The 247,195-nt window shown below is 48.1% G+C and overlaps 10 protein-coding genes, 2 long non-coding RNA genes and 2 pseudogenes across 20 annotated transcripts; 3 read left to right on the plus strand and 11 right to left on the minus strand.

Moving 5' to 3' along the window:
* Positions 1-36,633: 36,633 nt before the first annotated feature.
* Positions 36,634-40,875, minus strand: Klk4 (kallikrein related peptidase 4). Its single transcript, XM_087901351.1, has 5 exons — positions 40,815-40,875; positions 38,630-38,795; positions 38,135-38,385; positions 37,913-38,049; positions 36,634-37,103 (listed from the first exon to the last, which is right to left on the minus strand). Exons 1-5 carry the CDS (start codon positions 40,873-40,875, stop codon positions 36,927-36,929), a joined length of 792 nt encoding a protein of 263 aa, XP_087757477.1. The 3' UTR covers positions 36,634-36,926.
* Positions 40,876-90,485: 49,610 nt separating this feature from the next.
* Klk5 (kallikrein related peptidase 5) lies at positions 90,486-100,212 on the minus strand. 2 transcript variants are annotated; one of them, XM_085682786.2, is made up of 6 exons: positions 100,185-100,212; positions 99,466-99,549; positions 96,919-97,183; positions 95,000-95,256; positions 94,681-94,814; positions 90,486-90,919 (listed from the first exon to the last, which is right to left on the minus strand). In XM_085682786.2, exons 2-6 carry the CDS (start codon positions 99,536-99,538, stop codon positions 90,764-90,766), a joined length of 885 nt encoding a protein of 294 aa, XP_085538912.2. In that variant the 5' UTR covers positions 99,539-99,549; positions 100,185-100,212; the 3' UTR covers positions 90,486-90,763. The 2 variants fall into 2 exon arrangements, with proteins under 2 accessions (XP_085538912.2, XP_085538910.2); XM_085682784.2 differs by lacking the exon at positions 100,185-100,212 and adding an exon at positions 99,850-100,005.
* A 13,617-nt stretch (positions 100,213-113,829) lies between these two features.
* LOC146889993 (uncharacterized) lies at positions 113,830-133,798 on the plus strand. Its single transcript, XR_014999540.2, has 3 exons — positions 113,830-113,889; positions 128,770-128,969; positions 133,509-133,798. It is a non-coding gene; the product is annotated as an uncharacterized LOC146889993 (long non-coding RNA).
* Klk6 (kallikrein related peptidase 6) lies at positions 119,149-125,253 on the minus strand. The gene is made up of 6 exons (XM_048438208.3): positions 125,005-125,253; positions 124,507-124,567; positions 123,919-124,075; positions 122,073-122,320; positions 121,513-121,649; positions 119,149-119,428 (listed from the first exon to the last, which is right to left on the minus strand). The coding sequence occupies exons 2-6, from the start codon at positions 124,559-124,561 to the stop codon at positions 119,270-119,272; spliced, it is 756 nt and encodes a 251-aa protein (XP_048294165.3). The 5' UTR covers positions 124,562-124,567; positions 125,005-125,253; the 3' UTR covers positions 119,149-119,269.
* Positions 133,799-133,901: 103 nt separating the features above from the next.
* Klk7 (kallikrein related peptidase 7) lies at positions 133,902-138,271 on the minus strand. The gene is made up of 6 exons (XM_048438209.3): positions 138,117-138,271; positions 137,530-137,660; positions 137,025-137,184; positions 136,634-136,881; positions 136,358-136,494; positions 133,902-134,678 (listed from the first exon to the last, which is right to left on the minus strand). The coding sequence occupies exons 2-6, from the start codon at positions 137,600-137,602 to the stop codon at positions 134,523-134,525; spliced, it is 774 nt and encodes a 257-aa protein (XP_048294166.3). The 5' UTR covers positions 137,603-137,660; positions 138,117-138,271; the 3' UTR covers positions 133,902-134,522.
* A 5,601-nt stretch (positions 138,272-143,872) lies between these two features.
* LOC148118247 (ribosome biogenesis protein NSA2 homolog pseudogene) lies at positions 143,873-145,059 on the plus strand (annotated as a pseudogene).
* Positions 145,060-146,843: 1,784 nt separating this feature from the next.
* Positions 146,844-153,126, minus strand: Klk8 (kallikrein related peptidase 8). Its single transcript, XM_048438207.3, has 6 exons — positions 153,009-153,126; positions 152,552-152,629; positions 151,895-152,054; positions 151,373-151,635; positions 148,392-148,525; positions 146,844-147,040 (listed from the first exon to the last, which is right to left on the minus strand). Exons 2-6 carry the CDS (start codon positions 152,619-152,621, stop codon positions 146,885-146,887), a joined length of 783 nt encoding a protein of 260 aa, XP_048294164.3. The 5' UTR covers positions 152,622-152,629; positions 153,009-153,126; the 3' UTR covers positions 146,844-146,884.
* An 829-nt stretch (positions 153,127-153,955) lies between these two features.
* Positions 153,956-159,458, minus strand: Klk9 (kallikrein related peptidase 9). 3 transcript variants are annotated; one of them, XM_048438007.3, is made up of 5 exons: positions 159,094-159,340; positions 158,797-158,953; positions 156,663-156,928; positions 154,961-155,097; positions 153,956-154,637 (listed from the first exon to the last, which is right to left on the minus strand). In XM_048438007.3, exons 1-5 carry the CDS (start codon positions 159,134-159,136, stop codon positions 154,479-154,481), a joined length of 762 nt encoding a protein of 253 aa, XP_048293964.3. In that variant the 5' UTR covers positions 159,137-159,340; the 3' UTR covers positions 153,956-154,478. The 3 variants fall into 3 exon arrangements, with proteins under 3 accessions (XP_048293964.3, XP_085538916.2, XP_085538915.2); XM_085682790.2 differs by having other exon boundaries at positions 154,587-154,721; positions 159,094-159,458; XM_085682789.2 differs by having other exon boundaries at positions 154,589-154,724; positions 159,094-159,458.
* Positions 159,459-165,526: 6,068 nt separating this feature from the next.
* On the minus strand, positions 165,527-169,757 carry Klk10 (kallikrein related peptidase 10). Of its 2 annotated transcripts, none has more exons than XM_085682788.2 (6): positions 169,446-169,757; positions 169,050-169,176; positions 167,823-168,006; positions 166,854-167,128; positions 166,469-166,602; positions 165,527-166,097 (listed from the first exon to the last, which is right to left on the minus strand). In XM_085682788.2, exons 1-6 carry the CDS (start codon positions 169,446-169,448, stop codon positions 165,945-165,947), a joined length of 876 nt encoding a protein of 291 aa, XP_085538914.1. In that variant the 5' UTR covers positions 169,449-169,757; the 3' UTR covers positions 165,527-165,944. The 2 variants fall into 2 exon arrangements, with proteins under 2 accessions (XP_085538914.1, XP_085538913.1); XM_085682787.2 differs by having other exon boundaries at positions 169,484-169,755.
* Positions 167,922-170,860, plus strand: LOC146889991 (uncharacterized). The gene is made up of 2 exons (XR_015736332.1): positions 167,922-168,058; positions 170,089-170,860. It is a non-coding gene; the product is annotated as an uncharacterized LOC146889991 (long non-coding RNA).
* A 430-nt stretch (positions 170,861-171,290) lies between these two features.
* Positions 171,291-175,880, minus strand: Klk11 (kallikrein related peptidase 11). Of its 2 annotated transcripts, none has more exons than XM_085682782.2 (6): positions 175,675-175,880; positions 174,015-174,089; positions 173,573-173,729; positions 172,872-173,137; positions 172,342-172,478; positions 171,291-171,773 (listed from the first exon to the last, which is right to left on the minus strand). In XM_085682782.2, the coding sequence occupies exons 1-6, from the start codon at positions 175,721-175,723 to the stop codon at positions 171,621-171,623; spliced, it is 837 nt and encodes a 278-aa protein (XP_085538908.1). In that variant the 5' UTR covers positions 175,724-175,880; the 3' UTR covers positions 171,291-171,620. The 2 variants fall into 2 exon arrangements, with proteins under 2 accessions (XP_085538908.1, XP_085538909.1); XM_085682783.2 differs by having other exon boundaries at positions 174,015-174,109; positions 175,675-175,866.
* Positions 175,881-176,896: 1,016 nt separating this feature from the next.
* Klk12 (kallikrein related peptidase 12) lies at positions 176,897-181,989 on the minus strand. The gene is given in 7 exon segments (XM_087901373.1): positions 176,897-177,145; positions 177,147-177,227; positions 178,443-178,576; positions 179,413-179,669; positions 180,798-180,957; positions 181,394-181,450; positions 181,569-181,989. Coding segments are annotated over 6 exon segments (744 nt in total). The 5' UTR covers positions 181,431-181,450; positions 181,569-181,989; the 3' UTR covers positions 176,897-177,070.
* Positions 181,990-202,920: 20,931 nt separating this feature from the next.
* LOC125402958 (WD repeat-containing protein 55 pseudogene) lies at positions 202,921-204,635 on the minus strand (annotated as a pseudogene).
* Positions 204,636-210,873: 6,238 nt separating this feature from the next.
* On the minus strand, positions 210,874-222,185 carry Klk13 (kallikrein related peptidase 13). Of its 4 annotated transcripts, none has more exons than XM_087901266.1 (6): positions 222,167-222,185; positions 221,188-221,277; positions 215,579-215,768; positions 215,210-215,478; positions 213,021-213,157; positions 210,874-212,318 (listed from the first exon to the last, which is right to left on the minus strand). In XM_087901266.1, the coding sequence occupies exons 2-6, from the start codon at positions 221,237-221,239 to the stop codon at positions 212,136-212,138; spliced, it is 831 nt and encodes a 276-aa protein (XP_087757392.1). In that variant the 5' UTR covers positions 221,240-221,277; positions 222,167-222,185; the 3' UTR covers positions 210,874-212,135. The 4 variants fall into 4 exon arrangements, with proteins under 4 accessions (XP_087757392.1, XP_087757393.1, XP_087757390.1 ...); XM_087901267.1 differs by lacking the exon at positions 222,167-222,185 and adding an exon at positions 221,801-221,928 and having other exon boundaries at positions 221,188-221,437; XM_087901264.1 differs by lacking the exon at positions 222,167-222,185 and adding an exon at positions 221,801-221,923.
* Between the last annotated feature and the right edge of the window lie 25,010 nt (positions 222,186-247,195).

Here is a 247,195-nt window from a genome sequence, read left to right on the forward strand (position 1 = left end):
AAATTTCATAACACTGAGGCAATACCTGGTTGCAGGAAGGACCATAAACTGAGATTACCCAGCACCACCCAAGAATAGACCACCCAAAGGAAATGCCTGACAGTACACACTGACAGTACACACTCACCAGGACACCCCTAGACAAATGTCAGCCAATCAAGGGTCCTAAATCTCAGAAACCCCTCACCCCCACCTTTACTACTATAAAAACCCAACTCTAACTGAGCTCCGGGCTCTCCGGTTATTCCAATGCGTTGGACATGCGGAGAGACCGAGTTCGCAAACTTGATTAAAATAAAGGCTCTTTGCTTTTACATACGGGATTTCGTCTCCTTTTTGGCTTTTGTGGGGACTTTGCGGATTTGGGCATATCACCACCACCCTTGGTTGTTTCTTTTTAATCTCACAGGTGTGACACCTTTTTCTCTATCCATAAAACCCTTTGACCACAACCCTGTTTGCAGTTGAGGCAGGGGAGGAGTGGATGAGTGTGGGAGACAGTATCACAGAGTGAAGAACACAGTGGGCAGAGTCCAAGTTTCCCAAGGCTGTGCTTGTACTTGGAGGGACCAGCCACTGGGTGACACCAGGGTGACTTCACAGGGATTGTCTTCTTCTAGCAGAGCAGAGGCAGGAGGGAGCCACCTCCACCCTTGTGTCTGAGGAACAAGGGCCAACATTGTTCTGGGTCTGGGGAAGAAGCTGAAGTCTGGACACAGCTCTAGGGAGGAGGGCTCTGGTCTAAGGGATGAGGGTTTGGGTATATACCTTTGAGACTGAGGGAGAGGATTCAGGGCCTGGAGCTTTGGGTCTGGACTCCTGTGTAAAGGAGGAGACCTGGAGTCTGCACTACAGGGTTGCTGAAAGAGGGGTAATCTTGGGCAAAAGCATGAAGAGTGTTTGAGGGTCTCCCCCAGGATCTGAGCGTCGGTCTCTTGTCTTCCCCAGCAATCAGTACTTTCGGCTCCCAGCCTCTGTGCTCTGGATGCTGAACCTGCCTCTCTAGAGAGCTGAACAGCAGCACCCAGTGTGGGGAGGGGTTTGAGGTGGTTGGGGTTCACATCACCAAGGCCCACAAGGTCACTTTCCAGCCTGGACATGTGGCACAGAGGCCACAATCCTCAAGATTGTGTCACCATCCATGAGAACAGGGTCCTCCTCGTCCCTCCCTCTGGTCATGGTCTGTTCTACAGGCACTTATGGCTTCTGTTCCTTCCTCTCTGTCCTGGCTGGCTTTATGTCAACTTGAGACAAGCTGTAGTCATCTGAGAGGGGCGACCCTCAGTTGAGAAAATTCCTCAGTAAGATCTGGCTGTATGTAAGCTTGTAGGGTATTTTCCTAATTAGTGACTGATGGGGGAAGGTCCAGCCCCTAGGTTCTGGTTGTATGTAAGCTTGTAGGGTATTTTCTTAATTAGTGACTGATGGGGGAAAGTCCAGCCCCTTGTGGGTGGTGCTATCCCTGGGCTGCTGGTCCTGTGTTCTGTAAGAAAGCAGCTGAGCAAGCCAAGGGGAGCAAGCCAGTAAGCAGCATTCATCCAGGGGCGTCTGTATCAGTTCCTGCCTCCAGGTTTCTTGCTTGTTTCAGTTCCTGCCTTGATTTCCTGTGATGATGGGCTACAATGAGGAAGTGTAAGCCAAATAAATCACTTACTCCTTAGCTTTTGTCCATGGTCACCTTCACTAAGACATCCTCGTTTATTTTCTCACCCCCCCTTTTCCTTTTGACGGGGTCTTAGGGCTCAGGTTGTCCTTGAACTCATGGTATAGCCAAGGATAGACTTGAATTTCTGATCCTTCTGCCTCTGTCTCCAAAGTGCTGGCATTAATGCCTGGTTTGTGAGATGCTAGGCGAGCGCTCTACCAACTGAGCCACATCCTCAGCATTCTGTCTTTCTGGAACCATGAAATAGAAAGATCTATTTCTTCCATCTGCCTCATGTTCACAGGACAGAGGTTCTCTCTGGTTGGTGGGCCCAGACAGCTGGTCATAGGGAGCCAGTCAGGGAGGCCATCCGTGTGTCCAGATACTAAATGAAGGTTTGTCCCCAGAGTTTATGTTTGTCAGTCAAACTTAGTGACATACAATGGTATACGTGGTGGTTGGAATGAGAATGGCCCCCGTGAGCCCACAGATTTATATCCTTAGTCTTCTGTTGATGAACAGTTTAGAAAGATTAGGAGGTGTGGCCTTGCTGGAGTAGGTGTGTTGCTGAGGGTGGGTTCTAAGGTTTCAAAAGCCCACACCACCAGACCCAATCCCAATCTCTCTCTCTCTCCCTGTCTGTTTCTCTCTCTCTCTCTCTCTCTCTCTCTCTCTCTCTCTCTCTCTCTCTCTCTCTCTGCCTATCAGGATGTAAAGGTCTTAACTACTGCTCCAGCATCTGCCTGAACGTTACCACTCTCCCTACCATGAAGATGATGGAGTAATCCTCTGAAACTGTAGGCAAACTACCATTAAATTCTTTCTTTTATAAGAGTTGTCTTGGGCTGGAGAGATGACTCAGAGGTTAAGAGCATTGCTTGCTCTTCCGAAGGTCCTGAGTTCAATTCCCAGCAACCACATGGTGGCTCACAACCATCTGTAATGAGACCTGGTGCCCTCTTCTGGCCAGCAAGCATACATACAGACAGAACACTGTGTACATAATAAATAAATAAATCTTTTTTTTTTTTTTTTTAAAAAGAGTTGTCTTGGCCACAGTTTTCCTTCGCAACAATAGATCAGTGACTGAGATAGACGTTGGTACCAGGAGCAGGGCATTGATGTGACAAGCCTGGCCATACTGGACTTCAGGACTTTGGATTAGAAAAGTTGTCGAATGCTTTAAGTGGGGCTTAATGGGCCATTCTAGTGGGAGTAAGCCAGTAAGCACCACGGCTTCTGCATCAGCTCCTGCCGCGTTAGTTCTGCCTGGCTCCCTCCAGTGACGAACAGTGTCAGTGATGTGGAAGCACACGAGAAATAAACCCTTTCCTCCCCAGCCTGCTTTTGGTCATGGCGTGTCATCACAATAGTGACCCTAGTTAGGACATCATGGCTCCGCGTGCACAGCCGGAGTACCCCAGCCTGCTTTTGGTCATGGCGTGTCATCACAGCCATAGTGACCCTAGTTAGGACTCTGTGGCTCCGTGTGCACAGCTGGAGTCCTGATGGGGACAACACTGTTAGCTCCGCACAGGTGGAGCTTCACTGACCACAGCATTGGAATTGACATACATAAATTAATATGTAAAGACGAGACATGGGTAAACACAGAAAAACCAGATCTAATTCGGTTTCCAGTATAGATTTGGATAGCTTATGAACCATTTACAAACATTTGCACAAGAGACTGAATGTGCAAGAAGGGGGTCTCCAAAAGTTTGCTGTCATGTACTGAGGTCCTAACTCTATGCTTGGGAGCTGCTTGGAATCCAGTTTAATGTGTCCTTATGTGTTGGATCTCTGTGGCTTGGTGTACAATTTCAAATCCCCACCAGGGGGCTTTGTGGGTCCCAATGACAGAATTACTCATACTCAGGGATCTGTGGTACATTGAGTATACACCCAGTCTAAACCCTTGGCATTCAACATACCAGCTCTGTTTTGATCACACTGTTCTTTATTTAATCTGTGAAGGTGCCTGTTGTTTTAAAGGTACAGGGAAGTTCTCTGTGTGTGCATGATAATGCCTGAAGTATAGGACCTCCTTCACAAACAGTGATTATTTCCATCAAGGGCACATGATACATGTATTTCATACGGTTAGTCACCTTGTGTAGATAAATATATCTAAAGTCAGACATATTCATGGAACTAAGTAAAGATTGTCAAGGATCTTAACCGTCGTCCACTCCGGAAGTCCATTAGTAGAGATTCAGAATTTCAGACTCAGTATCCATTTATCAACCTGCTAGACCAGATCCCAGGCAACTCTCAGACTCACAGTGGGAAGGCGAAAGTTGCCGAAATGCAGGGAAAGAGCCAGGTGGAGGTTGAGACTCTCAGAACTGAGTCGTGGAGACTGCGGCAGAGGCAAACCTTGGTAGGTTGGTACTGGTAGAGTCAAGGAACCAGGCAGAAAAGACCAGAAAGAAGGTTAATCTGTATTCAGTGGGGTCCCGGGAGGGCCAGCACAGAGACCCATCCCATGGTGCCACGATGCTCATGCTCAGGGGAGACTGCCTTCCTGTCTCCCTGTGTCTCTTGTGGTCTCTTCCTGTCTCCTTGTGTCTCCCTGTGTGGCCTCTTGGCTTCTCTTACCCCTCTTCCCTCTGTCTCTGTCTCTGTGTTTCTGCTGCACTTGGAAGGTTCATGATCCTTGTTCCTCTCACACTGTCCTCACTGACGTGACGATCCCACCACTGACTGTGCTGTTCTCCTGTGTGAACATTCTGGAAGATTCCAGCCTGCTGCAGATGCTGGGGATCCAGCCTAGGTCCCCACACTCGCAGATGAGCACTCTGTTGACTGAGTTATCTGCCTGGCCCAGATACGCACATTTTGAAATTTTTCTTTTTCAACTGTTAATTTTTTTTCTTCCCTACTATTTTTCGGACCTTGTTTTATGTTTTCAAGCTTGATATTGTTAATATCTTGTTCTATCTCCTTCAGTATGCTTATTAGGACATTTCTGACTCAATTTGGAATTTAACTTAAAAATTTTTGGTCATCAAATGCCCCGTCTCACTTCTAAGGCACAATCACCAGGACCTTGTGCTGGATTTCCCGTTGGCTCTCCAGTCCCTGTGATTATTCAAAAAGACTTCATCTGAGATGCACAGATGGGAGAGTTTATTGCAGAGAGACACAAGGGTGAGTGTGGACAATGTGATCCACATTTAGGCAGGCCTCGCCCTATCCCAAAGCCCCTAGAACAGACAGCTTTTCCTGCCATTCTCTGTCTTGTCCGTGTGACTAACAGGCCCAGTTGGAGGGGGCAGCGGACCCTCATTCTTTCCCAGCCTCTTGTTAGGGTGTTATCTAACAGGGGTTCAGCTCCTGGGCTAGCTCAGGGCATCACGTCCTATCCTGGAGCCACAGCTGTCACCCAGACCCTGCTCTCCTGAGCAGCAGTTCCAGCCCAGCAGCCCGTGCAGCTGGGTTTCACAGGCTGCTGGCTGTGAGGGAGGGGTCCGGCCCCACCCAGTGTCCTCCAAACAGTGTGATTTGAGCTGGGACCCAACAACAACTTCTGCCCCGAAGTCTGTCACCCAATGGAAGGCTCCCCAAGCTGGTTGTTCCCCCTGTTAGTGGGACACCAGCAGTACCCACAAAACCCTGCCAGCCTTCGGGGATGTGGATACCACAGTTCCACTCTTCCCAGGAGAGCCAGAGTTCACTAACCTCAGCCTGACTCCCAGAGCGCCTCTTGCCATCCTGTGACCCCATGTGCTCAGCCATGCCCTGCTTCCCCAGCTGTGGCACACACCCTATGGTCTCCTGTATGGAGTGTTCAGTGTCCCTCTACCCGTGGACCTAGGGTGGGATTTCTTCATGCACAAGGGTGTGCAGAAAAAGTAATGGAGTCACCGCCACGTCCCCAGTGAGATCAGGGTCTGTCTCTATACCTGCACTTTCTCCTGCAGCCCCCTCCCTGCTCAACCTGTCTCAGGATGTCCCTCTTCTTCCTCACCCCATCCCTTCTCTTTTCTTTCCCATTCCTCCTTTCTTCCTTCTCCTCTTTCCTTCTCCTTCACCCCTCCTCCCCTCTTTTCCTCTCCCCGTGCTTCCTCTCTTCTCCATTTTCCTCTTCTTCCTCACCTCACCTTTTTCCTCTCTTCTCCTTCTCGTCCTCAGTCTGTCTCTTCCTTCATTCCCTGGACAGTAGATTTCCCAGGAGGCCTGGGGGCTCACCCGTGAGAGAACCCTCACTTGAGTCCCTTCTGGGGACAATGTTGGAGCCGCAGACTTCCCAGCCCGAGAGGTCTCAGTACCCTGGAGCCTTGGGCATCCATAGCAGTTTGTGCTGACAGGGTGGCTGGAGGTGTGAACCAGGATTTGGGCATCCGGGGCTCTGCTGACACTGGAGATGGACAACAAATCAGTCGTGTGACCCAGCTGAGTACAGAGCACGGAGACCAGTGAGCACCCCGCACACCAGGCTTGGCCAGCTGCTGTGGCCACATTTTCATACTGGGCAGGCCCTCACACACCAGCGTCCGCAGGCGCCGCGGACGAGTGGTTGTGGGGTTTACTCGTCTCTTCACAGTCCACTTGGGAGCTTGTCTCTGGATCTCCCGTGACTCACCTCAGCGCCACATCTTCAGCGACTGTGAGTCCTCCTGTTAATTGTGGTTTGTGGTCACCAACACCCACAAAGGGAATAAGCTTCCCCACTCTGTGGCCCTCCTCCCTTGCCCTGTGACATGGAGTGACCTCCTTCCTCTGCTCAGGATGTCCGTAGGCATCCCAGTGCCTCCAGAACAACGAGGCAAACTTTTACTGCCACCCCACTATGTGCCCAGCTGTATGGACCTCGTTTGGGTTTGTCACCTTGTGCCTCTGTCCTGTGTCCTGGATGACCCCTTTCCTCCATCTCTGAAACACACACATGCCAGGCCACCACCACTTCTTTCCGCTCGAGTGGCTTCTAGACCTGCCATGTTCTCCAGATGGGAGAATCACATAGAACCCACTGAGACTTGCTGGCTCCCGCCTGTCTCAGCTCTTTCTTCCCGCTAAAGGCATGAATCCATACCCAGCACCTGAGTCGGGAGGCTCAGGAGAGTTTGGGTTCTGCCAGCTGAGTCCTAGACCCCGAGGTACCTAGAGCCCAGAAAAGGGGGACAATGCAGAAGGTAAGGTGGTGGACGTCAGTTTACTAAGGAAGGTACAGGGACAGCATGGGTTGCCCCCCATGGTGACCTCAATCCACTTCTTGTATAGCTTCAGCTCCGTGAACATGCTAGGTCGCCTAGGCCAGGCACAGGGGTTTCCACCCCATGATGTAGTACCTTGGAGCACCCCATCACAGATGAGTGGGCCTCCAGAGTCTCCCTAAGGGAAGAAGAGTGAGGTAGAGTAAGAGAAGACACCCTACTCTCTGTCTGGGGTGCCTCATCTCTTGCACATGAGCACCAGCAGATTACTGACTGTCACCTCCCAGCTAAGCCTTCCGGAAGAAAGCAGTATTGCATTTCAGAGGGAATGTAACCCAGAGCCCCGAGGAGGCGAGGAGGGAAACATGTGTAGCTCCTGTGCTGAGGGAAGTAGGGGGGTCAGAAGGTAGGGCCCCAGGAAGAGGCAACACTTCCACCCCAGGGTCGCTTGGTAGCCCTCTTCCCTTGAACTTTTCTTAGAATAGACACCCCTGGCTGAGGCAATGGGGAGACACGGAGAGAGAGCTGTTAAGCAGGGCCAGGGGAAGGCCAGATCTGACATTGGAAGGCCTGCTTGGAGGCCGTACAGTAAGAGAGATGAAGCAAAAGCCTGTGAGAAAGACGGTGGGGGTGAGACCAGCTGAGCGAAAGACTTGGAGTCTCCACCCAGCTCAACCCTGAGATAAATACTCCCTTCCACTTCTGCCTTCCTGCAGCCTGAGCCCACGGACACCAGAGGGCGCTTGTGAGCAGATTCAGCATTTCCCTGCTCTACCGGTTCAACTGAGATCCCGCAGGAAGCGAGCCCCTTTCTGCTCTTATCCCTGTTCACACTCTGTCTGCTAACATTTACCTAGTCACAAGCCCCTAGGCTGTCCCTCTCCCTTTGGGACCTGGCACTTGCTTTTCCTCTGCCCCACCCCTGATACTATAGGGTACCCCCCTACAGGCATTGCCTCATCTCACCTTTTACACAACACCCCCTCCTCCCACAGGTGTCCCTCCTGCTGTCCCAGGTCTCCTGTCTGCCCCATGGCTCCACTACCTTATGATGTGCTATCCCATGGTGTCTGAGTTGTGCTTCCTGTCCATGGCTGCCCCCTTTGTGGAGCTGTGTCCTCCACATCAACACCTCCTTCCTGGAGTGAGCATGGGGATTTCAGGAGGCCCCTCAGAGGGTAGGCTTTTTGATGGAACTGCTTGAAGTTCTGCAGGGGACTCCTGAGTCATCACCTACGCTGGGGGCAGGCCTTTTGGTGATACAGCTGCCTTTGATTGACTCATGCTCCTGAGGCTAATCCCACTAACTTGTGAACTCACCAAGATGGGTGGAATAGTATGTGTCTTCTCTGTTTGTGAGCAGAAACAGTTGCCCCAGGAGGAGCAATGCAGTGTCCCACCCCTCTTGGTGCTCTGTGTGGGAGGGGCTGCTCTCAGCTCACTGTTGACTGCCCAAGGTGGTCACAGGCAGCTGGGAGATACCTGAGAAAAGGTGTTCATCGGTGAGACCCCTGGATGTAGGAGAGTTTGCCTTGGGGAGGGAGGGACAGGACTGAAGCAGGGAGGTGACACACTGGAGAGCTGATGGGGAGGCGCTGGCTGGGCGCTGGCTGGTCCAGAATCGGGTTCCTTTACTCTTGTCCTCTCAGAGCCTAGCAAAGGGGACTGCTTACCATGCAGGTATCTTTGCCGCCTTCCCAGTGCCCGGCACACAGCATGAATTCTGTCACCCTCTGCAAATTAGCTTCCTTACAAAGCATCATTGGACATGAGGTAGAGGCCCGCACATTGCAGCATCCCTGCATTTACAGCTGCAGGCCAAGAGAACGCAGCCATGGCAGGTACACAGCAGCCTGGCAGCCCAGTCTCTTCCAGAACTGTACCTCCTGTTCCAGGCTTTAGGGACTGACCCCAGGTATACACTTATCTGGCCTGATGCTGCCCTAGCCAGATGCCAGGCAGAGGCTTCCCAGCTCAGACTCCTCAGTGGGCAGGCTCAGCATCCTCACGACTCTGCGATGTTGACTGGCTCACTCAGCTGCAGCAACATCGGGTCGTGGCTGTTGTCATCGTCAGGACTGAGAAATCTGGTCTTTAGGAGGCTCATACTGTAGAGTGGGGGTTGGATGGAATGGCTGACAGGGACATACTGACCAGTGTCTTCATATCATAAGGGCTGATGACCGAGCCCTGCTGTGCTGATGCTAGGGAGGAAGCAAGAATGAGGCAGAAGGAGGGGGCCAGGGAATCTGGGCAAGAGGGAGGACGAAAGGAGAAAGGGATGGGGAAGGAGAGAGTGGAAAACAGAGACAGCAAGAAAATGCTGGAAGGGGAGAGATTGAAAAGCAGACACACATGGAAAGACAGAGCCTCCAGGCTCTGGAGATAGCTTAGGGACTGGGGGAGGGTGAAGTGCTTACTGTACCAGCGTGAGGACCTGACTTTGGACCACCAGAACCTACATGGAAATCAGATTGAGTGGCACACGCCTGCAGCCCTCGTGCTGAGGCCACAGACACAAGATGATCCCTAGAGCTCCCTGACAGTCAGCCATGCTGAATGCTTGAGCTCCTATTGAAAAAAAAAAACAGAGATGGAGGATGGCTGGAGAGGAGCTGGCTTCGTGGTTAAGAGCACTGGCTGCTCTTCCAGAAGACCTGGGTTTGATTCCCAGCACAAACATGGTGGCTCACAACCATCTGTAATAAGGTCTGGTGCCCTCTTCTGGCCTGCAGGCATACACGCAGAAAGAATATTGTATACATAATAATAAATAAATATAAATTTAAAAAAAAGAAATACATACAGGCAAAACACTCATATATAATTTTTTTTTATTAAGATGACTTAAAAGAAAAAAAAGATGGGCCAGTGAGACAGCTGCCTGTAGCAGAACTTGCAGCTAAGCCATATAATCTGAGTTCAGTCCCAGGACCCACATGGTGCAGGGAGGGAACTGACGACCATAGGTGGTCTTATGACCTCCAATTGTGTGCAATGACATGTATGTATGCTCACACATACACACACTCACACACACAAAACAAATAAAAACGATAGAAAAGGTTAAAAAGCATAAGCCGGAGAGCAAGAGAAGGAGTCAGCTGACACCTGCCTTCGCCCCCCACATGCAGATGCACACTCATGCATACACACCAACAGCACACACACATACACCACACACACGTGATTAAAAGAAGAGAGCTACAAAGACGTAGGAGGAAAGGGGCAGAGAGGAGCGAGAAGGGAAAACACGCGGGAGCAGTGAGGCCATGGGGTGAGAAGAGAGGAAGTGATTGGGGACAGAGGAGAGGAAGGGATTGGGGACAGAGGAGAGGAAGTGATTGGGGACAGAGGAGAGGCAGAGAAAAATAAACAACATGGAGCAGGGGGTAAAGAGAGAATGAGAACGGGACAGAGAGGGAAAGGACCTGAGAGCCACCCGGGTGCGCCAGGGCTGGCCAGGACTTCCCTGGCCCGTGGGGTGTGCCAAGCCCGAGGTCTAACCCATTATCAATCAGCACCCTGCCCAGACTTTGTCCTCGCCCAGATATAGCTCATCCCAGCCTGTCTCTTTGTGTCCCCACAGCGGACAGGGTCCTACAGTGCCAGGTTGGTCTGGGGAAACTGAGGACTTCTCTCACAGTGCACGCTGGGGACACCTCTTCCTGTCTACTTGATTCCACTTAGGCCTATTCTCCAGTGTGGCCACAGAAGGGGAGGCGGGAAGTGAGGCCCAGACCCAGAGAAGGTTGCCCAGAGATCTGGAGGGGGAGACATTTGATAACAGAAAGAGACACCCAGAGGAGGATGGATAGAGGAGACACACAGAAATGGAGACAGGAAAGGAGGAGAGACCAAAACCCAAACGTGATTCTACGTAGTCGACAGAGAACAGTATGCCAAGGGGCAGTGAGACAGGAACCCGGAGAGACACGGGGAGAGACCCAGGTGGTCATGAAGTGGTGGTGGGCCAGTCCCAGCTCTGCCGCCCCAGGCCTCCTGGACCATCCTTCATCCCTCAGACCCCTCACAAGACCTCTCACGAGGCCATTCAAGGAGGAGGGTGGCATGTTCTCCCTTAAAGAATAGAAGCCCCTCCCCCCTCCCCCCTCCCCCCTCCCCCCCCCCTCCACTGCTCTTCTACTAATGCATTTGGGAGATGGATCCCAGGGCTTCCAGCCCGCCAGGCTCTGGCCACAAGCCACACCCCAGCCCATCCTACCGGCTGACACAGTGGGCCGCTGTGAGCACCCACTGGGGGTGCTCACAGTGATGCACAGCCACCTGCCAGGGTTGCCAGTGTCTCTCGCTCTCCCAGCCTCCGATGACCCTGGACGCAGCGAGGGACCGGGCACCTGTGGAGAGAAGTGCTGGGTAGGGCCCAGGGTTGGCGTGGAAGGGGAGCTGTCCTGTGGGTGTGAAGGGACCCGGGAGAGGACCAGGACTGAGGGCGTGGGGTCAGGATTAAGGTGCTAGAATGAACTGGTGTGTGAGAGGCAGATGGCCCTGGTTGGAGAGATATTCTGCCCTGAGCACGAAGCTGACCTCAGACAGCAGACGGGGAGACAACAGATGACAGTGTCTGGGGCTGCATGGGCTCCAGGGAATCTGGGGTGGGCAGGGGTATGGGGCAGGTGAGGGTGAAGGCCGTGGGTCCTCAGGGACAGAGTTCCTGAAATGGACATGGGCTCGCATGGGTGATGTCCCCTTGTTGGGAGAGAATCCTGGGCAGTGTTGAGGAAGCAGACTGGGAAGGATGTGGCCCCAGAAAGCAGTTCTGAAGGAGCCCAGGCTTCGACCGTCCCCACCCCACTGATGGAAGTTCAGACAGAGGCAGAATAGGGAGGAAACTCCAGAACCCCAATTCCAGATCACAGGAGGTGAGGGGGCTATTTGTGGTCTCTGACTAGATCTCTTAGCTACGTGACTGAACAGGATGTGTCATGGGACCTGTATCCCCAGCAGCACAGCTTGGGGACAGAAGTCAAGGTTGAGGGCACAGGGTGGCGGTAATGTCTTGGTTGGGCTAAGGTGGCCTCCAGGGGAGGATTCCCTCAGTGACAGACAGCCAAGACCCAGGATTTGCTCCTGAGGCAGGGGGAGGATTAAGACAAAGAGAAATCCAGGGTTTCAGGGTAGATTCAGAAAAAAGGAGTGGGAAGGTCTGTGCAGCATGGAGGGGCAGAGACAGGGTGTCATGGTGGCATCCAAGAAATAAAGAGCCCAGTCCCTCATCTAAAACAGGCTGTGGGTTGGAGGTGGAGCTGGGCTGCTGAAGGAGTAGAAGGCAGAGGTGTCTGGCCCCATCCCCTGCCGGTGTGCCCTCCCTCAGCCTCTCACCGTCTTTCTCCACAGACAGGATGAGGCACAAAAGCAGGAGCCGCATGGTGGCAGGTGGAGGGATAGGTGGTGAACTGGGAGCTGAGCCTCTGGGGCCTTATAAAGTCTTCCTTCCTCCACGTCCCCTCCCATCCACCCTACAGGCATGAAGAGGATGTCTGAACCCCACCCCTAAGTCTGTAGGCTGGGCTCCTTCTGCAGGTCTTCCTGTTCTGTTGGCCCTGGCTGGCTCACACTGGCCGAATTCCTGTGGTCTGAGACCTGGCTGTGAAAGGGCTCACGGCAGGGATGCTGGGTCACAGAAGCAGAGATTCCTGAGAGGGCGACAAGAGCAGTGGTGTGACAGGGGCTCCACACAAAGTCTCCTCCCCTAATCCCAAATCGTCCTTGGCCCCAAGTCTCAGTGGCCAGTGCCATCTGGGCTGTGAGCTCATGTGAGTCCTATGGCACTCTGAGCCCAGAGACGGAATACAACACCTCTGAACATTCATTTAGTTTTTATAATAATTATATGTGTGATTTGGTGTGGTGTATGTGTATGTGTGTGAATGTGTTTGCTTCTGTGTATGGGCATAGAGACCAGGGGAGGACTGGACCCCCCTCTCTATCCCTCTCCCCTTACTCCCTTGAGATCAGGTCTCTCAGTAAACCAGGAGCTCAGCCAGTGACCAGCGAGCCCCAGGATCCTCCTGTCTCCACCCCCAACCTCAATGGGAATTTTAGGTGTGTGGCCCTGTTGTTTGTTGGTTTGGTTTGGTTTTAAGAGACAGGGTTTCCCTATGTAGCCCTGACAGTCCTGGAACTCGCTTTATAGACCAGAATGACCTCAAACTCACAGATCCACCTTCCTTTGCCTCCCAACTGCTGGGATCAAAGGCGTGCCCCACCACCACCCACGAAACAGTGTCCGTTTTTAAAAGGGTTGGAGATTGGAACTCAGATCTTCTGCTCGCATGCCAAGCACGTTTACGACCCAGCCCCAGTCTCCAGCTTCTAATGTAGATGAAACAGTTTCAGAACTCAGGAGTCTCTGACCCCCACACTCCCAACTGCAGAATCTCTTTCCCTTGTCCTGATGCTCCTTCTAGAGATAAACGCTGCTGTTCACAGATGTGCCAAGCCAGTACTCTCCAACCAGGAGACAGGAGTCGCCATGACCGAGCCCCTAGCGTGTCCAAGCCAACCCTCATGTAAAGCATTGGGGTTCGCTGACCTCCCTAAGCACCGTCCGTTTCCATACTCTCTCCACGGATCGCCATCTCCTCTCAGGCCAAGAGCATCTTACCAGAAAAACCCAGATGCTCTCCTCGGTACACCACTCAGACCCAGATTTTGGATTTGGTTGGATTCTAATGGCATTGATGTGTCACAGAGGAGAACCAGAACCAAAGCCTGGTCGCCCCCTTCTTAACTCTCCCCAGCTGCTCCCTGGTCCCTTCTCTCCAATCCCTACCCTCTGTCCTCCACCAGCTCAGTGGTCAGTGAAGTGGTCAGAGGAGCCCAATGCCAGCACATCCTGATGCTCCAGTGGACCCCATGCTGGTCACCTCATGCTAGTCCCTCTCAACTAGGAGCACAGAAGAGTCGCCACCTCCACCTCCCTTCCTGCACACATGATGCTATGTGTCAGACATCCTGACTAGCCCTTGTTCTAGACATGGCTGAGACCCGCGGTATCTGCACAGCCCAACATATCTGAGAGACCAGAAGGCCAGTGGAAGTGGATGATGCCCCTAAGCCATGGGTTTCCTCAGGCCCCTTTTCACCAGCTTTCCATGGGTCACAGCTTGCTTATCTCACCCAGATTCCAGGTGGCATCTCATAAACTCTGCCTAGAAAGGGACAAGGGAGCTCACTGGCCTGGGAAATGGGTGAGGGCTACTCGCAGGAACATGATGTCATGGCGGTGGTTGTTCACCTCACAGTCTGGTTTCTGGGTGAAATGGGATAAGCCTCCAAACCCAGGGCTGTGCTTACGGCTCATGGCACTATCTCTGGAGCATCCTTGTGGAGGGCTGGGAAGAAGGAGAAACCACGGAAGGGGCAGAAGAACTTGCGTCTCTGTTTCTTTGGACACCTGGGGATCCAGATTCTTCCCTGAGAGTTTGGACCAATTCTTCCTGCCCAAAAGCATCATGGAGCTCCCAGCCACACAACAGGAATGAGGTCCCTCAACTTCCAGTTCTTTCTTTCAAGGATGTAGGAATCCTGGACCCCTTGCGAGATCCCCATCCCCTTGTTGAAGAGCGGGTGTCTCTCCAGTGTGTCTCCTCAGGAGCCTCAGGTGCCGGACCCACACCCTCTTCACCCAGAGCCTGACCTCAGCCTCTTCCTGTCAGAATCCAGCCTTTCAGTCCCACCCAGCTCAGCAGAGCCCCACAGCTTCTAAGCCTGCCTTTCTTCTGAACTGACAATAGGCTGCTGTGGATGCTGTCAGGAGCTGGGCCTGCAGCCTTGGTAATCAAGGAGATAGAGTGAAGCCCTCAGAGTGTTTCATGGCACACTGGTGAGGCGCCCTGAAGACGGGGGAGGCCTGAACAAAGTGCTGGGTAGATAGGAGTGCGCTGTGGCTCTTCCAACCAGGCTGTCACTCCCACCCTTTCCCAGGCTGCCCTTCAAGGATGTTTGTCCAGCGGGCAGCCTTGTGAGATGACATCTCCTGAGATCAGCTTTGCTTGCTGTCCTAGTAATAAACGCGCTGTCCCTCTTGCCGCCAACTTCTCTACTGCTCAGGACAATAAACATAATGTCTGTGGTGGTGTATTTGTTTTCAGCCTAGGCTAACAAAGATAGCATGTCCACAGAAACAAAGACTGGGTTCTTCCACGGGGGTCCCTACATACTTAGGAGTTCTGCTTCTATTTTAGTGTGTGTGTGTGTGTGTGTGTGTGTGTGTGTGTGTATGTGTGTATGCTCATGTGTTTGTCTATCTATGTATCTATGTATGTGTTTAAATCTTTATTTTTGCAGTGTTAGGTATTGAATCTAGGAGTTTTCATGTGGTATGGAAGCATTCTGCCACTTGGCCACACCCAGCCCCTCACTGGGGGATTCTAGGCAGGTGCTCTACCACAGAGGCACACACCTACCTCTCAGTGGGGAATAGTAGACAGATGTTCTTACACTGAGCAATTTCCTCAGTTCTCTACATTATTTTGGGACAGGGTCTCTTCCTGACTCTATCCGGAGCCTGCCAGGGCTTCTGGCAATGGACACTCAGGTCTTCATGGCTTTACCGCAGGCATTTTACCAACTAAGCACCTCCCCCACCACAATAACACACACACAAGCATCTCTTTTGTGATTCTTAAAAGTCTCACCCAGGTACCTACAGTTGGACCTCGCCTAGCACAGTGTCCATGACAACAATGAAGAAGTGCCTGCTCGTCCTGCATGCTTGTTCAGGACCTTGGGTTACTATCCTGTGTATTTGGCTTTGGTTGAGATTTTCAGGCTCTGATGCTATGAGCATGTGTGACCCGAGGCAGCTTAAAGGACAGGAGGCAGGAAAGAGACAGTAGTCTGACTTTGAACAGATAGCACTGTTTCTTAGCATACATTGCAAGGGGCAGCCTCTTTCCCATGAGAAACTGAGAGGTATGCCCAGGGAGAACGCTGGTGGTGACCCTTTCTATGGGTGGGGTAAAGGGCTTAGGAATGAGGAACTGTTGCAGTGTATAGTCCAGCAGCCCCTCCTTTGTAAAGCTGTTTGACCACGGTTTGAAGGTTGTTGCAACAGATACTCCCTTCTAGTATGACCAATTAAGGTCACCTCATAGCATAGACCCTTTCTTCTTCTTCTTCTTCTTCTTCTTCTTCTTCTTCTTCTTCTTCTTCTTCTTCTTCTTCTTCTTCTTCTTTTTCATCTCTTTCTTTCCTTCTTTCTTGCTTTTTGATTTTTTGAGACCAAATTTCTCTATAACTTTGGAGTCTGTCCTGCAACTAGCTCTTTTTTTCTCTTTTTTAAAATTGATTTTTATTGAGCCCTACATTTTTCTCTGCTCTCCTCTCTACCTCTCCCCTCCCCCCCAATCCTCTTCCAAGGTCCCCATGCTCCCAATTTACTCAGGAGATTTTGTCTTTTTCTACTTCCCATGTAGATTAGATCTATGTAAGTCTCTCTTAGGGTCTTCATTGTTGTCTAAGTTCTCTGGGATTATGGTTTTTAGGCTGGTTTTCTTTGCTTTATGTTTAAGAACCACCTATGAATGAGTACATGTGATAATTGTCTTTCTGTGTCTGAGTTACCTCAGTCAAAATAATGTTTTCCAGCTCCATCCATTTACCTGCAAAATTCAAGCTGTCGTTATCTTTTTCTGCTGTGTAGTACTCCAATGTGTAAATGTACCACATTTTCCTTCTCCATTCTTCAGTCGAGGGGTATTTAGGTTGTTTCCAGGTTTTGGCTATGACAAACAATGCTGCTGTGAACATAGTAACTAGCTCTTATAGACCAGGCGGGCCCCAAACTCACAGAGATCCGCCTGCCTCTGCCTCCAGAATTCTGGGATTAAAGGTGTGTGCCACCACCGCCCGGCTGCGTAGATCCTTTCTTAGCTGTTTCTTGAGAGGGGGCTTGACAGGAGGGGATGGATCAGGGTGTGTTGAAGTAGGGGATCCTCTGGTCACTTAACAGGCTGATGTTAACATAATCAACCATGATGGATCATGATTGCTATCATGAGTTTCTGGAGAGACTTTGGAAAACTAATTGTGAGCGCTGTGAGTAGATGCTGTGGTGACAGGGCGGACCTGAGAGGCTGTCTGGGAAGGTGGGGTGGAGGCAGGGGATGCAGAGGGGGCCAGGGAGAGGAAGCGACTGCAGCGCTGAGTCTGTGACTAGTCCACTACCGGGACTGCTCCGCCACAGTGAGCTAGCAGAGCACTGAGGGAGAGCAGGAGAAAACAGAGAACTAGTTAAAGGACTGTGCTGGCCCGGGTGAAAGGCTCCCCCGCAGCCAGTTTCTTCACAGTGTCTAAAGGGCCTTTTTTACAGATGTGTCAGGAACAAATAGAACCACTGTAATCAAGCGCCATCGGGAGAGCTTACGTGGGACATTTCGGTTTGATATGGGGAGAACGTCAGCAGTACAACACTTGAAAGACAGGGCAAACCATAAATACAGGGGTAACAGGGAATAAGCGACCAAGGGGAGGAGCCAGAGAGAGGAAACCAGAAGTGTTATTCCTTTTGGTCTGGTCCCTTTAAGGGCAAGCCACGCCCACTCCCAGCCACTTCTGACCTCCTGGTCGCCATCTTAACCCCTTCTCTTCTGTCCCCCTCTCTCGGCGTGTGCATACGTGTTTTCCTTTTCCTCTTCCCTTTTCTGTTTCTGCCTTTCTTTCTCTCCCTCTTCTTTGAGTAATACATGTTTATCTTTGTGTTTGGCCTTATGTCTACTTGTTATGTCCTGTGCACCTTTTGTCCGCCGACTCCACCCACCAGCTCTGTCGCTTGCCGCGGGAAACCTGCACTGCTCTGGCGGCAGCCTCTGCCTGGCTCACAGGCCGCTCGGGGAACATGCCAACATTATATTTTTAAACAACAACAAGAAGCCTATACAGAGGAGGAGTGGAGCCGAGTTTTTATCTGGTCCCTGTGTCTTTGGGCCGCATCTCAAACCATCAAACCAGTTGAGATTTATTAGAGCCACTGCATCATTCATGGAGAAGGACACCCGGGACACTTTCAGACCACATCCTCCGCGCTTCTTCATCTGGTTGCTCATCAGTCTTTGTTTCTGTGGACATGCTATCTTTGTTAGCCTAGGCTGAAAACAAATACACCACCATAGACCTTATGTTTATTGTCCTGAGCAGTAGAGAAGTTGGCGGCAAGAGGGACAGCGCATTTATTACTAGGACAGCAAGCAAAGCTGATCTCGGGAGATGTCATCTCACAAGGCTGCCCGCTGGACAAACATCCTTGAAGGGCAGCCTGGGAAAGGGTGGGAGTGACAGCCTGGCTGGAAGAGCCACAGCGCAGTCCTGTCTCCCCAGCACTTTGCTCAGGCCTCCCCCGTCTTCAGGGCGCCTCACCAGTGTGCCATGAAACACTCTGAGGGCTTCACTCTATCTCCTTGATAACCAAGGCTGCAGGCCCAGCTCGTGACAGCATCCACAGCAGCCTGTTGTCAGTTCAGAAGAAAGGCAGGCTTAGAAGCTGTGGGGCTCAGCTGAGCTCAGGACCCTGGGTGGGACTGGAAGGCTGGATTCTGACAGAGGAAGAGTCTGAGGTCAGGTTCTGGGTGAGGAGGGTGTGGGTCCGGGACCTGAGGCTCCTGAGGAGACACACTGGAGAGACACCAGCTCTTCAACAAGGCGATGGGGATCTTGCAAGGGATCCAGGGTTCCTACATCCTTGAAAGAAAGAACTGGAAGTTGAGGGACCTCATTCCTGTTGTGTGGCTGGGAGCTCCATGATGCTTTTGGGCAGGAAGAATTGGTTCAGGCTCTCAGGGAAGAATCTGGATTCCCAGGTGTCCAAAGAGACAGAGAAGCAAGTTCTTCTGCCCCTTCTGTGGTTTCTCCTTCTTCCCAGCCCTCCATAAGGGTGCTCCAGAGATAGTGCCATGAGCTGTAAGCACAGCCCTGGGTTTGGAGGCTTATCCCATTTCACCCAGAAACCAGACTGTGAGGTGAACAACCACCGCCATGACATCATGTTCCTGCGAGTAGCCCTCACCCATTTCCCAGGCCAGTGAGCTCCCTTGTCCCTTTCTAGGCAGAGTTTATGAGATGCCACCTGGAATCTGGGTGAGATAAGCAAGCTGTGACCCATGGAAAGCTGGTGAAAAGGGGCCTGAGGAAACACATGGCTTAGGGGCATCATCCACTTCTACTGGCCTTCTGGTCTCTCAGATATGTTGGGCTGTGCAGATACCGCGGTGTCTCAGCCATGTCTAGGACAAGGGCTAGTCAGGATGCCTGACACATAGCATCATGTGTGCAGGAAGGGAGGTGGAGGTGGCGACTCTTCTGTGCTCCTAGTTGAGAGGGACTAGCATGAGGTGACCAGCATGGGGTCCACTGGAGCATCAGGATGTGCTGGCATTGGGCTCCTCTGACCACTTCAGATACTGAGCTGAAGTGTATGTGGAGGACAGAGGGTAGGGATTGGAGAGAAGGGACCAGGGAGCAGCTGGGGAGAGTTAAGAAGGGGGCGACCAGGCTTTGGTTCTGGTTCTCCTCTGTGACACATCAATGCCATTTGAATCCAACCAAATCCAAAATCTGGGTCTGAGTGGTGTACCGAGGAGAAGCATCTGGGTTTTTCTGGCAGGATGCTCTTGACCTGAGAGGAGATGGCGATCCATGGAGAGAGTATGGGAACGGACGGTGCTTAGGGAGGTCAGCGGACCCCAAACCTTTACATGAGGGTTGGCTTGGACACGCTAGGGGCTCGGTCATGGCGACTCCTGTCTTCTGATTGGAGAGTACTGGCTTGGCGCATCTGTGAACGGCAGCATTTATCCCTAGAAGGAGCATCAGGACAAAGGAAGGAGATTCTGCAGTTGGGAGGGGGCGGGGGTCAGAGACTTCTGAGCTCTGAAACTGTTTCATCTACATTAGAAGCTGGAGACTGGGGCTGGGTCATAAACGTGCTTGGCATGCGAGCAGAAGATCTGAGTTCCAATCCCCAACCCTTTTAAAAAACGGACACTACTTCCTGGGTGGTGGTGGTGCACGCCTTTGATTCCAGCATTTGGAAGGCAAAGGAAGGTGGATCTGTGAGTTTGAGGTCATTCTGGTCTATAGAGCGAGTTCCAGGACTGTCAGGGCTACATAGAGAAACCCTGTCTCTTAAAACCAAACCAAACCAACAAACAACAGTGCCACACACCTAAAATTCCCATTGAGGTTGGGGGTGGAGACAGCAGGATCCTGGGGCTCGCTGGTCACTGGCTGAGCTCCTGGTTTACTGAGAGACCTGGTCTCAAGGGAGTAAGGGGCGAGAGATAGAGAGGGAGGTGCAGTCCTCCCCTGGTCTCTATGCCCATACACAGAATCAAACACATTCACACACACACACACACACACACACACACACACACACACCACACACAAAATCACACATACAAACAATATAAAAACTATACAAATATTCAGCGGTGTTGGAGAGTTGGTCTCTGACTGAGAGCGGCATGGTGAATTGCACACATCCTCCACAGAGGCTTGTTCCCTATATCTGCTCAACCTGCTTTCTTATTTACCTCACAACCACCTCTTCACACATGGCACCATGTACTGATGTGGGATTTCCCTCTGTATGTGTGAATGCCATTGGTTAATAAAGAAACTGCCTTGGGCCTGCATAGGGTAGAAAGGCAAGCTGGGAAAACTAAACGGAATGCTGGGGAAAAGGAGGTGGAGGCAATGAGAAGCTGTGTAGCTCCACTGGAGCTGGAGGGAACTTTACCTGGTAAGCCACAGTCACATGGCAATACACAGATTACTAGAAATAGATTAAATTAATATGTAAGAGTTAGCCAATAAGAAGCTAGAGCTAATGGGCCAAGCAGTGATTTAATTAACACAGTATCTGTGTGGTTATTTCGGGACTGAGCAGCCAGGAACCAACAAGCGGTCCCTCCTTTCAAGAATCTACAGCAAACTGAATCTTGATCACACCAATCAATGACGAAGAATCTGTTCAGTCGACTTCCCTAAAATCAGTTTGATGGAGGCATTTTCTTGAGTAGGGTTACCTTTCCTCAGCTGTCTCCAGCTATAACAAGTTGATAAAAAGACTATCCAGTGCAAGGGTGCATGTGTTTGTAGGTCCCCTGTGATAGAAAGGGAGACGTCCGTAGATCATGGCCCTGTGATTCCACGAGCCCTCTTTGGCATTTCTGCATGATGAACTCTCTCTCTCTCTCTCTCTCTCTCTCTCTCTCTCTCTCTCTCTCTCTCTCCTGTTCACCCCTCCCTGGGTTCATCATCACCCCTCAAATGTAATCTATGTCCCCATATAGGGTGTGTCCTTCCACCTGGGGCACCTGGCTTCCGGGCAGATCTAGAGATAAACGTATCTCCTACCCCAGCTCCTTGTTATGTCCTCAACCACTTCTGCCTTCCCACTCTATGCCTGGGCTTTGCCTGGCATCTCATCTACTGCATCAGTCATGAGTGCTGAATCTCTAGATCCTGAATTTCTTCTTATGGATTTTATGGGTGCATAATGGTATAATCTTTTATCTAATTATTATCTAGTTTTACCTAGTTATTAAATCTAGTATTGTCTTTATCTAGTTCTGTGAATATGTCTAATTTCAAACATTATTTTAGATATTATCTTTAGAAATTATCTCTACAATTGTATATAGTCATATACATTTTGAATAAATAACTCATAGGCTCTTGTTTAAAATAACTAGCTCTCATTAAGGACTTATTATATGTTCCCCTTCTTGTTTAACAGTTAAAACAAAGTCCATTTCACAGATTAAGAAAATGGAAGCATGGGGTAGGTCAATAAACTCTCCAAAGACACGGAAGTCCAAGGAGAAGGGCATTCTCTGGGTCTGGACCCCTGGGTCCGGGAAAGAGTGGCTGGGGTCTTTGTCTCTCGTGTCCGTGGGAAGAGGAGTGTTGTTGAAGACAGAGAACCAGGGTGGTGGGACAGAAGACTAGACCCCGCCCCCTCACACAGACCCCGCCCCCTCACACAGACACCCGCCCCTCACACAGACCCCGCCCACAGATGCAGCGAAGAAGGCACCACTCTGAGGTAAGAACAGCCAAGCCGTTTAGAGACAACAGGCAGAGGGTGGAGGGACACACAGTGAGTCCCGAGACACAACCGATCCCAAAGTGAAGAGTCTGGGGGTGAGTCCCCAGTGCCCGTGAGACTGAAAGACAGAGAAATGCGAAGCTGGAGCGAGAGGGGCGCCGTGGAGGGGTGTCAGGGAAATGCGTGGGGAAACCGTACACCCCCTGGCAGGCTCGCACAGGCCTCCTTCCTGCCCTCCTCGTCTTGGAATGTTCACTGAGGCCACTATGCTCTGCTGGCCCATCCTCTGCTAACTACTCCTCCGCAGGATGGGGCAAGGCTCGCACAGAGCGAGACCAGGACTGGAGACCAGGAGGAGTGGGAGTCCAGGAGTGGGTTCTGCTTAGCAGCAGGCCCAGTAATGTGTAGTTCATTCCTTTGGACTGGACTTGACCATGTCTGTCTTAGATAGAGTAGCTGTGGTCACCCATAGGAAACTCTCGGAAGAGAGACCCACTAACATTCTCATGTGGAAGGTGCCGGAGAGACACACTTGTGCCCTGGCTATCAGGCTGGGAGCTGCACGCTGGGAGAAGACAAGGCTGAAGTCTGGTACTCGATGGAGGGGTGTCTCCTGGAAAGAGCGTTCAGACAGTTCTAGTCTGTCACAGCACTGGCAGGAGAGGCTGCAGCTGAGGATCATGGAAGGAGCCACACCTTGACCAGTACTGCTCAGTTATGCTTGTTTCTTGCCTTTTTAAATTTAAATTTAAACCGTTGGGTCAGGAACCCTAAGGTGAACTTTGAGGCAGAGATGTCACTGGCTCTTTGTTTTTCTTCCTAAGGTGACACATTGAACAGACATCCTCTCTGTTTTTCTCTGTTCTCTGTCTAATGGATCTCTGGAAGGTGAGCGGCTAAGCCTAGCTTGTTAGAGCTGCCAGAGTCCAGGCTCTGACCCTAACAACTCCTTTGAAGCACAGTTAATAAAAACCAGGGTTAGAAATTGGGGTTCAACCTGAAGATCTGAAAAGCAAAACCCTCAGTCACTGGCTCTTACATTGACCTCAGTCTGAAATGGCGATCCTGTCTCCCGGAATCTCAGAATGAGACTGCATCTGAGAGCTGTCTCTCTTACATTTCTCTCTAAGGCTGAGAACGAAGGCGTGCACCACTGGGATTAAAGGCACACACCATGCAATTTCTATGGTAGCTGGGGTGGCTACTGGGATTAAAGGTGTGTGTTACCATAATCTGGTCTGTAAGGCTGACCAGTGGGGCTGTTCCTCTCAGATCTTCAGGCAGTCTTTATTTATTAAAATACATTTGAAATGCCACTACACCCCTTTAATGTTCTCCAAGCCTCCCCTGATCCTCCATGAAGCTCCCTCAGAGGTAAAACATTGGCTAACTTTGGGTTCAGACTCTCCAGTGGTGTAACTGGCTGTAAGTTGCCCAAAGGGCTCTTCAGTGGTCCAGCCACAGTGGCCTGTGAATTCCATAGGCAACACTAAAGCAGCTCGACACTGCAGGATGCTGGAGGGACTCCATGTGACATAGGACACAGCATCAGAAACACTAGCTTAGGGCTGGAGAGACAGCTCAGCGGTTAAACACATTGGCTGCTCTTCCAGAGGTCTTGAGTTCAATTACAGCACCCGTGTGGTGATTCACAACCACCTGTAACAGAATCTGATGCCCTCTTCTGTCATGCAAGCAGAACACTGTATACATAAAAACAAGCAAGCACCAGCTTGACAGTGGTGGATCCCGAGACAGACACACTTGAGTTTCCGTTTGTCCTCTTCCTGAAGTGAGCTGGTTCTGCAGATGCTGGGTGGTGCTGTTGATGGCCAAGTAGAACCTGTTCTGTGGCTAGCCCACTTTGACGAACCTAGGTACCAAACAGCTGTCCCAGGGTCTCATGAGGAGGTGATGGCCACACATCTCTACACACACCACTCGGCGCCAGGTGCATTGAATTGTCACGTAGTCCACACAGAAGCCTCAGCACCTAAGGTGATTTTGAAATTGTGTTCTCTGGAAGCAGAGGAGGGTAACCTGAGTCTGTGCAGATGGGCCTTCAAGGGTATAGTAAGTGCCCTTAGAAGGAGAAAGAGATGGTCTGGAGAAATGGCGTGGTGGTGAAGAGAACTTGTTGGTCTTCCAGAGGAACCAAAGTCAGTTTCCAGTCACAGTGGGTGTCTTACAACCACCTGTCACTCCAGTTCTGGGAGATCTGACTTCCTCTTCTGGGCATGGGCACAGACACACACAGGCACACAGACACACACACACACACACACAGGCACACAGATACACACACATACATGCACAGACATACTCAGACATACAGACACACACAAGCACACAGATACAGACACATACACATACAGACACACTCAGACACACAGACACACACAGGCACACAGACATACACAGACACAAACACACAAAGACACACACAGACAGACAGACACAGACAAACACACAGATACAGACACATACATACACAGACACTCAGACATACAGACACACACAGACACACATGTACGGACACATTCACACACAGAGACACAGACACACAGATACAGACACACACATACACACACAGAGACACACACAGATACACACATAGACAGACACACAGACAGACAGAAGACACACAGATACAGACACACACATACACACACAGAGACACACACACAGATACACACATAGACAGACACACAGACAGACAGACACACACACAGATACAGACACACACATACACACACAGGCACACACACACAGGCACACACATGCACACACACACACACACAACAGAGACCGGAGAGAGGAGGTGGAGAAGACATTAGGAGATGCAGAGAAATAAAATCCAGAGGCAACGTGAGGTGGGGAGAGACAGACAGATGGAAAGAGGGACAGAGACACAAGATGTGGAGAGGTAAGGGAAGAAGACAGAAGAGACAGAAGAGAGATGAAAAAGAAGAGAGAGAGGGAAAGAGGGAGAAGACAGAGGGACAGAGAAGAAGCCTCTAAAGGAGAGAGGGAGGAGGAGGAGACATGGAGGGAGCTTTTATGGTTCGAATGGCATCCTTGGAGCCAGACTCCAAAGGTTTCTGCCTTTGTTTCTATGTTGAACTGGTCACTCTGTGACCCCTTTGTCCTTCCTCACCTCCTAGGAGCCTCCAGTCAGGACCAGTTATAAGAATAACATCCACCTCACACTTCCCAAGTGACCTTGAAGCCACCATCTAAAGGGTTTCTTAGCCCCCATCCACGGTCATAGCAGCTCTCACCAGGGCACTGCAGCGTTTTGGAACAGTTCTGGATCTGGCCACTAGATGCCAGCATCTCCCTCCAAGTTGGGACAACCGGCCCTGAGATGCTCTCCAGTGTGACTCTGAGAGGCCCAAAGGGACTCACATCTCTGATGAGGAGCGGCAGGGGGACCAAGGGGCAGGGAGTTAGAGGGACAGTGAAAGCCAGAGACAACAAGACAGACTGGGAGAGCGACTGAACTGGGACCAGGGATGCAAAGTCACAAAGACACCTCAGGGTGAATTAATGACAGACGTGAACAGAGGTGTGTGTGGCCAGCACATGTCTTTTCTTTTTGTTGTTGCTTTGTTTTTTTAAATTATGATTTATTTGTCTTTTATTTTATGTGCATTGGTGTGAAGGTGTCAGGTCCCCTGGAACTGGATTTTCAGACAGTTGTGAGCTGCCATATGGGTGCTGGGAATTGAACCTGGGTCCTCTGGAAGAGCAGTCAGTGCTCTTAACCCCTGAGTCATTTCTCCAGCCCCAGGCCAGCACATGTTAATGACAGATGTGAAAAGAGGTGTGTGTGGCCAGTGCATGTTAATGACAGATGTGAACAGAGGTATGTGTGGCCAGCACATGTTAATAAAAGACGTGAACAGAGGTGTGTGTGGTCACTACATGTTAATACCAGACGTGAACAGAGGTGTGTGTGGCCAGCACATGTTAATAAAAGACGTGAACAGAGGTGTGTGTGGTCACTGCATGTTAATAACAGACGTGAACAGAGGTGTGTGTGGCCAGCACATGTTAATAAAAGACGTGAACAGAGGTGTGTGTGGCCACTGCATGTTAATAACAGATGTGAACAGAGGTGTGTGTGGCCAGCACATGTTAATGACAGACGTGAACAGAGGTGTGTGTGGCCAGTGCATGTTAATGACATGACAGACGTGAACAGAGGTGTGTGTGGCCAGCACATGTTAATAAAAGACGTGAACAGAGGTGTGTGTGGCCACTGCATGTTAATAACAGACGTGAACAGAGGTGTGTGTGGCCAGCACATGTTAATGACAGACGTGAACAGAGGTGTGTGTGGCCAGCACATGTTAATGACAGACGTGTGTGCGGCTAACGCGTTCAGGGCTCTGCCTCTGCCTGGATGATACTCTGAGTATTTGATCATCACTGACACATTTTAATAACAGCCCCATCTGGCAGGTCTTATTAAGACTCCCATTTCACTGAGAGGAAAACAGAAGCACAGAGACACCGATGAACTTACCTGAGGCCACACGCCTAGGGCGTGTGCCATGAAAACCTGAGGGACTGGGAGAAAAGGCCTCGTCTGCAAAGTGCGTGCTATGTGAGCAGGAGATCTGCATTTCACCACCACCGCCCGCGTAAAATGCTGGGCTTCGGGACTGGAGCGGAGGACGGCCCAGCAGCTGAGAGCACTCGCTGTCTTACAGAGGACCTGCAACCCAGCTCCAGGAGCCAGTTCTTCCAATGGCCTTTGTGCACACCAGCACTCACGTTCACAAGCCCAGGATCACATACATAAGTAAAACAAAAACAGTTTTCTTTTTTTTTAATTAAGAAAAAAGTTACATGAGGTAAAATTCATTTTGGGGAGCCTTCCAGTCCTGCAAATTTGATATGTATAGTCTTGGGTGTGCTGCACACAGAGATAGGGTAGCCTCAGGTTTGTGTGTGGGCATGCATGCGCATGTGTGCATGTGTTTGCATGTGTAGGGGTGTGTATACAGGCCCAAGATTGTTGCTGTTGGGAATCATCTTTGTTCGTCCACCTTACTCACTGAGGCAGAGTCCTTCCCTCAAACCTACAAATCTTACTGGCCAGCTTGCCCTGAGGACTCCCGTCTCCTGCTTTTGAGACCGGACTTACAGATGACCACCAGACCCTCTCCTGACTGAGTCAGCTCCCCAGTCTTACAGCCATTGCTGCCATCACAATCTAGAATTTCCCACCATCCCCCAATTCTCCCGTGCCCCCTCTCGGATTAGCTAAGTCCCCAGGAACTCCTGGCTTGGTTTTTTTTTGCCCTAAAGTCAGTTTTTAATCTGTTTTTGTTTAGAGACAGGCTCTCAGTCTATAACCTGAACTGACCTCAAACCTGAAATCCCCCTGCTTTAGTCTCCCTGCTTGGGATTTTAGACCTGTCCACCAGATCCAGCTCTGATGATTTCTGTCTATTTCCCCGAACAGGGTCTTGGATAGCCCAGGCTGCTGGTCTCAGACTTGCTATGTAGCTGTAGACGGCCTCGAATTTCTGCTTCTCCTGCCTTGAGACTACCATGTTGTTGCTCGTTCCCTTTTATATGGAGTAGGGTTTTGTTGTCTGGATGGGCCAGTTTAAGTCGGTTTGTGGGACATTTGTCTTTTTTGGACTCCAAAATTTCCCCTCACTCTTGATCTTTCTCGCTCTTTAACTTTGTGTAGGGGATTGACATCATATCAACACCCCGCCTCCAGCTTATCAGACAGCTGACTTTCCTCCGCTTGCTTCCTACTCCGGAGTGCCTCTCACCGTGGTGAAGATGAGGGTCAGTGTTTTCCACTGACTTATCCAGAGTCCCCAGCTGCTTGCATAACAGGCACCCGAGGTGTATTTGTGGGATGAGTTAATGCTTGTGACACAGTCCAGCTGTGTCCCTCAGGCTGGGCATCTCTGTCGAGACACTGCCTGGTTTGTCTTCCTCTTCTCTTCCCCTTCCCTCCCCTGCTCTTCCTCCTCCTTCCTCTCTCACCCCTTCTTCCTTTCTCCCCACTCTTCCCTCTTGTCTGCCTTCCTCCTTCTCAGTTCCCTTCCTCCATCTCTGGGGGATTCTGTCCCTGCTTTCTCTGCGCAGGTCTGTGTACCTACCTGTCTGAACGTGTTTGGGGTCCCTCATGGAGTCTGTGGTCTGCTGCCAACAGTGAGACGGTGAGCAGAGCTGAGGTCTGAACTCTGAAGTCACCCGTCCTGGTCTCGTCTGCTCTGGACCAGGGTCCGGGGTTGAGATCATCAGGACTGTGGGGGCCAGAGGTTGGCGAACATTTAGTTAAGGTCCAGAAAGTAATGATTTCAGGTTTTGTGGGCTAGACAGTTTCTGCTACAATTACTAACTTCTGCTGTCTGGCACAAAAACAGCTCCCCAGGGAGGATTAGGAGGACAGGTGACTCACGGGCTTTCTCTTTCTCTCTTGCTTCCCTGCTTCCTCGCTGGGTCTCATTTAGCCCAGACTAGCCTCAAAATCACCTGTAGCTGATGATGACCTTGAATATATGATCCTCCTGCCTCCATTTCCCATGGGCTGGGGTCATAGTATGCACCACTATGCCTGGCTTCCCTCCCTCCCTCCTTCCCTCCCTCTTTCCTTTCCTCCCTCCCTCTCTCCTCTCCCCTCCCCTCCCCTCCCCTCCCCTCCCCTCCCCTCCCCTCCCCTCCCCTCCCTTCCCACTATTCTCTCCCCTACCTCCCTAGGTGACCTGAGAAGCCTAGACTCCAGAATCTGAATTTGTGGCTGAACCTTGACTTTGAAGATAAGAGCCTTTAGAGACAGGCCCTGAGACTTACACTGCTACTGTGGCAAGTGTCGATTTGATGGGAACAAATGTCCAGAAACATCAGGACTGACAAAAGGCGGTGGGGGGGGGCTTACACCTGAGTAGCTGAGGAGATGGTCAAGGTACCGGGAAGTCAAAGCCAGCCTAGCAGGCTCCAGCTGACTGCCCCGAAGGCGCCACCTTCTTGAGGAGCACACGTAGGGTGACGAGGCCCTTTTATATGCTTTTGCTTCTAACACAGCTAATTTTGAAAAATCAAATGACGGGTTCCTAGTGAGGAGTCTCCATCGACTCCAGAAAAGAGCACACCATAGACAACAGCTAGAGACGAGGTGACCAAGAAAAACAATAGCGGCATCTTAGGGGCTTGGTCTCTGTCAGGCGTGAAAACTCACAAAGCTGTATCCCTGAATTGTCACTGCTTGTATAACTCTTGTGAATCCTGTAAATGGTAGGAAGTTTTCAAGATCTGTAAGCTGTATCTACGTCCTGAGTCTCATGAGCCCCACTACCTCCTTTTAAGAGGGAACAGCTTGATTCAGAGGAAATCACTACAAGACACAAAAGACCACTGACCCCTGCGACATTAGTTGAGACACATGGACTTTCCCTCCCCGATCTGGACTTCGCTCTGTTCCTTAGGGTTGAGCATTGATAGCCAACTCATTGAGGTCTGTCTTTGTCCCATGGGAATGAACATACCATGTATCTTTTCTTCAGGTAAAGATACACCAAACCTTCATATATGGGGGGCTAGAGAGATGGTTCAACAGGTACCATCTTGTTATATAAGCGTGAGGACCTGAGTTCGAATCCCCAGCACCCATGTAAACAGCTAGTGGTGATTGGCTGTAACCACAGAACTGTGGACGACAAAGACAGGAGGACCTCTGGGGTTCACTGGATGACAACCTGGCTCTGGCCTGCAAGGGGCCCTGTCTCAAGAGACACTTGATCGCTTTCTCTGGCCTCTGTACACCCCCACACATGCTAACATACATAAAACACAACACATACACATATAACTTTATGCCTTAAGGCGCCAGCAATCATCATCATAGTTAGATTTCGAAGCCTCACACCATGCGTGGTCACTCTCCACGCTCCCCTTCCTCCAGTTCTGGCTTCTGTTTCTGTGGAGTTACCCATTCTGGACACTCCATGACAACCTAATTATAAAATATGTGGAATTTTGTGGCTGAAAAACTGTTTTAAAGATTGATTTTATGTTTGATATGTTCACTTTGTGTACACATGCATGTGTACAGGAAAGCAGGTGCCAGAAGAGGCGTAATATCCCCTGGAGTGGGGTGGTAGGCAGTTGTGAGCCCGAGTGTTGGGAATCGAACACAGGACCTCTGGAAGAGCCAGTGCTCTTAACCATGGAGCTATCTCTCCAGCCCTGAAGACATTCTTCTAAAGATGAACGACTTAGTAATTATTTCTCAGCTTTTTTTTTCAACCGTGTGATGATTGCTACACATAGAAATATGTGTAAATTTGTAATTTCAAAGAGCAAATATGCTCTTTGAAAATAGAGCAGAATCTAAAGTAAGCACACATTTCTTTACTATTCACACAAAAATAATTTCTGATTTCCATTTTGTGTCTCATTTGAGCTGTGTTTTTCCCCCAGTCATGACCGCGTGGTGATTTCCTGGTTATCACTTTGCCATGACTTCCAGTGTGATTACTTTGAGGCCAGACAGTGTGCAGTGTATATTACAGAGTTGATTTTGTTGAGATTCACCTCTTGGGCGTTTTGGTATTTGGTTCATTTCTGTAAATATTGTTTGTGGTTTCTTTAACTGAGGGATAATTTTTCATTGCGGAATCCACAGTGTAGTGCTCAGATTTCAAATGAATAGTGTAACAAGACTTGGCAAATGCCTGCATCTGGGAAACTCACCACTGGAATGCTATGCTGACTCCTGTAAATTTTTCCGCCAACACTACGTGTTCTCCTGTGCCTCTTCCCAGTGTATCTGATACCTTCTGTTGCTGTGATAAACACCCCAACAAAAAGCAAGGTAGGAGAGAGTTTATTTGGTTGACATTTTAAAGTCACAGTCCTTCATTTTGGGGAAGTCGAGGTAGAAGCTCAAGCAGTTAGTAGCATAGCTTCAATCGTCAAGAACAAACAAGATACATGTACCCTTGCTTGATTTCTCTGTCAGCTTTCTCCTCTCTTACTCAGTTTGGTTCAGAACCACCTGCCTAAGGAATGGCGCCACCTACAGTGTGCTGGGTCCTCCTACGTCTATTAACAATCAGGAAATCCCTATAGACATGCCCACAGGTGAACCTGATTTACATAATTGTGTATTAAGACTCTTTCTGGGGGGTGAGATGGCTCTGCAGCGAGAGCCGTGTACATCTCTTGCAGAGGACCCAAGTTAGCTGCTCATAACCATCCGCTACTCCAGCTCTGGGGATCCGACGCCTCCCTCTGGCTGGCCAAAGCAGACACAACTGAAGTTCAAACTAAGCAGCACGCTTCCTTCTCCTCTCATCCTGGTACCTATCCTAGGCATCAGTGATTAGCGCTGGTCCTAGGACCCCATGTAAACAGATTCATACAGTACATAACAGTTGGTATGCAGCAGTATGGCTTCCTGGTGCACAAGGGTTTCAGATATGACCGTAACTATACCATTGCAGTTCTGTTTCTTTTAATCACCGAGAGCCATCCGTTTCACATACAGGTCACCACATCATTCACTAACTGGTAGACACTTGCTTTATTTCCAACCTGATTCCTAAGCAAAGCAGTTGTGTGGGAGGGGCAGGGGATGACAGGGTCTCATGTAACCCAGACCGGCCTTAAACTAGGTAAGTAACCAAGAACTGCCTTGAACTCCTGATTTTCCTACCGCGACCTCCCAAATGCTTGGAATCGCAGTTATGTAACCCCACAGCCAGAGTATGCCATGCTGTGGATGGAACCCAGGGTTCACACAGGCTGGGTAAGTACATGTAACCCCACAGTCAGAGTATGCCATGCTGTGGATGGAACCCAGGGTCCACACACGCTAGCTAAGTACTCAACTGAGTTGCCTTCACTGATCCTAAGTAAGGCTTCTGCTCTTGATTTTCCCCATGGATCTTAGATAAACAGCTAGGGTGGAACTGCTGACCATCAAGCAGATACGTGTGTAAGAATCTGCTAGAGGGCCGGGGAGATGGCTTGGTGGGGAAATCACTTGCTATGCAGTCACTGACGGTCCGAGTTTGGATCCCCAGCACCCACAGGAAAGCCAGACGTAGTAGTGCCCATATCTGAAATTCCAGCACTCCCAAGGTGAGATGGGAGGTGGATAGGAGAATGCCCAGAAGCTGATTTGCTGAAGATAGCAGAAAACAGAAGACTGTCTCAAGGTGGAAGGCAGGGACCAACACTCAAGGTTGTCCTCTGACCTCTACACATGTTCTGTGATACACGCATACCCACAGTATCACACAACATACACACACACACACACACACACACACACACACACACAACAAAACACAAAGAATCTGCTAGACTGCTTCTAAATTGGTATACTTTTAAAACCCTCTCTAAACTTCCTGCTCTTTGCATAATTGACACTTGAGCTGGTCACATTCTGCGATGTCAGCCATCTCATCAGGTGTGCCTGAGAGATTTTATGTTCTACAGACAGAGGACGCACTGTTCCCCAGACGCTAAGGAAGCAAAGTGTGCTGATTACACTGTTTGAATCATTTGTATACCTACTGATCTCTATCTTGGCTGTTCTATCATTTACTCTGAGTCACTGTAAAAATATTCTGTGACAGGGAACTTGTTGATGCTACCTTTAGCAACTTACTCCATGTTTTGTGTATCTGAGAATCTGTTAAATGATACGTAAAATTTTTTGGTTGTTGGGTGTGGTGGTGCATACCTGCTGTCCCAGGTCTTGGAAGGCACAGGCATGAGGATCAGGATTTAAGATCCCCCTTGGCTACATAATGAATTCCAGGCCATCCTGTGTTATATAAGATCCTGTTTCAAAGCAAAGCAGAATAAAGAACAGCAAGACAAATAAAAGAGGGTGGACACTTCCTTACTTCCTTTGTGGGTCCATCTACAAATCCAGTTTTTTTGTTTGTTTGTTTTGAGACTGAGTCTCTCTATGTAACCTGGGCTGACTTTGAACTCTTGGTCTCTCTACCTCAGTCTCCTCTATGCTTGTATTACAGATATGCACCACCTTGCTAGTATAGTTTATCAACGGAGAGCTCTATAGCAGTTCCTCCTGTCATATGTGCTGAGTGTGGCCCTGTCACTGTCTCTGAGTCTCACAATAGGCATCTCAGATTTTTCCCATCAGTTTCCAGCTTCAGCGACTGGGTCCTAAGGCAGGTAACTGTAATGGTTAAGTAAATGCTGCAGATCCCCAAGTGGCGGCAGGCAGCGGGCAGGTCCCAAGAGCAGCCAGTCTCAGGCAGGGACGGCCCAGTTCCCCAGGTGGCTGCAGTGGCCCACGAGGGGCAGTGAGTCCCAGGCAGGGCGCCACTTGGTGGGTGATAGACCTCAATGGGGTAGCCAGTTCCATGAGGAGAAACAGATGGATGGGCACACCACGAGACCACGCTGCAGGTCTCGGACCAGGAGCCCTGTGGTGGGTGAGAGACGGAGACATGATTAGGCAATCCATGCAGGGTGACGTTGGATGTTTATTTAGTGGGTTATGGAGGGGAAAATGGAAAGGGGAGAAGAGGAGAGAGAGAGAGGGAGAGAGAGAGAGAGAGGCAGAGAGAGAGAGAGAAACAGAGAGGGGGAAAGGGGAGAAGTGGGGAGACAGAAGCTGCCTCTTTGAGAGAGAGATGGAAAGGAAGGACTCAGGCTGGAAGCTGAAGATCAGCTTGCTTAGGCAGACAAGGGAGGGAGTGGGCATGGCTTGTCTCTTAAAGGGATGGGACAGACCATTACAGGTACAGTGGGACATTTTTAAGGTGTGGGGAAAAAAGACAAAAACAGGCGCAGGAGAGATGGCTAGTGGTTGACAGCATGGCTACTCTTGCAGAAAATACAGTGTGGTAGTTTGAATAGATATGTCCCCACATAGACTTGTGTGTTTACATGCTTGGGTGCAGGGAATAGAACTCTTAAGGGGTGTGGCCTTGTTGGAGGAAGTATGTCTCTGTGGGAGTGGACTTTAAGGCTTCATATGTTCAGGCTACGCCCAGTGTGGTGGTTTCAGTTCGCTTCCTGTTGCCTGTGGATCAAGATGTAGAACTCTCAGCTCCTTCTCCAGGACCATGTCTGCCTGCATGCTGCCATGCTCTCCGCCATGAAGATAGTGGATTAACCTCTGAAACTGTAGGCCAGCCCCAATTAAATGTTTTCCTTTATAAAAGTTGGTATTGGTGTCTCTTCACAGCAATAGAAACCCTAACAGAAGTTAGTATTGCTGAGATAGGCCTAAGCAATTTGTTTGAAGGAATACGGACTTTGATATTTTTGATTAGAAAAGCAGTTAAAAAAGCTTTAAAGGTTTACTGGGTCATCCTTGTGGGCCACAGAAGACAGTGGTGCTGAGGGAGATCTTAACTGTGGTGGCCTGGCTAAAGGGGTTTCAGAGGAGGAGAATACTAGTATGTGACCTAGAGATAGTCTTGTGACATTTTGGTGAAGAATGTGAATGCTTTTTGCCTTGTCTGACAAGTCTAGCTGAGGCTAAAGTGAAGGGTTTGCATTAATTCTACTGTTGGAGGGAGTCTCAAAACAGCCTAGGGTTGACTCTGTTGTGTGGTTATTAGCTTTCACTCTTAGGAAGTTCTATAATGAAAATAAAAAAGCCAAGCAAGGAAAGATACAAAATGTACAATTTGAAGAGAAAAGGGACACAAGGAATTGGAATGGAGCTAAATCCTGTGTCCAAGGAGATAAACAGATTAAGATATGGAATAAAGGGAATGGAGACCTCAGGGCAAAACTCCACCCAGCTAAGCTTCCAACTTATGAAAAGGAATTAAAAAAAAACCAGCTTGTGTCTAGGTGTGGTGGCGCATGTCTTTAATCTCAGCTTTGAGGAGAGGAGTATAGATCTCTGAGTTCAAGGCCAGCCTGGTCTACTGAGCAAGTTTCAAGAAAGCCAAGCTCAGGCAGTGAAAGAAATCATGGAAAACAGAAAGCCAGTGAAGATGCTATTGTTCCAGTCCCAGTAAGCGGCAGAATTTTGGTAGCTTCAGACATATGGTTATGGCTTTAGAGTCAAGGATACAAGAAAGGGGTTATGTAATCTCCCTCTGTGACTAAGGAGAGCAACTGGAGTCAGGCATGTGTCAGGGGTGCCCTGGAATGGAGACCCAGAGAGGTCATTGTGTGAAGCTGTGAAGATGAAGCCTGGATTGCCTTGGAGACTCCAAGATGTTGGAGATGCCAGAGCTGTGGGATCCCTGCTGAGGAGAGCTGCTGACAGGGAGTGGAACCAGCCCAAGAGAGAGAAATGTGTTGCAGTGAAATAAGTTGGCGATCTGAAGAGTGGTGGGTTTTTTGTCTTTTTTTTTTTTTTTTGAGACAGGTTTCTTTGTAGCTTTGGAGCCTGTTTGGAACTTGCTCTGTAGACCAGGCTGGCTTCAAACTCAGAGATCCATCTGCCTCTGCCTCCCGAGTGCTGGGATTAAAGGCGTGTGTCACCACCGCCCAGCTGATCTGAAAAGTGTTTCCCCCCCTTTTTATTGATTTTATTGAGCTCTACATTTTCTGCTCCCCTCCCTGCCTCTCCCCTCCCCTTCAACCCTCTCCCATGGTTCCCATGCTCCCAATTCACTCAGGAGATCTTGTCTTTTTCTACTTCCTATGTAGACTCTGAAGAATGTTTTAACATCAGACACAGAGAGCAGAATTTGGAGTTTATCCAGCTGGGTTTGGACTTGCTTTGGTCCAGTATTTCCAATCATTGTTTTGGGATGGTAATGTATATCCTGTATATATGTTGGAAGTATGTGATCTATTTTTTGATTTTGATTTTATAGGGGATTACAGTTAAGAGATTACACGTATCTCAGAAGAGACTCTGAACTTTGGACTTTTAAACACTGTTGAAACTGTGATAGACAATAGGGAGGGACTTTTGAAGTTGTACGAAATGCATTTTGCATTACATTATGGCTGCAAGTCTATGTGGGCCAGGGAGTGGAATGTTGTGGTTTGAGTAGGAATGACTGCCATAGACTCATGTGTTTGAATGTTTGGCCCACAGGGAGTGGCACATCTAGGGGGTGTGGCCTTGTTGGCACCTGTGTGGCCTTGTCGGAGGAAGTATGTCACTGTAGTAAAGGCTTTAAGGTTTCACATGTTCAGGCTACCCCCAGTGTGGGAGACTCAATTCACATTCTGTTGCCTGTGGATCAAGATGTAGAACTAACTCTCAGCTCCTTCTCCAGGACCATGTCTGCCTGCATGCTGCCAAACTCTCTGTCATGAAGATAGAGGATTAAACCTCTGAAACTGTAGGCCAGCCCCAATTAAATGTTTTCCTTTATAAAAGTTGCCATGCTCGTGGTGTCTCTTCACAGCATTGAAACCCTAATTAAAACATAGGGCTTAGATCCCAGATACCATGTCCAGTGACTTACAACCTTCTCCAACTCCAGGGAATCTGCTACCTTCTTCTGGGCTACACACACACACACACACACACACACACACACACACACACACACACACAAATAAAAATTAAAAAGTAAATCTTAAAATCAAAGGCAAAAACAAAAGCAGACCAATCACAAGAGAGGTTGTAAAACTGGAGCCCCCACTTCTGGAGGAGAGAGGACATCTGTAGAGCTGGTGTCTCTTCACGTCACCCGCAGGCTGCTGCACAACAGCCCAGCGGCTTCCTGGCCTGTGCTCCCATTGCATGGGAAACCAAGACACGAAAAGGACAAACCATGATGGAAAGGGAGGCAGGAACACTTCAAACGGAACTGGGAGGCCTTTTATTTGTGGATCCCTGAGAAGGAGACGAGAGGTGTCTGGGTCGGGGCAAGCCTGACAGAGGCAAGGCTGGGTCAGCACTGGGCTACTAGGGAGCACTGCACTCAGAGAAAAATTCATGTGGGTCCCGTTCCTGAGTCTGAGGGAGGAAGTTGTGTTCTGGATCCCTGAGTCTGAGGGAGGAGATTGTGACCTGGACTCCTGAGTCTGAGGGAGGAGGCTGGGGTCTGAGGGAAGAGGGTTGAGAGCAATCCCGAGTCTCTGCTTCCCTCAGCAGGCTTCATGTGGGCGGTGTGGTCAGTCCATAGTTGGTCTGAATGGTGGTCTGGATCCAGTTAGTGAACTTGCAGAGATTGGTGTAGACACTCGGTATGCCGGGCTGTCCGCATTCTCCTTGCCCCATAGACACGAGCCCTTGCAGGGATCTGTTGCACACAATGGGACCTCCAGAGTCCCCCTGAGAGAGAGAGAGAGAGAGAGAGAGAGAGAGAGAGAGAGAGAGAGAGAGTCCAGGAGAGCATGAGCTGAAGAGCGTCCCCCTCAGCATGGTAGACAGAGACAGGAGGAAGGCAGCCGCAGGCCCTTGCAAGAACCTAGAGCCCCCTGAGCAGGAGCCACGTGCCCACACACTGGCTGCTTCCCCGAGGCTGGCTGTCTCCTCCAGGGCTTCCTTATCTGCCTCTCTGTCTCTGTGTTCTGTAGAAATCTATGTCCTCTTCATTTTTACATTCTCAGACTGGCTATTTTTTTCTAGGTCTATTTTTCTTTCTGTCCTGTAGCACTGGCAACAGAACCCAGTGCCTTTACCAAGGAGCTGTGCACTGAGCCACACGCCACACCACTCCCTGGAGGATTTAGGTAGGTGTTCTGCACCCATCTATATTCCTAGCCATCTTTTTACATTTTATTCTGAGGCACAATCTCACTTAGCTGTCCAGGCGGGTCTTCCTTCTCAGCTCACTGAGTGGCTAAGCTTAGAGGTCTGAACAGCCTTGCCTGTCTTCTGGGTCTCTGTGTTTCTGCCTCCCTCTTCCTCTCTACTCCCCTACCCCCCACCTCCTCTTCCTTTTGAGACAGGGTCTCACTGTCTATGTCTAGCTGGCCTTGAACTCACAGAGTTCACCTGCCTCTGGTTCCCTGCTGGGATTAAAGAAGTGGGCCACCACACCTGGCTCTCTGCATTTCTTGTATCCCATCTCAGTGTCCCTCAGGTGGACCTCCTGCATCTCCCCACCCCCGTCTCCGTTCCAGCCCCTTGTATCTCACATTGCATGTGTCCTTCCGGTCCTGTCCTCCTCCGGCGCAGAACATGCTGAGGTGGTACACAGGGTCATAGAGCTGCCGGCAGGTCTCCTCTGACACGACTGAGAGGTTCACACACTGCAGCAGGCTGGGCAGTCTCCCTGGGACACAGGACGGAGGGTCTCAGCCCCTTTTGACTGGGTGGGAGCCTTCTCAGAGAGGGTGGCCATGTTTCCAGGAGCTCACCGTTCCTTAGTCGACCCCAGCCAGAGACTAGGCAGGTATCCCCAGGGGTGGGGCATTGGGACGCCACACGGATGCGCCTGATGGTGTTAGACTCCATCACTGATTCGTTTAGCTTGATGAGCATGAGGTCGTTGGCATAAGGAGGGTCATTGTAGTTCGGGTGCTGGATGGAGAGGTGGGCCTCTAACATCCGGCTGCCAGGCTCTTGGGAGCCTTCCAGGCTGTGCAGGCCCAGTCCCACGGTGTACGAACTGAGGATCACCCAGCAGGTGAGCTATGCAGTGGCACCTTGTCTCCCATCTCATCCTCCACCCTAAAGCAACAGTGACCTCCCACTTTGCCTTTTCCTTCCCACTAAACTGTTCTGGACCAACTAGGTTGGGCTCCCCTCACATCTGTCAACACTGTGGCTCCTTGAGCGCCCTCTGCTGGCCGAGGCTGATATTGAGACACCCCCCCCCCCCCCCAGCATCCTGCCCCACTACCCCCACTCACTCCTGTATGCAGTGTGCTGCAGACAGCACCCACTGCGGATGCACCAGGACGCCCGAGCAGAAAAATAAATTGTCTTCTGAGAACAGTGCCGCCTGCCAGGGTTGCGAGTGTGGACGGCAGTCCTGGCCTTGTATGATCCGACCGCTGGCACTTGAGGCTAAGGATCCTGGGGATGGAGTTAGAATTGGGAGGTATGGGGTGTGGAGCAGGGGCATTTCATGGCTTTTAGGATGGGGACAGGGTTCAGGGCAGAATTTGTGAGCACGGTCGGGATGAGAGCTCGAGATAAGGGGGTGATGTTTGAGTGAACGGATGTGATCAGAGGTCGCAGTGTTTGTGTGTTGGGGTGTGGATCTTGACTGGGAACAAGCTGTGAATCCTGGGTTAGAGTTCCTTCTGGTAGGGTCTGAATGAAGGCGAGTGGTTACAGTCTCAGGGCGAGGCCATGTCAGGACACCAGTGCAAGAGGTAGGATTAGGGCTCTCAAGGGTAAGCTATCTCGGGATTTTAGGGTCTGGACCATGGCTGGGGACAGGTTCAGGATGCAGCCTCAGGGTTCCTGGGGGTTAAGATTTAGTTCAGGGGCTTGATCAGGGCTTCAGGGGTGGAACCTGGGCTGGGGTCAGAATGAGAAAGCTGGACCAGGTGGGGTGCAGCTGGACCGCGTGCATACACGTGGCTGGGGCTCCCCAGGTCCTGGGAGGAGTCACGGAGAAGGGAAGGAAAGTGCTTTGAAGGTGGGTGGTCAGTCAGAGTGGACTGGACACAGGCAGGGCTCACTGCCACAGGGTGTCAATTAGGAATCAAGGTCCCTGCCTCCTGAGAGGGGCTAGGGTTCACCACATAAACTGGGCAGTTTGGGGAACAATCAGGAGGAGAATCTAGGTGTTACTTCAGAGATGTGGGTATGTCTGGGGACAGGCAGAAGAAGCTGGGCCAGGATTTTTAGGGGAAGAATCTGGGAACAGGAGTATGGCTGAAGCTTTGGGGTTCATAAGAGTCAGAGTCAGAGAGGGGCGAATTACCATGGAGGGGTTAGCAGAGTCAGGGCTGCATGGAAATTTAGGAGACAGAAGGGACTAGTCTCCAGTTACCAAGCAAGTAGTGTCTGGAGTGAGTCAGGGCTCAGAGGGGTGTGGTCAGGGCTCAGAGGGGTGTGGTCAGGGCTCAGAGGGGTGTGGTCAGGACTCAGAAGGGTAGGGTCAGAACTCAGAGGAGTGTGGTCAAGGCTCAGAGGGGTGGGGTCAGGGCTCAAAGGGGTGTGGTCAGGACTCAGAAGGGTGGAATCAGAGCTCAGAGGGGTGGGGTCAGGGCTCAGAGGGGTGGGGTCAGGGCTCAGAGGGGTGTGGTCAGGGCTCAGAGGGGTGTGGTCAGGGCTCAGAGGGGTGGGGTCAGAGCTCAGAGGGGTGGGGTCAGAACTCAGAAGGGTGGAATCAGAGCTCAGAGGGGTGGGGTCAGGTTCCTTGAGAGGAGTGAAGGCCCGAGCCTGAATCAATTGTCAGGAGGGTTGGTCAGCTTGGAGGCTCAAGCTAGTCTTCTGGACCCAGGAACCATTTCTCTCTCACACACAGAGCCATGGCAGGAGTCTTTTAGAACACAAAGCTCCTTCACTCAATGGCCCAGACGAGATGAGACACCCAGGCAGCTACCGCAGGAGCTCTTCAGCTTTGTGGCACGGCTGTGCCTCCCTCCCTTGAGGTTCACCACGGTCACACCCAGCCACAGCCCATTCACCCAGACATCATTATCCCAGAGGGGGCCGGGAACTCAGCTGGTAGAGTGCTCACGTAGCACAAAGCCTTGGGTTTGAATTCCTTGTAAACTGGGCATGGTGGTGCACACCTGTAATCCCAGCACTTGGGAGATGGAGGTAGAAGGATCAGAGGTTCAAGGTTGTTCTTAGCTTTAGCGAATTCAAGGCCAGCCTGGATAGACTATGTAAGACTCATTAAAAATAAAAAAAATGGGCCAAGTATCGATGCCAGCACCCAGGAGACAGAGACAGTCTTATGTGGTCACCCAAAAACACAGTCACTCATTCTCATGACCCACCTCACTCCAGCCCACTGCCACCAGCCACTCCTTACTGCCGCGTGGTAGTCAGAAGCAGTAAGACACTGAGTCACCTGAACGCTGGCTGACACAGTTCCCTCAGGCACACACCAGGACACACACACTCAGATACCTGTGACCCCAAGGATGAGATGCCCCAGGAACCAGCCCCAGGGAGTTCTTGCAGTGACCATCACGCTGGCTCCTGGAAATGAAGACAGTGAATCTGGGGACGACAATCCTCGTCTCTCCGTCTCTCCGTATGTCCCCAGACTCTCTGCTTTGTTTATTGTGTTTTGGAATATAACTGGGCATAGAGAGATATAACTGGGGTAGAGGGAGAATAAAGGGGAGGAGGAGGAAGCATCTAACCATCTAGGAACGGTGAGGGGATGAGAGATGGAGGCATGACACTTCACTTAGGACTTGTGAAAGACCCAGCAGGGAATTCAAGAGGTTTGGGCAGAGGCAGCCTGAGCGTTGTCAGAGATTTGGAGTAGACTGAAGAGATGCTTCTAAGGAGAGAGAGAGAGAGAGAGAGAGAGAGAGAGAGAGAGAGAGAGAGAGAGAAGGAGGTCTTTACCTCTGGACTCGGAGTCTGGAGTCTGCGATTCTGCGGCTGAGCTGAGCTGAGCAGAGCTGCCACCCACAGGGGCCCCCACAGGGCTTATAAACCTCCTCAACTGGGGCTGGCCCTGCCCCCCAGGGGACACATTCTACACGTCAGGTGTGGCAGACTCCAGCTCAAAGCCCGCAGGCTGCCTGATGGAGTCCGGGGCCCAGGAAGGGAGCAGAGCCCAGATGAGTGCCCAGATGAGTGCCCAGATCTCAGCCTCTCTTGCCTTTTCTCCCCACCTTATATTTTTCATTCCTTCCTTCCTCCTCTCATGCCCCCTTTCTTATTCACTAAATAAAATTTCCCCTACATCACTCCCATATTCTTTTTCTTTATGAATTCCTTCCTGTGTGTCCTCCAAAAACTGCCCCATCGTCACATCCAGCCTGCATCTTGTACGTCCTCGGGAACCATATTTGCGACTTGCCTCTTGATCCTCTGTTTCCCCATACATAGGACCAGGGTAACCATCGCTCCATGCCTAGCTTGAGTTCAGATAAGCCTGCAAACAGACCCTCCCTGTGCAGGTGCCCTAGTGCAGAGGCTCCTGGGAACCAGAGGGAGAGAAAGGTTTAGTAAGTGCAATCAAACAGCTGTGAGGCCAGGGACCAGGAGGAATGAAGATGTCTCCTGTCCCAATGAGGGTGGGGAGACAGACAATCAAGACAACCTAGAGGAATCAGACAATAATGCGTGGTAGTGTCTGAGGAGGGGATATTTAAACCAGGAACCAGATGTCTACGAGGAAGAGTGGGGAGCAGGTAGGTGAGCGTTTCAGCGAAACTTTGTTGGTATATATTGGTGGACATTTCTGGGGAAGACATGACAGACAAGGAAGCTTGTAGAAACGATTTAAACGTCAAGGTTTAAAGGCTTGTATGTTAAGCACAGCGGTAGAGAGAGTGACATGAATTTGACTACTTTGTAAAATCACTCTTGGTGAGTAGTGACAGAGGTAGGGGGTAGAAGGGAGGACCATGCTGAGATGGAAAATGCTGAGATTCAAGTGGGAGATGCTGCAGAGTAGTTGTGTTTCAGATTAGAGATGCTGTGGTCCAGAAGGGAGATTCTGAGGTCCAGTGTGAGATGCTGTAGCCTAGATTGGAGTTGCTGTGGTTCAGATTAGAGATGCTGTGGACCAGAAGGAAGATTCTGAGGTTCAGTGTGAGATGCTGTAGCCTAGATTGGAGTTGCTGTGGTTCAGATTAGAGATGTTGTGGTCCAGAAGGGAGATTCTGAGGTTCAGTGTGAGATGCTGTAGCCTAGATTGGAGTTGCTGTGGTTCAGATTAGAGATGCTGTGGTCCAGAAGGGAGATTCTGAGGTCCAGTGTGAGGTGCTGGGGTTAAGGAGGTAGTGCTTGGTACATACTGTGAGGGATGAGGCCAGTACTGAGGACGGGGAGGCTAGCTACAGGAAAGAGTAAGGAGGTGGGTAGTGTTTTCTTTGTCTCTTTTCTCCCTGGGTCAGGTGGAGGTGACCTAGAATTATCTGGGAACAAACTGAGACAGTGGAGGCATTTCTGGTCTCACATGAAGGAGCTGTTTGCACTAAGATGGAAATCCACTTCTAATGGGCAGAATCAGTCCAAGGTGTGGGGTGCAGAGGGGCAGAGACAAGGAGGGGCACATATAAGCCAAGAGGTCTGGGAGAGAGAGAACAAACCACAGAAGGATGTGAAGGTTCAGAGAGATAGAAACTTGGAGATCCGAAGATGGGAAGAAGCAGAAACACATACCCAGAGGGACATACTGCTGAGCCACACCCCAACCCCTCACTGGGGTTTCTAGGTCAGAGCTGTACTGCTGAGCCAGGCCCCCCAGCCCCTCACTGGGGTTTCTAGGTCGGAGTTGTACTGCTGAACCAGGCCCCAGCCCCTCACTGGGGGTTTCTAGGTTGGAGCTGTACTGCTGAGCCACACTCCAGCCCCTCACTGGGGGTTTCTAGGTCAGAGCTGTACTGCTGAGCCACACCCCAGCATTCTGGACAGGGGCTTTACTTTTGAGTCATGTCATATCTCAGTTCCTTTGCTATCTTTCTGTAGCATCCTATTCATCTCTCAGAGCCCAGGGGAACAATTTAGGCACAATTTTTTTTTTTTCGTGTGTTAATTCTCCTAACATCTATTTTCCTCTAGGCTGGGAGTCCTTTGAGGACAGATCCTTGTGTTTTGGTTCTTCTGATGAAGTTCACTATGGAGGGGTTAAATGGATGGGTACAGACGTACAGATAGGAGCAGAGAACACAGAGGTAGACAGGGAGAGGGAAACAGATGGGCAGGGAAAACAGTTTCAAACAGTAGTAACAAGTTACGTCATTTGGTTAACTGCTGGGGAGAACTGCTGGGGAGCACTGCTGGGGAGCACTGCTGGGGAGCATTGCCTCTGACTCCACCTTCAGGGTTAGCACACAATAGGACTGGAAGATTCCTTATCCAGGGTACTTGGGCCAGAAGAAATTGGGATTGTGGATATTCTCTCTCTCTGTCTCTCTGTCTCTGTCTCTGTCTGTCTCTCTCTCTCTCTCTCTCTGTGTGCATGTGTATAGATGTGTTCATGTGTGTGTAGGTGCACACGTGTGCAGGAAAGCGTGTGGATCTAGAGGTCACCCTCAGCCATCACTCCTCAGTGTTACCCCCCCCCTTTTGCTGAGACAGGGTCTCTCCAGGGACCGTAACTCCCTGATTCAGAGAGGCTGAGCCCCAGGGATTCTCCCATTTCTGCCTCCCCAGGGCTGAGATTATAAGAACCACCACACATGGCTTTTTTTGATTTTTAATTTTTCTGGGGATGGAACTCAGGTCCTCATTCCTAGAAGGCAAGCATTGTACCCAGTGTGCCATCTTCTCAATCTGATTCTCAAGTATTTCCTAATACATGAGAAGTCCGTGAGAATGGAGAGATGGCTCAGTTACAATTCCATACAGCCTGGTTCCCGGTACTCACATTAGGTGGCTCACAAGTGCCTGTAACTCCAGTTCCAAGGGGTCTCATGCTCTCTTCTGGCTTTCTTGGGCACTACATGCATGTGCATATCCCCACACACAGACACACACAAACACACTTAAATAAGACAAAAAATTTTAGAAACTATTTATTTATGTATGCATATATGTGCTCATCCATGCTGTTTATATTATGTACTCCAGTGCATACTTTTCAAAGTTAGACAACAACTTGCAGAATTGATTCTCTTCCTCTACCACGTGGGTCAAGGGGATGGAATATAAGCAACTTGACCTACTGAGTCATCTTGGGCCCCTCTTAAACTTTTTGTGAAATGTAGTCACTCTATAACTCAGACTGGCCTTGAATTCCTGAGAATTGTCGTACCCTGGCTTCCTAAGTGCTAAGAGACAGTTTGAGGCGCGACACACAGCGGGTTTGCATACTCTTCCTAGCATGCTTTGTGACATGGAATTCACCAGTTGAAGCTGTTGGTTTTGTGTTCTAAAACCTTAGATTTTGTGGGCGGTGGTGGTGTAAACCTTTAACCCCAGTACTCGGGAGGCAGAGACAGGTGAATCTCTGAGATCAAGGCCAGAGTGGTCTACGGAGTGAGTTCCAGGACTGTTAGATAGAGAAACCCTGTCTCAAAAAACCAAACCAAACCAAACCACCACCACCACCACCACTACCAACAACAACAACAAAACAAACAAACAAAAAACCCAAAAACAAAAACAAAAAACAAAAAACAAAACAAAAAAAAAACCTTTAGATTTTAAAGTGTTTTTAGATTTCCTGACTTGGAGACCCTGAACCTCTGACTCATTTCCCTTTTGGTGACTTTGTGGATTAGAGAGGCCTGTGCACTTCTTTTACAAATAAGGAAACTGAGGCACAGTGAGACAAATAAATACTGAAAGCCAGTGAAAGACTGAGGCTGGGATTTAGATGGACCAGTAGAACAAGATGAGCTGGACAGAACCTGCACAATGAGAAGGTGGCCACAAGGTCAGACGCTGAGAAATTTGGAAGCTAGGGGGTAGCATAATAATAATAATAATAATAATAATAATAATAATAATAATAACAATAAATTCAAAAACAGAAAGGAAGACTACTATTTCTATATCACCTATTCCTTTGCATGTGTTGTTGGAATTGCTTTATAAACATAACCCCTGCAGGCCCAGTACAGAAAGGTCAAACAACCTGCCAAAGTCCACACAGCAACGCGCAGTGAGCTTGAGAGGGAAGTGTGTATTGATCTCTCAGAGAACTGCAGCTGCAGAGTTGGAAAGGTGCCCTGCTCCTGCAGGGACACAGGATATGGGGGAGCCTGCGGCAACCCAGGCTGGACAGTCCTCACCTGACCTGTCTTGCCTTATACACACAGGTGAGGTGCAGCCTGGGCAGGCAAAGACTGGAGGCTCCAGAGTCTGGGGCAGGCTGCCAGACAGAGACCACTCCTAGCAGAACCAGAAAAACAGGTCCTTCAGCAGACAGGTGAGCCGGCTCTCACAGAGGAGACTCTTCCACTCTAGAACCCCAGCCAGGAAGGTCTAGGCAGCATTAGGTGACTGTTTGGGTGAAAGCTTCACCCCAGCCCTGGACATTCATATATCCAAAGAATCTGGAATGTTCAGGAGGAAGCTCTACCCCAAGTCCCCTCTCCCCCATATCTCTCCAAACCCCACTGCACCTCAGAAAGCCTGCCAAATGATGCCCCCTCTCCAAAAGATGCTCAAGACCACTCCCACAGCATATTTAAACTGCTCCCCATAAAACAAACATGTAGTTTTCTGGTCTTCCTTTCCTGACTCCTCTCTGGGAGTCTGAAAGCCATCCGGGAACATTGGTATCTATTAAAACTGGGCTTTTTCTAATTCAGGTTGATTTGGTCTGATTTGGATTATTGCATCGGTGGAAAGATTTATTGGGATGCAGAAACTTTTCAGTGACTTGTTAAATTTTCCCTGCTAACCCTTCAAAAGAACTGTAGGTTGAAGGTGAACTGACTTCCAGGGCAAGGACAGGGACCACCGCTGCTCTACAGTGACTCGAAGCTGTCCTCTCGCTCCATAAAGAGCAGGGTTTTCTGTCCTAAGTATGAACAAAGAATGAGGGAGTCAGTGGGAAATTCCACATGACTTTCAAAGAGAAGCCAGGACCAAGTTGGGGCAATCTCCAGGATCCCCTTAAGAAGTGAAAATGGGGAGACTTTGGAGGAGAGAGCTGGAGCTCTCAGCAGTCTAGGTTCGGGCCTAGAACAGGCCCAGAGAACATAATTGGACCCCAACACTGGGAAGGACCGTGAGTGAATGGGCAAGAAAAGAGGGGCATCAGCAAACATTCCCACAGTCAGCTCAGAGGAGGCTGCTGGTGCGGGCAGTGATGCAACTTGGTGATGGGTCACACATATCACAAGGGGAACTGGGTTCTGTCCCTAGTCGCTCCCCAGAATATTACACTACTGAAAGTGCCCCAGTTTAAAGTCATAGTGAGAGCCTGCTACATCAAAATACCCAGGAAAGAGAGCACTGGGGTGTGGCTCAGTGACAGAGCTCAGCGTGGCCTACGGACGTGTCTCAGGGGTGATTTCCTAGTGTGCACCAGGGAAAGAAAGTCTCAGCTATCCTTGGTGGAGCCACACAGTCTTCACCTGGTCTTCTCCATGAACCGGAGGATCTAGAGCGCTTAGTTCTGTTTTTATCACTGAATCTGGACCCCAGCACTCTGGTTAACACCACTGCCTGCCAATAGTAAGAGGTGGTTCTTGCCTTGGTTTCTACACTCTCCCTGGAAGGGACAGGGACCCTTGCTAGCCCTCCGCATGGGGAGGCTTCCGTATTGCTTGCAGTCTCCTCTGATCTGTGTAACCCCCACTTGGCTCCCTGGGGCCTCACGCTCTGCACATGCCTTTGAGCAGCTTTCTGAAATCAGTGGCCACTTCTCCGGCCTTAGTAGGACACCGCCACGAAAAGGTCAGGAGGTTCTGAGCTGCTCTTGTAAAGATCACACATCAATGAGCAATGTGGCCACACACTCCCATTCATGGCCTTATCTTCAGAGTGCTGAACCCAGGGGCATCTGACAGTTTTATCACATTTTCATTTCCTGTCTGGCCCTTTTGACCCTAGCATACTAGAGATGGAGGGAGGGGTGGAGATAAAGAGAGGTGTGGAGGTAAAGGGATCAGAGGCAAGAAAGTCAAAATTGTCAATAAAAACAGGCAGAGCCATTTTTCTTTCAGGGCTTCTATTGTGTTAAAGATCGGTCATGGCCAAAAGCAACTTGGGGAGAAAAACGTTCATGTCCCCTTGCAGGTCACACTTCATCACTGAGGGAAGCTAGGGCAGGAGCCTGGAGGCAGGAGCTGAAGCAGAGACCATAGAGAAGCAAGTAAGCATCATTCCTCCATGGCTTCCACTGTGTGTGCTGTGCAAGGCCTTTGGAACCCAGATGATCACGAGTCCCAGAGGTTTGTCACTGACTCCATTCTGCTGGACTTTGGTTTTGCTTTGATCTGACGGTGACGGCTCTGGCTCTTCCCTTTTGGAGTAAGAAAGCATGTAACTCTTTTTGACTTGACAGGAGCCCCCAGCATGGCACTATTTCCCTTGAGGCAGATTGATTACATTGGAACACTTCCATATTGGAGGAGACAGCGCTTTGTCTGTCTCCTGGGATAGACAGTTTTTCTGGCTGTGAGTTTGCCTTTCCTGGATGTAAATGCCTCTGCCAAGAGGACCATGCAGGAACTCGCTTACAGAATGCCTTGTCTAACACCTTGGTTCTTCACCCAGCATTGCTTCTGTGGATTCACTTCTCAGCTAAGGAACTACGGCAGTGGGATTATGCCCATGGAATCCACTGGTCTTATTACACCATGCTGAAACAGCTGGACTGATAGAGCCATGGAATGGCCTATCTAATCCGGCTGTTTTGGTTATCAGTCCTTTCTGTCCCTTCGAACTGGCTGCTGCACCTCATTTTGCCCTCTCCCACATGGCCCAGTCCAGCCTGGTCCTGTCTACCCTTACTCTCCGAGCTGTCCCTGGCTCTACTTATGCGCCACCTTTTATCTATAACCAACTTCCTCCTCCACCATAACTAGGAGGAGTTATGTCCTCTCCTTTCCTTTTTATTTCTTTTTCTTATTCATCTGGTGCTGAAATTGCGGGAGTGGCTTCCATGAGTTTCCTCCCTGAGGGGCTCGGCTGCTCTGGACCAGGCTGCTTATCTGACTCTCCTAAGCGATGTACAGATCATTTGCTTCTCTTAGTTTTTTTCGTTGTTGTTGTTGTTATTGTTTGTTTGTTTGTTTACAAGACAGGGGTTCTCTGTGTTGTTTTGGAGCCGGTTCTGGAACTCCCTCTGTAGACCAGACTGGCCTCGAACTCACAGAGATCCGCCTGCCTCTGCCTCCTGAGTGCTGGGATTAAAGGTGTGCCCCACTGCCACCCAGCTGCTTCTGTTGGTTTTTGCCACCTACCAAATTCGATTTTAGAGTCCCCCTCTTCAGTCCCTCTCCCCACCACCTTATCCAGTCATCCGTCTCTCCTCCCTGCTATGCCCTCTGGGCCCCACCGCAAGGGCTGTTCCCCTCACGGAGACGCTAGCGTCTCTGTCCCTGCTCTAACCGTTTACTGGGTAAGCGTCTCTATGGAGCTCCGCAAGAGTCACACCCGTGTGCTAGGAAGCTTCTTCTCGTCCTATTGGGCCCCCATCACACGGAAAGGGTGGCCTCTCCTCTGTGATTTGAGACATTTCTCTCTGTCAAATCTCTCAGTCCGCTTGGGGGAAGACCCTGATGGAAGTTCCTGTTAGCGGGAGTCTTATGTCTGCTTCCTCGCGGCTCCCCTCAGCTCTTTCTCACCTTCTCCTCGGAGCTGCCTACTGAGTCCACAGCTTCTTGACGCGCTCCAGGGTCTGTGACCCTTTCCTTGCCCCTTCGGAGTTTCCTCTCTATCTCTCCTTGTGCTCCCCTGGCCTAGATGCGTCAAGTTTCCTAGCCTGTCCCTAGGAACTGCCTGAGTCCCACGGCTTCTCTATGCCCTCTCGGCTTCTGCAATGTGGAACCCTCCCTTGGGTGGCATCCTGCTGGTCCCCCCTTGTCTGTTAGGGCTACACTGCTTTCTGACTCTTAGTTGCCTAACCCTCCCTATCTGGAGTTCATTTCGCCGTCTTTCCTCCTTTGCTCCTCAGACCCAATTCCTTTCTGGAACCCCGAGGTTTTCTTAAAGGCTGAGATGGCTTGGCCTCAGCGCAGCTAGGTGGCCAGAGATGGCACACTCGTCCACATTCCTGCTGACTGCAACAACTTCTGCCGCTGAATAATGGTCCCAAATTCTTTTATCTCAGAGGTTTTACAACTTTCCACTCTTAAATATCTTATTTCTATGATTTCTCTATGCTTTGCTCTCGAGATATGTTTTAAGACTATTGAGCAAACAGTCTTTATCTTGAGATTGGTGAGTTCATTGGGCATGGTTGAAGAATCTGTAAAATCTGTAACAACATTTGGCTTTAATCTTATAACAAAAGGCTTATAATTAAAACCTGTATATGAAAATTTAAATTTGCTACAACATCCCATATATGGAATTCAACTGTTATCTATAATATACTGTATATGTAACTTAGATTCAACTCTTGTTTAGGAAAACAGATGTTTTAAATAGCAACCAGGTTGCTCTCCTCCTCTTAGCTGATGACCTAAGCAGTCACATGACTGGCAGCCATATTTCCTAAGGTTAAAGGTCCAGGCCTATGACGTCATCTAAAGATGACCACGTGAGGCTCAGCAGCTGCTATAAAACTTCTCAGCCCCTCTTGGGCTGTCGTTATTACTCTACCTCCTTTCCGAGAAAGAAACAAAAACAGGTTTTCAAAATGTTTGAAACTGGTATGGATTTTTGTATGATGATAAAAATTTAAGGTTTTATTTACTATAACACACTGTATATGTGACTCAACTCTGGTTTAGAATATACTGTAAATGATCATAAAATTTAAGGTTTAAAGATCTGTTTAGATTAACAAAAGCTGATTTAAGATCTATGACTTTGCTAACTGCTCAACATCAGGCTGCTAGAAACTTTAAATAAGTAACAATGTATCTTTGCTAAATAAGGTATATTTGACAACCAAGGTTTATAAATTCCCACGATCTACTCAGGTTCACAGTAATCTTCATTTAGCTTCGTTGTCCTTGCTCACTTTGTTTTAGCTGCTTGGATGAACCACGCCAGGCAAACCCCTGCAATGTTCCGCAGTGGTGCACTGTGAAAGGACCGCCGAGGTTGTCGGTGTCTGTGACTGAAGAGTTGTATTTCTAAGACTGCTGTGTGTTCACGGCTAAGCCCAACGGGGATGGAATATAAGGTCCTAGTCTTATTGTAAACTGTCAAGGATAATTTAAAAAGTACAGTTAATAGTCACCTTATAAATGATCACATTGTTTAATGTGTTCAGAATTGTACTTGTAATGTAATGAGTTACAGGAACAGATTGATTTAGCCTCCTGTATAAGTTTCACAGTAAATCCGAAAGCAAGTAACTAGATTAGGTATGTTTAATGGATAGACAGTCCACAAACTCTTAAAAGATCTGCTGAATGCGGCATTTAAAATGTTTAATAAGAAAGGCTTTTCATGACAGACATGCCAGATCCTGGCAGCCCCCTAATCTCCTCCAAAGAAGACATGGGCTCAGAACATCCTCTACCTGGAGCTTGCTTTAAATATGGCAAAGCTGGCCGCTGGGTGAAAAAACTGCCCTTCACCTCAACTGATGCCAGGACCCTGTCCAGACTGTGGACAATGGCAGGACACTGGGGAGTTCATTACCCCACTTTGCCTAGAAAAGGGAGGCCAGTTCCCCCCAAGGTCCCACTCACAGGAACGTCTGTCGGATCTTCTGGCCGGGCAGCTGAAGACCCATGCTGCCCTGGGACCTCTGCCCCCAACGACCACAGAGGAACCTATGACCATTGTCCAGGCTGCCGGTAAGTCCCTGTCATTTTTAATAGATTTGGGAACTGCTTGGCTTGTGCTTCGTGTTTACTCAGGTGAAGTTTATCCTCCTTGGCTCTCTGATGGCATCAACAACTGGGCTGGTGACAGCTCTGTCGGTTTCACAGCAGCAACTAAGGCTTCAACTGCCTTCTCTGCTCTCTTCATGTGTAAAAATCAGGCCTCAGGCTCCACTTTTCTAGAGGTACTACTAGGTCTAGACACAGCTTACCTTGCTGTCTGACTGCAGAAGAGAGAAACTCACACAACAGATTCCAATGTCACTTTTTACTATTCCTTTATTCCTTTAAATAAAGTCACCTTACGATGGCTGGAATCAACCACCTGTGTCTCCTGGTGAACGATGGGGTAGAAAGCAGGTGTAAAGGTTATGTAAGGCCTGAGGATACAGAGCTGAGGTCGTGAGGATCTGAGAAAGTGTTCTGGGGTCTAAGGAGGTGTTGGAAGGTGTAGATGCAGTTACAAAGGTCTGAGGATGAGCGAGCTGAAGGTGTGGTAAGACTCCGAAATCCAGAGTTTTAACATTCTTCTGTGGAGTTCTGATAAGCTGTGAACCTAGCGCTGGTGGGCACTCACTGCTCCATCACAGGCACAAGCTCAAGACTTTAAACCTGCTTTCGTTGTCTTCTAAGTATAGACTCGAACATGCTTCTCATTGCACTGAAAACATCTGTTCAATCTATATACACCCAGTCTTCTGGTTAGATGAAAAAGTATTAATGCTTTTAATCAAAATCACTTTTGAGTTCCCAAGCTTTTACTTTGACTCAAAGACATGAGTCTACCACCTTTTCTACAATGTGAATTTCTTTTTTTCCCTTCCTTCCTTCCTTCCTTCCTTCCTTCCTTCCTTCCTTCCTTCCTTCTTTCCTTCCTTCTTTCCTTCCTTATGTATACAATATTCTGTCTGCTTGTAAGCCTGGAGGCCAGAAGAAGGCACCAGATCTCATTAAAGATGGTTGTGAGCCACCATGTGGTTGCTGGGAATTGAACTCAGGATCTTTGGAAGAACAGGCAATGCTCTTAACCGCGGAGCCATCTCTCCAGCCCTACAATGTGGATTTCTGTGTAGAGCACAAGCGTGGTTGTACAGAGCCTGGAGAGCGAGTGGAGCAGCTTCCTCTTCCTGGACTTGACCAACATTTCGTCTTTTTGAGTCCCCAGCAATGACACCCCAGTGTCAGCAGAAAGTAGCCATAGATAATTATATCATTCATTGATTAACAATAAAAGGCTGGGATGCTAAGTTCCGAACCCAGGACAAACGGTTGAGGTACTAGTCTAATACATCACTAAGTACCTGGTCACCAGGTTCTCCCAGCATCCCTCAGCCCCTACCTGTCACAGGACCCTCCTGGCTGGCTGGCGCACCCTGCCCTGTTCCCTGAACTCTCCAGCTCGGGGGCCTGGGCTCTTCTCTGTATAATCCAACTATTTTGGTTACCTACTCCTTTTGTACCTTTGGTCCCCTGACTGCTACACATCGCTGCCCTCTCTCAGCTCTCCCCGACTTCCCACATGGACCAGCTCAGCCTGGTCATGTCCGCTCTGGACTCTCCCAGATGTCTCTGCCTCTGGCTATGTTTTTCTTTTATCTGCAGTAAACCTTCTCCTCCACCATACCTAGGAGCCCTTTTTCCCCCTTTCCTTTTCTTTTTTTCCCACTCAGATCTGTACATCTGGGAGAGCCTATAGTGGACTTGACCCTGAGCCATGTGAGGACGAGGGGAGGGGAAGGGGAAAGGAAGGGGAGGGGAAGGGGAAAGGAAGGGGAGGGGAAGGGGAAAGGAAGGGGAGGGGAAGGGGAAAGGAAAGGAAGGAGAGGATAAGGGAAAGGGGAGGGAGGGGGGCAACAAGAGGGCAAGGTAAAGAATGGTGGGTAACCAAAATGGCTAGATTATATAGGGAAGCGCCTCTCGGGGAAGAGCAGCCCAGCTCCTGGGCTGGAGGGTTCAGGGTAGAGGGCAGGGTGTGCCAGCCATGCCCTGTAACAGGTAGGGACTGAGGGATGCAGGGGGATCCTGGCATCCGGGTCTGCTTTGATGAGTTAGATAGGCACCTCAGCTTTTTGTCCTGGGTTTGAGGCTTACAGATTTCAGAACACAGTCTTTGGAGTTCTAAGACTGGTATTTCTCTGAGAGATTTGATTGTGTTTTTGTGTGGTTGTTCATTTGCTGTGGCTTTGAGTCTTCTCTTTTGGCACAAGGATGCTCACTTGGTAGCACAGTATGCTTAATGTATACAGCTTGTGTTACTGCTGTAGTTGGTGGCATGAACCTGGGAGAATGGAGACATTCTGAAAAATGAGACAGGCTAAAGTCCTATACAATAGCCAACTTTATTCAGAGCATCAGACAATTCATTTTCTGAGGGTTAAGCAAGGTCATATGAGCAAAGAATTTAGGGCGTATAGAGTCACGAGGACAACCCATGCGTGGAAATGTCACCAGAATAATAGTAAGACTATGGTGATTGGGAGCAAACCCACTCCGATTCCCTGCAACTGGGAGGGGCACGGAAGCTCTTTCCGAGAGCAACCCACGTGCTGGAGGAACAGAGGTCACAAGACTCTTGTCTTTTTCTTGGAGTTTTCTCACAAGCTCTCAGAATTTGCCTTATACTGTTATGGTTTAAGTAAAATGCTGCAGGATCCCCAAGTGGCTACAGCTGGCAGCGGGTCCTGAAACCTCGCCACAGGTCCCTGAAGTGGTGGCATACAGCGGGCAGTGGATACCGAGAGCAGCCAGTCCCAGGCGGGGAGCCATGTGGTGGGTGAGAGACTTTGACAGGGCAGACAGTCCCAGGAGGAGAGACAGATGAATGGGCACACCACAGGACCATGCTGACCTGTGGCTGGTCCTGGCTAGGGAGTCACATGGCGGGTGAGAGAGAGAGACGGATAGAACAGGAGAAGAGCAGAGCAGAGCGAGAGAGAAAAAGAAGTGGAAAAGGGAGAGACAGAGGCTGTTTGAGGGAAAGTCAGATGGAAAAGGAAGGAATTCAGGCTGGAAGCTGAAGATCAGCTTGCCTCGGTGGATGAGGGAGGGAGTGGGCGTGGCTTGTCTCTTAAAGGGACAGAGCAAATCATTACATTCCCGTCTCTTTTTTATAATAAAAAGGCGGGAGTTTAGGCCCAACAGGAATTGGAGCAGCAGATTCTCAAGACTACTTCCTGCTTATTTATCGGCATTGTCTTGGAGGGGAGGGAACCTGAGAAAGCAGGGTGCTGGTCACATCCTAGGGTAGCTGGTCTCTGCTCCTGTCCAGTGTTTGTGGTATGGAAATGTCTGATGTCTCATATCTGTTTAAGGTATTAGCAGAACAGAGGACAAAGTTAAGTTTAGGAAAAAAAATTTTAGTAGCAGGGAATTGAGAGGGGTGTATCTGACCTGTTTAAAGTGGATCCTTCAATTCGGCTCTCTGGAACTCACAAGAATTTTTTGGGTTTGTGGAAACAGAAGTTTATATCAGAATGACTGTGACAGAGATTTTTTGCAAAATGAAAAGTATTGTTAAGACTATGGAAGGCAGAGTGAGAGAGAAATTTGAGCCTCATACCTTTATAACTTGCTATTTTACTGAAATTTGTTTGGTGAGGTTGTCTTTTTTTTTTTTTCCCCGAGACAGGGTTTCTCTCTAGCTTTTGAAGCCTGTCCTGGAACTAGTTCTTGTAGATCAGGCTGGCCTCAAACTCACAGGCTGGCCTCTGCCTCCTGAGAGCTGGGATTAAAGGCGTGTGCCACCATCACCCAGCTGAAGTTGTCCTTTTAAACTGACAAAACCTCTCAGCTGTCAAACTGCATCAGAAATCTTTGAGAAGAATAAAATTTTACTTGAATTATTGATTAAAAAACGACAGAGAACTTACTTGGGGTCCTCCATGGTCGCTGAGGGTCATATTTGTCTTTTGCTGTTTAGTGCAGGGCCTGCCAGGCTCCAGAAGATCCTGTGGGCTAAGAAATCTGTAGGAAGACAGGCCTACCTTGACCTGAGCAGCTAGGCCGTCGATTCTAGTGATTCTGTTCTTGTTTGGAGATCTGCAGTTTAGATGAAAGGCAAGTTTGCAGAGTGGTCAGCACTTGGCATTTGAAGTGAATTACAGATGGACGCTGTTCTGTACCCATTTGTCTTCTGTCTTCTTTGGAGGAAGTAGAGTGCTGCTGCTAGGAGCCAAGCTGTCTCTTTTTGTTATAAAAAGTTTTTTAATAATTAAATATTTAAATGCCATATTTCCCAGATCTCTGAGCAGTTGAGGGCTGTTTATTAGGAGTAACTACAGTACATAATCTGCCTGGAGGGCTGGGTCTGAGCTTGACTGTGCTGGCTCTTAACTTAACAGGTAAGATTTACACTTGTAAAAAGACAGAAAGAAGAAAAAACTTCTTGCGATAGAAGGTTAACAGCAGAACTGACGATAGTAGAGAACAGATCAATAAATTTTAAATCAGGGTTGGATTAAATATACAGTATTGTTGTAATTGACTTAAAAGTACATACCAATTTAAAACATGAAACTTGTTGCTTTATTAGTCTGGAATGAGATATAATGGGCGGACAATTATAACACTTAACAGTAAACATAGGTTCATTTGAGTTACATGCATGAACACACACAGAATGAACAGGAATTGGGCGAAGTAGATGCTCTTTGTGGGCCCTACCAAAGGCATGCCACTGCATAAAACACACATGCAACAGAGTCAGCAATGGGGGACCAGGCAGGGAATTCCTCAGTAAAGATGGCGGGACTTGGTCACCTGACCTGTCTCTCAGCCAAGATGGTGGTGAAGTCGCCTGGTCTCAATTAAGATGGTGGTAAGGTCACCTGACCTCAGTCAAAATGGCAGCAGTCACATGTTGTACGGAAAAGTCACTCAGTTAAGGTGGCGATGAAGTCACCTGACCTCAGTTAAGATGATGGTAATGTCACCTGACCTCAGTCAAAATGGCAGCGGTCACATGTTGTATGGAAAAAACACAATTTTTGGCTTAATAATAAGAAAGACCTAGAGGCGTGATCTGCCCTGTTCCTGAGCCCCCATGCTGTGGTGGGGAGCAAAGGCTGGAATTGAAAGTAGCCGCCTCGTAGATGTGACCAGTCTTGTTGGCAGCGGTAGCAGTGGCAGGGTCCATTTGCCTGTGTGCTGACAGTAGTTAGAAAGCTCCTGCTGACAGTGTTAGAAAGCTCCCACAAAAGTGGAGCCGGCGGGACACCGGCAGAGTGAGGGTAAGAGATGAAGAAGTAGGGCATTAAGGCCTGGGGTTTTAGGGCCTCTAAAAGGCATTCATCCCAGGGGAAGGCTGGATTGACGGACATGGATGGCTTGCTACCCATAGCTGAAACAGTGAAAACCCACGAAACAGCTGAATCATGGCACCATTGTTATGGTTTAAGTAAAATGCTGCAGATCCCCAAGTGATTGCAGCAGGCAGTGGGTCCTGAGACCATGCCACAGGTCCCTGAAGTGGTGGCAGGCAGCGGGCAGTGGGTCCCCAGAGCAGCCAGTCCCAGGCAGGGATGATGCAGTTCCCCAAGTGGCTGCAGTGGGCCACGAGGGACAGTAAGTCCCAGGCAGGGAGCTGCATGGTGGATGAGAGACCTCTACAGAACAGCCAATCCCACGGAGGAGAGACAGATGGATGGGCATGCCACGAGACTATGCCGCAGGTCTCTGAAAGCGGCTGGTCCTGGGTAGGGAGCCACGTGGTGAGAGACAGATGGATAGAAGGGGAGAAGTGCAGAGAGAGAGAGAGAGAGAGAGAGAGAGAGAGAGAGAGAGAGAGAGAGAAACTGTTCAAGGGAGAGAGAGATGGAAAGGGAAGGAACTCAGGCTGGAAGCTGAAGATCAGCTTGCCTCGGTGGATGGGGGGGTTGGGGGAGGTGAAGTGGGCGTGGCTTGTCTATTAAAGGGACAGAGCAGACCATTACACACACAGGTTCATTCACAGACCATGATCAACAACTTGTTTTGATATTCATATGAATTTAAGAGATTTTTTAAAAAATTATTAATGTATATATTCTGTCTGAATTATATGTCTGCAAGCCAGACAGAAAGGGCATCAGATCTCATTACAAATGGTTGTGAGCCACCATGCAATGGCTGAAAATTGAACTTAGGACCTTTGGGATCCTAAGTGATCTTAACTGCTGAGTCATCTTTCTAGTTCCAAGTTTAAGAGGTTTGTAAGGATAGTTATTTTTAAGGATTTGGGAGGGGGGCGGATAGCTTAAAATGGACCACATTAAATAGGAAACTTCAAGGAGCAAGCCAGTAAACAGTATCCCCGGCCCCAGCATGGCCTCTGCATCACTTCCTGACACCAGATTCCTTCCCGGCTTGAATTCTTGTTCTGAGTTCCTTTTATGATGGGCTGTGATGTAATAGTGTAAGAAAAATAAACCCTTTCCTCCCCAAGTTGCTTACGGTCATGGTGTTTTGTCACAGTAATAGAAACTCTAATTAAGACAACCATGGATTAATTATCATTAGCATCACTATCACCATCACTATTATCATCATTATCATTGTCACCTTCCTCACCATCACCCCCACCGTCATTATCACCACCACCACCAAGAATGACAACAACTACAACAACAACAACAACAACATGGCTCAGTTATGACCATTATCATCAGCATCATCATTATCCCCACCATCTACTCCTCAATGCCTTGTCTTACTCTATGGGCTCTACCCAGTTTTTCTGATTTCACCTCCTATCATTGCATAGGCCAGGAACGATTGTTATCCTCTCCCTGGAGATTAGAGAAAGAAACAGGAGAATTCTCGGATGCTCTGCTCTGCCCCGTGTGCGTCCACTGCGCTGCACTGGCACCTAGTGGTGGCAGACGGATACGCAAGTATCATGGAGATTGAATTGGAGATTCAATCTGGGCCAATTTCTCTGGGACCCAGCACCTACTGTGCCCTGGAACTCACATGGGTGACTGCCACCCCAGCTTGATGCTTCACCTTTCTGTTCAGTTCCTAACCTTGGGTGTCTCAGGTATAAAGAGAAGGGCTCAAGTGTGAATGGGCACAAGTGTGGGTGGATACCTGTGGCCTTGGTTTTGGCTTTGCTCAGTGAGGCAATGGTGGCATCTCTGTGTTGTGTGACATATGTATGGCAATGTTTTGTATGCACAAGAACATATCTGGAGGAGCTGGAGAGATGACTCAGAGGTTAAGAACACTGGCTGTCCTTCCAGAGGCCCTGAGTTTAATTCTCAGCAACCACGTGATGGCTCACAACCATCTGTAATGAGGTCTGGTGCCCTCTTCTGGCATAGAGGTGTACATGCAGGAGGAATATTGTATACATAACAAATAAATTCTTAAAAAAAAAAACACATCTGGAAACTTCAGGCTCTGCTACCTATGTAAAAGATGAGGTGAACCAGAGATGTCACCTGCTACTTGGAGTTCCATTTCTGTAGGTACTTAGTTCCCTGTGTATGTGCATGAAAGGATCCTGCTCTGATCACCGTCATCAGAATGGACCACCCCACAGCATCCAACAGCTCCCTCACTGTTTGCTGTTTATGAGCACCCAGACTGGTTGCCTGCTTGCTCTGTCATTGAGAGTGATCTTAAATTATGCCTCTTCTTGCAAAATGCTAGGAGGACAGGCATGTGTCAGCACACCCGGCTAGGAGGACAGGCGTGTGTTAGCACACCCGGCTTGTGCGGAGCTGGTGATGGAAGCCAGTGCTCCGTGCGTGCTAAGCAAGCACTCAACTAAATGAGCCAAACTTTAGTCCAGCAAATGCCTTAAAATACCTTTTAATTGGGTATTTAAATTGGGTATTTAAATGCTCCAACTGAAGGGGTGATCCTGTCCTCAGACTGCATCTCCAGATTCTATCTGTGTCCAACAAATCTCAGACTGCCCTGAGCTCCTGTCTCCACCTCCCTGGTGGGATTAAAGGTGTGTGATCCAAGTGCTGGGATCACCTGCTGTGGAACAATGGTCTTTTTATCCTGTCACTTGTATTATTTTTAATAAAATGCTAATTGGTCAGTAGCCAGGCAGGAAGTAGAGGTGGGGAGACAAGAACAGGAGAGTTCTGGGAAGAGAAAAGATTCAGTCTGCAGGTGTCACCCAGACACAGAGGAAGCAAGATGAGAATCCCTTTCTGAGAAAGGGACCAAGCCACGTGGCTAAGACAGACAAGAATAATGGGTTAATGTAAGATGCAAGAATTAATGTAAGAAGCCTGAGCTACTAGGCCAACCAGTTGGGACTGACAGGCTACAGAACAGGATGGGATGGAAATCTCAGTCAACAATCACCTTTGTGTGAGCTGTTTGTTTTAGACAGATTCAATCTCATGTAGCCCAGGGGGGGCCTTGAATTAACGGAGACCCCTCTGCCTCTGTCTCCTGAGTCCTGGGATTAAAGGTGTGTGCCACCACTCCCTGGCCTCAAGTGGCTTAGCTCTGCACTCTGATCTTCAGACAAGCTTTATTTGTTAAAACATAAACAAAATCTCATACAGTCCAGTAGTGTCAAGCACGGCAGACAGGGTGGAGCCTTATTCTTCTGGAATTGGAGACAAGGTTGATCTTGGAGCAGGGTCCTGTTGGGACTGATTTGTAGAGAAATTGTGCTGAGGTGGAGGAGTAAAAAGCTTGAGGTGGGAAAGGTGAATTCAATGAAGGAGATCCTCAAATATAGTGGCTGCGGGGGTCCAAGAATTGCGTTGAAGGAGTCCTGTCATTTAGGGGAAAGGGTGAGGGATGTTGGTCTGGAGGAGAGAGAAGGACCTGATTCCCGATGTTGATTGGGTACAGACAGGAATTGGCATATGTCTGGGGTAGTCAGTGGTCAGTGAAGTTCTATAGGAGGGAGCAGAGATGACAGAGCAAGGGGCAAGGTGAGGATTTGGGTGAAAGCGGGGGTCAGAACTGCCTGTCCATACATGAACTCCAACGGAAGACAGAAAGGGATCTGTCTCTTGGGGAGAGCCCGTAGTCTGAGAAGGGCCAAAGGCAGGAGCTTTACCCAGGTGAGGCGCAGTTCCCGTGGCAGCTTGACAAGGGTGTTTTCTAAGGAGCAGTGGGTTCATTCTATCTTTCCTGAGGGGTGGGGATGCTGAGGGCTTTAGATAGGGTTTGAGAAATCTGAGAGGTGAATTCAGGACCATCATCAGACTGGAGGAAGCCCGGGATTCCAAATCAGAATGATCTCCTGGGGGAGGTTGGAGACATTTGAGTTCCTTTGTTGGTGGTGGGGATGTCTCTACCCACCCTGAGGAAGTATCCACCAGAGCAGAAGGTACCCCCACACATTTCAGTTTGGCATATGGATAGAGTCAAGTTGGCAGTCAGTTCCAGGAAGAGAGTCTCTGGCCTGGTGAGTAGGAAAAACGGGCGGTGATAAGTGGAGTTGGGGTCTGACATTTGACAGATTATATAACAGGAAGTAACAGCCCTTGAGAAGCTCAAGTCTTCAGGGCTGGGCTGCAGGTAGGCCTTGGTTAAGTGAGCCAGGGTCTGGCTACTAGGAAAGAAGAGCTGGTGTAGATAGGACAGAATCTGTTGAGTGTCGAGGGGTGACAGTGGGGTGTGGGCTATAAAGCAAGGATGCCCTGCAGTGGGTTAGACTGGTCTGGGCCTCCAAGGGTTGAAGTTCTAGCTGCCTCATTGGTTCAGTAATTTTCTTTAGTGATGATAGATGGTCTGGTGGGACCAGTAGTTGAAGAAGGACGCTAAAAAGAAATCCCATACTAGCTCAGAATTGAGTATAACAAAGGGTTATTTATTTAGGGGTAGACTCACTGGTCAGATCCTCTGTATGAACAGGGAACAGGTACCGAATCATGCCACCAGAAGAGAGGCCAAGACCCATGCTTTACATCAGCATATATAATATAAGAGGCCATGCCCAAGTGGACAGGTAACTTAAAGGCTACTGGCTGTAGGAATTCCTACAGCACCTCCCCCTTTTGTTTAAATAAGAGAGTTTTAAGCCTAATACAAAATTATATACAATAAGGACAAATATCAGGTATAAAAATAAGAATTACAACCAGCATAAACAATATCAAGTAAGAAACATGTAATAAATGTCCCAATAATTATTCTATCTTAAGGAGTTTAAGTAGTATAAATAACTTGGCCAAGTCATGAGAGGAAAGAAACTACAACTATCTAGTCTTCAACCCCATCAAAGACCAGAGAAGGGAAATAATAATACTTGAGTAAGCAGAAAGTGCAATCAAGTGTTTCTGCCACTGCAGCCACCCGGGAACCTGCAGCATTTTAATTAATCCATTACACAATCTCTATGTATCTAAAGAACCTGACTAGTCTAACTATAAGTATGGCAAACATGGATGACTATTGACCTATAATTCATAACACCTATATAACTTAAAGACTAAGACTTCATATTAGAATATTAAAACAATCTTTAAACAACTATGCAATGAATGAGGACAATGACCTCAAAATGTAAACAATGTATAAATATCTTGATCAGAGATAGAAATATATATTGCAATATAATAAATATGTCCTAAAATTGTATCAATATACAAGATGTCTTAAGCATGCATGCATACAATATGGCAAAATAACTTTGCCTAGGTATACAAATATTGTAGATGAAAATAGCAACATATTCAATATAATTTATGTTTGTATCAATATACAAGAATCTAAACCAATGCAAATTGCCCATAAATAGCTCACAAGTATTCACTCTATTACTCACTCTTATTATTAGTGTAGGCTCACACTAATCTATTATCCCATTCAATTTCCTTTTTTTTTCAAAGAGATCCCCAAGCTTACATAATTTTCCCTTAACCCCAACCCTATACCAATTATAATCAACCCCTAAATGATGTCTCTAACCTACGACAAACTTTGTTGGGAGAGGGGACATCGTCTTCTAGTATTACTTCCAGCTGTCATGAGGGCAATGTTCTTTCTATGGGATCCTGTGAAAGTAAAATGATGGTTAAGTTCCAAGATTACTGTCTGGTATAATTGCAAATAGTCTCTGAGTATTTTGTAGGGTTTTTCTGAGGTTCCTATTTGGATTTCTGGCCAGAACATTGTGAAAAAGTACACCATATTAGCTAACCAAGTTGGAACCATCTTGAGCAGCTGGTACCCCAAACAGGTCTTATAGTAGTGCTATCAGCACCATGACATCATATCAACCAAGTGGAGTTGTTGCTGTGGGGCCCCATCTCTTCCTGGAAACTTCAAAGATTACTGCAGGAAAACTCATTGTTCATTGTGGAAAACATAAACATTATTTATACAGACATATATTCAATGAAAGGTATGATAGAGACAAAAATATGTATGAAGAAAAGTAAAAGTTTTTCTAAATTCCCTTTTTATTTCTGTACCTTACCATTGCTCTTGACATGAGAGAGAAACCCTGAATTTTTATTTTAATGAGATACTTGGATTTAGAGAAGGACAGAGCCATTGTCCAACTCCAAAGCCAGATCTATATATTTATGAATATATATTTAAATGTATATGTTTTGATTGCCTGTCCTTTTAAGTCATATTTCTTTTTCTTGATGATCCTTATTGGATATTTATTTTTTCTTCTGTCAGCATCCAAACATGCAAAGTCCTTTGAATTTTTGAAGATGTGTATTTTCCTGTAAAGACAAGAGCAAAACCCTGCCCCAACCCTATGTGGTTTCCTTACCACCTGTATGGTTGTCACCTCTGTGGAAATCAAGAGATTTCTTTTTCAAACCTAGTCTTTATTAATTTTGATGGTATCCATAACTTTTCTTCTTCTGTTGAAACTAAAGCAAAACCCTTTCCTCAATAAAATACACCTCCTGGCTTCCACTGTGGTCAACACATCATTGAAACCCAGTGACTGATTTAATTCAGCAGTCTTTTTTATTATTCAATGTCTCTCTGCTGCTGTTCAAGGTATTGTGTAATACTTTTGTCAATAAAGTATTATGTAATCTATTTCTGGGGGTATTTTCCATCCCTTTCTGTTTGTTTAACATATTCTTTATAGTTTGATAAACTTTATGGTTCTATAACTGCCTGACTTGTAGGATTGTGTGGTATACCTGTAATATGTTTTATATTATAATAAGCAAAAAACTGTTTTATTTTCTTAGAGACATATGCTGGACCATTATCTGTCTTTATTTGTACAGGTATACCCATGATGGCTATAACTTCTAATACATGTGTGATTAATCAGCCTTTTCTGAGCTTAAAGCAGTTGCCCATTGAAAACCTGAATAAGTGTCAATGGTGTGGTGTACATATGTTAACTTTCCAAATTCTGCAAAGTGGAACACACCCATTTGCCAAATTTCATTTCTATGTGTCCCCTTTTGGGTTGCTCCCTGCAGGTAGTGGTGTTTGGTTATAGAAAGAGCAAGTAGGACATCTCTTTATAATCTCCTTAGCTTGTTGCCTTGCAATGAAAAATTCTTTCTTTAAACTTTTGCTATTGACACGATATTTCTTATGAAATCCTGGGGCCTTTAAAACAATTCTAATCAATAATTGATCAATTTCCGCATTATGTTGTGCTAGAGGACCTGACAGAACCATATGGAATTGGATGTGTGTTATGTATATGGGACAGGGCCCTATTCCTGATTGTATCTTGAACAATGAATAATGAAGTCAATTCTGTATCATCTGTATCAGCAGTTTCAATATGCATGACAACTTTTTCTTCATATTGCAAATCAGTAACTATATTAAGAGGTTTGTTAAAATTCCTTCGTTCCACGAGAATAGCACATAACTCTGCCTTTTGTATAGAAATATAAGGGCTTTGTTCTACCTTATTTAAATCTTCTGATTTGTAACCTGCCTTCCCTGATTTATTTGCATCAGTACAAAATGTATGGGCTCTAGTTATTGGTGTGTCCTGTACAATGAGGGGAAGGATCCAAGTAGTTCACTTTATAAGGTTAATTCTGTCACTTTTGAGATAATTGCTATTAATCTCTCCTAAAAAATTAGCACAAGCTCTTTGTCAAGGTTCACTGTCTTCTCATAATTTTTTAATTTCATCAGTAGTAAAAGGCACTATAATCTCTGCTGTGTCTATACCTGCTAGTTGACAAAGTCTTGATTTTCCTTTTATAATTAATTCAGAAACTTTTTACACATAACTTTTTAATTGTTTACTTGGTTTATGTGATAAAAATATTCATTCTAAGATAATATCTTCCCTTTGCATCAAACTTCCTGTTGGAGAAATTCTGGAAAGCAATATGACTAAAATGCAGTTAAGACTTGGATTCACCCTATCCACATGTGCCTCCTGTAATTTTTCTTCAACAACAAGCAATTCCTTTTCTGCTTCAGCTGTTAATTCTCTGAAACTATTTAAATCTTTGTGACCATCTAAGGTTTGTTCAAATGAACTATTAGATCAGGTGTTATCCCAATAGCTGGTTGTAGACTGGAAATGTCTCCTAACCATCTTTGAAAGTCATTAAGAGTCTGTGACCAGTCTCTCCTAATTTATGCCTTTTGTGTTCTAATTTTCTGTAAACCTATTTTATAATCTAAGTAATTGACAGAATTTCCTCTTTGTTTTTCAGGAGCAATTTGTAATCCCCATTTTGACAAAACTTTCTTTACTTCTTCAAACATTCTTTCTAAAGTGTCTGTGTTTGAATCAGATAGCAAAATGTCATCCATGTAATGGTAAATTAAGATTTAGGAATTTTTTTTATGTATTATTTCCAATGGCTGACTTACAAAGTATTGGCATAGGGTGGGGACATTGAGCATTCCCTGTGGAAGGATAGTCCATGGGTATCTCCTAGTAGGTTGAGAATTATTATGAGTAGGCACTGTGAAGGCGATTTTTTCTCTGTCCTTTTCTTATAAAGGTATAGTGAAGAAATGATCTTTCAGTCAATAACTATAAGAGGCCATCCTTTTGGTAATAGAGAAGGCAGAGGAATTCCAGATTGTAGAGAGCCCATAGGTTGAATTACCTTGTTGACAGATCTAAGAGCTCCATTTACCAGATTTTTTTTAAAAACAACAAATACAGGAGAATTCCAAGGGCTGGTTGATTCTTCAATATGGTGAGCTTCTAGTTGCTCCTGTACCAGCTGTTCTAAAGCCTGCAATTTATCTTCTGTTAACAGCCACTCTTTAACCCATATTGGTTTCCCAGTTAACTATTTTAAAGGTAGGGCTGTTGGTACTTTTAAAGGTTTGCTAGTTGCTTTGTGTTCTAGTACATCCTGAATGGCTGTACTAGACCATAATGACCTTACACAATGACCTTTGTGTATAGTACCTTATAATATCCTTACCAGATTTATGAGTTCCTGGGATTTCAGGAATGTTAATCTGGGTATTCCATTGCTGCGTCAGGTCACAACCCCATAAATTCACTGCAATATTAGCTACATAATGGCCTCAGCCTTCCTCTCTGTCCTTCTGGCCCTATGCATTCAACCCATCTCATGCTTTATTTCACTTGAGATATGGTTCCAATTCCTATTAATTGAACAGCTGCCTCTTGAAAAGGCCAATTTGGATGCCAAGATTTTGGAGTAAAGATACTCACATCCGTACCTGTGTCTATCAAATCCACAATGACTGTGCTTCAAACACCCCAGTATCTGACACAATGGCATAGCTTGCTTTTCAGCCCCCCTCAAAGGAGCTGCCATCTGTGTATAGATGATCCAGCACAATGTGCCCTACTGCATGTGTGAGGGATGGGGCAGTAGCCCCTCTAGAGATTCAATGCAAGAATGAGATGTGGAATAGTTGGTGTTTGGTTGGTGAAGAAGATTTGAGATGTTGAGTGGTGGGCATGATTGGAAAGCAAGTACGAAGTCTTCTACTGGTGCCACCTGGAGAGGGAACCCTGGAAGGAGGCAGAGTTTGTAAGCCTTTATGTGTTAAGAAGTGGGACAGGTTTTGGGAGGAGAAGACAATGGTAGGTGACCCAAAAGTTAGCTTTTTTTTCTTTTTAAAGTTGAGAATAAGGAGATTTGCAGGTGCTAAAGCACATATGCAGGGTGCCCATCCCTGGGTGGTAAGGTCTAATTTTCTTGACAGATATGCCATGGGTACAAAGGAAGGCCCCAGTTGGTGGCCTATGATCCCAAGGGCATATCCCTCTTCTTTTGTAACAGAGAGGGAGAAGGGGCAGGTTGGGTCTGGGAGGTGTAGTTCTGGGGCCTGGAGGAGGGTATGTGGAGCTTCTGAGAGGATTGGTGATGGGAGTGAGAAAGGTTCACATGAGGGGACAAGGGCTGCTTCATCTTTGGGGTGTACAAGGAGGGACAATGAGGGGGTCCAGGCATGAAAGAAGCCAGCTATTCCTAGGAACAATCAAATCTTCTCTTTGGTAGAGGGGACTATGAGGGCCTGGCTTAGGTGTTTTCTTTTTTTAAAAAAATATTTATTTATTTATTATGTATACAATATTCTGTCTGTGTGTATGCCTGCAGGCCAGAAGAGGGCACCAGACCCCATTACAGATGGTTGTGAGCCACCATGTGGTTGCCGGGAATTGAACTCAGGACCTTTGGAAGAGCAGGCAATGCTCTTAAGCGTTGAGCCATCTCTCCAGCCCCCAAGGTGTTTTCTTTCCAAGGCAATGGCTTTGTGGGTTTGAGACTGGGGTGGGCATTAATAGGATCAAGAATAGTGAAGGTTTTCCTCTTGTTCAGACTTCAGAGCTAGAAGGAGCTGAGTGGGTGAACAGAGGAACAGAGAAGCCTTGGAGCGAAGAGAAGAGAAACCTTGACATAGGGACGCTCTCTCTGTTTCCCTGAGCACTGGCTGTAGTTGTAGAGGTTCCTAATAATTGTAAGAATCCAGGGTGTCAGTGGGTGACCATTTTGGATGATTATTTAAGGGGTGCATAGGTTTAGAGGTGCTTAAGTCAGGTTCCCGGTGGACGGATTGGAGGTTCTCCAAGAGGCATCCCAAAGGGGAGCCAAGAGTCATGGATGTCCGTGCTGTTCCTACGGTGAGGAAGAGGTTGGGGGGGTTCATGGTCTGAGGTCAAGGGGTCCCCAGGACCCAGGGGGATGAATGAGGAAGGCACAAGCCCTACAGTAGGTTGTCACCTCACTGGTCAGGGGTCAGAGCTGAAAAGCCCTAGGAGACACGACACTTGTTACCAGGACTTTGAACAAAGCCAAAAGGCGAAAACCGAGCTCAAAAACAGTCCCACCCAAGTGTGAGAGGTAAAGTCAGTGAAGTGGGTCAGCAGAGCCTAAAGACTGGCTGGGGGGACCTCCACCTCCAAGAGTACTAGAGGGTCCCGGGAGCTCAACGGTCACTTCCTTGGATTCAGGGAAGCGTTTATGCCAACCACAGGAAAAACTTATCAATTGCTGATAAGCTGATAAGGGGAGTCCATTGTTGGTGGACTGGAGACAGGGATAGGGTCCCTGTGTGGCATAGACTCCCAAGTTGGGGATCACACAGGCTCCAGGACATCCTAAGTCTTGTGGCACCAGTGTTAGGATTTCACAGTGGCAGGAAGGGGTCTAGGATGCCACAAAGTCACGCCATACAGCAGACATCCCTAGGGAGATGTGTGGAGGAGAGGGGAATGCAGAGGTGGCCTCTGATGGAAGGTAGAGGGGAAAGAGTGCAGGCATGGAGACAGTGACCCTGGCTTTCTAAGGAGTATTGCCCATGTGCATAGGGAGAACACGTGACTCCTGGTGACAGTGGAGACGTGTTGCATTTGGTGGCTGGTGATGATGTGACTGTTGTCACTGGGTTACTGACAGCCATCTTAGGTGGGGTTTTCCAACACCTTCCCCAGGTTAACTGTCATATTTTCAAATCCTCCAGAGAAAGCCACCATGATTTCAGTCTACAACAGGGGAAACTGAGGCCAAGGGAGAATAGAGTCATTGTCCAAAGTCACACGGGTTTGATCCCAAGTATTTTGGAGTGTGTGTGTGTGTGTGTGTGTGTGTGTGTGTGTGTGTGTGTGTAAATTTTTTGGGATGATCTTGAACTCCTGATCCTCAAACTTCTGTTTCCTACGGGCTGGTCCTACAGGAACACACCCCTGTGCTAGGATTATGCAGGATGGAACCCAGGGTTCTGTGCACGCTATACAAGCACTCTACCAACTGAGTTACATCCTCATCTCTAATAAAATTTATTTGATTTGTTGATTAGAAAATATTTTCAAATAGGAGAAAATAAAATGTCTGTCACATTGAGTGATAAACATACATCCTGATGTCACTCTACCACTCCACCTGTCCCACCACATCCATTTTTAAAATATGAAAATTAAATGCTGAACCTTGTGGTGTATGTTTGCATCCTAGCTACTTGGGAGGTTGAGGAAGCAGAATTACAACTTTAACGCCAGTCTGGGCAACACGGCAAGCTCCTGTCCCAAAATAACAAGTAAGAAGAGGGCTGTGGAAGTGCTTCAGAGGTAGAGCCCTGCCTAGAATCCCCCAGTGAGGGGTTGGGTGTGGCTCAGAGGTAGAGCCCTGCCTAGGATCCCCCAGTGAGGGACTGAGGGGGTGACTTAGTGGTAGAGCCCTGCCTAGAATTCATCAATGGTGATTTTTTTCTTCCTTCCTTTCTCCCTTGCCTCTCTCTCTTGGGTTTTTGGTTCTCACTCTAGCTGGCTTTGAACTCCTACCCCAGCTAACATGCTGGGGTTACAGACATGGGTCACCATACACCCTCCTTCCCCGTTTGTTCATTTACTTGTTTTTGGCGGTGTTAGCTTCAGACCCAGGGCCTCCCCCAATGTGAGGCAGGTGTTCCCCAGAAGCCACACCTGCAGCCTGCCTATGGGTCTGGAAGAGTGCGCTGGGGTCCCTTTCACCCCGCGGCCCCTCGCTGGCGTCACTCTGCCTCCCAGACTTGTTAAAGCAGTGTGGCGGATCCCTGACTGGCTGCTTGCCTCTTCCAAATGTGCAGGACTATGAGGTGAGGCTTCTGTGCCTCTGCACCTGGGAAACCTGGCTCCCCCTGCTGGGCACCAGGGCTCAGGGCAGAGGGACAGGGGGTGGCTCCAATTCCACTGGTGGGAGGGTTCTCCCTCGCATCCCACACTCAGATGAGCATCTCGTTGCTGACTGCAGAGGATGTTGTGGGGTCAGTTCTATCAGTAATAATCGTGGTGATGACAGCAGCAGTCCCTGAACCAGTGCAGGAGCCTGAGAGGCGGGGAGTCTGAGGGGAGGCTGAGGGGAGGCTGAGGAGAGGTGAGGGGAGACTGAGGGGAGATGGAGGGGAGACAGAGGGGAGACTGAGGGGAGGCTGAGGGGAGGCTGAGGGGAGGTGAGGGGAGGCTGAGGGGAGATGGAGGGGAGATGGAGGGGAGACTGAGGGGAGGCTGAGGGGAGGCTGAGGGGAGGCTGAGGAGAGGTGAGGGGAGGCTGAGGGGAAATGGAGGGGAGACTGAGGGGAGGCTGAGGGGAGATAAGGGGAGACTGAGGGGAGGCTGAGGGGAGGCTGAGGGGAGGCTGAGGGGAGGCGAGGGGAGGCTGAGGGGAGGCTGAGGGGAGATGGAGGGGAGATGGAGGGGAGACTGAGGGGAGGCTGAGGGGAGGCTGAGGGGAGGCTGAGGGGAGGCGAGGGGAGGCTGAGGGGAGATAAGGGGAGGTGAGGGGAGGCTGAGGGGAGGCTGAGGGGAGACTGAGGGGAGGTGAGGGGAGGCTGAAGGGGCAGAAAGGTTGGGTTAGTTTGGATCATTTTCTGGTACTTTGCCAAATGACTATCATAGGAACTTAGAACCACAAGCTCTGAGCTAACACAGCAGACAGGTGAGGGGGGCAGGGCTAGGGAGAGGTGAGGTGGAAGGGAGAATTTAGAGGATTAGACAGGAAAGGAGTATTGGGGGAGAGATTAAAGTGCCTGGGAGGAAGAGACCAGTGTGGAGAGGGAAGGAGGGGGAGAGACTAGAGATTTAAGGAGAGAGATGGGAAGGGAGATCCTCATTTCAATGAGAGACAGAAGAGAAACTTAAAGGTGACTTCAGCTTTGAAGAAAAGGATGGAAGGCAGGGAATTAAGGAGGAAGGAGACAATTTGCTAGTTAGGGGAGAGACAGAGTCTACTTTTCTTCTCCCACTGGCCGGGCAGTAGCCTACAGAGCCACCACTCTCCCGTTGGCTACCACAGATCGATTAGGGTCTGTCCCACTGTTAAAGGGGCGGCATGGGGTACACTAACTGGGCCCGTCTCCACTCCTCTTCCTACTCAGTACAATGTGTCTGGCCTGCACGCTATCGGTGGCCCCAGAGCAGTGCAGAGTGAGCAAGCAAACACCACGGCTCCCGTTACTGTCCCGGAGCTCACAGGCGGCCTGCACAGGCGAGCCTCTGCTGCTTGCCGCTGAATCGGCTCAGGTGCATAGGCTGAAAGTCACCCTGCAGACCACTTGCAAGCCAGTCACGGGATGCCCTGGGGACCCCTGAGGGTGTTCAAGCTGGAGTTCAAAGCCTTGCTCTTTAGCTCCACCTGGAGGCCAGGTAGAGTTCATGGCGGGAATGGGGTGGTGGTGACCGGGTGGGGATGGGGGGCGGGATAGGTGAATGGGGAAGTAGATGGAGGGGTAGGGTGCAGAGGACTGGATGTTGGAGTGAGATAGGGGAAGTAGATGGGTGGTGGTGATAGGTAGTGGGTGGGATGGAGATAGTAGTGGGGGTTGGGGTGTTTGGGGATGGTGGTAGGGTGAGTGGGTGGGGGTACAAGTGCATTGATGTTGTGGGGTGTGGCGTGTGGGAGGCTGGGAAGATGGCTAGCTACTTGTACCATCTCCTCAGTCTCAGATGACCTTATCTTAGGGAACAATGTGGGAGGGGGTGAGAAAGCGGAGCATGTGGCTCAGTTAGTACAATGCCTGCCCACCTTGTGAGGACCCCTGGGACCAACCTCAGTCCTAGAGGTGCTTCAGAGAGCTCCACTGAGACCCGCTGTGTCCCGCTCACCCACATCTGATTCCTCTGTCTTCGGTTCTCCCTTACATTTGCAGCCTGCAGTAGCTACTGATCACTCAGGGCCATATGATGGGGCACACAGACCAATGCAGAGCCAGACTGGCCCTCTGGAGGCGCCGTGAACTGTTGGTTGCTACTGTTATTATTTACACAGGGACAACCATTTGCTAACGGTTTCTTCTCAGCCACGTTCTGAGTATGCTAACAGGGTTGAGTTTTCTGAACCCAGCAAAAGCTTTAGAGTCAGGTCACCCTCATCACCATTATTATTGTTATTTTTATTGTTATTATTATGTATTCTTTTGCTGTTGCTTTCACATTTGTTTCATTTTACTTTATGTGTATGGGTGTCTTGCCTGTTTATGTGAGAAGGTTTGTGCCTAGTGCCTGCGAGGTCAGAAGAGGGCACAGATCCCCTAGAGCTGGAGTTAAAGGCAGTAGTGAGCCACCCTGTGGTGCTGGGAATTGAACCCTGGTGCTACGGAAGAGCAGCCAGTGCTTTTGACCACTGAGCCATCTCTCCAGCCTCTCGTTTTTGTTTTGAGACAGTTTCGTTCTATAGCATAGGCTGGTCTGGAACTCAGTTTGTGGTCCAGGATAGAATTAAATGCTTAGAGTGCCTTGTCTCGGACCCCTGAGGTGTGCTGAGGTGACAGGTGCATACCACCACTAACAGCCACGTCGCTGTCGCCGTAGGCGCTGACTTTCTCAGGCATTTCTTACAATAATAGAGAGATAAACACACGTAACATTGCCGTGCTCGGTGTGCGCTGTACCAAACATTACATCACTAAAGCTAATTTCCTGTCTCTTTTTTACTTCTTCCTTTATGGCAGTGTTCTGTAATATGTGCCTGTGAGTGTCTGTGCACATGACTGCAGGCGCTCACAGGGTTGGCGTCCTGGGGAGCTGGAGTTAACGGCAGGTGTGAGCCTTCCAATGAGCTGGGAGCTGAGCTCCGGTCCTCTGCAAGAGCAGCAAGGGGTTTTAATCCCGGAGTCATCTCTCCAGTCCACTTTTACTTCTTAAGATGTGGCCACCAGAGGAGCTTGCAGGTTGGTGAAGGCATCGAGGTGCTGAAATGGGCCTACGTCTCCCAAGCGGCTGTGCTGCAGTTCCTCCACTGTAGCTGAGTTCAGCCAGCTGCAGCAAGGCTACAAAACTTTTACCCTGAAGCCAAATGAGTGATCACAACCCTAGGACATCAATTTATATTATTCCAAACTCCATGTTAACATGGAAGCTGTTTCATGAGGTTTTTATAGTTACAGAACAAAGCAAGCCATACATCAAGAAGCTGCAAGCCCATTGGTGGAGCTATCAGGAAGGCAAGCCCATTGGTGGAGCTATCAGGAAGGCAGTTTACAACGAAGATGCTCTTAGGCTTGGCGCACACGGTGCCTTGGCGGGCTGGGGCCATGGTGTGCCAGAGAGACTGGTCTTGTGTAGGAGGTTTATTGGGGTGGGGGAAGCGGAAGGCCATCTCAGAGTGGGGACATGAGAGAGAGAGAGACAACCCAGAGAATGGAAGACAGAAAGACCAGGGACAAGGGGGTTTCCAGGCTGGGCGACTAGGATGAGGTAGCTGCTAACTGAGTCCCTGAGGGCAGGCCGGGAGAGCTGCAGATTTCTAACAGGCAGGAAAGCTCAAAATCTTCACGTCAGGCCTCAGAAGACACCAGATGCCCTTCTGCCGTTCCGCTGGTGGAGAGCAGGGTTTCGCTCAGTTACCATGTCCCAAAGGTTGTATCTGTCAGTTGCAGGGTATTAGCTCACACAGAGGTGCAAGGAATAGCTATTACGGGACCCAAGGCAGCTCCAGACCTGCATCAGTCCAACCTCTCCAGGATCACTGACGTTCTGATTAACCAGCAGGTTCACTGGAAGGTACACTTCCTTCTGGAATCTTTCAGAATGTGGAATTTACACAGCAACAGCAGCTGCTTCAAGGCTATGGGGGGCTTGTGGAGCCTCCTTCCCTTCTCTTCTGCACCACCTCGAACGTGGGTGTGACATCTAGCAGACATGTTGAGTGAACCTCAGCAACCCCGAGGCTGAAAACTATCTAAAAATAAAGATGAAACCAAAGAGCTAGAGAAAGTTTGGGCCCTGAACGACAGAGACATCAGCTCTGTCTCCTGCCCTCAGAAGGTATCAGATTAAGGCAGAGATAAGCACTCATCAAAAGGGCACCAGAAATTAATGGACAATTGCTTACTTAGTTAATTTAATGTAAATTTTATAGCACAATAAAAACATTCATTGTATAATTTTTTTTGTGTGTGTGTGTGTGTGTGCACGCGTGCGCCCATGGTTACCTGTAAATACTTGTGGGTGGGTGTCCTAGGAGGCCAGGAGAGGGTTCTGGTCCCTTGAAGCTGGAGTTACATGCAGTTGTGAGTCATCCAGTGTGCCTTTCAACGACTGAGCCATCTCTGTAGCCATGTAATGTAATTTTTAAATGTAGCTATTAGATTCTTTAAAGCCACATTAAGACTTATGCTATATATACATGGAAACAGCGTTGGAGCCCTGCCTGCCGGTGTGTGCCTATAACCCAGCACTTGGATGAAGTCGGCAGTGTGAGTGGGATTACCTGACGGTAATATCAGTGTTTTAGTCAGGGTTTCTATTGCTGTGATAAAACACTGACCAAGCAAGCTGGCGAGGACCGGGCCCATTCCACTTACAGTTCCGCAGCACAGTCTATCACGGAAGAAGTCAGGGCAGGAACCCAGAGCAAACCAGAAGCAGAGGCCCTGGAGGAATGCTGCTTACAGGCTTGCTCAGCCTGTTACACCAGCCAGGACCACCTGCCCCGGTGCCATCACCCCCGGTGGGCTGGGCCCTCTCACATCAATCATTAATCAAGAAAACACACCACAGACTTGCCCATAGGCCAGTTTGGTGGAGGCATTTTTTTTTTTTTCTCAATTGTGGTTCCTCTTCCCAGGTGACTTGAACTTGCATCAGGTTGACATAAAGCTAGCCAGCACATTCAGCCTGGCCTCTAGAGCCAAGTTCAGCCACCCGATCCTTAGAAGTCAATTAAAACGGTCGAGCTGAGAGTGGAAGACAGGGAAAGGAGACTTATTCACTATGGCCACATCCGGAAGAGGACAAATGGTCCAGTGGCCCCCTCTGAGCCAGGAGGACCATGAATTAAAGGAGTTGGAGGCTAACCTGAGCTACATGAGAGTGTGTCTTGGCTAACCTGAGCTACATGAGAGTGTGTCTTAGCAGAGCAAGGTGGGAGGCGAGGACAGCAATAGAAAGAACAGTGTTAATGTTATGGGGAGGGCACCAGAGATTCCACCTGGACACAGTTCACAGCCTATTCCCGCATCCAGAGTCTATTCCCGCTGGATGGACTGCACTCAGGTATCAGGTCTTGAGCACAGGGTTTTGGAATGCAGAAACCGTGTCCCAGCGTCTTACTCGGCAGCTTCAGGGGCAGGGACCTTAACGTGAGCAGTTTGACGGAAGCTAAGAGAAGTGGTCAGCTGGAGGTTTGCACAAGACGGAAGTTTACCCCAAGCCAAGGTAACTTAGTTAGGGCATCTTGGCCTCTGTTTCCTAGAATCGAGTTGGGTAATTTCCCCTGGGATTCACCCTCAGGGAGATCAAATTCTAGTTAAACCTGCAATGACCTCAGCAAGAACACAAGGTGGCAGACCCTTTGCACTTTTAAAAGATAAGAGGCTTCTACTTTTGTTTCTAAGTGCGTGTCTCCTGGTGAAGCCTTTGCCCCAGGACACTGGAGCCTGGAATCACTGCTCTCTGAACTCAGACTCTGAGAGTTGAAGCTGTGTTTTAAATTGGAATTACTGTGCTTAAGGGGTCTATGAAACAAAAATGCCTCTACACTGTAAGCCCCACTTGCCCAAGGGCAGAATGCCGGGAACTGTTAACAAATCACGTGGGTTGGCCTCTGTAAACAAGCTTGATTGTTCCCACCTCACGGAATGTGCTTGATCACACACAGGTGGGAGGGAGGTACGTAGGCAGAAAATAAGTCAGGATGTATGCTTGTCCCTGATTGGATGAAGGCGGGAGGAACTACTTAGCCTTGTGGGTTTTGCCTTTATAAACCTCTGATTAATGTAGTTTGGTGCCGTATTCTCTGCATCCTGGGTATGGCCTTGGCCAGTGTCCATCATCCTGGCCAGTATTCAATAAAGCTTGCTTCAAATTGGCTAAAAACTTGTGAAAGGATCTTATTCTCACCCAGGCGGATTAGCAATGTGGCCTGGCGTTAAGCCCCCTTTCCCTTTCTGTCTCTGATAGTGCAGAGGCCAGAAGCCTGGGCATGACTTCCCCAACACTCTGGATTTGCTCTGATCTCCCTGCCTAACTCTAAACGGCATGGCCATCTGTTTTCTTTCCCATCTCCGCTCTCTGGCATCTATAGAGATTTACAGCTTGTCTGTGTTAGAATCCAAACCAGATTCCTTTGGGCCCTGAGAGCAGTGGTGGGCGCCCCCTCTACCAGCCTTACCCTGGCAGAGACTCTACTGAGAGCAAAGTCTGTAGATCTCCACCTGACAGATCTTGGGGTGCCTGGATTTCTCACTGTGTGAGTTTGTAGACTCTGGCACATGTGGCTACAAGTGGCTTGGTGACACACACCCCTTCTCTGTCACTTGATGGGGATCCAGAAACAGCCTGGCTGTGAAGAAAGATCCTGACAGTCAAGTATCCCCTCTCCCTCTGAGATCCCCGTTCCAGTTTCCTGTGCCTGATCCTCCTCAGAGGCTCCACCGTACTGCAGTCTGTGGTTCTGGGGCCTCAGCTCCGAGCAGGCCCCACTCTACGTCTGTCTGTCCATGGGTCCGAAAACTCTTCTAATAAACGTCTCACCCCCAACAATCTGCCTCAGTGTCCCCCTGGAAATTTGTTTGAGACCTTTGAGCCACCCTGTTGTTTCCTCTCAAACACTAATAAAACTGTCATTGTCTGCTGAGTTTTTAAAATTATTTTATTCATGAGACTAAGAACTGAATAGGGAATCCTGGGGACCCCAGGAGTGCCAGGGTAGCTTCGAGCATAGTGATAGAGAATGTTCAAGAAAGCCCCGTTTTTGAACTGGGGCTCCAAGAGAATCCGTCAGGAACTAGCTAACTCCGGGGCAGGAGAGGAGAGAAGTGCACATCTCACAGTTAGAAGCTTGTTCTGGGTTTTATAGGTTTCTTAAGACAACGAACCTGTATCACTGAGCCAGGCAGGCTGCAGGGCTGGATCATTCTCCATAACCTCTCTGGGAATGGCACTGTTCACACACAGGCGTGGTTAGAAAACAACTGTGCAGCGGGCTGAAGGGTCTCCCGCAAGCACAAACAGCTCAGGTGCTGGCAGGTCCTTTCTATTGCTGCTGTGGGGACAGGGTCTTCTGTAGCTCAGGCTGCCCCAAACTAGACATAGCCTAGGATGACCTTGAACTTTTGATCCTCCTGCCTCCACTTACCAAGTGCTGAGGTTTACAGGCACTGTTGCCACAGGTATGGTTTTAATGATTTCCATTTCCAGGGGATCTGGTGCCATCTTCTGCAGGTTTCAGAGAGAGGTAGGAGGTCCATGGTGGGAGTATGGGTATAAGTTTACAGTCAAGTTTCTCAGATTCCTGGGTGTTGGGAAAGGGAGAGAGGTTTGGCTCTTCATTTAGCATGCCCATCACACGGGAAAGCCACCTGTAGCCCCTCATGGCTTTGGGAGCTTGGTGAACTTCCTTTGGGGACTGAGCATTAGAAAGCCACAGGCCTTGGCAGGAGACACCTGCTGGTTCTTCTCTGGCAGCTTTGAGATTAAAGAGAGGAAGAGGCGTCTTCAGGCTGGGATGGCTTCGTAGTCCCCAGTCGAAACTTAGCAGAGCTATAGAAAGACTTCAAAATAAAATAAAATAAAATAAAATAAAATGGATTAAAATATCACCCACCCATTTTATTGGTTTGGCGTATTGTCGCAGGTGGCACTCAGAAACAGAAGCAGGTAGATCTCTGAGTTCCAGGCCACCACAACTACTCAGTGAGGCTCTCTCTTAAAAGTTTTTCTATTACTTTAAATTAGAAATAATTTTTACTTTTTTGTTTCTATTTGTTTTGCCAACATCTATGTCTGTGTACTACTGTATTCCTGGTGTCCACAGAAGCCAGAATGGAATGTCAGATTCCCTGAACTGGAGGTGCAGACAGTTGTGAGCCTCCATGTGGGTGCTGGGAATTGAACCTGGTCCTCTAGAAGACCAGCTTGTGCTCTTGACCTCTGAGCCATATCTCCAGTCCCTCTAGTACTTGAAAGTTTTTATTTTTCGTAGAGAGGTGGGGTAGACCTGGAGGAGTTGGAGAATGATTATGATCAAAATACATTGTACAAATTCTCAAAGAATTAATAAAAAGTTATATGAAAAAGAGTACCAGATTTCTTTCTCAGCCCTTTTATCATCTGAGTAAAGGAGGGCCACTGATTTTTTTTGAGTTAATCTTGTATCCTGCTACATTACTGAAAGTGTTTATGAGTTGTAAAAGTTCCTTGGTAGAATTTTGGGGGTCGCTTATGTAAACTATCATATCAAACCGTGAGAGTTTGACTTCTTCTTTTCCTATTTGTATCCCCTTGATCTCCTTTTGGTGTCTTATTGTTCTAACTAGGACCTCAAGAACTGTATTGAATAGATATGGAGAGAGTGGACAACCTTGTCTTGTTCCTGATTTCAATGCAATCGCTGGGAGTTTCTCTCCATTTAGTTTGATGTTGGCTGTTGGCTTGCTGTAAATTGCCTTTATCATGTTTAGGTATGTTCCTTGTATCCCTGTTCTCTCCAAGACATTTATCATGAAGGGATGTTGTATTTTGTCGAAAGCTTTTTCAGCATCTAATGAGATGATCATATGGTTTTTATTTTTCAGTTTGTTTATATGGTGGATTACATTGACAGATTTTCATATGTTGAACCATCCCTGCATCTCTGGGATGAAGCCAACTTGATCATGGTGGATGATGGTTTTGATGTGTTCTTGAATTCAATTTGCCAGTGTTTTATTGAGTATTTTTGTTTCAGTGTTCATGAGTGAGATTGGTCTGTAATTCTCTTTCTTAGTAATGTCTTTCTGTGGTTTTGGTATCAGGGTAATTGTAGCCTCATAAAAAGAGTTTGGCAATATTCCTTCTGTTTTTATTGTGTGGAATAATTTGAGGAATATTGGTATTAGTTCTTTGAAAATCTTGTAGAATTCTGAGCTGAAACCATCTGGTCCTGGTTTTTTTTTTTTTTTTTGGTTTGGGAGACTTTTGATGACTGTTTCTATTTCTTCAGCAGTTATAGGTCTGTTTAATTTGCTTATCTGGCCTTGGTTTAATTTTGGTATGAGATATTTATCCAGAAAGTTGTCCATTTCCTTTAATCCTTTAAGTTTTCCAATTTTGTGGAGTACAGGTTTTCAAAATATGACCTGATGATTCTCTGTTTTTCCTCTGTGTCTGTTGTTATGTCCCCCTTTTTATTTCTGATTTTGTTAATTTGGATATTCTCTCCCTGCCTTTTGGTTAGTTTGGATAAAGCTTTGTCTATTTTGTTAATTTTCTTGAAGAACCAACTGTTTGTCTCATTGATTCTTTGTACACCCTTCACAATAGCCACAAATAGCACAAAATATCTCGGAGTAACTCTGACCAAACACGTGGAAGACTTGTATGACAAGAACTTTAAATCTTTGAAGAAAGAAATTGAAGAAGACACTAGAGAGTGGAAAGATCTCCCATGCTCTTGGGTAGGTAGAATTAACACAGTAAAAATAGCAATCTTGCCAAAAGCAATCTACAGATTCAATGTAATGCCTATCAAAATCCCAGCAAAATTCTTCACAGACATTGAAAGAATGGTACTCAACTTTGTATGGAAAAGCAAACAGCCCAGGATAGCCAAAACAATCCTGTACAATAAAAGAACTTCTGGAGGCATTACAATTTCTGTCTTCAAACTCTACTACAGAGCTGCAGTACTGAAAACAGCCTGGTATTGGCATAAGAACAGACAGGAGGACCAATGGAACCAAATGGAAGACCTGGATATCAATCCACACATCTTTGAACACCTGATTTTCGACAAAGAAGCAAAAAATATCAAATGAAAAAAAGAAAGCATATTTAACGAGTGGTGCTGGCATAACTGGATATCAACATGTAGAAGAATGAAAATAGACCCATATCTATCACCATGTACAAAACTCAGGTCCAAATGGATAAAACACCTCAACATAAAGCCAGCCACTCTGAACCTTTTAGTGGGAAGTACACTTGAACCTGAAACTGAAAAGCTCTGTAAAGCAAAGGACATGGTCAACAAGACAAAATGACAGCCTACAGAATGGGAAAATATCTTCACCAACCCCACATCAGGCAGAGGTCTGATCTCCAAAATATACAAAGAACTCAAGAAATTGGTCATCAAAAGAACACACGATCCAATTTAAAAAATGGAGTACAGACCTAAAACAGAGAACTCTCAACAGAGGAATCTAAAATGATTGAGAGACACTTAAGAAAATGTTCAACATCCTTAGTCATCAGAGAGATGCAAATCAAAACAACTCTGAGATTCCATCTTACACCTGTAAGAATGGCCAAGATCAAAAACACTGATGATAACTTATGGAGAGGTTGTGGGGAAAAGGGAACACTTCTGCATTGCTGGTAGGAATGCAAGCTGGTACAGCCCCTGTGGATGTCAGTGTGGCATTTTCTCAGAAATAGGAAACTACCTTCCTCAAGACCCAGTAATACCACTTTTGGGTATATATCCAAAGGATGCTCAATTGTGCCACAAAGACATGTGCTCAGCTGTGTTCATAGCAGCATTATTTGTCATAGCCAGAACCTGGAAACAACCTAAATGCCCCTCGACCAAAGAATGGATAAGGAAAATGTGGTACACTTACACAATGGAGTACTACACAGCAGAAAAAAATAACATCTTAAACTTTGCAGGCAAATGGATGGAGCTAGAAAACATTATTTTGAGTGAGGTAACCCAGACCCAGAAAGACAATTATCACATGTACTCACTCATAAGTGGTTTTTAACATAAAGCAATGAAAACTAGCCCACAAATCACAATCCCAGAGAACTCAGACAACATGAGGACCCTAAGAGAGACATACATAGATCCAATCTACATGGGAAGTAGAAAAAGACAAAATCGGAGTAAATTGGGAGCATGGGGACCTAGGGAGAGGGTGGAAGGGGAAGGGATAGGTGGGGAGGGGAGCAGAGAAAAATGTAGAGCTCAATAAGAATAATAATAAAAAATAAAACACACAGAGAGAGAGAGAGAGAGAGAGAGAGAGAGAGAGAGAGAGAGAGCCAGGCGCGAAGCCCAGAGAGCAGATCGCAGGACCTGCTCCTCTCCGTCTGCCCTGTGAACCCCAGAGATCAAGTTCAGGCCGTCAGGCTTACGTGTTGTTCTCTGAGCTACACACCTGCATCCTGGTGTGTGTGTACCCAATAAATAAATAAATGCAATAAAAAGTTGAAAATAGCAGTGTACCAGAAAATCAGGAAAGGATGGAGGGGCTGAGAGATGCTCAGCAGCTAAGAGGACTCGGGCTGGATTTCCAGCACCCAAATGTGGCTCACAACCATGTGTAACTCCAGTTCTAGGTACCTCATGCCCTCTTCGGGCCTCAGCAGCCTACTACACACTCGTGGTACACTCCCCGCAAGGCCAGCATCTGAGTCAGTAGCATTGTTTTCTGCATCTGCTAGTCTTTGTGAAAGGTATCCTTGCTGGTACACAGCAGGTGACAGGCACGGGGCACACTCTGCCTCTCCTTCACAGCTTATTAACCCACCGCAAAATAAAATTTTATTTATTTATTCATGTATTCATCATTTATTTATTATTTATTTATTTTTTTGTTTTTTCAAGACAAGATTTTTCTGTTTAACAGCCTTAGCTGTCCTGGAACTAGCTCTTGTAAACCAGACTGGCCTTGAACTCACAGAAATCTGCCTGCTTCTGCTTCCTGAGTACTGGGATTAAACATAGCGTTACCATCGCCCAACAAGATTTTAGTTTTAAAAGGTTTATTTTGGTGTGTGTGTGTGTTTGTGCACATGAATGCAGTGCCCAAAGGGACCAGAAAAAGACTATGGATCCCCTGGAGCTGGAGTCATAGGGGGTCATGGGTGCTGGGAGCAGAGCCCAGGTCCTCTGCAAGAGCAGCAAGTGCTCGTAATCGCTGCACCTCCTCTTCATCACCAAAACAAGATGCCATGTTAAAGCTGTGTCTGATGTTGACTGGGTGTGGTGCCTCATGCCTGTAATTCTAGCATTTGGGAGGCTGGAGCAGGGGCATCACCGAGAGCTTAGAGTCACCCTGGGTCTGCATAGTCCAGCATCAGGGAGCTGCTCAGGGAGAGGTTGCACCACCATGCTTCCTTGGTTCCATCCTACTGTGTTCACTTTGTCTTTAGTGGCCACTTTCTGATCAACGTTGATCACCACAGAACGAGCCACGAGGCTCCTGAAGAAGAAAATCAATGGCTACATTGGCTATTGGCACATTCGGAGCTCCTGGCTGGTATCAGGTGTCACCGGACTGGATATAACTTAGTCATCCAAGTGATCACACCGGCGGTTGTACAATCTCTTAGGCAATCAGTTCCTAATGGGGATTGCACCAGTAGCCAAGCCTTCCAGCTCCCGTGTGTGTAGAACAGGAAGAATGTTAGTGTTCTTAACAAACAGACGCAACTTCTCTATCGGGGATCTGGCCTGGGAGAGAGAGAAATGAGAGAGAGAGAGAGTACACGTTGGCGTTCAGTGGCTCCTGGGAACCTGGGATGTGGCTTGGGACAGCATCTGAGTCTGGTGTATGCCAGGCAGGGCCTCTACCACTAATCCCATGTCTCCATAAGAGACTGTGTTCCAAAAGTCGAAAAGGAAGAAAGGAAGGAAAAGAAGCAATAGCCTCCACGTCTGCCAGGAGACCATTATGCTGTGTGGGTGGAGGAAGACAACAGCAAAGAGGGAATAAGGACATGACAGGAGAAGGATTGTATATGTATATCTATATATCTATATATATCATATATTGTATATGTATATCTATATGGGTCTGACAATGCCATAATGAGGCCCATGCTCTGAGTGCTCACAGAAAAACAATCAAAAAGGAAAAAAGGAAAGAAAAAGAGACAAGTAGATGGGAAAAATGGGAGACAGACAGACAGAAGGAAAGAAAAAGAGGAAGCCGAGTCACAGGCCCCTACCCTACATGGCTTCCTGCTGCCTTTCGCCTTTGTGAGCGGAGGATGCCATCTCCCATGGCACCCTTCGCTAGTCTGCAGGTACCTTCTTTTATCCCTCCCTTTTCCCCTTCCCTCTCCCTACCCCAGGCTTACAAAATATACATTGTGAATGTCCCAAGTGTGTCATTTTAATGTACGTCACCGTCATCGATATTGTGTAATAAAATACATCCTTTCCCCAAGCCCTATGCCCTTTAAGGGTCATTAGAATACCAGAGGGTTTGCACACTACCTTCACCCCTGCCTCTCCCATGCACACAGCAATTCCCCTGGTGGTAGATCTTATAATTTATAGGTAAAGAAATAGGCTAGGGCCAGTTAGATACCTCACCTAGTCAAGGCACTTGCTGTCAGGTCCGATACCCTGCATTTGGTTCCTGGAGTCACACGATGAAGACTTGGTGGCAGGCACCTTCACACGGCGAGCCATCACACAGGCTCACTGTAACTGGTGAACCTCCTTCGCAGCGTTAGCTTTGGGAATTCTCTTATAGTTTTTTAAAACCTTTGGTATTTCTTCCCACGACAAAATCTCTCTCTTTTTCTTAACGCATTGAAGAGCTGAGAGGTGGCTTAGCTGTGAAGAGCACTGGCTGCTCTTTCAGAGGACCAGAGTTTGGTTCCCAGCTCAGGGCATCCGACACCCATGTCTGGCTTCTGAGGGCAGCTGTGCTCTTGTGCACACACGCACACGTGAGAACACCCGCACTCACAGCTGTTTCTTATATAATTGCCACAAATAACTCCCCTCTTCTGGAATAAAGCCTCTCCCAGTCCACCCATTACCCTCCTTTAAACCGGAACACTTAAATTGCCTGTCATGAAATGAGCCAGAATTTTGTCTTAACAGTTTGTGATTTTGAAGGCCCAACCAGCCATTCCCTAGAGTCAAATGTACTTGCTTTTTAATTTCTCTAATTCCCCAAATCTCTAAGCATATCTTGCACCTAAGTGGTGTTTAATTTTTATTTTGAGACAGGCCTTGCACAGACTCACCATGTAGCTGAAGATGGCCTTGAATTCCTGACTTTCCTGTCTCCACACTTCCTGAGCACAGAGAACACAGTGTGTGCACCACACCTGGCTTTGCAGTGGCCCGTTCTCTTTCAGTGCGTGTTTGTGACATGCAGCTGGCGTGCGGACAGAGGAGTATGCACATGGGGCCACTTTTTCCCAAGATTTATTTACTTTGTGCGTATGAATATTTTGTCTGCTTGTGTCTACATCAGAAAGGGCATCACATCCCCTGAGCTGTATAAAGATGGCTGTGAGCCGTCTCTCTGGCTCCTCAGCTTGTTCTTTTGAGACACAGAGTTCCTCAGGTGCTCCAGGCGGGCTGTCCAGCCAGCCCCAGAGATCCTCCTTCTCAGGCTTCCAGTGCTAGAATTACAAGCAAGGCCCATCAAGCCTGGCACCTAAAAGCTTCTCAAACTATTTATCACATGTGTTCCTGTAAGCATGCACTTGGGAACACATATGTCACAGTGTCTGTGTGAAGATCAGATGACACGGGACCTGATTAGCTCCTTCCACCGTGTGGGCTTCAGGGACCAGACTCAGTTCTCTGGCTTGTGTGCACCTTTAGACCTCTGTGCAGATGCCTTTGCCTCTGAGCCAAGTCAGCAGCCCGTGCCTGATTTCGGGAGCTCTGGAGGTCACACTCAGGTCCTCATGCTTCATGGCAAGCACTTTATCAACTGGCCCCAGCCTCTTGTTTCTGTCTGAAATTTTTTATTTTATGTATTTATTTATTTTTCTGTTTATTTGTTTGTTTGTTTTGTTTTTATCGAGTCAGGGTTTCTCTGTGTAACCTTGGTTGTCTTGTAGACCAGGCTGGCCTCAAACTCAGAGAAATCCACCTGGGATTAAAGGGGTGCATTATCATTGTCCGGCATAAAAATTTTATTTTTGACACAACATCTCTCTGTATAGCCCAGGCTGGTCTGGAACTTCCTGTTCTCCTACCCCAGCCTTCTGAGCACTGAGATGCTTCCAGTTTTTGTGCTGCCAGACGGAAACCTGGGCTTTGGTTTCTTTCTTTTTATGAGAAGGTTATTTATTGTTATTGTGTGTGTATATGATGTGTGGAGGCTGGAATCAGTTCTCTCTTTCCACCTCTATGTAGGTTCAAAAGATCAAACTCAGGGCGTTTGCAGCTTATGCTCTATCTGCTGAGCCATCTCTCCAGCCCTGGGCTTGGTTTCCAGTATGGAGGGAACTGGTTTTTCCCAACATCATTTATCCTGTGATCCCCTGTCCATCTGAGCTGCTGTTGAAACTTATGTTAACTCCTAGACTTACACATCCACCTGCCACGAGTCCCCTCCGGATGTGGCTCTTGGGCCCGCTTGTCTGGTCTTTCCCTCCATAAGTTCACCCTTGCGTGAGCATCAATCACTTCTGCCTGTCAGGGCGCCAGGGTGAGAAGCTTGCTATTGCACCACCTCAGCCTGTGCCCCTCTGTCTTACAACACCAGGCAGGAAGGCGAGAACCTTCTCCACCCTAGACATTAAGGGACTATTCAGAGAAGCCTGCCTCCTCCCCGCTGGAACCAGCATCCACACGGAAAAGACGCATCCTCTTGTGAGAAGAGAAAGTCAAGGCTGTGAGAAAATGGATGCCATGGTCAGCTCAGCTTCCTCCTTCTGGAAACTTCTGTTCCCACGCCCTCCCCTCTGTGTCAGCACAGACACCAAAGGTGTCTCTGCCACTTGCATTTTATTTTCCTTGGTCCAAGCTGAGGTGAGAGAAACCCACATGGGCCTGGATAAGGAGGAAGTCCCCGGGAGCCTGGGCGACAACTGACTTGTGGTCCTGTCACTAGTTTTAATTTATTTTCTTTTTTTAAAGCAATCTTTTTTTTTATTTTACATATCAATCTCAGTTCCCCCTCCCCTTACTTCCCCTACCTTCTCCCCACCCCACCCTCAATCCGCACCTCAGAGAAGGTAAGGCCTCCCATTGGGAGTCAACAAAGTCTGTCAAATCACTTGAGGCCAAGCCCTTCCCCATTATATCTAGGCTGAGCAAGGTTTCCCTCCATAGGGAATGGGCTCCAAAAAGCCAGTGGTCCCACTACCAGAGGCCCCACACACTGCCCAAGGGTGGCTTTTATTTTTGTGGTATAAGGTGGTTAGTCCTCCCCAGGATATCACCTTCCAAGTGAGAAACGGGGGAGGGGTATTTCAACTTTACCATCTTCTTCCTTTTAAACAGAGCTTGTGACAAGCCTGCACATAGCACAAGCTGGCTTTGAACGCTGTACAGTTCGTGGTGACCCTGAAGTCTTGTGCTCCCTGCTCCCCTCTCCACATTCGGGATTACACCTTGCAGCAACACCACACCTTGTTTACGCATCGCGAGTGTTAGGCGAGCACTCCACCAGAGGAGCTACACCCATAGCACCCTTGTCACTGAGACTGGTTCCCACCCTGTAGCCCAGGCTGGCCTCAATCTCCAGACCCTCCCTGCCTCTGTCTCCTGAGTATGGGATCACAAGTGTCAATTACTACACTCAGCTTTCTTTGTTCTTTCTTTCTTTCTTTCTTTCTTTCTTTCTTTCTTTCTTTCTTTCTTTCTCTCTCTCTCTCTCTCTCTCTCTCTCTTTCTCTCTCTTTCTCTCTCTCTCTTCTTCCTCCCTCCCTCCCTCCCTCCCTTCCTTTCTTCCTTCCTGCCTCCCTTCCTTCCTTTCTTTTTGCTTTAAAAAAATTCAGTGCTGGGAGGCGGGCAGAAATGGGACAGGGATAAGGCCAGCAAGGTGGCTCAGCTGGTAAAGGTGTCTGCCTCCAAACCTGACAACCAGAGTTCAACCCCTAGGACCCACAGGGTAGAAGGAGAGAAATCAAATCCTGCAAGTTGTTCTCTGACAGAACAGGCCAAGACATACATGTACCTCCTCATCCTCCCTACCTGTACACATTAAAAAGAAAATAAAATGTAACAGAAAGGCTTAAATTTAGTACGGGGAGGGGCATTGAACTCAGGGACTTGCACATTGCAGCAAGCTCCCCATTGCTTGAAACATGGAGGAGAGGCTGGTGCTCTGTGACCTTGTCTGACTTCACACTTCAGATAAACTGGGTGCAGCCGAAATGAGCTTATCAGCCACCCCCCCACTACATTGCTGGGCAAGCCCAGATATTGCTCATGTCCACAGATGACCTGGAAACCACACCCTCAGTTCCTCATGGGGGATGTTAGGCATGGCTCATGGCTCTACCACTGAGCCACGACTCCAAAGCCTTACTTGCTCCCTTCTACATGTAAACCGGCCAGAGACTGGCCTTAGTGGCCTTGGCTTCCGTCTTTTTGCTTAGATCTAGGCCCCAGGGCTTCCTTGATGCTTCCAGATTTCTAGTTAACTAACATAAACGATAGCTGGGCTTGGCCAGGGGTGGGGGATTGGCTGAGCTTGTCTCAGCTTTATCCAGTTTATCTAGTGTGGAGTCAGACCAGGTTGTTCCATCGGTGTCTTGGGTTCTCCACCCACCCTTGACTCTGGTCTTGCCTCTGTCGTGAGATCCCCAATCAAGACCACCACAGAGCCGGTATCTGATGCAAACACACAGGGGTTTGTTCATTGATTACAAGCTTGAGTCTGGACCGTCATCCAGCACTCTGAGGCAGTGGGTGGAGGAAAATGGTGGGATCTTCTGGGGTGGGATTTTAAAGGGTGATACAACCCTTGGTGCTTCAGGGTTAGGTAGGGGTATGCAACCTTTGAATTCATTGGTGAGGTCTAGGAAAACTTCCAGACAGCAGCTATCAATAGTCACAAGGACATCAAGGGCCAGCAGATGTCATTTACCAAAGTTTCTTATTGACCGGCCCACCTGGGTCGCCCTGACTGGGGACGGGGTGGGGGGTGCAGACAACATGGGCGCACACGCCTGGCAGTTTGTAGTTTTTCTTGGGATTGTTTGCGACTTTTCCCGGAACTGAGTTCATCCCCTACTTAGGCCCTGTCTAAAATGGAATTCTTTCTCAAAATAGAGTTTGTTCTGCTCCTTCACGTCCAAGCCCCACCACTTGCAAGAAGCAGACTGGAGATGGGACCTGTGTCTTTTGGAGGTGGAGAATCTGCCAGGCGCTTCCCATGCTCTGTTTACACCTCAGTGACAGCAATATCTCATGAACTCACTATCCGTGTGTGAATACACGCTTGTGTGTGTGTGTGTGTGTGTGTGTGTGTGTGTGTGTGTGTGTAGGGCAGAGGTCAATGCCAGGTGTCACTTTTTAGGAACTGTCCACCTCATTTTCTGAAGTAGGGTCTCACTGACTAGGCTAGGTCAGCTGGCCAGCCAACTCTAGGGATTCACCTGTTCCCACGTTCTCTCTGTGGTGAAATTTGAACAAAGTGCACTCTCTTTTCCATCAGAGGATGAAATAAGGCAAAACTCCATTAAAAATAGAATAAAAAAACTGTGTGGCAGAAATTCAAATTCCCCCAGGGAATTCACTTCTTGAAATCAAAACACAAGCTCAGGGTTGCACCCTTTTTCCGAACGCTGTGCTTTGTTGGTTGGCTGCGCTGTGCTGCGCTGTGCTGAGCTGTGCTGAGCTGAGCTGTGCTGAGCTGTGCTGTGCTGAGCTGTGCTGTGCTGTCCTGTGCTGAGCTGTGCTGAGCTGCGCTGCGCTGTGCTGCGCTGCGCTGCGCTGCGCTGAGCTGAGCTGTGCTGAGCTGTGCTGAGCTGTGCTGAGCTGTGCTGAGCTGTGCTGAGCTGTGCTGTGCTGAGCTGAGCTGAGCTGTGCTGAGCTGTGCTGAGCTGTGCTGAGCTGTGCTGTGCTGAGCTGAGCTGAGCTGAGCTGAGCTGTGCTGAGCTGAGCTGAGCTGTGCTGAGCTGAGCTGAGCTGTGCTGAGCTGAGCTGTGCTGAGCTGAGCTGAGCTGTGCTGTGCTGAGCTGTGCTGAGCTGAGCTGTGCTGAGCTGAGCTGAGCTGAGCTGTGCTGTGTTGAGCTGAGCTGTGCTGTGCTGAGCTGAGCTGAGCTGTGCTGTGCTGAGCTGAGCTGTGCTGAGCTGTGCTGAGCTGTGCTGTACTGAGCTGTGCTGAGCTGTGCTGAGCTGTGCTGTACTGAGCTGTGCTGAGCTGTGCTGAGCTGAGCTGTGCTGAGCTGAGCTGAGCTGAGCTGTGCTGTGCTGAGCTGAGCTGAGCTGTGCTGTACTGAGCTGTGCTGAGCTGAGCTGAGCTGTTCCAGGACAACCAGGGCTACATGGAGAAACCCTGTCTTAAAAAACCAGACCAAACCAAACCAAACAAAATAAAACAAAGAACCTAAGTGAGCCCGGCATGGTGATATAAGTTTTTAATTCCAGCACTTGGGAAGTAGAAACTGGCCTCTAGGGGACACTGCATACAGGTAGGGTATAGTCACACATGCTGGCAAAAACACCTATACACACACAATAGAAATAAACACCTGTCTGAACCACAGATTCATTCACAGCACCCCATTTGTCCCAGACAACTGCACACCATGTGTAGTGAGTTGCTTCTGCTGTAGCCTCAAGGGTGAGGGAGGCTGGCTTCTTGCCTCTGTCCATTAAGAGAGAACATTTATGTCACTGTGCTTTCCATGACAAAATACCCGAGGTAAATGCCTTAGACAGAGGAAAGATTTAATTAGGTTTTGGCCTTCAGAGGTTTCAAGTCATCAGGCCTTTGGGTCTGCAGTGAACTCGTTCATCAAGGCGGGAACAGGAGGTGGAAGAGGCTGCTCAAACCATGCTGACCAGGAAGTAGAGAGGAAAGGTTAAGGTTCTGACATCATCCTTCTTCAAGGGTTCATCCACAGTGACCTAACTTTCTTCTTTCCACTGGGATCTATCTCTCAAAGTCTTGCAGCTCCTAAGATCACTGCCAGCCTGGACCAGCCCTTGACGCAGGGGCCTTTTAGGAGTCACTTAATAGCCAAACTATAGTATCAGACTGCGCATCCCTAGCTGGGGAGAGACCAAGAGTCAGCACTTGAGGTGAGGCTTTGGTTGAATGGACATTGTTTTTAGAGCAGTTAAAAAATCCCAGGTTGAATATCGTGCATTGGGGACTTAGTCACATACTCAAGAAATTAGGGTTGAGTTGTAATTGGGGGGCTGCTATGCTCCTATCACGCAGCAAGTTTTGAATATTGGTTAGTTAGTAGCATTGATTGATAAGATCTGGAGTCACCTAGGAGATAAGCCTCTGGGACTGTCTGCAAGGGGGTTAGTTGGGGTAGGAAGGCCCACCCTGGATGTAGGCAGCACCAGCCCATAAAGCTGGGGTCATGGTCTGGCTAAAGAGGAGGAAGTCACTGAAGTACAGTGCTCATCCTGCTTCCTGACTGGGTGCAGTGTGACCAACCACCTCAAGCTCCTGGTTTGCTCTCCCACCATGACAGGCTGTACCCTGGACCCGTGAGCCAGAGTGAATCCTTTCTCCTTAAGCTGCCTTTGTCAGGTGCTGGGCCACAGACATAGAAAAGTAACTAAGGGAGTTACTGTTTGTGAAGAAAATGTAAAGTCACCAAAGGACCCCTTGCAAGTCCATTGTTGTGGAGGAGAAGCCGGTGTGAGTTTGACTGAGCATGGTCACCGCAGGTTCATATATTTGAATGCTTGATCCTCAATTAGTAGAGATGTTTGGGAAGAATGAGGAGGTACAGTGTTGTTGGGAAAGGTGTGTTTCTGTGGTGGGCTCTGCGGTTTTAAATGCCTGGGACACCCCCAGTTAGCTTTCTCCTTTGTCTTGTGGTTGTGTCTCAAGATGTGAGCTCTCAGCTACTGCTCCAGCACCATGCCTCCTGCCTGCTGACATGTTCCACCCCATAATGGTCATGGACTCTAACTCTTTGAACAGTAAGCCACATATAAGCTCCTTTTTTCTTTAAGTTGCCTTTGTCTTCGTGTCTTAGCATACAATAGAAAAGTATCTAAGACAGCACTTGCGCATAGCAGCAGGACACAGGAGGAGACATACCGAGGAGGTTCTTCCCATGGTTTTATTTCTGGGTCTAAATCTGGGTTATAGCTGCAGAAAAGGCTCAACTCTGGGTTTGTGGATTGATTTACTGAAGATGAGAGGTTTCAGCCCAACCCATGTCATTCCAGGAAGTGTCCCTGGGGTCTGGATATAGGAACAGAGCCTGTCCACCATTTGGGACGAGGATCTTGATGTCAGGAGACATCTGTCCGCAGCATCTTCAATGGCAGTGTTCTTCATTGTAGTGGGATGATGCTGGCTGATGGGTCCTGGTGTGGCTCATGAGTTGGATTTGATGGTATCCTCAATCCACTTAACGAACTTACATATGTTGGTGTAGACACCTGGCCTGTTTGGCTGGGCACAGGGGAAATCACCCCAGGACACAAGGCCCTGCAGCTGGCCATTGCAGACCACAGGTCCCCCGGAATCACCCTGTTGGGGAAGAATGGAGGCACACGGAAGGGGGCAGGGATGTGATCAGGTAGAATGAGAAGGAACAGGACACCCAGCACCATGCATCGATGCAGAAGGGTTGGGACGCAGGAAGCAGGCACGAAAAGGGGGAGAGGACAGACAGGATTCAACGCAGATCAAACAGAGAGGCAGAGAGAGACAGAGAGAGAGAGAGAGAGAGAGAGAGAGAGAGAGAGAGAGAGAGAGAGAGAGAGGAGGAGGAGGAGGAGGAGGAGGAGGAGGAGGAGGAGGAGGTGACATTGTTAGCATTTCACTTTGGGTTCAGCTTGTAGAAAGCCCACCAGTCAGGCTCTAATCAACACCCTAACCTCGTCCCAGCTCCATCCCTGCCAGCTTCCTCGTCTGCTCTCTCCTCACAAGATCCTAGACGGTCTCCTCTCCTCCCATCTCCCCATTATCCATCCATCCATCCATCCATCCATCCATCCATCCATCCATCCATCTCTATCTATCTATCTATCTATCTATCTATCTATCTATCTATCTATCTATCCATCCATCCATATCTATCTATCTATCTGTCTGTCTATCTATCTATCTATCTACCTACCTACCTATCTATCATCTATCTATCTATCTATCTATCTATCTATCTATCTATCTATCTATCCATCCATCCCTATCTATCTATCTATCTATCTATCTATCTATCTATCTATCTATCTATCTATCCATCCATCCCTATCTATCTATCTATCTATCCATCCATCCCTATCTATCTATCTATCTATCTATCTATCTATCTATCTATCTATCTATCCATCCCTATCTATCTATCTATCTATCTATCTATCTATCTATCTATCCATCCCTATCTATCTATCTATCTATCTATCCATCCATCCCTATCTATCATCTATCTATCTATCTATCTATCTATCTATCTATCTATCTATCTATCTATCTATCCATCCATCCCTATCTATCATCTATCTATCTATCTATCTATCTATCTATCTATCTATCTATCTATCTATCTATCTATCTATCTATCCATCCATCCCTATCTATCTATCTATCTATCTATCCATCCATCCCTATCTATCTATCTATCTATCTATCTATCTATCTATCTATCCATCCCTATCTATCTATCTATCTATCTATCTATCATCTATCTATCCATCCATCTCCTATCTTTGCTTCCCTCCCTTCCCTTTCTCCTTTCTTTCTTTCCTTCTCCCTTCCTTTCTGCTTTTTCTGTCTTTTCTCTCCCCTGCCCTCCTTGTCTTTCTCCTCCCTCTGTTTATTTCTGCTGTTTGTTTTGAGACAAGGTCAGGCTGGACTGGAACTTGTGATTCTCCTGCCTTAACCTTTTGAACAACTGGGATGACAGTCCTATGCTAACAGGCCTAGATGCTGTCTCAATGGTTTTCCTTTAAGTCTTTGCCCTGAGCTCTGAAAGTCCACTGGTCAATTTCTCTGAGGCTGTAAACCAAGGCTCAGAAGAGCTGCTGCCTGAGCTAGAGCCCTGAGAGGAAGCCCGCCCGCAGTCAGCCATCACCGTGGTGTCATTAGCGCCGCTGGTCTTGCAGCTGTTTGCTGTTATTGTTGCTGGTGCTTGCGTGCGTGTGTGTGTGTGTGTGTGTGTGCGTGTGTGTGTGTGTGTGCGTGCGTGCGTGTACATGTGTGAGTGTACACGTGGAGATTGGAAGACAGCCTCAGTGGTCTGGAGCTTACTGATCCAGCTGGCCAGCAAGCCTCAGAGATCCACCAGTCGCTACCCCAGCTTCCCCCCATATAACTGTGCCCAAGAAATAATGATTCCTTTCCATTCTTTAAGTCAGTCCAGTTGCTCCCTTGCTGCCTTTGCACAGAACTTTTCTGGGCCCTTAGCCTGTGTGAGTCTGGCTCCAGGAGTTTTATGCTCTGCCTATAACATCCAGACTAAGGAGTCCTCCACACAGCCACCACAAAGACTGGCCCTTGCATTGTCTTTTCTAGTGACTCCATAGAGCTTCCTGAAAAAGCACTACTTGTAAAGTGTCTCGACCAAAGGAGTTTCTAAAAGTTGTTACTGTCCTTTTTAAAAAGATTTTTTTCTCATGTAAAATTAGTGATTCTCGCCGGGCAGTGGTGGCGCATGCCTTTAATCCCAGCACTTGGGAGGCAGAGACAGGCAGATCTCTGTGAGTTCGAGGCCAGCCTGGTCCACAAGAGCTAGTTCCAGGATAGGCACCAAAGCTACAGAGAAACCCTATCTCGAAAAAAAAAAAAATTAGTGATTCTCAACCTTCTTAATGCTGAACCCTTTAATACAGTTTCTCATGTTGTGGTGACCCCCAACCATAAAGTTATTTTTGTTGCTACTTCAGAACTGCAGTTTTGCTAGTGTTTTGAATCACAAATAGCTGATATGCAGGATGGTCTTAGGTGACCGCTGTGAAAGGGTCCTCTCACCCCAGAGGGTCACGACCCAAAGGTTGAGAACCACTGTGTTAAATTGCGTGTACATGTGTGAATTTGTGTGTGGGTATATGTATGTGAGTACAGGTACCTGAGAGGAAAGTGTCAGATTCCCTGAAGCTGGAGTTACAGATGTGGGTGCTAGGAACAGAACTTGGGACCTTTGGAAGAACAGCCCGTGCTCTTAATGACTGAGCCACCTCTCTAGTCCTGACCATAGGATTCTGTTTTCTTTCTGCTTCTTCAGCACTTCCTAGACACTCTTCTTAAAACACTTAAAACAGGTTTCTTTTTTCTTTTTTATGACATTTTATAAGCATTTATTAGAAGACTATCATCTAATGAATTCTGTTACAATGAGACATTTACCCATCACAGGCTTGAAGACAGAATTACGTAAAGGGGACCCCTGAGGTGTAGCACCTTTGTGCAGGGCACAACCTATTTGACCACAAGGAACAGCCCTGACGGCTCCTTCCAGATCTGAACTGTGATGGGGTAGTTGAGTATATCTAGCAAACTGAGATGGATTTTCAGAGTAAAAGGCGTTGTGTGTTAGATGTGTGTGTGAGTGGTATATTGATAATTGTTGTATATTAACTAAAGTCTGAAAAATGTTACTTGAGAACATAAAGAGATGACATTTTAATTAAGTATAATATACTATTAATGTTAATCCCACCTCCTTGGTTATTTATTTACTGTTTTGTGAGGCAGGAGATAGAATTCAAGCCTTGTAGCACGCTATACAAGGGCTCTACCACTAACCACACCCCTAGCTCCCCTAGCTTCACTTTTACTTTTTGTTTTAAGATGAGGTCTCACTATGTTGCTCAGGCCAACCTTGGACTTACTCTGTAGCCTAGGCTGGCTCTTGGGCTGTCATCCTTCCTGATCTCTCCCATATCTGAGATAACAACTCATGCCCCACTTCTTTCCATTTTTAAATTTTTTTTTCCTATATGAAAACCAAAAACTGAATGTGGAGGTTCAAGATGTGTGTCCATCAGAGAACAGTACTCTGGAGCATGAACTCTATGAAAATAAGGGTCATGGGAGTTAATAAAGTCCAGGTAATCTGTGTGCACTTGCTGGGCTGATGAGATGGCTCAGTGGTAAAGGTGCTAGCTGCCGAGCCCAGTGGTCTGAGTCCAATCCTGAGAACCCACATAGTGGAGGAAGAGAACTGACCTCTATGTGTTGTCCCCCGACCGCCATGCACACACCGCGACAGAAGTGCATACGCATGAATAAAATATATAGATGCCAACCACTCATGTTTCTGGATAGATGGAGCTGCACCCACTGCTTACCTGGCAGGAGTCCCTGCCCTCTTCATCACCAGCACAGAACATGGTCTTGTCTATCTGTCCTGGGTAGGAGTTCCTGCACCTCTCCTCACTCAGCACGGTGACATTCAGGCACTGGAGGACTTTGGGGAAGTTATCTGCGGAACAAGAGCATCGTGAGGGGCAGAGGGTGAGAGAGGAGCATAGCTGGGTGTGCTTGAGCAAGCCCGCTGTCTGAGCCCTAGCGAGACTGTGATAGAAAGCCGCAGAGATCCAGGATAGCCTGCACTATGTGGCGAGGTCAGCTGGGAGAGCGGGAACCAGGAGGGAGCAGTGTACTCACTGTGGCTGCTGCTTGTGGTCCCCCAGCCAGACACCGTGCACCTGGTCCCCGGGGCGGGGCAGCTAGACGCAATCTTGATGGGCTTCACTGAGTGAGAACCACGGATTTTTCTGTTCATTTTGATGAGCATGAGATCGTTGGAGTGGCCAGGGTGGGAGTAACCGGGGTGGGGGATGGATTTGATTCCCTGGAACATCTGCTGCCCGGACTCGTAGACAGGTGACATGGAATGGTGGCCCAGGCGGATTCTGAAGACTCTGAGGAATGTGGCAACGATCACTGCCAGCCCAGAACTCTGACCACCTGTCCAAGGCAGTCCCCATCCCTGCTCTAACCCATCCTCAACCCCAGTGTTATCCATTTTCTACCCAACTTCATTGCATCCCCAACCTCAGAACCTCCCATCCTCATCCACAACTCAACCCTGTCCCCAACCCAGCTATATTCCAGTCTTAACCCCAACTCTACCCATTCGGAACCCAGTTCCACACCTTCATCACCCCTAACTCTACTCTATCCGTCTCTACCCTGTGTGCACCCCCATCCCTACCACAGCCCTGGTCTATCTGCATCCTGTGTGCACCCCCATCCCCATCCCATCACAACTCTGGCCTATCTGCACCCTGTGTGCACCCCCATCCCACACAGCTCTGGTCTATCTGCACCCTGTGTGCACCCCCATCCCACCACAGCTCTGGCCTATCTGCACCCTGTGTGCACCCCCACCCCCACCATAGCTCTGGTCTATCTGTCTCTACTCTGTGTGCACCCCCATCCCACACAGCTCTGGTCTATCTGCACCCTGTGTGTACCCCCATCCCACCACAGCCCTGGTCTATCTGCACCCTGTGTGCACCCCCATCCCCACCACAGCTCTGGCCTATCTGCGTTCTATCTCCCACATTGAATGCAGCCTGAGTATGTACCTCTGGCAACTGTCAGCGTGAGCATTCTCCACCCCAAGTCTATGTCTTGCCTATAATCAAATCATCCTCTGCACCCAATGCAACCATCTCATCAGGGCCTGGAAACACAGGCTGATAGTCTTAGATCTTAGGAGATGAAGGCATAGGATCAGAGTTCAAGGTCATTTTTGGCTACACAGCTAGTCTGAAACCACCCTGGCCTACACGAGAGCTTTTCTCAAAAATGGTAAAATAACGACAAAACAATAAGCCAACCCCAAAGTGTTTAGCCGTTTCTCACTCCATAAACAAACCCATCTACACCATCTGTCTTATGTATCTGGTCCTGGCCCAACTCTTTCTCTTTACCCAACACACTTCCCACTATTCTTTATTCTAGATCCAATCCTAAGTCCATTTTACCTTAAACCATGCATCTCTCAAACTCCACTCAATTATCCCCATTGCCAGCCCAGCCAGGTTCAATCCCAGTCTCCAATCTAAGCCCTATACCCAGTCCCTTCCCAACCTCATCTTTGTCTTCATGGGTCCCAATCTCACCTCTGGTCCACATGTCTATGTCTCTACATAATCTTTTCACCTCTGTCTCTCTCCTTACCTCTTTCCTTACCTCTATTGCAATCTTTATCTATCTCTACGTAGCCCTTTTAGTTTTTAATTCCACCGATCCTTACCTCCCAGGCGCAGATCAACCCTCTTACCAGCGCTAACCTAATCCTCATGCTGTTGTGTCCATCTATCCTCTCATCCTTCCATCCTTCCATCCGCCTTCCAAATGCCCATCCGCCCACGAATCCTTCTTTCCTTCCACCCATCTTCCTTCTCTGCCTTTCATCTATGAACTTACCCAGTCTCTCTCTCTCCCTCCCTCCCTCCCTCCCTCCCTCCCTCCCTCCCTCCCTCCCTCCCTCCCTTCCTTCCCAGTCCCCTCCTCAGGTCTCTCCTCTCCCGTCCCCAGCTTCATCCCATCCCCCTTTCTCCAGCTGTACTCACGGCTTTCTGCAGTGCGCTGCTGTGAGCAGCCATTGTGGGTTGATCAGCACCGCCCCACAGTACAACTTGTTGGGTCCCAGCAGTAGCGCGCCCTGCCACGGCTGCTTGTCCTTTTCACAGTCTGACCCGTTCACGATGCGAGAGCTGCTGTCCGACCTGGAGTCCTCCTCTGACTCGGACTCCCTGCTGAGGTCTCTGTTAGCCCCAGAGGGCCGGTTGCCAGAGGGGTTGTCACAAGCAGAAACATCGTCGGCAAGAACAGGCTCTAGGAAGAGTGGTGGAGAATGGGCTAGGGGCGGGGCTCTGGTGCAGGGGTACCCTTTCAGAGTCAGGAACTGGAACCAATCAGTCTGACCCCAGGCTCTTAGATAAGAAATTGGAACCAATTTCAACTTGGAGGTGAGGCCGGGGGTTATAGGACTGGGCGAGGGCTGAAGGACTGGGTCCTAGAATGTAGATAACAGAGGTGCAGGGGTGAGGTTAGGACGGAAGGGTAGGGTCAGAGCTGTAGAAGTTGGACCAAGACGGTAGAGGTGGGGCCAGGTCAGTCAGGTGTGGCGCGATCTGTAGGGGCGGGGTCAGAGTCGTGTGGGCAGGGTTAAGGCTTCAGGGAAGGAGCTTGTAGAACTAGCGGAAAGGCAACTCAGCCAGGGAGTTGGGGCTTAGGACAGATTTCTAGTTCCATTGGCTCCCTGGACTTTGGGAGCCCCAGGGATTCCTGACATTGCTTGGAGCTCGGTTGACGCTACCTGGGGAGGAGGAAAGTAACCTGGGGGCACAAGAGCCCTTAAGGACAGAGTCGGCTTGAGGTTTGGTACCTAGTTTCCAGAAGTGGAGTCAAGCCAAGCCCAGTGTCACAAGCCTGTCACCCACCTATTCAGGAGGCTGAGGCACCAGGATGGCACGTTTAAGACCTGAGAGGCTGAGGACTTGGAATTTAGGAAGAGGAGAGGCCAAGGTCCCTTGGGTGATCAGTCCCACAAAGAGCCCCGGCTTTGAAAGGTGGAGCTGAGCTCGGAAGCCTAGTGAAAAGTCGGGGAAAACTGGGGACTCAGTTGAGGACAGTGGGTGGAGTCAGAGCTCTTGGATGGAGCTTGGGGAGGAGGACAGGAAAAGGGGACTCTGGAGGGATACAGCAGGGGTCATTTTTGAATTCCCGTAAAGACGTGTCTGCATACTGTCGCCATCCCCCATCCCCCATAGTCCAGACGCTGGTCTTGTTCCTGCCAAGGACCCAGAGAAGGGAGACCTCAGTGTTCTATACACCCACAGACACATTCCAAGGAACGCACTTACTGTGCCCCAATGCACCCGCCCCCAAGTGTCAGGTGGTCAGTCCCTCAGGAGCTCATACACCTGACCAGCATCTGAGTGACAGGCAGGCACGTGTGGATGGGAATACGGCACACGCTTCTGCACATGGACATACCGACATGCCATACTTAAAGGACATTTATGTTCTCTTCACAGCTTGGCACAGTGCAAGAGAATCATCCCAGTGGCTGCACCCACCTTCTGCAGTCACTTCTCACTCAGTGCCTTTAAGCAGGGTCAGCAGCCCTAGATACAGCTGCATGAGCGCACATCCAAACACACAGCCCCTCAAATGTAAAGATCACAAATACTGTCAGAGACACACCCTCACATGTAAAAGGGGTTGTCTACAAACACTAGGGTCTTGTGTATCTACAGTGATGAACAGAGCTGCACCACATTCCAGACATAGAGACTGGCGTGCAAAAGAGGCACCCCGGGCCAGATGCACCAATCTGGAGTGTGCACCCACACAGTTACAGCACCAAACAAGGTCACAAAGCCTCCGAGGGTTAGCACTGTCTGCCACGCACAGCCACTTGATGGGGAAGAGCCACACACGAGTCAGTCACACTTGCTCACACCTGTAATCCAGAACGTGGGAGGCTGAAGCTGAAAGACTGACTAGAATTCAAAGCCAGGCAGGGCTTCAGGGTTCCAGGACAGTGCAGGCTACAGAGCATGCTCTAGACCAGTCTGGGCTACAAAGTGCGATTATATTCCAAAAACTAAAAATAAGGGGTCTGGTAGAAGGCTCTCTTGCAGGAGACCCGGGTACAATGACGGCTCACAACCACCTGCGTTTCCAGTTCCAGGAGAGCTGACGTCCATTCTGGTCTCCTTGGGTACCAGGCATGCTTAATGCAAAATTCATGCTAAAACAATAAAATAAATAAAATCCAAAACAAAACCAAAGCAAAAACACATGATGGCATGCAGCTGCAATCCTAGCCCTTAGGAGTCAGGTATGAGAGGACTGGCCACAAGTTCAAGGTCAGCCTGGTCTAGATAGTGAGTTCTAGACCAGCCTGAGCCACACGGTGAGACTCTGCCTCAAAAATAAATAAATAAATAAATAAATAAATAAATAAATAAAATAGAAGCCCTTACCTTCTCTCCAGTTCACACACAGCTATGGAACCCATATTCAATTGTGTAACCACACAGACACAATCATACATTCACCTGGTCTACAGAGGCAGTCCCTCACACACACTTAGGGACTCTAGTTACCTGAGATTCCAAGAGCCAGGGTTGCAATCAGGGTGGCTATCGTCCACTTCCAAGGATGCATTACCCTCGCCATGACCGCTGCACCTGGTAAGAAATTGGAGAGGCCTAGGTGATTCTGGAGATGCCTATTCTAGAGAGAGTTCTGATCCACTTTCCTGGCCTTCTCTGCTCAGTTTCCCCAGAAGACATTTATCAGGGGGCTGGGCAGCCTCACCCTTAGCACCCAGGGGCCAGCAGTGCAGGGGAGGACTGCAAGCATCTTACAGTCCTTTGAGTGTGGATAGCTAGGACTGAAACCTATAGGCAGGGTGAAACCAAGATAAGACAGAGCCAGCCCAGCCCCTCTCCTCCCTTACCCACTGAGACCCCCTCCCCAGGCCTCACCTGCCACTGTCCCTGGGTCCCCTGGGTAGTGGGTGGTGGGGTCTGGCTCCCAATAGAGCTGTAGACTCCTCAAGCTGGTCTGAGCTTTCCAGCCGCCACCTCCTCCTCTGCTCTGGCACCTGGTGATATAACCACCCACTGGTCCCTGGGGCACATTCCCTGGCAGTGAGGTTCCTGTCAGTCTGGGCCCCAGCACTCACTCTTCCTGTCTCCCCTCCCCTCCACCCCCAGAACACCCCCCACCCAGTGCCCAGTGCCACTCCCTCCCTCCCTGGCCCCAAGGATGGGGAGGGGTCCTCAGGGCAGGGAGGCCCTCCTGACACCTGGCTTCTCACCAGCTCGGAGCTGCTCTTCTGGAGCAAGGGTTCCTGATTTCCTTTTCTCTGTGCCACACTCACTCACTCATCATATCTGTGTCTCCTTCCTCATCTCTCCTCCCAGCCTTGTCTGCTTTTAAAATTCTCCCTTGTGAGCTAGCTGTCAGCCCTCACAGGACCTCTCAGAGTCTGTCGTCAGCATTTCTTTCCCCATCTCTCTGTCCCCATCTCTCTGTCTCTACCTCCTGTGCACCGGGTCTCTCTCTGTTGGTGTCTGTACTGTCGCTCTTTTTATCCACCTCTCTCTGATTTTTCTTTTTCTGTGTGTCTGTCTCTGGCTTTCCCTGTTTTTCGCTCTCCCTGTCTGTCTGTCTTTTCTCTCTGTCTCTCATCTCTGAATATTGGTTTCCTATCCCTTTCTGTTGCTGTGTCCCTCTTCCTGACATTTGGGCAGGGGAGACAAGACCATTTGTGGTTAACACCCAGGATCCACTCCTGGCCCCCATGCCGGGTCCCAGGCCAGGGGTCAGCAAGAGGCAGGGAAGCAGGCTTCCCCCACCAGGTGCCCTGGCTCAGCTGGCACAGCCAGACATGGATGACACAGCTGGGCAGGGCAATCTGTTAATGGAAAAAGAGGCCAAGAGCCAGGACCAGAGGTGGGTGGCTCCTAATGCTTTGGGAAATGGGACACTGACCAGCTAGTGGAGCACCACCCCTCCCTAGTGGAGCACCACCCCTCCCGGTCAGATAATGACCTCCAGCAGCCTCTTCCTCTCTTTTCTGTCCTGACCTCTCTTTCTGTTGATGCCCCCCCACTCCAATTCTCCAGGTCTCTACCCGCAAGGGAGGCAGGAGCCCAGCATCTATGAACCTAGTGCCAGACACAAACCTTCACATAAAATGACAGTCATGAGGATGTGCCAGTTCCAACAGAGATGCTAGAGCCTGGGATGGGCGTTACTGAACAGGAAAAAAGCCAAACAAAAACCCCACACTCAGGTTTAATGTGATTCTGGGAACTGGTATTTCATATTAAAGCTGCAACATTAGCGGCCTCTCTCTCTCTCTCAGCATTTGTCTTGACTTACATGGTTTTAAAGTTCAGTTTGCAGTTGTTGAATGTTTTATTTTTAAAATTTGTATGTTATATTTTGTTTGCTTATTACTCTATCATTTTAAGGATTTAATCTGGTGTTGTGTGTACATGGGTGAGTGCGACACTCAAGCCGCGGTCGGAGGCCAGCCTGAGGTTCTCAGGCTCAGCAGCAGGTGCTTCTACCTCCTTTACCTCCCGGGTGCCCTCCTCAATCACAGCAACCTTCCAGCCTCAGGCTTCCCAGGGCTGGGATTACAGGTGTGAGCCATGACATTTAGAGGTAAGCCACCATTTTCTTGAGATAAGATTTCATGCACCCCACACTAGTCTTGACCTCACTCCATAGCTGATGACCTTGAACCCAGACCCCTCTGCCTCCACCTCCTGAGTGCTGGGCTGTATGCACCCCTGTAACTTGTTTGATGCAGTGTTTTGGATCAAATCCCGGGCTTCATGGAGAGCAAGCACCACCAACGGAGCTGCATAACAGCTCAGTTGTTTGAATTCTAACAACATCTTCTTTCTTTTTAAAGTTGTGGTTTTTTTTTTTTTTATGTGTGCGATTCGTTGGCCAGCCAGTCTGTATACGCAGCATGTAGGTGTCCACGGAAGTTAGAGGAAGCAGCCCCATCCCCTGGAACTGCAGTTATTATAGGCAGCTGTGAGCCACTTTGTGGGTGCGTCTTCCGGAAAAGCAGTCAGTGGCCTTAACTGATGAGCGAGCTCTCCTGCCCTTGGAGAGATCCTTTTAAAAACGATTGATTTATTTTTATTTTTATGTGCATTGGTGTTTTTTTTCTGCATGTATAACTGTGTGAGGATGTTGGATCCCCTGGAACTGGAGTTACAGACAGTACTGAGCCACTCTGTGGTAGCTAGGAATTGAGCCTGACTCCTCTGGGAGAGCAGACAGTGTTCTCAACTATTGAACCATCTCTCCAGCACCTAGAGAGATCTTTTAAATTTTTAAAATTTATTCTTTGGGGGCTGGAGAGATGGCTCAGAGGTTAAGAGCATTGCCTGCTTTTCCAAAGGTCCTGAGTTCAATTCCCGGCAACCACATGGCTGCTCACAACCATCTGTAATGAGGTCTGGTGCCCTCTTCTGGCCTGCAGGCATACATACAGACAGAATATTGTATACATAATAAATAAATATTTTAAAAAATTATTCTTTGAGGATTTTATTCATGTGTACAATGCATTTGATCATATTCATCCTTACCACACACTCTGACTCCTCCAAATCCCCACACTCCTCTCTCAACGTCTAGTTTGTTTTTTAATTTTTATTTATTCCCTCATATAATACATCCTTGACTGCAGCTTCCCTTCCCTTCACTCTTCCCAGTTTCCCCCACCTCTTCTCTCCTCTAGATCCACTAGGCCTCTCCCATCTCCCCCCAGAAAAGAACAGACCTCCCAGGGATATCAACTGGGATATCAACAGAATAAAGTAAGACCAGGCACAAAACCTCATGTCAAGGCTGGATGAGGCAACCCAGAAGGAGGAAAAGGGTGTTCAAATCAGCAAAAAAGTCAGAGACCTCTATTCCCACTGTCAGGAGTCCCCCGCAAACACCAAGTCAGCAAACAACATGTATGCAGGAGATCTAGCACAGAACCATGCAGGCTCCCTGATAGTTACGTCAGTCTTGGTGAGCCCCAAGAGTCTCGCTTAGTTGATTCCACAGGCCTTGCTTTCTGGCTCCCACAATTCCTTCTCCCCTCTTACATGGGGTTCCCCGAGCTCCAAGGGGGACCCAGTGGAGACTTCCAACTTGGGCTAACTCTGCCTAATGTTTGGCTATGGGCCTCTGCATCTGCTCCCATCCCCACCTGCACAGTCCATCTGCAAAATATATTCCATTTCCTCCTTCTAGGAGATCCATTTGTCCCCTCTTGAGCCCTCCTTGTTACTTAGCTTCTCTGGGTCTGTGGAGTTAGCATAGGTATCACTTAACAGCCAATATCCACGTATGAGTGAGTACACACCTTCTTTGTCTTTATGGGCTGGATTACCTCTTTTAGGATTTTGTCCCTAGTTCCATCCGTTTGCCTCCAAATTTCACGATTTCATTTTATATTATTATTATTATTATTAGTTTTTTAAGCCTATCCTGGAGCTAGCTCTCGTAGACCAGGCTGACTTCGAACTCACAGAGATCCATCTTTCTCTGCCTCGCGAGTGCTGGGATTAAAGGTGTGTGCCACCACCTCTCCACCACGATGTCATTTTTAAAAAACTGCTGTGTAGCACTCCATTGTGTAAATGTACCTTATTTTCTTTATTCATTATCAGTTGAAGGACATCTAGGTGGTTTTTAGCTTCTGGCTACTATGACTAAAACCTTTATGAACACAGTTAAGCAAGCATCCTTGTGGTAAGGTGGAGAGTCCTTTGGGTATATGCCCAAGCTGGGTCTTGAGGTAGATCAGTTTCCAACTTGTTTATTTAATTTTTTATTATTATTAAAAAATTTTCACCTCCTCCTATTTCCCTCCTCCTCCCTCCTGCTGCCCCTCCCCCTCCCTATCCAGTCCAAAGATCTGTTAGGGTTCCCTGCCCTGTGGGAAGTCCAAGGTCCTCCCCCCTCCATCCAAGTCTAGGAAGGTGAGCATCCAAACAGACTAGGTTCCCACAAAGACATTACATGCAGTAGAATCAAAACCCAGTGCCATTTTCCTTGGCTTCTCAGTCAGCCCTCCTTGTCAGCCATGTTCAGAGAGTCAGGTTTGATCACATGCTCCATCAGTCCCAGTCCAGCTGGCCTTGGTGAGTTACCATTAGATCACCCCACCATCACAGTGGGTGGGCGCACCCCTCGCGGTCCTGACTTCCTTGATTGTGTTCTCTCTCCTTCTGCTCCTCATAAGGACCTTGGGAGCTCAGTCCAGTGCTCCAGTATGGTTCTCTGTCTCTATCTCCATCCATCACCAGATGAGGGTTCTATGATGATAGGCAAGATATTCATCAGTGTGGCTATAGGATAGGGCTAGTTCAGGCACCCTCTCCTCAGCTGCTCAAGGAACAAGCTGGGGACATCTCCTTGGACACCTGGGAACCCCTCTAGAGTCAAGTCTCTTGCCAACCCTAAAATGGCTCCCTTAATTAAGATATTTACTTCCCTGCTCCCATATCCATTCTTCCTCCATCCCAACCATCCCATTCCCCCAATCTCTCCCCATCCTTCCCTTCTCACTTCTCTCTCCCCATCTCCCCATCTCCCCTTACCCCTGCCCCACCCCCACCCCCAAGCTCTCAAATTTTGCCTGGCAATCTTGTCCACTTCCAATATCCAGGAGGATAACTGCATGTTTTTCTTTGGGTTCACCTTCCTATTTAGCTTCTCTAGGATCACAAGATATAGGCTCAATGTCCTTTATTTATGGCTAGAATCCACTAATGAGTGAGTACATACCACATTCATCTTTTTGGGTCTGGGTTACCTCACTCAGGATAGTGTTTTCTATTTCCATCCATTTGCATGTAAAATTCAAGATGTCATTGTTTTTTACCGCTGAGTAGTACTCTTATGCATATATATTCCACACCTTCTTTATTCATTCTTCCATTGAGGGGCATCTAGGTTGTTTCCAGGTTCTGGCTATTACAAATGCTTCTATGAACATAGTTGAACAAATGCTTTTGTAGTATGATAGGGCATCTCTTGGATATATTCCCAGGAGTGGTATTGCTGGATCCTGGGGTGGGTTGATCCCGAATTTCCTGAGAAACCGCCACACTGATTTCCAAAGTGGTTGCACAAGTTTGCATTCCCACCAACAATGGATGAGTGTTCCCCTTATTTCACATCCCCTCCAGCAAAGGCTATCATTGGTGTTTTTGATTTTAGCCATTCTGACAGGTGTAAGATGGTATCTCAAAGTTGTTTTGATTTACATTTCCCTGATTGCTGAGGAGGTTGAGCATGACCTTAAGTGTCTTTTGGCCATTTGAACTTCTTCAGTTGAGAATTCTCTGTTCAGTTCCGAGCCCCATTTTTTAATTGGGTTAATTAGCATTTTAAAATCTAGTTTCTTGAGTTCTTTATATATTTTGGAGATCAGACCTTTGTCTGTTGCGGGGTTGGTGAAGATCTTCTCCCAATCAGTAGGTTGCCTTTTTATCTTAATGACAGTGTCCTTTGCTTTACAGAAGCTTCTCAGTTTTAAGAGGTCCCATTTATTCAAAGTTGCCTTTATTGTCTGTGCTCCTGGGGTTCTACTTAGGAAGTGGTCTCCTGTGCCTATATCTTGTAGACTACTTCCCACTTTCTCTTCTATCAGGTTCAAAGTGGACAGATTAATGTTGATGTCTTTAATCCATTTGGACCTGAGTTTTGTGCATGGTGATAGATATGGATCTATTTTCATTCTTCTACAGGTTGACATCCAGTTCTGCCAACATCATTTGCTGAAGATGCTTTCTTTCTTCCATTTAGAAACTGGCATATCGATTTCCACAGTGTCTGTATGTGTTTACATTCTCGCTAGCAATGGAGGCATGTCCCCTTTCTCCACATCCTTGCCAGTATGAGTTGTTACCTGTGTTATTGATCTTAGACACTCTGACAAGTGTAAGACAGAATCTTAGAGTCGTTTTGATTTGTGTTTCCCTCCCTGATAGCTAAGGGTGTTGATCCTTTCTTTAAATACTTTTCGGCCATTTGAAATTCTTCTTTTGAGGATTCTCTGTTTAGATCTGTACCCCATTTCTTAATTGGATCATTTGGGTCATTGAAGTCTGGTTTCTTGAGTTCTTTATGTATTTTGGAACTTAGCCCTCTTTGGCTTGTGCAGTTGGTGAAAATCTTTTTCCATTCTGTAGGCTGCCATTTTTCTTACTGATGGTGTTCTTTGCCTTACAGAAGCTTTCAGTTTCATGAAGTTCCATTTATTAGTTGTCAATTTTAGTGCCCATGCTATCAGGATTCTGTTCAGGAAGCCATCTTCTGTGCCAATGCATCCAAGGTTAGTCCCCATTTCTCTCCTATCAGTTTCAGTGTATCTGGTTTCATGTTGAGGTCTTTGATCCGCTTGGACTTGAGTTTTGTGCAGGGTGATAGATATGGATATATTTGAACTGTTTTTGCATGCAGACATCCAGTTAGAACACCACCATTTGTTGAAGATAATTTCTTTTTTTCCATTGTACATTTCTGGATTTTTTTTTAAAATCAAAAATCAGGTGTCCATAGGTATGTGGATTTTTATCTTGGTCTTTGATGTGATTCTATTGATCAACATGTCTGTTTTTAAGACAACATTACACAATTTTTATAAATATACAGTTGCATTTTGTCCTTTCAGGATCTAAAGAACTGTGTTGTAATTTTGATGGGGATTGCACTGAATCTGTAGATAGTTTTTGGTAGGATGGCCATTTTTACTATATTAATCCTACTGGTCAATGAGCATGGGAGATCTTTCCAGCTTCTGATATCTTCTTCAATTTCTTTCTTCAAATCCTTGATTTGTTTCATATAAGTTTTTCACTTACTTAGTTAGAGTTACACCAAAATATTTTATATTATTTGTAGCTATTCCTGATTTTTTTCTCAGTCTGTCATTTGTTTATGAGAGCTATTGATCTTTTTTTAGTTAATTTTGTATCCAGCCACTTCACTGAAGGTGTATATCAGCTGTAGGAGTTCCCTGGTAGAATTTTGAGCGTATGTACACTACCATATCATATGCAAATAATGATACTTTGACTTCTTCCTTTCTAATTTGTATCTCCTTGATTTAGTTTTATTGTCTTATTACTCTAGCTAGAATTTTAAGTACTATATTGAATAGATATGGAGAGAGTGGACAGCCTTGTCTTGCTCCTGATTTTTAATGGAATTGCTTTGAGTTTCTCTCCATTTAATTTGATGTTGGCTATAGACTTGCTATAATTTTTCTTTATTATGTTTGGGTATGTCCATTGTATCTCTGATCTCTCCAGGACCTTTATCATGAAGAGGTGTTAGATTTTGTCAAAGGCTTTGGGGGCATTTAATGAGATGATCACATATATTTCTCTTACAGTTTATTTATATGATGAATTACATTGATTGATTTTCATATGTTGAAACATCTTAGAAGGAGTTATAAACAGGGCATTCCTAGAAATAATCTTTCTTCAGGGAATGACCCATATAGAAGGTCCAACCTTCTGGATTATACAGAAGATGTGGAAAAGGCCGACTTTGGACCAATGAATGTAGACCAAAAAGAGACAAACAAGGCAACTTGTTACTGTCTGGAAACTCCTTGGGAGGCCTCATGTAGGCACCCAGGTTGAACGTGGTTCAGTCATTCATGGTCACTGTGGAGAACATATCTTCTGAGGAAAATTAGAAAATCCAGTGCCTTTTGTAAAAAAACATACTGCTCTGGAAGATGAATCAAAAAATTCCAGTAGAATCTAGAAACATATTTTGGCAGATATATATATATAAATGATCAAAGACCAAAGCTGAGAGTATAAATAAATAATATTATAACTGAAGGATTATTAGACATAGGTGTAGATGTGACTATTATTACTCTAGAATCATGGCATCAGAATTGGCCTCTTCAGGAGGCAGATGTTCAGTTGCTAGGAATTGGAATTCTATCTCAGGCAAAACAAACCTTGAGATAGGCTTAATGCATAGGACCAGGAGGGCAGAGAGGAAAGTTGAGGCCTTATGTGACTAATATAGCAGTGAATCTGTGGGTCGTGATCTGCTGCAGCAATGGAATATCCAGATTAACATTCCTCCAGTCTCAGAAACAGACCATAAACCAATTCACATTTCTGGGAAGGATATTATAAGACACTATAAAAAAAAGTCATGGACCATTCAGGCTGTGCAAAAACACAGAACAACAACTGGTGAATTCTCAAAGTTACTAAAGGCCCTACCTTTAAAATGGTTGACTAAGAGACCTATATGGGTTAGGCAATGGCCCTTAACAACAGAGAAACTGCAGACTTTAGAACAGCTGGTACAGGGGCAACTAGATGAACAGCATATTGAAGAATCAACCAGCCCTTGGAATTCCCCTATATTTGTTGTTAAAAATAAATCTGGAAAATGGAGAATGGTAACAGATCTAAGAGTCATTAATAAGGTGATTCAGTCAATAGGCTCACTACACTTTACCTTCCCCATTGCCTAAAGAATGGCTTCTTCTAGTTATTGATTTAAAAGATTGTTTCTTCATTATACTCTTACAAGAAAATGACAGAGAAAAATTTTCCCTCACAGTTCCTACTTATAATAATTCTTAGCCTGCCAAGAGATATCAATGGAAGATTCTTCCACAGGGAATGTTAAATAGTCCCACCTTGTGCCAATATTTTGTAAGTCAGTCATTGGAAATGATATGTACACAGTTTCCTCAATCTATAATTGACTGTTATATAGATGACATTTTACTATCCGATTCAAATATAGATATTTTTAGAAAGAATGTTTGAAGAAATAAAGAAAGCTTTGCCTTATTGGTGATTACAAAATGCTCCTGAAAAAAAATACAAAGAGACAATTCTATTAATATTTAGGCTATAAAATAGGTTTACAGAAAATTAGACCCAAAAGGTGCAAATTAGGTGAGATAGATTGCAGACTCTTAATGACATCCAAAGATTGCAAGGAGACATTCCCCATCTATGGCACACTATTGAGATAGGTACTGATGATCTGATTAATTTAAGCAAAACCTTAGATGGTGATGAAGACTTAAAGAGTTCCAGGGAATTATAGATGAAGCTGGAAAAATTATCTTTAATTTCAAAATTACAAAAGACACATGTGGATTGTGTGGATCCAAATCTTAACTACATTCTGGTCATATTACCCTCCAAACATTCCCCTACAAAAATTTTAATACAAGAAACATTATCTTAAAATAAATCTTTTTACCACATAAACCAAATAAAAATTAAAAATGTATTAAAAAGGTCTCTGAGTTAATCATAAAATTGAGACTTTGTTAATTAACAAAAATAGACCCAATGAAGTAATAGTATCTTTTAAGAATAGTAAAATGGACAAATTATAAAAAAAAAAACCTGACAAAGAGCTTGTAATATTTTTGGAAGAGTTTAGTAACAACTATCTCAAAATTAAGAGAATTAAACTTATAAAGAGAATTAATTGGATCCTTCCTTGCATTGTGTGGGACACACCAATAACTGGAGACCCTACATTCTATACTGATGCAAATAAATCAGGAAAGGCAGGTTATAAATAAAAAAATTTAAATAAAGTGGAGCAAAACCAGCCCTTTTTTCTCCTGGGTCCTGGAAACACCAGCTAGCCCTGCTGCAGTACTGAGAAGTTCTATCCAGAGAGGTGAGTGGGTGCTCGCCTGGGCGCTCTGTCCCAGAAGAGAGCACAGCCCCTCCCCCCTCAGCTTCTGCGGCAGGGGCTTCGGTGTCCGACGGGACCCCTCCCTGCCCCCACTGCTGCCGCCCTTTTGTCTCCTGGGTCCTGGAAATACCAGGTATCCCTGCTGCAGTTCTGAGGAGTTCTATCCAGAGAGTGCTGAGGAGTTCTATCCAGAGAGTGCTGAGGAGTTTCATCCAGAGAGGAGGAGATGGGCAGGCGCCAATGCAAGAATTCCTCCAACAACCTGAAAGGCAACATGACATCTCCAGAATCCAGGAAGCATGAAACTAGAAGAATTGAACACCCTACTCCAGAAGAAATAGAAGAAATTGACTCTAAGTGGATCTTTATGAAAATAATAGAGGAACTTAAACAAGAGGTGAAAATCTGCCGTAAAGAAATGGAAGATAAGTATAACAAAAAGATTGAGGAAATGAGTAAAGAAATTGAAGAGAAATATACCAAAAGGTTTGAAGAAATGAGTAAATCCATAAATGAAATTCTGGGAAACCAAGAAAAAACAATCAAACAGGTAATGAAAACAGTTCAAGATTTGAAAACTGAAATGGAGTCAATGAAGAAATCACAAGCCGAGGGCCGGCTAGCTATGGAAAATCTAGGTAAACGAACAGAGACTTCAGAAACAAGCATAACCAACAGAATACAAGAGATAGAAGAAAGAATCTCAGACTCTGAGGACACCATAGAGAAATTAAACGCTCTGACCAAAGAAAACAGCAAATCCAACAAATTCTCATCACAAAACAGTCAGGAAATGTGTGACACAATAAAAAAAACCAAATCTAAGAATAATAGGGGTAGAAGAAGGAGAAGAATTGCAGATCAAAGGTCCAGAAAATATATTCAACAAAATTATAGAAGAAAACTTCCCCAACCTAAAGAACGATATCCCTATGAAGGTACAAGAAGCATACAGAACACCGAATAGGCTGGATCAAAAAAAAAATCCCCTCGCCATATAATAATCAAAACACAAAACATTCAGATTAAAGAGAGAATATTAAGAGCTGAAAAGGAAAAAGATCAAGTAACTTATAAAGGTAAACCTATCAGACTTACACCAGACTTCTCTATGGAAACCATGAAAGTCAGAAGGTCCTGGATAGAGGTACTGCAGAAACTAAGAGACCATGGATGCAAGCCCAGACTACTTTACCCAGCCAAGCTATCGTTCACTATCAACGGAGAAAACAAAATATTCCAGGATAAAAACAAATTTAAATAATACGTTGCTACAAATCCAGCCTTACAGAAAGTATTAGAAGGCAAATCACAACCCAAGGAATCCAACATTCCTAACACTGCCTACAATAACTCAGGCATCTAGCGACCCTTCACAAGCAGAACTCAAAGAAGGGAAAAGCATACACTCCACTACCCCCCCCCCCCCCAAATAACCAGAGTCAACAACCACTGGTCATTAATATCACTTAATATCAATGGACTCAATTCACCTATAAAAAGGCACAGACTTAGAGACTGGATACGAAAACAGAATAAATCAGTGTGGTGGTTTCTCAGGAAACTGGGAGTCAACCTCCCTCAGGACCCAGCAATTCCACTCTTGGGAATATACCCAAGAGATGCCCTATCATACTACAAAAGTATTTGTTCAACTATGTTCATAGCTACATTATTTGTAATAGCCAGAACCTGGAAACAACCTAGGTGCCCCTCAATAGAAGAATGGTTAAAAAAGGTGTGGAACATATACACATTAGAGTTTTACTCAGCGGTAAAAAATAATGACATCTTGAATTTTGCATGTAAATAGATGGAAATAGAAAACGCTTTACTGAGTGAGGTAACCCAGACCCAAAAAGAGGAATATGGTATGTACTCACTCATAATTGGTTTCTAGCCATAGTTAAAGGTCTTTGAGTCTATAATTTGTGATTCTAGAGAAGCTGAATAAGAAGGTGAACCTGAAGAAAATCATATAGTTATCCTCTTGGATATTAGAAGATTGCCAGGCAAACTTGGGTGCACGGGTGTGTGTGTGTGTGTGGAAGTACGGGGAGATGGTTAGGGAGAGGGGAGAGGGGGAGGATGAGGATGGCTTGGGGGAATGGGAGGGGGGAGGGAGGAAGCATTGTTATTGGAGCAGGGAAGTATATATCTCAACTAAGGGAGCCATTTTAGGATATGCAAGAGACTTGATTCTGGAGGGGTTCCCAGGCCCAAGGAGAGGTCCCCAGATTGTACTCTGGGCAGCAGAGGAGAGGGTGCCTGATCTGGCCTTGGCCCATAACCATACTGATGAATATTTTGCATATCACCACAGAACCTTCATATGGCAATGGATGGAGATAGAGACAGAGACACATATTGGAACACTGGACTTAACTCCCTATGCCCAAATGAGAAGCAGCAGGAGGGAGATCGTGAGCAAGGAAAGCAAAATCAGAGGGGGCCTTCATCTGACGATGGATGGAGATAGAGACGGAGACCCACATTGGAGCACTGGAAGTCAGGACCGGGAAGGGTGCATTCACCCACTGATACAAGGGGACTGATCGAATGAGAGCTCACCAAGGCCAGTTGGACTGGGACTGAACGAGCATGAGATCAAACCGGTCTCTCTGAACGTGGTTGACACGGGGGCTGACTGAGCCCCCAAGGTCCAAATGAAGACTGAGAAGCCATTGACAATGGCACTGGGTCTTGTTTCATCTGCGTGGACTGGCTTTTTGGGATCCTGGCCTGTCTGGATGCTCACCTTCCTGGACCTGGAGGGAGGGGGGAGGAACTTGGATTTCCCACAGGGCAGGAAACCCTGACTGCTCTGGGGAATGGTAAGGGAGGAGGGGAGGGAGTGGGGGGAGTCGGGGAGCGGGAGGGTATTGGGAGGAGGGGAGGAAGTGGAAAGAGTGTTTTCGGATACTTGAATAAACAAGTCTAACGGAAAAAAAAGTGGAGCAAAACCTTTATGATTCTTACAAAAGTCAGAATTATATGCTATTCTCACGGTACTAAGGATTTTGAAGAACCCTCAACAGAGTTACCAATTTACAATATGCAGAAGGAGTTCTTTTGCATACTGAAACAATTGAATTCATACCAGATGATGCAGAATTGACTTTATTACTTATTCAGGTATGAGATATAATCAGGAATAGGCATCATTACATACATATAACACACATCTGACCCATATGGGTCTGCCAAGTCCTCTAGCACAAGGTAATGTAGAAATCAATCAATTATTGATTGCAAATGTGCTGAAGGCTTCAAAATTTCATAAAAATAACACCATTTCAATAACAAAAGTTTAAAAAAGGACTTTCTATCACATGGCAACATGCCAAGGAAATTATAACGTCCTACTTGCTCTTTTACACAACTGAATACCTGTAGGAAGGAACCCAAGGGTTCTCAAAGGAGTGAAATCTGGCAGATTGGATGGGTTCCATTTTATAAAATTTCATCTATTCCTGAGAGAATTTTGGGCACCAAAGACACTCCACTTGGAGCTTGTGTTTTTCTTGACAAAACTGGCCTTTGGGCAAAGAACTTTCCTTGCCTCAATTAATGGCAATATGCATGCTGTCCAAACTGGACAAGCAGGATACAAGCAAACGTCTTTAGAATTTTCCTGCCTCTAAAAATGGTGTGTCAGATACTCTAGGCTTTAATGAAAGTTGGTTACCCAATGTTGTAAATGAGACTTCGGGTGATTTCCCAGGCAGTCAGCTGTTTCTGTCATTTCTTACACCTTTTGGAAGTAGCTTGCTTGTACTTCCTCTTTACTCGGTAATATTATTTTCCTTTTCAGGTCTTTGATGGGGTTGAAGACTAGATAGTCATAGCTAAGACATTTTTAGTGTAATACTTAGACTCCTCAGTATAGGATAAGCACTGAAATCATCTCTGTTGCTAATTACATTAGACTGGACATGTAGCATGTGTTTCTTTCTTGATGTTGTTCATGTTAGTTGTAGTTATATATTTTTGTGTGTTTTTGCCTTTTATTTTTCCTGGACAATACTTTATATTTGTTCTTATTGTATATAGTTTTGTGTTAGGCTTAGAACCCTCTTATTTAGATATAAAGGGGATGTGTGGGAATTCATTCAGCCAATAGCCTTTTGGGTACTTGCCCATTAGGGTGTGGTCTGAGGAACTATGCATGGGTTAAAAGGTGTAGGTAAAAAATGTGTTTGCTGTCTTGGGAGATGGTTGGAGTTTTGTTCATAGCTTCCAGTGTCCACAGAGGACCCCGGCTCTCTATCCTTATTGTGAGTTTTTCCCCAAATAAATACTTGTATCTTTTTATTCCAGGCTATTGTGGACCTGGTTAACTATGACTACAGTGGATGATTTTTTTGATGTGTGTTCTTCGATTTAATTTTTGAGTACTTTATTGAGAATTTTTTTGTATCAGTGATCTTAAGTGAAATTGGTTTATAATTCTTTCTTTGCTAAATCTTTGTGTGGTTTGGGTATCAGAGTGACTGTGGCCTCATGAAATTAACTTTGCAATGCTCCTTCTGCTTCTATTGTGTAGAATAATTTGAGGAGTATTGGAATTAGCTGTTCTTTGAAAGTCTGGTAGAGTTCTTTGCTAAAGTTGACTGGCTATTTTTTTCAGTTGGGAGACTTTTCATGACTTCTGTTTATTTGGGGATTTATAGGTCTATATAAATTGTTTATCTGATCTTGATTTAACTTTGGTGATACCTATCAAGAAAATTATCCATTTCTTTCAGGTTTTCTGGTTTTGTGGAGTACAGGTTTTAAAAGTATGATCTAAGGATTCTTTGGATTTTCTCAGTGTCTGTTGTTACATTCTCCCTTTTCATTTCTGATTTTGTTAATTTGGATATTCTCTCTTTGTCTTTTAGTTAGTTTGGATAAGGGTTTGTTTAGTTGATTTTCTCAACAAACCAACCCTTTTTTAAGTTGTTAGAATGGGATTTCTCCATTTAAAAAAACACGTAGACAGTGCTGTCTACAAATTCATGAGTACAGTGGCCATGTCTTGCCTAGAAGTTACTCTTTCTTAACACTCCTCCCCATTTTCTGACTCTTGAAATATTTCTGCTCCCTCTTCTGTAAATTCCCTGTGCCTTGGAGTGATGAGTGGTAATATAGAGATTCTGTTTGAGGCTGAGTACTCTATTACTGAGTATTCTTTGCAGTTTCTTAACCATGTGTGAGTCATCGAACTTTATTAGTCATCTTTTAAAAATTACTTATTTGTATTTTTTTGTGAATTGGTGTTTTTGTCTGCATATATGCCTGTGTAAGGGTGTTGAAACCCCTGGAACTGGAGTTACAGGCAGTCTTGAGCCACCTTGTGGATGCTGGGACATATCTGGATCCTCTGGAAGATTAGCCAGCGCTCTTAACGACTGAGCTATAGCCCCCTACAGTTTTACTTTTATGAGATTGTTATAATACTGTTTTGTCCCATTTACCAGCTAAGTTAATGAGACACTTTCAAATATTTTGAACTACACTCCTGAAAGAAAAACACCCAGTGTGGAAGTCATTTAAGTTTTAGACCAAAAATACAGACATCTGTAAGGTTTATTATCCAAGTACATTATATTTGAAAATATGTCTGATCTTGCAATTATTTCACATATTCTAATACTGCATATAAACTTGACATAACTACAAACTAAAAAGATTTTTCCCTTAGGAGGACTGGGAGTGCTGCTTGGTGAAGCTCGATGTTTCCCCTTGTACCACAAGAAAAACAAAGGAGATTTATTTAGGGTGCAGGGAGATGACTTAGGCAGAAGAGCACTTGCTATGCATGTATAAGGCCCTGAATTCAAATCTATGTCAAATCAGACAAGGTAGCATGTGTCATAATTCCAGCACTCCTGGTGGGATGAGACAGACAAGAGACCCCATGGGCACTCACTGATCAGCTAGGCTGGCAACACAGAGGCGGAGAGCCAGTCTCAAAGAAGGTGGGAGATGAGGAGTTACTCCTGAGTTTGTCATCGAACCTCCGCAAGAGAGCCTTGGCACACACACACCTGCGTTCACACACGTGGGCGTGCTCACTCACCCCCCACCGCCACAGGCTTTTAACATTTTGTGTAACAGGGAAAGGGATACAGCTCAGAGGTGATGCTCTTGTCTAAGGTGTATGAGACCCCAAGTTCCATTTATAGTGGCACCAAAGACAGACAAGAGGAAAACAAGAAATCCCAGATCAAACAGTACATATTTTAAGCTAAAGTTAAAGACTGCCTAGAACAGGCAAATTCTCTTTAGCATGTGAGTAGAGATCAAATGTGAGGAGATTCCACTTTAAAAAATGGACGCCCAACTAACGTACAGGCTGAATCTAAACTTCACATTCGGCTATAAAAGGTGACGGGTTGGAAGACAGTTTCAGTGTGGAAAATGGTTGGACCCGAACTGTGGACCCTCCCTGTGCCTCAGTTTCGTTGGTTACAAGCTGGGAGCAGTTACGTTTCACACAACACAGGCATGATAGGAACTAATGAGCTGACACATAGAATTATGCCCACGTGATGAATGTGTGTTTGAAGATGGCTATTACTGTGTTCTTGTGGTCACAATGCCACTTTCATTGATAGGTATTTTTGAGCGGGATCATGAGAAAGCAGGGGACCCAGGACCTCAAAAATGCCAGGCAGATATTTTACACACAGCCACACAGCCAGACCTCACTGGAGGATTCTAGGCAGGGCTGTAGTGAATTGCACCCCTACCCTCCTTTTACTTTTTAATTTGGGTACAGGACTCACTAAATTGCTCACACTGTACTCAAACTTTCTGTTATCCTGCCTTAATGGCTTAAGTAGGTGGAGTGTGGTGTTTGAATGAGAATGGTCCTCATAGGCTCATATATTTGAATGTTTGGTCCCCAGTTGATGGAAGTGTTTGGGGCAGGATTAGAAGGTGTGACCTTGTTGGAAGAGGTATGTCCGAGCTTTGAGGTTGCAAAAACCCATGTCAGGCCAGTCACGCTCTCTCTATGCTTCTAATTTGCTGAGTAAGATGTAAGTTCTTAGATTCTGCTCCAGTGCCATGCCTGCTTGCCTCCCAGCCTGATCCCTGCCTTGGTGGTCACGGATGCATCCTTCCAGACTATAAGCATGCTCCCGGTTAAATGGGAGAGAGAAGAGCCCACTTAGGGAGCTGACGTGCACCCTGGTATGAACACCCATTTTCTGTGTTCTTCCTGGTGGCTCTGGTCAGCTTCATGACTGTTTTTACTGTTCTGAATGTTTTATTGGGTGTTGGTTGAGACTGCGTGGCTGTCACTTTATCCTCCCATTTACTCAGAATGTCAGCTGCTTTCCCCCTTGTGAATTGTCTATAAAATTAGTGTTTCTTTGGTTCTTAGGTCAAAGCTCTAGCAAAGAACTTGCCCAACATGTTCAAAGCCCCTGGTTCGTTCCCCAGCGTGGTGGTTTGAGTAGAAATGGTTCCCATAGGCTCCAGTGTTCAAATGCTTGGCCCCCAGGGAGTGGCACTATTAGACGCTGTGGCCTTGTTGGAGAAAGTGTGTCACTGTGTGGGTGGACTTTGAGCTCATAGCCAGTTCACTTCCTGTTGCCTGTGGATCAAGATGTAGAACTCTCAGCTCCTCCAGCACCATGCACGCTGCCATGTTTCTCGCCATGATGATATGGACTAAATCTTTGAAACTGCAAGCCAGCCCCAAGCAAATGCTTTCTTTAGTAAGAGTTGCTGTGGTCATAGAGTCTCTTCACAGCAAGCAAAACCCTAACTAAGATAGAATCCAGCACCATACATAAAACCGAGCATAGTCTAAGTGCTCAGTAGACTGAGGCAGGGACATAAGAAGTTAAAGGCCACCCTTGGCTGCTTAAAGAGTTCAAGGCCAATCTGGGCTACAGGAGACCTTGTCTCAAGAGCTAAAAAACTCCTTAAGGTTCTAACTCAGCTCTGACCCTGTTTTTTTTCTCTCTCAGAGTCAAGCCCAGTCTCCCCTGCCGGTCCCTCAGTCACATCATCTTCCGTTGATTGATATCCCCTGTGTCACCTCTTTTTCCTGCTTCAAACCCTGGCTTCCTTTGTCTAGTGTGATCTCCAGAAGCTCTTATACCTGGGTTTCCCTTACTGCTCACCTCCACACCTTTCTTTAACCCCCTCAGTCCCAGTTCCACCTCTTCTCTCCCTGCACCATCACCAAAACTGCTCCCACACTCCACAGTTAAGGTCTCTTCCCTTTGGCTCCCCGCATACGGCTGGTCTACTTTTCCGTGCCTTCCTATGATGGTCATCATCTCAGATGCTGGTACCCGAGGTCCTTTACGACCCTTATCTCCATCACTCTTACCCTGCCGTAACAGCACAGTCCTCACACCTCCTTTTTTGTGTGTTTGTCTGATTTTTCTGAAACTCACTGTGTTCATCAGGCTGGGTTCTAAATCACAGAGATCCACCTGCCTCTGCTGCCTGAGTGCTGGGTTTAAAGGCGTGCACCACACTTGGCTTCACCTCCTTATTTTTGCTGCTACGGAAGTGACTAAGGTAACAGACACCTTCTTGTCCTGACTCCAGGTCTGCTTGGACTCTGCTTAGCTCTCAGCCCTCCTCTGCCAACAGCTGTGTCTCTCTTGGCATTACATTTGGAATTTCCATGGCCCTGATTATGATCCAGATAGATTCACTAAAATAGTTAATATTTATACAAACTAAACATAAACAAAAATAACCAAAAAGGCATAAATCAAAATTAATTGTCATGTTGTATCTGAAATAGTCACTATGTCCTATCAAAAAGAATGTTGTAAGGTTACTCTGATCCTCAGCTAATACGGAAGCAATTGTGTCTTCTGCCTTTGAGAACACTATGCCCTCCACACGGGGCAGTGGTGGCATGCCCCTTTAAGCCCAGTACTCTGGGGAGGGAGGTAGCGGTAGGTGGATCTCTGAGTTCAAGGCCAGCCTAGCTTACTGGCAAGTTCCAGGTTAGCCAGGGTTATACAGAGAAACCCTGTCTCAAACAAACGAAGAAGCACAACCAAACCCAACAACAACACAAACTAGCCCACTCTCGGCCTCTGCCTCAGTAAAGGGGCAGACCGTAGCTTCTCACCTGTGCTATGCCACTACAAAAAGAGTTTGAGGAGACTATCTCTGAGGGGCTAGAGCAAGGCAGAGGAGTCCGCAGTGGATATCACATTGGTTATAAAGCAGTAGGCATAGCTAGGCTTCTAAGGCACAGAAAGAGAACAGTGAAAAGCACTCTTTGTGTACATTTTACCGGTAGAAGTGAATGAACACTTACTCCTTGCTTCTGCGGTAAGTGTTCTTAACCACTGAGCATTTTTTTCCAGCTCTATAATATCCCAGTTTTACAAATGAGAACATTCACACTATAGAGGGAAACACATCCCAAAGGTGTTTGGACAGTAAGTGACCACATTTGGATTCCTTCTGCTAACCACACCCGTGGGGGTAGGACTGCATTCTATGCCCTCCAATCTCCCTGGGATGTAATGGCTCAGCAGGGTATAGTTAGCAATGATCTGTGCTCTGGGTCACTACATTTATTAAGCATCAGTGTCAGATCTGGGCATCTGATGGTTCAGAGAGCAGGGTAGGTCTCAGGGAGAGAGAATCTGCAGTCAGCCGGGGGTCGGGGGATATCTCATGTCAGAGCCTCTTGTTTTTTATGATGTTTCGGATCCATCTGATATAGGTGCAGACATCCGTGTAAACTCCTGGCTTCTTCTTTGATCCACAGGGCATGTTACCCCATGACACGAGGCCTCGGAGATGACCTCCACATACCAGGGGCCCTCCAGAATCACCCTATATGGAAGAAAGAAAATCAGAAACTTACACAGAAGGATGAGAAGGGAGAGGAGGAATGGGGTAGGAGAGTTAGAGACACCCAGAGATGGAAGGAAAGATTGGTACGGTAGTGTATGCCTGTCATCTCAACTACTCAAGATGCTGAGGCAGGAGGATTGCAAATTTAAGGTTAGCTTGTCCTATGTAGGAAGCCCCTGTCTCAAAGTAAAAGTGGGGTGTACCTCACTGATAGAGCACTTGCTGAGCATGCTTAAGAACTTGGGTTCAGTTCCCAGTAAAAGACAGAGGTAGAGGGGTGCCCAAGGGCACTGAGTTCCATAAAGATACAGGTGGGAGAGACGGTGTTCAGATAAACCATCACCCGAGAGGGAAGGTGGTAGGACCTGTTCCATCCCACAGCAAAGATCCTTAAAACTCAGTAAGCAAACAACCCAAAGACGTCAGGAAGTCCCTGAAACTGACCAGATGACTCGACCCCTCCTTCTCCAAGTTTATATAAGCAGTAAGAACTACTAAGGGTCATTCTCAGACAAGGTGAGCTGCCCAGAAGAGGCTCTCACCGCCTCGACCGCTAAAGAGAGACGCTCTCCAACTTGCTGAGCTGCCTGCAGGCTGTGCCGTGTGCTCTGCAGCTCTGACTTTGGTGAGTCGTCACCCACACTGGAGTGAGTCATTTCTGCTCCTGTTAATAATCCCAGTAAAACTCTTTGGTTCACCAAGTTGGACTTTGGTGCCATTCTTTGGTCAGTTGCTGTTTTTGGTCAGTTGCTGGTTCCCTGTCTGGGATGAGTAGATGCTTCTCATCACTGCAGGAAGAGATCACAGGACAGAGAGAGAGACACCATGGTGAGAGAGAGAGAGAGAGAGAGAGAGAGAGAGAGAGAGAGAGAGAGAGAGAGAGAGAGGCAAAAATGCTAACATCAGTGGGAGAGGTGGGGAAGGCAGGAACTTAAGAGGGAGACAAACACTTAATGCTCTCCACCCCTAGTTCCCAGGCCAACCATGTCTACCTGTTCTTTCTCTGCTCCCACATCACTCTCACTTTCTTGGCCTGCTCACCCCCACCCTTGCTTTCTTGGTGTGTTGATTTCAGCCCTCCATGGTCTAGAGTCATTCTGGCATAAAAAAGAGTCTGGAAGGATAATAGCTGGGGAAGCTCCAGGTAAGGTGTTGAAAACTAGGTGGATGTGGTGGCGTATGCTTGTCATCCCAGAGGCTGATGCAGAAGGATTTCCGGGTCTGGAGACAAGCTAGGGCTTGTGAATGAGCGCCACAGGAGCCCGGCTACGGGGTTTGAGGGATCAGCACAGAGTCCCTCTCTTTGCAGCTGTGATGCCCTCTCATCTGGAGCTCAGCCATTTCCGAGAGGGCTCCATGGCTACAGCTCTGAGGAAGGACGGCTCTTTGTGGCTTCCGTTTGGCTTTTGAGTCTCTCCAATTATTCAAAACTTCAACCAAGGTGACCACTCACTGGAATTGTTTCTTGAGTTTTCAGGCCACCAGGTTCATCCGTATGTGCCAAGCCATTGTAGGGTCTGCCTCTCTGTCCTCGCATCTGAACTTCCTGTTTCTGCTGGGTGTCGTGTGTGTGTGTGTGTGTGTGTGTGTGTGTGTGAACATGTGAGAGTACTTGTGCATGCAGGTATGTTCGTGTGCGCGGGGCAGCCAGCAGTCGACTTCAGGCATCCTTCCTCAGGAATCATCTGCTGTGTTTTTCTGAGACAGGCTCACTCACTGGCCTGAGCTCACCAGTTAGGCCAGGTAGGCTGGGCAGTGAACCCCAGAGATCTGCCTGTCTCTGTCCCCCAGGACTGGGATGACAAGCACATGCCATTACGCCCTTCAGCGTAGGTTCTCATAGTTGCATGGCACGTGTTTCACAGGCTGAGCCATCCTCTTAGCCCCAAGCTGGCTTGCTTCTTTTTTACCCATCTCTGCTTATGTGAGATGGAGTCTCTTTCCCCCTCTTGCCTTCCAGTGCCCTCCCAGCTGGCTTTCTCAACCTCTGCCCCACTCTCTTTTGGTCTGTGTCTCTGTCTTCCTGTTTGCGGTTGATTTCACATCTCTGCTCCCATTCTCACCTGGCAGGAATCGTTCCCTTCTTCCTTGTCACCTGCGCACACCATGTTTTGGGTGATCTTACCAGGGTAGGCATGCTCACACTCCTTGTGGGACACCAGTTGGACATCAGCACACTGAATGGTGTCTGGGAACTCACCTAGGAGGGAGACAGGCCAGGTTATGTGAGCCATTTCTCTCATGTCCTCACTGCCCTTCCCCCCATTTCCTATTGATTCCATTTTTGTTTCTCTCTCATGCTTGGAATCCATCTTCCTTGACACCATGTCCTGATTGCTCCTGTCCCCCATCATTTTTGGCCTGACGTCCTGACTAATCATTACTTCTCCATGAATTATTAGTTGCCATTCATTTTGTGGTCATGTTCTCCATGCTATTCATCCATCCATATTCTGTCCAAATCCTCAACCTTCTCGTCCCTCCATCTTTTACTATGAACAGCCCAGCCTACTGGTCCTCTCCACCAGCATCTTCTCATGGCCCGCCATCTACCATCCATCTCCATCCTTAGGACCTCTCCCTTTGGTCTCCTTGGTCCTGTTAACCATCTCCCCTCACTGACCATTTTCCATCTTGCCCCAGCCGAGGATCTGGCAGCTAGGCTTCTCCTCAAAGCAGTCTTTCCTCAAGGGCAGAGGCTGGATCTTTTCAGAGAATTTGACTTTATTTTTCAGATGCACCATCATGATGTCGTTGTCATGGGTGTCAGGGTTGTATCGGGGGTGGATAATTGTTTGATCCACAGAGATCTGCCTTTGGAAATTCTCTGTTTGCCGTAGGTTGTGTTTCCCCAAGAGCACCTCCAGATTCCTGGGAAGGAAGCAGCTAGGAATCACCTACGGCGCTGGGCTTCCCCTGAGGCTCCCAAAGAGATCACCTGCCCCACTCCTCCCTCCTCCCTTGATCTTTCCCAGCTCAGGCAAAGGCAAACTCATTCTCCTAGAATTCTGCTTTTTCCCTATGGTACTGCTTGGACATTCAGCTCCGTAACCGCACCTTCCACACACAGAGATTCTACTGATCACAGATCAAAACCACGGAAGCAGCCAAGCATGGTGGGGCACACCTTTAATCCCAGCGCTCTAGAGGCCAGTGCTGGGGGATTTCTACGAGTGTGAGGCCAGCCTGATACACGTAGTGAATTCCAGGCCAACAGGACTATGTAGAGAGACCCTGACTCAAAACCAAACAAGCAGCAAAATATGGAGAAAGGAGCTGGCAACATGGCTCAGCAGGTCCAGGGACTGCTGCACAAGCCAGTGACCCGAGTTCAGCCTCCGGAACCTACATAAAAGTGGGAGGAGAGGACCTGACCCCACAAATTATCCCGGGACCTCCAGAGGTGCACCCACACAAAAACTATTAATAAATAGACATCTGAATATATATGGGGAAATATGTCACCACTAAACATATACAGATTTTTTTCTTGCTATCTTTTCCTCAAAAAAGTAGTTTAGCAACTACTTATGCAACATTTACACTGCCATGGGTACTACATGCAATCTAAGAATAATTTTATTTATGAATTTATTTTTAAGATTTTTTAAATTTAATTATGTGTGCGAATAGGTAGGGTATGTGCATTTGAGTTCAGGTGCCCATGAAGGTCAGAGAAGGTGTTGGATCTCCTGACGCTGGAGTTACAGGCAGTTGTGAGCTGCCATATGGATGCAGGGACTGAACTCTGGTCCTCTACAGGCATGTGCTTTTAACCAATGAGCCATCTCTCTAATCCTATTTTTTAAAAGATTTTATTTGATGTGTGTTTATTGTGTGTGTGTGTGTGTGTGTGTGTGTGTGTGTGTGTATTGGCATGCATGTGCAGAGGCCAGAAGAGAGCTTTGGATCCCTCTGAGTTGGAGTTACAGGCATTTTCAGGCTGTCTGGCACGTGACAAAGGTGCTTGGATCCAAGGTTCGGTTCTAATGATTGGGAAGCAGGTTAACTACCAAGCTATTGCTCCAGCTCCTGCTTTTGTTTTTTGGAGAACACCTCTTGTAGCCCAGGTTGACCTCAAGCTCCCCGTGTATCTGAGGATCAGCTGTACTTCTGGTTCTCCTGCCTTTATCTCTCAAACGAGAAGACTACAGTGATACACTACCGGGCCCAGTTTGGGAGATGCTGGGGATGGAACCCAGGGCAATCACTCCACCGGCTCCCGCATTACCGCTCCCCTTGGAGCTCCTGCACAGGTATCCATAGACTACACAAGTGTCGCACTATTTCTTTCGCAAGGGTGTTAAGTATCCGCAAACCTGGATATCCCCCAGGGTCTTGGAACTATGGCTGCCTGGCTGATCAAAAGTGCTTACAGGATGGTGAGTGCTTAGGTCTGCCCCCCTCCTGGGTCTGCACGGCACCTCTGGATCCCCCTCCATTCTCTTCTCAGAGAAAGAGACACTCACGGTTTTTTGCAGTGGGCAGCTGTGAGCACCCACTGCGAATCAACGAGGACCCCACCACACAGCAGGTGGCCTGAGGTGTAGAGGGCGGCTTGGAACGGGTGAGAGTTCTGCAAACAGGGGCCACCGTGTACCACCTTATCCTGCTCCTCCGTCCAGGCTGAAAGAAGGAGAATCTGAGTGAGAGAAGAACTCAGAGACCCTAGACCTCCCGAGACGAACCGCCATCCAGCCAGTCCCTGACCCCATCCTCACCTCCAGCCCCACCTCCCATCCCTCCATTCCACCTCCAGCCTCTCCCCCTTTTTTGTTTTGTTGTTCCTGTTTTGTATACAGAGACAGGGTTTCTCTGTGTACCACTAGCTGTCCTGGACTCCAGCTCTGAGATCTGCCTGCCTCTGCCTCCCGAGTGCTGGGATTGAAGGCGCAAAAGGCATGTGCCACCACACCTAGACATCTCCACCCTCAAAGCCACTTTCCAGACTTGTCCTTGGCCAGCGCTAGTCTCAGAGCCGTCTAGTCCCACCCTCAACTACCCTCTGCCAACAATACTCATCCATCCACAAACCTCTTCTATGATCCTTTTATTACCTGAGTTAGCAAGAGCCAGACACATGGCCAGCATCTTCACCACCAGCGTCTTCATGGTCGCCTGGAGTGGGGAAGCCAATGATTGCATTAGTCAGGTTCTAACCTCTGTCCAGGACCCTGCCCTGCTCCTTCCTCACCCTCTCTGTCCTCCCTGTCCTGTCCTGTCCTGTCCTGTACTCCTGTCCTTGTTTGATCTCTGCCCCCTTCTCACCTCCTGGTTTTTCATTTCCCAACCGACACCTTGAGTCTGAGGGTCCTGTGAGAGCAGATGCAAGACAGGATGCAGGACCATGTCCATGGTTCCAGCTGCTTTGGGGAGGAAGCACAGCCAACCTTCCTGCCTCCCTGAATTCTAGTCTCCGTTCTGCTTACAGAGAGGTTAGTCCCAAGGGGTCACCGACATGCTTCCTCTCAGTGGGACTTTTCTTTTGTACCTGGGCTCCATCCTTACGTTTCACTCACCTCCCACATATAGGTGTTATAGTGCATATGTCTTACCGTTCGTGGCCAGCAGGTACCTGCCAACACTTAGGTGGGAAAAATGACACCACGTATGACAGGAAGCCAGAGGCAGAAACACTCAGCAAGGCAGGGTGTTCCACGGGAGAAGGGAACGAGCAGACCGGTGAAGGTTGCCTTAAGAGCCGAGTTGCACAGGGTAGGAGACACCTGGGTGCGAGGCCCTAAGCAGTAGAAACGGGAACCTGCCTCGCGCTATGGTCTCCCAGAAAGAGGCAGGCTCTGCTCTCGGGCTCTCTCAGCTTCCTTTTAACCCCTCTCTCTTCCAGTTGCCTAGCCAGGAGGAAGCCAGACACACCCTTTTCTTCACCCAAGCCTCCCACACACATTCCTTCTGCCCCATGGCTCTGCTCATGGTGACCCCTGACCAGATAACTACAGGAAGGCAGTGCCTAACTCTGGTCTGTAGTGACCCTGGATCTCTGGGTCCTGAGGGCGGAGCCGAGTCTGTTCTCCTGGGTCTGAAGGAGAAGTGCTGAGGTTTGGACCCCTGAGTCTGAGGGAGGAAGCCTGGACTCTTGAGTCTGGAGGGGACGGATGAGCCTGGAACCTGATCCAAAGAAAGAGGGTTGAGACAAACCTGCGGCGCTGATGTAGAGAGAAAGGGAGCTCCTTCTTAGTTTTAGATTTGCAGGATTTGGGACATAATCGGATTGAGTGCTGAGTGCCAGCTCCCAGGTTAGTCAGTGGTGCCCCGACCTCCACAATCACCCTGCCTATACCCATTAGGAAACCCGCAGGACCTTCTCCTGGGCTTGTATCTCTCAGGCACTGGAACCAGCCGCCCAGGTTCAGTGGGGTCAGGCTGACTCATCAGCCTGTAAGTCCCTCTGTGGGTGCTGAAGACCTCTACATCCCCGGAGAGTGGGAGCTGAAGGCCTACTGTTGAGAAAGGGTGTTTCGCTAAGCTGTCCCCCGCCCCTAACCCAGGCTGGGCCGCAGGATGAGCCGTGTGGGGAAAGAAACTTCCAACAATCAGGCATTGTCTGTCCCCAGAAATGTGGTGCCGCGCTCCCAGCAGTTCCAGGAAGAAGGGCGGCAGGCCATGCCAAGGACTTCCCTTTGTGCCAGTGTGACTAACAAGTCTTGCTGGAGCCTTGATCTGAATATTTTCAAGTTCTGGACCCTCTCCTCCAGGACTGCCCCACCTTCAGCTCCTCTGGCCCCGTTCCTCTGTGTCTGCCTGTGGAGGAAGCTCCATCTCAAACATATTTGCCTCTCTCAAGCCTTTGCTCTGTTATTTTCTCTTCTTTTTCTCATCCTTTTGTGTTCAGACTTTCTCTGTCTTTGCCTGTTTCAGCACCCCTATTTCTTCCCTCTCCCTTTCTATTTCTGCTGTCTGTCTGTCTCTCTCTGCACATGTTTTTATCTCTGTCTTTCTTTCTGTGCATTTGCTTATCTGTCTGTCTATGTCTTTTTTCTGTTTGCCTTTCTATCTGTGTCTGTCTCTTTCTCCATTTCTCTGGTTCTGCCTGGTTTTCTCTCTGTCTCTCTGTCTCATTTCTCTTCATCTCTCTCTCTATTTCCATTTTTTTGTCCCACTTGATTTCTCTGTTTCTCTCCATCCATGCCACTCTGTCTCTGTCTGTCTGTCTGTCTGTCTGTCTCCTAGCCCCCCTCCCCCGGACTCTATATATCTTCTGTTTCTCTGCTGTCTCTTTCCCTGTACTGTTTGGGGTATGAGCAGGGATGGCATGCTGTGGGGTAGAAGTTAGTGAGGTCCAGGAGGGCATGTAGACTCACTGACGCTGCATGTACAGAGAGACACACAGGTAGGGAGGACTCCCCACGAGAGACAAGTGGGAGCATTGCAGAGCTATATCACCAACTGGGAGGATTACGGGAGGTGCCTTTGAACTTGGGTCAGAGAATCAAGAGTCGGGAAGAAGAGAAGATGCAGCTGTGTGTGGGAAGAGCAGGCAGCAGTCCGTGTGGGCTGCAAGGGGTGGAGGGACCTGGGGAAGGGTGTGGGGATACGGAGGGGAAATGGAGACATACTAGGAAGCCAACAGGCAGTAGCAACAACAGGCAGTAGCAACAACAGGCATGAATAATGTGCCCCTCAGCATTGCTGGGCATGGCACCTCATGTGACCTCCTCCTGACCTCCTACACTGCTCAGTTCCCATCACTCTGGTTAAGAAGTCCTAGTTGGCACTTTACACCAGGTCTCTTCCGACCTGAGCATCTTCTGGTGTCCCACTACTTCCCCGACACAGTCAATTCCCCGCACACAACACACTGGCCGTTCAACCCTGTCCCATTGCCTCCCTTCTGTGGGGCTCACTCCTCCTTGTGTCCATGTTCTGGCTCCAGTTCAGACTGGCTCTTCACCCACCTCAGCACTCCCCATCTTCTGGGTCACTCACTAGACTACAAGAGGGTCTCCTTGCACTTTGTCTCAGCCTGAGACAGGAGGACCTTCAGAACTAGGGATCTGGGGATGATTCAGTCCCACTCCTCAGCCTGAGGCCGGAGGACCTTCAGAACTAGGGATCTGGGGATGACTCATTTGTAGAGTCCCTTGCTGGAGATGTGGCTCAGAGGTAGAATATTTTCTTAGAATCCCCTAGTGAGGGGCCTGGGATGTGGCTTATTGCTAGAGGCCCTACCTAGGGTCCCACAGTGATGGTAGTGTGTGTGGCTCAGAAGTATAACATTTGCTTAGAATCCCCCAGTGATAGTCTGGGTGTGGCTCAGAGATTGAGAACATGGCTAGCATGGGCAAATTCCTCAGTTACATTCCTCAGCATTATCAAATGGTGTTACGTGTTCTTACTGCAAAGATATGAAGTAATGTCTGTGTTAAGTAGTTTTGCATAACCATTCCACATTGCATGTGTACATTTATTGAAATACCATAAGAATGTGTAATTTTCATTTATTCCTTGAAAGTAAACTTAAGAAAAAAAGAAAGAAAACAACTAAAAGGATACAGCAGCAATCGGTTGAGTTTGGTGGCATAGGCCTGTCATCCCAGCTAGTCTGGAGGCTAAGGTAAGAACACTGCAAATTTAAGCCCATCTGAGGTCACAGAGTGAGACCCCATCTTAAAATGTAAAGGAAAAAAGAAGTCGAGGCCACAGCCCTGCGGTTCAGTATTGACCTCGCAGGTCTGAAGCCCCCGTATGGTAAAATGAAACAAAACAAAATCGGGAGTTCCTTTATATAACTCAAGATATTAAAGGTGTTATCATCCACGATGCGGTGACCCCGGCAGGTCCCACAGTGGCCTCCCACTCATCACGGACCTGCTGGGGTCACCTGCTGCAGCCGCTCGTGGGACTGGCCTCGGTCACCTGTCATGAATGAGAACAAAAGGTACATGAATTTCTAATAGGAAAGTTATCAAAGGGCCCATTTGCCTCATGTCCTGGCAGACAGAGTGCTTAGAATCCGGTCGGCCTTTTTCACTTAAACCCAGCTCAGTGGGAACTTAACTTACTCCTTTCCAGCATGGAGGCCCATGAGCGCCCTGGCTACACACTGCTTTGACCGTCCCTGCCGCCTTTCTGCGCTCCAGCTCTGGAGATCACAGCAAGTGTCCTGAGTTGCTCCATACCCTGTGGCCTCGGAGTCTCTGCTTCTTCCTCTTTGTTTCATGCTCTCCCCACTTTTTCCTGTGGACCAGCTCTCCCTTTGGTCTTGGCCGGAACACTGCGTCTTAGATCAAGTTTCCGCTGGACACCACCCAATGCCACCTGTCCCGACTGGGTTAGTCATTCTCTTGTGTGGGCTTCCACAGGTGTCTCCTTCCAGGTGTCGCCCTGGACCAGAGCCATTTGTATCAGTGTCCGTCTTCTTCACGGGATCTTGAGCTCCACGAGGGCATGGACTGCGCTGACTCACTGCTGCATCCACAGGGAACTCAGGAAATGCTGACCTATGACTCCTTTGTCTTCATCACATCCACTCCAGCGGTAGACAGGAAAACCCAGGCACAAGGTAGGGAAGTTCATCGCTTAAGCACAAGCACCCAGGAAGTGATAGAGCCTGCATGACTTCCAACACTGAGGTATTCCAATCGACCACAAGCCAAAATGGCAGCATTCCAATATGAGGATTCTAATATGACCTGCCCCAATATGTTACAGTCTAACCTGATGTATTCTTTTTTTGTTTTTGTTTTTGTTTTTGTTTTTTTGAGACTGGGTTTCTCTGTAGCTTTGGAGCCTGTCCTGGAACTAGCTCTTGTACCCCAGGCTAGCCTTGATAGAGATCCACCTGCCTCTGCCTCCCAAGTGCTGGGATTAAAGGCGTGCGCTATCACCACCCAGCTAACCTGACATATTCTAACACAGTGTATTCCAACATGGTATGTTCTAACTTTGTTCCAAAATGGGATCTTTCACCATAGCAGTATCCTAACATGGACATATTTCAACACTGCAGTGATTCGGCCCATCTCTTTACAATTCCTTACTACAATACAAGGTGAATAGGTCCAGGAGGAATCATTCATGAGGGGAAAGGAGGGGACACATAGGATTTGAGTCTCTAGAGGTCTACCCATGCCTATTCCTGTCCCATTGCCTCCTCTCTACTCCCATATTACTGGTGGGGTTAGAAAATCTTTAAAGAGAGAATGGCCAGTGACCTTCATTGTCTTCCCATCCTTATCTCTGGGCAGACCCTGCACGGTTAAGTGTCTGAATTGACTTATTCAGGAAAAATGTCGGAAGTAATACAGAGTGAGAAGCAACTCTTGCTGGTGCTTTGTGCTGATGCTGGTCCAGTACTGTTTACATGTGAAACCATTTCATCTTTATGAAGATGCCAAGAGGTGGGAGCTTAGCCTCCTGCTTAAAGGATGAAGGAACAGGGATGGGGAGAAAGACAGCAGGACAGTAGGTTGGGGCTGTAGCTCAGTGTAAGAACTTCTACTTACCTGGGGGAGGAGAAAGAGAGAGGAAAAAAGAAAGAGAAGAGGGGAAGAGCCAGAGAGAGAGGGGGGAATAAGGTGGAAGGGGTAAGGGAGGGAGACAATAGGAAAGGAAGGAGAAAAAAGAGAGGCAGAGAGGAGGAAGAGAAGAGGGAGGAGAAGAGGTGAGCAGAGAAAAGGGGGGACATGGGGAGGACATGGGAGGGATAGGAGGCTAGGGGAGGAAGAGGAGAAGACAATGATTAAAGAGAGGAGAAACAACAGGGTATTACTGGAAAAATTGGCGTTTCTTATATTTTGGCTGTGAGCTTAGCCTTTAATGGCTGAGCCATCCCTCCAGGCCAAAAAAATTGGGTTTTCTACTTTGAATTGTTAGTCCTGTTAATAAGAAAAAAACTAAAAACAGACTTGGGTGATAATTTTATTAGAATTTTGGGGGATGGGTGTATATGAAATTATCAAAAATTAATCAAAATATTGTCTTAAAAAAGAAGGCAAGCTGCCTAGTGGAAAGAGAGAGAAGGGCAAGAAAGAAAGTTATGGTTCTTACTGGCATGTTCGGCAGTGGAGGCTGGCAAGCCGCACAGTGGCAGGGGAGGGGTCTTCAGAGAAAAAGCGAGAAGCCCCGAGTGTCAGCGCAGGTGTACCTGGACTTTGAGCAGTACCCGAAAGAAAAAGATTGAGAAGTAAGTCAGAAATGCAGGCAGGCAGCATGAGCTGCTCTGTGGAGGAGGGGTTTCTGGGAAGGGTAAATTCATGATCTCATTAAGGGGATAATTATTCCTCCCTTCACCTTAGCATGCCTTCAGGTGAATCAGATTTCCTGTGAGGTAGACTCCTGACCAGGTGATTGGCAGGTCCATCTGGATTGACTTTGAGGAGATAGTTGTCTATAGTAGCATGTCATGTTCTAATCTTTGAAGCAGATCAGTGTCGTGTCTCCACCCAGACCAGAGGCAGATTCCATTCTTTTGACCAGAAGGAAGCCATTCTTTTTAATGGTCTTCAACAAAGACCAGCTGTCTCTGCCTTTTCTTCCCCTCAATCCCTCCGCACCTCCCTTCCTTCCTTCCTTCCTTCCTTCCTTCCTTCCTTCCTTCCTCCCTCCCTCCCTCCCTTCCCTCCCTCCCTCCCTCCCTCCCTTCCTTCCTTCCTTCTTTCGTTCTTTTTCCTCCTTGTTCACAAACACTGGACATTTAATATCTACAAAGCTGACATGACACATGTCATGCTTATTTTTTTAAAAGAGCATCTCATATTAGTCTTTGATAGCTTCACACACACACACAGGTGTCTTGATTATACCCACCTTTTATTCTGCCTCCTACCCCCTCTGCACACCCCACCTTTTCTCCTCCCCACTTTCATGCCCTCTTCTTTCTCTTTTTCCTTCTTTTTATTTTTGTAGGGTATTGAGTCCAGTTGGTTCTGCCTAAAGAAATGTTGGTGGATCTTGTTGACTTGACCCCACCCCATTCCTTCTCTTCTTTTCTCCTTTCCACTCTCCCTTCTTTCTTCTCCTTTTACACGGGTAACCATCCTTGCTGTGTGCTCAGGAGTGCAACACCAGACAGTCCTGTCCAGAAGACAGCATTTCACAGTGCCTCTTCCTCTTATGTTCTTTTGCACATTCTTCCTCAGTGTTCTCTGAGCCTCGGAGTTTCTGATGTCACTGTCCCGTTCAGGGCTGACCACTCCACAGTTACTTTCATCACTCTGACCATGTGTGACTCTCTGTATCTCTGCCCACTGCAGAAAGAGGTTTCTCTGGTCAAGATTGAGAGCAGCATGAATCTATGGCTATAAATACAAACATTTAAAGGGCAGCTTGACAGCATGGCCTTTTAAACTAAACAACAATAGGTTACCCCATTACCTCTACTCCCATCCCAGGCCTTATGGCCTCCCAAGCCAAGTAATCAGGCCTTCAGTACCAGGCATGAATTTCCTCCTCTGAAGCAGGCTGATCACCCCCAGAACACCTCATGCCACTAATACACTAGTCGGGGTGCATTTTGCTGATCCCCACATTTTAAAGGGTTCAAAGATGCTTCTCTTTATAATGTCACCAATAAACAAGAGATGGAGTCCATTCATGAGGGAAAGCACCATCCTTGTTGGCCTCCCAGGCTGTTAATCCCTGTCTACTCACCTAACAACAAAGGCGGGGGAAGAAGAGGCACGAGGAGAGAAATAGACACACCCTGCACATGGCGACACACAGCACAGACCCCAGTCTCCTCCCAGACACTCCAAGGATCCATACCCTACCCTTCCTTCCTCAGACCCAGGAGTCCAGTCCCTGGCCTCCTCTATCAGGTTTGAGTCCAGACCCGTCATTTTCTAAACCTGTGTCTAATTTAAAGAATACCAAGGGAATCTGACGCTCCAGCTCCATGGAGTTCCATCAGCTTTTCCTCTCCTCAAACTACCCAAGCCATCATTCAACCTAAAAATTTAAAGGGTCTGGCATGGTGGTGCACATCTTTAATCTCAGCACCGGGGAGGCTGAAACAGAAAGATCTCTATGAGTTCGAGGTCACCCTGGTCTACATAGCCGGTTCCAGGCTAGTCAACACCATATAGTGAGACCCTACCTCACAAAGGTCAAGGGAGGGATTTGGAGATGGCTCAAGAGGTCAGGTGCTGGGTGTGCAAGCCCAGGAATCTGAGTTTGGATCCCAATACCAGCATAAAACACAGCGTGTGGCTGTGCAAGTGTTTGTAATCACATTGCTGAAGAGATTGAGACAAAGCCTCTCACATGCTAGCCAGTCCTTTTCTCGCTAGAGAGTGAGAGGCAGTTTCAAAAATAAGATAGAGACATCCAGTTTCAATATTCACATGCACACACCACACACACACACACACACACACACACACACACACACACACACACCACTTAGAAATAAAATAAAACATAACTTATAAAAAAAATAACCCAGAGTCACAATGGAGCTCATGAGCCCGGCTACAGAGTCTGTCTGATTGCGTACTTGGGGTGGATTGTTCGGAAGGAGCTTCGTTTTTCTTTGACCAGACAATAGACTTAGAGTTAAAACCAGTAGCTTCTGGAACTTAGCTTCTTGCATTAAATACTTGCTTGTGGCACCTACAATCTATTTGTGTGTGTGTGTGTGTGTGTGTGTGTGTGTGTGTGTGTGTGTACATAGTAGCTGCAGCATTTCTGACTGACTGAGTGCAGTCAGTAGAGTCTCTGAAGAAAGAGTGATGGGAAGAACCCAAGTGATGTTTGTGGGAAGAAATTCCGGGATAGAAACAGGAAGAGCAGGCAGGAGGGGCAGGCCCCTTTGTCAGCAGGTTCTGAGGTGTCACTGCCCAGAGAAGGAAGGCAGGTGACTAGGTGTGGCTCTACTCTGAGTCACAAAGCATGCCTCTCTTCCCCTAGCCACTGAGGAGAAGCCTACTCACCACCATCTTTCTCTGGACTCAGTTTCTGGATGCTGCGTCTTAGATGATCCCCAGAGGACCTAAGCATCCCTCTGTCACCTGAGAGAAATACAGGCCTTCCTGTCCCTTCACCTTGGTGATGTACGTTCTTGCCTTTCATTTTTTTCTACCCTCCCTCTCTCCATTTCTAGCTCCCCTTTCACATGCAAGGAAAACAGAAACCCAAGAAATAGAGAAAAGCATTCCGCCCATCAGGACCAGGCTGAAAACAAGCTACAATGTTCTTAAAGATTAAAAATATTAAAGATACTTTATTTACATCTTTATTTAGTTTTGCGTGTGAGTGTGTGTGCAGGTACACATGTGACATAGCGCATCTGGAGGTCGGAGGATAACATGGAGAAGCCAGTTATTTCCTTCTATATTGTGGGCCCTAGAGATGGAACTCGTTCTCTCAGGCTTGGCAGCAAGCGCCTTGTCCCCTGAGCCATCTTTCTCAGCCACTCTTCCTCGTGGTCTCCCTCCGTCCACTATCAATGCTTCCAGTTTCCCCACCGTTATGTTCCAGGCTGTGAGCACACACATGAACATCACTTGGATTTTATTCTGTATATGTTTCACTTGACATGTCCAGTTCAAGCCAGTCAGTACACTTTGTATCCACATTAAACATCATACAATAGCAGCCACCTTGCATAAGGCTGATTATTATAGCCTAGGCATTATTTTTCATGTGTTCATAATATTCTGAGAGAAACCAACCTACCATTTAAATAATCAAAACTTTGGAATATGTCAATAGCTTCTATTCATTTTTCCCCCTTTAATAAGTAATGTAATGAATCCAAACTTGGTGCTGTTTTTTTAAGAACTTCCCTGGAATTGGAGGGCCTGAATCAGAGGCCATGAGTGAAGGGTGCAAAGTCACCACCACTGTCCAATAAAGGGCTGTAGGAAACCCAGCTCTGTACTTGAAAGCGTTGGACTTCCGGCACCTTCCACAGTCCTGGGGTTTCTTAGTCTTTTGACTTAATTTGCTTGTAGATCTCTGGGGTTCTGATTGGTTTATAAACTTGGCATTGTGTTGAGTCTTCGCTCTATCTTGGAGGCAAGGGAGTCAGACAGGACTTGACGGCGCTGCCATGCCACAGGGTCCTTACTCTACACGCATGTTCTTGGAGGCGCACAGCTTGACTCCTGGTGCGTTAGCGATAGGTTTTCATGGTGTCTTCCAACCACTTTGTGTACTTGCAGACTTGAGTGTAGACTCCTGGGTCATTGGGCTGGCCACAAGGGTAGGTTCCCCAGGACACCAGACCTTGAAGGTTGTTATTGCACACCAAGGGTCCTCCTGAGTCACCCTATGGGGAACAGAGGAGGTTAGCTTTAGCTTCAGAGGAAAGCTCCGTGACCCCAGGTCACCCTCAGACATCGCCTAGTTCTGTCTTTGTCTTGATGAATGGAATCAGTTTCACCCTGGCAACTCATAGGAGAGCAGGGATTCATACTGTCACGGAGATGACCTGGGTTCCGTTAGATCCTCTTGGCAGGAAAGGAAGCCCTTGGGCTGTCAGGAATCTGGTCCTGGCCCGGGAGAGGGGGTATCCTGGTTCACAGGGACAGGGATATGTCTCCTACCAGTGAGTCCATCAACAAGCAACTTAACATCTGTCCTGAGAGCTGGGGGTGGGAAGAAGGAGGATAAAGAGGAGGAGGGAGAAGGAGGAGGAGAAGTGAGGGAGGAAGAAGAAGAGAGAGGAGAGGAGAGGCGAGGAGACAAGAGAGACAGGAGGGAAGAAGAGGAGAGAGGACTGGGAGATTGGAGAGAGCGTAGGGGAAGGGGGGAGAGCATAGGGGAAGGGGAGAGAGTATAGGGGAAGGGGAGAGAATGTAGGGGAGGGGGGAGAGCATAGGGGAGGGGGAGAGAGCGTAGGGGAGGGGGGAGAGCATAGGGGAGGGGGAGAGCGTAGGGGAGGGGGAGAGCGTAGGGGAGAGAGCGTAGGGGAGGGGCAGAGAGGAAAGGGAGGCAAGAGATGGAAGCCAGTCCAGGACAGAGACAGCAAGAAGAGAAGGGAGTCAAACAAAATTAGGAATAAAAAGAAAGAGGTGAAAACATGTTGTCCAAAGCCAGGCTGGTGATGAAATGAGAACTCGAGACTGGGGAAGTGGGACAGCTCCATTCTTGCCCCAGGACCAAGTCCATGGTCAGGCATCTGATCAGGCAGAAAATGTCAGTGGTCATCACAAAAAAAAAAAAATGAGTTAAAAATGAAGAGGAGGCTGGACACCAGCACCCCAGGTCAGGAGCTCAAGTCCTGCCTCAGCTACAGAGCGCTCAAGGCCAGACAGGGCTACAGAAGACTGCCTCAAAATCAAAACAGGGGGCTGCAGAGACAGCTCAGTGGTTAGGAGCACTGTCTGCTTTTGCAGACACATGTGGCTCACAACCACCTGTAACTTCAGTTCCTGGGGGCTCTAATATCTACTTCTGGCTTCTTTGGGCACCAGACACAAACGCAGTATACCAATATACATGCAGGCAAAAACATTCATACACATAAGAAATTTCAAAATAAATCTTAGAGACAAAATTTAGCAATAAATGTTCACCCCTGCAAACTCTGCCCTGGCAGGTATATACTCATCTGAGGCAGGTATATTGCTTGATCAGCCTTGGTTACATAGTTCTAGGTTAGCTTTGGTTACATCAGTTCGGGCTAAACTGGGCTTCACAGTGAGTTACAGACCAGCCTGGGCCTCAGAGGAAGACTGTATCAAAAATGTAAAAATAAAACAGTATCAATCACTGAGTTCTGAAGCTTCTGCAAAGTTTGGGCTGGAAGAAGGAGGCTCACTGCCATCACCACCTCTGCGTTTCTCAACTCCACTAATCTACTGGCCTGCGTTCATTCATTCCATGCATGAAGTGCAGTCGTTGACAAGCAGCAAGTGAGAGACCTAAGGAAGTGGGACCTGTGGCCTGGCCAAGACAGGTGATGTGAACAGAGTGGGGCTGGGGGGCGGGGCAGCAAGGGCTCACGTTGCAGGTGTTGGTCTTAGAGTCAGGAATGCCAGCACACAGCATGGTTTTCCCCAGCAGGTCCTTGTACACCTTCTTGCACTCCTTGGAGGAGATGAGCTTCACATCCGAGCACATAAGGTCCGAGGGAAAGGTCACTGTGGGGAGGAGGGCATCAGCCTGTGCTGGGTAAGGGACTGGGTAGGATGGGAGCTGAGGGGCTGGGTCAGGATTGGGGATCTGAGGGTCGAGGGCTGGGATCTGGATTTCTGCTACCGAGGGAGGAGTCTCACTCACCGTCTGGGCTGGTGGTGGTGCCCCATCCAGAGACGGTGCAGGATGTCCCTGGAGGTTCACAGCGTGATGGAATGTTGACTTTCTGGACATTGGATGACATCTTGACTGGCTTGTCCAGCCTCACAAGCATGATGTCATTGGCGTGGGTCTTTGTGGAGTAGCCAGGGTGTCGGAATGATCTGGTAGCCTTTATCCTCTGGGCACTCTTGTCCCCTATCTTATCACTGCCCAGATGCACCATGTACTGACTGCAAGAAGGAGGTGACACTCAGAGAAGGAGAGGAGAGGGAGGAGGAGGGGGGAGGAGGGAAAAGGAAGAGGGACGGCGGCGGGGGGGGGGGGGGACACCCAGAGAGTACAGACACACCCTGCCAGGCCTTGCAGTACCTACCGCATTTTACAGTGGGCTGCGGTGAGCACCCAGCGTTCGCTGACCAGCACTCCTCCACAGTGGAGCTGATCACCCCTGAGCAGGGCCACCTGCCATGGATGGGAGCCTTTTTCACATGGATAGCCATCTATAATCCTGTCTCCATTTCTGTCACCCTGGTCTGGACAGAGACAGAGACACACGTGGGCATCCAGCATCAGGGGGAGACAGACACTAAGCAGGGATTTACAGAGTCAGGGATACAATGTTCAGGAGGAAAGCCAGAGAACAGGAAGGAGGACCATGCAGAGGAGGTGAGGGTGGGCTAGGGAGAGGCATGAGACCACTCAGAAAACCTCACGACCACGGCACACATAGATTGCCACAGACTGCTGAGCCTGCAGAGGCAGGGAGCCTGTCCCAGACCCGAAGGTTCACAGTCACTGGGTCAGCCCTCCTGTGGGGGGAGCAGTCTGGGCAAGGGGGTTCTGAGTCAGAGTGTTGGGGACACTGGGCAAGCTCTCACCTTCTTGTCCAGCAGTTTCCAGGGCTAAGGACAGCAACACAGTTATCAGGGGAGGGAGCCAGACTCCCACCATGGTGTTAGTGGCTCAGGGCTGCCAGATGAGAAGTCAAATGTTGCCAGAGCTAGAATCACTGAGAGAAGAGACACTAAGATACAGGCCTACCGCTCCTCCCTTGGACCCGGGAGTCCAGGACCCAGACTGCTTCTCTCTGGAGTTCAGAAAGCTTGACAGAGCCTTCTCCCTCAGACCTTGGGGCTCATATCCCAGCCCTCCTCCCTCAGACCTTGGGGTTCATATCCCAGCTCTCCTCCCTCAGACCTTGGGGTTCATAACTCAGACCTCCTCTCTCAGACCCTGGAGTCCAATCCCAGCTCTCCTCCCTTAGATCCAAGGGTCCAGACCTCAGCCTTCTCCCTCAGACCTTGGGGTTCAGACTCATGCTCTCTTTCCTCTTTCAGACCCTCTCCCTGGAGAGCACCTAAGCTTCTCTCCGTCCATCCTGTGGGTGGATGCCTAGGCCCTTTGCCCTCAGAGCCTCCTGTCTCCAGGACGGTTTGTGCACACCCCGGCTGAAAGTCCCTCTCACCTGGGAGTGTCTCACTTGGTTGGGCTCCGTTCTGGGTTGGGAGCCCAGTGCCTTCAGCTTTCTGTCGGGCTGGTCCTTTTATACTACCCCTGCCCCCGCACCGCCTCCAGCACCCCGGGGCACAGGTGGAGCTGTCTCTGGGTGCCTTCCCTCTGAGTTTAGGGTTATCTGAAATCCCTGAGGCGGCTGTAGCAGCAGATACTGCAGATCTCTCCCTCCACCCTCTTAACTGCTGCCGGGCAGGGTGGCTCCCATGCTGCCGCCCCCGCACTTTCTGGCTCCACCGTGTCAAGGGGTCGCTCCCTGGAGCAGAACTCAAGCAGGTGCAGAGGGAAGAGGTGCATCAGTTTGGAGCCTTACAAAAATAATTTTCTAACCCTAACTTTCTCTCCGGGTGACCCAGCCGCCACACCATGATCATGACCAATGTGTTGGAACTCCTGCTGCTGGATCCAGGCCTGTCTTCGAGGCTGAACTCACTCCCAGCCCAAACAAACATAAAATTTAACAGAAGATTCCACACCCAACACCAGCAGGATGGATGCCAGTCTAGTCTCTGTCCTCGTGTTCATTTAAAAAAAATTTAAATTACCTTATTTATTGCCTGTGTGATGCACGCCATGCTGTGCATGTGGGGAGCAGAGGACAACTTTGAGGAATTGTCTCCCGTCATCACGTGGGGCCTCGATGCAAACGCCTTTACTCACCGAGCTATCTCGCCAGTGGTCATATAGATCTTTAATCATACTATACATAGGTCTCTCCACTTATTATGTTTTTATACCAAAAATGTAAACATCAAACATTATCTAATAGAACCTCCACCCCCATCCCAACAGTTTTTCTTATTTTGATTCTTTTTACAAAAGATTCCACTCTTCCTTCCTTTGGTGGGAAGAGTTTTGGGGATTAAACCCAGACTCTTTCAGATAGTAGGCAGGGGCTCTACCACTGAACCATAACCCTACCTCCTCACTGGGAGATTCTAGACAGGAGATCTACCATGGAGCTACACCCCACCCCCTCACTGGGGGATTCTAGACAGGGGCTCTGCCACTGAGCCATGACCCCAGCCCCTCACTGGGGGATTCTAGGCAGGAGATCTACCATGGAGCTACACCCCACCCCCTCACTGGGGGATTCTACGCATACGCTCTAGCACCTCATTGGTGGATTCTTATGCTCAAAACAAGACACCAGAAGGCAGATGTGGGCCACATGCCTGTCATTTTAGCACTCACAAGGTGGCAGCAAGAAGATTGGGAGTTTTGGGTTGTCTTTGGTTACATAGGTGGGCTCAAAGGACCACACCAGATACTGTCTCACAAAAATAACAAAGGGTGGCTCGGTTTTCATCCTGCCTGCTGGTGTTCCCTTTTTCTGGGAGCCAATTCTGAGACTGTGGTAACCTTATTAGGACTGCTAGGAGAAGTGACAAGGAGACAGGTCAACACACTGTGAATGAACTGAAGTGATCTGGGTTTTCAATCTGATTTCTGAGTCAGGGAATACCCAGCAATGGCTTGTCTTCCTCTCCTGACTCCTCCAAGCAATCCTTCTGGGTTATAACTATTCGGTCTTGACAACCACATTCATCCTTCCTGATACCTTGGTGTTGATTACAAGACCAACTCAAATGTGGTACTCAACATGAAGCCAAATCCGCTTCTACACTCTTTCCCCCTCCTCCTTCCCTTTCCAGAGCTCTAGAATCCAGCTTGCCTTGCACTTGTGATGCTCCTCTCTGTCCAAGTGTTGAAATATCAGTGTTGGCATGCCTGTCTGGAGCCGTACAACAAACCACAGGAGTCGATAAATCCAAGTGTTTTTGGTCCTTGCTTTCTTCACAGTCCTCATCCCACATCCTATTTCAGACCCCAACCCTCAAACACTTGAAAGATCTGTATTGAGCATCAACTGTGCACCAGACTGGCCAACATGTCAAGGACACAGACACGCACACACTTGGATAGAGTTCCTTTTATTTCAAGGTGTTGACATACTTGTGTAAAGACAATAATCAAGTAATTTGTGATATTACTTGATGTGGAGATGGCTCAGTGGGATAGGGTACTTGCTTTGCAAGCTTGAGGATCTGGGTTCAAATCCCATAGCACCTACATAAAGAGCCAATCGTGTTTGCATGCCTGAAACCCCATTATTGGGGGTGGGTGGAGACAGGTAGATCACAAGAGATTGCTGGTCAGTCAGCTGAGCTGAATGGCAACCTTCTGGCTCATTGAGAGACCCCATCTCAAGGAAAGTGATAGAGGAAGGCATCTAACATCCTGACATCCTGTTCTGGTCTCCTCAGCATGAGCATGGGTACACGCAGCTCCGTACCCATGTGCATGCAGGTAAACAGATGTGAAGAAGCAAAATATAGGAGGTTGTCTTGGTTATTTTTCTGTTCTTGTGCCAAACACTACTTAGACTTAGAGAAGAAAGACTTTATTTTGGTTTATGGTTCCAGAGAGTTGGCATCCATTATGATTGGTAGCAGCCAGAGCAACTGGAGCAGGAAGCTGAGAGCCATGTCTCCAGCCACTCACTGAGGGAGTCTGGGCAGGAGCTCCACCACTGAGCCACACTCAGCCCCTTTCTGGGTGAGTTTAGGCAGGAGCTCTACTGTTGTACTACATTTTGAGGCCATGTCTCACGCTGTTCCTCCAGGATGAACTTGAACTTACTTTATAGCTAAACGTCTGTTCCTCCTGCCACAGCCTCTGTTTCCCTGGTGGCTGGAATGACCACCTGCTTCCCTGAACATGACTTCCTAACACACTTTTGATCCTTTCTTTCAAACCAACAGAAAGATAATTTCTGCCGTGTTGTCCTGACACAAACACCATAGTAACTATATTTAAACTAAGTTACTAAGGCTCAAGATACTTACTTCTGTCCAGTCTTAAGTCAGATGCTAGAACACAGACACCATCATGGGACTCTGACCCTGGAGTGTCTTAGCCTTCCCAACTGGGACTCCCAAATCAAGCAATCAGTGGAGCCCTGGAAACACTCCACAAACCAGGTGTGGTGGCTCACTGTAATCCCAGCAACTGGAAGCAGGAAGACCAAGAGTTCAAGGTCAGTCATTTGAATCTAGTGGGGCTACAGGAGACCCTGTTGCAGAGACATCAGTGGAGCGAGGAAAAGAGCACTAGTTTTGAAAGACATGTTTATTTTGGAGTCCCTAGATGTCACTATGCATGTCTGTCACTTGGTCACAGTCTTTGTTAGTAAGGCTGCTTTTATGACTGAGTGCTGATCCTGGGAGCAGGCGAAATGTGTGTATGGTGCTCACTGCTGTTTTCTTTAGCAGCCAGCCCACATCAGCTGGCGGTACTTAAATAAATAATACTTTGCAAAACATCTGGCACCCACAGAGCCACCTCCTTCACACTCAGTCCTGCTGAGCCATTCTGCCTCAGGGTGTGGCAGAAAAGAACGTGGCCTCACAGGTCAATCAAACACAGAGTTGCTCACCCTGTGACTTCAGGTGAATGACTTCACTCTTCCGAATCTCACGGTGCCCTGCTCTAAAGTGGGAGAGAGCAAAGTAGAATTACCTAAAGGTATGCGTGAGAAATGTGTACAGAGAGGAGACTGAGCCAAACATGCAGTGAAGGAAGAGGGTTCCTTTTCTTGGTGACCTACAGGACATGTGTCAGATACTTCTTAGACCTTATAGCTGATTTTTAAAAAAGATTTATTTATGTGTATGCATGTATATCTCTGTGTGTGGGTAGGTGCACATGAGTGCTGTAGCCGTAGAAGCTGGAAGCGGAGCCAGATCCCCTGTAGCTGGAGTTACAGGTGGTTGTGAGACACCTGACTTGGCTGCTGGTGCTGAACCCTGGTACTCTGGGAGAGTGGAAAGCGTTTTTAAGCACGGAGTTGTCGCTTGCTCATTCTCATATGGAGTGGATAGAGGATTGTCACCCTCATTTCACAGATAAGAAAATAAATAGCTACATACCTCAGGAGGAAGAAATGTTGGAGTCTGGGAGCTGGGAAGACAGCACAGTTGGGACCCCGAAGACCAGAACCCAGTGCTGGGGAAGCAGAGCCAGATGGATGCTTGGGGTCTGCTGACTGTCCAGCCTAGCCTTCTCAGCAAGCCCCAGGCCGGTGAGAGATCCCGAAGGTGGGCTGTGTTTGTGGAAGGATAGCTGAAGTTGACCTCTGACCTCTGACCCCCCCACCCCCCCAGAGAGAGAGACGACAGACAGAGAGAGATAGAGAACTGCTAGTCCTATTAAGTAAGATATGCATATTCACACATGTCTTTAATCCCAACACTCGGGGGCAGAGGCAGGTGGATCTCTGTGAGTTCGAGGCCAGCCTGGTCGACAGAGCGAGTTCCAGGACAGCCAGAGATACACAGAGAAACCCAGTCTGTAAAAACAAAACAAACAAAAAGATACACATCCTGTGTCCTTTGAAGTTAGTTCAGAACTTGTCACTAAGTCCTGCCCAGACACTCAGCACCATCCTTGTCCTCGGATCTTTGAACCTTTGTTGGTGACCTTCTGACAGTTCACAATCACATCTGAGAACTGAGAGGCGGTCATTCTTCCTCCTGTGCACTGCCTGAGCACACCCTACACACACCGACTCCAGCAACTCAGCCTGTGCACTGCCTGAGCACACCCTACACACACCGACTCCAGCAACTCAGCCTGTGCACTGCCTGAACACACCCTACACACACCGACTCCAGCAACTCAGCCTGTGCACTGCCTGAGCACACCCTACACACACCGACTCCAGCAACTCAGCCTGTGCACTGCCTGAACACACCCTACACACACCGACTCCAGCAACTCAGCCTGTGCACTGCCTGGACACACCCTACACACACCGACTCCAACAACTCAGCCTGTGCACTGCCTGAACATACCCTACACATATCAACTCCAGCAACTCAGCCTTGGATTCTGATGGCTTGTTGCTTCTGACCTCCTGATCTCACTGTTTTCTTCCATTTTAGAGCATCTCTCACTCCTTTGAGGGAGATGCTCCCTCCTTTCCTACATCTGGTGAAAGCATTCGCTAGAGCCCTCCAGTCCCACCCTCATACTGGGATGGAGGAGGACTCAAGCCAAGCCAACAGTAGTGATGGATCCTGGGGTGAGGGTCTCCTTCAAGCTGAACCAAAATTGGAATCTAACTGTGCAAGGCTCCTGATACACCCACACAGCCTGTGTATAATAGTCCTCAGAAAGCCCAACCAGCTATGTTTCATATCACATGACACCAAATAGCCACTGACTGGTTAGGTTTTGTCTCTTGAACTAAGTGCAGTGAAATTACTAGGTGTTCAGTAATCTATGACGTGTCTGAAAGAGAAAAGATGAGAAAGGCTGATGGTTCTCTTTTTTATTTAAAAAACAAACAAACAAACAGACAAAAACAAAATTCATGAATTCTTGGGGCTGGAGAGATAGTTCATTCATTAAAAACACTTAATGCTTGTCAAGAGGACCTGAGTTCATTTCCAAGCACCTCCATGGCAGCTCACCAGAACCATCTTTAACTTCAGTTCCAGAGGATCCGATGCCCACTTTTGACATCCTGAGGCACCAGGCATGCATGTGGTGCACAAACATATATGCAGGCAAACCCTGAGACATACTAAGAGAAAGAGAGAGAGAGACACACAGAGAGAATCCCACACTCATGGGGAGTGGGGGATTGATGCTTTTGCAGAGAATGCAGGTTTCTGTTTTCAGAAAATACATGGTAGCTACAGCCATCTGTGTAACTCAAACTCCAGGGACTCCGGTGTCTTCTTCCAGCCTGCGCAGACAGACGCATATATGTGCCACATATACACATAGAAAATGTATGTAAAGCTTCTGCCTAGGAAGCGGAGAGCCGACTCGGAACGGCTGTACGGCGCTCGCGCTTCACTCGGCCTTCTTAAAGTGTTGCCCTCCCCCCCCCCATTCCGTTCTGCCTTAAGCGGTGTGTGCTCGTGGGTTAGTGAGACCCAGAAGAGGTTTTTCCGCAACCGACGGCTGTTCCGTGGCTGTCATCATGCCACAAAATGAGCATACCGAATTATACCGTAAACGTTATGGATATCGTTTGGATTACCATGAGAAGAAGAGAAAAAAAGAAACTCAGGAGGCCCATGAATGTTTAAAGAAGGCAAAAAGAAAAAAAAAAAAAAAAGATTGGCCTGAAGGCTAAGCTCTACCATAAACAGCACCATGCTGAGAAAATGCAAATGAAAAAGCCTATTAGGATGCATGGAAAGAGAAACACCAAGCAAAAGAATGATGGAAAGACTCCACAAGGAGCAGTGCCTGCCTACGGCTGGACCGAGGGGGCAATCTAGAGCAAAAGTGCTTTCCAACGTGACTAAGCAGAAACGAAAGGAGAAGGCAGGAAAGTGGGAAGTCCCTCTACCCAAAGTTCGTGCCCAATGAGAAACAGAAGTATTGAAAATTATTCGAACAGGAAAAAGAAAAAAGAGGATGGCTACTAAAGTCTGCTTTGTTGGTGACGGTTTTACAAGAAAACCACCTAAATATGAAAGGTTTATCAGGCCAATGGATCTGCATTTCAAAAAAGCTCATGTCACACATCCTGAGCTGAAAACCACCTGTTGCTTGCCAATACTTGGTGTGAAAAAGAACCCATCATCCGCATCATATACAATCTGGGTGTAATCACCAAAGGTACAGTTATTGAAGCGAATGTGAACGAGTTGGGCCTTGTGACACAGGAGGCAAGGTTATTTGGGGGAAAGTATGCCCAAGTTACCAACAATCCTGAAAACGATGGGCACATATGCAGTCTTGCTGGTCTGATAGTGACTTCTACTGAAAACTACCCACCGTTAGGAAAACACCATCACTGTGATCTTTCTGAATACTACCAAGGTGCCTACGCAGGAGCAGTCATCGAGGAGTATTTACTAAATTGTAAATAAAAAATAAAAAATGAAAAAAAGAAAGTGTATGTAAATAAAAATAAAACAAATATTTTAAAATGCTGAATATTATTTATTTTTAATTCCCGAGTTCTTGGCCAGATTTACAGTGCTAGGCACACACTTCCTCCTGTGGAGCAGGCCTTGAAGTCAATCTTAAAGCCGTGAGCTATTCCACAGCATTCATGTCACAAGGATTCTGCCCACAAGTACTGAAAGAATAAAGTTAAGGCGTCACGTTAAAAATATCATATTGAGAGGCTGGATAGAGAGCCTAGCTCAGGGGTAAGAGCAGTGTGAGAGGCTGGATAGAGAGCCCAGCTCAGGGGGTAGGAGCAGTGTGAGAGGCTGGATAGAGAGCCCAGCTCAGGGGTAAGAGCAGTGTGAGAGGCTGGATAGAGAGCCCAGCTCAGCGGTAAGAGCAGTGTGCTGCTCTCTCAGAGGACCCACCACAACCATGTGCAACTCCAGCTCCAGGGGTCCAAGGTCTACCATGGCCCCTGAACACATGTGATACACACATACATACAGGCAAAACACCTACGCACATAAAATAAAAACATTTTAAAATTCTATTAAAATGTCATATTAAACCTGAAATGTATAGCCAGGCATGGTGGCATCCCATCGCTTACGATCAGGAGTTCAAGGCCATCCTTGGCTATAAACCAAGCTCAAAACTGAGACCAACTTGGGCTTTGTGAGACCATCTCAACAAATGAATAAATGAGAAAACCCAGCCAGTTCCCGTGGTGAAGAGCTACCATTTCAGCTGTGGAGCAGCTGAAGCAGCAGGATTGTTCATTCACGGCCTGTGGTGCTACAGAGTGTGCTCAAAGTTCCAGTCAATCTGGATAACCAGTGAAGACTGTCTACAAGTAGAAAGTATTAAAGCAGTCCTGTGGGGTTGACAAGATGAGTCAGTGGTGTGAGTGCTCGCCACACAAGTTTAGCACCTGGATTTGATGCCTAGAACCCATGGAAAGGGGGGGAAACAACTTCATGACGTGGTCACCTGATCTCCACATGTATGATGTATCACACACACACACACACACACACACACACGTTCATGCACACAATGATAAGGTTTTTTTTTTCTAATTAAAAGGACTGTGGATGTATCTCAGTTGTAGAGCTACCTAAAAACCCCCAGTGAGGGGCTACAAGTGTAATTCTGTGGCAGAGCTTCCGCCTAGACCCCCCAGGGAGGGACTAAAGACATGATTTCAAGGCAAAGTACTTGCCTGACATGGGGAGAGCCTGGAGATCAACCCCAGCACCAACTTTTAAAACATGATGGAGACTCTAAGTGTGATGGTCCTCTCCCATCATCCCAGCACTCAGGAGGCTGAGGCATCAGAATCGGGACTTTGAGGCCAGTCTGTCCTGTATAATGATACCCTGTCTCATAAGGAAATGCAGAAAGAAAAAATAAAACTTTTTTTTCTTTCATAGACCAGAACCTTGGATATTTAAACATTCTTATAAATTTTTGATCCTCCCACTAATTCAAGTTGCCCCCCCCCCACTTCTCCTTTTTAAGCTCATATAGCCCAGGCTGGCCCGAACTCACTATGTTGCTGAGGCTGGACTTAAACTCTCTATCCTCCAGCCTCAGCCTCCTGCATGCTTGAATGGCAGACATGTGCTACCATGCCCAGGTCTCTCAAGTTCCCAGGCAATGTGATGGGCACAGAGCCGCAGGAACCAGGGACACCAAATCTAGCCAGCTATAGCCCTTCCCCTCCTTCCTAAACACAGGCCAGAGTACAGCCAAGGAGTCAGCCAAAGCTGATGTTTATTGACACCTCTGTCACCAGGATCAGTCCCTGTAGTTCATGGTCTTCTTGATCCAGTCGACGTAGCGGCAGACGCTGGTGTAGACACCGGGTTTCTCGGGTTTCCCACAGGGGTCCGAGCCCCAGGACGTGATACCTTGGAGCACTCCGTTGCACACCAGAGGGCCTCCCGAGTCACCCTGAACAGAGCCAGAGTTGCATTTGCCTTAGAATGCCCACATTTCTTTCCCGTCTGCACCCAGCATTTAAAATTTTGGACTGCATTTTATTACCTAGTGTGGCACGTGGGGATCAGAGATCCTCTGGGTTCTGGGGATCAAACGTGGGTTGCTGGGCTTGACTATCAAGTGCCTTTACCTGCTGAACTATCTTGAATCAAACCCCTCAGCATTTAATTTTTGAGATATAGTCTCCTATGGTTCAGGTGCCTCAAAGCCTCTATGTAGCTGAGATTGACTCTGAAGTTCTGATTCTCCTGCCTCCACCTCTCAAGTCCTGGGATGGCAGGCATGTGCCACCACACCCAGTTTCTGCAATGCTGGGGGTGGAACCCAGGGTTTTGTGTGTGGTAGGCAAACACTCTCCCAAGAGCCACATATCTTGGCCCTATAACCAATTATTCAGCATGGTGGAACGGTTGGTTTCTTGTGGTAAATAGGAATAAGATGTGGTAGTCCAGATGGAGAAAGTGGAGTTTCCAAAGTGGAGAATTGCTCTAAGGTGATGGTCAAACTCCTGACCAATGAGGGGAGAGAGTCAAGTGTCCACAGACTAGTCTATAGAGAAGACACTAGGTTTTCAAAAAGGGGACTCAGCTAAAAACTGCAGTTGGGGATCACAGAAGAAGGAGCAGGGTCCTCAAAGAGCCAGACGGAAAGATACAGAACCAGTCTCTGAGGGGTCATGGGGGGGATCTCTGTGGAACAGACGTGGTCTCTAAGTTAGGCTGGACTGTCAGTGATGGGAAATCACTGTGGCATCCTTGGCCACAGAATAAGAAAGATCTGCCTTTGAAATCTAATCATTAGTGATGGGGGGGCCTCCATAGAAGAGCCAAAGCCGGGGAAGTCCTAAGGACGCAGACACATTGCAGTTGACAGGAAAGAGAATATGACATCTGTGCAAAACCAAATCCCAGGAGGGCAGGATGGAAGGTCACTGAGGGGCTTGGAAGTCTCTAACTCCACTCCCTGGCCAACTGGGAAGGCAATGTTGGTCCCCAAGGACACAAGGGCAGAAGAAATCCTCCTTTGGGAACTCAGTGGCAGAAACCACAACAGTTCAGAGAAGCACACTGGAAGCCCCTAGGAAGCATTGCCTACTTCCTAGATTCAGGTTGTCCTCCACGCAGTGAAGATGACCAGCAAGGCTCTCGAGCCCTCCAACCCCAAGCCCGCTGTGTGACCTTCTGGGAGTAGCTAGCTTTCTCTGAACTCTGACCTGCTGGAACAGCTCCTCTGTGTACTAACTGCTTTGGGTTACACCCCCAACCACACTAAACTGTGACGGGTAACTTCAGAGGTCACTTACCTGGCAAGTGTCAGCCCCGTTGCTGCTGCCGGCACAGACCATACCCTCAGTGACCTTCCCGGGGTAAGCCTTCTCGCATTTGTTCTGGGAAAAGATTTCCACCTCTGCACAGTTAAGGGTGTCCGGAAAGTTCTCTGAGAAGGAAAAGGCAGAGAGAAACAGGAACCTTTCCCTCCATCCTGTCTGCCCGTGACGTCACACACCAGCGCACCTTCCTCTGTCTAGACAGCAGCCCTGTCACCTTTCCTTCTTGCTTTCAGTCATCTTTAAATCTAGGGGCGGATGATGGCGGAAGACTTTGGAATAGCTCTCTTGTCACTAGGTCACTTGTCCTTAATTTCATCTATATTCTACTTTTCCCAAAGGGCATCTCCTTCTAGAGGCCTTTCCTGAACACTCTAAGTACATCTGTCTGTCCACACCTGTGACTGTGTATGGGGGAGGGGGCAGAGAGAGAGAAGGGGGGAGGGCAGAGGGAGAAGGAGAAAGAATACAAGCTGAATTAAGCCCTCATGCATGTTAGCTAGGCCCTGTGTCGCTGAGCTACATTCCCAATCCTCTTTTCCCTTAATTCTGTTTCTTTTGAGGGCAGTCTTAAGTAGCCAAGGCTTATTCCCAACTCTCTGTGTAGCTGAGTGACCACCATTCAAGTACTGGGGTGACAAAGTGTGCATGTCACATCACACTTTTTATTTTATTTTTATTTTATGAATCTCAGTAAGCTGCTTAGACTGACACTGACCTTGAGCTCCTCCTGCCTCAGCTGCCTGAGCACCTGACCGGATAGCTCTGTGCTCCCCCAGCACCTGACCGGATAGCTCTGTGCTCCCCCAACACCTGACCGGATAGCTCTGTGCTCCCCCAGCACCTGACCGGATAGCTCTATGCTCCCTCAACACCTGACCGGATAGCTCTGTGCTCCCTCAGCACCTGACCGGATAGCTCTGTGCTCCCTCAACACCTTACCGGATAGTTCTGTGCTCCCTCAGCACCTGACCGGATAGCTCTGTGCTCCCTCAACACCTGACCGGATAGCTCTGTGCTCCCTCAACACCTGACCGGATAGATCTGTGCTCCCTCAACACCTGACCGGATAGTTCTGTGCTCCCCCAGCCGGCTGAGCACCTGACCGGATAGCTCTGTGCTCCCTCAACACCTGACCGGATAGTTCTGTGCTCCCCCAGCCGGCTGAGCACCTGACTGGATAGTTTGTGCTCCCTCACCAGATTTCCTATCCTCTTACCCTTCTCAACTTTCTGCCACAGCAAGAGCATCTCCCTAACAAGTGCTAGGCCCTCTGCTGATTTCTAATACTGATAACAAATTAACGACTGAAATTACAATTAACTTTGCTATTAATCCCTTTTCAGGAGAAGACAGCAAAAAGATGTGGAATCTGTCTGCTCGCCATGTGACCCTCACAAAAGCTCTTTGAAGGGGTCAGGATGCATTCATTCTTTTTTTTTTTTTTCATTCATCCATGCAGAAAACTTTACCAAGCATTGCCAGGGTTCCAGGAAACTTCCAAGCACCAAGAATAGGTGGGGTCAGGAGTAGTCGCAGACACTTTTAATACCTGATCTTGGGAAGCAGAGACAGATGAATCTCTGCAAATTCAAGGCCAGCCTTATCTACACGCACAACAAATAAATAAATAAAATGTAGTAAAACTAAAGAAAACAGAACCTTCATGGAGCTTGCGGCCAATTGGATGCTGAATCCCTAGCCATACTGGGGAAAGTGAGGCTGGGAAGGGATGTGGCTCCCCCAGGGCTGATGGAAAGATCCAATCAGTTCCTCAGCACACATTTCCAAGTCACACTCTCTTCATAGAAGTCAGACGTGTAGGGACCTGACTGCTGGCATCGCCGATTCCTGGAGTGCCCCATTGTCTCCCTGAATTGAGCCCCACTAGTTCCCAGAACCAATATAAGTTGAAGAATATTCTAGATATGCCAAAGTCCCTAGAGACTGGTGTTTTGGCTTGTCAGTAAGAAGGGAGTTTGGACTCCCTTGGATCATGGAGGCTGAGTGATGATGAGGGGGAATGGGAAAGAAGGGTGGGATCAAGTTGGAGCTTGTGCTTGAGTCTGCTAGGGAGTGTCTACAAAGTTCTATACAATGGAAGTGTGTACGACATGAAGGACAGACTTTCTTTTTCTTTTTCTTTCTTTCAATTCTACTTAACGTTATCAACCTGTTTAATGTCTTTCCCACTACCTATCATTCGAGGTTTTTAATGTGGGCCCCAGGTGAATGAGTGTGTTCGTGTGCTAACCAATGGCGTTGGTCCTCAAGATGGATTCTACCTTGTTTTTTTGAGCATCAGTTCAGCTGGACTGTCTGGCCAGAGCATCCCAGGGATCCTGTCTAGCTCCCCAGTGTTGTGATCACAAGAGCACACCATGGTCTGCTGAGGCGGCACAGCAGGTGAGGATACTTGCTGTCAAGTCTCACAACCTGAGTTCCACCCCAGGACCCTTAGGGTGGAAGGAAACAACTGACTTCTACACACTGCCCTCTGACCTTTGCATACAAACAAACAAATAAATATGATGTAAAAACAAACGGTGTCTATACTACATATATGTATTAAGACAGGGTCTAGCCTTGAAGCTGGATCTCACCCTTTAGGCTATGCTTGGCTATTGAACCCCGGGATCCACCTATCTCCACCTCCCAGAACTGGGGTTACTAGCGCATACGGCTATGCTTGGTTAACGTGGGTGCTGGGAATCTCAACTCGGGTCCTCACCCTTGCTCAGCAAACAATTTACTTGCAATCCTGCCCTCCCCCGACCCCAGCATTCTCTCCTCTTCTCCATAAAACTTAAAATGTCAGTGGTCACGTTCCTCTTCCATATCTACCCATTAGGGTGTGTGTAGCCCAGGGTGTGCTGGGAGAGGAGATCGACAAGGCTTGAGGTCCGCCGGGCTGCCTGCCTTCTCTTCACCCTCCTAGCAAGGGCCCAGCTCATTACCTCGAGGACTGGTGACGGTGCCCCAGCCTGATATGACGCACTTCTGGCCAACTTTGGGACACAGATTGGCCAGTTTGATGGGCTTCACTTTGGACCCGAGGTTTGCTGAACGGCGCATTCGAACGAGCATTACGTCATGACTGTGATCCTCTGGGTTGCTATTGTTATAGCAAGGATGCTGGATAGACTGGGCCACCTGGATCTCCTGTTCGGGCGCATCTCTGTTCTGCAGGCTGTGGTCGCCCAGGCGCACTGAGTACTTCCTGCACCGGGGTGGGGGTGGAGGTAGAAACCCAGGCAGGAGTTGGAGGTATGCAGACGTTCTCTCCAACCCTTCTCCTTCAGAACCCAATTCTCTCCCACCACCAAGCCCAGGAGGTCCTAGCCTGTCTAACTTAGGTCCAGTGATCCTCCCTAACCCTCCTCCCTCGGACCCCAGGGCTCTAACTTCTTCCTGCTCAAGCAGAGCCCTCACCCCTTCCCTCCAGTCCCACCCACCTGTGCCCAGCCCCCTCCACTCACTGTTTTTTGCAGTGGGCTGCAGTGAGGACCCACTTGCCTCCTACCAGGACACCCCCGCAGACCAGTCGCGGTCCCTGGAACAAGGCTGTCTGCCAAGGCTGGGAGTGGGGTTCACACTCCTGACCCTCCAAGACCTTGGAGCCCTGAGCGCTGGTGAGTCCTGCATCATGAGGGAGAAGGGTGGGTTGCCACCCTCTGGGGCAGAGTCAGGGCCAGGAAAGCCACTGTGGGTTCAAATGGACACACAGGCCAGTTCCTCTGCATGCCATCTCTTTGGACTTCAACAGATGAGGTCCTGGCGTCCATCGGAACACGGCCACGTGGCCACACAAGTATACTCAGTGAGACCTGAGAATCATCAACACTAGGCGCAGCCCTCATCATGCGTCCTCATACATCTAGATGGGTCTTTATATGTCCCTACACTCAAATTCCATTCCTTGTCTGGCAGGCAATAAGAGTCTCTTCTGCGGTCATGCACCTACGGAAAACTCAGCCCACTACCCCTACCGTATGTTGCCACCTCTACTCACTTCCAAGAAAGCTCCTCAGTCCCCAAGACCACCACATGCACCCTCACGCCAGCAGGAGTTCGCTCAGAGTTCAGTAACCCCCACCCTACCAACAGCCCTGGGTGGTAGCGCCTATTCACCTCACCTGCCCACGCTCCCATCAGCAGAAACAGAAGGATCCACGTCTGGGTTGCACAGGGTGGGGGGCGTCCCATGGTGGCCTCTGAGGAAGAGGGTGGAGCTGAGAGGACGGCGGAGGGAGGAGCCTGAGATCTTGTTTTGAGAACTAGGGGAAGGAGGTGTTGCCGGAGGATGGAGTTGGGGGACTGAGGAAGCTGGGGCAGAGCTCTAGATCCCGGAATTTTCTTGTGGGGGACAGCTTCCTGGTGAGGATCCCGACATTCTTAAGGAAAAAGCTTTGACCCACTCGTGGGATGGCGGAGAAAGATCTGAGGTTGTGACTCTAACCTCCTGGGGAGGAGGGAGCTAGGAGACCTGTTTGAAGATCCTGAGGGAAAGGATGTGAGGCTTGGGGGTCCTGGGTTCAGGGGAGGGGGAGATCCCTACGCTTGAGATCCATGTCTGGGACCTCTGCGCCTCACCTTCCAGAATGCAGGGGGCGGGGTCACTCGGGCTGGTGAAAGAGGCCCCCGGACTTCCTTCGCTGTGTTGGGTACACGATTTTGCAGCCTTTTAACTAGGAAGCCCCACCCGCGGCCCCGCCTCCTGCCCGCACCTGGCCGCAGTGCGGCTGAGCCCGCAAGCATGCGAGGAAGGGCGGGGGCTGGAGTGACTTTGGGAGGAGGGGCTGGAGTCTCGGAAGCCCAGGTGAGGAGCGGAGGGGCTATGCACAGACCCCCGGACTAGAACAGAAAGAGCTGGGTCAGGGAGGGGTCTGAGGGAGGAGACTAGGATCTGGATCCTTGCATCTGAGGGAGTAGGGAAGGGTCTAGACCTCTGGGTCTAAGAGAGGAGGGCCGGATCTGCACCTTTGGTTCCGAGGGAAGAGGGCTGGTATTTGGTATCCGGGTCTGAGAGAGGTGGGCGGGAGCCTGGACCCGAGTGTGAAGGAGGAAGGTGGAGCCTGAATCCCTGAGTCCGAGGGAAACGAGCTGAATTTTGAATACCTCGTCTGAACCTCTGGATCTGAGGAAGGAGGGCTAAGATGTGGAGCCCTAAGTCTTAGGGTGGAGGCTGAATCTGACGGAGGCGGACTGGGGTGTTCTCTAGGTTCAGAGGGAGCAGGGGATTGTTTTCTGTCGGAACTGAGTTTTGTGGAAGGTGGGGAAGGCATGTGTTCTGGTTGGGGACTTTGAGGGTGGAACAGCAGTCGTCCCAGGGCATCTGGGTAGGCAGGTTAGGGTGGCGCTGTGACCTGGTTTCCCCTTCCCCCTGGGGCGGCGGGACGAGCCCTGGCTGACGTCCCAAAGTGCTGCAATAGGCTTGTTGTTAGGGTTAGCCCAAAGGTTCGGCTGGTGTCGTCGGTTCCCTCATTTGCCCTTTCCTTCCCACCTCTGAGTACCCTTCATCTAACATATCACAGGCTATAGGAAGTCACCGCCCTGTAGTTTATTCTAATTCATATTGTGACTCTGAAGAGATCAATGTCCCCATCATCCTCTCTCAAGAGTCAAACCCACGACACAGCCTGGGCAGAACTCAAAATCTTCAGAAATCCACGTGGGCGGAGTTAACGCAGACCTGACATCACCGGTGGTGGGGCTAAGCAGGGTGGAGACCGGTAGAATTTGGAGTGATGCAGCTATTTAGTGAAAGATATTTCTTGGCGGTGATCGCGAGGGTTGGGCTACTCCAGAGAGTAGTTATTAAAGTCGGTCTGGGTCAAGGGCAAAGAAGGCGTGTCTGTTGGGCTTAGAGGGGGCGTGGTCTTATAATTGATTTGCCTGGGAGCAGAACCCGAGAGGTCAGATGACCTAAGTGGGTGGAGTCTTGGGCGGAGCCTAAGCGATGGAGTCAGAGTGGCGGAGTCTGAGCGGTGGGGTTTTAACGTTCAGAACTGTGATGCAGAGGTAGGAGGTCCTGCATCCGTCTTCCTCTCCAGTCTGTCCTTTCTATAGACTGTTTTCTTCCATGGTTTTTTGAACCCAGTCCCGGTAGTGGCATACGCTGGTGTAGACAGCGGGTCTCTGGGGTCTGGAACAAGGCTCAGATCCCCCAGACACTATACCCGCCAGCGTTCCGTTGCACACCAGGGGGCCCCCAGAGTCACCCTGTGCATGGTGAAGAGCAGAGCTGTTAGCTGGGTCTGTTCATGAGAATCAAAGCTTCCTTCTTCTGAGACAGCCTCCGGTGTCCTGCTGTTCAACACCCAGGAGGCCTGGTTTGCAGTCTCCCCTCCCTCAGACCCAGGAATAAAAGCTCACAAATCTCACCCCCACCCCATCATGTAGCATCCTGGGCTCCCAGAATCACTCAGGGCTCAGCCTTGATCCCCCGGACCCTTCTTCCCTAGGTCCTGGAGTCTGTGGCTCCAGGCATCTCCTGCCCTAAAGTCTAGAAAAGGGCCTCCATTTTCCTGTGGGGGGTGGCTCACCTGACAGGATCCTCGGCCACCCTCCCACAGGCCAGCACACAGCATCTTGTCGGAGATGTGGCCTGGGTATGCCCAGCGACAGAGCTTGTTGTCCAGGATGCTGATGTTGGCACACTGAAGTGTCATTGGGTATTGTACTGTTGGGGAAGAAGGTAGAAGATAGAGGATGTCCCCCAAATCCCAGGCAGCACCTTCCAGAACCTTCCCTGCAGCCCTTCCTTCCCCAGGACTCCTACAGAACCACAGGGCAAGATCCAAGACGAGGTAAGAGATATCAGCCCAGTCACAGGGTTGGAGAAGAGCAGATATCTAAGAGGGGGAGAAGACCAAAAGGGAGAGCAGACAAGAAACAGCAAGGTGTGTTCGTGTGGGGGCGTGTGTGCATGTGCGTGTGTGTAGCTCACAGGGGTGGGTGTCGTGTGGGGGCATGTGTGCATGTGCGTGTGTGTAGCTCACAGGGGTGGGTGTCGTGTGGGGGCATGTGTGCATGTGCGTGTGTGTAGCTCACAGGGGTGGGTGTCGTGTGGGGGCATGTGTGCATGTGCGTGTGTGTAGCTCACAGGGGTGGGTGTCGTGTGGGGGCATGTGTGCATGTGCGTGTGTGTAGCTCACAGGGGTGGGTGTCGTGTGGGGGCATGTGTGCATGTGCGTGTGTGTAGCTCACAGGGGTGGGTGTCGTGTGGGGGCATGTGTGCATGTGCGTGTGTGTAGTTCACAGGGGTGGGTGTCGTGTGGGGGCATGTGTGCATGTGCGTGTGTGTAGTTCACAGGGGTGGGTGTCGTGTCGGGGCATGTGTGCATGTGCGTGTGTGTAGCTCACAGGGGTGGGTGTCGTGTGGGGGCATGTGTGCATGTGTGTGTGTGTAGCTCACAGGGGTGGGGTGTCGTGTGGGGGCATGTGTGCATGTGCGTGTGTGTAGCTCACAGGGGTGGGGTGAATAGAGACCAGGGAGGGAGATGGACACCCTTGAGAGAAAAACCACTGTCAGAGGTAAATGGCAAGGCAGATCTTGCCTAGTGGGTGCCATTTTGAGAGTGTGAACACTTTTTAGCCATTCTTTGAATTTTATTATTTGTTTATACTTATTTTTGGTTTTTTGAGACGGATTTTTCCTACAAAGCCTTGGCTAGAACTTTCTATGTAGAACAGGCTGGCTTCAGATTCCTAGAGATCTGCCTGCCTCTGCTTCCCGAGTCCTGGGATTAAAGACACATACCACCATACCCTGCCCTGGACTTTCTGTGTGTGTGTGTGTGTGTGTGTATGGTATATATACATACGTGTGGAGTGTACACAGCTGTGTATGAGAATACAGAGGTCAAAGGAGGTCATTGGGCCCCCTCCTCTGTCACTCTACTTATTAATCCCTTGAGACAAGGTATCTTATTGAACCTGGAGTGAGGCTGGGAGCTAACATGTCCCATAGTGGGGAGGCTTGGGAGGCAAAAAGGAGGAGGATGGGAAGAGGAGAAACAAAGGAAAGGAAGAGGAAAAGAGAAAAGAGGAAGAAGATGGAGGAAGAAGAAGGAGAGGGGAGATGGAGGAGGAAGAAGAGGGAGCAGAAAAAGGGGAGGGAAAAGAAGAGATTAGGAGGAGGGTATGAAGGAGGAAGGCAGGAGGAAGAGGAAGCCAGGTGGAGGGAGAGGAGGAGCAGAGAGGGCGATGGTTAGGAATGAGTGAGACTCAAAGGCACATCCATACGTTTGGAGCTGGACACGCTGCCCCAGCCAGAGATAAGGCACTGGGAGCCCACGGTCGGCAGGCTCTGGCTGAGGTTGAGGGGCTGCACAGCTGCATTCATCTGGACCTTCCTGGGTAGCCGGATCAGCATGATGTCATCATTGTGGTCATTGGCAGAGAGATCCGAATTGAACCCAGGATGGGGGAAGAAGTCTGTGGCCAGAAGCAGCTTCTCAGGGCCTTCCCACTGCCACAGATGATGCTCCCCAAGACGGACCCACAGGTACCTGTGAGGACAGACCAGGCTGCAGACAGGTGGCTCAGTCCCTCCAAGACTCTGTGTGCCTCTCCATAACCATACACCTCTCTGAGGCTCTTAGCCCACTTTTTGGGGTCAATCACCTTTTTTGCTACCCCACCTGGGGCCTCAGTGGTGATCTGGGTCCATTAGAACCTTGTGGATCCACGGGGACCCCACCTACCACACAAAACTAACCCTTCCCCTGTACCCACAGGTCTGGTGGCTTCTGCGGAGGTGGTTTTAAGTGTTTTGAGTATGTGTGTGGAGGGGATGGGACATGGAAAATTTCCAGGTTTTCCAAGAGGCCTTAAGCCACCTCCACCTGTGATATCCTTTATGGCCCAGACATTTCTTCTTCAGATCTAACCCAGGTTCTCTTGCTGTGACCCCGAAAACTTGCTCTGGTCTGAGTCCATGCTTTGGATATTTGAGGACTTTCTAAGGTCTCCATGTCCCCTAGCCTCCGACCTTCAATGGTGCCTATCCCTCTCTAACAACCTGGGGGGCAGAAGTTGGCCCTTTCGTGCCATCGAGCCTCCCCGATGTCATCCAGTCTCCCCGACTCTTCCTCCATCTCCACAGCCCAGCCTTTTCTCCTCTTATCTCAGGGACTAAATCAAACATCACTCTCTCAGCCCAAGATGGTGCCCATCTTGGAGGGATGCATATTGGGAAATTCCTGGCAATAGTGTTGAAACGGCCTGGGTGACCTTGGCCGGGGCAATGAACAGAAAATTCTTTCACCCCATGGGGTCCAGGGCCCTAGAACACCTAGAATCAGGATCCTAGAATTCTAAGAGTCTAATACCTCATTGCCCAGGCTTCTGGGATTCTGTGGTGCTTCTCTTAGGGAACTGTATAGATCCACGCTTCTAACATTCTACATCTTATTTCATCACAACGTCTGAGACCTTAGTCCTGGATGAGGGCCTGTCATCCCGCACTCAGGAGGTGGAGGTCAGAAGAACAGGGTTCAAGGCCATCTTTGGCTATAGCAGGTTCAAGGCCAGCCTGGCCTATGTGAAACCTTGTCTGAAAAACAAACTCCAGGATTTTAGAATTGTCTGCATCAAACCTAGACTCCCAGCATTCTAGGACAGGAAGACAAGAGTCTCACCAGTCTAGCAGTCGTAAACACTTGATTTAGAAAATGTTAAGCATCCACTGCTTGTGTCCCTGAGAGAAGCCCTCTTGGCCCATAAGATTCTGCAGTGGTGGGATTCTGGGACATTAAACCCAGCAGATTTATATGTTCATCAGTCTAAGCTTCTAGAATTCTCTATGTTCCAAATACTGGCTGAAAAACCGAGCAGTTTCTGACTATAGGATTCTGGAATTTTTCCTTCTGTCTTTCCTCTCTCTTTCTCCTCTTGTCTGTCTCTCCAGGACTTTCTCCACTCTCTTTCTCTCCCTCCCATCCTTCTTCTTTTCCCTTCTCTCTTCACCTCTCTTCTGTGTTCCCTCCATCACTCTTTCCTTTCCTTCTTCCCTTTTCTCTCTTTTATTTTTCTTGAGAGAGTCACACGTATCCCAGCTGGTTCAGAGTTCTCAGTGTAGCTGAGGATGATGTTGAATTCCTGGTTGGTCTAGGATGCCTGTAATCCCAGCACTCTGGGGTAGCAGGTGGCTGTGGAGCTGTGTTTCCGGCCAGTCTGCTCGACATTGCAAGTTCCAGGACAGCCAAGACTACACAGCAAGACCCTGAAGAGCCTAGTTGTTGAGTCTTAGAATAAGGTGTCTGAGCAGGTCCCTAAGAACCCCGGTCTGGTGTCAGACCTCTCCTACCTCCAACTCTGAGCCCCCAAACCCCCACCTCAGCCCTTTCCCTTCTGTTTCCCAGCCCTGGACACTCACGGCTTGCGGCAGTGGGCAGCTGTGAGGAGCCATTGGTCACTGATGAGCGTGGCTCCGCAAAGCTGCCGGGTGAGGTAGAAGAGGCCTGCCTGCCACGGCTGAGAGTGCCGCTGGCATTCCCGGGCTCCCACGGTGCGGGTGTCGGCTCCACAATGGCCTGGAGTGCAGGGGAGGGCACAGGGGTCAGAACCAACAGACTGGGGAGAGCTCCGAGAGGAGGATGCTAGGGAGTCCAGAGGGCAGAGGACACTGCATAGGGTGGCAAGGGGTTGGAGGGCACGGGGCTGGGCTTCTCACCTGCCAGCAGAGAGAGCAACACGAAGGTGAGTCCCAGCTTCATGGCCTTGGGCGCAGATCCAGCGGCCTGCAGCTGGGCGCCTGGTCTTCTTTATGGTAAGCCATAGAGATCTTCCTTCCTCCTCCCTGGGGCCGCCCCAGTGATTAATCACGGTTGAGAAATGTCCCCGGGGGAGGGGAAAGGCCTGTTGCCGGGTCCTCTGAGAGGGAAGGTGGGTGCATGGGGGTTCTCCATGGGGGCTCTCGAATGGGCTAAATGGGGAGGGTGCTGGACCTTCAAGAGGTCCCACTAGAGATTTAGGAGCGTGGGGGTTTGCTTCCCATGACCTTAGGCTGTGAGATCTGGGTCCAGAATGTTCTGTGGTCTGGAGGAAGAGGAGTGGAGGGAGGAGGAGGAAGAGAAGAAGGAACAGGAAGGGGATGGAAGAAGAGAGGAGAGGTGAGGAGGGGGGCGGAGAGAGACAGACAGGGAGAGAGAATATGAATGTATTAGAGAGAATGAATGATACTCTCTCCACCGAACCAAACCTGTTCTGGGACTGGGATCAGGGTTCCTTCCCTCAGGCACAGGGGCCTCTCCTGTGGTGTTGAGAAATTTGGTCCCTATCTGGACTAACCCACTCTTCTCCATAGTCCCAAGCACCCCAAGAACCCAAGGGCTCCACTTCTTTGGTACCAAGCCCAGGCATCTCTCCCTACCTTCCCCCTTCCTCTAACACCCTCCGGGTGTCCATTGTCTTACCCATCTCCCTCACCCATATTTTGTCCATTTTTTCCCCACTTCTCTCTTCCAGCATAGGGTGAATCCCCTGGAGAGCCCAGTCTGGGTCTGATTCATTCCTGTCCCCAGTATCACCCTGTTCTGGTGGGGCTCTCTGGAGTTCTCCAAAGATGGTAATGATGGAGTAAATTCTTTCCCCATATCTTTCTTTTTCTGATAAACTCTACTTGTCTTCAAGATCCAACCCAAACGCCCCTCTTCTGGCATACCTTCCATGTTTCCTCCAGGCCAAGGCTGCCTGGGCCCTGACCAGCACCGTCCACTTTCTGCTGCCCGGCAGCCTGAATATCAGTCGAGATCTCCTCCCTGGCTCACTCCTTCCCTGTGACATTGCACTCTGCGCTGGACATCTGTGCCCAGCTTTCTCGGGGGTAAAGATTAGATGCATGACTTAGTGGCCGGGGCTGTTAAATGACAATAATAGGCAGAGCTCCAGGGAGGGGGCAGATGGCACTAATTAACAGATGTTAATTAAGAATGCCTGGGGGGGTGGTTCGATGGGTGATACACTTACTGTGCAAACCTGAGTTCAATCCCCAGTGCCCTGTTTAAAACACACACACACACACACACACACACTCACAGAAAACAAAGAGGCACAGTGGTTTTTGTGCTTTAAATCCCAGCACTGGGGGGGGGGGGGGGGGGATGGTGACAGATCCTGGGCTTGGCTGGCAGCCAGGCTAGCCAATCTGTGAACTCAGTGGGAGGCTCTGCACAGAAAACAAGGAGGACCAATGAGAAGCTCAGTGGCTAATGGCGCTTGCTGCAGAGTTTGACCTGAATGTGCTCCTCAGACCCACCTGGTGGAATGCAGACAGAACTGATTTTTACAATTGTCCTTCGACCTCCACATTTGCACTGTGAAATGAATCCCCCTCAGCCCCATCCCATGTACATGCACGCAAATTAAAAATAATAAAATGTAATAAGAAGAGGTAGTGGGGTTGGAGAGATGGCTCAGGGATTAAGAATACTGACTGCTCTTCCAGAGGCCCTGAGTTCAATTCCTAGCAACCACCTGATGGCGCACAACCGTCCAGCTCCAGGGAATCGGACGCCCTCTTCTGGCCTCCTTGGGCACTGCATTCACAGACATGTGCAGGCAAAACACCCATACTTGGTAAATAGATGATTTTTTTAAAAAAATTAAAGACATATTTGCAAAAAGAAAAATGGGTGGGGAGGAATAGATGGAGACAAATGATGTAGGACCTCTGACCTCCACATGCGCACACACATGTGTGCATGAACACATACATAAACAAACCGAAAAAAGAAGAGCATCCAGCAACTGTGTTTTCATTCACCACAGAGCCGTGCTCAGTCTTCAAGTGCTTGCGAGCCAAGGGCACAATCGCTCCCCACTCAGTCACGGTTGTCTCTGAAGCTGGGACTGGACGCTGTGTGCTAGGGACTACATACGTGCTTTAAGAGCATATTCCAGGGGCCGGAAAGATGGATCAGTGGTTGGAGCACTTGCCGCTCTTCGGAAGACCCCGGTTCAGTTCTCAGCATCTACATTAGGTGGCTCACAATAGCTTTTATTGTGAGTCATAACTCCAGATCCAGGAGCTCTAAGGCCCTCCTCTGGCATCTGAAGATACATGCTCATACACACGCACGTAAAATTAAATAGAGATAAAATGGATCTTTAAAAAAGTACAGGTTAAGCTGAGCGGTGGTGGTGGCGCTCACCTTTAATCCCAGCACTTGGGAGGCAGAGGCAGCTGGGTCTCTGTGAGTTCGAGGCCAGCCTGGTCTACAGAGGGAGTTCCAGCACAGCCTCCAGAGCTACAGAGAAACCCTGTCTCGAAAAACCAACCAAACAAACAGAAGAGTGCATGTTAGTAGCTGTTCTTTAAAGAAAGAAACATTTATTTTGTGTTCTACATGTTTGTTAGTGCTGGGTCTCACTGTGGCCTCATCTCAGAGCAACAAGGGCCTTTTAACTGCTGAGCCATTTCAGCTACCTTTAAAAGATTGCATTTATTTAATTTATTGTATGTGAGTGTGCTACAGAACACGTGTGGAGGTCAAAGGACAACTTGTGGGAGTCATTTCTCTCCTTCCACAGTGTGGGTCCTGGGGATCAGGCTTGGCAACATCACCTCTGCCCACTGGGCCATCTCGCCAGCACAGTCATCTACAGTGAGATTTTATATAAAAAAGAGATTTTAAGAATTTTATTTTATGGCATGAATATTTTGCATAACATGCATACTTGGTATCTGCGGAGGTCAGAGGAAGTTATGAGTGGTTGTGAGCCACCGTGTGGGTGCTGGGAACTGAGTCTGTATCCTCCGGAAGAGCAGTCAGTGCTCTACACCGCCCCTCAATAGCCTGGACTTAAAGGAGAAGTTTGTTCCTATTGTCTTATTTAATATGCCGGCATCTCTGTTTCAGGGTAGGGGACTGAGTAGAGAGTGTGTGATTGTAAAGATGCCACCCAACAAAGACACAAGCGGGACAAACGGAGTGGGGGCCACAGAGGCCACCGATGAGGACACTTTGTCTAGGGCAATCCGGGAAGGCCGCCTGGAGGAAGTGGCCTCACAGAGCCCTGAATGAAAGGAATGTGAGACTTGTCTGATGAGCAGCTTCCTGGGGGTGGGGCTTGGTTGGAGTCATCTCTGGGGCCTGGCGGAGGACATGGGTGAATTACTGCAAACATGAGGCCGGTCTGCAAGACCCTGCTTACTGTGCTTCAGATCCCAGATGACACAGAGGACTGACATTTCCTGAGTGTGCTAATGCGTGGGATGGGATCTGTAGGTCACGCTCATGGGCTTTGCTGGGAACAGGGACTTTTCCGTGTCCATTATTTTCCTTCCTTCCCATGCTGGGCCTGACAGTCTCTTTAACTGTTGTTTGGAAGGGGAAAATGGGCTAACTGAGTAACTGAATACCTTTCTCTAGAGCCTTTTTTTCTGATGAACTCTTTTGTTTGTTTGATGGTTTGGTTTTGGTTTTTGAGACAGGGTTTCTCTGTAGCTTTGGAGCCTGTCCTGGAACTAGCTCTTGTAGACCAGGCTGGCCTCGAACTCAGAGATTCGCCTGCCTCTGACTCCTGAGTACTGGGATTAAAGTCATGTGCCACCACCACCCAACTTCTGATGAACTTCTTATTCATTCTTCAAGACCCAAACTAAATTCCCTTCTGCCAAGATTTCTGTGTCCCCTTTCTTTAGGTCTAGGCTAAGTCAGGATGCTCAAACACATTTCCACTTCATCTGACCTCTGTGGAGAGCCCACCCACTTCACAATAGAAACATTTACCCACAGATCATATCAGGAGGAGGGAAATAATCTCTTTGACAAACCTGTCAGAGCCCCTTAACACAAGGCACAGTGTTTCCTAACCCCCACAGGGAGGCTCCTTGGTGAGGTTCACAGCGGAGACTCTGCTGTAGCTGGGAGTGGACATGAGCCCCCAGGAAGGCAGAGACTGTGCCAGGGACCCAAAGTCAGGATGGCTCCTTCCAAGTTAGGAAGAACTGGTGTTGGTGAACCCAAAAATGAGATCTTTGGGAGGGGGAGAAGAAGTGGTTAAAAGACACTTCTCAAAGCTTAGGGGAATGGAGAATTTGATTTTCTCACTGTGGATGGGTGGAAGTGTGGCTGGATAGAAAAGGAAAATGGTGGAAGAGGACCCCTTCTTCCAGAGTCTAGTGAAGGTTTCTCACTAGCTAAGCGTCAGGGGTTCCAGCACAGTTAACCATTGAGTTTGTTGGTTTTAGTTTCTGTTGGTAAGAGCTATGATTTTTATTATTTTAAAACCACATATACTTGTGCATGTCTGTAGCTGGGTACACGGATATAAGTGCAGATGCCCCCTTGGGTACTAGGAACCGAACTCAGGGTCCTCTACAAGCAGTGCACACTCTTAACCACTGAGCCATCTCCCCAGCCCGTATTGTAAAGTTCTGAGTTTCATGTGTATTGGTGTTTTGTCTGCATGGATGTCTGTGAGAGAGCGTCGCAGCTGGGAACTGGAATTACCGCTGCTCCTGAGCTGCCAGGTGGATGCTAGGCGTTGAATCCTCTCACCTAGCTGAGCCCTCTCTCCAGGCCCTTCTTTCTTTGCTTTCTTTCAATGTTTCTTACACATACTTAGTTTGGGTGTATTCCCACATGTGTGTGCACAGTACGTGTGATGGTCAGAGGACAGTTTGCAAGTGTCCACTCTCTCCTTCCACCTGTGCAAACCACAGAGCTAACTGGCTGGTTCAATATTGCTTTTATATAGAAATATTTTCACATAAGAATTCTAAAGTCACAGTAATCTGAGCCAAAGGACTGAGTGTGTCTGGCCTGGAGCCTCCCTCTTCTCCCAAGGACTTTCCCCCACAGATGAGCCCCACTGATCTGAAGCTGCTCCTTCTCCGCTATGGGCCCACCAGCTGCTCCCAGAAGCTACCCTGTGACCTCATTTAGATATAATGGCACCATTATAGGAACATAATCAAACTCCATTGAAAATTCCATTTCGACTACTGTGAAAACCAATGAGCCAGATTCTCTGTTGAGAAGCCCACACCTCTGGGGCGGGTGAGATAAGTCAGTGTGTGTGTGGGGGAATCACATGCTGGCAAGCCTAACAACCTGGGTTCCATCCCTGGGACCCACATGGGGAAGAAGAGAACCAACCTTCACAAACTGTCCTCGACCCTCTCTCCACACACACTTGCACACCTGCATGCACTCACCTGCATGCAGATAGATACATAAACATAATAAAAAAGACCATGCCTGGGCTGGAGAGATGGCTCAGAGGTTAAGAGCACTGACTGCTCTTCCAAAGGTCCTGAGTTCAATTCCCAGCAACCATATGGTGGCTCACAATCATCTATAAGAAGATCTAGTGCCCTCTTCTGGCCTGCAGACATACATGCAGGCAAAAACACTTCAAATAATAAATAAATCTTAAAAAAAGAAAACATTGATTAATCCCAAGATGTGAAAACATATAGGAATGTAAAAAAAGGCCACACCCACATCTTAGGTGTGGATTACTTTCTTCTCAAGAGTCTCTCTTTCTTTTACCCTTGTGCTTAAAATCTATGCTTAAAAAAACTCATGCAAGAAACTCCAACTTAGGCCAGTAAGTTGCTCAGTGAGTGAAGACACCAGCAAGCCTGACAATCTGAATTCAATCCCCAGAATACACACGTGGAATGGAAGAACTGACTCCTGAGGTGTCCTCATGTGTATGCATGCGCTCACATACATGCACATAAATAATTTTTTAATTACCAAGATCTGTCAAGATGACTCAGTGGGGAAAAAAAAAGATGGCTCAGTGGGTAAACGTGTTCCCAGTTGAGTCAGATGACCTGAGTTCAAACTCTGGGACCCACATGATAGAAAGAGAAAACCAAATACCTCTGACCTCCAAACATATGCCATGCTGTGTGTACAAACACAAAATAAATGTGATTGAAACAAAACAAAACAAACTTCCAAGTCCACTGCACACTGGCTTGTCATGAAATTCAGTTTTACCTGAACTGAGGTCTCTAAGAGATGAAGGGATTCTGAGGATGCTGTGGGCGGCAGTGTGGAGCCTCTTCCTTGCTGCTGACTTATATGAAGGCCGCCCTCTGTGCACACACTGGCCCTGATCCCAGACAGAGGCACACATATTGGAGGTCAGATCAGGTAGGGTTTAATCAGCACTCACCAGACTGTGTCTACATCTCCAAGACAATTACCATAAAATTCCATACATGCACCTTCCATCATAGTCTCTACACACATATGTAAGAGGTAGACAATTCATTGCCCCCATTTTTTAGACAAGGAAACCAAGGCACAGAGAAAGCACCAGGCTTGCCCCAGTCACACAGAAGAGGGAGGTAGAGGAAGCCCAGCTGGATGACTCTGATAACTCTCAGAGACTGGAGACTGTCAGCTTCCTTGAGGTACTAGAAGTTTCTCAGCCATCATTTTCTGAACTTGTGAGCAGAGACAGGAGTGGGCGACGGGTGAGGGGAGAGGATGCATGCTCAAAGGCGTGAGTGGGCATGGCAGGAGGAAAGGGGCGAGGAAGACGGGTGTGAGAGGCTGGTCACGTGGAACTAATGACTCTCCGGATCCAGGGCATGTATTTGCAGACATCGGTGTAGACGGCCGGGTGCGGGGTAGCACCACAGGGGTAAATGCCCCATGAGAGGATGCCATGCAGGGTGTTGTCACACACCAGAGGGCCACCAGAGTCACTCTGAGGACGGGAGAAGGGAGACATCATGAGGTGAGAGCTGCCACCATTTGGAGGGCTATTGCTGGGTTAGGACACAGAAGATGCTGGCATGATGTCACAAGCTGGGGTGGTAAGGGGATACAGACTTGGGGGTGACAGCGGAGATGTGATGAGTTTGCAATTGGAATCGTGACTCATCAGAGGCGAGAAGGACCAGGGTAGGGGTTGGCAGGGTGTGCAAGGATTGAGGGAGGAAGTGTGTGGAGAAAGGGGCTACTAAGGAGTAGGCAGGACTGCGGACTGGGGAGAGAAGTGGTGGAAGGCAGTCAGCTCCTGCACTGCCTTTCTGCCCTCCAGCCAGGACACAGAAATGCTTCCTGGCCTGCCCTTACCTGGCAAGAGTCCTGGTTTCTGTCCAGCCCGGCACAAATCATGTTGTTGGTGATTACGCCCGGGTAGAAGACCTCACACTGCTTCCGGCTAAGGAGAGTTACCCTGGAGCACGTCAGGCTCTTGTTGTACTTCACTAAGAAGAAATGGCCAGTCATACAGGGCCCTGCCAGTTCTTTCCTCCAGACCCAGGAGTCCAGTCCCAAGCCTTCCTCCCGCACACCTAGGGGACCTAAACCCACTCCTACACTCTTGGACCCAGGAGTTCAGACTTCTAGGGTCCTCCCTAAGCCTCTTTCCCGAGAATCAGAGTGCCAGCCTCTCTAGAAACCCTGCAATCAATCCAGCCCTCCTTCCTAAGGAAGACTCCTCCCGCCCAGTTCTTGCCTCTGCGGGAGGCTGTGGTCCCCCAGCCCGCGACCTGGCACTCCTGCCCTGGCTGGGCGCACTGGAAGGGCAGTTGCACCGGATGCACGTTCGGCGTTATCACGACAGGACTCCTCAGCTTCAGCAGCATGAGGTCATGCTCATCTGAGCGGTGTGGCAGGACCGGGCCTGAGCAAGGCTGGTACTTGGGGTGGAAAACGGGGGAATTTGTGGACCGAAGCTGTTCCTTCTGGAAAAGCAGCAGGTGATCATCCCCAATTCGAGCCCTCAGTGGCCTGGGAGAGAAATAGTCAGACAGACATAAAGCCTTCATGGAGACGGAGCCTGGTCCTTGGGTCAGAGGGAATGAAGTGGGGCTCCTGAGACCTGAGAGTTCTGGGAGAGGAGCTAGGGCTACTCCCCTGGTACTGAGGTAGAAAGCTGGGGTCTGAACCCCTGGGTCTGATGAAGTTGGCTGGAGTCCGGACTCCTGGGTCTGTGGGAGGAGGGCTGGGGACTGAAACCCTGAGTCTGAGGGAAGGCAGTAGGAGTTTGAGGGTTGAACGAAAGCTGATGACTCAACTCCTTGGGTATGCCAGTCTCTCTTTTCTCCGTGTCACCTGGTCATTTCTCCCTGCGTGACAGGCACATGAAGGCACGGCAGTGGGGTTTTTTTTTTAGGGGGGGGGGAGGAGGTTCTTTTTCTCCTTCCTTCCTTCCTTCCTTCCTTCCTTCCTTCCTTCCTTCCTTCCTTCCTTCCTTCCTTCCTTCCTTTCTTTCTTTCTTTCTTGTTTTAATACTGACTACAACAGGCCCTGACTTCTGCGGCGACAGGTGTTATGGGCCCACAGCATCCTCTGGCGGTGCAGTTCCAATCCTGCCTCTTTTGTTGGACGGCTGCCACCCCTAATCTGAGGGAGCTGGCCTGAGCCCCATCCTCTCCGCCCTCCGTGGCGGCCCCTAGGTGACTGCCTCTGGAGCGTCCCTTACTTCTTTCTCCAGCAGTGTGCGGCCGTGAGCACCCAGTTCCGGTCGACGAGGACACCCGCGCATTGGAACTGGAGGTTATGGAAGAGGGAGACCTGCCAGGGTTGTGAGCCACGCGTGCACGGGACGCTAGACGTCTCAAGGTCCACCTGCGTGGCGTTTCCCGGAAGCAATAGCGCCTGCGCGGCTGGGTAGAGAAGCTGGGAATCAGAGCTCGTTGGCCCGGAGTTGGGTACCGGGTCAGTGCCGAGTTTTACCCGATTGGTCTGCAGGGGGCGCAGCTGGATCGTGAACAGTGGGAGAATTACGGAATCCTGCAAACCGGTTTCAGAGAGGCGGGAAAGGGCAGGAGGGGTTATAATGGAATGGGACGACAACACCTCAGGGCTGAGGATGGAGGGAGAAGGTCTGGGGGAAGACAGTGTGTAGGAAAGGCTGGGCTCTAGCCTGGGGGGCAGAGATCAGATGCAGACCTAAGACTTTGGTAGGTAAGGGGGTGGGGGTGGGGCACAGAGAGGGGAAGAACGGAACTCAGTTGGGTATTAAGGGGTAAAGACAAAATGCAGTGAGGCTGTAAAGGGAAGAGACAGCACAAGGGAGCCGTGAGGAGCAGAGGCAGAGTTCAGTCCATCAGTGAGGAGCTGGAGCCAGGAACACAGAAGGGGCAGGGAGGATCAGGAGACAGGACACAGTGCACGGGGCGGGGGCGAGGAGCAGGAGACCGGGACACAGTGGGACAGTAAAGGGGCTGGGCGATAAGGGACCGGGTGAAGCACTAGGCGGGTGGGGAAGATCTGCAGGAGGGAAGGGAAAAAGGGAAGGGAGGGGAGGGGGAGGGGAGGGGAGGAAAAGGGAGGGAAGAGAAGGGAACGGAAGGGAAGGGAAGGGAAGGGAAGGGGCAAAAGGAGGGCTCCACGCTGCACAGCAGACTAGGCATACTGTAGGACCTGGGTTAGGAAAAGGCAGGGACGGAATGGGTCGGCAAGGGGTGAGAAGGACTGCAAAGCAGGAGAGGAGAAGCTGAGGGAGCCAAGGGGCTGGGTTCTGTTCCAGGGAGGCGCGGCCCCTGGGAACAGAGCCCACCCAAGAGTGGATCTTGCTTGGGATGGCTATGTGGGTGCCGTGGGCGGGGGGCTCTAGGAGGGAGGGCTGAATATGGTTGGAGCGGCCACACTCCCTTCTCCTCCGGTCCTGGCCCTTCCCTCCCGTCGCCCCCGGCCCCAGGCTCACCCCAGAGTTGCACCATCAGTAGCGGCAGCAGCAACTTCACTAGGGCCAAGGCACCAGAGGAGGTGGAGAAGTAGAGGAGCGGGGCACTCATGACTGACACCTGGCTTGCCGAGGCCGGAATGGAGGGCTGAAACAGATGTTCCCGGTCAAGACCCCTGCCTCAGCGCGCCTGGGAGGGGGGTTATTTGTGCACCCAGTCTTTCTTGGCCACCAGCCCCGCTGAGCCCCAGGTCCACGCTCCTTCGTGTGTGTGTGTGTGTGTGGAAGGGTCCTGCTCAAAGCCCGTGGGAGCCTCTTCCTAACCTCAGAGCCTAGGGACTTCCCCATGTTACAGGAATATCGAGGCTACAAAAGGGTTGCTGCCCGTTGCCCAAGGGTCCCCACCCATCCTCTCACCATCCACCCCAACCAGGGTGGGGTATATCCCGCTTCACCTGGAAGTCGCCAGTGAGAAGGAGGGAGGAGACTCAGAAGTGTCTCTTGCCCTGCAGTGTGGGCTGCAAACAGTGCTCTGACCAGGGACCCCTGGCCAGACCTTCGCTTTTAACCCCCAAGATCCAGGAAGCTTTCCCCACCCTCCCCTCAGGGATTCACTCCCTCTCTTTCCCTCTCCCTAATTATAACGTGGGTGGGGCTGGCACTCAACCAGGGCCCCAGATTCCTGCTCCGGGAGGGGCCCTGGAATACAGGCTTCTGCTGGTGACAGGAACACCTTTTGGAGCTGGCTTCCTTGGGGGTTCCCCATGCCTTGTTCTGAGAAGTGTTCCCAGGTGTGGTGGGAGGAGGGGAGGTCAAGTCTTCTGGGAGCCTGGGGTGATGGAATGGTGAGTGAGGGCGTGGAGGGGGGGTGAAGGGGGGCGAGGGGTGGTTCAGGTGGTGGAAGGAAAGAGTGGGAAGGACACAGACAAACTCCCAAGGTCTAAACCAAGAAACAGTAGGCTCCTTGTGTCTCAGCATGGGCTTAGAGGGGTGGGGTGGGAGTCGGTAGCTTTGCGCTAAACCTGTGTGAGCATCTTGCATCCTCCCTGCGTGTTTCTAGGTGACACGCAAGCTGGTGAATCACAGGAGGCCCAGGCTGCAAGGGACAGGCCACATCACTTCAGCTAACACCCTCATTTTGGGTGAGGAATGGGAGGCTCAGAGAGGGTTGTGACTCATAAGAGGTCACACAGCAAGCAAGTCCGCCTAACAACCAGAAGATTCTATCTAGTTCCAGCTCTGGGTTCTTCCTCGTACCAGCGGTCTCTCTCCAAGAGCTGAGCAGAACGTCTGTGTTATCTGGGGAGTCTTTAGCCTGCCTCAGCCCTGTCCAGAGCTTCTGCTACAGTGGTTATGTTGTAGCAGCCACCAGCCACGTGCAGCTACAGAGCCTTCGAAACATGTCAAAGGTGCTAGGAATTTCCGTTCTGCTTTCGGGTCCTTTGGCTGCAGATACCATTCAAATCTGACCTCAGTGAACTGAGTCTGGACAGTTTGAAAATGATGGCAGCCTTCTTTCTACCTCTTCCTCCACACATGCAGACGTGCTTACTGTTATAACACTTGTGCAATTTTCCATGGAGGATGATGAACTGAAAGCCGTGAAGGGGCTGAACTGAGTTCTTTCTGCCTGGCCTGCAAGATGGCTTGGTGGGTAAGGGTGCTTGCTGCCAGCCCGACAGCCTGTGTTTGATCCTGGACCCCACGTGGTGGAAGGAGAGAACCGACTTTACAGCTTGCACACTTCCACATGCATACCATGGCATGAGCATCCCCTCCATGAATGAGTAAATGTAAAAATAAAAGTTTAAGTAACATAAAAAGAAAATGAACTAAGCTGTAACGTGGCATTGCCTAGACAGTTAAGACTGTCACGGGGCTTTTAAATTCTCCAGTCTTTCATGTCTCTGGCTGTGACAAACGTCTTCATCTATCCGTACCTACTTTCTTGTCAACAGAAAATAGGACCAGTCTCCTAGGGGATTTTGAGCATTTATTTAGTTGGTTAACATTTCCAGGCTCTGGAGGGCTGAAGAGACGGCTCAGCAGTTCAGAGGACTTGGTGCTCTTGCTGAGGCCCCGGGTTTGGTTCCCAGCACCCATATGGTGCCCAGGGGACCAGATGCCCTCTTCTGGACTTCTCAGGCACCAAGCAGGCATGTGGTGCACATAGAGTCATGTAGGCAAAGACTCAATACACATAAATCATTGAAAAGCCGTCTGGATCAGGATTCGAATGCAGATGACATTGAACTAGAATCATTTTATCATTTAACAAATATTTATTGAAACCCTGGAATAAGCCAGGACTTTAGGACTGGGGACAAAACAACAACAAAAACAACAACAACAACCAAACAACGAAACAAAGCCAGTGATGATTATATCTAGAGTCACAACTTAGGTCAAGCTAGAATTTGTTCCAAGCCCCAAGTTGATCATCAGATCAGAACATTTCCTATACTATATCCACGGTGGGTTGAAGAGAGTACATGCAAGGGTCCTAGTTGAGGGCTTCTTAGGGGGGAACAAACGGAAGTCAAAGCATTAAGAAGAGATTGGAGGGGTTGGGTGGTGACAAGCAGGTCCCCTTTAGTTGTCTCTCATAATCTCGTGGATCCAGTCAATATATTTGCAGACTTTGGTATAGACACCAGGCTTTCTGGTGACCGCGCATGGGTCCTGACCCCAGGAGATGATGCCTTGAAGAGATCCATTGCAGACCAGAGGGCCTCCAGAGTCACCCTGGCATGAGAGGGGGCACAATGAGTAAAAGTCAAGGGAGGGGGTCCTCTGATGGGAGTGCAGACAGTGGTGGGGGTGGGAAGCAGGCGAAGGAAGAATTTACAGTGGTGGGACTGGCGAGAGGTTGGGAGATGAAACTGGGATTCTGGGTGAGAAAATATATATAAATATATTTATAATTAATTAACATTATATAATTATAATATCATATATAATTATGTAATTAATTAATATTATATAATTTATATATGATTATAAATATATTTATAATTTATATAAACATATATCCATATATTTATATTTGTGTATCTATACACATATACATACATACATACATACATACATACATACATACATACATACACACACATATATGTCAGGTTAGGGGCCAGAGAAACTTGTTGGGTGGTTGGAGTTTAATGAGGGTAAGCATGGGCAGACAGGCACTGTGCTGACATCAGAAATGGCAGCTGGGGTTGGAGATGATTGGGGTTAGGGTATGTCAGTAAAGATGTGAGTGAGGTTGGGGATGGGGATGTGGCTGGAGACCTAGCCCCTGCCCGCTTACCTGGCAGGAGTCCTTGCCCTCCTTCCGAACACTAGCACACAGCATGGTCTCTGTGATGTTGCCTGGGTAGGCGCTCTCACACTCCTTGTGTTCGATGATGGAGACATTGGCGCATCGCAAGGAATGAGGCAGGCGCACTGAGGGGACAGCAGCGGAGGTGAGCAGTGAGCTCCGATTCTCCAGCCCCACCACCCGTCTCACTATAGCAACAGCCATGCTATGAATAAATTCTTCATATCGCTTGCTCCCTACGCATTATCTCTGACCCCACTGTGATAGGTGGGTATGATTATTCCTTTAATGGAAAAAATCAAAGTCAGAGAGGTAACGCCCTCTGCCTTAGATCCCATAACTAGAAAGTTTCAGATTTGGGAACCACACCTGTCTCACTCTCGAGGCCCCAAAGTGAGTCTCCCAGAATTTCCCTTTCCCTCTCTTGATAGCCTTTGAGCGGCTCTGGTCTTTATCTCTGCAGATTCATCTGGTCTCCATTCCCCACCTCCCACACTTCCCCCACCGGGAGCCCCTACACTGGGGGCTGGACGTGGTGCCCCATCCGGAAATGAGGCAGCTGGTGCCCGCAGTGACGCAGTGTGAGGACAGCGTGAGCGGCCGCACTGCTCGGCTGACGACGGCGGGAGAGGACATCTTCACTAGCATGATGTCGTTCCGGTGGTCTTTGTTGGGGAGGCTGTTGTTGAAGCCGGGGTGAGGGAAGGACTCCGTGGCCGTTCGCTTCTGCTCATAGCCATCCGTCTTCTCCAGATTGTGTTCTCCAAGGAGGACCACGTAATGGCTGAGGTGGGAGAGCAGTGGTCAGAGGTGGAAAGGTGGGAGGACAGGGCAGGGGTGGGGAGGGAGAGATGAACACTCACCCCTCCATTCTTGTTCTGACTAGACTAACGTCACCCACACCGAGGCCACCTTATCGCTCTGTCCGCCACCCAACTAGATCTTCACTGGACAAGCTAACCCCACTCTACCCCCCACCCCTCCATCTTCAGTCCCATAGATCCGCGCACGCGCGCACACGCACACACGCGCACATACACACACACACACACACACACACACACAGTCTTGATCATACTCTCAGCATCCATGCTAATGCCATGCCATTCCCAATCCCTTCACCTACTGCCACCCCCGTGTACTCTCTAACCCCAGCCCCTCTCCATCCATCTCTCCATCTCCAGCCCCCTCCCAGCCCCGCCCCAGCCCCCGCACCCACGGCTTGCGGCAGTGGGCAGCTGTCAGGAGCCATTTGGGGGCGATGAGGGTTGCCCCACAGAGAAGTCGTGTCTTCTGAAAGAGGGCCACCTGCCATGGCTGGGAATGAGGGGTGCACTCGTAACCCTTGATGATCCTCGTCTCTCCCCCTACGTGCCCTGAAGGGGGCAAAAGATGAGGTGTAAGCGTAAAAGGAGGTAGGCTGGTAGAGGAACCCCCAGAAATGAGGGTGGGGAAGAGCAAATGTCTTAGCTGACGTGTGCAGGCATAAGACTGCTTCTAGGTCATTAGAGCTAGAGCTTTTGAAGTGACCCAGATCCCCTCCTCCTCTACTGAGACCCACTTGACCAGGTCTAGTATAGCTCAGACCAGCTGACAGTGACCCCCCCCCACCTGGGTTGTGGGAGAGGGAGGCCCCACATGTCCCCTAAGCCCCACCGTACCTGTCACCAGAGCAAGTGCGATGAACCGTAGAATCGTCATGGCCCGAAGCAGAGCAGGGTGGGCTCCAGGCTCCCCTGGGGACAAGGAGGAAGGCCTAATCACTTTAGCAGGAGATCAGAAGGCTGGCTTGTGGTTTCTCCTCTCTCCCTCACCTGCTGTGGCTCTCTGCTTCTCTGACCAGCTGCCTTCTTCTCCCAAGGGAACCCCCTGATTCTCACACAACCCCCCAAGCTGTGAGAAGAAACTTATGCTCTGGAGAGCCCTTGGCCAGAGGCTGGGATCCTGGCTGGCAGCTTCCTGGGTGTCGAGGAGAATAGCAAAACAGCTGGGAGGGGCTCTGCTGGGCAGGGTTCTGGGCTCACTTGGTTTAGGTTGCCAGTGGAGGGGAAAGCCCCCTGGGGAAATCTCAGAGAATATTTTTCTTCTCACTCATCTGGGAACCTGGCTTGCTCCACACCTCCGAGTGATGGGGGGACAAAAGGAAAGGGTCACCCACTGGGTAAGGACCTCATTTTGGTCATCCCAACAGCAGTGCTAGGGGCCTGTGGGGCCTTTCTGCTACTGGTGAAGTCCCTCTCTCCACCTTGCTGAACCCCTGTGAAGGACAGCTGGACAGGGCTGGGTGGAGTTGGCTAAGTGACAGCCAGTGCCTATAGGTGCCCTGGCTGGCGTGGGTGGGAGAGAAGGGCAGGACTTGGCCACCTAAATTGGGGACAGAGGTCATGGAGTTTGGGGGCAGCAGTTTGATGGTGAGAGATACAGAGAGAGGCAGAGTGGTCTCAAGTCCTTCCCCATCCTCCAAGGACAGATCAGAGGCGGAAATGCATGCTGGGACAGAAGAGGCCTAGCTTCTAGGGTGGAAGTCTCTTGGAATGGGTTGGGCAGGGGATGGGGGGAACCTTCCCTTCCCTCCTGACTCACTCGGGCTCTGGGGATAGGGCTCTAACGAGCCCAGAGGTGGCAGCTGCAGCAGCTGGGGTCTGGGCACCAGGCAGACAGACAGGCAGGTAGGGGGTTGGCCCCAGGCAGGCCCAGGATGTCTGGGCTCCTAGCCCTGCTTTATCGCCCTGGGGAAGGTGTGTGGGGAGGTTCTCCCAAGGCAACCTTGGGGTCTGGGAGACAGGATATGACCTCTCCAAGCCCATCTTTCCGCAGTGGCCACGTCTCCTTTCCAGCAGTCCCCAAGTCTCAGGTCCTCCCTGCCCCCTCTCCTATCCTATAAAACTGTGTATGATTTTGGTCTCTCTGCCACTAGGTTTCTGCCCCTGCATGTCTTTGGATCCTTGTCTCCTCTTGTCTCAGCTCTTTGTCCTGTCCCATCCCTCTCTAGATCTCCCTCTGCCTGTCTCTGTCTCCTCTCCGAGGCCTCCATTTCTGCCTCTCCTCCTGTGGGCCTCTCCTTTCTCACAGCCTGAGCCCAATGGGGTCCTTGACCTCCCTTGGGCCCTCCCTTGTCCTTTCCAAAGACAGAAGGGGGGAATCTGGGGCATCCCAGAGTTGGTGGGGGAGGCAGGTCAGGGCTGTGACAGCCATGGCTCAAGGAAGGAGGAAGAAACCTCAGCAGGTGTGCCAGGGGCCCGGGCTCCTGTGTGGGCCTCCATTCCCTACTGACCCTCCCTCCTCTCCCGAGCCTCCACTGCCCAGGCCTCCAGCACTTACTGGGCACTGTTGATCTGCAGTCGCTCTTCAGCCTCCTGGGCCTCCTCATCGGACAGCCCCAGGTTTGAAGCCTCGCTTCTTCCCAGCTTATGTTTTCATTCAGATCTTCCTTTCCTGGGCCTTCCTCTCCTCTCTCCCCGAAGCAGATGTGGGGCAAGGCGGAGTAGGCCCAGGCTGTGCCGGCAGCCAACCGTGGCCTCAAACCCTACGGGCTCTGCCTCTTCCTACCCAGGTGACGTGGGACGGGCGACTCCACCCCAGGGAAGTTCAGCTCCCTAATCTGTGGCATGGGGGTGCTGGCCCTGCCTTGGGGTGGAGTGGGGGATAAAATGCCAAGAGGATGTGGGGAAAGGCCACCCCTGTGCTTTTCGATCAGCACACCTGCTCCCCTCTTTGGCATTTTTGAGCAAGGCCTTCGTTTCTGCCTTCTGAAGAGAATGTGGAGACAGCACCTATGGGCGGGCACAGCCTTGTGCTGCTTCAGCTGGGTTGGCTTGTCCCCAGAGCCAGCCTGGACCATCTCTGACACAGTGAAGCAGACTGGCGTCTCGTTCCAGATGTGGTGCAGTCAGGGCTAGCGCACCACCCCCACTCTGGTCATTCACATCCAGTTCATTAGAAAGCTGGAAGTGGGGGCTAGAGAAATGGTTCAGGGGTTAAGAGCACTGTCTGCTCTTCCTAAAGGATCTTGGTTCGATTCCCAGCAACCACACAGTGACTCACAGCTGTGTGTACCTTCCGTTCCAGGGGATCCAATGTCTTCTTCTGGCTTCAGTGGGCACCAGGCATACATATGGTGCACAGACATACATGCAGAAAAATACCCGTAACCATAAGATAAAGATGATAATAATTTCAAAATTAATACCAAAAGCTTTGATTTTTTTTGAAACAGATTCTCACTATGCAGCTCTGTCTGGCCTAGAGCACACTCTGTAGGCCATGCTGGCCTCAAACTCAGAAATCTGCCTGCCAAGGGCGGGAACTAAAAACTCCACCACCAGGCCTGGCATGTTTGCTTTTGAGACAGGGTCTCATGAAACCCAGAATGGCCTCAAACTTACTGTGTATTCCAGGACGACCTTGAACTTATCTTCTTCATCTCTTTCTCCTGAGAGTCAGGATCACAGACCTCTGCAACCAAGCCCAACAAAAAGTCCCACCCTTCCTGGTTTCCTCCAGGCTTAAACGGTACATTAAACAGACAGGTGCAGCCCCTTCCCTTGATTGCATAAGCGTTTATTCCAGAGTTTCACAGCCCTTTCTCCACCACCAGGCTCTCAGGAGGTTCTCTACACCAACAAGGGTGGGACTTGGAGTGGTGAGGGAGGAGATGTGGGTGTTAGAGGGTCAGGGAAGCCCCTGGACAGAACCACACAGACGCTGGGGAAGCCTGTTAATTGTTCTTGATGACTGTTCTGATCCAGGGCACGTATTTGCAGATCTTGGTATACACCCCTGGAATGCCCTTTTTGTCCGCAAGGCCCAACAGATCCCCAGGAAACCAGGCCTTGAAGAACCCCTCTACACACCAGGGGGCCTCCAGAGTCACCCTAGAAGACAGAAGCGAGACAGCACATCAAGAAGAGGCTCCAAGCCACGTTCTGGGAGAAGGGAGCACGGATAGTTCACAGGAAGAACATTGTAACAGCTAGCCAATAGGAAGGAAGATGCCACCTCACTGGGGCCAATAAGGGAAGAGAATGCTATCTTCCAGACCTAACCCCAGAAAAGGAGGACTGGAGTTTGAGAATAAAGTGCCCTGAGGGGGTGGTTGGTCTCCGGGCACTAGGATAGAGTGGCCTCCTCTGAGGTGCCCAAGAGACTAAAGATGCAGTGTCACGCCACACATTGACACAGCTGGTTTTGTGACCTTCTTTTCCCAACCCCCCTCTCTTGAAACATGGGGTAACCCCAGCTGCTTGATGGTGTGGAGAAAGCCTTGGAGTGCCAGCAAAGGGGACCGACAGACCACATCCTGGCTAGTTCTCTGCCTGACTGTTTTACTCTCCTTCTTTACAGCCTCCTGCTCCTCCATTCTGGGCTCCTCCCTCCTTTCTCCTGTCTCTTCCTCTTTAGGCTGTCTCCTCTCCTTTCTAGTCCCGTCTCTTCCACATCCCATGTCTGGGACTTTGCCTACTTCTCCTCACTTCTGCAGAGTGAAGTCAGAATCCATCTCCTTTCTAGTCCCGTCTCTTCCACATCCCATGTCTGGGACTTTGCCTACTTCTCCTCACTTCTGCAGAGTGAAGTCAGAATCCAGCTGTGGTTCGAGCAGCAAGACCCCTCTCCCCTCTCACAGACACCGACAGGCATTCTACAAAGATACCGTTTCCCAGGCCCTGGCTAGCAGAGTTCCAGGCCCCAGGATCCCTCACCTGGGAACCGAGCTTAAGTCCAAGTGAGTATTGGTGGCCATACATGCTTCTGCTGCCCTGCCCCTCCCCTGCCTCCTGCAGAGGCTTACTGTGAAACCTTCCCCACTCTCACAAAAGTATAAAAAAGAACCCCCTCTTCTTTTGCCACGCGGACTCTGGTTCCTCCTCGGAGTCCCATCATGCTCTCTGTCTCTGGCGCTCAGAGCCCCTGCCATGCTGTTGTCTCTCTGTCTGTTTATGGCATTAAGAACTCTACTAAAAACCCCGCACTCCACCTCCAGTCGGCCTCAGTGTCCCTCTTGAGCCCCCCACGAAACCGTTCACCTTCCTTCCTTCCTCCATCAGCTCCTTTCTGTCCCCAATGGTCATCATCACCCTGAGTTGATTCACCTGGCAGGCGTCCTTCCCGGCTTCACCACCCGCACACACCATATTGTCCGTCACTCTCCCAGGGAACACGGCTTGGCACGTGGCGTTGGAGACAATGGAGAGGTCAAGGCACTGGAGCCGGTCTGGGAATGGGTCTGGGGACAGAGATGGGTGGTGTAGACCCTCTGGGATCCCTACCTTGAGGCTGCGTTCTTCCCAAGGACATTTGATCCAAATTTATACCCCTCCACTCAACCTCACTGCCATCCTAAACACCCTCAGTTTCATGAAAGATCACTATGGCGACCCTTGTCCCCAGGCCTGGTCCTTTGACCTCATTACTTCCTGATCCCAGTCTCACTTCATGTCTTCCACCTCCTGAACACATTAACCAGACCCCAGTTCCACAGCTGCCAAATTTTCACTTACTTCATCTCAACTAAAATAGTAATAATAATAATGATAATAATAATAATAATAATAATAAAAGTCTTCTGTTTTCAGGACATTTGACCCCAGATTCCTAAGACCCTATAACTTCCAAATGTGACATGAGAAAGATTCTGATCAGACTGTGGTTCAGCGACCTCAGCTTCCCATCCCTGGTAGAGACAGAACCTAGGATCTAGGGATTCCACCACTGAGCCACATCTACAAACATTGTTATTTTAATTTGAGACAGGCTCCTGTTCTGTAAGAGAGGCTGGCTTTGAACTTTCTCCCCTCTTACTGCAGCCTCCAGAGGACCTGGGATTAGAGGCCTAGCAGGTATCAGCTCTGTTATGACCTCTGACACCCGAGCCCATGGGCAATTACTCTGACCTTTGACCCCTGGCTTCTGGCTCCACACTCAACCCTGAACCTCTCTGACTCCAAAGACTCCTGCCTACCATGACCCTTGCCCCTGGTGTTTCTCCTCATCCCATGTCTGAAGTGAACGACTTGACCTCTTACCCTATATCCCTCACCCCCAACCTCAGGACCCTCTTACCCCATGGCTTGTTTGTGATACCCCATCCTGAAATACGACACTTGGTCCCCATAGGTGCACAGGAAGTGGGCAGGGCCAGGGGCCGGACAGCGTGGGTCAGGCGGACGGGTCTGCCCAGTCGCAGGAGTCGAAGATCATGCTCGTGGTTCTTATGGACACCCTGGTAGCTGGGGTGCGTCATGGAGAAGGTGGTGAGCCTCAGCTGCTCTGTCCAGTCCAGTCTGGTGAGGCTGTGCTCCCCAAGGCGCACCAAGTACCTGAGGGTGCAGTTGGTCCATGGGTGGCAGATCGGCCACCCCTTGCCTCTCTCATCATAGGTTTCTGTACCCCATCACCTGTGCGTGTTGGGTTAGTCTTCTACCCCATGGTTTCTCTCTACTGCTCTTCCACAGCAGGGCTCATGGGGCAGGGATGTCTTCTGCTGTACCAGCTGCCATGTTTGTCCCCATAGCCCAACCAGCAGTGTTACCAGGGCTGTTGACTGAGCAATGGGTACGGAGTACACCTGTCCTGCATGGAGCCTCTTGGTCCCTTGACCCCTGGCTCCTCTTTCACAGCAAAGTCTAGACCTAGAAAGTGGATCATTTGGGATCTGGGAAGATGGCTCAGGGTGCTGGTTAGTGTTTTTGTCTACTTAAAGGTATGCGCCACCAACAGGCCAAACGAAGATATTCTTAAGAGACACTAGTGTCTGTCAGATTAGCGGAATAATGGACCCAAAGGAATGGGAATATTCCCCTAGGAATCTCATGCTGGGGAAAGGTGCCACCAGAGGGTGACTTGTCTTCCAAATTCACACTTGTCAGACACCTTATGGTTGAGGCCCAGACAGCCATGGGTCAATGGCGGCCAGCACATCTTGGACGGCTTAGATATGCATATTGCTAGCCCTCTATCTGCACTTCAGTCTCACGTCAGGAGCCTGAGATGGAGTGGAGGGGTCACTGACCTATTTGCCTCTTCCTGATGGGGCCACAGTGAATACATCTCTTTTCTATGATTAATTTGTCTGTTTTAATTGGCTTCTCACGGAAGGGTGGCTGAACTTGGCTTCTTGGGGTACAGTTTGTGACTCAAGTTTAGTGACACCCTGAGTCTCACTGGGGTCAGGAGATGCCCGAGGCTGGTGATAAGTGTTGTATAGGAAAGGAGGAGGAAATGGGAGAGGAACAGAGGCACCATCCCAGGTCCTCCGCCCACTGCACTGCATGCCTCATCCCACCTGGCAGCTCCCAGCCCCTCTGCAGGAAGTTCTTCTGCACCTCTAACCCAAAGCTGACTGACTCCTCCTGTCCTGTGACACCAGACACCCTCACGGGAGACCTGCTCTCCCCCTGGCCCCCTGCTTTGCTCTCCCCGAGGGCCCCCCCCGGGGGGGGACTCACTTGCCACTGCAGTGAGCAGCTGTGAGGACCCACTTGCGATCCACAAGGACGCCACCACAGCGCAGGTATTTGCCACGGAACAGCCCCACCTGCCAAGGCTGTGAGTTCTTCACACACTCAGCACCACCAAAGATCTTCACGCTGTCAGCCTGACTGAGACCTGAGGTCAGGGGTAGGCCAGAGAAATGGGGTTAGACATGAAGATTGTGGGTGGGAGGAGACGCGGAGACAACTGCTGAGTGTGTGTGTATGTGTGTGTGTGTGTGTGTGTGTGTGTGAGTGTGTGTGTGAGGCTGCATGCTTGTCATCTCAGCTCTCTGGAGGCTGAGGCCAGTGTGTGTGTGTGTGGGGGGGGTCTGTCACAAGCTTCAGAAAAACAAAATGAAACAAGAAGATGGGAGATGAAGAAGAGAGAGCTGGGTGGTGCCCACCCATGCAGCGAGACACCGAAGCAGGCTTGGCTTCTTCCCCCATCCTCAGTACCAGGTTTGGGGTGGCGGATGCATAGGACTTTACCATGGGGGAAGAAAAGGACCTAGGGTTGCCACCACTCTCCCTCCTCCACTCCCCACCCCGCCCTGGCTCAGAATACTCACCCACAACACACAGGAACAAGAAGATGCTGAGTCTCATGTTGGGGCTGCGTCCGAGGTCTGCCAGGAAAGGTGGGGTATCTGAGCTCACCCCTCTCCGTGCTCCCACCTCTGCCCCCTCTTCGGCCCCCTTCCCCCCAGGCCACTCCCTCACTGCCTCCATCTGACCCCTCCTCACCTGCTTGCCAGTGTCTCTGTCCGCTCTGCTGTCTCCCTGTTCACCTGCCTGCCTGCCCTTCCATCTGCCGGTCAACTCTCCTGGTGTCCACCTGCCGCGCATGATGCCCCACCTGATACCTCAGCCTCAGCTCATCCAATTTCCGTGTGGTGTGGGGTGGAAGAGGATGAGGAAGACAGGGTAGGGCATGGTTCTAATCCAGCAGAAACTCTCTTCAGATGATGACACTTAATTGAGCTTCACCGCTCCATGAAGACCCAGCCCCATCCCCCACCCCCTCTCTTCAACCGGCCCAGGGGATGGGCCCAGGGGACAATGACTCAAGGTGTCTGTGGGACTGAATTCTAATCCGCACTCCAGGGAAGAGTGAGCCTCAAGGGTGGGGCCCTAGAACACCTTGAGCTGGGAAGGGCAGAGGAAAGAGGTTGGGGATGGGGGAGTGGCCTGAGGGCTCAGTGGGAACTGAAAGCAGAGAGAGAGAGAGAGAGAGAGAGAGAGAGAGAGAGAGAGAGAGAGAGAGAGAGACAGAGAGAGAGAGACAGAGAGAGAGAGAGACAGAGAGGAAGAAGGAGGAGAAGGAGGAGGAGGAGAGAGGGAGGGAGGGAGGGAGGGAGGAAGAGAAGGAGGAAGAGCAGGGGCCAGCAGAAACTGCCCAGCCTGGTGGTCAGAGATATACAATGTGGGCTCCTGACCTGAACTTTTCAGGAATTCAATTCTAACTGAATTCCCCTTTAAAGTTGATTTTTCTTGTTTAAATTATTTTATGTGTATGGGTATTTAGCTTGCCTGCATGTCTGCATGTATGTCTGTGCACCTCCTGTGTGCCTGGTGCCAGTGGAGGCCAGAAGAGGATTGTAGATCCCCTGGAAATGGCTATGAGGTGCCATATGGGTGCTGGAAATTAAACCTCTGGAAACAACTAAGGCTCTTAACCCCTGAGTCACCTCTCCAGTTCCCTGAATTTCTTTTTGATCTCATTGTTGTATTTGTTTGGGTTTTGAGTCAGGGTTCTGCTAGCCCTAGCTAACTCTGGTAGTTGCTGTGTAGTCCAGACTGGCTTCAAATTCAGGCAACCCTCCTGCCTCAGCCTCCGGAGTGCTGGGGTCACTGTTACCTTCTGTCCCCCTGGTTGCATCAATGAAAAATTTTTCTCACAGCAAAAATTCCTTTTTAATTTAAAACAGATTTCTTTTCCTTTTTACTTAAATGTATTTGCGTATGTTTCAGAGTCCACAGAAACCAGAAGAGAGCATCGGATCACTGGGAGCTTGGATGTAAGCAATGGGAGCCACTCCACATTGCTGCTGGGACTCAAACTGGGGTTTTCTGCAAGAAGCAAGTGCTCTTAGTAGCTGAGCAGTCTCTCCAACGCCAAGGAAAATCCTTTTTAAACAAAGATTAGCGTTGTTGGGGGCGTTCACCAGAGAAGACTGCTTGGACATGGGTTTAAGCCAATAGAAAGTCTTTATTAGCTGGCCAGCAACTACACAGTTGCTGTGTAGTCCCGGGATCCCAGTGTAGTCACGAACCTTTCCCAGAGTGCGCTTTTAAGCACAAAAAACATGTCCTGGGTTGGCACGCTTCAGTTAACGAGAACAGTTAGCCAGAGGCAGAACTAGAGAAGCCAAAAAGCAAGGTCAGTATGTTTAGAGGCTTTCCCAGAACTATAGATTTTGATAGATTAGACCTCTGTTTTGGGTTTTTCAGGTGGTGTTGTCTACATGCTGGGTTTCACAGCACTTCCATCATGGAGTCAGTTGTGTTAAAATCTGGGACCTACTAAGTTCTGGAGGCCTGTTCCATTCCCTTCTGGTCTAAGTGGATGAGTCAAATCTTGGACTCATCCTGCCCTGAAGAGGTGTGGTTGGTCTTAAGGAACACTACTTTTACCGAACTGATACATAATTAAACATACAGTTTAAGATACAAAAACATGTAATCCAATCAGAATGAATTAAAGGCACAGTCAGGGCTGAGAACCAAAAGAAAAGAGATTTGTATCAATTATAGGACTCTCTCTCTCTCTCTCTCTCTTCCCCCTCTTTCTCTCTTTTCTAATCATAGCAAGATTTTTCATTTACTCCTGATCAATTAGCATATAAAAAAAGCTTTTTTCCTCACAAAGGCAGATAGTTTCCTTTATCTCATGAGAAATCTGTCTTTTCAATTTTGTAGAATGATTCCTGCAAGGGAATCTAATTGCTGTTTTAATACCTCTAGGTCCTATTTTAAGTTTAAGCTACTGGCTTACATTTTTCCTGCTGTGCATTTCTTGGGAGGGGGCTTTCTTTCTATACACTCATCCATGTGTTTTAGGAAACCTCTGTTTTATGACCACAATTTTTTTTATTTATAAGAATTTCCACTTCCTCCCCTCCTCCCAATACCCTCCCGCTCCCCCCACTCCCTCTCCCCCCCCCCACTCCCTCTCCTCCTCCCTCTCCAGTCCTAAGAGCAGTCAGGGTTTCCTGCCCTGTGGGAAGTCCAAGTTCCTCCCCCCTCCCTCCAGGTCCAGGAAGGTGAGCATCCAAACAGACCAGGATCCCAAAAAGCCAGTACATGCAGACAAAACAAGACCCAGTGCCATTGTCAATGGCTTCTCAGTCAGCCCCCGTGTCAGCCACATTCAGAGAATCCGGTTTGATCACATGCTCGTTCAGTCCCAGTCCAGCTGGCCTTGGTGAGCTCTCATTCGATCAGTCCCCTTGTATCAGTGGGTGAACGCACCCTTTGCGGTCCTGACTTCCTTTTTCATGTTCTCCCTCTTTCTGCTCCTCATTTGGACCTTGGGGGCTCAGTATGAACACAATTTTTGCATGGAAATTCTCTTGTTTTTGGCAACTAGGGTGCCCAGCTGCAGGACATGCATATGTAAACTCTGTATTCTTATCTCAAAAGATAAACTCCCACACCTTTCCTTTTTTAAAAAAAATAGAACCAGACATTTAAAGTAGACATCAGTAAGTAAAGGTCAAGATGGAATATGGGTTACTGGTCTGTAGCCACATTAGCTAATACCTTCCCTGTATCTGTCTTTCTCAGTTTCCAGTCCAGGCCTGAGGGCTCGGGGGTTGGATCATGACTCTGTATTCATACCAATAGTGTAAAACATAAGACTCAGGGGGAGGTAGAGGGCTAGGGAGTAGAAGGGCCCAGGTCCCAATGAAACCTTAATTTCATTGTGTCTACAGTTCAAAGACAATCTGTTTGACAGCGGTATCTGTGGCTTCCGTTTTCTTGACCTAGGTGAGGTGGATCCATGGCGTAATGCCAGCTACCTTCCTGCCACAGTGGTGGAGAGAATCACCTTGTGAAGTCTCTTCCAGATTAGCTTCAGTGCCCATTTGGCTACTTGCTTGGCCCAGACGGTATCACTGAACTCGAACAAGGGGAACCTGGTGGTGGACTCAGAGGTCAGCTGGCCTCTCGGACAGTCCAGAGAACAGTCTGCACGGAGAGCTGGAGCCTATAGTGACTGGGAAAGAAATGCTTGGAGAGTTCTGCCAGCTGCTGGTCTCTGAGCCTGGGGAGAAGTGGGGGAGGTCTTCCAAACAATCGCATAGCGAGTAAATCCCTCCCCCTATGGGGTGCAGTGTACCCAAAGCAAAGGAAGGAGGTCTATCTATCCTTTGCTGGACTCTAAGGAGAGTTCTGTTGAAGTTTCTCTTAATGCCCTGTTTATTCTTTTTACCTGGGCAGAACTCTGGGGTCTATATACACAATGAAGTTTTCAATCTACATCTAAAGCTTTAGCTATTAATTGAGAGGTTTTGATTGTGAAAGCCAGGCCATTGTTGGATCTCATTGCTAGGAGAAGGTCAAATCAGGTAACCAGTCTGTTCAAATGCTTCTACCCACCCTGAAAAGCAATCTATAAGAACTAGCAAGTACTTTTATCCTCTCCCAACAGGTTGGATATTGGTTAAGCCAGTTTCCCAGAGTTTGACAGGGTCTTGGTCTCTCATCTGGACCCCTCCTTGGGTAAGGGCTCTCTGTTTTGAATTCACTTGAGCATAAACCTGGCATCTGGCTGAGACATCCCACACTAAGCTATCCAGTCTGGGTATAACATACCTTGGGCTGAGCAATTCAGAAAGTTGTATGGACCCCAGATGAGCAGCCCGGGCAGTTACCAGAGTCCTGCCAGTTGTTTCTGGGAGAATAATCTTTCCCTCTGGGGTTCTCCATCAGCCTGTGGGGTTGAGCTGTCTGTTTCTTCTTTACCATGAGTCTCAGGTAGCACTGGGTTGTGATATATCATCAGCACATCCATAGGCCCCACTGGTCTTAGAGCCATATGTTGACCAGTCAGGTCATCAGCCTGGCAGTGGAGGACAGCAATTTGTAGGAGAAGCCAAATAAGCCTCGATGAGGCCAAGTCTTTTTTCCCAGCAGTGAGAAGCCCTCTTTATGTTTAGATCATACCATGGACACGCATGGTAGTAAAAGCATAGTCACTGTCTGGATATATGGCAGTGGACTTTCCCTTTCCCCATCTGAGAGCCTGAGTCAGACCAATCAGTTCTGCTCTCCGGGCTGATGAGGTACCTGGTTTGGACCCAAATCATTTTGGATAAAGTAACTGCTGCTGTTCCCATGCACCTGTCTTCATCTTTTGTCTCGTGACAGTCATGGATGAGCACTTGTGGGTCATCAGCAGGCAAGAAGGTAGCAGGATTGACGACAATGGGTTTCTCAAACTGGTCTTGAGGCTAGAATAGGGCCTGGTACTGACTCACATAGGCGTTAGACAGCCAGCACTTGTGTTCCTGAAGGAGGGCCCTAACCTTATTGTGTGGGGTGCTGAGAGTATAGGAGCTTGACCCAGAGTTAATTTCTTTCTTTCTCTCTCTCTCTTTCTCTCTCTCTCTCTCTCTCTCTCTCTCTCTCTCTCTCTTTCTTCTGTCCTTCCTTCCTTCCTTCCTTCCTTCCTTCCTTCCTTCCTTCCTTCCTTCCTTCCTTCCTTCCTCATTGAACTAGCAGTAACCACCATAGCTCTCAGTGGGCCATCCTAGTGCTGCAGGGTCCAAGTGTTTGGACAGGTATGTCTCAGGGCATTTCCATGACCCCAAAGTTAGTATTAAAATCATTTCATCTTTTGTTTCATAGACAAACAGGTTAAAAATTGAGATATCTGGAAGTTTTAGGACTGAGCCTGAAGTCAGAGTTGTTTTTAAAACCCCAAGTGTCTTTTGTTGGGTGTCAGTTCAGGTTAGGGACTTCGTGCCCCTTCCCGCTTTGTGCTGGTGTATAGTGTTCCTGATATTTCCACAAGCTCTGGAGTCTAGGGACAGCAGTGCCCACTGCACCCCGGAACTCTGGAACATGTCTCTTACTCTTTGGAAGGGGGCTCTGAAGGATAGCAGCAACCCCACTGTGAGACAGGCTCCTTTTGCCTCCCCTCAGCTAGTAGGCAAGATAGGTAGCCTTTTACAAAATTAGGCTCTCTGTAGCTCAGGGTCTGTACCCCAGTGGTCAATGGCCCTTTTATAATCCCAGGGGGCCTCTGATGGAAGGACACGAAGTCTGCGTACTAAGTCTAAAGACATTATCTTTAAATCCTGGGGCTTACCCGGTCCATGTAAATTGCCCACCAACTGTGTGTGTCCATCTAAAAGCAAAGATTGGTTGAGTCACCTCTGCCAATGGGGTACTAAAAAAATGCATCTTTCAGATCCAAGGCAGTGTACACCCATTTTTCTGGAAGAATCAGACCCATGAGAATGAGTCCCCAAGTATCGCCATAGGCAGGAGAGGTGTCCAGGGTGACTGGCAGGACCAGGATGCCCGTCTCTCCAAACCGGCAATAGAGGCTCCAATTTCCCCTTTTGTTTCCAGGGCCACTGAGTGTTGTTTAATCCGGAGAGAGGTAGCTGAACTGGTTAGTTGAACAATTATAGGGACTTGGTGTTGGGACACTGCTGGGGTTAGTTTCTTCTGACAGAGGGTAAGACACTACAATTTTGCAGGGTCAGTCTAACTGCATCTCATCATCAGAGAAGGTGAGGGTGGTTTTCAGTTTATGTTAAGAAATCTTGTCCCAATCCGTTCTCTGTGGTTAAACACCCGCCGAACTACTTCTAGCAACTGGGTCCTGTTTATACCTTTAAAGTTTTCTAAATTTTCTAACTTTTTTCTAATATCTGGGGCTGACTGGGTACCAAAGGAAATCGAGCAAAAATTATTTAAAGTCTTCTTGTCAGTGTTGGATAGAAGATAGAGTCTGTCTGTCCAGGCTGCATTGTTCGGCAGTGATTTCTAAGCCTAAGGGCAGTTTTTCTACTTTTTTTTTTTTCAGAGAATGATGGATTTTGAGTTTTTTTTTATTATATGAATCATTGGTTTAAAAAAAAGGAAGGGGGTGAATTGGTTTAAAAAAGAGAAAGGACTGGAACTTCCTTTCTTTCTTGGGTCTCAGCCCAGGGGAACTTCTCCCCTTCTGTGGGGCTGCTTAAAGTAGGCATGGGGTGGAGCAGAGGGGTGTTCACCTGGGGAACCATTTCCTGTCCTTGCCCTCATTCAGATGCCAGGGGGGCCTGGGAGAGAGGCCTGACTCCTCCCCACCTCCTCAGGGGACCTTGAGCAGGAAGTGCGTCACTGTGTGGGTGGGCTCTGAGGTGTTGCATATGCCCAAACCATGCCCAGTGTAGCGAGTCTTTCTCTCTCCCACCTGCTAGTCCCAAATCATGACATGGAGACTTTTTATTAATTACGAAAGCTTGGTTGATAGCTTAGGCTTGTGGAACTTCTGTCATCTTCAGAACAGTAAAACCTCCTGGTTTGATCAGTTTTCAGAAGTTAAGTAGTAACCCAAACAAAATTCTCTCTCTCTCTCTCTCTCTCTCTCTCTCTCTCTCTCTCTCTCTCTCTCTCTTCCCCCCGCCTCTGGTTTTGTTTTTTGCTGTTTTGTTTTTTTGAAACAGGGCTTCTCTGTAGCTTTGGAGCCTGTCCTGGAACTAGCTCTTGTAGGCCAGGTGGGCCTCGAACTCACAGAGATCCGCCTGCCTCTGCCTCCCGAGTGCCCGGCCCAAAATTCACTCTTGACTTCAGGCAGGAGCTGACAACAGACGGTGTGCACTGCCAAACCTCTAACTGATAACAGACGGTGTGCACTGCCAAACCTCTAACTTTTCAAGACTAGCTGGGAATTTACACGATGCTAAGACATTTGCTGACTGTAAAATAAGGGATAACGAGCAACAAGGTGGCTCACCAAGTAAAGCCACTCACTAACAAGCCTAAGGACCTAAGTTCAATTCCTAGGCCCAACCTGTTGAAAGGGGAGAACCCTTTCCTGAAAGATGTCCTCTGACCTCTACATGTGTGCTGTCTCCCGCCCCACAGAATAAATAAACAAATGAATAAATGCAATTAAAAAAAAATAAGAGTGGAAAAGTCGGACATGGTAGAGTATACCTGTTATCCCAGCACTTGGATGACTGAGATGAGAGGATCAGGAGTTCAAGTCCAGCCCCAGCTACTTAGAGAGTTTGAGGCTCACCTGGGCTAAAACCTGCCATAATTAAACCAGAACAGGGTGTGTGTGTGTGTGTGTGTGTGTGTGTGTGTGTGTGTGTGTGTGTGTCTGGGTGCATGTGTATGTGTGTGTATGTGAATGTGTGTCTGAGTGTGTGTGTGTATGTGAATGTGTGTCTGAGTGTGTGTGTGTGTACGTGTGTATGTGAGTGTGTGTCTGAGTGTGTGTGTGTATGTGTAAAATCCGTGTGCAGGTTAGCATTGTGAATATAACAAAGTCTCATGTCTCTCCTCTGCCTTCATCTTTCTAAAAAGTGTGGATGGTAAAATTTACATATTGTTAGTTAGCATTTTAGCCAATTTAAAGCCCAGTGGGAGATGTCTATCATAGTCACAATTTCAAAGCATTCTGAAACCATCACCGCTATTAGTTAAAGAACACTCCATCGCTCCCCACAGAAGCCCCGTGGCCATCACCTGAGATAATGTGGCATGCTGATCGCTAGTTTATTAGATAGATATGTACAGGAATGATGCTGTGATGTATGCGACACCCTAAACAGACCTTGGAAACACCAAATGGCTGGACAAAGGGCCACAGGTGAGGGGACTCTGTGAACACACAGAACAGGCAAATCCATGGAGATCAGAAGTATGTGGTTGCCAGGACTTCAGGGAGAAGGGAGTAATGGTTCTCTCCCTTCTGAGCTCCATGCTGCCAAGCTGGTGAATTCTGGGTAAAACTGACCCCTTCCTTTTTCAGCTGGAGGGAGGCTCCAAGAGGGTCAACCCCCACCTCTCATTCTTGGAGAAGCCACTAGGGCCCCTTGCTCCCACATCTTGTGCATACGTAAACCCAGTAAACCCACCGGTGGGGCTGGAGATATGGCTCAGTGGTTAAGAGGACCAGAGTTCGGTTCCCAGCACCCACGTCAGCAGGCTCACAACTGACTGTAACTTTACCTCCCGGGGGTCTTCCGGCTTCCACAGGCACTGCACTCTCGTGCACAAACCCATACACACATACACACAGATGACTGAATATAAAACAGAGCCTTAAAAATGAAACAACAACAACAAGAAATATCCTCACTCTCTAGAGAGAATGTGGACACTTTCTAGCAAGCACTTGGAGACCCTCATAGATAAAGAAACTGAGCCTTGGTTTGGTGAAGCTACCCGTTCAAGTGGATGATTGACTGGATGGGGGTGGGGTTGAACCAGGTGACTCCAGAGCCTTTGCTCCCGTTCCCTATCCAAACAGCTGAGTAAACAAAGGACTGGATGAATGAGTCAGTGAAGAGGTTTGTCAGGCTTTGTAGTCACACAGTCGTACCTAAAATCTTCAACTGGGCACATGGCTCACCGGAGCCCGTAGGGTCTCTGTCTATCTCCCCTACCCGCGCCCCACACTCAGCTTGCTTCTGTAATAGTACCCCTCATACTATCAAGAACACGGGAAACAAGGGAGCCAGCATCAGATGGGATGACGTGGTACTTGTAGGCCCATCGTCATGGCTGGTGGGGAAACTGCGGAAGGATGGTTGTAAATTCAAGGCTAATCTGACCTATAGAGAGAGCTCAAGGCCAGCCTTGACAATTTAGTGAGAGCCTGTCTCAAAATAATGAGTGAAAAGTGGGCTGGCCGTGTACTCAGTGGTAGTGTTTGCTTAGCATGCACTGGACTGTAGGTTCACACCCTAGTCAGGGAGGGTGGGGGGTTAGCCTAGCAGAGATATTACCAAAATGGACCTTATTGGGTTTTTTTTTTAAATGTTTTTAGTTGTTTTTGAGACAGAGTCACATGTAGCCCAGGCTTGCCTTGAGTCCCTTACATAGCCAAGGACGACAACTGAACCTCTTCTTTTCTTTTCTGAGTTAGGGTCTTGTATAGCCAGTGGTGACCTTGAATTTGCTAGCCCCAGAGGACATCTCTGAGCTCCTGATCCTCTTGCTTCCACCTCCTGAGAACTGGAGCCATGGTGTGAGCTATGTCCTGGTTTGGGACTGGTGACTGAACCAAGTGTTCTTCCAACTCGGTCGCATCCTCAGCCCCAGACATCTTTAAAACAGTCGCAGGTTGACTGCAGCAGGACCACTCAGACTGCCGACAGTCAGGTTGAATGGCCCCCGGACCACTCAGACTGCCTAGTTGGGCCCACACTCCCCAGGACGTCCTCAGAGGCCAACAGGAATCTTTCCGCTGTGGTGAAGGTCTACACCCACAGAGTCCCAGGGGCGAGATGCCACTGCTGCTGTTCAATCGACTGATTCTAAAGGGAACCAGGGTGCCTCTTCTGGTGGCTAATAACCTTTGCCAATTTGACTAGGTTTCTTTTTCTTTTTTAATGTTTGTGATTTTTTGGTTTTGAATGTGCATTGGTGTTTTGCCTGCGTGTATGCCTATCTTAGAGCGTCAGGTCCCCTGTAAATACAATTACAGACAATTGTGAGCAACCCTGTGGGTGCTGGGAATTGAACCTGGGTCTTCTGGAAGGGCACTCCATGCTTTGTAACTGCCGAGCCATCCCTCCAGCGCCCTCTGTCAATTTGATGGTGTATCCGTGAAGGCATTTTTTGTTCTCTGTCTGTTAAAGAAAAGTATTGTGTGGGGCTGGAGAGATGGCTCAGGGGTTAAGAGCCTTGGCTAACTGGCTACTTTTCCCGAGGATTTAAGTTTAACTCCCAGCCCAGCCCAATGGCTGTATTTTCAGGGAATCTCTGCAGGCACTGCATGCATGTGGTGCCCACACAACAAAATAAAAGTGAAATTATTTTTAAAAATAAAAGAGAAAGTCACTCTTTAAAAAAATAAAAAATAAGCTTTGATTATTTTTTGAGAATTTCATACAATGCACTTTGATTATGTTCAACCTCCCTGACTCTGCCCAGATCCTCTCTATCCTCCCTTCCCTGGCTCTGCCCAGATCCTCTCTATCCTCCCTTCCCTGGCCCCTCCCAGATCCTCTCTATCCTCCCTTCCCTGGCCCCGCCCAGATCCTCTCTATCCTCCCTTCCCACACAAGTTCAAGTCCCTCCCCTCTCTTTTTAAACCCAGTAAGTCCAGGTTAAGTGCTGGCTAAATACTTCTGGGATACCAGGAGTCACATCATTAAAACATTTCATTTAAAGCATTAAATCGAATGTTAATAGCTCCTCAGCCAGGAGTGGGATGCACGTCCGTCTCCCACACCTTGCTGGGATTGTGTCGGCTGGAGCCGTAGGTGTGGGCATGCTGTCCCAACCGCTGTGTGTTCATCCATGCACCTACCCTAGTGCGTCTGGAAAATCGTTTCCTTGAGGTTGTCTCCACCCTGACTAACAACCTGCGCAGTGGACGCGTCTTGAAATCCGGCCATTGTTTTAACACATGGTTCCCAGTCTGGAAAGACAGACGATCACTTCCCTTCTCCAACAGTGAGCACAGCACCTTCCAGCACTGTGAACGTTAGCTGGTAGGGATGAGGCTTCCATGTCAGTACCAGTTTGATTCCTTCGTGTTGTCTGATTTAGGTGTGTGGTGTCTTTAACTATAGCATCTTGCTGTCAATCAAGTTCGGGGGACAACCGAGAGCATGGGCAATAGTCTATAATGTCTGAGGTGCCTATGGGACCGTTGGCAAACAACTCAAAAAGAGGAAACCCATTCTTAGTATCTGTAGTTTGACTTGTTGGGATATTATCTTCCCATTTCAGGGGAACGCCATTGAACCTCTACTAATATAAGTATATATGATTTCTTCAGTAGTTCTTAGCGGGAGACGGTCCTTCCTATACTCCACACTCCCAACCCTCACTGTATTTAATCCTTCTTGATAATTTTTCCCTTTCCTGATTTAGGGTATTGTATCCTATTTTCCTTTCCTTGAAAGAGCCCACCCTGTTAGGGTACGTACTGGCTAATTTTTGTGTCAATCTGAGATAAGCTAGAGTTATCCGAGAGGAGGGAATCTCAGCTGAGAAAATGTCTCCAGAAGATGAGGCTGTAGGCAAGTCTGTAGGGCATTTTCTTAATTAATAACTGAAGGGAGAGGGTCCAGCCTATTGTGGGTGGTCCATCCTGGAGGGCAGGGTGTCTAGAGTTCTATAAGAAGGCAAACTGACCAGGCCACGATGAGAAAGCCAGTAAGCAGCGTTCCTCTATGGTCTCCAGTTTCCTATCCTGTTTGAGTTCCTGTCCTGACTTCCTTCAGCGGTGGACTGGGGTGTGGAAGTGGGAGCCAAAATAAACCCTTTCCTCCCCAACTTGCTTTTTGTCATAGTGTTTTGTAACAGCAATCATAACCCTAACTAAGACAGGCTATAGCTAAAGTGCACGTGTGTGGATGTGAGCAGGTGCGTGTGCACACATATGCACATATGTGTGGAAGTCAGAGGTCAACCTTAGGTATCTTCTCCAGTTGTTCTCCACTTCATTCTTTTGAAGACCAGATATCTCACGGGACTCCAAGCCCGGCTCCTGAATGTCTGCGCTCGGCTGCAGGCAGCACCTTGATCAACTTTGCTCACCAGGACCTAGGGTTGTCCTGCTCCACATCAGGGTGAATGGGACTATTTGTGTTTTTAACTCTGGAGTGGTATGCAAGCCCTGGGCTCCCATGAATGCCTCTGTACGGAAAGAAGGAGGATTCCCATGGGAAGCTTTCCCAGCACTGGATGGCTTAATCCCCCTTTGCACAGTACCTACCTGTCTCAAACACACTTCCACAAGCCAGGTCTAGGCCAACCATCTGCCATGATCTCTGATGAAAAAAGAGATGAGTAAACGTTGGATAAATGAGACAGGCTCATTTGTGAGTATGGTTTAGTGGTAGAGTCCCTGCATAGAATCTCCCAGTGAGGAGTTGGGGTACAGCTCAGTGGTAGAGCACTTACCTACAATCTCCCAGCGAGAGGTTGGGGTGTGTCTCAGAGGTAGAGTATTTACTTAGCTATCATGAAGCTCTGAATTCCATTCCCAGTACCCAGGTAAAAACAAACAAAACAAAACAAACAAAACATAAAGAAATCTGTGTGCACTGTGGGGTGAATGACTCCAGTTAGTTCACACGCACACGGCTATACATGGTTGTCATTGTTTGGCAATGACAGCACTTGAAATCCCTTTAGCTTTTCTCAGGACACATCGCCTGGGTGGGAGCTAAAGTCAGCATCTTGTACAATGGAGTTCTTGAGTTTCTTCATCCACCTAGCTTTTAAGAATTCATTTAAAGATGTTGTAATTTATTTTTAAAGTGTTTGGTGACTGGATACACATTGGAGTGGGGTGGCTCCCCTCTGGCACATTGGTACGTCCTTCGTTTCCTCCAGTTAACCCTAAGTCAGTGTTGTCATGATTGTCACAGCTACGGGGACGTATTGAATGTGTGGATGCCCGGGTTCAGCTAGGTTTAAATGGCCAAGTGCTGTGTAATGTTATGGGAATACAGGGGGATGAGGCAGCAGAGACACTTTGTAGGGACTCAGTTAACCATCTGCCCCCTGCAGGGTTTGACCTCGGCCTGTGACACAGTAACTGCCCTTCAACAGTAGTGGCCATGCTATGTGACTTTCCGAGGGAGACACCAGACACACATATCTACTTGGCCCAGATAGGAAACCCACAACAGACCAAAGTAAGACAGCCCCAAAGTCTAACTTGGAAAATGAAAGAATATTGGGCTACTTCCAGGAATAGGGATGACTTAAAGACACCCGTATCACCAAAAAGCCCACCCAGAATGGGTTACAGCTCGCTGTAGCCCTGGATCTCTCTGCAAAGCTTGCAGGCAGCTCCACAGATCAGAGTCTCTTTTCTGTGGCTGATCTGGTGTGTGCTTGTAATGTCAGTCGGGAGGTGAAGACAGGAGGATCCATGGAGCTCCGCGCAGTTAGACTAGCCGATCCATCAAGTCTTGGGCTAGTGAGAAACTCTCTCCAAGGTAAGGCTGGGTATGGGGACGCGTACCTTTGATCCCAGCACCTGGGAAGCAGAGGCAGGTAGGTCTCTGTGAGTTCAAGGCCAATTTGTTCTACACAGAGAGTTCCAACTTAGTGAGACCCTGACTCAAAACCAAAGGAGAACAACAACCACAATAACACAAACACCAAACATAAGGTGGGTGATTAAGGTGGGTCAGCTAAAGCGCTTGCCGACAAGATAGAGGGCCCAAGTTTAAGTACCTTCACTCTCCAAAAATTAGTGCCACAAAAAAACACATTTGAAAAATGCAAGGTCAGTGGTAATAGACTTTCTGTATCTTGATAATAGGTTTCTCCACCTACACGGGAAGTCAGATCAAGCTGAACCAAAAAAGTAAAAGAATGGGTTTATTTGAGCAAAGCAACTCCTGGGTGCGTCCTCTAGACCCAGAGATCATGCTCGCCAACAAAGGCAGGGAGCTTATCCAGCCTGTAGGTGAGTGGTGATGTGTCCACCACAAGCTGGGCTTGTGCCCAAGTGTGGTCAAAAGCTGAACACTTTAGGTGGGGACTTGGGCAGCTGGCAACTTCAGGGTAGGAGGTGCCACAGCCACCAAGAGTGTGGAACTGGGCTTTTCTTTGTTGGAGAGTCTCTGAGTGGGCGGAGTCTGGAGAGAGAGACAGCTGGGGCTTCTCAGACTGTGCAGGAGCCAGCTGGCGTTTCCAAAAGAACAGGTGGCCCATGATGAATGATCCTTAAGGTTGTCCTCTGGCCTCCACATGCACAGACATGTACATACACATGAACATACACCAACACGAACAAAACCAAGTGTGGTAATACATGCCTGTATCCCAGCACTCAGGAGGCTGAGGCAGGAAGAGAGCGAGCCAAGGTTACAGAGCAAGATCCCAACTTGGAAAAAATCAAACTAGCCAGGCAGTGGTGGGGACAGCAGTGGCGGTAGCAGCTGCAGCCATGGCGCTCGCCTTTAATCCCAGCACTCAGGAGGCAGAGGCAGGTGGATCTCTGAGCTCAAGGCCAGCCTGGTCTACAGAATGAGTTCCAGGACAACCAGGGCTACACTGAGAAACTCTGTCTCCAGAAAACAAAAACAAAAAATGAAAAGCAAAACAAAATGAAAAAAAATCTTAACAAAACTAAAACATAGGCACATACAGAGCCAAGTCAGAAACATAAGCCGGGGCCACTTAAAGGACAGGCCCCATCCCACGTCTTCTAACTACGGTTGGTTCAATTCATACCAGAGCAAAGCGCACAAAAAACCTCAGAGCATCTGCCCACACATACAGGGACCCGTGGTGACCCTGCTCACAGTACCCCACACAGCACAGGGACCCGTGATGACCCTGTTCTCTATACTGCCCTCCCCCCCCCGCCACACAAACACATAACACAGAGACCCGTGATAACCCTGTTTACAATTTCTAACAGGAGCGTTGCTGGGCTACTGGACCTCCCCAGACCCACCTCTGAGGTAATTTTGTAAGCAGTCTGGCAGGAAGGAAGATATTCTAAAGATACACTGTGCTTCTCCTACTGGAGATCAGCCCACTGAGATAATGCCCTCCAAGAAGCTTGGTGTTCCCTAGAGTCTCCTGCTGGGAGAAGAAAGGGGGATTCCAGGTGCAGGTGGCAGAAAGAGGCGGAGCTTGTCTCTTGGAAACAGATTACAAAAAAACTTAATTATTTCTATTTTATTTGTATGGGTGTTGTGCCTATGTGTCTGAATGTCTGGTGCCCTCAGAGGTCAGAGCTGGGTGGTGGTATAGTACACTTTTAATCCCAGCACTTGGGAGGCAGAGACAGGCAGATCTCTGAGTTCAAGTCCAGCCTGGTCTACATAGCCAGTTCCAGGACAGTCAGGGCAACACAGAGAAACCCTGTTTCCAAAACAAAACAAAGAAAAGAGCATCAGATCCCCTAGAATTGGAGTTATAGGCAGTTGTGAGCCACCATGTCTGCACTGGGAACTGAACCCTTGTCCTCAGTAAGACCAATCAGTGCTCAAGAGACTTACATTTTGAATTGTGCGTGCACGCACCGCACCTGTGTATACAAATGGACTGTGTATGCAGGTGTTCATATCCATATGGTGGTTAGAGGGTAGCCCTGGGGAGCATTCGCCCTGGAGAGCATTCGCCCTGGAGAGCATTCGCCTTGGTGTTTTGTTTGCCTGTTTGGTTTTGAGATAGAGCTCTCATCCTTTTGAAGACAGCCAGTCAGAGCACCTGGGGATCCAGGGATCGGCCCCACCTCCTCAGTCCTGGGGTTACACATGTATCACCACCCAAAGGCCTTTCACATGGGTTCTGGAGATGGAACTCTGACTGAGCCATCTCCCCACACACTGATTTCAGGAGCACAGCTTGGTTGGGACTGCTCAGCTATGGGTACCTCGTGGCCCCTACTTCACATCAGGACTGGGAGGCATGAGCCCTGACGTCCTTTTGCCCCTCTCCCCACAGTGGATCCCTTTCCTGCTTTCTCTATAACTTCATTTTCTCTATAACTAGTACTCCTAGGACCCAGGCTCTGACCCTGAGAGCCCTCATGGTCACCTCAAGTCTCCTACAAGCTGAATGTTTTCCTCATCTTTTCTTAAACTGGAGACATGAACCCACTCTTTTGTCTCTCCTCTCTGCCCCCTCTCTTGACTATCTTTTCAGGCTAAAATATGTTCTAGAATGTGACTCCATTAACCTGGATGAACCTGGGCTGAATCTTTCTTGTTCTAGGTCTAGCCTTCGGTAAAACAGGGTCATGGCACCTCACCCTTGGGAGAGAAACTAGAAGGGCTTCTCATGCCGTAGGAGTTGGATGCCTGCCAGGATGTGCAGCTACCTTTTGACAAAGCCGTTCCAGTCGGGGAGGAAGTCCTTTCCAGTTTCTCTTCCCCCCTGCCTCTTTGAAAACTCTCTGTAGATTCCATTCTCCCCTGCACAGGCTTCCTTTGTTATTAAAACTCCCTTGGGCAAAACAGGAAGATGAGGCTAGCTGTCTGTGAAACTCGGGAGGAGGTAGGAGGAGGAAGCCTGCCACCTGGCTGTCTCTCCAACTCAGCTATGTCCTTATTTTCTGTTCACAAGGATTTGGGCGGCTGCCTCCTACTTGCTCAAATCCCCAGCTGTCACTCACGGCTGCTGGCTCTGGCCCTGGAACCTTGGAGACACTGGCATCATGGCAATTAAATCCATAAGGGCAACTGCTACAATAACAATAATGATGACAGCTACCGCTTACTAAACACACACTCTGCGCAAGGCGTTCTCTGTGCTTTCCACACCGTAATAGGCCGGCTAATCCTCCCAGCAACCCTCAGAAATCTCTGCTATTAGTTTTTACCAATTAAAAAAAATGTCTACAGCCGGGTGTGGTGGTGTGCACCTGTAGTCCTGGCTATGCCGGAGACCAAAGCAGGTGGCCAACCAGAGCTCGGGAATTGGAGACCAGCCTGGAAACACTAGCAGTGGAGGCTCCCTCTCAAACAAGAGCAAAGACATACGCCTTTGTTCAGGGTTAGCTGCCGGCGTTTTTTTCTTTAGTGATAGTGCTAAAATCTTGTTTTTCTTTATATGATTGCCTTTTATCTTTATTTGATACTGCCTTTATCACTGTATATCTTTCACAATCATCTTCATTAGTGTGTCTCCCGCGGTATTGTTTTTATTGGCCTTGACTTCTTATCTTCACGACTGTGTATCTTTACCTACTATGTCTGTTTTTTTTTTTCTTTAATTAAGATGTGGGCAGGGGATGTAGCTTAGTTGGTAACATGTTTTCCTGTCATCTAAAAGCACCGGGGCTCAACCCAGCATTGCATGAACATGGTGTGTGGTGTGTGGTGTGGGCCTGTGATCCCAGAACTTGGAAAGAAAAGGAGAGAGGATCAGAAGTTCAATTATCCTCAACGACATAGCAAGTCTGAGGCCAGCCTGGGCTACATGAGTGTCCTGGCTCCTCTTTTTGTCAACTTGACACAAGCTAGAACTACTTGAGAGAAGAACCTCAGTTGAAAAAACTGCTTCCCTCAAATTGACCTGTGTGCAAGTCTGTGGAGCAGTTTCTTAATTAGTGATTGATGTGGGAGGCCCAGCCCACCGCAGGGTGCCACCCCTGCTCAGGTGGTCCTGGGTCAATAAGAAGCAGGCTGAGCAAGCCACGGGGAGCCAGTCACCGAGCAGCAATCTTCCGTGGCCCGCTTCATTCCCTGCAGAGTCACTTATGTAAAATGGTACAGTATTTGCACAGAATCGACAGATCGCTCTCAATAGCCTTTGGGATTTAAGTAATATTTAAATAACTCATTGCCTCTGACTCAAGAATGTGCTGTGTATTGAAGAGTATGCTGGTTTCTCTGTGTGTATGTGTTCATGTGTATTCATGTATGTGTGTTTGTGTTTGCATGGTTATAAGTGTGTATTTGCATGTATGTGTGTAAATGTGTGTGCTACAGCGTGGGGGAGCACTTCCCTTGGTGTGTGCATGTTTGGGCCAGAGGATAACCTCTAGACTCTTAGGTTCTGTCGACCGTGTCTTCCGGGACAGGGTCTCTCGGCAAACCTAGTTTGACGAGTCGTTAAAGTGACTGGCCAGCAGCCCCTGGGATCCTCCCGTCTCACTGGAGTTGCAGGTATGTTCTACTTCCTGTCTTTTTACGTAAGTATGGAGATCTGAGCTTAGGCCCTTGTGCTTGCATGACCACATTCTCTAGTCCTGTTTTAAAGAGATACTTGATTAATCAGTGTGTGAGTTGGGGGCGGGGCATGAATGCAGAGATCCGAGGCCACCTGAGAGAGTCGGTTCTCTCCTTCCACTATCTGGCAGGGTGACTTTGTACACTAAGATGTTTCTTTGGCTCTAGTTTGTTTGTTTGTTTGTTTGGACAGAGGGTCTCACTGTTTTACAGAGGTCTGGCTCAAAGCCAGGATCCCCCTGTCTCAGTCTCCCAAGCATCAAGACTGCAGCACTACACACTTTCACGCTTCCACTGTTGAGAATGCTTCACAGCCACACTGTGGAGTGCTGTACAATACCCTTAAGAGTGAGAAGCCTGTGGGAGCAGCAGAGAGGCAGACATGTCAGGTGAGCTTCTGGGTCTATGTGAACAGACGACAAATAGATGAAATACGTTGTCTTCCGACAGAGACATGTGGAAGCATATGCTTGATCAGTAGGCAAAACCAGTGCGGCCTTCAGGAGCCTAGCCCTAGTTTCCTGCTTGGGCAAGGCTCAATATTTGCTTATTTGATGTTCAGGGAGGTTCTGCTAGAACACCACTATGAAGATCACAACTGATTGTATTGTTCAGTTTTACTGCTATTACAGCAGAGCTTTTTATATGTCTTATAGAGTGTATGTCCTGTGCATGTGTGCATGTGTGGGGGTGCATGTGTGTGTGTACATGTGTGGAGGGGTGCATGTGGGGAGTGCATTTGGGGGTGGGTGTGGATGTGGGTGCGTAGGGGGCATGGAAGTGTGCATGGGGCTGCATGTGTGGAGGGATACATGTGTGTGGTGCCTGTGGGGGGGTGCGTATGTGTGTTGTGCATGTGTGTGGGGGGGTGCATGTGTGTGTGGGGTGCATGTGTGGGGGTTTTATGTGGGGGGCATGTGTGTGGGAGGTGTGGGGGATATGTGTGTGTGGTGCCTGTGCGAGGCACATGTGTATGTGTGTGTGTGTGTGTATGTGTGTGGTGCATGTGTGTGTGTGGTACATGTGCATGTGGGGGGGTACATGTGTGTATGGGGTGCATGTGTGGAGGGTGCATGTGTGGGGTGCATGTGTGTTGGTTGTATGTGGGGGCATGTGTGTGGAGGGTGGGGGGTGCGTGTGTGTGGTGCCTGTGGCGGGATACATGTGTGTGGAGTGCATGTGTGTACGGGGTGCATGTGTGTGTGGGGTGCATGTGGGGTACATATGTGGGGGTGCTTATGTGTGTGGTACATTGTGTAGGGGTTGTATGTGGAGGCATGTGGGGAGGTGGAGGGTATGTGTATGGGGTGCATTGTGTGTGGGGTTGCATGTGGGAGCATGTGAGGATGTGGGGGATGAGTGTGTGTGTGTGTGTGTGTGTGGTGTGGGGGGTGCGTGGGGGGATGCTTGGGGGGGTGGAGGCCAGAGGTGCACAGTGTCTTTCTCAATCACTCTCCACCTTAGTTCTTCAGACAGGGTCATTGCTCACCAATTCCTTTAGGCTTTCTGGCTTCTCCTGATGCTTCTCCTGATGCTGCCTGCCCAGCTCTGGGACTTCAGGTACACCCCATCTTGGCATTTTCACATGGTTTTCATCATCAAATTCTCGTCTCGATGCCTGGTTTTGTACAGCAAACACTTCATCATGTGTTGACAGAGGTTTCTGTCCCACCGGTCCTTCAGTTGCTCAGTCCCAAAGGAACACACAGATCGACATTAATTATAAACTGGTTGGCCTAGTAGCTCAGGCTTTTCTTATTAACTAATTCTTACATTTTGTATTAGCCCATTATTCTTGTCTGTGTAGCCACGTGGCTTGGTACCTTATTCGGCGAGGCAGTCACATCTGACTTTCTCTGTGTCTGGGTGATGACTGCAGACTGAAACTTCCCTCTTCCCTGAATTCTAGTTGTCATGCCTCTACTTCCTGCCTGGCTACTGGCCAATTAGTGTTTTACTAAAAATAATACAAGTAACAGGATAAAAGACCATTGTCCCACAGCACTCCCCAATTTTTCTTTTTTTAAAAAAAACAAAACAAGAACTCTGAATCTAATATACTTTGTTTAGCTTTTCTTCTGACCATTATCCATAACAACTTGTAACCAACATTCTAAACACAGGAAAATACTCATAGTCCACTTTTTGGGAATGTGGGCATAGTTTTCCAGGTTACTTCCTGCTGATTTGGGGTGCTGATAATCTTATACAGGGACCTAAAGAAGATTTAGAATTATGGTCAAGTCCTGAATGAAAAATTCTGTGAGACTTGATCATCTGAGTCAGCAGTCTTGAATCTGTTCTGGATGTAGAACTCAGACATCTGGGCCATCTCCCTCAGATTGGAGATTTCTCAGGGGGTCTTTCTTGATCAAACCTGATTTTTCTTAACCCTGAATGAATCCACAGCCTTTCATTTCCCATGGAAACAAAAGCAAAACCTTTTCTCCAAAGCAACATACCTTTTGACTTCAATTTGAAGTCAGGGTATTTTCAAAATACCTATCTTGGATTAATTCAGCAGCATTTATAAACAAATATCTTTTAGCAGCTGTTGCACCTTCCTCAGCACTCAAACAATTCAAAGAGAACATAATAGCATACAGTATCCAGACTCTCTGTGTATTTTTCATCCTTATGTGGCTTTATTTTAACCTCTATATCTTTTTATTATTAATTTTTTACTTTTTGAGACAGGGTTTCTCTGTGTATCTTTGGCTGTCCTGGAACTCCTTGAACTCACAGAGATCTGTCAGCCTCTGCCTCCTAAGTGTTGGGATTAAAGATTTGTGCCACCACACTCAACTACTTTCTTTCTTTTTTATTTTAAGGACTTTATCTTTTTTTTCTTTTCTCTCCCAAGCCTACAGATATTTTTAACACACTGTAAACTGTTTTGAGGTTTTCTTCATCTTTGAATCTATCTTTACTGTATATCTCTCTTTTTCTGACTACATGAGTCTTTAATTTGCTAAGCGATGTGGCTCGGATGAAAGCCATGACTTTTATGGTTGGATCCACTTTCTGGGAGTCTAGCCTCATGGCAGAGGTGTTGGCTGGAGCCATGTTTATTGTCACAGTTCTATGGCATTTCAAGGTCCCTGCCACCACCAAAAAATATGCAGTCAGCTTTTCATCAACACAATTTAAGTGTGGTTTTTTTTTGGGGGGGGGGTAAGGACCTCTTAAAAGAACTGCAAGGTTTTGCAGCTAAAGCTGAGTCAGGAAGCCTCTCTTAAATGAGAACGCTTACCTCTAGCAAGCAGAGCCCACCCAAGAAAGTGCTACTGTGAAGAAGCCATGCTAAACACTGTTATTTTGTATCTAGAATTACTTCCCAGGCTCTCTAAGGTTTTATGTGAATGTAGTTGTCCGCACATTGGGCACCATTCTGTTGATTAGGCCTTAGCCAAAGTTGGTTGTTTCAACATTGCAAGTAAGACTTTGGGTGATTGCTTAGGCAGTAATTTGTCTCTGTCATCTACCGCACATTTTGGAAGCTGCTTGAGTGCACTTCCTGCCTACTCAAGTGATATTATCTCCCTTCTCAGGGGTTGAAGATTAGATAGTCATAGTTACCATTCTCTTATGATGTAGCCAAGCCATTTCCAATACAAGACTTAGACTCCTTAGGATAGAATATTTATTAAAACATTTAGCATATGTTCCTTGCTTAATACTGTTTATGCTGATTGTAATTCTAATCTTTTTTTCTATGAATCTTTGTTTTTATTTGAGCTGAAGGCCCTTCCACCACTTGTTACTGATTTGGGCTTACATGGTTTTCTTTTTTCTATATTGGTTGTATTTATATTAAACCCCTGGTTGGTATACACATGTCTGTCTGTACTGTCTTGCCATAACAGTTTGTTTTACAATAGTAGGGTGAGCAAATGCTTCACCACTTTGGGGCTATGAGTTCATACAATAGAGTGTTGGGAATTCCTATCTGGGGACTTGGGGTGTCACTCAGTGGTAGAGCTAAGCTTATGCTCAAGATTGTAGGTTCAAGTCTACAGCATCAAAACACAAATCTCTTCAGGGCTGTCCCAGAAAATGCGGCTCCTTGTCCTGACATTGTCCTCGTGCCCTCAGTCACTGTCATCACCGCAGTTCTTCATCACCTCCTCTGGAGCCTTGGCATCCTCTCCATCTGCTCTCAGCCCTGATGGTCCCATCAGTGGAGCCAGTGCACAGCAGGTTCTCAGTGACTGGAACCATGCAGTCAATGGACTCTGCCCACCCTCAGGGCAAAGCGGTCACTTGTAGCCCTAAAACCATTCCAACTGAAGAGGTAGATGGTACCTTCACTAGACCCACAGGCCACCTTCTTCCCATATTTCATAAGGGTGACAGAGGTTAGGTCGCCTTACTGAGGCTCTGAGAGTAACTCAAATTGGCGTCTCTTGATGTTGAAGACACCAAGGCAGTCATTCCCACTGGCTGTCAGCAGCAGCTTCTTGGCTGGGTCTAGAGCCATGTCAGCAATGTACTCCTCACGCTGCCGGAGGGACCTCTTTCTGCTGGTCCCAATGATTAGAACATTCTCATCCGCAAGCAGCAGACTGTTAATGGGGGCACTGTGAGCCTTGGAAATTCGTCTTTCCTACTGTCCTTGTTCGACATCTAATACGTGGATTGCTTTGTCCTTAGAGACAGTAACAAGCTTCTGCCCATCCTCTGAGAAGACTATAGTTCTGCAGGACTTGAGGTGGTGTCCTGAGGACCAGAGTTCCTTGATTTCTCCCTCCTGACAAAAGTATGAGAAGATGAACATGTCCCCATCTACGTCCCCCGATGCCAGCAGATCTCGGGTGGGATGGAACGCCAGGCCACTGGCTGCGGCTTCCAGCACGATGTCTTCTGGGGTACCACGGATCCGGGGTGTGGCTTCCAGCACGATGTCTTCTGGGGTATCACGGATCCGGGGTGCTGGCCACTGGCTGCGGCTTCCAGCACGATGTTTTCTGGGGTATCACGGATCCGGGGTGTGGCTTCCAGCACTGTGTCTTCTGGGGCATCACGGATCCGTGGCTGTGGCTTCCAGCACGATGTCTTCTGGGGTATCACGGATCCACGGCTGCGGCTTCCAGCACTGTGTCTTCTGGGGCATCACAGATCCGGGGTGCTGGCCACTGGCTGCGGCTTCCAGCACTGTGTCTTCTGGGGCATCACGGATCCGGGGTGCTGGCCACTGGCTGCGGCTTCCAGCACTGTGTCTTCTGGGGTATCACGGATCCTGGGTGCTGCCTTCATGGAGTCAAGGTCTTCTTCATTTCTGAGTTCTCTGAGGAACTCTCCTCACACATGCGATCCATAGGACCCACATTAATTCTAATCTTATACTTGATATCTGTTTCTAGTGTACATAGTTTTGTATTGGGTTTGGAACGCTCTTATTTCAACAAAAGGGGGAGGTTGTGGGAGCTCCTTCTGCTTCTTCAGCCATTAGCCTTTTAAATACCGGCCCACTTGGGTGTGGTCTCTTACACTATAAATGCAGCTGTAAAGCCTGCGCTTGCTCTCTTGCTTACAGCTCTCACTTCCAGCTTCTGGACTCTGTTTCTGTTTCCCACTCATGCAGAGGATTGTGATTTAGGACAGTGATCTGCAAGTCTTCTCTAAATAAATAACCCTTTATTATATATAATCTGTGGGATTATTTTGTATCTTCTGCCATCAGCCATGGAAGAGGAGTCACTGCTCTAGCTCTGCAGAGCTTTCCCCCAGATTTATTTTTATTCTGTGTGTATGCATGTTTGCCTGCAAATCATGTGTGTGCCATCAGAGACCAGAAGAGAATGCAAGATCACTTGGAACTGGAGTTACAGACAGTCGGGAGCCACCCACTAAAGGTGCTGGGGACTGAATCTGGGTCCTCGGTTATTAACCACTCTACCCCCTGAAAAACTTTCTCTCTTTTAAGAGGTTTTAAAAGTTTTTCCTTGAATCCTTCTGCATCAGCACTCTGTGTTGAAAGCATTGCAAGTGTGCACCATTGCAGGCTTGCACCATTGCAGGTGTACACTATTTGCAGGTGTGCACCATTGCAGGTGTACACTATTGCAGGTGTACATCATCATGTCCCCTAATCCCCTTCGGCTCCTGCCTGGCCCAAAGTTGTCCTCTTGCCCAGCCTGACACGACAGAAGTCTGCTCACTCATCTGTGTTTTCAACAGCCCTTGCCCCTCTCTTAGCACCCAGAATGGTGCTGGACCTCAGGGAAGAGTCTCTCATGACCCCTCAGTGTCTCCTCAGTGTTCCTAGTGCCGCCTAAAAACATCTTCGGTATCTGGCCTCATGGATTAAGAAGAACTCCAACCTTCTGCTGAGTATAGACAAAAGCAGACACTCTCCCTCTTACACGTGTGTGTGGGGAGTGGATGAAGTCCTGAGTGAATGTGTGCTGGAGACATGAGCACAGCCGTGTCGAGGGCCCTAATGCCTTGGACCCTTCCCCAGGTCAGGCTCAGAGAAATGACAATGCTTCCCCTCGGTCCTTGTGTGGATGCTGACAGTGTGTCCAGAGAAATGTGTGCTCAGAGAAATGACAATGCTTCCCCTTGGTCCTTGTGTGGATGCTGGCAGTGTGTCCAGAGAAATGTGTGCTCAGAGAAATGACAGTGCTTCCCCTCGGTCCTTGTGTGGATGCTGGCAGTGTGTACAGAGAATGGCAATGGTGTCTTTCTCCCTGGGTTTTTATAGCCCGAGACAGCTCCCATACCAAGACCTCCCTACTGAGTTTAGCTAAACTTGCCTTCTGGTTCAGCTGTATATGTTAAACCCACTTCCTCAATTCAGAATTATAAAACAAACTCACTGAGTTATCTGGCTTACTGTTGTTTCTGAGTCTCCACCAGAGTGCACCGTGCCCCACCAATCCCAGCTTTTCTGTGTGTGTGTGTCTTAATTACTGTTTTATTGCTGTGGCCAAGGAAATGTTTATAAGAAAGCATTTAACTGGGGGCTTGCTTACAGTTTCAGAGGGCGGGTCCATGACCATCATGGCGGGAAGTCTGATAACCGGCAGGCAAGCATGGTGCTGGGGCAAGAGCAGAGAGCTTACTTCATGATCTGCAGGTGGGGCCTGGGTTTTAAAACCTTAAAGCCCACTCTCAGTGACACACCCAACAAGTTCACACCTCCTACTCCTTCCTAAACAGTTCCCCTAACTGGGGACCAAACATTCAAATGTGTGAGTCTATGGGAACCATTCTCATTCAAACACTACAATGTGTCTGTGGTTTCTTTACTGCCTGTCGTCCCAGTTGGGATGCATGGCCATGCATGTAGTGCCATGCTTACTCAATGATAATCAATACAGAAGACATAATAATCTCTCCCCAGCCAGTTCTGCAGTGGGTGCCATGGTCTAGTGCTCTAATGTCATATTAGTTATCTTTGGCATTGCTGTGACAAAGGCCACTGTCGGGGTATAACTGTCACGGCAGCAGGCAGCTGAGATACCTGGTCACCCTGTGTTTGCAGTCAGAAGGGGGTGAATACTTTCTCAGCTCATTTTCACCTTGTATTCAGGAGGGAACCCCAGCCTCTGGAGCGGTGCCGCCCATGTTTAGGGTGGGTTCTCTCACCTCAGATAACCTAGTCTAGAAACCTCACAGATGTGCCTGAAGGGTTTTCTCCAAGGCATTTCTAGACGTTGTCAAGTTGACAATACACGTTTGCCTGGAAACAGCATGAGAACCACAGGGCATCTTCCGTCAGCTCACACCAGTTGCCAGCTCCAGGTTGTTGACCGTGTGACTACAAACTGGATGTTCTAGCTTTGTTCCGGTTACTGTGACAAATGCCTTGGCCAAAAGCAGCATCAAAAAGACAGCGTTTATCTGGCTTGTAACTTCAGGTTACAGTTGCTAATGACATCACATCCACAGTCAAAAGCATCTAGCTTTCTCTGCTTAGGGACTGATGCTGTCCACAGTGGGATCAGTTATCTTATGCATCATAAGTTAACTTATACATCAGTTAACCATCCGGACAATCCCTCAGGAATGTAAAAGGAGACTGTGCCTTGGTTTCCCACCTGCCCAGACCCAAATAATCACATAGAAACTATATTAATTACAACACTGTTTGGTCAATAGCCCAAGCATATTCCTGACTATCTTTTATGACTTAAATTAATCCATTTCTATCCATCTATGTATCACCACAAGACTGCGGCCTCCCAGTAAGGTTCTGGCCTGGTGTCTGTTTCCTTCGGCAGCTACATGGCATCTTCTTGACTCTGCCTGCTCTCTCTATACCTCTGTTTGGATTTTCCACTTGACTTTACTCCGCTAAGCCTTCGACTTTATTCATCAACCAATAAATCAACACATATACAGAAGGACCTCCCACGTCACAGAGACAGGTCCAGAAGCCAACCGGATAGAGACAACGCCTTGCCTGAGGCTCTCTTCTCAGATGATTCCAAGTTGTTGCAAGTTGGCATGAAAATTAACCAGGACTCTGTTTACACACATGGACTTTTGTGGTCTGCTAACTTTAGTACTTTAGCAAATGCCCAGCAGTGGTACACTTGGGTCATAAAGGAGTTCTGTGTTAGTTTCTCAAGTTTACCGCCCACTCCTGACTTGTTAGAACAGCTCATGAGGTTCAGGGAAACACTACACTTACTGAATTATTACAAAGGATATTTTATTATCAGCTTATATTTATTGTACAAAAGAACAAATTCATTATGACATTTTGACATTTTACGTTCCTCAATTGTTCTTAGGTCACATTTTTTCTCTCATCCCCGTTCCTGGTTCTCTTTACCCCCAAATATATTTTCATGTCCTAGTTCCATGTGACAAAGTATCCCAACAAAACAACTTTAAAGTAAGGTGTGGTGGCACACCTCTAATCCCAGCACTTGGGAGGGAAAGGCCAGCCTGGTCTACAGAGTGAGTTTCAGGACAGCCAGGGATACATAGAAAGAGAAACAACACAAGAGTCATTCAGAGGAAGAGTTTATTCAGCTCACAATTCCAGGTTTACAGGCGATCATTCTGGGGCTGTCAGGGCAGGAGCTTGAGGCAACTGGCCGCATGCACAGTCCACAGCAGTAAGAAAAAGCATGCATGTCTGCTCTCAGCTCACTGTTTCCTCTTTCACACAGTCCAAAACCCAGACCTGAATCTTCCCATATCAACTAATGTTATCCAGACACTTGCCTCCAGACGTGCCTACAGGACAGCTCAGTCCTGCTGCATGGCAAGTTTGAGGTCGGCCTAGGCTACATAAGACCCTGTCTTAGATAGTGCATTTGAAAGGACTTGTAAGTGGATTTTTTTTCTCTGTGTTGCAACTATTAGAGGACATCTTCAGGAACCAAGGATGATGGGGTAAACACTTTAGGGTTTTAGGTCCCATGAAGCAGGAATCACAGACAAGATAAGACAAAATGCAAACCGGGTATGGTGGCACACGTTTGTAATCCAAGCGCTTGGCAGGCTGAGTCAGAAGGACTGCTTCAAGTTCAAGGGCCACATAAGTTACTCCAAGGCCATTCCGAGCTATGTGGTAAAAACCTACCTCACAAAAGGAAATGAAAGCCAAAACATACAAAATATACATACCACAACGTCCTATGTCCCTGCCCTGCACCATTGCTCCAGAGTCACACTGTCATCTCTTGGTCTAGAACTGCTGAATTCTAGGATTTTCCCAGAGATATACTCCCCGCACTCTATAAACCCCCCCCCAGGGGGCTGGCAAGATGCCCCAGCACTCTTGCAGAACAGAGTTCTGTTCCCAGCACCACAATTGCCCGCAACTTCAGCTCGAAGGGATCCACTGCCCTCTAATGGTACTTGTGGTCATTGCACTCAAGCACACATACACAGAGAAACAGAAATATAAAATAAATCTTTTTAAAAAACCAGTTCCTTTTATATGTGGAATCTTTACCCCCATGTTACCTACCCTGAGAAGGTCTCAACTCATCTCATTTGAACCAGCCTTCCCCTGATTCCAGAATGAAAGCCCTGTCCTTATCCTTTGGAGAATGCCATACTTTGTGAGCTCATAGCTATCACCACAACACTTGGGTAGCGGGACAGTTTTTCGGCTGGGTGTCAGATGGTATTCAAAGCCACAGCCTGGAGTCTTCTCCCCCACAGACTGGCCACTCCTGTTTGGTTACACCAGCTATTATTGGCCACTCAGCCTTTTGCCTCCCTTGTGCTGCAGAGAAGAATTTCAGCCTTGAAGCAGGTGGCTGATTCCTCTGGAAACTAATACAATCCTTAACACACAACAGGTTTTCTAGGGACTTTTCAAAAGTCAACTTAACATCATAATTATTACTGTCCATTATCTTCTTTAACTTTTTTTTGAGACAAAGTCTCACTTTGTAGCCCTGACTGTCCTCAAGCTCACAGAGATCTGACTGCCTCTGGCTTCTAAGAACTAAAATTAAAGGCATGAATCACTATGTCAGGCTATCTTTTTAAATTAAATTTATTTTGGGTTTATGGATATATATGCCTGCTTGCATGTTTGTGTATCATGTATCTACCTGTTGGATCCCTTAGAACTTGGGATAAGTCAATGTGAACTACCATGTGGGTGCTAGAACTTGGGTCCTCTTGCTCTTAACCGGTGAGCAATCTCTCTAGCCTCTCTTTTAAATTCATGTGTGCGTGCATGTGGTGTGTGTGTGTGTGTGTGTGTGTGTGTGTGTGCGTGTGTGATGGGTGTGCACCAGGACACCTGTGTTGAAGTTAGAGGACAACTTGTAGAAGTTTGTTCTCTCTTCCCATCACATATAGCATGGAGACTTGAACTCAGGTTGTCAGGCCTTTAATGCTGAGCCATCTCACTGGCCTCTGCCATTATTGTTTGAGACAGGATTTTGCTTTGTAGTTCAGGATGGCTTCAAACATCATCCTCCTGCCTCAATCTCTCAAGTGCTGGGAAAACGGATGTGTGTTAGCACATTCAAGAGCACCTCCCGTTCTAGAAAATGCTTGCTCTCTCTTGTGGCTCAGAATCTACCCTTGTGAGAAGGCACTCAAGGTAAATTATGAACCCATTTTAAAGGCAAGAGAGCAGAGAGCTGGGTGTGGGTGGCACACACCTGTCATACTCACACTCTGCAGGGTGAGGCAGGAGGATGGTCAGGAGGATTCCAGACCAGCTCAGGCTGCCAAGCAAGACCATGTCTCATGTAAAACAAAACAAAACAAAACAAAAAAAGGAAGCAAAGAAGTTTCAGGCTTTATGACTTATTCAAAAGCAGGGATTAGCATTAAGCAGATGCAGGGTCATAGGCAAAGATATGAAAACAAGGACTGCTGAATAAGGATGGGTGAGATGAAAGGAGACTCGTGGGGTGATGAGACCTTTGGCTCCTGTAACTGCAGGGAACAGAGAGCTGTTGATTTGTGGTGGCAATGACTCAGAGAGGGGCAGAGCTGACAGGGGCTGGGCCTTGCAGAATGTGGGATGTAGCTTGCATCGGGATGTCGGAGCAGGGAATAGACTGTGGGATGTAGTTTGTGTCTGGATGTCGGAGCAGGAATAGAATGTGGGATGTAGCTTGTGTCGGGATGTCGGAGCAGGGAATAGAATGTGGGATGTCGGAGCAGGAGTAGAATGTGGGATGTAGTTTGCATAGGGATGTTGGAGCAGGAATAGAATGTGGGATGTAGCTTGTGTCAGGATGTCGGAGCAGGAATAGATTGTGGAATGTAGTTTATGTTGGAATGTTGGAGCAGGAATAGAATGTGGGATGTAGCTTGTGTCGGGATGTCGGAGCAGGAATAGAATGTGGGATGTAGTTTGTGTCAGGATGTTGGAGCAGGGATAGATTGTGGGATGTAGTTTGTGTAGGGATGTCGGAGCAGGGATAGAATGTGGGATGTAGTTTGTGTGGGGATGTCAGAGCAGGAATAGAATGTGGGATGTAGTTCGTGTAGAGATATCGGAGAAGGAATAGAATGTGGGATGTAGTTTGCGTTGGGATGTCGGAGCAGGAGTGAGTTATGAAGAGGGTCTAGAGTAGTTGTGATGAGTCATCTTGAAGAGCATAGGATGTGGTCGGGGCAGAGGACTCTGGACAAGAGAAACTTTCAGAATGTAAGGAATCTAGAACCTTCTTGAATATAAAACACACAGTGTTGTCAGAGGGTAAATATTTTGAGGGATCCAAGAAGCTGTCAGGGAAGGTCTATCTAAGAATGCTCATGAGTGGCCTGAATAGGATAGACAGAGTTGGGATACACAGGCATAAACTCCAGTTTATGGAAGCCGTGATGATGGAGCTGTGGACTCAGATGGCATTTGAGTTGGGGTACTCTAGTTAATGAGGCGTTTCAAGGCTAGTAGAGGGGATGTGGCTGGTAGTGAATGTGAGCACATGGCTCCAAAGGGACACTTAGGGCACAGGGGACAGAAAAGGGAGGAGCACACCGTGAGATAGGCACAGTGGGGGAGGGAGGCAGGCAAATTAACCCAGTTTTATTGTCTGCCCCTTGTCCATCTCTGCTTCGGAGTGTTTCTGATTGTCTCCCAGATCCAACGCAGATATTTTGAGACTCGTGTGTAGACACCAGGTCGGTTGGGCTGTCCACATGGAAAATCTCCCCATGAGATGATGCCATAGAGTTTGCCGTTGCAAACCAATGGGCCCCCTGAATCACCCTGGGTCGGGGAAGAGAAAGAAGGGCTCTTGATACGTCTGTCTAGAAGGTAGAGATGGAGGAGATGTGGGGAGAAGAGTGAAAGGTGGAGAGAGACAGATGTGAAAAGTCAGGGAGATGGAGATCAGAGGGATGGAGAGTCAGGGAGACGGAGAGTCAGGGAGATGGAGATCAGAGGGATGGAGAGTCAGGGAGATGGAGATCAGAGGGATGGAGAGTCAGGGAGATGGAGATCAGAGGGATGGAGAGTCAGGGAGATGGAGAGTCAGAGGGATGGAGAGTCAGAGGGATGGAGAGTCAGGGAGATGGAGAGTCAGGGAGATGGAGAGTCAGAGGGATGGAGAGTCAGAGGGATGGAGAGTCAGAGGGATGGAGAGTCAGGGAGATGGAGATCAGAGGGATGGAGAGTTAGACGGATGGAGAATCAGGGAACTGGAGATCAGAGGGATGGAGAGTCAGGGAGATGGAGATCAGAGGGATGGAGAGTCAGGGAGATGGAGATCAGAGGGATGGAGAGTCAGACGGATGGAGAATCAGGGAGCTGGAGATCAGAGGGATGGAGAGTCAGGGAGATGGAGAGTCAGGGAGATGGAGAGTCAGGGAGATGGAGAACAAGAGAGGTACAGAGTCAGGGAGATGGAGATCAGAGGGACGGAGAATTGGAAGGCTGGACTGCACGCTTCCATCACTCTCCGTATCTCACCTCACAAGAGTCCTTCCCGCCTTCTTTGGTACCAGCACAAAGCATGTTAGCAGTGATCTTTCCTGGATACACCTGTCGGCACTCCTCGTCTGAGCGCAGTTCAATGTTGGCACACTGCAGGGTTTTAGGGTAATTCACTGGGGAGGAGAGAGACCATCTGAGGAGGCTTGTCCTGGATGTTAAAGAGTCAGAGTGGGCAGGAAATTGAGAAGGGATAAGTAAGATGGAGGGAAGGATGAGGCAGAAAGTAGTAAAGAGACAAAAATATGGACAGACATGGGAAACAAATGAGGATAAAAGGAGGGGAGGAAGGGACGGCTGGGCAGGGCAACAGGGATGGGGAGAGATAAGAGGCCTGAAGGTATGGCAGTGGGGAGGTACCCTAGTACTTTCCATGCAAACATGAGTTTAGATCCTTAGAACTTATGTAAATGTTGGGAGTGGGCATGGTGGCCTGCCTGTAATTTCAGCCTTAGAAGAGTCAGGGGATTCCCCCAAAGCAAACTGGTTAGCAAGGCCAGTCATGACGGTAGGCTTGGGGTATGATGGAGAGACCCTGCCTCAGTGAATAAGGTGGAAGAATAATCAAGGATGGTTCCCAACATCAGTCTCGAGACTCCACATGCACTCACACACACGTGTGCCCCAACACAAGCAAATGCGCATACATGCACACCACATGTGTGTGAAAATGGAAAAGTGGAAAAAGAACTCAAGGTGGGTAGGAAGCAAGGAGTGGTGGGAAGTGAGAGACCAGGTGCTGGGGGAGGGGAATGTGAGGGGGAGAGAGAGGCAGAAAAGAGATGGGAGCAAGCCAGGGATTGCCGTGGAGACGTCTGCTGACATGTTATGCTGTATGCTAGTCACATGTATAAAACATACCTAAAGATACACTTTTTATAGTTCATCCATCTCCATAAGATATACTTAACTAATGTATTATAAAATTTAAAATATGTAGATTATAAATATTTATTTCTTAATGTATATAATAAAGTATGAGATATTACATAGCAAACATTATCACATAACCTTTAATTTTCAGTGCTTGGGACTGATGCAAGATGCACTCTCTACGCCATACCCCAGCCCTTTTAATTTAATTTAAATTAAAAAAATATGTTGTGTGCCTGTGTAGTATGCTAAAATAGGCGTGAGGAGTCAGGGGACAACTTTGGGGAGTCAGTCCTCTCCTTCTACCATGCGGGGGGTTGAATTCGGGTGTTGGCAAGCACCCTTATTCACTGAGTCCTCTGGTCAGCCCTATTTTACTTTTTTAAAAAGAATTTTTTGAGGCAGAATTCTCTGTGTAGCCCAGGCCGACTTCTCTGTAGCTTAGGCTGACCCTGAACTTGTGATCCTCCTGACACAGGTCCCTAGATGACTGGTATTATAGGTCGGTGTCACCAGGCCCAGCTTTTATATAATTATTATTCTGAGTCTGGAGAGATGGCTCTGAGATTAAGAGCACTTGCTGCTCTTCCAGGGGACCAGAGTTTGATTCTCAGCTCCCATGTCAGGCAATTGCTTGAGCTCCAGCTCTAGGGGAACCCTGTACCCTCTTCTGGCCTTTGTGGGCACTGCACTCATATGCACAAACCCACACAGACGAACTCACTGAATTAAAAATAAAATAAAGTGTGTGTGTGTGTGTGTGTGTGTGTGTGTGTGTGTGTGTGTATACATATATAAAATGCATATGTTATCCCAGAACTTGGGAGGCAGAGCCAGGTGGATCTCTTTGAGTTCTAGGACTGTCAGGGCTACATAGTAAGACTTTGTCTTAAAAACCAAACACACACACACACACACACACACACACACAATATATATATATATTTGTGATTATCTTACATTTGTAATATTAATATTAAGGAGATACATGCCTTCATTTATATAGACTTATTTTTATAAAGGGACTGGAAAGGCTCATTGGGTAAAAGTGCTTGCAGTCAAACCTGAGAACCTGAATTTGATCCCACAGCCCAAATGGTGGGAAGGAAGGACAGGAATCCCACAATTTGTTCTCTGATCTCCCTTTGACGGCTTTGGTCTAAGCGCCTTCCCTCCAGCACACACCCCAAAGCAATACAAATATAATAAAAGGAATCCTCCGACTTCCCCTGCTTATGGCTGCCCCAGTTTCCCCCGCCATCTGCGAGAACTCCAGCAGCCATGCAGGCACTTACCCTGGGGGCTGGTGGTGGTGCCCCAGCCGGAAACGCGGCAGCAGGTGCCAGTGGGCAGGCAGTCATCCGGGGAGAGTGGCAGAGCACGGATGTGACTGCTGAGTTGGACTGGGGACTTTAACTCCAGAAGCATGATATCATGGTCGTGGTTCAAGTGGGTGGGGCTGACCTGGTAGTCAGGATGGGGGATAGAGCGGACCACCTCCATTGCCTGCTCGCCATTCTCCACACGCCCCAGGGCATGCTTGCCTAGGTGAACTGTGTACCCTCTGTGGGTGCAGGAAGTGGTGGGAAAGAGACAGATGAGCCCACCTCTGTCCCCACCCCAGTCCCAGCCTCTTCCCATTCTGCACTCCAGGCCCCACATACTCTTTCCTGCAGTGAGCTGCTGTGAGTACCCATTTGGGGTGAACAAGAACACCTCCACAGAGAAGCCGTCCACGGACCAGGAGAGCTGCCTGCCACGGCTGAGAGTGGGGGAGGCAGGTGTAGCCACCCGGGAGAAAACCGTTGGTTCCATTGGTACCATTGAGAATCTTGGGGTAGTCCCGGGAGATTCCTGTCAAAGAAAGAAACTTAGAGAATAGGGCTAAGGAAGTAGAAAGGGCCAGTGCTGTGGTTCTGGACTTGGGGAAAGGGTCAGATTATTGGTTTGGGTCATTGAGAACTGAGGATTCACTTGCTATCCTCTAAGTTGCCTTATTCCATCCAGTGGGGATGAGTGAGGCAGACGTTTCGCCTGTACTATAGAAGTGCTGCACTGTCTAATGGCACGGAGAAGACAGCTTATGGAACAAGAAGGTGACCAAGAAGTAAGTAGAGGTCCACTTTCTCTCCATCTACATTTTCTTAAGGTGAAAGAATTGACTTACGTATCTCCCTAGGCATCATCTATCCACTAATTCATTAGTTCATTCACCCATCAATCCATCTACCTATCCACCTACCCATCCATCCACTCACCCGTCCTTCCAGCTATTGACCCATCCATCAATCAATTCACCTAACCATCCATATATCTAGCTTCCCATATATTCACTAATCTACCCACCCAACCATCTACATATCCGTCAACATGTCCATCCACTCATCCAATCATATGTCCGTCTATCTACCCCTGCATTACATATTCAACCATCCATCAATCCATTAATCTATCCATCTTCTGCTCATCTACCCTTCCATCCATTCACACATCTACCTACCTACACACCCATCTATTCATCCATCCATCTGCCCATCCATCATCTATCAATCCTCCCATCTATCCATCCATCTACCCTACTCCTCTATCCATCCATTCAACCACCAACCTGCCCATCTATTCATCCTCCCAACCACCAGTCCATTCATCCACCTATCCATCCATCAATCCATACCTTACCCATCCATCCATCCATCCATCCATCCATCCATCCATCCATCCATCCATCATCCATCCTTTTAACACATTTACTGGGTGCTTTTCCAGTTCTATAGGCCACCTACAAGTGGTCATGCCAAAATTCTCATCACCAACTCCAACCTTTGAAGCTGGAAGCTCAAATGCTATCAACCCAAACACCTAATACATATCTTCAAGTTTGTGTCTGGAAACTGATCTTTCTCACCCCAAACTGTTCCTTCCAGTCCTTCTCATCTTGATGCTCAGCCCAAACCTGGGCATCAACCCTTGCTTCCCTTAATCCCTTCACTATCCACAACAGTCCTGTTTATCTCCTAAATATCCAGCTTAAAATGTTTAATATTTGTTTATTTTGTGTGTGTGAATGCTTTGCCTGCAGGTATGTGCACCATGTGCCTGGTGCTCAAGGTGTTAGAAGAGGGTGTCAGATTCCCTGGAAACAGAGTTACAAATGGTTGTAAGTTACCATGTGGGTTCTGGGAAACAAACCCGATCCTCTGCAAGAACAGCCATCTCTCCAGCTCCCTGATATCCAGCTTTTATCAGGGCCCTGCCACCATCTTGGGGGGAACAGCAGGTTGTCTGTAATCTCAGAACTGGAGGAGCAAAGACAGGAGGATCTCTGGAGTTTACAGGTAGCTGGTCCAGCTGAACTGGAGAGCTCTAGATTCAGTTGGAGAGATTGTCTCAGAAAATAAGGTAGAGAATGATGTTGACCTCTGGCCTACACACACACACACACACACACACACACACACACACACACACACACTGTGTCACTTGGAATCCCCACCTCTCTCTCCTTGGGACACTCTGCTCTGGCCGCATACACTTGTTCTCCCAACACACAGGAGCCTCTCTCTGCCTGCTGTTTCCTCCTTCTGCGTACTTCTTCCTTACGCCAATCATAGACCCACATGTTTCATTATGTCCATCACAGCCACATGCAGGTCTTGAAGTCAATTAAAATAAAATCCAAATCTCACTTCCTTGGGGATGCCAGACACATCTCAGTTATTTATTTATCCACATGATCAGGCATAAGTATGTGGTTCAGACAGAGTACATTTGAGCTGGTTGATGGAACACCCAGAGGCACATGACAGGGTCCAACTTCCCCGTGATAGCTAAGCCTGTATATTAGTTCTTTAGTAGAGCCTTCTGGGGCCTCCGGTCTAAGGATTCCCCTCCTGGACCTCAGGCATGTCATGTTTCTCTAAGGATGCTCATCAAAGCTATAACTGTCCATCTCTTCAGGCTTGTTGGTAATTCCCTCTCTGTCTTGTCTATTCACACACACACACACACACTCTCCTCTTTCTTCTCTTACTCTTTTTCTTCCCTTTTCACTGTCTCTCAATCTCTCTGTCTCTATCTCTGTCTCTCTCTCCCCCCTTCCCTTTCTCTCTGTTCTCCTATCTTCTTTTTCCTCTCTCTCCCTTCACCCTTACAGACAGCTCCACAGCTGACATCTGAATCACGCTGTTTAATCGTCTTGTTCCTCGGACCTAGGACATGTGACAACAATGGAGACACAGCTGTGGTCAGCGGGTCACATCTGGATTCCAGTGCACTGCTTTCTTACTCTGCAGAATCCTGCAGATGACCAGCCTCAGGTTCCGTCCCTCTCGGGTAGGAAGAACACAGTCAGCCCTTTGTACCTGTGGAGAACTGGTTCTAGGGCCCTACAGACATTACAACCCAGGAATGTCCAAACCCTTCACATAAAGCATCATGGTGTTCACATATAACCTCTGCACATCATTCCATCCCATTAAATCACTCCTGATGATTTATAATAGCCAATAAAAGCCAAACACTGTGTAAACAATGACCACACCTTATTTCTTATAGTGGGAAAGCCAGCATGAGCTCAGTACTGAAAAAAAAAATAGTTTTTTTTCTTCCTATTTTTGCCGCATTGTTAGTTGCATCCTCAGGTGGGGAGCTGTGGGCGTCGTCACACATCAGGAAGCCGTGGGAGTCCCCTTGTCCCACAGCCCAGGTCCCCACCTGCCCATGCTGGGAGTTAAGAGTTAAGGGCAGGAATACAGGGTCACTTTAGGTGGGGCCAAAAAGTGAGACAAGGGTGACATTAAGAGGTAGAGACAGGAAGATATAAGAAGTTCAAGGTCATCCTTGGCTACACAGCCTGGGTGGAGACCCTGTCTCACAAATGAAAGGTGCATAAATAAATGGCACACTCAGAAGCTGAGTTACAGTCCAGATCTCTTTTACCCCTGGATGTGTCCATGTAAGACGTAGGCCCTCACTCTCATCACTTCCCTCTTGGTACCAGGAGGGAGCAAAGCCTTTCCAGCACCTGAATTTTGGAGGGTCCACCATCTTTAGCAACTATTTTTACAGAAGACAAAAAGGGCCAATTAAGCTATGCTTGGTGGTGCAGGCCTGTTAGCTCATATCCTCGGGAGACTAACCGGGAGATTGCAAATTTAAGGACTGCCCAGAGTACAGAAGTTCAAGCTGGCCGGAGGAACTTAGTAGACTCTATCTCAAAATAAAAAAGTAAAAAGAAGACTGGGAATGTAGGTCAGCGGCAGAGACTTCCTTAGTTCTCATGGGGCCCTATGTTTAGTTAAATATAAGCAGACTACAGTGCACTAAGGTTCCAACCTTCTGCAGTTCTCAGGATTGGCCTGAAGGCCTCAAACATGCCAGAAAAGCACTCTACCCCTACCTAAGCTATATCTCCAGCCAATAATGTGTGCACAGGTGCAAACACACCACACACACACACACACATACACACACACACACACACACACACACACACGATCAGTCAATAAAACAGATAAAGTAAATAGAAAGAAAAAAACAGGAAAATGAAGCAAAGCAGCTGCACTTTAGAAGGTCAGACAGTCCGATGGACTTCCAGAGCAGGGCATGGTGGACCGGGTAGACAGCCTGGATTAGTGTCCTAGCTCAGGTGTGGCAGTGTCTTTGGGGCAGGATCCTTCTGTCCCTGAGACCTGGGAGTAATTGCAGAGCACATACCTCACTGGGATCTGGAGGGTTCCACAAGATGCAGCATGTGGGGCTCCTGGCCCAGGGCGAGGCACCAGGAGGGGCAAGGGTGTGAATCCTGGGTGTGACACCAAAGCCAAACAGCCACCCCACCTCCAGGGGAAGGCTGGTGCAGGGTGCTAGGTACTGTGGACCCTCCTCCCTTAAGTCAGAACAAAGCCCGGGGAAGGGGGGTTCTGGAAGCCTCCATTACATATCCAGGCTCCTGATTGTGGCTCACTTCACAGCAGCAGCTAATTATTAACTAATTATTTGAATAATTGTTTCAATAATGTCCCCCCAGATATGCTGTGGATGCCACAGGCAGCGTGCATGCAATGCCTGGTGCATGTCCCTGGTAGAATAAATGATTGAGTGAATGAATGAATGATGCATACACGGGGTTTCTAGAGAGTGTGTTTGCGAAGGCAGAGAAAGGGGCTAGGTTTGTAGCTCAATTGGTGTGTGCCTAGTACACACATAGCCCAGGGTTCCACTCCTAACACCCCATAAACAAAGCCTGGTGGCACACTCTTGTCATCCCTAAGGCTGGGAAGGTTTAGGCAGGAGGATCAGGAGTTCAAGGCCATCCTCAACTACGCAGTGAGTTTGAGACCAGCCTGGTCTGCAGGAGACAGAGACACTGACTCAAAAAGGAAAATACAAAGCCACTAAAATACAAAATAAGGAGCTGGGACGATGGCCCAGTGGTTAAGAGCACTGTCTTCTCTTCCAGAGGACCTGGATTCAAGTCCCAGCACCCACATGGCAGCTCATAACCTCTGTCACTCGGGGGTATCCAGCACCCTCCCTCATACAGACATGAGTTTAAAAAGATAATAAAATTTCATTATTTTCAGAGCCTTTTTTTTTAAAAAAAATCACACCAGGGACACCCCTCCTTTTCTTATCCCTAGCAATCGATGTTGCAGAAGGAAACAATCATTGGCTCAAGTTTTGCTCAAAGTGGCATTGTTAACATTTGAACCCGTGGTCTGCTGAGCTTCCTGCTCTTTGGTCCGTCTTGAAAAATGTGTGGTGGTGTTGAAGGGGGAGGTAGAGGAGGTGGTGGTGGTGGTGGAGGAGGTGGAGGAGATGAAGTTGGTGGTGGTGGTGGTGGTGGTGGCGGTGGCGAAGGTGGTGGAAGAGGTGGACAGAGAGGAGGTGGTGGTGGTGGAGGAGGTGGAGGAGATGAAGTTGGTGGTGGTGGTGGTGGTGGTGGCGAAGGTGGTGGAGGAGGTGGACATAGAGAAGGTGGTGGAGGTAGTGGGGGTGGGGGTGCTGCAAAGAGTCAAGGGAGTCGGGAGACTTGGGGCCTCTCTGAGCTGGTGCATCTCTAGAGTCAGAGGTGTTGGTGGGCTGACCCTAGCTAGGAAATCAGGTCACACAGGGACTAGCAGGAAGTTATCAGTGTGTCCTCCCTGGCCCTGAGAGGGCGGGGGTGGGAGGAGGAGCCCGCAAGTCCCCCCCTTCCCAGTGGCTTGATCCTTCCTACCACTGGCATGAATGACCTCCCTGCCTCCATCCACCCTTGTGCCTGAGTACTCACCTCCGGACAAGCCCACGGTCAGACAAACGAAGGCAGCCACTAGGGGCCACATGATAGCTCCGGGACTGGGGTGGGCAGAGTGGGCGGGGCCTGGGTCGAGAGGCTGAAGTGGGTATTGCAAAGCCGGAGACTGAAATTCTCTGCGCTTTGCAATCTTGAACTTTACGGCTCTATTCTCTCTGAAATCCCTGGCCCTCGAATCTTGCCCTTCTGTAATTCCATCCGCAGTGTGTGTGGGACACCCTGAGAGCTGGTGGAGGGACAGCGTGCACTCCTCTGAGCTCCAGCGCCTGCCATCACTTCCAAAAGGTCACCTCTTTCTAACCTGCACTCTAAGAGCTGGGTCCAGACAGCATTCCCTCGTCCATCCCTCCTTTCCCTCCTCTGACCCCATTCTCCCCTCTCTGGGTCTGTCCCGGACCCTGGGTCTCCTCCCTGGCGTCTAGACTTTCTGCATGCTTAGACTCCCTGCATCTCTGCAGGTTTCTGTCTCCACCTGCTCCTCACGCTGACTCAGCTGCCCTGTATCCCCTTACCCTCCTCTTTTCTCCTCTTGTCCCGCTGCACTGCCCCTTCCCCAGGCCTCTGCCCCTCTCCCTCCCAGAGACCCTACCTGAGGAGGGGCCCAGGTGGCCAACTTCAACAGCCAGCTGTCTAGAAACTTCAGCTCCAACCCATGGCTTTTAACCCCTGAGCTCCCTCCCCCAGCGCGCGCACCATTTCCCGGTGCTGGCTCCCCCTCTCCACCCCCAATGGCTCAGCTTGCTGTTGACAGGCACCCCCCAGCCTGGGCTCGGCCCTCGGCTTGGAGGCGGAGCTTTTGAAACAAGCTGGGACCCAGATCTGTCCCCGCCCAAGCCCGAGTTGAACCCACTGTGAACCTTCTTATGGCAGGACCACAGAAAAGGGGAAAGCCCACTTTCCTTCCCAAACTCCTCCCCTCCATACCCCTTGTCATGCACCTCCCTGCTTTCCTCACCTCCGCTCTCAACACCTGCACCTTTCAGTCTGCCGCAGCATCCAGACAGGCATCTCTGAGTTCTCTTGAAATCCCACCTTTACCCTAGGGACCACCCCCACCCAGCCTGTCCCTGAAGGCCAGTCCCTTCACCAGCGGCAACCCCAGCCAAGTCTTAACATTAACGCCAGCACTGTCAGCGGGAGTCTCACCTCCAGCCTTGTTCCTTCCTAAATTCAAGGTGATGACTACATATGTTCATCACCCTCTTCCCAAGACACACACCGTGTAGGTGCCTGGCTAACAGAATGTCTAGTGCCCTGAGCCTGTGGGGCTGAGGTTGAGTCTGGGAAAGTGCTGGAAGTAGGCTGCCTTTGAGAAGCAATTGATGAGGTGAGGGAGTGCATGGCAGGGCGGGTGGAGAGGAACAGGGCTGGCGGGGGGGGGGGGGGCAAGCTGGGACGAGATAGGGTGGAGGAAGAGGAAGGAGGAAGGGATGGTGTTTGAGGAATGAGTAGGAGGCTTCTGGAACTTTGGCGGGGTGGGGCCCCGTGAGTTAATCCCAAAAGGTGGATGGGGCAGGATTAGGGATTAAGAAGGACAGGGGTGGGGTCAGAATTTGAAAACAAGCCAAGGATGGGGATCCAGTGAAGTTTGGAAAGAGGGAGCTAGAAGAGGTAACTTCATTAAGATGCAGGCTGGTCGGGTGAAGGTTCACAGAGTGGAAGGTGGGCTATGGTGGGGTACAGGATTTGGGAATGGTGTAGTCCAAACCAAGGGAGTTCAGACTGCACCAAAGGTTTGGTTCCTTTTTAAAATTAAGTGTTGCAGGGCCTCCCCAACTGTAGTTCAGCTGCTAAAGTGCTTTCCCGGCATGCATGACGCCTGGGTACGCCCGTCCCTGTGTAGGGGCACACGCCTGTAAAACCAGCATTAGAGAGGCAGGGGCAGGAGGCCCAGGAGTCCAGGCTCAGCCTCTGCTATAAGATGAGCTTAAGGTCAGTATGCACTTTTAAAAAGAGAGGAAAAAGCCCACAGCACATAGGCAATAAGGAATGCTAATGTGTACTTGACAAAGCAATGCTTTGCTCAGCACATTTGTCCTGAGGGAAGCTTCACTAGCAAATTTCATTTCTATGGGTTTCGAGAAGAATATTTGCATTGCTATCAGATACCTGCAAATCAATTATAAAGTAGCACTCAGTATCACAGGGCCCCACTGCCCAGTTCTGTCCTCCTAAACACCTGGAGAGGCTGAGGCAGGAGAATGGAAACTTCAAGGTCAGCCTGCTCTGTGTGGTGAATTCAGGGCCAGCCTGTGCAGCTTAGCAAGACAGTGCAAAGAGCCCTGCCTAGAATCCCCCAGTGAGGGGCTGGGTGTGGCTCAGTGGTAGAGCCCTGCCTAGAATCCCCCAGTGAGGGGCTGGGTGTGGCTCAGTGGTAGAGCCCTGCCTAGAATCCCCCAGTGAGGGGCTGGGTGTGGCTCAGTGGTAGAGCCCTGCCTAGAATCCCCCAGTGAGGGGCTGAGGGCATAGCTCAGTGGTAGATCTCCTGTCTAGCATGGGGAGGCTCCATGTTCAAACCCTAGCACTGCTCAATGTGGAAAAAAAAAACATTTCAAAAGACAATAACACAAATGCAGAGATGTTCTAAAATCGGATGATCTATCTGACTTGCCATTGAAGAATCTCTTATCTCAGAGTCCTTCTCTAGGTTTAATGCAGGAATGGAAGGGGACTGTGTTTAGGGTTCTGGGGATTCTGATGAGTTCACAGGAAATGCGATGTGCAATGGGGCTGGGAAGAAGGGCAGTGTGATACTAAGTTATGCTTGGGGATAGGGTTGGGTTGCAGATGGGAGGGGTACAGAGATAAGGGGTGCTGATGGGGTGATGGGGTGTTGGAGGGCAGGATGGAGGATGGAAGGACGTTGAGACAGTTGGGATTGTGGGTGAGCACCAACGATGGGAACTAGACACAGGCTGAGCATCTGTGTTGGGGTAGGTCTTGGTAGGGGGGCTGGGTCGTATCTGTGAGTTCCTGTTAAGGTGACTGAAAGGCCAGTGTCCCTCCCCACCCTGGACTTCCTCCACCTCCTTGGGCAGGGCTTGGAGTGGGTGCTGAGCCCATTCCTTTCCGGTAGAGTCGGGTTCAGGTGGGGTGGAAGGAGGGAGGATGCTGGGTGAAATGAGGTGACAGCCTGTGTGGGAAGTCGGGGTACCTGTGCCCTCTTGTGGCCCAGGCTCAAGCTTCCAGTAAAGCTTTCTCGCTTGGGAGGGGTTGGAGCCAGCAGTGGGGGTGGCTGGTGTTGGCATTTGTTGAGGGGTGATTGCCAGGTCAATGTTGATGTTCAAGGTTATGATTGGCCAGGACTCAGGTAGCCTACCTATGTTGAAGTGAGGTCATGGACCTACAAGGGTTGGGTGCCTTCCACCCCCTCACTTCATTAATAAGGCAACAAGGAGTCCATGGCTGATATTCACCCTGGACCTGGTCCAGGGGCATCCTCTCAGAGATCATCGCCTTTCCGCGCATGGGCAGCCTCGCTGGAGGGAGAAAAACCAGGAGAGTCCGTGTTCCTAGGGGCTCAGAATCTGACACCAACACATAGATAGACTGAGCTCAGCTGAGGCGGTTGTTCTGTGACTCAGTGTCCCCGTTTGTGACATGGCCCCCATCCACAGCACTTACCTCACAGAAAAAGCGTTAAGGGACCTGATATCTAAAGGTGTTTGAAAGAATGCTTGGAGGGGACCGTGGGTCTCAGCGAACGTGTTAAAGAACCAAAGATGGAGATGGAGGCAGCCCCAAGGTTTCCAGAGGAGGCCCCACCCTAGCTTGGCTTCAAAATAGGATTCTTTGTCAAGCATAAACTGGAAGTTCTGGTTGGAAGTGTTGGCTGGGACAAGAAAATCTGCCCCACACCCAGAGCCTGCTGTAAACACGGATTGACAGAGAGGACACAGAGGAAGGAGAACTGATGTTCCTCGTGGTTCCCAGCTTGGGTCTAAGCACGGGGGAGGTAAACACACAGACACGGGAAGCTGAGGCAGGAGGGAGGGCAGAGGCATGGGGAGAAAGGCTGTGTTACCACGAGACAGCAGACTCTTGGGAGGCTGGATGTCCCACCTGGGCCCTTGTCATTAGGAATGCTGAGTTTGATCCCCATCACCCACATTCCTTGCTACCAGATAGAGAGAGTTCAAAGGTTCATCTGTACCACACCTTGCCTCTATCTCTCTGCATCTGTGACTAAGACAGACCCCTCAGGATCCTGTCCCTCCCTACACCTCCCTTTTGACAGAATCATCAATATTTTTTCTTCTCCAGAAAATGTCCTATTAGTGTAAGATGGTAGATTTTCTCCCATCTATCATTAAGACAATAGCAATGTGTGCGTTGGGGGAGGGGGGAGGCAGACCACCTCTTCTAACCCTGGCATCCCCTCCCACTGCTGGCTCATCTCTGCTACCCTTTAACTCAGTCCTGTCTCTAAAATATTGGCTACACCCCTAGCGTGCCGTTCCCCTGAGCCTATTCCATGAGTCCATTCTCCTCATACCCCATTAAGGCATCCACGTTTTAGAATCTGAACATCTCTTCATGGTTCTTCTTGCGTTATCAATAGGGTTCACAGTCCGTTACTCCCCGGTCCCCCGCGTTCCTTCCCTTGGCTCTCTAGGACATGCTCTGGGTCTCCTCTGCCTCTCTCACCGGAGGCTCCTCAGCCATGTCCCACTGCCCGCAGCCTCTTCTCCTTTCTCTTCATGCTCATTCCCGCCCCGACCTCATCCTGTCACGTGGCTGTAAATATCATCTACAGGTTGACAACCCCTTGCAAATCCAATGGCTCTGGACTCTTGTCCTTCAAGTTTGATGTCTGTCTGTTCACTCCCCATGGCCGTCCTCTTGACCTGCCTGTCGGTGGTCACACCATCCTTTCTGTTCTCAGCCAGAACCTTAGTCTTGACTTTGAATTCCTTTTCTCATATCATCTATCACTCTGCTATGACCCCTCCCAGCTCTACCCTCAAAACAGATCCAGAGTCTGACCAGGTCTCATGGTCCTCCTTCTTGCTCTCTTCACACCTTCCTGAACTCCCCTTTTCAGTGGGTTACTTCAGGTTCCCTGTGTGGTCTCATTGCTTCTCTCTCTCTCTCTCTCTCTCTCTCTCTCTCTCTCTCTCTCTCTCTCTGTGTGTGTGTGTGTGTGTGTGTGTGTGTGTGTGTGTATACACGTGTGAATATGTTTGTGTTTATAAGTGGAGGCAGAAATGAACCAGGGTGCTCCCGTGAGGGTCAGAGAACAATCTTGGTTTATGGTCACTGTTGTCCACCTTGTTTAAGACAAGAGCCCTTGGTGTCCGCTGCTGTGTACACTGTGGTAGCTGGCTGAGCATCTTCACCTCTCACCTCTCTGCAGGAGCAGTGGGGCTACAGATGAATGCTATAGCACCCGGCTTTATGTGGATTCTGGGGATCTGAACTCAGGTCCTAATGCTTGCATGACAAGCACTTCACCCACTTCACCGACCTGACAGCCCCTATTCATAGCCTGTTTCAACATCACACAAGCCCAGATGAGCAGGACAGTGTTAGCAGGCGGAATAGACCAAGGACTTAGAGACCATCTCCCACGTAGGAACCATATTTTCCCTTGTCAGGTGCAGGGTTTGAACGGCCCAGGTCTGTCAGATTGCACAACTATGCAGAGGGGCCTCACTCTGTTTTCCTTTCTCTCTGGGGTTTATTTGTTTTTATTTTATGTGTATGGGTGCTTTACCTCCACACCCTGAACATGCAGTGCCTAAGATCCCAGGAACTGGAGTCACAGCTGGTTGTGAGCCACCTTGTGGGAACTGAGAATCAAACCCGTGTTGTCTAGAAGAGCAGTCAGGGCTCTTAACCCCCGGGTAGTATCTTCAGCCCCCCACTCCCCAGAGTGACCTCTTACAGAGTAAATCAGAACAGGCCACTCCTGTTCTCAAAACCCTGGGACGTCACTCGGAATGAACACTATTTTTACTTCTGGGGGGTAAAGGAGGGTTTAGATCACCTGCAGACAATGCTCTTGATCGGATCTGATGCTCTCTTTCCCAGCTGCCTCTCGTGTCAGACACATTTCCATTTCAGGATATTTTTGTCCGCTTTCCTCGCTGCCCGGACCCCTGTTTTCTCAACTGTGTCTATGGTCTCATCCGTCCTTGTTATCTCCACAGTGATGTCTTTGACTAGTGAAGTCAGGGTTCCTCAGAACAGGACCAGTGAGTTACTAGAAGGACCGGCTCATAAACTCAGAGAAGTCATACTCATGGTTTTTGTTGGTCACCATGAAAGCTACAGTGAGGGCCGGTGAGGCTCAGAGAGCAGAGGTGCTTGCTGTTAAATCTGAAAACCCGAGTTTGATCCTGGCATCCACGTGGTGGAGACAAAAAACCTGTGTGCTGTAGCACCTGCACAATGATACACGCGCACCCACATTCGTCCCCACCCCCTCCCCTATACCCTCCACCCAAATAAAATTAAAGCTTTTAAAATGAGAAAGGATATTCTCAGATTTTCAGATGAAAATCTGGCACTGGGCATGGTGGTGTGCACTAGTAACCCCCGTTCTCAGAGGTAGAGGCTCAGAAGTTAAAAGCTGTCTTGAGACATAGTGAGTTCAAGGCCAGACTTGGCTACAGAAAATCCTGAGTGCCTCCAGTCCCACAAGAAACAAAACGAAACAAAAACCAGTCTATAGAGAGATGCTTTGCTGACAAACACCAGACCTGAGTTCTACTCCTCAGAATGCGCACAGAAGTCAGATGTGGTGGCACATGCTTGCAGCTGCCTTGTTGAGGAGGCAGAGACAGGTAGATCTCTGGGGCTCACTGGCCAGCCAATCTAACCTACTATGGTGAGCTTCAGGCCAGTGAAAGAAACCTGTGCCCAAAAACCAAGGGGATGTGCTGCAGATGCGGCCCAGCAGTTTAGAGTACTCATTGTTCTTGCAGAGAACCTGAGTTTAAACCCAGCACCCATGTTCAAACCCAGCGCACAATCATCTGTACCTCCAGTTCCAAGGCTTTAGACTTTCTCTTCTGACCTTTTTGTGCCCTCAACACACATAGGTGCACATATATACAGGAAGACAAAACATGCATACACATAAAATAGAATAAATAAGATAAAGCAAACAAAAGCCAAGGGGTGTCTGAAGCAATGGCTCAGTGGTTTAGGAACACACTGTTGCAGAGAACAGGAGTTCGGTTCCCAGCACCCATGTCCAGCAGCTCACCTGTGATCTCAGCACCCTCTTCTGGCCTCTGCAGATACTGCACTCACATGCACAAACCCATGTGCAGGCAAATGTGCATGTATACCTCCCCACATGCACAACTGCACACACAAAAGATATGAGACAAGAAGCAACAAAGAGGAGACTGAAGAGATGGCCAGTGGTTAGTAGCACTTGCTGCTTCTTCTGGAGGACCCAGGTTTAGTATCCAGCACCCACTGTCTACAGCTCCTGTTCCAAAGGATCTGACGCCTTCTGGCCTCCGCAACCACTGCACTTGCATGGCGCACAGCCGTACTTACCAGTGAGACACCCACATAAAATAAAAATGAACTAATATTTTTTTTAAAAAAAAATCCCAGAAAAGGCGAATTGAGTAGAGTCTGGAAGGTTCCAGATATGAGCATCCATCTGTCCTCCCCCTGTGCAATCCCATGGAGAGTTCTTCACATTCTCAGCCACAGTGTAGGTCATGTCTGGAGTGTTGCCAGCCAGGGACACTCACAGAAGCGTTGGTATCCAGGGTTTGTACTGGGGGAGTTGGTGACACCCACGTGGCTGCCCACCTGTGTGGGTGCTTACAGTCTCTTCACACTCTCTGAGGTCAAACTGATGTATGTCTCCACCTCCTTAAAGACAATCACACACAGCATTAGTATAGATCAGTGGTTCTCAGCCTTCCTGATGCTGAATCCTTTAATACAGTTCCACACGCTGTGGTGACCCCAACCATAAAATTATTTTCATTGCTACTTCATAACTTAATGTTGCTACTGTTATGAATTGTAATGTAAATATCTATGCTTTCTGGTGGTCTTAGGTGACCCCCGTGAAAGGGCCATTCAACCGCCAAGGGGGTCATAACCCATAGTTGAGAGTCACTGGTATAGATGATATGGTATAGCCAAATTTCCCAAGGTAAAAAAAGGCACTGCCATCAGTCAGGATGTTCCAAAGACTTACAGACACTGAGTGGGAGTTGGCAGTCTTTCCTGACAATGCTGATGCTGATGTGGTGATGGTGATCATGTGTGCAGAGTTGTCTGTGCACGAGGGGCAGGGAACAACCCCAATGCTGTTCTGTAGGTGCCGTTCACCTTAAAAAAAAAAAAAAAAACCGAGACAGTGTCTCTTATTGGCCTGGAATTAACTCAGCAGCCTGTTCTGGCTGGCCAGCAAGTCTCAAGTATCTGCCTGTCCCACCTCTCCAGGACTGGGATTCAAAGCACAAACCATCACATCCAGCTTTTCCTGGGGAAACGTGAATGAATATCTTCTCATTCCAGATAGGGCACCAATGACAGACCAAAGACACACTCCACTGCAGTCTAAACGCAGTGAGTTGGTGCTTCTATTGGGGTCACTTCTGGGAGCACAGATGGCGCAAACGGAATTACATCACCAAAAAACCCACTCCAGCATGGGCAACAACTTCTGAAAGTTGTATCCATGGAACTGTCTTCTGCTGCAAGCTGCAATAGTATCAGTAACCACTCAGCCATCTTTTCACAAGCCACTTATCAGAACCAACGAATCTGGTAAAGGCTAAATCAAAAGGCAAGACTTTTTGGCATTAAGGCTTTGTGGATAAGTGGCGGTCCTTTGCTACTTATTTCCGCTGTAGCTGACTTCCCTTTCTGTTACACATTTGGGAATTAATTCCGTAGTTCAGAGCAGTTTCCCCCTACCAGCCTCCATTCTTCTCCCCTAGGTAAATGTCAAGTTCTGCCTTCCTGCAATTATCTTTATCAATGGCATTTGGTCAGTATTTAGGCAAGAGCATCCAATTTAAGATATTCACAGATCTCCAAGGGTACACAATTACTACCTGCCCCAGCTGCTCCTCTGGTTTTACCCACACTTAAAAGATTCCTAACTCCTTATGCTCACATTCACCTGAGTTTACTGAAGATTTTAGTTTAGGACTCTCAAGGACAGCAGAAGGGATGATTAACTGCAACAGTAAAAAGAAATCCCACAGTAGCTCAGAATTGAGTATAATAGAGGGTTATTTATTTAGGGGTAGACTCAGTCTTCTGCTGGAATGGGGAACAACAACCGGATCCCTCAACCGGGAAAGAGGGCTACCATGTGCTTTACATCAGCATTTATAGTATAAGAGGCCACACCCAAGTGGGCGGGTAACTTAAGAGCTACTGGCTGTAAGAATTCCTACAGCACCTCCTCCTTTTATTTAAATAAGAAAGTTCTAAGCCTAATACAAAATTATATACAATAAGAACAAACATCAGGTATAAAAATAAGAATTACAACCAGCATACACAATATCAAGAAAGAAACATGTGATAAGTATCTCAATAATTATCCTATCCTAAGGAGTTTAAGTCTTATAAATAACTTGACCAAGTCATGAGAGGAAAGTAACTACAACTATCTACTCTTTAACCCAATCGAAGACCTGAGAAGGGAAATAATATTACTTGAGTAAGCAGAAAGTGCAATCAAGCAACTTTCAAAATGTGCAACAAATGACAGAGACAACTGGCTACCTGGGCAATCACCCAAAGTATCATTTGCAATGTTGGAGCAACCAACTTTAGCTAAGGCCTAGTAGAGTAACTGACGGACCGTTTTCAGGAGCAGGAAGCTTTTCAAAACCGTCTTACCCTGTCTTGGTAAGATTGGACAGAATGTTTTCTTGTACCCTGTTTGTCCTGTCCAGACATTGTGCATTTTGTCAGTGGTCGAGGCATGGGCAGTTCCTTGCCCAAAGGCCAGTTTTGCCAAGAAGAAAACAAACTCCAAGTGGAGTATCTTCAGAGCGCAACATTCTCTTGGGAACAGATCATGCTTCCAGGAGCAATTGTGTCTCACGTCAACAGAACTCTGAGTTATTTAAATGCCTTATTCTATAGCTCTTTGAAGTGGTTGAAGATTACTTGTCTATGTAGAATACAATCTCTATGTATCTAAAGTACCTAATTAGTCTAACTATAAGTATGACAAATATGGATGACTATTGATCTATAATTCTTAATACCTATATAACTTAAAGACTAAGACTTCATATTAGAATATTAAATAATCTTTAAACAACTGTGCAACAAATGAGGACAATGTCCTCAAAATTTAAACAATGTATAAATATCTTGATCAGATGTAGAAATGTATATTGAAATATGATAAATATATCCTAAAATTGCATCAATATACAAAATGTCTTAAGCATGTATACATACAATATGACAAAATAACTTTGCCTAGGTATACAAATATTGAAGATTAAAATAGGAACATATTCAATATAATTTAAGTTTGTATCAATATACAAGAATCTAAGCCAGTGTAAATTGCCTAAAATAACAGCTCACAAGTATTCAATCTATTACTCACTATTATTATTACTGTGAGTAAGCTCACACTAATCCCATTCAATTTCCTTTTTTTTCCAAAGATATCCCTGAGCTAACATAATTTTCCCCCAACCCCCAACCCTATACCAATTATAATCAACCCCTAAATGATGTCCCTAACCCTAGGACAAACTTTGTTGGGAGAGGAGACATCGTCTTCTAGAATTACTTCCAGCTGTCATGGGGGCGGAAGTTCTTTCTATGGGATCCTATGAAAGTAAAATGATGGTTAAGTTCCAAGATTACTGTCTGGTATAATTGCAAGTAGTCTCTGAGTATTTTGTAGGGTTTTCTGAGGTTTCTATTTGGATTTCTGGCCAGAACATTGTAAAAAACTGCACCGTTTCAGCTAATTAAGTTGGAACCATCTTGAGCAGCCGGTACCCAAAACAGGTCTTATAGTAGTGCTATCAGCACCATGACATCATATCAATCAGGTTGAGTTGTGGGGCCCCATCTTCTTCCTGAAAACTTCAAAGATTACTGCAGGGAAATTCATTGTTCATAGTAGAAAACTTAAACCTTATTTATACAGACATATACTCAATGATAGGTATGATAGAGACAAAAATAGGTATGAAGAAAAGTAATTTTTTCTAAATTTCTTTTTACTTTTTGTCTCATACCATAGCTCCTGACACAAGACAGAAACTCTGAATTTTTATTTTAACAAGATAAAAGGACAGAGCCATTGTCCAACTCCAAAGATAGCTCTCTCTCTCCCTCTCTCTCTCTCTCTCTCTCTCTCTCTCTCTCTCTCTCTCTCTCTCTCACACACACACACACACACACACACACACACATACACACATTTAAATGTATATATTTTGATCACCTGTCCTTATAAGTCAAATTCCCCCTTTTTTTCTGAAGATCCTTATTGGGTAATTATTTTTCCTTCTGTCAGCACCCAAACATCCAGGGTCTTTTGAATTTTTGAAGATGTGTATTTTCCTATAAGACAAGAGCAGAACCCTGCCCAAACCCTATATGATTTCCTTACCACATATATGGTCGCCACCTCTGTGGATAGCCATCATTTCTCTTTTTCAAGAGATTTTTCTTTTTCAAACCGAATCTTTATTAATTTTTATGATATCCATAACTTTTCTTCTCTTGTTGAAACAAGAGCAAAACCCCTTCCCCATCGTAGCATATCTCCTGGCTTCCATTGTGAGAGCAACACATCCTTGAAACATAGCAGCTGATTTAATTCAGCAGACTTTTCTATCATTCAATGTTCAAGGTCAATAAAGCATTATGCAATCTATTTCTGGGGGTATTTTCATCCCTTTCTGTTTGTTTAACATATCCTTTATAGTTCGATTTCATCTTTCTCTAACTACCTGACTGGTAGGATTGTGTGGTATACCTGTAATTTGTTTTATATTATAAGCAAAAAATTGTTTCATTTTCTTAGAGACATATGCTGGACCATTATCTGTCTTTATTTGTGCAGGTATACCCATGATGGCCATAACTTCTAATAAATGTGTGATTACTGAATCAGCCTTTTCTGAGCTCAAGGCAGTTGCCCATTGAAAACCTGAATAAGTGTCAGTGATGTGATGTACATATTTTAACTTTCCAAATTCTGCAAAGTGGAACATATCTATTTGCCAGATTTCATTCCTTTGAGTACCCTTTGGGTTACTCCCTGCAGATAGTAGTGTTTTGTTATAGAAAGAGCAAATAGGACATCTCTTTATAATCTCCTTAGCTTCTTACCGTGTAATGAAAAACTCTTTCTTTAAATCTTTGCTATTGACATTATGTTTCTTATGAATTTCTTAGGCCTTCAACACATTTCCAATCAATAACTGATCAAATTCTGCTTTACCTTGTGCTGGAAGACCTAGCAGACCTGTATGGGATCGGATGTGTGTTATGTATATGGGACAGAGCCTATTCCTGATTGTATCTTGAACCTGTATGAATAATAAAGTCAATTCTGTATCATCTGGTATAAATTCAACAGTTCCAATATGCAAGATGACTCTTTCTGCATATTGTGAATCAATAACTATAATAAGAGGTTCTTTAAAATCCCTTAGTACCATGAGAATAACATATAATTCTGCTTTTGAACATAATTTTGTGGACTTTGTTCCACCTTAATTAAATCTTCTGGTTTGTAACCTGCCTTCCCTGATTTATTTGCATCAGTATAGAATGTATAGGCTCCAGTTATTGATGTGTCCCATACAATGAGGGGAAGGATCCAAGTAGTTCTCTTTATAAGGTTGATTCTATCACTTTTGGTATATTTGCTATTAATCTCTCCTTAAAAATATTAGCCCAAGCTCTTTGCCAAGGTTTATTGTCTTCCCATAATTTTTCTAAGTAGTAAATAATTTTATCAGTAGTAAAAGGCACTATAATCCCCGCTGGGTCTATACTTGCTAGTTGACAAAGTCTCAATTTTCCTTTTATAATTAATTCAGACACTTTTTCCACATAACTTTTTAATTTTTTACTTGGTTTATATGGCAAAATATCCATTCTAAGATAATATCTTACCTTTGCATTAAAATTCCTGCAGGAGAAATTCTGGAAGGCAATATGACTAAAATGCAATTAAGATTTGGATTCATAACCATGGTTATGGGTTCTTGGCCCATAACCATACTGATGAATATTTTGCTTATCACCATAGAACCTTCATCGGGCGATGGATGGAGATGGAGACGGAGTCCCACATTGGAACACTGGACTTAACTCCCTAGGTCCAAACGAGAAGCAGAAGGAAAGAGAACGTGAGCAAAGAAGGCAAGACCAGAGGGAACCTTCATCCAACGATGGATGGCGATACAGACTGAGACCCACATTGGAGCACCGGACTGAGCCCCCCAAGGTCCAAATGAGGAGCAGAAGGAGGAAGAACATGAAAAAGGAAATCAGGACCCCGAGGGGTGCGATCACCCACTGATACAAGGGGACTGATCTAATGAGAGTTCTCCAAGGCCAGTTGGACTGGGACTGAACGAGCATGTGATCAAACCGGATTCTCTGAATGAAGCCGGATTCTCTGAATGTGGCTGGCCCGGAGTCTTTCTGAAAAGCCATTGACAATGACACTGGGACTTGTTTCCTCTGCATATACTGGATTTTTTGGGATCCAGTCTGTTTGGATACTCACCTTCCTGGACCTGGAGGGAGGGGGGAGGAACTTGAACTTCCCACAGGGCAGGAAACCCGGACTGCTCTTAGGGATAGAGAGGGAGGAGGAGAGGGAGTGGGGGGAGTGGGAGGGTGTTGGGAGGGGGGCGGAAATGAAAACTTTTATAATTTAATAAACTTTGAAAAAAAAAGAAATTTCCCACAGCACCAAATAACACGATAACATATAGGTTGTACCAGGTGAAGAAGCAATCAATGCCAAATGTTCACACCTGCACAGACACAGGCACCCACAAGCACGTGAACATGTGTATACAAACATACACACACATATCAGACACATAAGCCACAATTACATCTTGCTGTTTTCCACACTTCCTATTACCGTGGTGAACCAGAGTCCAAAAATATTAAGTGGAAACTTCCAGAAATAAATTACTCATAGATTACAGTGAAAAAAAAAATTTGGATTCACTTCAACCACATGTGCCTCCTGTAATTTTTCTTCAACAACGATCAATTCCTTTTCTGCTTCAGCTGTTAGTTCTCTGGGATTATTTAAGTCTTTGAAATAACAATCTTTGAAAATCATTAAGAGTCCGCAATCAGTCTCTCCTAATTTGTGCTTTTTGTGTTCTAATTTCCTATAAGCCTATTTTGTAACCTAGGTAATTGAGAGAATCTTCTCTCTGTATTTTTTCAGGAGCAATTTATAATCCCCATTTTGGCAAAGCTTTCTTTACTTCTTCAAACATTCTTTCTAAAGTATCTGTATTTGAATCAGATAGCAAAATGTCATCCATGTAAAGTAAATTATAGATTTAAGAAATTTTTTAGCATATTATTTCCAATGGCTGACCTACAAAGTATTGGCATAGAGTGGAGCTATTGAGCATCCCCTGTGGGAGGATAGTTCATTGGTATCTCCTAGTAGGTTGAGAATTATTATAAGTAGGCACTATGAAGGCAAATTTTTCTCTTTCCTTTTCTTGTAAAGGTATAGTGAAGAAACAATCTTTTAAATCAATAACTTTAAGAGGCCATCCTTTTGGTAATAGAGAAGGCAGAGGAATTCCAGATTGTAGCGGACCCATAGGTTGAATTACATTGTTGACAGCTCTTAGATCTGTCACCATTCTCCATTTACCAGATTTCTTTTTAACAACAAATATAGGAGAATTCCAAGGGCTGGTTAATTCTTCAATATGGTGAGCTCCTTTACCAGCCATTTAAAGACTGAAGTTTATCTTCTGTTAATGGCCACTGTTTAACCCATACTGGTTCCTCAGTTAACCATTCTAAAGGTAGGGCTGTTGGTACCTCTAAAGGTTTGCTAGTTGCTTTGTGTTCTAATACAGCCTGAATGGCTGGTGACCTTTGTGTATAGTACCTTATTACATCCTTCCCAGAATTATGAGTTTCTGGGACTGCAGGAATGCTAATCTTGGCATTCCATTGCTGCATCAGGTCACAACCCCATAAATTCACTGCAATATTAGCTACATATGACCTCAGCCTACCTCTCTGTCCTTCTGGCCCTATGCAGCCAACCCATCTCGTGCTTTGTTTCACTTGAATTAGGTTTCCAATTCCTAGTAATTGAATATCTGCCTCTTAAAGAGGCCAATTTGGATGTCAAGATTCTGGAGTAATGATACTCATGTCTGCACCCATGTTTATCAAACCCACAATTACAATGCCATTTATACATACTCTTAGCTTTGGTCTTTGATCATTTATAGAAGTCTGCCAGAATATACGTTTTCTATTGAAAATTTTGATTTATCCTCCATGTTTATTCCATCATCCAGAATAGTATTTTTTTTTTACAGAAGGCTCTAGATTTTTTAATTTTCATGGTGAGACATGTCCTCCACAGTGACTGGGAATGACTGGACCATTTTTGACTTGGAGACCTGTGAGAGGTCCCCCAAGTAGTTTCCTGATGGTATTGGGTTGCCTTGTCTGTCTTTTGTTTATCTGCATTCATTGGTCCAATGTCAGCCTTTGCCACACTTTCTACATATACCTGAAGGCTGAGTCCTCCTATTCTTGACATTCCCTGAGAAGACTTTATTCCTAGGAATTCTTTGTCTACAGTCCCTTCTCAGATGTCCTATTCTACCACAATTAAAACATTTGGCATTTCGATATCTCCTCATACCTTTGAAAATTGCTTCTCATACCCAAGATTCAGTATGATAGTCAAATGTCTCAATGTTCATTGTATGCAGAATCCATTCATCCATTGGTGCTGATCTAACCTCTAATGGCCCAAGTATCTTTTTGCAATCTAAGTTGGCATTTTCAAAAGCCAGAGATTCAATAAGTACTCATCTAGCATCTGGGTCTGTTACTCTTATTTATACAGCCTTAGTTAGTCTTTGTAAAAAAGACTAAAGGTTTCTCTCTGGCCTTGTATAACCCTGGTATATGATTAAATTTGTTTTCCTAGTTCTTAAATACTGCCCCAAGCATTTAAGGCTACTTTGTGGCCTAGGAACAGGATTTGTTAATCATAAAGAGCTTGAGCCTGTGGGCCAGCATCGGTGACCTCACCAAGAATTTGATCTTGGAAGTCTCAAGTCCTTTTACTTTTCCCTGTTGTTCTAAAAATTTAGCCTCTTCTCTGAAATAGCATTTAAGCATCAGTTGAGGCCCTTCATCCAGGACTGCTGAAATTAACTGAAGCCCGTCATGTGACGTGGCTTTGATGCTAGAAACCCATGTCTTTACTACCTTCCTAAAAAATGCGGAATGCAAGCCATAAATTACAACCGCTTGGTTAATTTCTTTTAGATCATTCATTCCTATAGGTATCCATCTACCTTCTTTGGATTCTTTTGGGCCTTTAGAACTTGATGTTTTGTCAGAGTAGATTACAAGGTAGGAAGCTAAAATCCTGGGTAAATCATCTCTGACAGCTACTGGCAATAAATCCTGTCTTTGTATCTTCTTTCTTGTTCATCAGCTCCAATAATTTCCTCAATCATTTCAAATCTTTTTCTACTGTCTTTGTAAAGCCTGAATCTCCTGGCCTGTATATATTTCTAGTGATTTCATTGAGGCACCTAGCCTCTGGTCCTCATTCTGCACATGTGATTTCAAGGTCTAAACTTTTTCCTTTAAACATAACATCTCATCCTTGGACATTATTTGGATAGCGTGCAGATTGCCTTCCTGGAGAGATACTCTATCTGTTAATCTATCATAACTTTTTAACAAATTTTGGTTGTCAAATTCAACAGTATGAATTCTTTCAGATAATTTCTCAGTATCCTTTGACATGGATTCAATTTTGTCTATCAAATTAATGTTACCCTTTTCAATAGTATTAATTTTTTCAAGTAAGTTTTGATTTTTGATGATATTAATTCTGTCAGCTAGCTGTTGATTATTAGTCTGTAAAGACTGTATCATTTCTAAAAGTACCTCATTTTTGGCTCTGTTATCAAACCATTTTATTAAGGACATATTATGAAAAAAAACTGAGCCCCAATATCCAATAAATAGATGTAGCACAATAATTATATAAGCCTTGCAGAATATAATCCATAGTATTAGGAAAAAAAGTTGCTAAAATTTTCCATGGTAATGTTTTCTGCCATTATATAACTTTCAAGTTTATTGATTTACTAATTATCTTTTATGAGGTCCGGTAAATCGTCTTAGGTGTAATAATCTTTATTGCCTCACAAGTGTCATGGTTGCAGAGTTGTGACTAGGGTCACAACCTAGAGCCATGAACAGTGCTGGGCCGCTTTGGTTTTTTTCACTTTGGTGCTGGTTAAATACTGAGAAATATGCTTTGCTTGACAAATTAAAAGCAATTAAATCAATTCCATACACGGAGTAAGAAGCCCAGAACTCACGGGCAGGGAGCTCAAACTGGAAGCTGCACAAGTCGTCACACGGCAGGGAACGTGGCAGTGGTGGAGGGGGTGTGCACAGTTTGGGGAATTTCCACGTCACCTCACACAGTTACACCTCACTCCGCTGTGGTGGGGGTTTACACAAACCCTGCTTAGGTTAAAGCAAGCCAGGCAGGCAGGGGTGGGAGTCTTCCTGGACTGGGGACCAGTTAGGCCTTTAAGCCGGTCCACCCAGTAGATATGAAGTCCGGATCCATGTGGGTGCCAGATGATGAAGGATCTAAAAAGAAATCCTACACTAGCTCAGAATTGAGTATAATAGAGGGTTAATTATTTAGGGGTAGTCTCACAGATCACAGTCCTCTGCTAGAATGTTGAACAGCAGCTAAATCCCGCAGCCAGAAGAAAGGGTTACCGTCTGCTTAACATCAGCATTTATAGTATAAGAGGCCACGCTCGAGTGGGCGGGTAATTTAAGGGCTACTGGCTGTAGGAATTTCTACAACACCCAGAGAAAGACCCATAACACCCACGATCAGAATGACTGATAACAGCATAGCCTGGAACTGAGAATTTAGAGGCCTGGGTCTCTCCTTCGCTTAGAGCAGTAAGTCTAACACCAGACCTAGGCCCGTAGGAACTGCAGCATCTGGTGTAAGAGCCGTCAGTTTCTCCCTGACCATTTGTAGGCTGCCTGGTTACCTGGTGTTGTCTCTGTATAATGGGAGAAAAGTAATGGCGTGCTGATTTAAAAAACAATCCGTGCCCTATTCATAATTTTACTCAAAGTAAACCTTTTAGCTCTTTTATCTATCACCTAATAATGTAGCACACAAACCTTCTTCCCTAAGAATCCCCTGATGATTTAATTCCTTTCTTAACTAACTTTCTCCATTAATAATCTCACCAGACGTGTACAAGCCACTCCTATGGGTGTGTGTGTGTGTGTGTGTGTGTGTGTGTGTGTGTGTGTGAAAACCTTATCTGGTTTTCTATTGGGCAAAAGAATTCCTGCCCTGGAACCTGCTAGGGCTTGGGAATTGCTGGTTTTAAGGGTATATTTGACTGGGAACATTTGTAATGGGTAGGACAAGGAAGAACAATGTAGAACTAAGAATATTGTAGAACAAAGAGAATAAGCAATAGGTGTAACAATGAGAAATGATGGATTGAAGAGAGAAAGATAAAGAATGAATAGACAGAACCTGTTGTGAGTAGACTTCTTTACCCCTAAGATCTTTACCCTTAGATTTTTAGCTCCCCTTTAGCTACTCATGGCATCTTTAATTAAAAGCAAGGCTCACTAAACTCTTCAGAACTTGCTGGCAGCTTCATGGGTTAGAGAATCTCTTTTCCTCAGTTCTTCCTTATATGACCTAGAAAAGGAGCCTTGTGGGTCTTGTACATTTTGATGACTCTCTGAGACTTGTGAGTTGGTTACCTGCTAAGTTTTAAAAGAACCAACTTCCAGAGTTGAATTTTTCAATTTAAAGGAAATTGTCATACCACTTGCTTGGGTTGGAACTCGGGTCACTATGCTTCTTTAAGCAACTGAGTTATCTCCCCAGTCTCAAATATCTTCTCTGTGATATGCAATGCTGGGACAACCTAGCCTGCAAAGTTCCATAACCACCCAACATAAAATCTCAACTCTCCACAGGCATTCTCTTTCCCAAGCTTTACTTCTTCTCTTGTAAACAGAGACTACTTGTTCATTTCTTGTCCACCCAGACCCAAGAGAATTACACAGAAACTGTACTAATTACAACATTGCTTGGATGATATCATAGGCATATTTCTGGCTAACTTATATCTTGAATTAACCCATTTCTATTCATCTGTGTATCATCGTGAGGCTGTTGCCTACTGGGCAAAGTTCTGGCATCAGTCTCCTACGGCAGCTACATGGTGTCTCTTTAACTCCACCTACTTTCTCTCTATATCTCTGTTTGGATTTCCTGCCTGACTTTGCTCTGGTGAGTCATTGGCTAAAACAGCTTTATTCATTAACCAATGGTAATAAAACATATTCACAGCATACAGAGGGGAATCCCACATCATCTCCCCTTTCCTGCCTAATTAAAATGGAAGGTTTTAACTTTAACATAGTAAAATTGCATACAACAAAACAGGTATCAAGAATTACAATATTTTGTTTATTTGTATTTGACAAAGTAAGAAAAATACTCTATCATCTATCCTATCATTGTGAGTCTAAAGTTTTATATCTAATTTGTCTTTTATCATAACTAAAGAGAATTATAACTATCTGTCTTCAACTCATCAAAGACTCCAGAAGGAGTCTTTACCTAAGTAAATAGGAAGTGCATTGTAAGCAACTTCCAAAATTCTAGAATTGACAGAGACATCTTGCTGCCTGGACAGTCACACAAAGTTCTTCTGTAACATTGGGGCACCCATCCTCAGCCTACAGGCCTGTAGTAACCAGCATACTTTTCCATGGAGCAGAAAATTTGAAGATCTGTTCTGTCTTGTAATGGCAAAGTCCATCAGTTGCTTTCTTCTCTGTCTGCAGAATGTCTGGTAATTTCCTCTGTGAAACAGGAACCCTGAAGGTTAGTGAGTGGTACAATACTTGCTCTGCATGCAGAAAGCCCTGGTTCAGTTCCCAGCATTAGGAAAGATAAAATTAAAAAAACATACTTATTAGAATCAATTAGATAAAACATAACCGCTACAGGTGGGTTGGTGAGTTGGAAAAGAGATTAAAGTCATCTTTAATATAAATTATTTTTGTTTGGTTTTGAGGAAGAATGCAAACTAAGAATTACAGGGTGAGCTTTTCAAGATATAAGAAATAATGGTCCAATTATTGAGAATGAAGTCAACTCAGGTCCTGCTTCAGACAGAGAGATCCCTGGACAGACAGATAGTGGACCCTTGTTCACCTCTGGTTATTTCTTTTATTTTATGTGTATAAGTGTTTTATATGCATACGTGTTTTGACACATGTATGATTGGTGCCCAGAGTGCAGAAAATGGTTTGGGATCCCCTGAAATTAGAGTTACAGATGTTTGTGAGTCACCATGTGGGTGCTGGGAACTGATCTTTGGTTCTCTGCAAGAACAGCCAGTTCTTCACCACTAAGAAGTCATCTCTCCAGCCCTTACTTTTATTTTTTAAGTGTGTGTATGTGTGTGTGTGTGTCTGTCTGTCTGTCTACCATGCATACACAGTGCCTACAGAGGTTAGAATGGACACTGGATTCTCTGGAGTTGGCTATGAGCCCTCCAGTGAGGGTGTTAGGAGCTGTAGTCAGGTCCTCTCCACGAGCAGCAAACATTCTTATCCACTGAGCCATCTCTCCTCTTCTGCCCTCAGCTGTCTTTGGTGTTTCTTTAACAATACAGGTCTAAGACCCAAGAGTTCCCAAACCCCATGTTGTCTCCCACATGAGGCCAGCCTGGTAGCTGTCTGTATCTGAACCACACCATATCCAAGACACACAAAGATCATGAGATGAGATCATTCCCAGGCAGCCATTTCCGTGACTGTTCTGGTAAAGGTTTGATGTTGACTTTGGAAGCAAAGCTGCCTTGTTTGCCAACTGCTGTGGTGTAAACAGTCCGACTTTGACGGATGCCAGTTTACTGGGGTGTTCTGGTTTTACACTGTCGCTGTGAAAAGTATCATAAGGAAAGCAACTTAGAGGAGGAAAGAGTTATTTCAGCTCACAGGTTCTTCACTGAGGGAAGTCAAGGCAGGAATCCAAGGAGGAACTTGGAGAAAAAACCATGGAGGAATAGTTTCTTCCCTTGCTCACCATCAGCCGGGACCACCTGTCAAGGGAATAGTGCTTCACCACAGCCTGGGCCCTCTGTCTCCATCAAGACAATCCCTCACAGAGATGTCCAGAGGCAAATCTCATCTAGACAATTCCTCAATTAAGACCCCCTTCTTAGGTGACTCTAGGCTATGTCAGGTGCTAACAGGAAAAGCTGTTAACTCACAGGGTGTGCAGTTGGGATATGCAGTTTGTTAGGAACTGTCAAGTTAACTGTCAATAATTGTCAAGTTGTCTGAATTAAGAAACACCCAGAGGGTCTGGAGAGATGGCTCAGTCGTTAAGAGCACTGACTGCTCTTCCAGGGGATCCACGTTAAATTCTTAGTACCCATACAGTAACAACCATCTGTAACTCCAGTTCTGGGGGATCTGAAGCCCTCTTCTGGCCTTGACAGGCACCAGGCATGTACATCGCTCACAGACATATATGCAGGCGAAACACTCGTGCATTTTTAAATTGAAAAAAAAATTTCTAGAGGAACTGGCGACGCTGTGCAGTTGGTAACACTAGATGTCTCAAATGACAAGGTAAACAGCTCCTGAGGCTGACCTCTGACCTCCACACCCCTCACACACCGCATGCATGTGCATGCCCCTGGGTTGAAACATTCCACCCTGGAAGAAGGATCCTTAAGGCTCAGGAAGTTTTAAATTGAAACATTCCCTCTGTCCTACTTGGCTTTTTGTCAGTTTGACATAAGTTAGAGTTCTCTCGGAAGAGGAACCTCAACTGAGAAAATGCCTCCATTTGATTGCCTTGGGCAAGCCTGTGGTGCGTGTTCTGGATTGCCATGAAGAGCCCGGCCGATGGGCAGTGGTCCTAGGGTGTGTGAGACAGCAAAGTGAGCAAGCCAAGGGGAGCAAGCTCAGAAGCGGCACTCCTCCACAGCGTCTGTCTCAGTCTGGGCCATGAGCGCCCACCCTGACTTCCTTTATGATGAACTGTGCTGTGGAAGTGTAAGTCAAATAAACCCATTCCTTCCCAAGCTGTTTTTGGTCATGATCTTTATCAGAGCAATAGGAACCCTGACTAAGACAGAAGCTGGTACCAAAATTGGGATATTGCTGTGACAGACCAGACCATGCTTTGGGACAGACTGTGGAAGGACTTTAGAACTTTGAATTAGAAAAGCCACTGATGTTCAGAGCATTAATGAGCTATTGTGGGGACTTAGAAGATGAGGTCTGGCTTGTGAGACTTCAGAGGGATGTTTCAGAGGCCCTTAAAAACTCTATTTGGACTGTTTGGTAGTTTTAATTGAGACTTTTGGTTCTAGTCAGATGGGGTGAATCTGTGATTAATAAGAGACCAGAAACACGTGAAATCTTTTCTTTCCTGGGACAGTGGGTGCTGACGGGTTGGCGCTGTGGTTAAGCCAGCAGCATCGCTGAGGTGAAGTTTTCTGGGAGGTGTTTCCTCGGGGTCAGCGCACAGTGGCTCAGAGAGAGGGCCAAGGCTGCATCTTGTGCTGGCAGCTAAACTTGGTGATGTGTGAAAGTTCCCGGGGCGGTACTGGTCTTGAAGACGTGAAGAGGACATGGAGAGCAGTTGCAGCTTTGCACTGTGTGGCAAGGCTTGGGCCCCCGAAGAGAGGCCAGTGAAGGTGCAACTCTGGTCTGCAGCGGAGGCTCCAGTATTTGAGGGGTCATGGTGAGAAGCTGAGGCTCGGCACCGAAGAGAGCTGAGGAGAGTCCCCGAGGAGGCTGTTGGTGAAGGCGAAGCCCTGCTGCAGTCCAGACCCGAGCGTTTTGGAGACAGATACCAGCAGGTGTGGAGTGGAGCTGGTCTGGGGCTAGGATACGAGCTTTGAGGTTGTGGATGGCAGAGCCAGAGGAGCAGAACCGCTCAAGCCCTTGGAGCCCAGAAGTGAGTCCCAGACTACTGACACTCGAGTGGAAAAAAGAAATGAAAAGGAGAGCGTGACTGTTCTAGGCACGGTGGAGGAGGAGGTTTACTGTAGACAAGAGCTCCCTCTTTTCTACACTATCTACGTAGTCAGAGGCGGGAGCACTTGGGAGAGTCCAGAGTGGACGCGATCAGACTGAGCTGTGCCACGTGGGAGGAGAGGGGGCGGGGAGAAGAAAGAGAGGGGACCGGGTGCAGCAGCTAGGAGGCCCAAAGGTAGAAAGAGAATGGGTAAACAAAATGGCTGGGCTGTATAGGGAAGGGCAGCCCAGGCCCCAGGGCTGGAGAGTTCAGGGTAGGGGCAGGGTATGCCAGTCAGGAGGGCCCTGTAAGAGGTTCGAACTGAGGGATGCTGGGAGAATCTGCTGGCCAGCATCCACTTTGTTATGTTAAATATGCACCTCAGCCATTTGTCCCAAGTTTGAAACCTAACAACTCTGAGCTTGCCACTGTTGGACTTTGGGTTTGATTTGATTTGATTGTGACTGTGTCCTTGCTCTTCCCTCGTGGAGCAAGAAAGTATTTAACTTTTTTTTTTTTTAACAGACGACTATAGTTAAAAGACTTGGATGTATTAGAGAAAGTGAATATTTTGAAAAGACTGAACTTTTAAAGTGTTTGAATTTTTAAAGACTGTGAAGGTTTTATAAGTTGGAACGTTTTGTATGGTTGTAGAGGCGTTAATACGAGCTTTTGGTGACAAACATGAAAGGAAGCCTTATGGTTTAATAGTGATGCATCAAGGTGCTAAGTAAGGGGTCGCCCTCCGTGGAGGCTGAAGCGATGACTCAGTGGTTAAGAGCTAATCTTGCTCGTGCTAAAGACCCAAGCTAGGTTCTCAGCACCCAGACAGGGCAGCTGGGACCTGCCTGTACCTCCAGTTCTAGGAATCCAACACCTATAGCCTCTTTGGTGTCTGTAGGCATCTGCATGAATTCATACACCCTGACTTCAAACACACACACACACACACACACACACACACACACACACACACACACAGAGAGAGAGAGAGAGAGAGAGAGAGAGAGAGAGAGAAATAAGCCAGTCAGATGTGGTGGCACACCCCTTTATTCCCACTGCTCAGGAGGCAGAGGCAGACAGAGCTCTGTGAATTCAAGGGCAGCCTGGTCTACATAGCCGGTTCTAGGCCATCCAAGAATGCATAGCAGATCCTGCCTAAAATAAAATGATTATTTTTGAATTACATGTACATTGTTTCCGGGAAGGAAGGGTGCGGAATACTCATGAAACTCTAAAAGTAAACAAATGTCACATGTCTGGCAAAGCTAAAATTCCCAAGATTCACAAGGCTCCCCTCCAAGGTTATAGCAACAAGGGCTGGAGGGGGATTCTCCCACCTGCCCAGCTGCCTGCCAGCCATGGACAGTGATCCAGGGCTGCGGTGTTCGTGACCCCGGCCATGCTCAAGGGGGCTTTGTCATGATGCCGCTGCCTCCGTACTATCCCTGATCATGTAAGGAACCTCCAAAACTCCCCTGGGCCAGCAAGCTGGACTTCGGCGTAATTGTTGGTCTGTCATTGGTCTCCTCCTCCCCCTCCCTCATGCTCTCCCCTCTCCTTCCCTCCCTCCTCTTCCACTGAACTGTGGGAAGGCGGCATTTCTCCCTCTATGCCTTCCTTACCAAGATGGTTGTTCACATCCCCTAAACTGTAAGCTAAAATAAATTAATCCCTCAAGTGACACATACCACCTATTCTGTCGCAGCAGACAGAAAATGGACAGATAGGGTACAGCATACACAGATGGCTTCAAGTGATAGCTTTTAGCTTAAATGTAAATGCCATTGTATGGACTGATTTATTAAAATTTATTTGTTTGTGTGTGTGTGTGTGTGTGTGTGTGTTCATTTTTACACCATGTGCATGTATTGCCTGCAGCAACCAGAAGACAACATCAGATCTCCTGAACTGGAGTTACAGATGGTTGTGAGCCACCAGGTGGGTGCTGGGAATTGAACTCAGGACCTCTGCAAGAGCAGCCAGTGAGCCGTCTCTCCAGTCGTTTTGTTTTATTTTTCAAATTACTTCACTATAAATTTGTGTCACTTGAATCTAACAATGGTTGTGTTTACCAACCAGTTCTTAAGTGCCTGAGGCGTCTCCGGTTGTTTCCATAATCACGAGTGGGCACTGCCCCTCAGCCTAGCTGAACGGCCTTTTGATTCACAGGAACTGCACTTGGCTTTTACGATGTTTACTATTTCCTGTGGGCTGCCCGCTGCTGGAATGTGGGTTGCACAAGCAGGGATTTGGATGGGCTTTGGACCTTCTCTTCCCAGCTGCTAGATTGAAGACTGCTGTACAATAGGCGTCCGGAATAGACAAGTGGCTGCTCGCTGTAGATGCTCAGTAAATACTACTTCAGAGAAAGAGAGACGGGGGAGACTGATGACATAACAGACTTGGGAAGTTAGGGATGGCTTGCCTGAGACCAGCAAAATCAGCTATCTCTATATCACACTCATGACTCTATGTCTGAAGGAGGAGGGTTGGGTCTGAGGGAGGAGGGCTGCGCCTGGATCCCTGGATCTGAGGGAGGAGGGCTGGGCCTGGATCCCTGGGTCTGAGGGAGGAGGGCTGCGCCTGGATCCCTGGATCTGAGGGAGGAGGGCTGGGCCTGGATCCCTGGGTCTGAGGGAGGAGGGCTGCGCCTGGATCCCTGGATCT

The sequence above is a fragment of the Myodes glareolus genome, chromosome 24 (assembly GCF_982192425.1).
Source record: "Myodes glareolus chromosome 24, mMyoGla1.1, whole genome shotgun sequence".
In the NCBI taxonomy this organism is placed as follows: Eukaryota; Metazoa; Chordata; class Mammalia; order Rodentia; family Cricetidae; genus Myodes; species Myodes glareolus.

Bases quoted from the DNA above. Each gene is read 5' to 3' on its own strand.
- Klk4 (XM_087901351.1), bottom strand. From the start codon at position 40,875: ATGGTCACTGCAAGAACTCCCTGGGGCTGGTTCCTGGGGCATCTCATC. The intron at 38,386-38,629 runs GTGAGTGGGGGT...GGTGATCCTCAG, and splicing joins GCAGCACACTGCATACAGGA to TTCGTACACCGTGGGACTGG. The intron at 38,050-38,134 runs GTGAGCTCCTGG...CCTGTGTCCCAG, and splicing joins CTGGGGTCGACTAAGGAACG to GGAGACTGCCCAGCCTGCTG.
- Klk5 (XM_085682786.2), bottom strand. From the start codon at position 99,538: ATGGCGAGGGTAATGCATCCTTGGAAGTGGACGATAGCCACCCTGATT. The intron at 97,184-99,465 runs GTAACTAGAGTC...CACTCTTCCTAG, and splicing joins CCTGGCTCTTGGAATCTCAG to AGCCTGTTCTTGCCGACGAT. The intron at 90,920-94,680 runs GTAAGCAGTGGG...CTTCCCCAACAG, and splicing joins AGGGCAGGGACTCCTGCCAG to GGTGATTCCGGGGGACCTGT.
- Klk6 (XM_048438208.3), bottom strand. From the start codon at position 124,561: ATGAAGACGCTGGTGGTGAAGATGCTGGCCATGTGTCTGGCTCTTGCT. The intron at 122,321-123,918 runs GTGAGTGTCTCT...CTTCCTTCCCAG, and splicing joins GCTGCCCACTGCAAAAAACC to GAATCTGGAGGTGCTCTTGG. The intron at 121,650-122,072 runs GTCAGTGAGGGG...TCTCCCTCCTAG, and splicing joins CTGGGGCAAGATGGAAAATG to GTGAGTTCCCAGACACCATT.
- Klk7 (XM_048438209.3), bottom strand. From the start codon at position 137,602: ATGGTGGGAGTCTGGCTCCCTCCCCTGATAACTGTGTTGCTGTCCTTA. The intron at 136,882-137,024 runs GTAGGTACTGCA...TCCTTCTTGCAG, and splicing joins GCAGCCCACTGTAAAATGCG to TCAGTACATGGTGCATCTGG. The intron at 136,495-136,633 runs GTGAGTGAGACT...TCCTCCCCACAG, and splicing joins CACCACCACCAGCCCAGACG to TGACCTTTCCCTCGGACCTT.
- Klk8 (XM_048438207.3), bottom strand. From the start codon at position 152,621: ATGGGACGCCCCCCACCCTGTGCAACCCAGACGTGGATCCTTCTGTTT. The intron at 151,636-151,894 runs GTGAGTGGAGGG...ACCCCGGTGCAG, and splicing joins GCAGCCCACTGCAAAAAACA to GAAGTACTCAGTGCGCCTGG. The intron at 147,041-148,391 runs GTAAGTGACCTC...GGCTCTGTTCAG, and splicing joins ACGGGGCTGACACTTGCCAG to GGTGACTCGGGAGGCCCTCT.
- Klk9 (XM_048438007.3), bottom strand. From the start codon at position 159,136: ATGAAGCTGGGACTCACCTTCGTGTTGCTCTCTCTGCTGGCAG. The intron at 155,098-156,662 runs GTATGGATGTGC...CTTCCCCAACAG, and splicing joins CAGCGTGTCCAGCTCCAAAC to TACAATACCCAATGACACTT. The intron at 154,638-154,960 runs GTGAGCCACCCC...CACCATGCACAG, and splicing joins GTGGCCGAGGATCCTGTCAG to GGTGACTCTGGGGGCCCCCT.
- Klk10 (XM_085682788.2), bottom strand. The intron at 168,007-169,049 runs GTGAGCCTGGGG...TTCTCTACCCAG, and splicing joins ACTGATGGTGCAACTCTGGG to CCGCGCAGGCGCTATTGCTT. The intron at 167,129-167,822 runs GTAAGGGACGCT...TTTCTCTCCCAG, and splicing joins GCACACTGCTGGAGAAAGAA to GCCACTGAGGGCTCGAATTG.
- Klk11 (XM_085682782.2), bottom strand. From the start codon at position 175,723: ATGAGGAGGCCCAGGAGGCTGAAGAGCGACTGCAGATCAACAGTGCCC. The intron at 173,730-174,014 runs GTACGGTGGGGC...TGCCCCCTTCAG, and splicing joins CGCACTTGCTCTGGTGACAG to GGCACGTAGGGGGAGAGACG. The intron at 171,774-172,341 runs GTAAGCGGGCAG...CTCTCATGCCAG, and splicing joins AGGGCAAGGACTCCTGCCAG to GGTGACTCTGGAGGCCCTCT.
- Klk13 (XM_087901266.1), bottom strand. From the start codon at position 221,239: ATGTGGCCCCTAGTGGCTGCCTTCGTTTGTCTGACCGTGGGCTTGTCC. The intron at 215,479-215,578 runs GTATGTGGGGCC...CTGCACCCACAG, and splicing joins GCAGCTCACTGCAGGAAAGA to AGGGTACACAGTTCACCTAG. The intron at 212,319-213,020 runs GTGAGATACGGA...TCCCCGACCCAG, and splicing joins GCGGGAAGGACTCTTGTGAG to GGTGATTCAGGGGGCCCATT.